The following is a 250,499-nucleotide window of genomic DNA, read 5'->3' on the forward strand; positions in this document are numbered from 1 at the left end:
TGGGCGCGGTTGCACAGAACGGTTAGGAAATGGTTATTCTCCCCACAAATGGGAGTGTAAAGTGTGCTCATAAATTGTTTAAAAATGATAATGTCTGATAGTTTGGATATAAAAATGTTACTAACTTACTTTAAATAAAGGTTTTCTTTTCATCAATATACGTCTTCAGCAGGATGTCGTTATATCATGAGACACCAGAAGTTTTATATAGTATAGTTCAGAATTCTATAGTAGAAAGCTTTCTCTTTTATACACTTTATTAAATTCTTGTATATCGAAGAGTATATTGGAGTTTGAAGTTAATTTGTAGTATTGTTAATTTGTCTTCATTACAAAAATTATGTTTTAATTCAATTATATTTTACACCATAAATTAATTTCAAACGATGTGCCAAATGCTGTGTATTTCCTTTTGAACGTACTCACTTGACACACCAGCCTTTGATTACATTAAATTGATCGCATTCTTAACTTCCTTTTCGTGTTTCTTTTTTCGACGGGGAGGTAATAAAAGAAGGGAAAAAACAAAAGTCATTGCAATCGACGTCCGAAATGGTGGTATTCCGAGTTCCTGGACACCTCGTTTACGAGTGACTGAGCAATGCGACTATGGCCCGATGCCGGGCGACTAATGAAGCATAATTACAGCGTGCCGTGTGGCGGCAAACGCCAAAGTCACAGTGTAACAATTGCCTAATTACGTCGCTGGACCGGTCTAATGGTTGAAAATCGATTCATTTGCCCCCAGAACCACCCAAACACATACACACACGCACACGAGCTCTTACGGGTTCAGGGGTTCCCATGAATAATTGGGTTCTGTTAGATATCGAGGGTTTTTTTACTCCTTCAGACTTTTTTTTTTGAAACTATAAGTTCTTCCGAACGCGGCTTTGTAGCGTAGCGGCAAACAATTAGTTCCCCGTTCTTGGAATGAGTCGGAAATTCCACGATCCAAATGGTTGCCTTTCTTGGGAGGTTAAATCAAAACGCACGATGCCATGGAATCATGTGAAGAAATACTTCCACTGGTGGTACCGGGAGGCGCAATTCCCGCCCTCGAACCGGAAGAAATATCAAACGGCCAACCACTTCGGCACTACGTCGCAATGTAACAATGTACAATGAAGGGAAAATTTTGATTGATATCATGGTCCCACCGCAATCGTGTACACGATCCGTGATCGGTGGGCAAACCGTCGCCCTTTTTCACCGCCCGCATGTCCTTGTGCTGGAAGAATTTTACTCGGAAAAATGAACCAAAATGTGTGGAATTCACTTTTCTCCTTACAACGAGCAGTACAGAGGACCGAAGAAGTGAAGCGGTAGACTTCGACATCAATAAATCCTCAAACACACCAGCTTCAGCTCGTGCTTTTTTCATGTCCCGCTTTAAGTCAACTGGCGGGCGGAGGTAACTCCCGGCCGAATCTATGCATGCTACCACCAGCGTCGGGAACCAGATGGAAGCGTACGGAACGCGAACTCAATTCATCAATCATGAACCAGTTTCACATGTCAAGTGCTTTGATGTTTGTCGTTTGAGAACATTTTATTTACAGTCGGTTGAGTTTTGATTTTGCTTCGCTTCTTTTTGTGTACTTGTAGATGTGTGTGGTGTATGTGACCTGCTCCCACCCAGAAACTGAGATTCTTCCTGTACCTAGTCTCGAACGGTTTGCTAGCTTCTTGGTTGTAGCGAGGAAGGAGGATTGGTGAAGAGTTTGAAAGGACTTGCAGTTTTTTGTTGCCATTGCCTATGCCCTTTTTTCCATTACGATATGTCAAAGTCAATCGCATCGCCAGGACGAATGCCAAGGTTTCGTAAGCGATGAGCGCAGTGCTATATTCAACCTCGCAAAAGAGGGAGCTACGCGGATGACTGATTGCACGTAAAATGCACCGGCAAACGAGCAAAGACCAAAGACCGAACGCTGTTGTCCAGCCCGGCGTGGGTTCGGACATGGTGGGATTCTATTTCCGGCCATTTTTTGTTCTGCTTTCACTGCTGCCACAGTCTCTATCTTGAAAGCAAGTGTCCGAAAGCGATGCACCTGTCACCAATCATCGGATCGATCGATGTCTATTTCCCATCCATCAAGCACATGGACGAGCGAGTGAGATATGGAGAGAGAGAGGGAATCGTTTGAACCTATTTCCGGATGATGATCCGGATGTTTCGAATGACATCTGTAGGTGGTTTTATGGATGGGTGATATTAAACTGAGGCACAAAAAAAAGGATTCTTTTGTAATGGCTGTACATAGCTGACGGCTGGGTGTTTTGGTATGGGTTTTTTTAAAGCTCTTCCCTGGAATTAATAGAACCTAGCAGAAATTAGTTGGCACTAAACAGATTAGTGACTGGTTTCGTTTGCCATTACGTTGAGAGAATACGGTTATGGTAGCTGTTGGGATAAGCAGTTTTAAAGGTGATTGATCGTGTGATTGTGTGCCGATAACAATGCAATTAATTGTGATTGAATAATGATGTTTTAATGCTTTTGCTTACGACTTCAATCAAAACATTTTCATGACTAGCGAATAGCCATGTCATGGAGTTTGCTCCATTGTCTTATTGATTTAATCATATTTTACAGGTTTTAGACGGTAATCAATTATGTTACTCTTTAATATCCAAATATAATTTGGGGCAAAATGGACAAGTTTGACAGTTGGAACTGTTGGGCTGAACTCATGTAAACACTGCATACAAAACCACACACAAATCTAGCCTGCAATTTTCAGTCTAGATTATTTTAGCCTCAAAGCTAGAATTAGATTCGAGTACCTGCTTGAAAAATGGCAAAACAAGGTGGTGTTTACATTTACCCCAAGGTGCATTCAAGAGATCTGGTGAAGGAATCCAGAATCAAAGTGTATGTAGTCCAGGTGGTCTCATAGCATGTTTTTCAAACCAAATTTGAATATCATTTTTTGACAGGATGGGTGAAAACTTTTGCTTCAACGAGCTTTCTGGAGGCTTGACGAATACACAAAACACTCTTACAATCTTCATTCAGAAGGAGAAGCGATAAAAATCAGCCTTATAAATTCATACACCTTGGGCTAAGCCCACCTGTATATTATACTCACTTAGATAGCTGCTCGAAAACTGCAATACAATGCAAACAGCTGACAGGCTGAAATTTCAGCCTACGAACTTTAAACGGAAAGAACCCCATTGTTGTGTTTTGGTTCATGTTTTCTCAACATTTGCACAAAATATCGGTTGGCATCACAGTTCGATGCCAAATTTGCGGTAATATTTTTTTTAAATTTGTAAATCTTTTTTACATTATATTTTACCTACCTTAATCCACACTACCTTAGCACAGGTAGTGCGTGATATTTTCGCCACCTCTAAACTCATTACACACGCCCTTTCAAAGGAATAGTTTAATCACTTACGCATCGACACGTAGCCCCATTCAGAAATTCTCACGACTCGTCCGGCAATGTAATCGATAATCGATTTAAGCCGTGCATAATTTAATCATCCGCATGAGCTGATTGACAGTTCACCGGACAATCCGTTCCCATCGGCCAGATCGGCCCCCAGCGACGTATCCCCCGTACGTCCCGCAGAGATCTCGCCGAGCGTGTACAGAATGTAGAACATAAGAGGAATAAAAATAGAGCACACACACACAACCAGGCACACTGAGTTGCAGCCCAAAATGACCGGGACGCCCCGCGATTGAGACATCATTCGAATGGCTCAAAATATTTGATTGCCAGCACGGATTAACGATTTCGAAGCAATAAAAATCCAATTATCCTCAGATTGGGGCGAAAACTGTAGCTGTAGTTCCGCCGCCAGCCTTCGCCTAATGAGATCAATTTCTCGATCTGTTCTACAAATTATTTCCCTCCGGATCGTTCTGCGCTGCAGCCTTTTGTGCACGGTAGGCTGGCTTTATTCTTCGATTGGCGGCGGGGAGCGACTGCATGCAACACCCTTGGTTCCAAAAAAGAAGTGTTAACTACACAATTTCCGGAAATCAAACACGCTGTTCACTTTTGTTCGACAACCGTTTGGCAGCACAAGCGATCGAAATGTTTATCTCGGAGCAGTTGCGCCGTTGTCCGCGGACAGCTTTTTCCTGTCCCGCTCTCGAGTCTCGAGCATTCCGGTTTCTGCCCTTTTCGGGCTTTTTTTTACGATCAGCTTGGCATGCTCAACCGATGTTTGTGCTCCCTTCCGCTTACCCACTTCTTCCCGGGTCTTCTTGACAAGGGGGAAGTTTATGCTGGTTTATGGTGACGCGAAGGACCGATTGATTGGATTTTACAGCAGTTTCGGCTACAGCATAGACTGGGCTCGCCGGGGTTCATCATAAAACTGGCCAGTGCACACGAGATTATTGCTGGCGCGATCAGAATGCTGCTGGTACTGGGGTGATGTAGACGGAATTAATTATTACCACAAGAAGGAACACCGATCAACAACTCGGATCGATCGATAGCGTGCGCAACATTCCGTACGTCCAAAAGATCACTCGGCCCCGGTCTCAGTCTCAAGAACTTTGGTGGACGAGGAATAACCGCGCGCACAACTGGAAAAAAAGAAACACCAATAAATGAACACAATCGGAGTGATATTTCTGAGCGATCCTGCTGCCAGCGCGCGTTGGGCTTTGGAGTGTGGATTGTGCCTGCCACGATCGAGCATTCTCGGGATGATCTCTCGGGGTGAGTGCGCCCGTGCGGACAAGTTCGTTTTTATTGCTCAACGAGTTTTGTGAGTTTCTTTTTACGATACTATCCTATCCCCGATGCCATCACGATTGGCAAATGCTGCTTTCAGCGTGATTTCGCGGACTGGCCGGCTCGGTGTGCATCAAAGCTTGAACTTACGAAGCGGATGAGAGGGATTCATTCCTCCCTCGGATCGCTTATCGATAATCTGCCCGGTCAAAATTGTTTTAATGCCCTGTTTGCTGGAGAAAGATTTCTGAGCGCATTCCCGGCTAGGCGATGTGTCGGATCCGAGTTCGTGCAGTACGTTTCGGTTTTTTTTGTTGTTGTTTCTGACTGCTCTTCGATGTGATCGTTTGACCTCACGCGGTGCCATTTCTTTGATCGAAGGAAGGAGTACAGGAAAAAAGCTAAAGGTTTTGGTGGAATGTGTGCGAGGTCAAATTGTTCCCACTTTTTGGAAGATTATTGTGTTTTTTAATTCCAGTTACATCGTGCAGTTATTGCTTATTATCCGCAACATAACTGTACTTAGTACTCGGAAAGCTATAAGATAATATCGTCTCGAGGAAGAATTATAGTTTATGGGGTTGACTAAGGCGATGTTTGAAATAAAATATCGTTTATCTCTCTTTGAAATTAAGGATCGTATAGTGAAGATCGCGTTAATTAGTGGATCTGATAATTCATTCAATACTTTTGACTTGCTAGAACAAGTAATGTAGAATACGTTTTGACAAGCTATAACATGTACGAAAACGATCTTATAGACGCTTTTTCAACGACAAAGGATATCCGTTAATCAGGAATCAAGATATGAATCCTCAACGAGCATTTCATTGTTAAAATAACATTCCTGTTTATCTGAATCCTTTATTTTATTTCACTGTCCCATACGTTTGTGATGTTTATAAATCAGATACTGAATAATTTTGGGCCCTTTCCGTTTGAAGCTCGTAGGCTGAAATTTCAGCCTGTCAGCTGTTAGCATTGTATAGCAGTTTTCGTGCAGTTTTCTAAGTGAGTATAATATACAGATGGGCTTATCCCAAGGTATATGAATTTTGAAGGCTGATTTTTATCGCTTCTGCATCTGAATGAAGATTTTAAGAGTGTTTTGAGTATTCGTCAAGCCTCCAGAAAGCTGGTTGGAGTAAAAGTTTTCACTCGTTCTGTCAAAAAGTAAGGTTCAAAATTGGTTATAAAAAAATGCTATGAGACCACGTTCATTCTAGATTCCATCACGTGATCTCTTTAATGCACCTTGGGATAAATGTAAACAACACCGTGTTTTCGAGCAGATTCTCGAATCTAATTCTAGCTTTGTGGCTAGAATAATCTAGACTGAAAATTGCAGGCTAGTTTTGTGTGTGGTTTTGTATGCAGTGTTTACATGATTTCAGCCTCCAACTGTCAAACTCCATACAAAAAACTAACTAGAATCGAGAAGGCCCCCATCATTGAATTTTAAATGTATATCTCAAAGTACACAATATGACCATGCATTGACAGTAGAAATATTTCCTATCAGAACTCCACATGTTCTGAAACAATTGGATATATTGATAACTGATACGACTCTTAAATTTAACTAAAAACAAACGCTCAACCCATGTTATTGATGAAAGTTTTGTTCGTTTTGTCAATCATGTACACTTTATTCCAAAACAGTATCAAAAAGAACTAGTTGTCCCTTGACTACAAACCATAAATATCAAATATTTTAATATGAAACATGAAAATATGAAATGTTGAATAGATATTGACATCAATAAATTAATGAAACATCATTTTTTTAATCATCAAACAATTAAAAGACTTTTTATTATTTAGGTGTCGTTATCTAAATAGTTGAAGGCTATGTAGTAAACTGATCATCTACAGTGTATTTCCATCCAACAACTGTTATTCGTTACCTTCAACACAAATCTTCAGAAACTAAACGCACTTTGTCGCCTTTCTGTAAAGTCCATGACCTTTTCTATCTCTTCTTCAAACATAAACTTTCCACCCTCATTTTCGTGATAATTAAACTTGTTACACCACTTGCGTTACATTGAGTCACTCTTCTAAAAAAGTTCTCCTCATTTATCACGTTTATTGCCCAAAACACGGAAGCAGCCCAAAATAATGCTCCATAATCTCCTTCCCAGCAAGTACGTTTCAATCTCTGTCCGGCACTTGTAACATCGACGCCGCGATCGTGCCCTAACAGTAACAACGGCGACGACGACGACGACGATGGGACCTTCGTCACAAGTGCCCGCGAGCACTTAATCGTAACGCACAAACCAAACTACCCTACGCCTTGCTGGTTCTATCTATTTTAAGGTTCTGAAGAAACAATCGCTACTTACACGCGCTGGTACGTGCCCTAAACACACGATACAGGAAGCGGTAGAACATACGAACGCATAATCCACCCCGTGCAGCACGTGTGCCGCGTAATGAGTTGTCGGCTCGCGGGACGCACTGAATTTATCATGCTAATTGATTAACTGTGTTCCGTGTGCGGGGGTGGGTGCCACCATTGCGTGTGTATGTTGTGACGCCGCCAGGTCTCGGTACGATACGGCAACAGGAAGTCGACCGAGGCAGTGACGTTTTGCTGGCAAGTGTCGGCGGAGCAGCTCTTTTTGAAGAGCCTGAAAAACGGAAATAGACTTTTTCATTGACCTTGACATGGGATCTGACGGAGTTTCTTCTTAAAAATAGCCCATCCGAAAAGCGCCCTTAGGTCGTGCGGGCATCTTAATTTATGGTAGGTTTGTAACAATTAATGTACTCAAGTAACAGGGTATTACTTTCATTAGAGCGTTAAGTACACCCTGCGCGATCATGAAACCGGGCCGGGCGTACCGCAATCGACATGGAACGACTGATTATTTACACCCAAGACCACCCAAAGACACAACTGTGGGGCATCTGCAACATACATACCAAGCTATGCATTTCAAATGCACGTCAGGCTGCATTAGTCATTCAGCACGGTAAGCCAACAAAACGGATTAATTATAGACGCGTGTGGAATCACAAACGATGAGCTTGTCGCCTGCATCATATATTAATAGACGCGTTTGCAAAGCTCGGACCTGACACACCGGATACTGCACCACCGAGTTTGTGTCGGACAAGTCAACACTAGGGCTGGTTTATATAGCGACTAGCCCCTTTGGACATAACATCCTTCAAACCATTTTCTCACTCACACTCGGACATTGTTGCAATCCTGGACAGTACCGCTTAATCGACACCGTATGCATACGCAATTACATTGGCCAAGCCGAGAACGGAGGCACCAGTTGGCCCCTTTTGGTGTTGCTTTGTGATGATTGTGCGTTTGCTCGTGTTTTAATCTTTTTTGTTCAACCTAGGAACAGCAAACACCGATAAAGACACATTCCTCGGTAGTAGCAAAAAGGCACGAAGTCGCGCAGCAAGGAAGCGCAAGACAATTTTAAACTTCCGTGTAGACAGGTGCTTCCGTTCTGGAAACGTATCGGGCTCGTGCTGGAATGACACATTATTAAACTTACCTTTGCTACAATGTAATTAAAGATGCAAAGGGCAGTTTTGTACGGCAATTTCATCATTATGAATAATTGCTATTTGATTTTGTTATAGCAAAAGTATCAAATATAAATATAAAAAGTAGATATCTCACACATACAGTGGAAGCGCATTAAGATTATAGCATCTTTAAAGTTAATTGTATGTTGAAGATGAAGATAGCGAACTGTTCCTTCATATTCTGTATATTTTTAGTCTCTCCTCGTTAGTTTAATCTTCCTAAAACGAATACTCTCTACAGTCTCTTTAATACTCGATACATTTGTAATTGGGATGCCTAGATTCTTGAAGAATAAATTTCCATTGGGATTGCAAAACAATATTTGATTTAGCGGTCAAAAGAGGCTATATTTCAATAGATGCTGCTTGATTATTGCGTACTATCGAATTGATTCATTTTCTCCAACAAGGGTTTCTCAAAGTTGAAGGTCTTTGAATTATTCATCTAAGAGAAACTTCACTGCATTTTATCAAACAAAAAATCTGTATCCTCGAAGGTCAGACGTACTCTAATTACTACATGTAACTGCCTAAAAGGACCGAGCAAAGATGACAACGCATCCAGAACTATGTATCTATAGATTGCTCTATGTAGATGCAATTACTGTTATTACTACTACAATATGTTAAGATCGCGTGATCTTTATGTCTTCGTTCAACAACGCAACGGCCTACGGTGATCCCTTGTTCTACGGAAGGATGATCGATATAAGAATAGAATCATGCCCAGCTTTTACAGGAGATTTACTGTTGAGCTCCTACATGCGGCGAGGAACAAATTAAGGATCCTTAGGAATAGATAAGCTGTAGCCGTTCATGTTCATTGCCTTGTCATGCAGAGCGTCTTTCGACCTGTTCGGAGCACTTGAGAGGCTATTTTTATTCAACAAATTGCTTTAACCTATGAAAGAGGTGTTAGTTTAAGCTTCCTTGTCCGGAGTTATTCTGCTGCGCGCGGCAGTAGAACGGAAAGATCCAAAACCAAATAAATATGAACTGGTTGGCTACAGTTCGGTGGAACTCCTATGCTACCGGGGCCGCCGTCGTCGTTGTAGTAGCCTCCGTGGTTGTCGTGGTTGTAGCCTCCGTGGTCGTCGTTGTTGTAGCTTCCGTGGTGGTCGTTGTTGTAGCCTCGGTTGTTGTTGTCGTAGTTGAGGCCGCTGTCGTGGTCGTGGTAGCCACCGTGGTAGTAGCTGAAACGAAATTCCAAGATGGATTTTCAATCCAGAGCCGCTCTGCAAAGAACACCACTTAAACTTACACGGCGGTGGCACCTCACACTTTTGATTTACAAACTGTAGCTGCACCTGCGAGCCAGTGCAGGGATCGAGCGCTACCGGGCAGGTCGTCGCCACCGCATACCCATCGTTGTAGCAGACGTAGAAATTTTCCGGCGCCAGGCCCGTGTTTTCGAACTGTCGGTTGCAGCAACGGCAGCTATCAACGAACACGATGCAGGGATCTGTCCGGTAGCACTGCGTAAAGTCACACGTACAGGTATTGTTCTGCGTATCGAAGTACAATCCGTAAGGACACTGGAACTCGATCGCACGCCCATCGGTACACTTGTAGTAGCGGGTGCAGTACAGCTCGTGCGGCAGGTACACCTGCAGCAGCGGTGCCGACGGGCAGAGATAGTCCGGCGGTCCGGGGGCGCACGTACAGCGCTCATTGTTGGTGGCGTACATGGCGAGACTGCCAGCCACCAGTAGCACTAGCAGCACCACTGCACCGTACCTCATCCTGCAGGCCATTACACACGGTATAGAGTAATTGAGGGACAAGACAGCACTGAACGGTCTTTGCACGATAGAGTGCCTCTTATAAAGACAAGGATGGACTGTCGTTGCGGTTGATTGAAGTCTGCTAGTACTGCTCCAACAAATGCACATTCCTTACACCGAATGCTCCGCTTAAGAGTGTTCCGTATTCTAGGTCGAGAGATCCAAAAAAGAGTGCCATGCAGATAGGTGACGTATTAGAATGGAAAATAGTCACGCACCTATCGGAGAACACGTGGAGTATCGTCGGGGTGTTTACCAATCAGACGTTTGGCCAGACAATTGATATCAGCCAGCAGCACGAGTGGAACCAGAAGTAGCTTGATACCACTGGTTCATACGCCTTGTACCGGGAGACAAAAAAACAAAACAAAGACAAAATTATTAAAGAATGGGAAAAAGTTTGACACGTGAGCTTCAATACCGTGATCTTTTATAAAAGCTTCGGTAGATGCTCAGGATTGCCTACAGCTTAGCATGTTTTTGCTGCACTGGATGGTTGTACGTCGGGAGTCGCTCTAAAAAAGCTTTGTTCATAACAGTAATAGCCTAATTTAAGTTGAGTGGAAAGGATTTGGTTATGGCTTGAGATATATCGTACTATTTAAAAAATGATTTTAATTGATTATTGTCATGAGACTACTAGAGCTTACCGATTGTTTGTGTGTGAATTCTCTTTTTTATACTCACATATATGGACGCGAATGAACTTATATTTTTAAGTAAATGTTTAATATCAATAATATATCAACTATAATTCCATTGAATTCAACTGAGAAGAGTTCGTAACATTTGTACACGAATGTCGATATGGTCGTATCGTTTGGTTTACAATTCACAACTATCTACAATTTACCTAATTCTGTTCAAGCGCATGTGCCATATCCTATATGTTGGAGCTCGATTAGACCTACGTTACTACGCTGCAATGCCGATTAGTAATTCCGTTTCTTCTTGAAAATATCTTCCCTCTTTTAAAAGTACATCCTAAGGTTGTCCAAAGTTTGGATAGACTTGAATTTCAATACAATATCCATCATCACGACAATCACCGATTATTACGCATGCATTGTATTCATGACAGCTTCGGTTCGTTGTTAATTATAGGCGACAATCATCCAGGTGTAAATCAAAGAAAAATTAAATTCAACGCTATTAATTTGCTGCATTATTCACCCAACAACAACAAAACATCACTGCTCATATGTGCACGCTCCGCTTTCTCAATGGGTCTGCTTTTGATTCAATTTCTGTAATTACTTAATTGCAACCAGTGTACCAGCGGATGGATGTGGTTAATGGTTAATTATTTTTATTTTTTTATTCACACCGATTGAAAAGTTGCAACCATTCAGAACGACAATAAACTCTGCCCATTACACTCCCTTTTGTCGGTTAATATGTATAAGTTAATAATTCAATCCAGCTGGGCTGGCGATTGCATATCGAGCGATGATAATCGATCATCAACGCAGCTTATTTTGCCTGATGCATTACTCAATATTATTCAAATAATTCGTATTTAAAATTTCCAACTGCGTGGTTCAGAGTCTAAATGAGGTATAAATAACATCAAGTATTTACTTGAAGAATTTGTTCAGAGCTCTCTGTCTCAAGTTGTTATGTAAGATATGAGTTTTTGCTTATCTTCTTCTTTGGCACAAAAACCGCTGTCGGTCAAGGCCTGCCTGTACCCACTAGTGAAGTGAGCTTGGCTTTCAGTGACTTATTGTTACCATAGCAGGATAGTCAGTCCTACGTATGGGGGCACGGTCTATTCGGGGCTTGAACCCATGACGGGCATGTTGTTAAGTCATACGAGTTGACAACTGTACCACCAGACCGGCCCCTTAGTTTTTGCGTATATTGAATGCTTACTCATCAACCTCCTTAATTACTTTCATTTAGTTTTGAACACATATTTCCTGGTTGTACAGTGTGCCTTATATTTGAAGTGAGTCGTTTACTCTAAAACAGCTTAGATACATATAATACGAATCAGGATAGGAACGAATACAATTCCTTACATAGATGGTCCCACAATCGGTAATCACAAAATTGTATACAGAAAACATAATAGATTTAAACTCCCTGAAAGAATTAAAGCAAATATCCTTCTAGGCGGAACGTTAACACCCTAATTGAATGCGAAGAAAACAATGAACCTAAAATAATGGCTGATGGTATAAAGATAAATGGACGACAAGCATAAATCATCACCACCAATTGCTAGCCCAGGGGTCAGCCCGGTCCAATTTGTGTCCACAGAACTCCTGCGCGATACCCGGTACCAAGCCGAGAATTGAGTCATCGTTTTCGCAGGAACTCGCCGCCACTCGCACACAGGGGTACCATGAATGAACAGAAAAAAGAGTTTTCAACCAATTACTCCTATCGCTCGTATGGAAATAGGGGCCATTTGATCCATTTTCCATACGGTCCGCTGTAAAAGCGGACGTTCTTGCTCTACGCTACCTTTCCCTACCAGCGCACCGACGGTAGAGCACGGCCGGTCGGAGAACGGTGACAGGAAAGGGAAATTATACGTCCTGCCTTGCGGATTATGAAAATGTATGCTTGCTGTGGTGTGATCAATGGGTTTTGCACTAATGAAAATCGTGCACGACGATTCGTAGTTTGGTTTGTGGCGGGTGTGTTTGTTTAATTAAGGCCAGCAACGGCGACAGCACGAGCGGTGGCGCAAGGACCTACAGAGAAAGAGAGAGAGTGTGTGTAATATATTCTAACCAATCCGCCCTATTTCCATTCGTAGTTCATGGGGTTTTGCATTGTAGCACGGTGATAATTATGGACTTGGGGAACCCTTTTTACGCTGAAGCTGGCCGTTGTAGGACAGTGCTCGTGATAGATGTAAGACATCCAAACGATGACATTTCATCGCTTTCCACTTGCCGAGGATTTTGTTCTCTGCCCTGTTTGACTTCTGCAAGTGAGAGGATTTACATGAAAAGAAAGCCAACGCTTTCTTTTCATCGCCATAGAAGGTCGTTCCTCTCGTAGGTGACGATGTTTGGACAGATGACGTTTGTTTGTCCTTTTTCTAACTTTAATTATATTTTGCCGTTTTACACGCTCGGCATTTTTAATGATCCCCTAAATGGTGTTTTAAAATGGTAGATATATCTGTTCATGACAACATAGATACTGTTGGGTACTGATCGGTACAGGGAAACTGTACGCAAAATAAATTATTCGGAAAATGTTAATATTTGCAACTTATAACCATGTAAGTTCTCACAGAAATATGAAGAATTGATGGTTTTCAAGATTCCAATGTCTTATTTTGGCCTAGTTTTTTAAATATTTTAACTCTTCCAACATTTTAATGACTCAAGCAAGTTTAAACCTCAAATTTTACTATTTATATGTTTTTCTACGAATTCCAATGTTCTATTTCAAGTACTGTTTTTGTAATTTCATTTTAAAATTGTGTTGTATTGAATTGATACTGGTTTCTAGTTAGCAAATGATGCACTCTTCTTCGTTATACTTTCCATTAAATCCTGCGAATTTGTTTGTTAAATTTCACGAAAAAATCTTTCATCTATGTAGTGTTTATTTTCTCTATTCTCTATTCTTTCTATTTTCATCTATGTAGTGTTCAATACTGAGATCAGACTTTAATGACTTGTCTTATTTTAATCTATTAGTGATTGTGCGTTAGAAACTAATGCATAAGAATCTTTCAAATAGTAAAGTCATATGTATTATATACCGAATTATTGTTCGTTTGTTTGTTTTATAGTCCTGGAGAAGTCAGCAGCAATTATTTCTGCTCACCTGCCTGACCCGTAGTCAATATAGCCATATTGCTTTGGACAGAACTTTCAGCGCAATCATGACTGACGCGTATTTCTGTTAATCTTCCATGCTGCTCTGAAATAAATTAGTAAATAAATATATCAAATTATAACATATTATCCGCGGCTAGCTGGTTGTTGGGAAAAAAACATTCATTTGGATTTACTAAACACAATTGCCTCCATCAGAAAATTGCAATGCGCTAACTCTAATCTCGAGCACCGAACAATTGCGTTCATTAGCTAGCGCAAATAAATGTTGGCTGAAACACACACAAAAACACATTTTGCTAAAATCTAATGCGGGCTCCATGCTGCGATGCGTACGTGCATGCAGTCACGCGTTTATTTAAAGGTGTGCATATATTTTTTAAACCTTTTATTTACCCACATGCTATTCTAATGCTCACCATTAGTCCATCGAGCAGATGATTTTACGCTCGCCATATGTTCACGGTGCAATGGACGGGTGGCAAATTTTCCAAACAACACCACCGAGAGCGCACTGGACAGCACGTTGTTTTATTGTGCCGATAGCACTGGATGGAGACAACAACAACAACAAAAACTTCAAAAATGCATCAGGAACTGTTCAATACTGATGCTGACCCTATGGTGCGCTTCCCTTTATTTGGAAGCGCCACCGGGGAAGCGTAGGGGTTATTGAAATGGTAGTAAACGTGCTGTTTGGGGCGTCGGTGGACAAATAAAATAAATTATTCGTTTAAATAAACGTTCGCAGGCGGCTCGTTATTTTTTTCATTATTTTTTCCATTTAGCTTTGCCTCCCCACTGAATAGTTTGCATGCGAAAACAGTACGACAGCACTGTTGTGTTTGGTGCCCTTGCAGAACAACATTACCAGCAACAACAAGAGCAACGTGGAACAAAAGCATAATTTGATTTCAAACGATTTCAATTTCGTTCAGCCCTAGTTTTATGCTTTCGGCGAGTGTTGTGCTGTTTTGTTTGATCGTGGTCCCACATATTGGTGGTTCCTTTCGGCTTTTCCCTTCTTTTTCATGAAGGTCGTTCCAGTCCAGTCAATTTGCGGATCGTTAATCAAACCCTTCACAAGCAGGAGTAGTTGGTGATACGTTTCGGTTTTGGGGGCTTTATTCAGCTGAGGGTGGACATTTCCATGGCCTTAGAAAATGTGAGTCGTGTGCTTTGGTGTAAACCAGTTTTACTTTATTACATGAGAGTACTACGCTAATGTTTTCGATTCAATAAGTTTAAAGGATATATATTTGAAACATAGATTAATATTTGAAAATGTATAAAAACGGAATCAAAAACATAAATTCTTTTATCTGTTATAGCCTATTGCTTTGTTGCATTGGAAAATACAACTCAAATTCTCAATTGCTGCTCTTTGTACAAACGTAGAAATGTTAAAAAAGAGCTAGTAAAAAACATTTTAAAACAATATAATACACCGTAGTGCGAAACCATTTGATGGTTATTCATTTCCCGGTGTGCGTTTTGTGACGCGTTTCAAAGCGCAGCGCTGTTGGGCCGCGAACATCACCACAACCGAAACGACTGGAAACGACAACAGCAGACGGAACCGTAGCCCTCCATCCTGAGTTGTTCCGTGCTGCAACAGAGTGCAACGAGTTCCGTTTTTCGTTTCGTTTCATCGTCCACCTCCTATCAGAACGACGGACGGGCCGACCAGTGGCCGTCGAAATGGTTTCCCTCTATTTTACTCCCTATTATCCTTCCCGGCCAGTTTCTAACGCCGTATCGCAACAGTCCATAACGCCTCGGAAAGGGAGCAACAAAAACACAGGGGCGCCGAAGCGCTTCTCTGATCACTATCGCTCCAATGCGTCATCAGCCGTCCGCCATTTACTGGAAAGTGCATTCAATAATTATCACTGATTAGCGCGATGAAATTGGAAAATTATGCGTTTCCCCTGCGATGGCGGAATTGTTTTTGTATACATGGGGATGTTTTTTTTTTTTTTGTTCATACGTCCCCGCCGGATCAATTAAGGCCTCGCGTCTCAATGGCGATGACCCGACGCGACTGCGGGTGCAATGATTAGCCCGGCTGTCCGCCAGAGGGTTTCTGCGGTTGTGTTGCATCAAGTTTAACGTGTACGGTTTGATGCGAACTTTTGCAGGTGCCGATCGGTGCCGAAATGCATCCCCACTAATGGGCAATGAATGTTTAAGGTAAGGTTTAAGGGGGGGGGTGCCACGAGAGAGGAACATGCGAAGCACGGGGTGCACCGCCGATGCCTATCAAGAATTCAGTTCGGAACGAATGTGCCTCCGCGGAGAGATGGTGTAAATGAAAATGAAGGGAAACCTTTTTTCAGGGGGCGATAAGTGTTCAGCATTTGGGCAATGGTGGAAGTAAAAATTAATGAATCCGTATACCGGCCGCTGTGCTGCTGCTGTTCGCTGAGGCAAGCGCGCGAAATAATCCAGTTGTTCATGACATCTACCCGCAAACGGTTAATGGAGTGAAGGTTAGAATGTGTAATCCGTGAATAATATGATGCTAATGTTCGGATAAATTACGTCACTTTAATGCAAGGTTGTATGTTCGCAAGTTTTGTGTAACCTTGAGAGCGTATGAAGGAGGTTAGGGATACTAAGATGACGTTTTATTTTTTGATAACAAACCTGAAAAGATAGATTGTACTACTTGATAAAAAAGCTAAAAATCTTGCTGAAATGCACATTACATTTTGATAGCAAATCCATAGATACCTCAAGGAATCAAAGCGATTGTAACATGCATTTTCGTGCTTTATTCTGGCGTCCACAGTTTTATTGTTTAACCTCTGCCTAATTTTGCCAATGATTCACGATAAACAGAAATGGCTTCTTCTTCTATTTGGTATAACGTCCTACGCGGATATGCCGGCCTATATACAGGCTTTCGAGACTTAATTCATTACCACGTAGCCAGATAGTCACAATCCTTGCTACGGGGGGACGGTCCATTCTAGGCTTGAACCCATAACGGGCATATTATTGAGTCGTTCGAGTTGACGACTGTACTACGGGACCGCCACTTATGAATGGCTAATGTACCTCTTTAAAATAACTTTCATGAACTATTCTTCCAAATTTAATAGAGAGTCTCTTTAATTTTTAACTACAGCATCTGTCATTGGTGAATAAATAATGCAATCATGCGTACACTGAGGTAAATAAATTATGTATTTATTTTTTCAACACACCCAAAATCCATACATTCAGCATTGTTGTTTATGAACAACAGTACACCAACTTTTCCCTTCCAGTGGAGTTTTTTTTTTGTGTGTGTGTTTGTTATCCCCCTTCTCCATCTTATTTCCACGAAATTTCCACTATCAAACAACATGCACTACTCAACAAAACGCACCGAAAAAAAAAATCATCATCATCACAGCACCGACGAATGCGTCATACGGTTGCCCTTATAGGGCAAACACATTTAACAGCCCGTAGAAATCATTCCATCCAAATAAACCATTCCGTTTTATGGTGTGCCATCGAGCCCAACCCAGAACCGCGGAAGTGTGTGTGTGTGTGCTGTTGTTGTAGCATGGGATCATAACCCGTCGTCAAATGAATGCGCTTAAACAGCTGACAGCAATCAATCGGGAAAGTGCGTACCGCTAGTATGCCAGTCGATGTCAGGCACCTAACAAACAACTGACCAAAAAAAGCTGAAACGTTAAAAAAAAAACAAATAAACATTTCGGGGCACCACTTCATGGGGTTCATGCAGAGGAGAATAAAATCTCTCTCCCTGTGGCTGTGGGCTACAAGATTCTGCTGGTCCAAGTCACTTGCTTCAATTGACACATGCAGGATTCAGTGGGCGCTTTTTCTCGGCCAGTACAAAATTTTCACTCTGGTGATTCTGTCCGGGGGCGAGGTAAAATTTCATAAACACGCGAAAAACTATCCCGCATCTCTGCCAGACCGATGAATGGCTGCATTTCAATAAACCAAACAAATAATATTCCACTATTATTGCGCGCTACTTGTGCTTCGAAAAGTGCTCCTAAAACGGGAGAAAGAAAAAAGAAACCCCGAACGCGCATTATGAGGGATTCCGCATTACGGGACATTTAGCACCAGCTTTTGTTTGCGTTGGCTTTTTGTTCCTTTTCTCCTTCTAGCTCTTGCCAACAACTACAACAAAAAAGGACCCGCTCATGACTTCAACCCCTCATGGTTCTATTTTTATTCATCGCTGCCGCCGTCCCGCAGCCCGTAATCGTTCGTCACGATTAGCGGTTACGGTGCGAGGAGGGATTTTCGGTGGTATAAACTGGAAATGTAATGAAACAGAAAGGACCTTAAAAAGAAAGTGTCTGTGAGCAGGGAAGCGGAAAAAATCCCCTCGTCAACTAAATTTTTTGTCCACTCTCTGCCTCTACCCATCACTTCCTCCCGTGATACCGCGTGCCAAGTGTTTATGCTGCCTTCGGCACCGCATTAGAGCCCATAATCCCGTGTACCCCGGGTGGACGGGTTCCTGTGGGTTTTTGTTCATCCCCCATTACACTGCCGCTTTAATCTCCGCAAACGATCAATCGGCGGTCTCATGCCGGGCGCAGCAGTTCCCTTTCTCCGGGCCAACACACACACACACAAAAAAGAACTTCCTTTCCGAACGGTTTCTGGGGGCAAGAATTATGATGCATTCCGAATCCTTCCGTTGGTTGGGACGTTGCACCCCGAAAGGCCCAAACATTCCGTATGTTACTTTCGAATTGAGCGAAACAGGGCGCAGTGCGTTTTTCATTTTGGCTGCAAAATTAAAGTCCACGGGGCGTCCGGTGTACGGGAGGGTAGGGTATCGTACGCACCGAAAGCATCCTAGTTTTCACTTCAACTCGTGCTGTTTCTTTAAGCCGGAAAAGCGTGTGGAGGGTTTCAGTTTTCTGTTCAGTTTGGTGGTGTAAGCGTGTTGAATATGTTTAACGTATTTACTACGTACGAGCTCCAACAAATTGTGTTTTCGTGTTGAAACACGGTGCCTTATCAGGAGCAATGAACCTTCCGCTAGAGGCTAAATCCTGTCGCTACCGTTTTTTGAACCGGCACAGCTGGACGTCCGCACAGTTTTGCGTCTCCGCATTAAACCGTACCGGAAAGGTTGCTTCATGTGTGGAAAATTCTTAAGTGGTTTATTTGCATGTTACCCACTGCCCACTGATCCTGGGGCAGTTACACAATGTCCTGGGAGGGAGTTTGGGCACAAGACGCTTTTCCCCCGTGTCGAGCAACTTTCTTACACTGCTTTGATTTCTCCTGTGGCCGAGAGACGGTTTACGGTTGAATGAACCAGATGAAGAGGTTATGCCTAGCGAAAAAGGAGAGGAAGTAGAAAAGGGAGAAAAGAGGTCAAATTTTCATCTGTTGAGATTTTTATCCCCCCTTCACACACACACTCCCTCTCAAATCGTGCTTGTACTAAAGAGGCAGGAAGTGGCCACTTGGTTGTGCGGAGCGGAGGATAGAATTTGTTTAGAGCACGGAATGGCATTGTGCAGGAGTAAGGATAAGGAATAGTTTTTACATTCTCCCGTTTTGCTGGGTTTTGTTGATTTTGAAGAGGCTGTTCTGTATAATCCATCAAAGTCTCAATGTCGGATATTAAAACTCGGCATTTCCAAGAACAGGACGATAACTTGTTCAGATATTATTTAAAGATAGACATTTTCGGCGTTCCGGATCTATTTCCATGCCATTGGAGTTGCACAGTGAACATGTTGGAATTTAAATTCGGTACAAAATCGGTTAAGTGCCCTGGCTGACATGAAAGCAATGCTTAATAGACATTTCAATGGCTTTCTTATCCTGTGGATGTGTAATCCTATAAATAGGAACAATAGAACTAATAACGTGTCAGATTTTATATCTGTATCTTGGACCTCATACATTACGTAAATAATTTAAGAGGCTTATTTTTTTTCTAAGAACCCAACAAAAAGGTCGTCATCTCAATGTTTATTTACAGTGTAATGACTACTCTGAAGCCAAACAAAATGATATTAATCATATATTATCAGTAGTTCATACTTTAGAAACTTTTTTAATTTTAAAAGATTTAATAATGATTGCATAACCAGCGACTTGTTTTAAAGAATAAGTAAAACATAATTCTCGATAGATGGGTTGTCTAGTCAGCTCAACACCGTAATCCAACAATGCAATCCCGAAAAATACATTTCAACAATAATAATAGAAACTCGAATGGTCATTCGTTGCTTTGTGTACGTTTGACGAACATTTGACAACGTTGAATAGCGGTTTTACGAATTGGAAATGAAGCTTACAGCGTTCAGCTGGCTATGGTACTCCTGTAAAAGTTAAGTTCCTTAGAAATCCGTTTACAAATAATCCTTCTATAACATTAGAATGTCTTCCTAGGGGGTCTTTAGGCCGGTGAAAGTTATATTTAGTTATGATGAATAAATTTGCTCTTGTCAGACCTTTTAGTTGCTGGTTCCAGTTTTTTTTATTATTGGATGTAAGAGAAAGCTATAACAAGCATGATATACTCTAAAGAATTGATGATCTAATAAAATAGGCCTAATAAATTAAATTAAATATTTCTTAATGAACTCATCTACGTAAATTCCAGAGCTCTGTAATTCTCGGAGATACCTAAGGACAAATAGGACGTATGTACTTCAACGACCGCTTCTATATTAAATGCATTCGTTGGTAATAGCCGTTCTTCAATGTTAAACAATTTTTGCTTCAAATTGTGCTTCAAATTATTTTGAAGTAAAAATGGGCTTTCATCATGTTTACTATAATATAAGCCTTAATTTATTGACAATGTGAATACTTCAACTACGGAATACTTCAACCCACTGTCCCGGCGAGGGAAAACTTCTCCCGGAAATTGGCGGATTGTTTGTGTATTGGCCGACCGGAAAAGTTTCCACTCTCCGTCCGCTCATTCCGAACGCATTCAAATCACCACACTTTCCATGAAACAATTTCACTCGATTAGATACTTTCCCACAATGGAAGCGAGCTAGCGAGCTGTTTTTTGCAATGAAACAAAACGGAAAGATTTCTTGCACTCCTTCGGCCCGGATTCAGTGATTACCGTTCTATTTATTCTAGCAGGCGTACCGTAGCCTCGCCGAGGTGGCCCAGTTTTCCAGCCACCGAGAGTTACAGACGCCGCCGGAATACTAAACAGTACCCCGCTGCCGTGAGTAACGATATTCGGAAGTGACCACAGCAACACGGAAACCGGATACCGGAGTTGGGAAAGATTGCGTAAGAAATGTAGCGGAGGAGAGCGCTGGGATAGGAAAAGCTAATTATTCATCCGCGAAAACGGAACATGCTCTTTTTTTTCGCAATTGAAGGATACATGGTTGATTGTGGCGTTCGCTGCCTGGTCGCTATCAAGTTTGGCAAAGTACACTTTTTTGTTCAGGATTCTTGAGGCGCGTGCTGTGGTGCGAAAGTTTTCCCACCATTTCCATACTCATTTCGCACTGGTTGAAGAACACAGAGGCTGGAGTGAGCTGCAAATAGATCAAATTCAATATATTACAAGTCAGGGCGCTTCTATCGCGTAGAACCACCGTTCTAGCATGCAAGCCACTGGAACGAAGCGGTTCCGAATAACTTTGTCTTTATCACCATCATCTTCAAAGTAGTTCCGTCCGCCAAAGCGAATGAGGCTGGCGGCTCCCTTGCCCGTTATCAATCGTCTGCAATCGATCGTCACACTTCGCTGCCGCCCCTGGCACGGCTGGGGGAAGCAACCATATGGTACTGGTTTCTCGCTTGCCGAAACCGATCGCCGTTCCACCCTGTCACTCTGTTTGCTTTTGGAGGAAGGACCGTCCGTCCGTGCGCCTGCACCGTACCTATTACGCACCATCAAAGAGGCACGCACACCGAAAGTCATGCATAATTTGCAACGATTTGATTCGCCACCGTTACGGATTCGGTTGAGTAATGTTGCCATTTTTATGATTGTCAGCAAACAGAAGCCGCCCCAGAAACGTTTGGCTGTGTTGTTTCAATTTTGTACGAACGTACTAAACGATGAAGTCGATGAATTGTTATTTTTTCAAACCCCCTCAGGTCCTCCCTTTCTGCTTTGGATGATGCGTTTTGCTAGCAAAGCAACTTTATGCTGGCTATGCAACTAACGGCACGGGAAACAAACATCAGAACGGAGCGGGAGAGGGGTTGATTCGGCATTGTTTGTTTCATCATGCCGGGGAGCGAAAACGTTTGAGAATTTTAACACGTGCATTTTTTTTGTAGTTGTTTCGCCTAATGGCAAGGCAGAGTTTGGTTCGGTGTGAGCATGCCATTCCAATCAAAACAAACAATAATGTTTATCACCGAAAGAACGCTGTGCAAAAACAGAGAGCGGGAGGGAGGAAAAAATCGTTTCCTGTTGCGAATGAATTGACATGACGTGGTGTGCATGTGCACATGGGGCACACATCAACCACGGCACAGTAAGCGAAGCAAGTTGCAGTTAGAACGATAACTTACGGTGCTCATTACCCGGTACCCTTGCACGAGGTCTTCCACGAGAAAAAATAAGACAGACACTCGTGCCCTTGCTCAATGACTAGGCATTATCATTTCCTCACATCGCTTCCAGCGTGGAATGGTGGGAATGTTAACTAGGCAAAAGTTTTCTATTTTGGGGGGTAAGGGCGAAATTTAAAGCATGTTGATTAAATTAAATTAACATTGAAGAAGAAATTTACCCTTGGTCACTTTCCACTGCCAAATCGGGCGCCGTTTGGGTTTGTTTTGTGGAGTGTGAGCTTTGGGGAAAATGAGATTAGTTCACACGGAGAGTGTGGACATGCATTCTTTGAGCCTGAATGCATTTGACCGGGACGGATTCTATCTTAAGTGAGCTATTTCGATTCGTCGGTCAGAGGGGAAAGTGTGTGATGAGTTTGGTTTTAAAGCGTATTGCTTAATTAAGCATTTGAAGTACCGCGAGCGAGCAAAGAAGGAATTTGTATTATAATAACATGCAACCCAGTTTATCTCATTTGTCCACTTGTTTGAAACGTGCTACATGTAACCTAGCTTTTTGTTTTTTTGTACTAAACTTTCGAAAGAAAATAATTTTTGAAATTACATTTTATGCATCGATTTTCGTGAATTCTAATTCAAGAATGAGTTATGTTTTTCATGTTTCATTTATGTATAGGGTAAACGTACCAATATATGTATAGAGCTAGTACCACTAGTGGTGGTATTGCACTAAAATGCGTCTCATACGATAAATTAACAGTAGTTAAGTTATTTATGATAGTGTGAAATGTTTTCTAGCCTTTTATAAAGGATTTAAAAATGAAATGGGGCCATTCCGTATCTTAGTGACCGAAAAATCCATTATTTTGTGAAAGGTATCAACATTTTTCCAAAACCCTTAGGATTTCATAACGATACTCATATTCTTGTTAACGTTCTAAATGACCACATAACAACGCAATTATTAGTTTTTTAACATAATTGTTATCAAATGATATTGTTCTATTCAAATTCATTGGCTTTTGACCATAATTACGTATTTTTAAATGTTTTTTTTTTACGATAGTGCCATTATAGGTACACCAAACAGGCATGTTCCTATAGTGGTCCTATTTCTAAAATCAATAAAAACAGCTAATTTTAGATTTTTTTTTTCGACGACATTTTTGACATGTCGTACTGTTTTCATTAAAATAAGCAACAAAAATGAGTTTTCTGTAAGTAATTTATCAAACAAAGGCCAAAATTCGATTATCTGGCTGAGTGATAAATCGACTTCAAATCAAGCAAACTCTTCTGGGTATGGGTTGACGACAACTGTTATTCAGTACTACAGTCAATATTTTCATCAACCAAATTCTTACATTTTTTACGATAAAATTACGAAATATATCATTATTATGGCAGTAATCCATGCTATTCATACGAAAACAGCTTCAAAACTAAGTTATATTGATATTATACACTGTTTTGAGGCATCTATGTTTACCACCACTATAGGAACACAATACGACAACTATAGGAACCATACCACCATTATAGGTACAACGAAGCAATCACAAAAGTATGTATTTTTTCGTAAATTCGATGTGTTTCATGGTAAAAATGATTGTGATTGCGAAGATAAAACATATTCCAACTGTTATGTGTTGAAATATTCAGAAATTGTCGTTTCTGACACTTTAAATCCAATAAAATACATCTGTACCACCACAAATTGCACCACTATTGGTATATTTTCTCTTTTTGATCTTTCTACAGCAATTAATTTATACGAGACCACAAATCCGCTAGATTTGTGGCTTTCATAAGGTTAGGCAATGTTATATCCTAAACATGCTTTATAATTTCAAAACACTTCGTAGCCATTCATTGTTCGCTTCGTAGCCACCCATTGTTCGCTGCCTTGAGGGTCAATTTGTCAATATCAATATCAAAGATCAATATCTGCGACTAATGTTTTATTTACTAGCCCATATAGCAAAGCATGTAGCTACGATGATTACGGACAGGTCTGACTCTACATGTCGTACATCAGCCTGATTTTTAAAGACACAAATCAAAGAAAAGCTCAACTATTTAATCTTGTTCAAAAAAAAAAACGGGAGAATGTCACCTGCTTACTTAAAATTAAGGTGAGCATAGAAAATTTGTGCTCTTCTTTTTCAATTATCATCGCACATCATTTATTTTTACAAATTATTTTGTATCATTTCTCTTCTTTATTTTATATCTTATATTTATGTAATCATACAAATAAAATATTCTATTGTGTTCAAGTTTCTTGAAACACAGTTTTTGTTATTTCACATATTTTTCACATTTAATTACATAAATCCATCTAGCATCGCAAATGACAGCAACTACTTCAAGTCATTTATTTTCCCAAGTCAACGAAAATATCAAATCAAACGATTGCAGTCCTTTTCCTATCTTTAAATAATGTTCCTATCCGTGCAAAACGTATTTCAAAACAACTGCTGCTTCATCAATTCCCGATCGAGGGGACAAATTCATTCGGTTTGAAATATTTCATCTCGCCTAAGTTCTCCAGTACCCGGCTGGATTTAATGACGAGTAGGGGAACAAGGCTTCACAACAAAAAGGTTCATTTTCCCTGACTCCGGTAGAGATTGTGCTCCGGAGTTTCGTTAAGTTTGTGCGGACAAGAGAGGGCGAAAATGTGGCCGAGAGAATCATATTTTCGAACAACTGGCCCGCACTGGCACAAAAACACGTTCGGCACCGTAGCGGCTTCATGTTCTCTCTGGAATTCATTCGCCGGGGAAGCCGTGGTGCAATGTTTTCATTTATTTGAATGAATATTTACTTGCAGGGTTAATGGAGAAGGGCACATTTCGAGGTAGATCTTGCTGAAGATGTTGTGTCTATGCTTTTGAATTTGTTTGTTGCAAATAAACAGTTTTCATGTTGTACTAATTATTGTTTAGGCTATTCAATAAAAAAAGAAAACTTTAACGTGCTCATAAAACTATTCTTTTTGAGGTGAGCATTACATATCAATATTGTGAAACTTTATGTATCTATCGTGTATAATGAAATTAAATCTTTCATTTAATATTTAGTTTACGCCCTATTTTTCTTTTGCCTCATTTACTCCAATCTGTCAACAAAGTGTAGTTGTATGAAATACTAATAAACTACCGCGAATTTCACGATTTTCAATAAGCCTTTTCATGGAAATCCATTTATAGGCCTACAATCTACATCAATGAAAATTTTGAGAATGGTAGTAAGAAATGCAGTTTAGCACATTTGAATTATTTCTAATTACATCGGCTCTTCATTTTATTTCTCCTCCTTTTTGCTGTTTTCTGCATGATTCAACCAGCCGGAACAGGTCTTTCGCAAGCCTCGCGTTAGTTCATTCCATTCACCGATTAAATCTTACCATCAAGCATATGTATGTGTGTGTGCGGTTGTGTTTCGTTGGTTCGTTCGAAACGCTCGAACGTTTCACTGTTTGTGTTCATTTCATTCATCGCCGTGTTCTCGCCGCGTACGGACGTGCGTCGCGCGCATTGTGTGTGTCTCCTACCCGGGTTAGGCCGAATTACGTACGTTGCGTGTTGCGCGTGAAGCTGCCGAGTATCGAAACGTTTACAGTGCTACGCAACCGGCCGACTGGTGCTTAATATTAGACCGTGTGGTAAAGTATCAGGATAGTTAGTGCTGGGCGAAATAAATTCCGTTTTATCGCACGTTAACGCAAACCATTGCCGTGCAAACAGATGGCGAAGTGCAAAAGCGTGTACAACACCTGAACCCCACGACGCGGCAACCGGCGTACGGTAGATATATTGTGCAAGTGTTTGTAACAGCGCGACAGTGCGGCATTCGTATTTTTGTGGGTTTTAAATGGTTTCGTTTCGATTTACAAGCTATGCGTGTGTGTGTGTGTTTGCGACCTCAGCCATAAGATAACCGGCGTACCGGAATTCATCAAAGCCCGTCCCCCGTTCACCGCATAAATCGTTCCTTACACCGGGGGTCGTTTCATTCGTAGGTGTTATCTGTGATTGTTTGTGTCCGGTTATCGTGACGTGCGGTGTGCGCAATATCCCATCACCTTCAACTGTTGGCCCCAGACAGAGGCGTACAAAAAAAATGTAACGTACATCAGAAAAGGGTCATCTGCGAAACGAAAGCGAAACACCAAACTAAAAAAAAAAGTGCACAAGTGAAGGGAACGCAACGCATCGCCTGGTGTTTGGGCCACGTTTTCGATTAATCAATCGAAAGAAAAATCGGTCGAACGTGATCTAGTCCAACGAAGCAGGGAAAAATACAACGTTTTGCTAGGGTGGCTGAGTAGCAGCGACCAGACGATAGGCCCCGGCGAGAGCATTATGTTGGACTGTGTCGTCCCCTGCCTGCTGTGGTGCAAAGAAATTGGCACTGCGTGATCGAGCACGGGGAAGAAATTCGTTCCAGTTCCGAATAATGGTGACCTCCTCGTTGTGAGGGAGCACAACTAAAGCGAAAAATTGGAGCAACTTGGCTCCGGTGATAGTGAAGGGCCCAGCATCGTCACTCCGGCTCTGCTTCGTGCAAAACAAAAACAAAACCCGGCTAGCAGTTGTTGAAGTAATACGGTCGTCGGGTCGGTCGAACACACACACACGTGTGCTGCAGCTGATTGTGTTTTGTTCGCCGGGCGGTAGCTATTTGTCAATATTTTCGGAATTTGGTTCAATAATAAAACGGTGGGGTTTTGATTTGAATAGATCGCGGTTCCCGTTCGCCTCTGTGCGTTCCTTCGTTGGTGTTTGTGTATGATGTGTATGTGTGTGTATGTGCAAGTGTCTATGTGGTGTGGTATAAGTGATTGATCTTCCACCGGCAAGGCGACAGCAGGAGATCAAAGATTAGAGAAGAAAAATCGTCTCCGCTGGATACGGTTTGTAGCGAGGCAATTTCCCTTGCTTGGGTTTTCTGGAAGGCAATGTGAGAGTGAAAGTGAAAAATTCTCGTTCCTTCGCTGTGGAAAGAAAAAAAGAAAAGAGTTCAATATATTCAATCAAAGGAAAGGTTATTTTTCCCTCATTCCGAGCAATCCTTGTGTGCTGTGCTGTGATTCTGTGAGCGTTTGCGGCTTTGAAAAGCAAAGGGTTGACGAAAATAAATCGCAAAAAAAAAATTAATTCAAATTATTAAATTAAGGTGTGCTTTTTGTGTAAAAAAGAAGAGGCCAGTTTCAAGGTTGCAAATCAGCTGGATATTGAAACACACTTCAAAGTACCGGATCCTAACATTCGCCCTGTGGACAGGGAAGTTCTTCTACTCTCAGACGTCAATAAGAAAGGTATGTAGCTAACTGGAATCCCTTCTCTTGCACCATCAAACATCGAAAGGTTGAAATATAATTTTTGATGTCATCTCCAAAACCAATTCTGCTGGAATTAATTACACTGAAGCTTAGTTTCTTGAACGTAAGCCCACGATTAGTTGGACATTTTTCACACCAGAGTAGGGTGTAGTTTTTGAGTCGTGGGACGATGGTAGATTTGCTAAACAGGTGTCCGTCCTCGCCTGTAAAGATGTTGGTTAGCTGATTGGGTCTTCCCAGGGATGTTGGAGGTGCAACCCACACACTCATGTGTGCCGCATGTGTTTGCAACTTAATCTTAACTATGAAGAATTATGGTGCCCTAATCCCGGTGCTGCCCGGTGAGTTCCAACAACCGGGAACTTTACAACCCAGGACGTGTCAGTCCATTCATTGCTGTTTGGACTTTTGCCAGATTGGAGGTGGGCGGTGTTTTGGAAACTTGGTCCTTTTTAGCTCCACAAGAAATCTTTCAACCGATCTCAATTCCAGAGAAAAACTTCCCTCCCAACTTGTTTCGAGTTTCGAGTTTCGAGCGTGTCATTCTGCTACAGATGTGTAGAAGTAACTCTCGTTCTGCATATGTCGCTCAATTGATTTCAACTTAATGCTGAATTAATGGTCACCTCCGTGTAGTTAGAACGTGTAAGGCTCGAGGGTGGGTGGACGCACTCTTTGCATGCTGATCCACTGAGTCACTGGCGTAAATTAGACACTATGTGTGACTTGCGCCACCCAAGTCTCCGGTCTCCTGGGAAGTAACTTGTGCCTGGACAGAAACTTTATCTACCACTTGCGATCGACAGGGAGTTTGGTTTAATGGTCAGCCGTATTCATGATTGATGGAGCATGCTTTAAATGCTACTTCACTTTAAATTACACCCATACAATGAAACGGACACTACCACAAACTCTACCGTACGATGAGGGGTGCGTTTCCCCCTGTTACACCACAATTTAGACGTTTTGTTTTAGTTTAGTTCCAAAGTTAGCAAATACACACATCTAGACACCCTCGGACCCGGAAGACGCATACACACACACATTTACCATTTGCAACACATTTCAAAATGCCACAGAAAACGGAAAACTCTCTCTGCCTGGTGAAACTGTCTGAATGCAAACAAGGCTACTTTTCCCCTCCCCTTTTGCTTTGCGATTGTTTTGTGTTGATTAGTTTAGCCCAGCGTTGTGTACGAGTGCTCCTTCTCGGGAGCTAATTGGAACGCCCCGTTGCTGTCAGAAGAAGTTTCCCGGTCCCGGGATGCGGTAGAAGAAGAGTTTCTTCCTCCCATTCGTGTCCCAGTGTCGTTCGTCACCTCACTTAACCGGCCGGACGGTGGGCATATTGCTACCGCGTGTCCTGGAACCGGTTAGTTGGCCGTTTGTTTTCAAAGGAAAAACTTTGCTTTCGAGCAGTGGTGTTGAAATGTGTTAGTGGCGATGGGTAATTGTGAGTTGCAAGGGTTATAGGGCGAGGAAACTCCATTAGAGCGCAGACTTGTCAAACGTATGTCCTTGCAGCTCTCATATAATGAACGTCAGGAGCGATAGAGCAGTACGTTTAGTTATAATTGTAGAATTGTAAGTTATGATACTTCAATGACCTTAATGTCTAGATTGAAGAGATCGTTATTTTTTCCAGTTATTGTGGTATACGTCTCAATTAAATGCTGTAATGGAGCTTTCAGAGCAACAGTCACGTGTTTGGACACAGTTTTAAGAGCTACAAAAGTATGATGTATGGTAGTTTTAGATAGCGGAGCAACATATTAACTTCAATTCAATGATTCATAGTATTTAAAATGTTGAAAAGTTACGCGTGAACAGTGATTAAGACTTTAGCGATACAAACAATGACATCTTAATTTTGAATACAACTATTAGTAGACGTGTGCTGAAATAATAAGGAGTTTCAATCAAGAGGCAATCATGGTATCTACAAGAAATGAAGTTAATTCTTCATATTCTCTCAATGAGTTTCAAGCAAACGATTCTGTCTATAACATCAACACAAAATTTGTTTGACAACACTGCAAAGTCCCTGGTAATTCGTTGCATGCTGTTTCTATTGCTAGAATGCAGAATTTTTGTTCCACGTAGTTCCCAAGCTGTGCAGAGTACCGTACATTCGCCAGAAGAGAAAATGGAAGTAAAACTTCCCAACTCCAGTATACTAACAAAGCCCTTGCAGAACTCCTAGAACAGTGGTTGACATATATTTTTCTCTCCAACCAATGATCTCCATTAACTTGGACCAGCAAACTACGAGAAGTTGTAACTTGATTCGTCCACTCGTCAGAACGACGACAATCGCTCACATGCGCGCTGCACCGCGACCGCGTGTGATGCAGGATCTTTCCCATTTGCCACAGGAAATGCCGGCAGCAACCTGTTCGGACGGTCGTTGCGAACCTGTGCTGCCAGTTCCGGTTGCCCGGTTGACCGGTTTTCGACCAGTGCATTCGGTAATCGAACCGAGCGTGCACAGACACACACTGCGCACTATTTCCAATTCTTGGATTCAAATCCAATCCGTCCGAGGTAGGGTCCATCATCCGGCGGGGTCTATCTGACTGGCATGAAATCTCTGTGGTTTCATAAAAGGCATCCGGTGTGTGAGAAATTCTGCCGAGTCCCCGTAGCTCTACCTACCGCTAGCTTGCAAAATGCGTTTCATATTACGCGATGTCTCTCGGACACAGCAGACACAGATCTGCTTTTCGGTTTTCTGTGCGAGAGAGATCAAATGCGCTCCTGCGGGTTTGAGGCACATGCCCCAGGAAGCGCGTTATTCAATGACCTGTCAACGGGTTTGGGTCGTTACTTAGAAACACCGATAACGTCAACCATTATGGTGGAGGGCATGATGTATTAGTTTTGAAATTGGAGCTAGCGATGAGCTAAAGAGCGTGGCAGTAGAAACAAATTGGAATGGTGATAGTTGTCAAATCTCGCCAGAGCAGCGCTGATAAGAGATGCACATCTGTCATGCGAGATAATAAGGGTTAGGCTGATAATGCTCCCAGCCATAATAAGGCGTGCATGAAGAATGCGTTTTTCAGCAGTTAGGCTCCATCATCAGAATTAATAACAGGGTACGGGTTTCACACAAGAAAAAAATGGAAATAAATGTATTTGAGTAGCGCTAACTGCGGGTCCAAGAGTAAGTGCAATCATAAACAAACAATTTTTATGTAGTTGCCAACCTAAAACAAACAACAGAAAAACCTTCTTCTGAGCCGCATTTTTTGCTGAAGGGACCATCATAGGTCGTTGGTTTCTTTCTGTTTGAATGTAACGATGATCACACGAGCTAAAAAACGAAAACCTCTCTTGATCGGCAGAAACTCGAGCAGCAGCGCGGGATGGTGTGGATAAGAAAAAGTGAAACAAGCGACCGAACGAAACGGAACAAATATTGCCTTAATTACCAGGCGGGGGCCATCCCATCCTCTCGGCAGGCCGAGCGCGACTTACTTCTGCCTGGCCTGGCGCGCGGCAACCTGCGTTTAAGAGGCTCTATCTGTTTAAAGATTTTTAATGACCTTTTAGCATGACATCGCCTGCGTCTCCTCCACGCTCTACGTGTCGCTTTTCCCACGAGACGCAGGCCACAGATGAACAGCTTATCACACACTCACATACGCATTCACTCACATATTTACACTACACGGTCGATTCATCGTCACTTCAACCGACAGTGGCGTGTGTGTTCAATGTGGTTGCAGTTTGCGTCTTACAAAGAAAAAACAAAAAATTGGCTTCATTTTCCCCGCGCGATTTCGCTGTTTGCCGCGCACAGTGGAGTCAATTTCTTTAAAAGGTCGCATCTGTTTTACTCTGGTTAAACGCGCTGCTGCTGCTACCACCAATTTCCACCGGGGGCTTTCGGAAGAGATATGGAAGGCATGATACTGATGTTTTTGTTGTTGTTGTTGTATTCCCTCGCCAGTATTCCTGCAAGAGGGTAGATCATTTACGCGGGATGACGAAAAAGAATAACGTACTGTTTTTTTTCTCTATACTTCATCCCGTACCTTTTTTTGCTGTTGTTTGTGGAGGGTTGTTAACTCCGAGACATCTTCCCCAGGGCTCAGGTTCTTGAAGGAATGTGTTGAGAGGCTGGCGAAACAAACCATTCCGCCTTGTTGCGGTGGAAGATTTATTTGAGAAATTCGGTTCCTTATCGCGCACCAACCACCAGACTTCACCGCGGCGACTTCGTTGGGTGACTTTATTGATCGTTAAAAAGAAAGGGAACGAACTTGAGAACGGATGTCAGTGTGTATGGTGTGTCTGTATGTATCAAAATGTACACATTTAATTACGCTATCATTTGTCTTTGTGGGCAATCATTTGCGGTTTGGGAATTTTCTTCAGACGAGACAAACACATTACAAAAAAAGTTGATGCATGTTGTGCATAGTCTTGAATGATATTTGAAACACAAAAACATGTTTTCCCATTGTTCAAAAGGCATAGAAAAGTGCTGTAACTGGGTACTTGATAAATGCAATTGATTGAACAAAAATCCCAGCCTATCCCAGTAGGACATTTGAAAATTGGATCAGGCTGCCGGTGTGCATGGCAAGCGGTGGAATTAAAATTGCAAAGGTAATTTATCGATTCCAAGCTAATCGGGCTTCTGTTGGCAGGGGTAGTGAGGTCGGCTCAGTTCTAGCCAATCCATTCCGGTCACTGAAGCCGAGGTGGTGTTCCGGGCACACACATACCCAACCGACATTAGCTGCAATACACACAGCTGGTATTTTCGTTTTTGCAAACTCCCGGCAGTCCATACCCACTATGTCCAAGAATTGGTTTGAGCTACTACTAGCTGCACAGCTAGGTAAACACACATGTGTCCTCCCTCGTGGCTCTCGTACTATTCTCCGCATCCCCTGACTGGTGTAGGACGCTCCCGTGTAAGCAGGGCAAGGGTTAATTATTCATCAGTTTATGGGAATTACCTAACCCTACCTACCTGTGGGCTTTAAAGTGCGCCTGTAGCAGCCTTTTGCCGTTCCCCAACTTCAGTGGTTTGAGTTGTGTGGCCCCATACCTACCAAGATTATTTCTCCCGAGGCAGCAGCAAAACTGTTGTTTGGTCAAACGGATTTGGCTTTCCCAGGGTGTGGTTGTTGTGCGTTCCAGTAGCTCCACTTGTTTCACTTTTGGTTAATATTTGAGAATGTTTGCATGTTGCTTCGCTTGGCCGAACTAACAACTCTCTGCTACGAGCGTGTCTGCCCGTAGTTGCGTAAAGGTTGAACCGGGCAGCTTATACCAATCCTCCGAAAGAAGCATTGATTATATTTCTGTGTGTTGAGTGTGTGTTTTTTTTTCGTTGTTGCGCTCTCTTCCATAGGGAAAGTCTGCCGTGTGGGTATGATTACAGGCTACCTTCCAGGCTGGCCCAAGAATTGCATAATCCTACCGGCACTTCTGGCTACCGCTGCTGGCAAAACGCAACCGTTCCAGGTTTACGAAAATTTGCCCACGCAGCTGCTTTGTTTGGATTAACTTGCAAACCCTACGGGCTTGGAGGATTGAGGAAGCGGCCAATTTTTTGCGGCTCCTCGCAGGCTAGTTACAACTCGCTCTAGCCCCTTGGGGGAGGAGGTTTTGTGTGTTATGCGATACCCGACCGGCTCGAGGCGATCCGAAGGCCAAAAGGCTGAGCCGGAAATGAATTCTAGGCTCACCTTTACCACTATGCTTCTTGAAAATGATATCGATTGGCTTACGGCGGTGGAGTCTGTCTGATCGCGGCAGTACTAGCGAACCGATACATTTCTGGACATTTTAGCCTGGTCCCTTTGGTAGACGGCAAGAGGCTAGCTGAGGCTTGAGGCATTGCTTTTGGGCATTTTGGAATGGCGAATGATATCGTGTAGCTAAGGGGAGCTTTAAACTGGTTCCAATTATTACTCTCGTTTATCGCTTACCTCATCATAGGATATGTATTCTGAAGGGTAGGACGAATGATTGTTTTCGGAGTTTGCTTTCGTACGGATTAAAAGGGGAGCTGTAATACTCTGGTTTTAATTACATTGGTTTTATGCCGATTAGAACCCACTTGTAACGCTTTGTTGAAGATGAAATAGACTTCATCATTGCAATATTGTTGGATTGGGAAAAGATCTAAGCTGCAGTTTATATGGGTTGGTAATGAAGTCTTTGACATTTTCCAAAGGTTCTCAGTGTGTACATTGTAATTCACAAACCTTCAAGAGTTAATCACCGCTTAAGGTAAGATGTCTGAATGCTTTGTTTCCTCTAGAATTATTGGCAATTCATTTTAAAATGAAAGGTAAATGCTTTCAACAAAACTGTCCGATTAAGAAATTGGAGTTAGAAGTCTTACCTCTCATTCATTGCCATTCCTTCAAACTCCTTTTTCTGTACTTCTGTGCTTGTCATAACGTGATATTCATTACACATTTAATGTTATCTTCAAAACCATTCAAAAGGTGTTCAAGTATATTTTACTTTACTTGTTTGATCAGAATTCCTGGGTAGATCCTCTCCTATCTATGCCTTAATTTCAATTTGGAATCTGATTGTTTCACATTATAATCTTGATCTTAAATCATCTTAAATTTGGATCATTTCCAAGATCTTTAAACTTCAACACTCTTTAAACGGATGATTAACTGCACCAAAGAGCAAATAGAAAGACACAGAGGAAAAAATCTGAAAAGTCCTAATAAACCGTGCGGATGTCATTGGGACTCGGATCGAACCCAGCCCGCAGGGGTGGTAAACATTACAAAAACGAAACAAACACACGGAGCGAAAGCATAACGGGAAGGCTGTGGCGAAAGAGCACCAAACTGTCGGCGCCTCGTACACCCAAAAGTAAACCGATCGCTGAGAAGGGAACGACGCAACACAAACGGGCATGGGGCTCCACGGTCCAGGACGATTGGCTTGTTGACAGATTCGGCTGAGTGAGACTTTTTACCTCCCTCTCCCACTCCCGCCATTGTTGTTTGTTAGCTGTTTGAGTGTTTTTTTCCCCCATTTATTTTTCCATCTTTTCCGATCGCTCAAGACATCAGTTTTGAATTCTTCCAGTCCATTGCTCTCACGGGGCGTTCGTCGTGGCTGAAGAATGGTTGAAGAAACTCGCCGACGACCTGCACTGATTGACACCGAACAATTGACCACACTTTTAAGCTTCTTCGAAATCCAATCCCCCGGGCCGCACTCCAGTTTGTGACCTCACCCCCCGAGAATCCCCCATGGGAGGATTCGATTACATTCTCTCAATCTACTCCAGGGGCAGCGTGCACCAGCCTCCCCTCAACCTTCAACGCGTTTGATATGATTCGCGCTGATTCGATGGCTACGATAGCGGCGAGAGCTTTTTCCCCCGTTTTCGGTCCAGATAGTATATGGTGGTGCTGCATGGTCGGATGGAGTTTGGAAGAAGGGAAAGGACCACCACCGGCTGCTCGCCCGCTGCTCGATGATTTTGTCCATCCGTCAGCAATGTGTTGCCTGGGCTGGGGGCGCTGGGCTGATCGTTAGGGCCGCTGTGGAGTTCCCTTCGGTGCAAACGTGCACGAAGATATCATTAATCAAAATTAAATTGTTTCGGCCCGAGCAGCGCACACTACTCCCTGGTTTGGATGTTGCTTTATGTTTGTGCCTTTGTGCTGTGTTTTTTGTTTTGTTTTGGAGTTGGAGAATTGGACAAGATTTTTTTTTTTGCCGTTTCGTTGCTGGTTTTGTTTGGTGCCTGTCAGCAGGCCCCTGTCACCCGTGCGGCTGCTGTGAGTTTCGCAGCAGAACATGGTTGCGATGGTCCTCCATGACACTCCCGGTCCGTTATGATGCGGGTCAGCGAAAAGCTGAGCAGAGAGAGAGAGACGGAGAGAGAAATCGGTGGCACTGTTTGATTCGACTTTTCTGTGGGTGAGTTTTTGTGTGCGTGCGTATCTCTACTGATGGTGATTTCCACCGTCTCCTGTTCTTCGCAGAATGCCCCGCATCCGTGCGCAAGAAGCATAAAAATGGGATCATCCAAACCAGCAGATGGATGACGGTTCGGGATCAATCGGGGCGGATCACCGACACGGAAGCGCCCGGCATCTATCGAAATGCCCTTCGATTATTGGCTTTCCCTGGCTCTGCGGGCCTCTTCTCTGACCGGTGGTGGATTGTTTTCTGTTTATCGATGTTCCGGGTCCGAAAACGTCCGCAAAACAACGAACCGCGCTCCACCCCGTCACTCCCTTTACCGGCAGAAACATTGTTTTCCCTTGTGTCGCCCTACCCCACACGCGGATCCTTACACGCTTGTTAGAGCGAAAGCGAGAGGACTGTCCATCCAATCATAAGGGGCGCTTGGGCGCATTGTGGAAAGGCGCACGGTGGACGCGAAGCGTAAATGACAAGAGATACACTTCCGTTGTTATTGTTTTTCTTTCATCAAGACCCTCCGGCCCGGGGGGACCGCCAGAACCCGCATTGTTCAATTGTGTGCTCGCTAGCGCTCTGGCCCGGGTGTTGCCCGGGATTGCAAGGTGGCACGGTGTGGTGTTTATTATTGTTGGTCTATTTGTCAAATTTCAAGTCCGAGCCTGGTTGGTTTGTTTTGGCGGTTGTGGGAGACGTGTGGGAGACGGAACACGGCTAGAGCCAAACATGGACATGTGGTGTCCCAGCTTGTGTCGCTTCGGACGTGGGATGCGTGGGGACCGCTACAGACCTGTGAAAATATGTGTCGTTAAAAGAGATTTTGTGTGATGTGCGCGTTGCTTTGGCGGTGGGGAATTGAAATTTGATGTTTCTTTTATCTTGATTGTGGCTAAAAGGATCGTGAAAATGTCAAACATGGAATTTGGTGAATTTTGAATAAGTTATGACGCAACCGATGAACACGGACCAACTGTGACTGAATCAAACTCGTCTGGGAATATTATAATTAGCAAAGGTTCTTGTTGTATAAAGCCCATTAGATGCGATACTATGCTCAATGAACTCTCTCAATTGAGGATGCCAAAGTGTCATTAGTAGGCAATTTAACAATCAATTGAATTCAAGGTATGCCAAAATTGACTTGAAATAGCGATTTAAAAGGGTTTAAAAAACCTTCTCGATTAAAAGTGTAGCTCTTGTCTTTCTTATTGATCCTGGAAAAACTGTCCAATTTTGAAGACGTTAAAGTCTTCCGATAGAAATTTTGTTCCACAATTAACAAAACGCCAATAAGAACCGGAGTTGTTTGATTAAGAGCATTGAAATAAGTTCCTTATCGCTGATCTGTGGTATTTCCAAGAATTAAGAAAATTAATTGATTCCAATTTTCTGGAGATTGGAACCTGCATAACCACTATGTCTGTGAGAACTCAATACTCAAGAACTCTGTCTAAGTTGGAGTTACCTGGAATTTGAATTCAATATTTCATGCATGCATGCATTTGTCTTAGGTAAACCTGCAAATGCGTACTCATGCTTTCAAGACCTCTCAATTTTTATTAAAGATCAATAACAGTTATTGGACTTTAATGAGATTGTGATACATCTCTTGGACAGCGTTTGGTTTTTCAATATGTTGAGCCACATTGTCATAATAACGGGAATTCTTGGAAGTGCACATACTCCGAATCATTCTAGAGCAGGAATAAAACATACTTTCCCTGCCATTATGTCAATAGATCTAATGTTCACTTAATGTTCAATGCTTTAAACATGCAGCTGTACTTGTACCGTCCAACACCGTTGCGTGATTTAATATCACTTCAAAGAAATTTTAATAGCAAATTGTGTATCATCAAACTGCACACAACAGTTGGCTTGAGGGATACGGCACAAACAAACCATTTCCTCCATCGATTGTACGTTGAAATCGTGCTCATGATTGTCAAACTATTGTGCTCGCGGTAAGCGCTAGAGAAATCTTTGCGTCCGCAACAGATGCTTGATTTCCTTTCGGCATGGAAACTTATCCGAAAAGGTCAACCACGAGATGCCTAATTGTAGCTCGTTTCGGAAGAGAGCGAATTGGCATAGGCACTTACTACACTCAGCGTGTTTCCCCGTCCCCGGCACATTCCGTCTCTGCAGCCGTTGGATGGATAAGTTCAAAGAAAATTCCTGCCAGCTTGCGTTAAATAGTTCGGTGGATCGCTTTCAATGTGCGGCGGACCGGGGATCGATTCCGTAAGGCCTGCCCGGCGGAACCGCGGACGCAGATGAAAAGTCGTGGACGCGGTGCATACTATCGACAACAAAGCGAACCTGGGGGCTCGAATCGTGAGGGAAGGAACGGCATTATAAATGCCGCCACCGGATGGTGCAGTGGTGGAAGGGCACCGGGAATGGAAATCCAACATAGTTCCGTCCATTCTTGTTCAATATCTTTTGTGTTGAGTTTTATTTTTGGAGGCATTCCTTCTTTCCTTTCCGCTGCCAGCAGCCGCGACGCTGGCCGTTGGCTGCTGTCTGATTTAATTTGATTTGATTTGATTCGTAGCCGTGTGTTGTTGTCATTGTTCCGTTTCGTTTGGATTAATGCGCACGAACGTTCTCTTTTTTTGGAGGAGGTTGTACAAGCTGTTGGGCCTTTGTCTGGAGTCGTTGGTGCACTTGACAGAAATCATAGCTGTTGTTTGGTGTTAGACTAAATTGATCATGGCTCGAAACGGTGTTCAATAATTAGCGGCTATGTTTTTTCAAAAGTCGAATCATATTTCTTGAGCGACTTTGCGCTGGCTTTACGAACGAAGGGAACAGAAGGGAGTTGGTTGGAATTGATACCAACTTCTCGATGGAGTGAGTGTGAGCATAACAAGTCAACGGAATAACGGAATGCCTTCGCCGTTCTGCACAAACGTCGGCAGTGAACGATTTCTTCCAGAAGATATAAATCAACGGACCTGACGAAAGGATGCCGTCAAGATGATACCCGCGTGATAACGTCTCGGTTCCGTCGAGTGCGATTCCGATACCTCGGGACGACGGTCATCGTTGGTTGCTGCCTGTCTCCCTCGCTCTCACTCTGGGCAAAACGTGGACACTGTTGATCGATGAAGCCAAAGAACTCGCGGCACGAGATGCCCACTCTGCCCCCTTTTCGTTTTGGCTTTGCCGTGTTCAAAATCGGCCAATTGATTGGTCAAGTTAAGAGGTGGTGAGGTTAGGGCTATCTTTTTTTTTGGCGGATGAAGAAACGAGAATCGATGAAGTGTCCGAGATAGCCCGGGACCCCGGCGGGCATTTCAACAAACACGGGCGTGCGCGCCCGCACTCACTCAGTGCCCGATGATCCGGCGGCCTATGAGTCAACAAATTTTCGCTTCATTCTCCCAATTCTTTCCAATCGTCCCGCTTTTCATTCCTCACACACACACACACACTTATGACAGACGCCAAAGTGGGGAAGAGGGCAAGACCGGAGTTTGCAGTTATCTTGTGCCCCCATAGGCTTGAAGGGTTCGCTTTATATCAGATTAAACCATCGTGATCGTGTGGAGAGCCAGCCAAGTGTTTCAAGGGAGTTGGTGGTCGCTATTGATGGCTTTTAGAGGGTTTTCCGCCGACTTTCATCGTCAACGTCAGGGGATGCAAACGAAAAAAAAAAAACAAGATACTCTCCAGACATCATCTTGGTGGTGATCTTGTGACGGATTGTCCGGATGAGGGCGGCAAAGGAAATGGGATTTTTTTTTTCCATTCTCTCAGTTAAGCCTTTTTAGGACACTCCCAATGCCGCTTACGACGGCAAGCGAGTTTAGTAGTACGGTGGTTTAAATTTAAAATAAGTTGGTATGTTTTTGCTCCGGCAGACTGGTGTTACGATTGATCTTGTTTCGCAAGATCAATTTATTGTACAGGCGAGCAATTGCTCTTTTAATATCTTCTACTACTATCAAAAATTGGATATTAAAAACTACACTAGTGCTTAGATTGAACCCACAGTAGCTCTCGGACGGGTTTCAATTGTCAATTCTAGGATTAGTAATTACTGTGAATATCTTCCTTGACTTGTGCAGGTTTGAGAATAATTCCTGAACTGGAATTTATGAGAAATTCAGAACAAGATTTAGGATCTTGTTTCTAACCAAAAAAGGTCGAAGTTCAGCTTTAAGAAAGATATATGTTTCGGATCAAGTTAAGGAATAGACCAGTGACTGAAATAGTGGCTTTTAATCGGAATTGTGTTTGATATGTGACAGCACTCAACCAACCAAACAATAGTCCATCTAAGTTTCCTCCCTGGATAGGTATGTCTATTCCGATATGAGTTAAATAGACATGCAAATATTGTCAATCACTAAGTGAAAGGTGTTGTAGTTAACACTCTTCAAGGATACATGTGTAGTAAAAGAAACCATTATGCCCCATGCTTTCCTACACCGTTCTGCTAGTTATTTTCCAAAAATTATTGGAGTGTCTTTGAGAGGTTCGTAGCACTCCAAAAACCCCATAATAATACTTCGTTCGGCAGCCACAAAGGAAACTGTACCTAATTGAAACCCCAAGCCAGCCGCGGCAAGTACAAGGTTTTACAGTAATTACTGCACAGACTGTCAGAACATGGTGCCGTTTAAACTAGCTAGATGTAGGCTAATGAAGCATAAAATAAGTTTTTTCTTGCTGCTCCCTGTTTCTGCTATCTCGTCGGCCCGCGACTCCTGCTCGATAACTCCACACGCTGTAGCTCATTTAATCTCTATAATTACCGATTATGGACCACAATACACACAGCATACCGGCGCTATTGTGCGCCGGTGACGGCGAGGGTATGTACCGGTAAGGTTGATTAGTTTGTCCAGCCGATATCCGTAACTCAGAAACAAAACTTGGGGAGTCGTTGCTGCCGGGTCAGAGGAGCGGGAGAGTACGCAAGGCAGACACAGCACTTAACACAAGCGCACACTGAACAACTCCATGTTCGATGGATTATCGATTATCGATTGGCGAGGGTTGTTGGCTACAGGTTGTTGTTGGAGTCGCCCTGGTTCCTTGCTTCTGGTCCAACCCGGCCCCATCCATTATGAACGAGTGTTCCGGTTGCCGTTTGCATAATGATGCCTGCCTATTGAAAATAGTTTGAAGTATTTTAAAGGTGGTGGTATATTTATCTACCCTCCAAGCTTTCAGTAGAAACCTCAATACATCACACCTACACATATCCAGACACATGCAAAGCTTCACGTAGTAGAAACACTTCCTATCGGGCGTGTAGTACGATAACAGCTTGGTGCGTGCAGACTCTTCCCGGGCGCTCAACAAAACTAAACAAACGACAGCCAGAGTGTCGTAAAATCTGAACCGCCCGCCACACCTTCTAGCGCACAACGGGCGACACCTTCGCGGTCTGGAATGTTAATGGTTGGCTGGGAGCGAGCCTACCAAACCAACCACCACCGCAGCCACCCACCTACGAGTTTATTATCTCTCACCCGTCAAATTATTCTTCGGCAGAAGCAGCTCCGTGGTGTGGCTCGAAGTTCGCCCACCAGCCAAAACCTCGCCGCCAACCCGCCAAAACCATACTGCTCGTTTTTTGGATGCTGCGACCGCAAACTCCCGCGGTCCCGCGTCGGCTCCGGGTGTAGCAATAAAAACCATATTAATTACAGATTGCGCTCGCTCGGTGTTTGGGGTTGTTGTGTTAACGTCTCCGCGCTCTTGGTGCCAACTTCCAATGCTCCCCCCCGCAAACACCTTCGAGGCTGCGAGGTGTCGTAAATCGCGAGAAACCACGCCCGCTGCGCTGGGAGATGTTTTTATTTTCCTTACCGCGATTCAAGCCGGCTTCAATTATGGATGAAGCGAAGGTGAAGAATTCAGCCGAGACGCCGCGACGCAATGTGTGTGAGGTTTGGCGCTTTCTTGAGCGTGATTTGAACACACGGTCTGCGCGTAAAACTCAACCAGTTGAAGGTGAAGAACGCTACCGCAGATGTTGCAGATCTCGACCCTCCGGTCTGCTTTCCTCCTCCTCTTCCCTAAAGTGACGGCCACAAAGGCGCGATTAATAATTTATCGTAATTGCTGAAAATTAATTCGAATCAATATTTCATCATTAGATAGCTTGTTTCCGCGCGCGCGCGCGCGTTTCTGCTGGGATTTCTCGGCGATTGTGCCACAACCCGTACCCGCACTTCACGACCTCTTCAACGTTCGCATCTTGTTAATGCTTAATTGAATGACGGATTGGAATTGTTTTCCCGGGGAGGGGATGGGCGCGCTTCTGCCGCTGAAAATTTGACGCTCAGCACGCGCGTCTGTGCCGAGCGCTGCCGGTGTGTGTGTACCTACGCCCCAGTGCTTTGCGGGCTTAGGAAAACGAAGCAATTGGCCACTTGTTTCCGCCGTGCCCTTCGGGACGACTGCCGAAGAAATCGTAGCCAATCATCATTAGCCACCGTTTTCGGGGGCTGCGTAGGGATGCCGGGTTGCTTCGGGCGAGCGGTTCAATTGCGCGTGTACTGGCTTGTGGAATGATATAACACCAGCATGAAAAACATTCGGAAAAGCAAACATATTGGAGGTGAAGAGAAGCACAAAAAACCGAAATAAAACATTGGATAGGGAAACAAATGCTTGCCACTGAGAAGCCCTTTTGTTGGCTCTAATCGAAACAACCGAGCGGATAATGGTGGAGCTGCTTCTCGTTCTCGCTTTGCGATAAGCTGATTAATCAACTTCGATTGAAACAAAGTCTCAAAGCGCTTGCTCTCGTGGCAGTAATTTGATTGAGCGCGCAATGAAGACGTTAAACGCGGTTGAAGAAGGTTATCATTAAGACACGCGGGTGGGACTGGGACGTTCTGCTGGGAATTGTGAGAGAACCCCGAAAAGGATCAACCGAACGGCAAAATTGCAGTATCATCCGTAGCGATATTCTACCGCCAACAATGTTTTGGCTTTGTGTCTTTTCCCTTTGGGCGGATTCAATTGATCGATGCACCGAAGGCATGCACGGTGATTGATCGATAAAATTTATGATAACCCTTTCCACCAAACCCGACCAATTCCATTCCGACAGGCGTAATTCGACTATTAATTTGAAGTGGTCATTTACAGAGTAGTGTACAATCGCTGTTACGCCTGTCCAGCGAGCAATCCCGCAGAGCACTCGAAGGGGGCTCCAGCGCCATTGAAGTATGTCTATGCGTACTCGCAATTATTTTCTACATTTCAATTATTTCCATTTATCGATCGCACGGCTGGAAGGCAAAAGAGCGACCCCCGAGCACGAGCCACCGCATCGCCGTTGTTTGCTGTACGTACATAATTGGAACGGGTTTTGTGAATCCGGGGGCTCGACAACGGGGAGGACGGTTGAGTGAGTAGCCTATCGAGTCTATGGGATGGAGTTTTGAGGGTTGAAGAAAGGGGGTAGGAAAGACGGGACGGAGCAATCACAAATGCCATTAGAGAGTCATGTAGTAGTTCGGGGCGGGATGCAAGTTTGACTCATCAACGATAAGGACTGTGTCCTTGGAGAGTTTGTGGACTGGTCTGGGGACCCGTTTTATAGGACAATTGGCAAATGAAGTTGTTTGTGAAATTAAACAATGCTGGACAATATTATTGTACGGTATTTCATAATTTGGACATAGAAAAGAAAGAATCCAGTTTCTTCGTTCGAATAGCTGGCGTAAAGTTATGATAGTTCCATTGGATGCTTTAATCTTTTATGTATTCAGTAGAAGTGCTTCTGTTTATGTCATTTTCTCTCAGTTTGTTTTCCTAATCTGGCTACATTTTGCAGCTTTAAAAGCTTGGAAGTCTTTATTCCAGGGTTTGGATAGGTTCGTTCTTAGTTCCAGGATTAGTATAAGTTTATAGCGAATAATAAGATCCGTGTAAGGCATTGATCCATTTAAATTATATATTAAGTTCAGCATCAATGTCAGGATCAGGATAAATTTGCTTACAGTTATAGAACCAAGTTAGGATTGATAATAGCTTCAACATCGGGATAATTTTCAGATAAGTTCTTCAAGTGGTAGTTTCTTGTTGTCCAGTCACGGCGAAGTTTCAAAACCAGTTCATGCTCTAGAATTGCTTTAAATTGGGATCCGAAACATCGCAATATTCTTAACAAGTTCTTCGAATAGAATAGGCTTCAGAAACTGAGGAACTAAATTCTCCGTATGTTCATTCAACGAAGACTTAACTGTAATTTGAACTATCTATTTCAACCTGGTTCCACCAAGGGCCAAAACTTTGTTAAAACTCATTCTTTGCTAAATTTTGTTGTAGCATTAAAAATCCACCATTTATTATTTTTGTCAATGAATTCTTCCTATCATTCTTCAAGTCCCATAGACATTTAAAAGAGTTGATATTATAATAGGGCTTTAAGATCATGGCATCTTAGGTAAACATGTTCATACATATATTAGAAATGATTCACGGAGATTATTGTACACAAACTATTATTTTATTTCACTCAAGTTGATTCACATTAATTCAAATGTCCTAACCATATTTAGTTGCCAGTTATAATTAAGTTATCGATACTCTCCCCTGCAGCAATTCTAGGAATTTACGACATCGAATCATCGTACACGACTGCATGTAGCTGTGGTTAGCAAAACGTTAGAACATAATTCGAACCCGTTTAAACGTCGCGTCACACCTTTGCCCATTTAGCCGCTCAGCAACCGATTGAGGGCCATGATTTGATTCACTGTGCTCAACTGCCATCGGCCGACCATACACAGAGTGGCGTGTTTTTGGCGTGTAATTGAAATCGATTATTTTACATCGTTACGAGCATTGGGGCCAGGGGCAACGGGCTGGAGCTTGTGGTTTGGAAAGTGGACCACGGACTAGGATGTAGTTGAGCGGGAAAAGCAATAATGTACTTCAACCGGGCACGGGTTGAAACTTTTTCGGATGAAATTTTCGGTAGAAGCGAGCGGGATGTTATGTCATGTGGACTAATGAATAATTAGAACGTTCGGGCACAACACTGCGAATGTGAGGTACTGGCGGGGGGAAGTGAAAGGAAATGCTTATACGAAAAGGCAGTCCACAGGGTAAAAGAGTTTCGAACCACTAATTACTACAAGAATGAGCTGTCATCAGGCAGCTTAATCGGTTTCGAGAGAGCGTGTGGTGGTGGTGTGTCCTGAGTTTAATGTTTGACCCATTATGCGTGTCCACCGTGTCGCTTGAAGGGATTAAGTAAGCAATGCTACAGGAAAGCAAATTACGCCCATGCTTTCAAACTTTGGCCAAGCTACTCGCCGCAATAAGGCTGCAGCTCAAAAAGGAGTCGTATGTACTTTGTGCGGTCAGATTGTTGACCGAAGGTAATGCCCACTAATCAATTCTCGCCGTCATACACCTTTTAATTTACTCCGACCGGTATATCGTGCTTGCAACGTCGGTGGTGGTGCAGATAATTGTAGGTCCTTGCCTGCATTCGTGTGCAACGGCAAGAAGTTGCTCCGGTGTCGCAATCGGCCAAGCAAAAGCAAGAACGGACCAGATAAAAACGAACTCTGTAAAACTGTCCTCGCGTTCGTTCCAGAGCTCCAGAGTATAGAGAGCTGCTGCTGCTGCTGCTGCTCCGCAAGCGCACATTCCACCTGCGTATATTGAGCGACGTTTCCTGCGATGTTGGCTGCAGATTCTTTAGAACTTCTGCGTTTCTGCAGCCCGCGCAAGCTCTCCTCTTTTGCTTGCTATCCGTGCCGTAAGGGAGGAGTACGAGTACGATATTAAATGAAGCGTTGAAATTATAATGATCCCGACACCGACCGCCCGTGGAGTCCGCGTATGGTGGCGTCGTACGAGTGCGACGACAAAAAGTTAGAAACAAGTTTTTCCCGGTCCCTTGCGCCAGGAACCCGTTTTCTTCGCATTTTATGTGTGCTCGGAGCACCACTCCCCGTACCCCGCCGGGCATGGCTACCCGGGCGCACTCTAATGATTGGGGCTCGACGCCTAGAACGAGGTCGAAGCACTGCGAACCGCACCGCTAGATCCAGCGTCCGGATATATCCAGCAAATGCCACCTGTCCCTGTGGAGTTTGCAATTTCCCCCGGTGCGACAGCGAGTTAGTTCCCTGGAACGAACTGTGGTTGTGTGTTTGTGTGCTTGTGTTTGGGTTGGATAGAGTTGGCGTATTTTTTCTCTGTGTGTTGGGCACACACTCTTTCGTGGTACTTTCTTTAAAAAGCATATGTTGCCCGTAGAACTGCGGAAGCTTTACCAGGTTTTTTTGAAACTCAAGAATTTAATCCCAAAAATAAATGAGATTTAGTTGCGCATGCACCGTCAACATGTACCATTACCGGCAGAAGCAAAATGACCTTCTCCAGAGAGCTCCGCTCTGCACTTTATCGTCCAGAAACTCGACAAAAACAAACCCTTTCCCGCATAAAAGTAATGTCAATTAATGCTGTCCTCCGATCTCGTTGTCCTGAGAGAGCATTAATGGTGCAAGAGTGGCCGGGTAGCACTGGACCTGGCCCGAAGGAATGCAAAAGACTTTATTTAACCTCGACACTTCCGCTTCCCTGCGTGAGAAGAGGTGTGCGATACGATCAGCATATCCCCTTCTTCCCCCTGCCTTCGCTCACTGATTACCGGGGATAAAGCAAATGAAACAACACTGTAGAGGTCCAGTTTGTGTGTGTTTTTTTCCTTCTTTGCGTAAGCGAATCTCTTGGAGACAAGTCTTACACACAACAAAAAACCCTCCAACGACCCCATCTCTAGCGTACAGCCTTGAGCGTGTCGGTGCACTTTCTGCGCAATCGGACCGTTACCATCTTGCAAGTATCATCGGCGAGCTTTTTGGCTTCCTTTCGGTCGTTTCGGAGTTCTTGCCATTCCATTTCGTCGATCAACATCAAGCAAATGTACTCCGCTTCTTAGTGTGCACTGTGCACATCCCTCTTCAGTTCTCTTCTGTTGAACAGATTGCAGTGCAATGCCTTGCCAACTTGCGCTGGGAGGCTTCTAGGTAGTAGCTTTCGTTCGACTCTGCTTCGTTGCTGCTGCTGCTGCTGGTGCCAGCCTAACCGCAGTGTTGAGGTTCAATTTTTTTTTTGTATTTTCGCCACGAAGCGAAACCGTCCGACCCTATCCATTTCACGTGGTTTGTGTTCGATCCGTTCTCATCTCTTCCTTTATCGCGCTTTATCATGTCTATAGTGCTGGGTTTCTCTTTCTCTCCCAGTCCTTGCAGTATCGTTTTATCCCTCCCAGTTGTATGTTTTTCTTCTCTTTGGAGATCTCTTCGATATCTTTGTGCTGCTGTTTCGTGTTTTTTTGTTGTTGCACTGTCTGGTAGTAGGTTTGATTTTTGGCTTGTATTACTTTACTGGAAAAACATCACTTTTAGCTACAAGAGCAGTCGTCGTGTTGCAAATAGAATAGAATTACTGCGAGTATAACGTTAGCCCGATTCTTAAGTGCTGTTATTTAATCCTTCTCACTTTCGTTCGCTTCTGGGGCTTCAAATTTATCGGTTATGTGGTCCGCAACAACAGCTACAAAAAATGTTTTAGAGGCTTTACACGATAATTTAAATTTATTACCTTTGGGGTCTGGCTTGGGGTTTCCGTGCAAAAACACGCCTCAGCGTAAAAAAAAACACGAAAGCATCCCGAACTCCGTTCTATTCTCCCCTTTTGGCCGGTTTTGTGCCGTGTGAACGTTAATTTATTATATTCGGTTATTTGCGTTCTTTTTGCTTATCCGGCCCTCTGGTGCCTGGTGGCTCTCATGCGAGCGGGGGGGATCTCCCTTCATGACGAATGTGGCCCGCTTTTGACAAACAACTCCATAAAGCAAGGCATAAATTTTACACTCCAGCGTCCACACACACACACAGACACACTGCTGAGGCGCGCGCGCTTCGGGCGTCGACATCGTTGTTGGGCCGTTTTGCAATCGAGCCGCCGTGGATTGCCGTGGATCTGGTGTGTAGAGCATACGTGTAACGCCCGGGGCAGCAAGAAGCCAACTCTAAGGCAGAAGCGCACAGTTGAACCACTTGTTTCACGTTCGTGTTCGTGGGGGCTGTCTGTGAGGTCGCTGGAATCTGGCCTGATGTGTGCGATCTAAAGTCGTCCTCCCCTCTCTGCTCTCTGCCCAGTGCATTGGAGTTGTAGCGGAAAGTAGTCCGGAGGCGATATATGTCCCTACTACCCTCTCCCTTTTGCCACACATATCATCTTGCTGCTGGCTTGCTTGCTGGGGCAGGAGCGGGCAAAAATTATACCCTGCGTCCGATACGGCCGACGGTCAGTGGTTTTGACTCATGTGGAGCCAGCGCCGGCTGAAGATTATATGTGAGCGCACGCCCGTTGCGTATGGGTGGTGTTTTTGCTGCTAATATGTTAATTAATTCTTATTTTCTTTAGTCGTTTGTGTGTTCTCCTGTGTTCCAGTGCCGTGTTTAAAACACGATCATGCGCACCGTGGTTTGTCTGTAGGCAGAGTCGGTAAGGTGCATCTCGGTGAAGTGGTCTGCAGCGAGATGCAACTGTTTGGGTTCGGAAAGTCGTGAGCATTAGACACGGGCACGTTTCTACCGTTCAGAGGGAAATGTTTGTGCTCCGTGCAAGATATATATTGCAGTCGTGTGGAGATGCTTTGAGGCGTGGCTGTCCTTTTTTTTAGTCTTCGCCTAAACTATTACCCAGTTGTGTCTCGTTGAAGACATTCACGAAACAAACATTCCAACCCAGCCTCAAAAACATTGGAACTTGTTCGGTTCGCAACTGCCAGAGCCTCAGATCTGATGCTCGCGCTAAAATCTGAACCACAAAATGACTGCAGAATTTCGTCGTGCTCGCTCGCCCTGCTCAGGACGGGACAGGTTCACCGGCTGAAAGGAATGGTGCGATGAAAAAAAAACGGAATCTCGATTCAACCGTTCATTAGGGTTGCCTGCTACCTAGCGAGCATGTTGCGTCGCTGCACGGCGCACCGGTGATTATCATCTTGTTGCGATGCCGCGAAACCTTCCATGCTTCTGTGCCTTCCTGCCGGTGAGGCATCTCTCTCACAGGATTTCTGTGATTGGACCCGAATCTTCGTCGCCTCTTCTCTCGCTTTGTCCCCCCTCTACACCCAGTATCATTTCAAGTTCAGCAGTGCGCGTTTTTTGAGGTTCTTTTTTTCCTCCATGCCATAGCAAGCGGTATCAATAAACACTCAAACCGCGCTGGGGCAGTGGAATTCTATGCAGATAACGACTAACAAGTCACGTCTGGATCTTGATAGCGGCACCCGAAGTGCGCTCGCTCTCTTCGCTTTTGTTTGGCTTCCTGCCTGTGCGCAAATCTTTTATCCCGATGCCATCCTTAACCAAGGAATTGTGAGGGAAGACAGTGCCATCCGGTGTGATAGTTTTTGTCTTTATTTCTGTGCTCTTTGTTGCTCGCGTTGTATCATGTCTTGCTCCACACTACACATTTGTAGCTATGTGTTGTAGTTTGATAAAGTTTCAAGAGTTTCTAGCATTTTAAATAGGATGGAATTGCATTCGGAAGCTATAAAAAATCGTTGGAAGTTTGTATATTTACCTCTTTTTATTGATTGCTACTACTAGAGGATAAACGTCAGAAAGATTAATGAGAATGTTGGTAGAATTAATGATGACACTTGCAATTTTCTGCAGAAATTGGAAGTCGTCTTAGAGGATGCATAATGTACAAACACTATAAATCACAGGGATATATGTCTTCTGGTTATGAATTGTCCTATGTTAGTTCCTGCTTTTATTCTGAGAAATGTCTGCAAGTTTGTTATGCATAGCATCGAAATCTAATCAAACTTCGTTGCTAAACAACTTATCTTTCAAACATAGAGTTGATGATGATGAAGAATCATGAAAATCTCCAAATGACATGATTTCGATAATTCCTACTGACATCTTCCATTTTGCGACTCAAAATGCTCGTGATGCTCATCTCAAAATATCTTCTCACGGTGTCAAACTCCACTCGAATATAGGCGTCATTGCTTCAATTCGCCCTTTAGTCGCCTTTACGGTATTTTACACCGGACCCATCAAATGCTGGTGGAAATTCTCGCTTGTCATTCGCCACATGATCCGCTTTGCACTGTCAGAAAGCGCTGTCGACGTACGGCTGAATTCTTTCGTCCAGCTCCTCCATCAAGTGGACTCTTTCGTCCCATCCGCCCAACAAAGCCAGTTAGAAAAGGGAGCAATCGAGCAATTGGATCACCATCAGCATCTCGACACTAGCTTTCGACGTTGCACATTGTGCCAATCGAAGCTGAGCCTTTAAGAGGGGTTCGCTTTTGTCCCTTATCTTCACCGACGTACCGCTGACTGCGACGTGTGGAGTTTTTCGAACAGGGGACGAAAGTTCAAATCGCGCCTACACCAAAGCGAAAGGCAAATCAAGAGGAAGGTGTGCAAGTGCGCTTTCTACAATTGCCATCGTGATGTGGAATCACTGAAGAAAGGCACAGCGTTTACACCGCACCCATTGGAGGGGTTCGGGTTAGGGCAGATTTCTGGAAACGTTTTGAATAAACCGTCGTTTTTGCTTCGTCCAGCTTTAGAGCTACGCCACTCGAAACTCTTGCATGCGTCAGCAAAATAGCATGAGATCTTCCCGATTCTGGGATTAATTCTCGAGTGCGTTCGTGTTGCGATAAGGCGGGGAATGGGAAATCGATCGAACCGTCCGATGAAGTGCAAAGAAAACATTGATCTCAAGTGTCACCGTGGTCGAATCGAGATGAAGGCTGGATGAAAGGTGAAACCTTGATTGCTTAATTCCATCATCTTCTTTCTTTAAAAAAGAGAAGAAAAAAACATTTCGATTGTGAGAACAAATCCTTGTCTCTCTTCCCCAGCGGTAAAAAGGGAACCGTGTCATGCTCACTGACCGAAAACATAACCTGAAACACATGTTAACCGGGTACTAAACGGTTGTCCGCGGTGGTTTGTGCCCAGAAGAGAAGGAATGAAATGACCGACAAACAGGCACAGACACAAAGGAAGTTACAACGATCGATCATTTTCAGGGCAGCCAGGGGAAGTTATGCGACCGTGACATCGAACTGCTTGTCTCGCTTAAGCGTGTAACAGACACGCGTGTGGAAATACATAAATTAATCAGCTTTTTCCCCAGCATTGTGGAATAGTGGTGCTCGGAGGAAAAAAAATGTGCTTAATAAATAATGAGGATGGATTAAAGTCTTGCTGCTGGTAGCTCTGGAGCGTTTGGGACTTCTCGTATTGTTCGAAGGGCGGTGGTCCTTCGGACGTCATAGGACCTTGTCTTTTTTGTAGGTTTCGTTGTCAATTTCAGACTTTCCTTTAGGCGTTTCTAGTTTGTCCAGAGAAAAAAAAACAACATTGACAAAAGCTCCTCTACCCAGCGGAGCGTGTATGTCGAATAAATGATGAAAGGTTACATGTCCGGCGTGCGTGCCTTCGATCGCATGGTGTAGTACACATCGTGCATAATTGATCGAGCACAGACAAGCGATGTGCGTCGTCGTGGTTGGTTTACTTACCCTTTTGCTTGTAGCGTTTTGTGTGGTCAATGCTTACGTTGAATTAACGTACCCAATCGAACCCGATGAAGTTGGAGCTAGAGTTAGGGTGCTTAAATTTTGTTCAAAATTCAGGACTCAACCTGTCACCAAGTTATCGAATTTCCGCTTCAGGATTGGAGACGGAGAAGACCAGCGAAAAGAAACAGGAAAAATTGAAGCATAATAAGCATGCTCATGTTAAGATTGATGAGAGGCTGCTTTTTCGAGTGTCATTAACTCATAATTCAGCCGAAATGATTACTTGCTTGGAGGAGCTTATGCTCACCAAGTTTGTTTAAATATTTATCCATTTAAATCTGAACTGCATGCTATATCTATTCACAAACATAGACAGTCACACACACACACACACACGCAGCCAAAACCCCCAGAATAAACTTTACCACTTTAACCTACAGCTCCCAGTGGAGCACCCTAGATTGACCTTAAAAAAGTAGACTAGAAACAAGACTTTCGTGCCGTTAAGTATGCTGCTCGATAATCACGGTTAGTCACGCCATCGGTGCAGGGGGGGAAAGCACTCGTCTGCCGGGTTTTGCGCTTTAGCATCCATTTACTCATCATTCTACGTTTCGTATGGGTTTCGGGGGCTGAGAGGAGGTTTGACATCGGAGACAGGGAAGCCGACCTGTCCGAGGCACTGTGTGCGGCACTGCACGATAGAGCACGCGTGGCCCATCAAACCCGACGGACCCGGACGGGCCGGACGGGCCGGACGGGCCCGGAGATACTCCTTTACGATCCTAATCTATCGACGATAAAACGGAACTTAATCAAATTTACCCGTCATGCAAACCCATTCGCCGCCAATACAGGGTGGAGGGTGGAGGACCAATTCCTGAGGAACAGCGAGCGGCTCAGATGGCGTGCGTTTCGGTTGTTGTTTTTCGGGACCTGTCCATTTATGTGGTGCCTTCTGCGAATTGGACATGATTACGAAGGGGAGCAAAGGGGGAAGTTGTGCTGATTTTTTTTTGTTTTGTTTGGGATTGCTTTTTTGTGAGTTTGAGAGGCTTTTGCCATATACATTGGTATGGTCTAATTTTCTGTTTCAGTTACCAACGCATAAGAAATGATTATCGAACGAAAAAAAACACACACACAAGAAAGGGTTTGAGCCCTTACCAAATGTTTTATTCAAAAGGTGCCTTAATCAAGCGAGCTTCATTGTTGATGCTTTTTTATATCACAAGCTACAAAAAAATCGTTTAAATTGTGTGAAAGGTTGATGTAATGATGTAAATAATTAGTCTTTTTTATTATATTGCTTAAGCTTAAACTTCAGGCCTAAATTTCCACTACTTTTTTATGTCTTTTTGATCAACGAAGTCCACATATAGTCTAATTATATGTTTTTAATTGATTAGATGAACAAGTTCCATAGATGGAGATGCATTATATCTCTTCATCGCTTATTAAATTATATCTCTTATAGGATTATGTAGACAAATTCTTAAACCTACAAAACAACATCAACTTCAACCTTTATTTCAATAGATCTTAAGAACTCGTTTAAATTGAAACTGTAGTTCACGTCTTGTGCTGCTTAAAGCCAAGCATCATTGACAACTCTATCAAACAAACCCTTTCAAATGATCTTTAAAACTGCTTAAAATGGATAATATATAACCCTTCCTAACTTCTTCATTGGCATAAGAGTTTTATTTAACTATAATTCAAAAGATTCATGATTTGTTAAACATTCAGCAACGCTGCATAGTAAAATTCAATCTTTGAAAATGATCTCCAATATATCTAGGACAAACCTAAAATTTGTTGATGTTCAGGTCGTTGCAAACAGAACCAAAAATATGTGATATGTTAATTGAAAAAGATCACTAAACTAGAGCACCAAACACGGTTGAATGAACTCGAGCACATATCCCTTGGGCGTGTGTGTTTACTATCAATATGTCTCGGCCAAAAGCAGTACGACAACAAAACACCGACCCTAATGGAGGTCACGGATGATTATCACTCGCGTGCTAGCTTGGGCAACCCTTTGCCTGACCGTTTTGCTGTGGCCCGACTGCGGTTACAAACTGACAGAACTGTTTGAAGATGTAATTAGATGTGCTTAGCGAGTTTAAAAGAGAAAAAACACACAAACTCCTATCCACTCTAGCCCTCCGAATCCCGAAATCCGACACCATTGACTAATGTTTGCTTTGCATTTCTGTCTCGTTTCAGATAAGGTACGAAACCACTAAAACTCGCTCGCGCACCGGCGCACACGGTGGAACCGAATACATGTTACTTGGTAAAGTTAAATGAATGTGTAAACGCTGTCATCGTGCGTATTGGAAAGTATTGGTGTCGCATAATGTAGTCCGACACGGCCCCCATTTGTGCAATGAAATGATCCGGCGTTTAAAAAACCCCCCGAACGGTAACTCATAAAGCCCGACGCTGGGGGGAGTTTTCGTTTATCATTATCATCATGTGACACGAGATCTTGGCTGGTCGCCGGTGGTATGTGCGCGCCATCAAACGACATAGTCCGGAATGCAACAACAAACCTCCCTGTTTTCCCTTCTCTTTTATTTTTGTCAGGGATGGTTTTATTTTGTGTGCCGCTCGAGTTTAATTTTCATCATCTCATCAACTACCACACACCGGAGGGCAATCACCATCGTCGTAAACCTGTTTTGGTGGCAATAGGAAGGAGCATTTGGGCATTGGTTTTGCGCAAACCATCCCAGAGACACACACACTTTGTATGACGAATTTCTCCCCTTTTGGCCGGCAAACCTGACCGCCAAGAAGATGGTCGTAAAACCAAAACCGCTCAAGCTCTGTTTGTCGTTTTACAGCAGCTTTTGTGGTTTTGTGTTGTCTTAAAGATTGTGTTCTTGCGCTGGCGGCTGCGCCATGATTCATAGCATTAAAAACAAAGACCCGCGGACATTCCACACGAGTGCGGGAGAGTCACATCGGTAAGCGATACCTTTTGTGCCGAAAAAGAACCAACCGAACGGGCAGGGTGGTGACACATCATTTAATGATGATTTCTTTAAAGCCAAGTGGTTGGAAAGTTGGGGTGTGGAGGTGGTCGTAGGATTGTTTGGGCTCTTGGGCACCGCTTAAAATAAACATATTAATGTGTGTAAAGTCAGCACTCGGAAGACGCGGCCGTATCGTGTACGTTCTAAAGTGCCGAGTCTCTTTACATTTCAGCTCTTCTCAGTTTCGGCAAGAACTTCCATCCCGGATGCGCACTTGGTGCGCCAGCGAAAGGGAGACTAATATTTGTCGAACAGATTTTCCATCGTTTGTTTATTAAAATTATTGATCCTGTTTGTTCAGTGCCACTTTCGGTGCCGCCAGGGGTATGGAACAGACATTCCACACAACAGTTTGCGTGCCTGCTGTGTTTGTGCACTGTGTCTTCCCCGGGCATTATGCGATTATCGAAGCGTAACTGTAACGTGGTGAAGGTGATAAATTCTACCATCACACACTGTCATAAATTTCATCAACCCGTCAGGACGGATTTATGGGGGATGATAGTTTTTGCTTCTGCTGCACGATGCTCCTACTCCTTGCATCCATCGATCGGCAGCGGTATACAATGGCGGTGTGCACTGTGATACACGGCTGTGATGAGTATGCAAAAGTGCAGTAAATCTTATCATTTCGGCAAGCTTGCATCTGATACCCCGGGCTGCAGTAAAATGGAAAGCTTTGTGCTGTAAATGGTGTTGCGGTGTTTACAACCTCTCTTGGTACAGCTCGCAGCGTAGAGCGAACGAACCCTGCTCTGTGAGAGCTTACAGCATTTTAATTAACCGGTATTCCGTTTCGGGACGGTATAAACATAAAGCGTCAGATGCGGTTGATTGAATTAAATGCTTCTTTAGGGTGCATAAAAGTTATCGAATGGTGATATCGGTTTCAGGAAAGTGTACATTTCTTTGCATTACAAGACAGCAGCAATCGATGTGTTGCATCTTGCTGCTGTTGGAGAATTTAGTTGAGAAAAATACTCAAATATGTCGTTCTCTTGGCTATAAATTCGAATATCCGCTATTATTTCATTTTGAAATGATTATTTGGACAATACAGATTAACTAAATTAGCATTGTTTATGGTAGCTCTAAAGTAGCATTTGAAGCATCTGCTGTAGTTCTTGCAATCCTTAAAAAAGATTAGTGACAACTGTAACTACAATAATCGTTCAGTATATTGATACAAAGTATTACAGTCCAATGCAAGTGAAACAGACAACGAGAAACGAGACACACCACACCCGCACAAATTAGGAATACCTTCACTCCAAACTCCAAAGGCCCTGTCGCTAATGACTGTAGCTAATCATTGCCCGGGAGGTTCTCACTATCAATCATTTCCTATTCCGGTAATGCTGCGCATGCATCGCTACGACGTATTATCGCTAATTGACAATTAACTCCAAGTGCCATGCGCGCGCGCGCTCGCTCGCTCGCTCGCACTTGTTTGTGCCAATTGGATGCACTTGCTGCGCCGTTGCCTGCGGTGCGCCACCTAAGCCATGCACCCAAGAGATGACTGCACCAGTGCGTCCATATAAAGACGCGGGCACGACTTTCTTTGCGAAACGAAACTGCTCGCGCACCACTGCTCCAGCATCATCAGTAGTTGGCTAACCGCTTGGGAGTTTGTGGCTTGCCAGAAACGCCATTCATCATCGCACCAGCATCGTGTAAAGTGCAAGAACGTCGTGACCGGGCGAAAGAATGCATGCGCCACGGCGACGGGTTCCGTATGCGTGCTCAACGTGTTCACTACTCTTCACCGTTGCTTATTACCATCCCCGAACGGGCATGCAGTGTGGCATTTCGCGACATTGGCAATGCTGAAGCGGGCTGAAGCTTTGATTGCGTTGACACGACCGCCACCACTATGGGAGGGGATGAGCAGTGACGCGTAGCTGTTGCGCAAAGCTAGACAAACAGATTAATCATTCCCGACCGGTGGTGGTCCAGTCTCCGATGCACTATTGATCTTATGGCTGAGTGCGCGCAGAAGGAATGCGAAATGCTTATCGCGCGAAGAGGCTATGCAAATTGTTTGTAATGTGTCGACGTTGTTCGGGGACTCGGCTCACCGACTCGGCACGTCAGTGGCTGAAGCGCTGGGTTGCGGTGTACACGATGGGACGTGTGTTTGAAAAGAAGGTCATATGACACATGATCACACGGGTGTTTGTTTTAAGTGTTCGCACATGGGAAAAATCGGTATTTTTAGCCATGATGTCAGAGCCGGGCGAAGAACGAGCACTTGATTTGAATTTATAAGGTAAGATAAGTTGCGTCGACTGGTTGTTGTTTAAAACATATCAAGAACTTCTTAGTGTGAAGATATTTCAATTGATCAAAAGATCTAGAATGAACCAGAAATTGAACAAAATACGCTGGAACTAAATCGAGCAAACAAGAACAAGAAATTCATTCCGACATTACGAGCGTAGTCTTGAAGTTTGTGCATCTTCAGAGCAATTGTAGTACAGTATACTGTGGATATGATTCATAGCTTATTCTTTTCAGTTGATTGATCTACTAGGTAGGCATGAATCAGACATTTTCAGTTACACGAAACAATCGAGACTTTGAAAAAGATAACGAAGCAGTATCTGTCATGACTTCTAGAGCTCTTTGGGGAAATTAAACTAACTCAAAGGACTAGACTTATCTATCTAGAATTAGAATATTCAATATTAAGCATTTGAATTTATCTTAGTATTTATTTTGCTTACTAAGCTTTTACTTTAAGATTCTAGTATTATTCAGGGTTCGTACCTTAGAAACTAGAACCAGAATAGAACCAATCATGATTGAACTTTTGAGACATTTTAACAATTCTTGAACTTCACAATTTGAATGTTGTAATAATTGCAATTCTGAATTTTTTAATTCTTCAACAGATAGCCATTCTCGTAACATGACACCAAACCTTCAAGTTCTTGAGGACGCGTTTCGTTCACATTGAATTGGAGAAGCAATGCTCTTCAGTGTTTTCGGTTTAGTTAATTCCACGCAGCCAACGTTCAGCATCTCTCTGGCGTATTCCAATTAAGTAAAATAAACAAAACAGCTGGGATATAATCACCTGTACCTAAGGAAATGGAAAACTTTCAGGCTATGTGATGACACAGCTGATGATAATGATGATGATGCTGATGATACTACTGCTGAAGGACGGTGAAGAGTAAATGTTGCTGATGTAATCACAGTTCTCGCTGCGAAAGCTTCTGCACCCTGTGCTGGAGCCGGCCGTGGTGTGCTGCTATTGGTGGCATTAGTCACGTGAAACGCACATCTTAGGCGTACACAGCGTTCCTCATAACCCCCTTTTCGTCTGATTCGTTCCACCGCCAGCGGTACTGCCACGTATTGCTTATCAGGTGTAATGTACCGTAACTCTTGCAATACACCGCCCGATGATGGTGTACCGGTGACGAATTGCTTTTGCTTCGTCAGGCTTTGTGGAACTTTGTGATGTTGGTGCCGGGGGGAAAGGTGCGTTTGGAAGATTTACACCCGGGAAAAGGGGGAAACCTTAAACGATTAGACGCATTAGCGGCAGCAATCAATCGAGTGTGGTGTGATCGGGTAAATTTGAATGGCAGCATTTTGGAGGTGAGGATAATGGTGTCTGATACGGAAGATGTTTTGATTGGGAAAAAATATGCTGATAGCTCAAATGCACTACCCTTACAAAGGCATCGGTAGCAGCGAATGAGTCGCGCGAAAATTGGATGTCATTGGAGGCAACATGATGCCATCATAATGCCAGACAGAAGTGCTTTCGCTTCGCTGCAGATGAGGCGGATTGCAAATTATTCGCCTCTAAATTCTCCACATTAACCAGCGCGCAGGCAGGAACAAGCAGTTGTGTATGTACTACGTACCTTATCTTTCCATCTTGTACGCGAGAGGAAGCGCTCAATCAAATTACTGAGGACGCACGCCCGAACGCGGGTGACAAAGACGAAGAAGAGCAATGAAACTCTCTATCTTAAAGTGTACAGCACCACCACCGTCATCGTCTCGGCCAGCCCGACAATACGCGAAGATTGTGCAACATAAATAATTCAAACGCACCCAGCGTGTGGCGTTAATAGGATGAAGGCACAGAATGGGCGGATCCGCTGATGCTACTGGGTGGCTCGAACCCCGCTCGAAACTACATCCCACCCCAGATGGATGACACTGAAACTCGTCCATCTGGTTGGTTCGCTAATCAGATCTGAAATATGATGAAGCAGCAGCAGCAGCAGCAGCCGAAGCGTTCAGTTGAATCGAATCAACCGCGAGACGCTTCGTGCCAAGCAAACGTACTCTTCGCAAGCGAAATAAGTTATTTTGATTCACAAAAAAACTGGGGCTACAGGCAGCAAACGACCAAGAAAGCGTTGGGTTTCTTGGGGGCGATAGTGTGGCAAATTTGTGTGTTTCTGTGTTTTTTCGTGGGATGCTAATGAATAGATGAAACCAGGCCATGCATCTAGACGTCAAATCAACCATCCAAACGTGCACGCTCTCCTTCTGCTTTAATTTACAATTCAAACTACACGGCCTTTCCAATGTGGAGTACTAAAATGGTTCAACAAATAAATTAAAAAAAAAACTAAAACGGCAAAGAAAATGTGCCACGAGAAGCCAGAACCACGAACGGAACTTTGGGGTTCGGTCTAGGAAAGTGTCTTAATTCGAAAAATGGTCCGTTCATTACCACCCCATCACAGTTGTGTTGTGTTCTTCCTCAGATTCTCGGGTTTACGCTCGAGTCGGCAAAGCGCAAAACTCTGGAAATCTGTGCACGCGCCTTATCAAGTTGGTCTATGAGTGGTGGGGGAGTACAGGATGTTTCCTGGTGCTCCTTTCCTGGCGCAAAGTTTTGGTGGGACTGTAAGATTTTTTTTTGCTGTGCTCATCTTATCTTTCCCTCTGGTCACCATCTTTCTGATGCAAACGTGGGGGCTTTGGTGTAAGTTTTTTTTTGTTTGCCTTTCAACGAACTGTGTGTTAGCCAGTGTAGAAAAACCAAAACCTATTTACCTATTTTCACTGCTTGCGTATATTGCGCGCAGGCACGGTAGGTGGTGGTAAAATTTATTCATTAAAAAGTTAAATGATTTTCATCAGTCGTCCTTTTACACGGCAAACTTCCTGGCCTGGTCCCGTCTCGCGCACGGGCCTGACTGAATGGTACGCGGGAAGAGAGATGGGACGAGGTGGTAGTTGTCGGTTTTTTTGTTTCTTTTTGCTCGATAGTTACTGGTTAGTACGGAGGCGAAAATTGGACGCTCAAACCAGAAGCTTTAACTATCTTGGTGAATGCATAACTTTCGGGAGGATCTGTGCTATTTTTTCACCACTGTGTAGGGTTTGCGTTATTTTTTTTGCGCACTATGGATTAAGTGGCAGCACTTGATGATTGTTTTAATGGAATTTTCTATGTTTATTGCAAGACAGCTTTTCCCCGTTGCATGCGGTGAGTGTGTAGTTCTATCGCAGAAATTATGCAGAACCAGATATGGGCTTTGATTTAACCTTTTGTTGTATATTTATCGTAGATGAGAAACTAGTCTAATGAACCAATTTCTAACATTGGTTGATTTAACGAAAATAAGATTCAGAATCAATGTCTATTGATTAGTTCTGGTATTCATTTTATCAGACATTTGACGTGAGACAATCATGCCAATTTGAGTTTTATCAAGAAGATGAGTTCTGGAAAGAATTCTTAATGAATACACGACTTCCATATTTATTCCATTGAAGTCTACAATCAGAATATTCTCGTGGCTGTCAAATATCAATAAGTTGCTTGATTTTGTGCTTGTGCAGTTTGATTTGGTTGGAGCTTTGAGGAAGTATATGATTAAACTTAATTCAGATGTCCTTTTATGCTTTCTCGGGCTATAGAGCTTGACACAACTAATCCAAAATTACAAAAGTATTTGAATATATTTCTGATGGAAAACTCCCAATGACTATTTCATATCTATTGAAGTTCAAGTAAATATACACCTTATCTCACACTGTAACAGAAGTACAGCATTACAGCTAGATATTTATTTTGTAAGGTCTGAAGTCTTTATCAGTCTATAGGGCTTTCAGATCGCATGAAAATTTTCATTCATTTGTGCATTAAAATTCACTTCAAAAGTCCTAATAATTTAATGAGTTACGTTCGAAAACTCATGTTTCATCTTAAACATAAACCATCACATTTCCCCTTCTCATCAGGAATGGATCGAAAAGAGTGTGTAATGCTCCTGCCGTTAAAATTTCCGCAGAAAAAGTTTGCTCCCACCGCCCCACAAAATGCAGCAAATTATCACACGCGACAGGAAGTCGGTACCACCCCGTCATTGTTTGCCGCACGCGAGCGAGCCTTTTCCGGTTCAATGGAGCCGTAACGAAATTTAGCGTTCATTTCCATGCGGTTCCACCCTGTGCTGCCCCACGTGCCATTCGCTACGAATATTACGAGGCCCCCACATGTACGCGCAGACCGTTTTCTTGAAATCCCGTTCATCTTTGGCAACCCCAAAAGCGATGGCAAGTGTCGTTCGGGTTTGGGTAATGTAATCAAAATATTTTCCGCTCTCTACAGCCACCCATAATTTATGATGGGAAAAAGTGGAGAGGGGGGGGGGGGGGGTGAGGAGGTGACATTCAATGGAGTACACCCGGCCTCCATTTCAGGCCCAGAATACGGGATGCCGCCACCGTGCGGAATGATGCTTTCGTAGCTCTTAGAAAGCTGAAGTCGCTAAGCAGCAGCACAAAGATGCCTCATTTTTTGTGTGTGGCAAGGCTTCATTTTGGCTGCCTTTTTACTCATTTCGAAGCAGGGCAGGGCTAAAGCTATTCATTGCACGATGTGTGTGTATGTGTACGAAGGGCAAAACGGGAGGCATACTGTTTTAATGTGTTTTTAATATTCTATGGTAACGCAATTCCGAGCCCGTGGCTTCGGTTGTGTGGTAAGAAAATCTTCCGAAAAGTGTGGCGCGCGCGGTAGTGGTTGAAAATATTTATACGCCTTTGTGTGTGTGTGTGTGTGGTGGCATGTCTGCCACGCGGGTGGAGTGTATGTGAGAATATGCACGCGCACCAGAATGTGTGCCTGTGTTTGTATGGCAAACGGATGGAAAATAGACCAACGCCACCCGGCCCGGTGCTGCGGCAGCAGATCGACGCGGAGAGATAAGTTTCCGGCCGGAAGGTTGTGGAGCGATTTCTGTGGAGGCCCTTCGGGGGCTTTTCGTTATTTGATTATTGTTAACGAAGAATAAATTATGCCACACCGTGTAGCTCAGCAGCAGCAGCAGTAGTAGTACCAGCTTTAAAGACGATATCGGCAAAGGCTTTGCTTGCTGCCTGTGAGAAGATCCGCGTTTTGTGCGCATTTTTTTTGGAGATGAAGCAGCACTGCGTCCTCCCGATTTGACATGACGCTCATGCGATGGAAGACGTTTTGGTTCGTTGTCGTAGGTTGTAAGCGCACAACTTACTCTTCCTCACAACTCTTTTCCCAACATTCGCCGATTGGTTTGGCGCGATCCATTGCGATGCGAAATTGGAACGGGGAGTCTGCGAGTTCGAGGCGTTGCGTAACGTGTAAAGATTTTGGTGGTTCTTTTGCGTGGTTTTCGGACAGCCCATAAGGCTACGAAGAACTTGAATGCTTTTCCTGGGAAGCGATGAGGTTTTTTTTTCTTGTCCCAAGCTTTCTTTTCCCCATTTCACCGCCTGCTAATAATAAGCTTGGGAACATGTTTGGGCGCGGAACAGCGCTTTGTGTATCGAAGTGGGTGTTTGAAATGAGAATTTGGTTTTATGTAAATGACTTTGGGCATTCTGGGAAGAAAGAATACATGGCAGATGCGTAACATGGTCGCGTTTTCGGATCTGGAGCGCTTAGTTCTGGGGAGAAGTGAGGTTTTTTTTCTTCCTTCGGTTTACAGTAAAATATGTCGGTCAATTTTGGGAAGTTGTTTCCACCAAACACATTACTATGGCTATCAAACACCCTCAGATGCCAACGATAGCGATATAATGGAGTGAAAAACGATGCCTTGGTCTAGATTTTAACCTTACCTTCACCTTACGCAATCGATGCTGTGAGTGGTTGCTGAAAAGAAGCAAGAAACCGTCAATATTAATGACTATTGAAGATTCCTGCCAAGCTCTTACACTAGATTAAGCTTTTGTTGAGCTTTGATATCGATACAAAATGGCTTAGTTAAACGATTGAACCTTAACGCGACCAAACGCTTCTTCGGGTGCCATTTGTTTGGCATCTCTTGCGCAATTTCCGAATGTTTCGTGTGGCTCAATATCTTCCACTTCGACGCCACAAAACAACAGCAGCACAACAAAAAGTGGCAACAGCTCACGAAAGGTTCACCATCAGCGCCCTCCCCCATTGCTAGAAGCATAAGTTTATCGTGGTTAATTAATCGGCCGCCATTTTAATCAAGCGCTTTGAAGGCTATTAATTAATTTAACACTCTATTAAGAGCAAATAGACGCCTCTCCGCCTTTCCAGCGGATGACGAAAAGAGTATACGGTGTATAAAAAAAAAACCCTCTCGAAGCTATCATGCGACCAATCCACCCCGTGAGTAGCTATATCTCGGTAAAATGGTGGCGTCACCCTACTACCGAAAGTTTGTTGATTTGATAAGTTGAGCGACAATCAACTCCAAATAAATCAAGATGCAAATTATAGCCGACGAGCAAACCCGTCCGATAATGGGCCCGAGCTGAGGTCCTCGGTCGAGCGTTGCTCGGTCAGTAGTGGTCTGCCTTACCCTTGCCCTAACCCGTCTACCCCGGGCTACCGGAATTCGGAGGATGGAGCAAAATTTAAATACGGGATCTCGCGCTTTCCTCAACCTGTCAACTGCGGGCAGCACTATGTGTCGGTCTTGGTCAACATTCTAATGGTGCGATTGGGGGTGGCGACGGTATAATGTCCCCGAAACGGCCATTTGCCATTTGGTTTGTGGCCTTTGCATCTTGGAAGGCGTAGTAGTAGCAGCAGCAGCAGCAGCAGCAGCAACCGGACCAGACAGCTCAACTTCTCCGAATTATGTTCGCGCCTCCCCCCGGCACTGGACGGCTGTGTTTTGGGTCCCGCAGAGTGTTCCACTGATTAATGCGGTGACAAATTGAGTCGACGCTGGACCTCGTCATAAATCACACCGGCCGGCCTGTGTGCTTCATTGTACGGCGTTTGGCACGTTCCCCGAGGGGGGAAGGTTTTGCGGGTCTGCGCATAGCGCGTTCCCAGGAACCCGGTCGGCCCTAGAGTTCCTGCTGGAGAGCCTTAGGAGCTCTAAATTTGTTGGCCACCAGCCAGCGCGGCAGCGCACGTACGCGCTGAGCTTTTTTTGGGGCGGGCATTGGATGTCAAAAGTTTGCAAGTTTGTTCTAAAGCAGCGGTACAGCGGAAGGAACGGTACAGTGGATGGCTGGATAGCGGTTGTGGTAAACCCATTAGCGCAACACAGGAGCCAAAATGCTCCGAAATGGTTGGACCGCCAGTTTAATCTAAACAACTGGCTAAAGTTCTGGAACGCTCACCGTTTGGCGATAATCACATCAGCGCAGGGGCGAGGGACGGCAAGGTGAACCCATTAATAGCTGGAGCGATAAGTTAAGCGCGCATCGGGGAGAGCAGTGCAACCTGCGGTCGAGCTGATCGATTTATTTTCCACTTTGTATAATTAATTTTTGTTTTAGTGAAACGATAGATATACAAGAAAGGAAGACACCGTTAGATTTTTTTTTGGAGAAGGTTATTTAATGGAATATGTTATGATAAGGCTGTTGAATGTGAGAAGAAGCATTATTTATAGCGGCGCAAGTGGTAAGATACATATTGTTGGAGCTTTTGGTGCGGTTACGTTGGCCTCGTTCGAAGACTCAGTGTTGCTTCTTAATGCTCATTTAAATGTAAAATTACCATGCTTGTCTTACATGATATGAACAAACTCTTGCAACTGCTTTGCTACGTAGCTGCTTTTGTATAAAATAAAGGTCTTCTCGAGTTATGTTACGGAGTTTAAAGGAACTAAATTGAAGTCTTGCTTATAACAAACAGATTAAGCGATATTTTACTCAAAACAAAACTATTCCAAGGGATTCCAACTCATACGAACTCATTAGCAATGATTTATTATATGCACAATGTCTAAATCTGGAAAATTTCTTTTAGAAAAGGTTTTAAGAAATATCATTGCAGGGGGTAATATCATTAGATTGACACTGAATAACTCCGAACAGTTGAACTCCGAACTTGTTGATTATTTGGTCGCTCTCAAAACAAGTTGAGATGGTGCGATGGCCTTCATGTGCCTGTGGTAATGTGTACGACTAACTGTTACAGACTTCGAAATTCATTTTCAAGTAGGTCTGAAGGGTTCTTACGGAGTAAATAATTGGCTTTGTCGGAGAATGTGCATCTTACAGTTCCTTTCATCTCCTCCCGACATTTTACATTTAATATATGTTTCTTGTGCGTAAAAAGCCATAAATGATTCATTTTCCTGTAGTTGGGAGAAAAAGTAATCCAAAAAACATTATCCACGTATCCATAATCTTTACCAGCTTGGATATCGGCAACTATACGATCATCGCCCAGAACTCCATAAATCTTCGGATTTCCTACTCAATCAAGACACAAAGAAAGAGAGGGAGAGCTAGACGGCAAGCGAATTTTTATCGCTTTGTTTCTTCGTAAATTAAATTTATGGACGCAACAAATATCTCGATCGATTTAAATCAACAACCATCTCCCAAACTTCACCGTAAGCTTTCACCCTCCCAAAAGTTTCGTTATTTCTCCAGCGGTTGTTGAAATTGATCCACCGAATGACAGCCGAACGATGGGTATCAATAAATCTGTATCGAATAACATGGATCATCCTCCCGGGGGCGTCCACTGGTGAGAGGAGACAAAGCAACAACAACAAAAAAAGCGAAACGAGTGTAATAAAAAGTAAATCCTCCACAGTGGTGCTATGCGCTGGGAATTTTGAACACTTCAAACGGTTTTGGAGGGACTTGAAAAGTTTAAATATTGGATTGGTGGAAGTTTTACCGATCAGAATTTGACCACCACTCCCATAGTTTGTGTGTGTGTGCGGAGATTTCCGACTATTGCCCGGAGAGTTTAAAGCTGTAAACATTTTTTTTTTCGGCAGTGATCGAAACCCTCACATCGAGAGCTTTATAGTGATGGCCCCAAGACCTGTGAGGGAGAGGCCAATGCACGCAGGACGCCACCAAAACTCCCGCCGAGGGGCTAATCCAATTAAGCTGAATTTGTTTCTCTGCACGTATTGGCGTCTGCGGGTAGTAGGATCCCCAATCCTTTACCGCCGGCCAGCAACCGGAAAGAGAAGCCCGCGAGATGTCATGCGGGCATCGGTGGAAGCTTTGCGTTGTCGTCTCGGATATTTTTATCGCTCTGGGTTTCTTCTTGCCTTTGCTTCCAAGAACATCGATAATCTGCCGATTTCGGGGTTTTATTTTGCGCGCCAGTCGTTTCGAACGGAGGAACTGCTCTTATCCCGCGAGTGTTTTTTTTTTCTTCTCTTGCATGCTGCAAAATACCCCCGGTTTGCCAGACTGGATTCGGTCGGTTTCAAAACAACACAATCCTCCTCCGTTCTCGAGCCACCTCCCGTGTTGAAACGAACGGGGAAAGGCAATAAATATTTCTCGAAGACGACGCACCGTACAATCTTTTGGTTTTTGGCGAGCGAAGAACGCAAATGAGCAGAAGAGTTGCTGCGATGGGGAAGCAGAGTGGTGCTGGATCCACGCTTCTCTTATTTTATAATCATACATATATTTTATTTAACTCTTGAATCGACTTGACGCAGCGACGGGGACGCGTTTCGTTGCGTTTGAAGCATTCCGCTGGCGATCCTTCCATTCGTACGGTGGTGTGAGTTGGTGGCGGAAAAAGAAAAGGAACGGATATCAATTTATTTATTTTTTTGCAATTGAAACTCTCAAGTTTGGCTGTAATATATGACGTTCGGGCCATTATCTTTCGAACTGACCTTCTGGTGCACTCGTTTTTGCGTGAGAGTTGCGGTTTTTTTTGGGATGATACCATCGGAAGGAATTTCTACGACTCATCTGCACTAAACCTGCACCACTACGGCATATCCACTAACACGTCTGTTCCAAAGTTGCTTACGAAAAGAACAGAAACGTTAAAACAAAACCAACAAAAAGCCTCGTTCCCAACCTCCCCATACAGGTCCTAACCAACTTCACCTTAGCCAACTCCAATCTTTCCGCACTGTCGGATTAAGAGCCGCAAGCATCATTCCGTTTGCCGAGAAAAAGGTTTGCCGAAAGCAAAAATATTGCTAATTAAAAGCCATCAAATTAGGGAAGCATTTTTTTGTGTGGAGAAGTCATTTGGCAATTGGGCTGGAGCCTGCCTGATGCTTTCCTCCGCTCATCTCACCCCGACACGTAGCGCGAAGAGCTAATCAAATAATCGAGCAGATAAAATGAAGCAAACCTCGCCAATAAAGTGTATGCTTTGAAGTGGTCGCAAAGTGCAGCTGGTGGATTGTGCAGCGGAGCAACACAGAATTATTTCAACTCCATTTGCAACCAATGGCCTCCAGAAGGTTCTGTTGTTCTGAGTCGCGCGGTTCGCTCCAGTGCATGGATGCAAATCATGGCGTTGCCGTTAACGATTATTAACTGATTGTCGGTGATGATGGTGCTGTTGGTGGTGGTTTTCATTTGATTCGCACAGGGCAGGAGGGTAGTAGGAAGGCTGTAAAAATGCACTCCGTTGCTTGTTAATTGTATGGACAACCTCGATCGCATTGATAATATGCCTCTCGGAGTACCTCGCTTCTAGCTGGTGCGCGATAGGGTGATGATGGCGATGATAGCGAGATGTAGTACGTTTGGTCAGCAAATTCTAGCAGATTGGAATGTGACAGAGCTTGCTAAAGTGTACCGTGCACAGTGTTGGGAGCTGTGGGAAAACGTATTTCATCGACTTTCACACTGTACGTACAACGCTACAGCCCATCATCTACTGTAGGCCCTTCTACACAATATTCACTAGGACGGCTGAGGGTGATGATTTATTCGCTTACGGTGTATGTCTGTGGCCTCGATGTCCACTTTTTCGCGCAGCGCTGTTTATTGTTTAGCACATGAAATAATAACTTCCACCGGCACCTTGCCGTGCACTTTTGCCGTGTCGAGTTTGTGTTGACAGGTGCCGGAACTATGACACGCTCGACGGTCAGCTGTGTAATGGAGCCGTCAGTGGGTGTTTGGTAGTGAAGTATGCAGCCACCACAATGAAGTGTGAAACCGTGGCCCGTCCGTGCAGTACGGGGTCCCGGGTCCCGCGCCATCGGAAACAGACTTAACACGATTTGCAGCAGCGTGGACAGCGAGCTCGCAAACCCCTATTACGACTCATGTGTAATTAATGAGCCGCGCATACTATCGCACGTTCATAAAGCGCGCTAAGAGGATGGGGGCTGTGACGGTGGATGGTTGTGGTGGTCATGAGTCGACACCTTTGGTGCACGTTCGGCACACTCAACAAAGGCGCTGAAACTATGCGGCAAACTATTGAAATGCAATTACGCTTAAAATGCATCATTATGCACGCTTTCCGCAGCAATGACGGCAGCGGCGGCTGCGGCAAAGGCGGATGTGGTGGCGCATCTGTACGCGGTGCTTACTCGTGCGCACTTAGTCTGTTTCATGTCGGACAACGTATTTTTTAATTGTGACAAAACGGTTTCAAGATCCGTTACTGATTGTATTGTTGTTTTGTGTGAAGTCGCTGTCTCTCGACATTGGAGAATTGATGCTTTGAATGGCGATGAGGTCGGTTTCACCATTGTTTGATGGCTATTTCTGGCAGACGGCTTCATTCTTTTTAGAGATAGAATCACTAAATTATTTTTCTTTATGCGGCGTATAGTTACTCGCTGATTCTGCTGAATGGTGCTCTAATGTAGTCGAATACAATAAAAAAGTCCAATAAATATTCTTGATATTATTTTGCAGTTTTCATAATCGATTTTATCGACTGAAATGTTTTATTTGCTATTATATGCTTCATTGTGAGATTTAATATGGCAAACGCAGATTTAACAGCAAAACAAAACATTATGAAGATAGTCAATAAGCTTCTAAGTTAAATCTCTTCAGATTTCTAAATCAGATACCAAACCAAGACCTCAAATGGGTCGTCCGTATCGAAGAATCTGAACTACGACTAGCTTTTAGGTCAGAGATTGTACGAAGCTTCATGAATTCGTAAGTTCTCGGCAATTCATGACTTGAGTTCAAATCTGGTTGAAACCTTACTATTCGTTAGTAGTAGGAACTGATATGATTCTTGATCCAAGTAGCAATCTGCTCAAAACAATGAAATAAAGCAAGATAATTTCATCCAAACTATTCCAATAGTAACCCAAAAATTATTTTCACCATCACGTTAGTTACGCAATTCTTGTGATAAGGTAGCTTTCCGCAATATGCTCCTTTAACCTCAATCACATCCACCAAAACCACATCTCGCTGAAAAGGGTGTCTCTCTACCGGTTAACTCTTATCATCACACACCCGCACAACACCACATCGCATCAATAAGTGAACTACCCCGGTACCAGTAAATAGTAGTGTCAAACCACAGTGGGCTTACCACACACGCTCATCACATTGGCTTGGCGTTTCGTTCGACAGACATCAACAGATCAACATCAAAGTTGTTCCTGCCGGAGTTGCGGTGTAGTGCGGCAGGATGTGGTGGAAAGTTAATTTTCCTTTCCGGGGGAACGGTGTTGTCGTCATCACGATGGTTTTTGCTAACAAACGGTGGTGATGCTCCGTCTTGCTGGCGGTACTGTAAACGATAGCGCACTGGTTTACCTGAAATCACGTTTTGGCAGCGCAAAGATGAATGTCGGTAAGAAGATCCAGCCTCTTAGCCACTTCCGAGGGAGGGGGGGGCATGCCTTGGGCGTGTGCTACATTATCGCCAGGCTACATCCTAACGTGTCACTCATAAACGATATTCGTTTGATGTTGGCAGGCTTTCGTTCCGAGAATGGTTCCACTTGCCGTGCGCTGGCAAGATGTTACCGTCGTGAGTAATTCGATTCACTACAACGAAGAGGTAGTACACCAGCACTGCTCGGGCTAGTGGTACAGATGGCTGAGTCGAAATGAGAAAACTTTGCCAAACCTTTCATTTTCACCATTCCGAAGGTAGCACCAAATTTCGTATGATATCCGTGCTGAGAGGAGGGTTCGTAGGTGTGTCACCCATTTCGAGGCGGGGATAATGCCTTAAATATCTAATGCAAAATTAATTTAACATTTTAAGTTTTAATTATTTATATGTACACCGCCGGGATTTATCGTCGGGAGCTCTGGTTTGAATGAGCTGCTAGGCTGCTACCCTTGCTGAATGTCGGATAGTGCAAACGGTAAATACTGAGGGTTCCGGTTGCTAAATACCGTAATATGTGGAGCAGAGTATAAACCAGCATCAGACTTGAACCTGATCGGTGAATAAATAATTTAATCAAACTATACCTGTCGCCAGGGTACCGGGCAGACTGCTGAATGCTCCTGTTGGCTCCGAACCCTATGCCTCTGTACGCAGTGGTACAAACGAGCTTAAACGAAATGTAAAACCTACAGAGACAAGTGGTTAAGCGGCGAGAAGAGAAAAAAGACCCAGTTGATAAAGTAAGATTACCCTAAAAGGTTTTCAGTTGCGCTCGCCGGCGATGCATTATCGGGCAATTAATAATGCATGTACACAATATGTGTAGAAAAACATTCACCACGGTCTTTTCATCCGCTTTTTCAACTCTTTTCTCGATTGCCGCGAGGTTTTCTGATTAGAGAGACAGGTGGTAATGCTGCTGCTGCTGCATGCACGAGATCTCCTTGGTGGATCCGGTACACCAGCCTCAGACCTTGAAATATAGTGTCGATCGTACTGACGGTTGTGATTAATTTGCATTCAAACGGCATCCGTTTAGCATGTCAGCGTGATTAGCGTAGCTGCCTGAGTGCCAAGAAGCTGTCGGTCGACCTTTGCCCGTAGCTGGACACTCGGTCAGTGAAAGGAGGTTATCACGAAACCATTCCCATCGGTGCAACGGTAACAATTTATTCTGCTCAATACTGATTCGACACCTCTATGTGCCTTTGATACTGGATTGAACGTGTGTAATGTAGCTTAAACAGTCTCTTGCATCCACACAGGTATTTGAGTCGGAATTGCATCATACTACATTACGGTGTGTTTTGCAAATTAATTGAATGCATCCAATATGTGTGTATGTGTGTCTGTTCGTCAGTGGATTAAGTTGTTTTAGAAGGATTAAAGTGCAATATCGATGTCACAGTATTACACAAGCTCCTTGGACACATTAGATTGCTTTTGGAGAAATCTCTCGAGGAAACATTTAATCCTTGCGATACTGTTGGAAGGATTGAGGTGTTCATGTTGGCTCAAAGACATTCTGAAGGAGTTCAAGTTTCATTCAGTCTTCCATCAATGTCTAGCAAGGTAAGTGCTTTTCCTCATTTGAATGCGATTATTGTAAGGTTCCTGGATCTCGATTAATTCTGAAATCGATCGAAATGGTTACTATTATGTGTTTAAATGAGTTAGAGCCCAGAAATTCGTGAAATATCATGTATCAAACTATTGAATATTCGAAAGTTGATGTCAAGCATCAAACCTCAACTCAACATGTCATTGAACATCAAGTAAATGACAATCCGGTTACACTGACATATCTAGACTAATACACGCTCTTCGGGCATTCTTTGGAATATTCATTTAATACATAATTGAAACCAAATTGATACATTACTGCAGAATATGCAGATCTAGTTATCGTCGCTTTTACCCACGATGTAAAGCTTTAAATTTTCGTAGAAAAGCACATGAAACTCATCCACTGCAAAGCATTTACATTACGGTTGATTATGACCAACACCAACTGCCGCATTGTAATTCATCACCACTGCAAAGTTATTTCTCTGCTACCGAAATCGCCGCTAGACACGCGGTCAAATATTTGCTAATGCGTTGAAAAGCACACTGTCTTGTCTGTTCAGTTCGAGCTACCTTTTGCTATAAATCTCATCCTCCCCTTCGCTTCTAATGGGCCAATGGGTGCGTTAGCGTTATGTTAAGCAGTTCCATACTCACAAGCTCCAGCGTTAGGGTAGAAAAACGCCCCCCAGAAAAGCGCTTAGAGGCTTTACACCACAAAAATAACTTTATCTCAAAGGTGAAAAAGCAACTTGGTAGGCAAAACCCCCGACTGCGATCATAAAAAAAAAAAAACAAAACAAAACGCAACGAAACATCGTAACCGCAGCAATACATTATAGCTCAGGGAACAAATAGAGGTTGGTTGGTGGTGGTTGCAGTAGCACCAAAAATGCTAAACGGCAACGGATCGCCTCCTCTTCCCCCGTGTGGTGACGATTATTTGTTGTCCTCTCTGTTGCTGGTTTTGTTTTGGAACCCAACCGTTCCATTCCCAAAAAAAGAAGGAAAAACACCGAACGAATTCAGACTATGGCCGCGTACCGCGGCTCATTTAGAATTCATTCGTACGCTCATCTACATTAATTAGTGCGCGTGAAGTGGAAATTGGCAAATGCTTTTAAAATTTAAAAAGCTCCCCGCATATCCCTCATGCTCCTCCTTCACTTCGTGCTTGCCGTCGAGGCACGGTAGCGCCTCGTGAAAGCATTGTGGGACCGATTGAGCTCTGCTACCCCAAACCTTGGTGGCTAACGGATGAGGGAAGGGTGTATGATTTATATTCTCTCGATGAGAAAAAGGTCCTCCATGCAGTGGCAAACAGTGACTTTGTGAGGGACACACACACACTCCTAGAGGACGCCACGACCTCCGGTTGGCTGGTTAAGAATAATCCGAACCCGCGTTTTACGAACCATTATCCAATCGGGGAAAAAGGGACTGCAAAAAAACCGGGTTAGAAACAAAAAAGGGCGGCAAGGAAGGTATATGTAGATTTGTTTTCTTTATTTCTAGAGCAAATTCCAGGTTTTTTGGGAGAAATGCCTTGAGAGAATGTTTCCTCGCCTTTGCGCTTTTCATCGTGCCGCAACCTCTGCAGGTGGTGCGCGTCTTTGGATGTATACTTCATCGGCGCCTTGATTTAAGTTATGCAAATGAAAAAAGGCAACTTCACTTTTTACCCTTTTTTGTTGGGGCTTGGGCTTAAATTTTCGATCGATCTTGCTAGCCTGGAATTTGCCTTCAATTCCGATTGGTATAAATTCGGATTTGCCTGCAAAATTTGATTCGGTTTGCGGGTCTGCACGCAGAGCATAGCAAATATAAAAGAGAAACAGCAAAACCCACCCCAAGCACGGCCGTGTGAAATTCTCTGTTCTCTGAGTTTGGCCAAAAGTTTTGTGAGCGCCGTTTGGTGCTTAAAGTGATAAAATTTGATGCTTTATCGTTCGGTGTCGTAATCTCATAATTCCGGTTTAATAACTTCGTTCTGTCGGGTGCGTGCCGCCCTCCGGAAGTCGTCGCACGGGGAAGGAGATGTGTTGTTTTATTTCTATGGGGTTTTTTGTTAAGATTTCATGGGTAGCTTGTTTGCCGGGCTGGTTGAGGAACCTTATCGATTCCATACTCCATTAGGATGGGAAGTTGGTGGACAGTTTTGCGCTCCTATTTTGGGGGCCAGCCCGTAATGAAAAGGAAGGGGCGGAGGATAATTTTGTTATTAATTTATACGTTCCCAAAATTGGTGTTTGGTGCTGGTTGGTTCGCCACTCTCCTCCCGTTAAGCGGCCGAAATTGTTTATTTGATTGTTTCTTACGACCGAGGTAATTTTGGTTTTATTTTTATTGCTTATTAAGAACGCCACGCCGACGGAACGCAGGCATAATGGACCGAAAAGGCAGACAAGGTGTGTGGTGTGCTTATAGCAAAAGCTTTAAAAACTTCCGGCACCGCCAGTCTTTGTCGCAGGACAGCCGAGAGGTGTTGGAATCCTTGGAAATCGGAAATTTTTACACTTCGCGTACCTTCTAGATGTTCCACACATATCCTGGATGACGGAGAAAAAGTTTTGGTTCGTCCCGGGGTCCAGTTTGAAGCCTTCCATGTGCAGGATGTGGCTGTTCGGGCACAAAGTTTTCCATCCGATCGGACGACGAAGGCCAGCTTGAGAAAGGTGAAATAGTAAAAGTTTTCCCCGTGGTAGTTTGAAGTCTTTTTTTATTGTATTTTTTCCATACTGTTCTGCCTTTTTCCAAGTGACTCAGGCACAACTGGATGGCGATTGATGGTTGCAAAAGCAAAGTCCTCTTTTCACCTAAGGTTCCACATCCCCTTTTACATCCCTTTCTCCCCCCCTGGGTATACTGAAGAGTTAAGAAGTATAAAAACCGACAGCAGTTGATAGCAGTTTTGCAAAACTTTAGGACCTTGGGCAGTTCAACCGACGAGCAGAAACAGCTTGACGAATTGTGTGGTGAGTTTGGAGCGAGTTTCTCGATTGCTTTCCGCTATGATTTAACTAGTTTTTTCTCTCTCCTTCTTCTTAATCGATGCTTTGATGCGATGTACTTATCGGAGCTTGCCTCTTGTGAGCGTTATTACGGTATATGTGTGTGTACTTGCTCGCAGTCGTACTCTGAAGTATTATTGCAGTGAAATTCTGTCGTACCGTCGTTTGTACATCCCGTTACGTTCGCTCAAGCTTGTTAGATTTTCCGCTACAATACGTCCCCGATTCAGGTCAATTATTGAGGAAGTTTGCAAAGAGAGAGCATCGCCAACATCGATGATGTGAATGTCCGACGACACCGTGATTGATCGATATCGCTCTGACATCAGGCACCAGCACCAGGACCAGATTCTTCTTCCGGCGCTGCGGTGACACTGTCCACTACAATCACAGCGCGTCCAGCGCGAGAGTAACGCTCGACTAATGGATTTTGAAGGTTTCGACAGGGGAAATTAGAGCATCCGTTGAGCAAGAAGAAGAAGAAGGATGGTGTGGACCAGCAACAGCAGCAGCAAAAACAGTCCCTTGTTGTAAATGAACGCAAATTGAAAGCCCTCCAGCGAGGAGATGGTGGGTTTTTTTCGTCTTCTTCTAAATGAGTGAACCTCGAGAATCACTCCATCGTTGGCCATTCTTTGTGCAACGGACCCCCTTGAGGATGGCTTGTTAGTGGCCTGAGGCCATTTACTGCCCCACAGTTTGTGTGTGTGTATTTGTGTGTCAGTTCAATTGATTGCAATTTCTGCACACTCCGCCTCTGATCGACGTGATGCTCCCGTGATGCTGGAATTGATATGGGGCAGCAAAAAGGCGCCCAGCGCACCCTCAAGTGGTGGCCCATTGCGTATGATAGCGCGCGATACGCAGTGGAAATGATTGATGGAGTGTGCTAAATTGTTCTAATTTATATTTATCCTCTGCTCCAGCTTGGTTGGATGTAGTACGGCGCAGTTACTGCTACAGTGATTGGAGTGGCGTTAAAGAGTCAGAATTGAATGATATCTCCAGATTTAACGAGTTGAAGATAAACTTGGTGTATTGGTTTTGTCTCACAGAATGTAGGTTTGAGTAAGAATGACATTTTTAACCTCTTATTTCTATGAATCACTGCATTTAAATGTGTTTAAATTACTATTTGTATAAGAGATTACCTCTTTTATGCAGTGAAATGATGTACCTCTTTGTTCTGTACCTCTCAGCGAAGTACACTGGGGACATCCAGAGTGTAATTGATTTTATTTTAATTCAAGTTTGCAACATTATGTTAAACTTCGGATGGAACAGCGCGCCCTCGGTTGCTTGTAAATCATGCCCTGCAAATAATAATGTATTGCCACGCACTAATGGTTTCATGTGCAATACACTTTAACACGCAACCCATACCATCCCTCCGCGCCACTCGAAAAGAACGGATGAGATCATGCATGCGCCAGCCAGCGAACCGAAATAGCAACAACAAATAGAGCAGTGATGCGTTCCCGGCTCATAATTGTGAAAATTAATTTTACATTCACACCACCCAACGCCTGGGCCTCCCTGGACCTGGTAGTTGAAAGTGCCACAGGATGCACAATTTCGAGTGGCACCCGGGTGGTGGCATGCATTCGTGCATGAATCAACGTGCAAACACGCGCGCGCAGTTGCGAAGGAGGCGCACGATCATCTACGCCGGTGCATGGTGCAGCACCACCGCCACGAAACTCATTAATTTCGCGAAAACCACTCCACGCGGTCCTCGGGTTTCGGTGCGACCGGGGTATTCATAGTTTCAAGACAATAAATTTTAAAAATCAATTTCCCCGCTGCTGAAGGGAAAAGGATAATAAAAGAGGAAAAAAGGCCCTTCGGGTTTGTACGATCCCATGTCGCTGAACGCTCGTTTAACATTTCCATAGACAAACGCGAGAGTGTTTTTTGGTTGTTTTTTTTTGTTTTGTTTGCTTTTTGGAGCTATTGCCGTGTCCCATTAATGCATTTTTATTGCATTTATAATAATAATAAAACAATAATAATAATGCACATTTTCCCTGCTGCTGTCACGGTATCTCTTCTCGAATTCACCGCTAGTTTTGTTCTTTGTGAAATTAAAATTTCCCGCATCCGCGACCTACTGTACGCAAATTGCACTTTCCCTCGGGAACGAGGACTAATGAAAAGTCCTTGCTGTGGGCGATTTTCTGGTGTTGTTTTGTTTTCGTGAAAGTCGAAATGCATAACCAATAATGTCATAAGCGCAAAAACTGCTCATAACAAAAAGGGGAAAATACACAAAATACGGAGAATTGTTACTCGCGGCCCTCTTGCTAACGTCGATTGGTTTGGTTTCTTTTTTGGCAATTGGCAATTATTGCAGTTTTGCCCTTGCGGGGGTGGTTCCAGGAATTCAGTATGACAACCAAAAAACAAAACAAAAAAGATCCATTTTTATGATTCGACCTCATTTTTTGTAGGCGCGCGTGTGCCAAGCGCGTCCGAGGGCGAACCACATTCGATTGAATATTTTATGGCTGGACATTATTAGCCTCCGGTCAGTTTGGTTGGCGATCGATGCCTCGGAATAATTGGAAACTGTATGCATCAACAATTTTCTGTTGCGCACTCACCATGGCACATCACACACACAACACTCACGCAGAAACTTTTATTTTCCTCTTCGCGTGGGTGTTGCAGGTCATTTTCGGAAGCACTGGGAGTCCGTGATAACGATCGGATATCACACAAAAGAGGAAAGTCAGTTTGGTCGTTTGCTGTCGTTTCCGAATCATGCGCGGCGCTGGACATTGATTTATTCGAGGTTCGGTTGCGTCACGGTTGTTGGCATTTGTGCCAAAAAGGTTTCATCAAAGGAGATTATGAAATTGGTGGTGACATTTTGTGTGCGGCACAGGTGTACGATAAGAGTGTCTATGATACGTTGTTCCAAATCCAATCTTTCCTGAAGTAACACATGAATTTTATTTATAATTTGAATATTAAATAGTTCAGTTGAACGAAGCTCTATGTATTAAGATCTAAGGATCTAAGATGTCTAAACTACAAAACTTAGTCCATAACTAGGGTTCTCAAAAAAAACACTGAATGTTTTCAGTCGTTGCCGCTATATTTTGACTCTAACTCGCCTATTTTTGTCTCGAAAGCACCAATTCTGGACAGCGTCTCACGATTTTTGCCTCGAAGGCATCAATTTTTGACTGTGAGTCAATTGCTTTATTTACAAAATTTTACGTAATTGCTCAAACTGTGTGTTCTGAAATGATTGAAATTAAGTTAAATAATGATTAATTTTATAGATAGCATTTAAAATAAAACACTTGTTTTGTCAATTTTGGAAGTTTTAATGGTGTGAAAAACATTGGCATGTATTTTACCGCTGTAAACAAACGTTTTAGAATTTCTAAAATTTCATCATTTTTTCTCAAGAATTAATAAATTTACACAGTTTTTGTATTTTTTTATGAGATGTAAGATAACAATTGTTCAAAATCTGCTTAAATACCTTGAAACATTGTCATGATTCCTACAGGAGTCAAAAAATGATGACTTACCGACAAAAATAGGTGCGTTAGAGTCAAAAATTGATGCGCACTGTCAAGAATTGTTGCCTCAGAGGCAAAAATTTATGCGCACAGTCAATAATTGATGCCTTAGAGCCAAAATTAGGTGGCAACGACTGTAAACCAATACTTCTGCATTTATCAACAAGCACTTTGGATGCTGAGCCGAATTAATTTCCCAATATATACCTTACACCTAATTCCTAATTAAACCCCAATCATTTGCTTCGCGGGAAGCGGATTTTTCGAACAATAAAATGCGAAAGTACAACTAATTACAGCCATGAGCCCTAGACACATTAAATAATTAAGAAGATTAGTGATAACATCACTATGATGCCCTTAACAAACGAACAAATAAACAACTAAATCAACAAATGAGTTTGATCATACTCAAATGTTCAAAAATCCATAATTGCCCTTCTGCCATTGAGCTCCAAATAAAAAACATTTGTAGTTCGACAGCAATTTTTACTAATGCTTGACATTTACTGACCTACAAAAGATGTATAATCAATCTCGTTCACGTGCATACATTCACCCTACATTGCAATTCCGCTAGCTGGGGAGTAAAGTTTGTGTTTAATTTCTCACCAGCAGCACCAACCTTTCGACCAAAGCAACCTCACCATCCAATCAACCCGTGAAGCCGCACCCGTTCATTTTTTATTCCCTTTGCTTTCCAATCGTTTTTTTTATGTTTCACCCGCTGCATTAAGATAACACTCCAAACAGCGCTAAAGGCTGCAGTTAAGACAAGAAATGAACTGCGAGACCGTGCAGTTTTGCAATCGGGCAAAGGATCGATTTCCTGTCCCAACACACTGCGCCCGGAGAGTGGAGAACAACCCGGCGCTTGAGAAAAAGGTTAAATTGAATTCAATTGATTTTGTGCGCCGCCTCTGTGTACCCCCGCACGATGCACCGCCACCGCCGATGGTACGGTTGAATTATTTTTCAAACTCTCCCCAACAACTAGCAAAACTTTTGCTCACGTTTTTGCTCCCCCTGCTGCTGCTGCTGTGTTTAGTTAGGTTGTTTGTGAGCGCGCTGTCGATTGGTGGACGTTTTGTGCGAAAAAAAAAACTCGCACCAATCGAGCTTTCATTTCTTAAGATCACTACAGCGAGTGGCGCTGGGTGCACTAGAGCGCTTGCAACTGCAACATAAACTTGCGCCGCTGCTGTGTGTTGCTCCTTCCCCCTTTGCTCGAAAAATGTGGTGAGTTTTTCCTTCGTCCAAGGGGCAACCTGGATGTTGTTGTTGCTGCTGCTGGTGGCATGGTGCGATAAGCAAGCACAGTTGAAAGGAGTTGGTTCGGGAGTTAAAAGTAGAGCACATCGGCCGGTGCCGGTTGCAAGTGGAACCAATCCTCTATCCACAGCGGTCGTGCAATCACGTCCATAGCGTGTCGAAGAAATATCCATTCCGCCCGTTCAATGGAAAACTAATTGAATAATAGACAAGTAAATGATTGCCCCCTTTCAACCCGGGTCGGTGAGGGTGCAAAACAAAAAAAAGGGTGCAGCCAAAGTCGACAAGGAAGGGAAAGAATGTGTGCATCATGTGTGTGCCTCGAGCGCGGAACCCAGGCCGCAATGAAAAGAAGCAATCATTCAGCGGGTGCATCGAACGAGATCAAAGCGAAAGAAATCCGTTGTCTAAAAGAAAGAGAGAGGAAAAGAGAGAGAGAGAGAGACAGATAGAAAGAGAAAGAAAAGTGATTGCATGCTCCTTGTTGCATTTGTGGTTGGTAAAGTTCGTTCGGGGTTTACTGTGCCAATAGCAGCATCCCGCGCCTGAAGGAAGCATACGTGTGTGTTTGTGTGAATTTTCTGCACCCAGTTTTCCATCCCTCCATTTCCGCATCGCTGCTGGATGTTGCATTGAAAACGCTTGTGCATCGCCGGGCTCCGCCAACCCAGTGCGCTTTTGACTTTGTTTTGCTGGGGTTTTTTGCTATTTCTTCCTTCATTTTACTTCACCTTTTTGTATCTGTTCGGTAGGAGGTTGCCGCGCAAAATTGTACCATTTTCGCTTTTTGCAATGAAATGATTCGCTTGCTGTTGAAGCAGCTAGAGACCCCACCGCCGACTTGGTGCGGCGTTCGAAATTGGGTGCTCTATTTTATTCTCGCACCCACGCTGAAAAGATCAATATTTTATTTTCATTCAAACATAGCAAACAAGTTTGGGTTGGGAAGAACGATTTACTTTCTTTCGCTTTTCTATCGCTTTGTTGCTGTTTATTGTGACTTTGATTGTGAGCGGCAAAAGAGGGGGGACAAAAACTGCGCTGGCACTGACGTTTTGATGCCCCCGTTTAAAGGGGTGTCAGTTGAGACGGCGAATCGATCAGCTTTCGGAACAAACTTGACAGATTGAAGCGGAGATAACGTGTTTCAAATGATAGCTTCTAATAAGAGATTACTTACTGCAAAATATAGTGAAAAATGTATTTGTTTTTTTTTTTTTTGCTGAAGAATCGTTTGCGTCATTAACTGAAGCGTTTCTTTGGCTTCGTGTATGTTGAGGTTGATGATCTTGACTTACAGGGTTTTCGAGGATTATCTAGACATGTTCAGCAAGTTGCAGGCATATAATATACTCTTTCAGCGAGATATAGAATTTTTCGGAAGTAGGCGTTGACATGTTCAGCGATTCTGTAGAGCTGTCATTTGTTTTGTTTACTCACTGTGCCGCAGGGTTCAATTTTTCATTCTTAAAAGTCCTAAAAGTAGCTAATAATCATTCCCCAAGCTGTTTAATACATAAATTAGTTGAAAAAAGCTTATTTTTTCGAAAACTGTTTGTTTACCTCCTGATGAGAATGATCCAAGCTGCAGTCCAAGGGATGCGAAAGTGACAGCTCTACAGCATAACCGAACATGTCAACGCCTACTTCCGAACAATTCTATATCTCGCTGAAAGAGTCTATTATATGCCTGAACGAATCTACAACTCGCTGAACATGTCTATATAATCCTCGAAAACCCTGTATTCACATTTAACTGTCATTTTAAGCTTAAAAAAATATTAAAATTAAAAATATTAAAATCCAGTCATCGCAGAGCAATTCGGAATTTAACGAAAACATATAATGTTATCGGATTTTATTCCCGGTGTATGAAGGATTTGTCGTGGCTTTAATTTTCGGAAACGGCTGTACGACATCGAATGATATGGTTTTCGCCATTATTGATCTTTTGAGCATGATCTAAAAACATATGTTTGAATTTATTGTCGCTATTTTTCACTTTTTCATATCATCATAAGTTTCTTTTTATTCTTCTTCTTCGTCTTCTTCTTGTTCTTCTTGGTTTAACAACCTGCGAGGTCAAAACCAGTCTATACAGGTTATTAGGACTTCATAGCAAGAGTATCACGCGGACAGATAGTAGTGTCTGTAAAGTCCTACACGTACGGGTGCACACACGGTCCATGCAAGGCTTGAACCCACGATGGGCATATTGTTACGTTGTGCGAGTTGACCACTGCACCACGGGACCGCCCCAATCAGGTCTCGAATGTAGACGGTTTTGTCTTCTAAACTGAAATAGATGTGCCTTGAGGAATTTACTCTAATCACAATGATTTTCATTTTTTGAAGTTTTCTGTAGTTTGTTATAAGGAAACCCAAAATGATTGAATAACTTTGTTAATGAATAATAAATCTAGCGATGAAAAGTGTAAGATAATTTCAAATTGATCGGATAGTTTAATTGACAATTTGTTCACACCAATAATCTTATTGGAAACGATGCACTATTAGTCCACTTTGTACAAACGGTACAAAGAGACTTTTTTCATACATGGAAATCATTTATTATCAATTACTGTAAAGACAATATTGCCAAAACTGTTAAATATTTGGCACCAATTGATGTGCTTGTAAAATGTAATACATAACTATCCTAGAATTTTAATTCGGTTATTCATAGTAAAATACCTACAGTCCTCCAAAAGTATGTTGCACTCCGAATGTTCCATTCGTCAGCTATCGCAACATACGTTTTTCCGCTAAAAAATTTCTCATCAAAAAATATTTATCCATGCAATGAAATACTTAACCAAGCATAAACACGACCACAAAGAAAGATGGCACAAATCAAAAAGACAAACAAACAAGCGCTGCACTAACGTTTCGTTTCTCGTTTGCCAATGCGAAACATTTTTGCACATTATTTGCCTCCTCTTCCCTCACGCCCCCACCCCCCTCCCTCGGCACACCAAGAAGTAAGCTGTCAATTTTAATTAACGATTCGCCGATACTCTCGCATCGTTTTGAATCTTCCCTTTGCAGTGTGTAAAAGGACAAAAAAGAAAACAACAACAACCGCGCGTACTCGCCACGCCAAAGGGCACACTGTAAATATTGTACCACTCGTGCTACATCTTGCGTGTACCGGCACCACGGTACAACCTGTACAGAGAGAGTGAGAGAGAGATTGTGTGTGTACACTCACACACACGAAACATGTACAATTGCGTGGCGTTTTGTGTCCTTCCGATGTTGATCACTGGCATGTTTCTGTTCCACTCCCAGTGCCGCGCACCGCCCAGTCCCGTGTTTTGAGTACCGGTTACAGTTACAGTGTGTGGCCGGTGTGCAGGAATTTGCATTTTGCCTTACCATAAATTAATATTCATAAAAACATTGAATTTTCTCACTACACCAGTGGATTGGCGGGGGAATTCGCCCTTCCCCACACCAGGGCGAATGTAATGTGTGGCCCTTTTTGCCGTTAATAAATCACTGCGACATCGTCGACCAGGCCCTAATTGATCGCATAATTCTTTCGCGCCGCGGCGTGTACATTCGGGAAGCGCTCCGTGCTCCCTCGCCGGCCTGCTCCCACAGGCACGTATTCGTTAGCATCGCTGGTTTGTTGCTGGTTATGCGTTTCGTTTGTTCGCTTGGCCATTTTTCCATTCACCGTTTTAATATCAAATCGTTGTTTTTCCTTCTTTCCTTCTCGTTGCAGGTAAATTGGTGACCACCTGACCAGGATGTTTCTGCAGTAACTCTGCGACCGCGCACTATCTCGCTAGGTGTGTCTTGTGCCTTCGATTTCGATCCAGCCGCGGAGTGATCAATAATTGTACGCTGTCCTGATTTGTAGCAGATCGCCTCTTCCACGCAGGTGGCAAGCCTGCTCAGGGAGGGACTTCAGGTGATTGTTTTCCTGCACAGTGCCAACCAACTTTATCGTTGATCGGTGATCGAACCGACAGACCCGCCTTTCCAGAAGTTGGTCATTTTCTTCCCCGCGTTTGTTTGTTTAAACACAATCTTAACGGAACGTAGCAAATTTGTTTGACTAAGACGCCTTTTTCCACGGTGGCACACAAGCATTTTACCTTCCCGAAGGTGGACAAAACTTTTTTGCCGTTCGGCCGGAGTGGATGGAGGATTTTCCCCACTTGCTGCTGGCAGGACTGGCTTCGTTTCACGTACTGTCAAATCGGGCCCGGGGTTTACCTTGCAACTACCACGCTTTGTATATCCGTTGCAACGGTTCGAGAGCAACTTTTAAACGCTTTCGATCTGAAGTTTTCGTGCGCGTCTTCTCGCTCGTTCCAGCCGCCCCCACCCCTAAGGGGGGTGGTAAAGTATAAACACACCCGCGCACAAAACACATGTGCAAGTTTGTACTTGGAAGTTTACGAATAATTTGACAGCATTACGAAGCTCCCGTCCCCCCTGCGCGTGTGGGTGTAGCAGTGTGCCCACGGTGAAACATCCGACGGGTTTCGACGGTGAGCGAAAGTTGGCGAAATGGCCGCGAACCATTTTGGGGGTGGAGGTGTCCCCGGTCAGCACGGTTGGAAACTATGCGGCTGGTGCTAATGGTGCGTGCCAGGACCAGGGGTATGTTTTTCCAAAGCAGACGTGTTTGAAAGGCCGGGTAAGAGAAGGAAAGACGAGAGCGAGACGGAGCGAGCGAGTCTCACGTCCCTTGCAGTGTTCTGCGATTGTTTACCTTTTAAAGCGTAATAACATGTTTGCGGATGGGAAGCTTCCGGTGGTTCAATGTTGATGGCTAAAGTTGTGTGCGTGTGTGTGTGTGAGCGGGTGTTTGAGGATTCGAGATATGAGGTATAATATTTGTATTGTATGTGAAAAACAAGATGCCTTCTAATCGCTTTAAGTTTTTGAGATTCACAAGGTGGTGCTGGACTAATAGTCATTCATGATTTTTGACTTGGAGGCATTTAAAATTTGCTTAGTAATTAAATTATGCTAATTAAAAACAATTACTTTTTATAGGTAAATAAAATTGTATTCAATATTTCCCGGAACAGTTTTTAAAAACTATTTTACTTGAGGTTGAGACTTATCAACATTGGCTTCGTCTATAATTGAAGCCAGAAAGCTAAAATTTCAATCTCTCAGTTGAGCAATATTCTTCATCCAGGTTGTACTTTCGACAGTTCAGTTCCACCATATTGGATATCAGCACAACACATTGGATATCAGTACACACAAGGAAGCATTTTCAAATCCTTTTGTTTCCTCCTTTTCGGTTTGAAATGAGTTTTTAAATTTTAAAACTTTGAATTCGGCTTTAACTTTGAATTCATATTACAACATATGGCATTTCTTGACAAATTGAGAAATACTTGCTTCAACGAAATCATTCACGAGCTTTCAACGCATCGGCGTTAAATTTCATTTTTTTTTCAGGCTGAAATTATCTTGGCTTAACATCTGAGTTAGGCGCATGGTTTTATATAGAATGTTGAAATGATTTCAGCCACAAAATTACAAATTTCTTATAAAAACAGCTGGCTAGAATCGTAAAACCCGCGATAATCGTAAATTCAAAATATTTTAAAATTTTAACTATCTAACTTAACTTTTCCTAAAGATGGCAAGCTCTCTCTCCCAAAATACTATATTGCTAATTTTCTGTTATGTCTTATATCTTAAATCAAGCACTTGTGTTATCCAGATTTGAGGTTCTTCGTTTTGCCCTTAATAGAGCACTAAAAAGAAAGATCATTATGTTCATTTTATCATCCGAAATAAATAATCGAAATAGTGATTTTGATACTAGTACTAGTTGATTCTTCTTTTTCTTCTTCTTCTTCTTCTTCTTCTTCTTCTTCTTCTTCTTCTGGCTCAATAACCGTTGTCGGTCAAGGCCTGCCTGTACCACTACTTGTGAGCTTGACTTGCAGTGACTTATTGATCCCATAGCAGGATAGTCAGATAGTATGGTGGCACGGTCCATTTGGGGCTTGAACCCATGGCGGGCATGTTGTTAAGTCGTACGGGTTGACGACTGTACTACGAGACCGGCTCGACGACCGGCTGTTGCTACTAGTAGTATAATAATAAGTTTTTGGTTTAATAGAATTTTAATTGGATCTTTTGGTTAGTGCCCATTTCATAAATGTCAACTTAATCATTTTATACCCATTTTAAATCATTTTATATATGTTTTCTGTTTTCTGATTGCTTTCAGGATACTATTCACCACACATTCACTATTTATTAAACAATTATTACGCTATAAGCGAAACAATGAGTCGTAAAACACTCGTGTCTTAGTTCTCAATATCACTCTGCCCGAAACTCGTCCCGTGGTACAATCGTTCCACACATAAAACAGTCAATTGCGCGTTCCTCCAAAACGTCTGCTTCCATTGGCTCCGGCCAGCAACAACATGCCTCGGGCGACGGGCGGAAAATTATCAAGATAAACCTAATTATCGAACGTGCCTGAAATGTTTCGCCACTTTTTCTCGTGACACTCACAACAGCAGAAATGAAACGCTTCTTAGGACCGATTATGGTTAGGATTTTTCGCACGTCGCCCATGTTCCATTGGAACAGCACAGCCCCAAGTGTGTCCGTACGTTGTCGGATCCCTGCCGTAAAGTGTCGTTGTTTGTGAGTGTTTTTCGTTTTGCAAGCTGAATAAGGTGGATTTTTTTGTTGTTGTTGCTGCTTTTCCCATCTTTCGTGCTGTTGTTATTGACCAAAAATTACACAACCTCATTAACACCTCTCGAGGACCGCCAACATCCGGCCAGCCGGACGAGCGAAGGACTCCGCACTCGGGGTCGTATCAAGAAGTCGCACCGAGAGGCCTCAGCTAATTGACAATTTCGCTGGCCCCCAAACAGCAACAGCAGCAGAAGCAGCTCCTGCGTTGTGATAGGGAAAGGTAATTGGGAAAAATGTAATTATCGATTCTATACTGTATCCAGCAAATCTCGTGCGAGACACATTCGGGCGATTTGGGCTAGGAGCAGCTTCTGTGTGGAGCTTTCGGACACGCGCTACACCAGAGACCTAAGCTAACAGACGGGCCCCGCTGATAAATCCTGCCCATTCCCGAATGAGACGACACAATGTTGATAATCCGATTAGCGTGATCTGGGGGAGAATAGGGAAGCTTGAATGTCCTCTGGAGTAGGCGCAAGAGGGAGTGAAATTATGATTAGTCCCAGGCCTATCGCGGTGTCGTTATCCTTGGTCGGTCACAATCTTATCACACACACACTGTCCGACACTGGGCATGGAGTAGGCTTTTTCTTTTCCCCTTTATTTTCATGGCATGCGTATCTTTTTCCCTTCTTTTACTTTACCATCCCCTTTCCGCTCTGACCGTAGAGGTTGGACTTAGGGGAAAAAGGAACCTAAAAAAGAGGCTAAAACAACGTGCCTGGCTGGTGCTTGGAGTTGAGGCTGGAAGTTGGAAGCTTAAACCACAACCGAACACGATACGGTGTTGTATCTACCACACAGTTCTAACGGCACCGAAATTGCACTCGCGCAAGGTATATAACCTTTTCCCGTGCCTGTCCCTCTGGGGTTATAAAGTAGATTGCGAAAAGAAAAGGCAGCCGATCGTCGGCTCGCCAGGGCGCAGATAGGGCTAGTAGTTCGTGCCAGGGAGTGGTTGGTTGGCAGGCACAGGAGGCACACCAAAGTCAGATCACGAGTTTTTCATGTTCATCTGCCTTGCCCCGCAGATGGCTTCCCCTGGCCGCCGTGTCATCGTTGAAGGTAAAGGCGAAATAAAATCCGAGCAGCGCAGCAGTTTCGAATGATAAAATGTGTGTGTTTGTGAGCGTCTTTTTTTCCCCTCCCTGATCCACGGTGCGCTCTTTTGCGCCGGCAACGATTTCAATAAGTCTGCAAATAATGGCAATGATAAAGAACAATTTCTGCCTTGTGCTTGCTGCCGCCGCCGCGTTACCAGCGTTATGTGCATCACGACTTTTTCGCCGGGTTCGGGTTCGCAACCAACTGTTATCCAGCTGACTGACGTTTTTGGAAGGGTTTTTGGAAGGGCCGCCGTGAGTGCCGGTCCGCACTGACTGGCTCCGCCACCCGGGACGGGGTAAAATATGTCAATGAGCTTAGTTTGATTTTTCCTCCAGGGTTGGGCTGACATCGTTCTGAGAGCATACCCGCACCCTTTCGTCCCGTTGTACTGATAGTGAATCGTGATGGCGTTTGGTGTGCGGATCTTTTTTTTTCGTGTGTATGTACTGTACTATGCGCCTGGATTAGTTTGCAAATACCAGCGCCAATCTTCTTGCGGGGCAATGTTATTTCTAGCTGACAGTTCATTAGCGTTTTGCGATCGGAAAGCGTGCATTCGAGGGAATTGAAGTATTTGGAGGGAAAAGGGCTTTGGCCAATATCCTACCGGGGAAGTTTTTCATTTGCTCGTGATAGTTGATGGCATTGTTATTAATTTATTGGTAGCGTCGTGATCTCATAAAATGTTAAAGAATATTACCTCCAGGAACAAGGAATGTCTAGGATACTAAGACGTACCTTTGATCTCTGAATGTTTAGACCTCTAGATTAAATACCAAATTAGTCGAAGATCACTGTTGAAATAGTTGATTCTCTAGGATATTGTTTCAAAACTGTTCAAAAACGTATTCCACATCTTATTATTGCTGTTTATCTTTTTTGTTAGGAATATATCAATGTTTTCTTAGTCCAATGTCACTCAAACGATCTAAGTCTTGCAAGTCTTGCGTTAGAGCTAGAGGACTCCTGGACCATCTTTACTTGTTAGTTAGTTTGGATTTTATTTGTGTCTTTGGTTGTGTGGATGGATTCTAATGACAATGTCATCAGCGCCTGAAAACAATTTGCCCTTGAGAAATATATAACATCAACTGCACGATGCACGTCGAACTAATTTTTTGTTGTTGTCTGGTTTCATTTTAATGACATGATATCAATCGCCTGAAATCAGAGCAGAGGATTATTTCGGCATAGAGATTGAATTATTTTAGGAATCGATGCAATGATCCTGTGAATAATTGTACACCCAACACATATGTCCTACGTCCAAGATATTCTTGACTATTGACTATTGATTATTGAAGAATGATGACTATTGAAGAATGAATCCAAAGTTATTTTGAATTCAACTAGTTTTTGGCCATCAACACGCATGTCAAATGCTACTTTGGATGCCAAAGCGACATAGTAGTATCTACAAATTGTTTTACTACTCTCAGTATTCCTTGGAATACAAGTGAATTTCATTGTATGGAAAAAGTTGTCTGTTGTACAAAACAAAATATTATTGTTAGAACAGCCAGCTATCATTAAAAAGATGTCTAATGTTTACTCGCACCGTTTATGAATTAATTGAATAAAAACGCCCCATAACCATTCGCCCGGTGATGATACTGTGAGAGAGACATCAATGTAACTTTGCTCATTACATTGTACCTGCCAGAAATGAAATACAGAATGGTTCGCAAGACGTGTTTCCAACGCCAATGCTCGGATTCTACAGATAGGCAATAAGCTTTACGTTTACTGCCGACCGGCAAGCCAGTTTGTAGGCAATTGCAAAGCAGCCCAACTACTATCATTACCCCGATGCGAGCGTTTGAAGTGTGTACACCACTTCCGTGGCGGGCTTTAATTACTCCGTTAACATTAGCACACCTCGAACGCGCGAGCGCGCTTTCGCTGGTGGTCCTGTGACGTGGCCACAGCCACAGGTTTGAGCTTACTTTTTATGGATATTAAAGCTACGTCCGGGAAAGCAGTACCAGTGGGCCTTACGCTGTTCGTCGCGGAGAGCGATAGAAAATAAAGGGCACATTGTGAAAGGGAGCTCGCGGCGTATAAAACGGTTAAGGAAAATGAAGACATCAAAACCATTGCACGCGTGTTTGATGGGCGATTCCGCAGGGGTCCAACGCAGTTTATGCAAGAAGCAGGGGAAGCAATATTTATGAGCACAGCGGTGGAGTGGAGCGCGCAATCTGACGAAACATATTCTTCAGCCATCCTCCCGGCTCTTCTAGTCCATCGAAATGGACACGGGCTACTAAAGTTGATGTTAGAGACAACACGGGTGGAAGATTAAAACCATCCCGCCTATGCTATCATCAAAACCGGAGCAGAAGATGGGGCCAAACCGCAACCACCAACGTTTGGGCCGTGGCGAAGGCGAAAGCGATGCCGCTAGTAGCCTCGTGGCACTTATCTTAATAATGATTTAATATCGCTTTATTATAAATAATGTTCTACATATTTTTCTGCCGCCGCATATATTTTATGGCTCCCCTGAAGGCGTTGCTGCGTGGAGTGACGGCCACCCTGTCGACTGTCGTTCATCAGAGAGGCGAGACTCGTTCCTTTTTCTTTCCTCCAGCGAAGAAGGTACATCGGAGGAAGGTCATCGACGACCTGCACCGCGGCCTCAGTTTTTCTGCCATAAATTTCTTTCACTTTTGTTCGCAAACGCAAAGGCCGGGAGTGAGGTCACAGTTTTGGGATTTGTAACTCACTGCTGTTAAAAGGCACTGTTAGTAGCTTTCCAACCAGTAGCGTGGCAGCAGTAAGGTTGGTAAAGGCCTTGGGTGGAAGCTTTTTATTTCACCGGTTTTTTTGCTCTCCCACTCCTCTGGAGTGCTGTTGGCGGTGGAGTTTGCGATGCGTGAAAAGTTTGGCCTTCAATCATGATTGTGGCCAACAGGGCCTGCCGCGCCCCATGCGTCGGTAAGCTATTAGATCCGAGTGCTTGCTATGCGTATGCAAGTTTTAGTTTTATTTCATGCCCATTTCTTAATGCTTTCTTTCCCTCTTGGTAAAGCTTCTATCCCGCGAAAGCGGCAGAAAAGCTACGACCCCGTCGTCGGAATCCACCTGAGACCGTGTGTACTGAACGAACGGACTGGCAGGTCGAAGGCTTTAAATCATCGCGCAAGAAAGTAAAGTTGGGCAAGTTTTCCTTCGGATCCAAGGGTGGCTCTTACCGATCGGGAATAGCAATCGGGAGGGAAACAAGTAGAAAGCGTCTTGTGCGATAAACCGCGCCTGCACGTAAAGCACCACCACCACCACGACACATAACCGGAAGTTCGGTGGCACCTTCCCAAGTAGCGTTGCGCCGGTTCCTTGTGTGCGTTCTCGAGATAATAATATTTCATAATAAAGCATTTAAAATTCATGATTACTCACACTGCTGCTACCAGCTACGGCAGAGGAAGAGTGGCTGGCCTTCGGGAAAACAGGGAGCCACGGTTTGGGCTATAGAGGGCTTCCCCCACCGGGTGTGTTTTGCACTGGATTTTCTTTCCGCTTACGTCATGCATCACGGGGTCCTTCGCGTCGTCTCGCTTCGCGTACAGCACTGCATACTACTCCCGGCCGACATTTATGCTCATGTAAGGGTGTATAAAGCACGAGACAAATGGGTTGTTCGCAGCTGTTCGCAGATGTTGAACCACGGGACGTGCGGGGAGGGGGCTCACTCAATGCATATTTTTCGACCGAGAAGAAAAAGGGTCAATAATCGCTGTGCCAGTGTGCTGGTCTTCTGGAGCACGTTACGTGTGGTGGCAAGAGGGAATTATGTATCGCTTCCTGCGGAGAGCGTCAAGTGCAAGCAGGCTTACGGCTGTGGTTTGTACGGTTTATGAGGATTCTTTATGGCGGCTGAGCACGGTTTGGTACAGCAACACTACAACCCAAGATCGTGTATCAAACGTCACGCATAAATATTCGGATCCGTATCTAAATGTACTTTAAAAACATACAGCAAGGTAATGGGTTGCTCTCGCACGCCCTAGGAAATTGGGGGTGATTTTTATTGTTTTCCCAAACATAAAGCTCACGAAGAACACGGCGCGATGACTGCTGAACTTTGAGCCCAGCAGTGTTATCTTCAAGTATCGATCGTTCGCAGGCGGGGGGGATGCATCCAGCTTGTGCTCTGCCCAGCTGTGAAAAAGGGAACACCGGTGTCGTGCCAAATTCATTTACCATTTTCACTTCCAAGACAAATGCTGCAAAAGGGCACGGGTACGGTCGAAAGCCTGTGCGAATTTTGCCATTTTTTTGTTGGTTGCTCCTTGGATGTCGTTCCGGGGGCTCTCCAGCTTCTCAGCGATGGTGTCTCTGCCAAGGCCAAGGGCTTGCCGTCAATGCCGTACCGGGTTTATAAATAATTTATAAGGCGAAAAGAAGATAGTAGCTCGAATGGTAGCAGCACGGATATGGTACACTAGAGGACTGTAGTCTGGGCCAAGCAACCGGGTGCTCCCTTGCTCAAATTCTTGGGCAACGGGCAACTAAACGGAAAAAGAAGGGGAACAAAGTTGAACTGGTCAGTGTGCGCCAAATGGTTCCTTCAGCAGAGCCTTCAAACCTTACGTCCAAATCTGGCAGAGGTTTGGCCTTTTTTTTTTGTTCAGCCTCACTTTCCGGGCGTTTGTTCTTTTATTACACTTTAACGAGAAAAGGATTCGGTTCAGAATAGAGCATTCTGCTGGAAAGGGTGGAGCAGATTTTCGGAGGCAATATGTGTGTGTCGTACGGCTCCGTGTTGTTGCAGCTCGTTTGTGGTTTCCGGTTCGGGTGTTTTATCCACCAAAAAATCAAGTTAACAAATTTCGGTTTGTTCGCAGGAAAGTGGAGGACAGCGGCTATGGGTTCTAACATCCAAGCGCCTGCAAAATCAGCAGGAAAAGTGGCATATTTACATATTTATAAGGCCATTTACTGCTGGTGATGGTGCGGTGCGCTGTTGAAATCGGGGCAATTGAAGCATTACGAGCCAGCGGCACTTGACCAGTTTTTGTTCGTAGCAGCGGGAGCAGTTGCATGTAACTTCATTTAATTGTGTGTTGTTTTGGAGAAGATTTATGAATGGCGTGTTTAAGCGGATATTGTGGGGAAATGGGAATATTTGTCTTACCATAATTACCATTTAATGATAGCGCGACCAAGGAATAACTAAACTATTCGAATGACTTCGTAGTAATAATCCTAACAAATCAGAATCAGAATGTATGGTACATTTTACTGCGAAGACAAATTGCAATTCCACTTCCAACAGCTGCTCCAATCGTTGAGGGACATTGCCCTACGATAAGTGTCTATTCTTGAAACGAGCCTCACTTCGGCATTTAATGAAATAGTCTCGGTATCGTTGTTTGAACGATAATCCTTCTCGAACGGACCTATCGGTCATTGAAACGCATATAATGCGCTCTTTCCTCACACATCAACCTTCCCTGTGCTGCTATCGATCAGCACAGCATTATAATTAAGTTCCTTTAGCAAGCGCCGGCTCACTGCAAACATTTCACATAACGCAGCAGGTAAAACCACAGCAACAGACAGGGAACACACTTCAAATGAACGTAGCGCGGAAGTCCGTATTAATTAACTTTATCCGTTTTGCAATCCGTCAGATGATGCGTCGTCTATGTCTCTACCCCTTTCCCGACGCAGCCTGAACACGAGAGACAGCCGACAAGTCGTCTGATGTCTTTGGCCGTACCGGATTGCTTTTGTAGAAAATAATCCCTCTCCAATCCCTGGCCGATTATGGAGCTTCTCGGCTATTGCTTTCCGGGATTGTGAGCTGTATCAGGTCAGACGCACGATGCTGGGAGAATATCAACCCTTCGCGTCATCAGAGCTGCAAAGCGTACCCGAGAGCTAGACTCTCCTGTCGTATCCCCCGCAGCGTAGTATCGAAAAGCAATTGCATTTTCGGGCCCGCAAATTAATTTACGCCCGTTTGACTTTAAGACCAATGCGAACTTCGGTGCCAACGTGGAAACCGCAACGCATACATCCGAGGCTTCGGAAGTGACAAAAACAAAGCACTGCTGTCATACTGAGTCGCACTGGTTGGCGGAGTACCCGGGGCGGAGTATGTCGTCGTCCGAGAGCTTAATCGAATACTCGAAAGAGGAAATTCACAAGTTCACAAGTGTTTGCTATCGTGTGCTGTGTCTAGGCCGTTGTGGTAGGCACGCGATGCCTTTAACGTCGCTGCATACGTTCCACGAGAAAGGGATGACGGTGGCCGATGTCGAAGTTGTCCGGCGTTAGTGTGGTAATAGAATTTTAGCCAGCAGCAACCTCGAACGCGCTTGGGCTCGTATAATGGGGCTCGTCGTCTCAACCGATTCAATCGATAAAATGCATTATCGGATTTAGTTTCCAGCATGTGCGGAGTGTGAATCGATTTATGCTGCTTGTCTGATGCATTGGAACTCCCTGCTGAATCTTGCGCAGAGTTGAGAATTGTTACGGGATATTTGGTGCTCTTGGAATGTAATCATTAAGAGGTACAGATATTGTTGAAGATGTTAGATTTCATTGCTGCAGGATATCTCCAGAACGTCCACGAAAAGGTCTAGTGCCATCTACAACAGGAATTAGACAGGAGACAGGTGTCTGAATATTATGCAGAATATTTATAGAAGCATCAGGAACAAAATTGACGAGAAATATAAATATGAAATATTAAATTTAATATGTAAGTGTCCTAAGGTCCTCTCGGAATTCCGAGTCGCTTGTATGACGTAAAATAAAATTTCGTCTTAAAGCCACCCAAACATCAAATTATCTTGTATCTCATTTTTGGGAAAAATTCCAGAGAAAGCCAAAGTAACAAGTTTCAACTGTGATTAAGTTTTATGTCTTTGCTATCCGAGAAATAGTACAAAAGAAAAAAAACACATCATAGAGCATTGGATAAAAGTGTACCAGAGAGTGTCAAAAAATTGCTTCCGTTTTCAACCAACCGAACCAATTTAGTATCGATTTTCGTCTGGCACGTCTCACATTGCCCACATCTGCAATATCTCCTTTTGCCTTAGAATGCGTGACTCTGCTTCCTGGAGAAAGACCTTGACCATTCCCCATACAAAAAAAACACGTTTGCCTGGCACGCGCATTGCGAAAATGGCACTCGTCTATAACCAAATTTCCCTTTGCTGTGAACGTACTTCATCTCTTTCCCCAGTTTCTCTGATGGGCCTTTTTTGTAGCCTTTCCCCATTACTCCAATGACCGAAATTCTGCCAAATACTGCTGACTGTATCCCATTTGAAGCGACCCATGGTACATCCCTTTAACGGTGTTTACTGTGTTAGCAAAAAACAGGAATGAACGATCGTTTGAAAAGTGACTGGTGGTGTTTCGGACCTTTCTCGGTGGGGTTTCAGTGCTCGTTTCCCTTCAGTTGAAGAGTTACAGGATTAGGTTTTATGAAAACAATAAACACCGTATAATGATTTTATTTTTCACTCAAAGGATGCTTGGGTGTTGTGTTATTTCTTCGTTCTGTAGTACGGAATGTGTGGTCTTTGAAATGCTGGCTCTAGCCCATTTCCGGATGGAGTTGTAAGCGTGTGCATGGTGTGGTTTTGCTGCCTGCAGGATGAAAAGTAATTTTATTTTACACTCTCTTTTTTGTGTGAGCATTTTTTTTTCAAACCATTTGTCGATTTGCTACATCTACATCACCTAGCTCGTTGTTGTTTTTTTTTTCGCTTTCTCTTTCGCTTTCAATGGCGTACGTGTCTTCTGACAGCATCAAATTTGCGCCCAGCGTACTAGGTGGCTAGTGTTCGGTTGGGTTTGGTTTTATCTCTCGTTTCTGTAACATCCTCACACTAGACCGATGCTGCCGTGTGTCTACAAATCAAAAAAACTGCATCATACGGCATGAGATGGAGGGAAAAGAAAAGAGGAACAAACCCCGACAACGGAACCGATTGGCCACTATCTCCGGTTCGTAATCGCATAAAACCAACTGACCATCGTTTCCTGTCTGGGTCCTTTTGCATGGTTTTGTGTGTGCTCCTTCTTGTGCTTTAGTCGCTAGCTTTCACTGGCCGGGATCTGTTTTTCAACACTCACGGTTGTACCATAGAATTACCATTTGGTACGTTTTGTTACCGTTGCAGCATTGCTTTTTTTCGTCGCACGCCAGCCCCGAATCCAAGAGCACCAGATGAAGATTGGTTAGCTTTTGCTGAAAGCACGGCTTAGCTTTCGTTTGGATTACACTTTTTCACTCGTGTACCTTTTGTCCCTTTGCTCGTTAAAGATTTGTGTGCTTTTTCCATAAGACTAGCGCGTGCTGGACAATGGCAGAAGACTGTCGAGGACGTTCGCTTGCTCCAATGTTTTCTGGTTTCTGTTGAAATGCAGATTATTTTTAACAGTATAATACGATTTTAGTGAAGCATTTCAACGTGGAAAAAGTATATTAAATTACATAAAAAACTGCTTCTTGTAACATTGAACTGCAAGGTTCTGCCGTAACACTAATTGTTTTGACAGATCGGGTGGCTTTTCGCTACGAAAATTGCATAATTGAGCTGACATTAATTTAGTGAGTTTTTGGGTTCGGAAGAGGAAAAAAACAAACAAACACGCTCATCATACCCCCATAAAAGGATGCAGAGAAATAATATTTAATGAAAAATGAAACTGTTTTTCTCGGTTTTTGTTTTGGCACCATTTTTCGCCCAATGTAACCCAAATGTTGTTGCACTTCGCGGTACTAAGGGGAGCACGTGTCGAGAAGCATTTAATGCTTGAACGCATCGCCACTCTATGTGCGTTTGGCGTGGCAGCATCAGTCCCGATTGCTTGCGATGGATTTACGGTTAGTTGGTTCCGTGACGTAAAACTGTGCACCAGCTGACATTAGGGAAGATAAATGAATATGCAAGAGCCGCTATATTATACTGTTTTTTTTTTGTTGTTGCTATTCGCTCAAAACAGTGCTCTGAAATCTCGAAATTGAAGCGTTTGTTATATCTCATGGTTACCATTCTACCTCTCCTACCAATGTGGCAATGCACTGCAAATTGCATTTTCTGATTAATTCTCCCTCAGAAACATCTGATTGCGTTTTGGACGCTTCGGGGGGGTTGTTCGAGGCTCTCACAAGGGCGCCTCCAGTGCCAGCAATGATGCGATCACGAGTTGGCGGCATCCTCTTGTTGTGACCGCAGCCGGTACCGCTGTTCGAGGCTTCAGGCGTTTTAAGATCATTATACCGCCACACGTAAGCAAAGCGCAAAAGCGTGGCATACCACGGGCACGAACTCCGAAAGGTACAAATGGCCATTTAGCACGGCCATTTCCAGCGAGCTGTGGCACCATCATAAACCATAACCTCTGCAAGATGGGCACGATTCGATTGGGTTCAGAATTCAAACAAACGCAACACACACACACACATACACACACCCACAAAACCATTCGAACACGACCCCTTGCGTTTGGGGCTTGTGAACTGAAAATCACGATTCGGGAGCGTCCCAGAGGGCGTTACGCTCGATCTCTGCCGCCCTTTTCGCATCCCCTTGGCCGAGGCATTTGAAAGCATACGGATAACACGACTGGCCGGTACTGCCCCGGTACTGTACGAGCACAATGATGGCAGTGATTACCGGTCAAAAATCTTGTTGAAAAAAAAAAAAACAACAAGTCCATTCCGAGAAAAAATCTGGGTAGGTACTTAAAATCGTGCTTGATTGACCATTTCAACATACCGACCCGATTTCGAGTTGCACGTTCTGGGAGGGTTTTTTTCTACAAAAAAAGGAATTACTTTGTGTGCACCCTGCTGTATCTGGAGCAGAAAGTCACCGTTATACCGTGCGGAATATTTCTGCAAAGCTTTTTAATCCGGATGAAACACGCTGACCTAATAGCAACTCGTTTTGTATTGGTTTTTACAGGAAGAAAGCACATGAAGAGATGGTCAAGACATTTATGTTTTCTTTTCCTGCCAGCTAAGCTCAAACCTATCAAAACTTCCAAAATATTGAGAGAATTGCTTTAAGAATCGTTGCATGAATCGCTGGTAGGAATCAACGGGTCATTTAGGAGATTAGGTATTTTCAAAGCTTCCTAATTCCCAGAGAAAATTTATAATGATTAAATAACACGTTAACGTGCTTTAAGATGAGTTCCTCGATTGAATTGAAGGTTCTGTATTAATTTTGTAGAAGGAAAATTGAAAATAATGTGAAGGTTCTCTATAAAAACGATAGTTAAATCAGTATAGCAGTTATTGCTATTGTTCAAATGACAGTTCTTTGTATGCGACAGTTTAAGTACGAAACGTATCATCCTTAAATGTTGATACTTATTTCATGTAAATGTTTAACTCGTAAAAGCTTGTCTCATTCAATGATTAAAATGATCTTGATCTTGAAGTAAGTTCTTGTATTCATCCAGTTGAGGTTTTGAGGTTGAGCCAACTTTTTCGCAAAACATTGAAACTCTTTTAAGCCCTTTTGACATAATTTCAAATCTTGATGTCTCCAAACGTTGGTCGTGGCATGTGATTTTCTATCATTAATTCTCAAAGACACTTCATATAGTGGTGATGTATTATTGTATATTATATCTCAAAATGACATGTTACAATGAAGTCCATACCTGTTTATTTTCCAATTGATGGCAATTAAGTTTCTTGGAAATGGGTTTGATTTGTTCTCCTTTGGAATAGAATATTACAGCGAATTATTCTAAATCTATAAGTATCCGTTCTGGCAGGATGTCTGTAGTACATGAGGTCATCAGTGCTATCTTGCCAAAAATACTACAAATACCTTTCATAAGCATTCCCGAATATCATCTTCAACCTCATATCGTAATAGCGCAGCATATATGTTCCAGATACACACCGGCTTACAGTAATATGTGTTACAAAAACCACAGGTAGCGCTAAATTGTATGAAGCATCCTGCTGCTCCAACAAGACGCAGGAATGCTGTCGATCAAATACCCAAGTGCACACACACACAAACACACACATGTGCGTACAACACCACCGTTGACAGACAGCTGGCAGGGGTACGGGAACTAAAATTATTGGACATTTTTCCCACCTGCTACACTGCTACTGCCCACCGTGGGCTGCTCGCGACGTGGGCGTCAAACCTTCCCAATATTGGGGATGAAGAATTTGGGAAATTAAATTTTTCCTCGCTGGCCGCATGCCGTGGACAGGGGGATGGACAAGGGATTGTGAGGACTAAAAGTTGTTCCTTCGGTAGTGTGGTGTAGCGTTCAGCAATCTCCCAGAGAGAGCACAGGGTGAGTATAGAGACGGTTCAAAACTAACTCCGTGTGTGTGTGGCTGTGGGGAAAAAAGAAGGTAAAATTTTACAACATAGTGATGTAGGAAAGTGCGCATCACTCCCTGCCGTTTGGTGCCGTTAGTACATGCTGTGGCAGTTTTATTAAATTGCATGAATCGTGGAAACGCGCGCAGCAAAACATTGGACACCGGGGAGGCAAAAAAAGAGACCATAAGAAGAAAAAAATGCCACCCGGTTTCGTTACTTATTTTTCCCACGTTTAAAATGCAGCAACATTACAAAAAAAGACTCCACTTTTTAACACAGATTCTGTAGTGCCGCCGTAGTATGCACTGCAGCAGTAACTTCTGGCCGGGAAGGAGAAAAAGAAACAACACAACCGCGCGTTTGCAACTGTGTTGCAATATAATGATCCCATTGCGCCAATCACTAGGGTACATGTACGGTGGTGCAGCTTTTCCGACATTATGACATTCATGTTTGGGGAAGGGGCGATGATTTTATCATCGACACAGGGTGGGTCCTGCAGCAGCTGGTAATACAGGAAGAGCGCATACGAGTCCTAGGTGTTTTGGTAGTACGGTGGTGGTGGTGGTGGTCCACTTTAGCTGCGGCTTGGTACACTTTTCCCTTTAAGCGCCTTCCAGTGGCCGTGAAGGGGCGAGCAAGCGTGAAAAGCATGCCAATGTGTCGATCCTGCCTGCATGTCATTCTCTCGCTCGCTCTTTCGCTCTCTTTTCACTATCACCAACTCGGAACTCTGTTTGAACTTGTCGGTATGGTTTGGTTCGGTATTTTTTTCCCCCAGCCCGGCACTCCCTTTTCTTTGCCATCATCAACTCATCTCGCTGATGGAGATTTAATTATGAGTTCATTAATAGACGCGTTGATGGAGTTGGCTAAGTTTGTGGCTTGTATGTATCTGTGTGTATGCGAGTGTGTGTGTGTGTAGTTCCACTAGCCATGCTCCACATGGTAATGCTCCACTACTCCCCTACGAGGGAGCTATTCAGCTTCGGAAGTGATGGATAACGCTTTGATCCTGAAATACGGTAAAACTCTAGAGCCATACCCTTAGATCCTGAAGCTCCTCTACTCCACGCTTCTCGCTGACGGGCGGAGGGCATAGCCAACCACGCAGGCGGATGGAAGGCGGGCCATGATTCTGTCATTACCGCTCAAAAACACTGTGCACCGATCCGCAACGAAGCTGGAAAGGACCCATCATCACCACGACCACCACCACCACCAGCAGCAGCGAGAGTTGCAAAGTTTAATGAAGCTACGGCTGGTGGTTGTGACGTTGCACCTAGTTCCTGTTCTAACGCACCCTCTTCTTCCCATCGATATCGAGGGATCATTAATTATCCCAGCTGTCCTACATCCTACTCAGTATGTGTGTGTGTCTGTGTGGGCTACTCTCTCCCCGGTATATCCGCTTGACGTGTGACGCGTTTGTACTGGCCCTGACAGGCACCACTCAACGACCTGGCTGCCGAAAGCAAAAGGTGGCAGTCACCACGAACTTCGTATTATGTGCCCTTAGGTGCCCCTTCCTAATGGCTATCGGCTAAGAAGTATTCTAACTACCATTCCACTCTTTTGAGTTTCCGATGCGAATCTAATTTGATTTCGTAGGAGAAATGGAAAGCATCGCACGAAGAATGCACTTTTTTCTATTCTGTTCCATTCACTAAAAAAACAGATCGCGGCATTCAGGGAAAGGTGCGGCTGTGTCTTCCTTCCCAGGACAAAGCGCAATTTATAACGTATCGGAAATTAGTTAAAGCGCGCGAGTGAGTGCGCCTAATTGCTTTCGTCGGTCAGCTGCTAGAAGGTAGAAGAAATTAGACGACCACCACGAAGATACCACGAGCGCGGGCGCTGTTTTTGTGAAGTTCAGGATGGAACAACCACTGACACACGTGACGTGACATCCGGCTGCATAAGGGTAGGCTCACAAGGTTACTTTTTTTGGTTGTGTTGTTCAATGTGTTGATGTGAGGAGTGTTTTTTTTTTTTAATATTCCAACCTGTGGGTAAATAGTTACTGCAGGTTCTCACGTCTTTTTTGTTGCGTTTCTAACACAGTCAGCTGTCTAATGATTTGATGACAGGATCATTGCAGTGACGCACAGACAGCAAATGACAGCAAAGGGATAGACAGGCTTTGCGTAGGTTCGTGAAGCGTTTTCTTTGGTTCTTTGGTGCGTCGAAAGCAAGATTTCGTTTTTGTTCTTCAGTTAGCAAGCTCATCTATTGTAGATAGATGTTTCTTGTATCGTTTGAAGCGATTGTTTGTATTTTTTACCATAAAAGCTTTGGTTTTTTATATAATTTGCTATTGTTAGTGACGCGTTACGACATGAAATTCACTTATAGAATTGATTTGTATTGTTGCTAAAAATCGTACGAACTTTGAACAGTGTCTTCATCATCATCGTTTTGCATAACAATGGTTTGCAATTTGAAGTTGCAAGAATACCAAGATGTACTACCCATGAGATCTTCTTTTAAGTAATGAATTGACATTAATATTTACCTTACAATTTTAAATAGATTTTCAATTCTCTATAAATCTTTACTATTGAAACAGTCAAAAGTGTATACTTAAACTATAATATTCTATTCTAACAACTATGGTGATCTAAATATAGGTTAAATATCATGTCAATGCATATTTCTTTAGCTGATGATCTCTTAGTGTTGTATGTGTTGGATCAAATAGTTGGCTTTATAAAGATTTAGATAGAATCCCAAAATCATAGAATACCTAATATACTGCAAACCTCAAAAATGTTTGAAATCAAACAAAAAATCAAATCACATTGGACTCGTTTTGGAAGAATCACAGAGCGTCATTAAATTCTGAATACACCTTTGTACTAAAATTCAAAAATAACTCAAATTTAGATATCAATGCTTCAAAATTTCTCTCCCATCGCAAATCAATATCGGTCCAGGGAGTGCAAACAAAAACGCCAACTGTTAATTGGCCTTTACGGCTTCGATCTTCATCAAGCGCTCGGCTTTGAATCCCAACGAAAGCTCCCACTTTCAAATGTGATACATCGTCGTCCCATCGTTACGAACAATTTTGTAGCGCAGCAAGAGGGACCTGAAGCGAGAAAAACTCACCACAAACATAATGGATCTAGAGCAACTGTGTCTGCGCCTCGTAGAACGGCAATTCCAAAGATGCTGTTGGTGCGGATCCCGTTCCTCATTTCACGCCGCCTTTGCCACAATCAGGAGAGCGAGAAACAAGCAACAAAAAGTTTATGCGTGTGCGGTGTTCAAAAGAGCAAAACATATCACCTGCCAGCCCTGCGGGAGCACTCAGGGAAAATTAGGACGAAACAAACTGGGGGACGGGGGGAGAACCCCGGAACGCGCGCCGGGACGATCAGAATGGATCCACGGCCACGGTGGCACACACACGGTGGCGGTTGATGAATTGTTGGCAGTGGCGGTGGTTTTCGTCTTTTTTGCGCTTTCCTGTTGCCTACTGGCCCCCGGGTGTGTAAGCGTTAAAATTGTGCGGCCAGCAACAACGAAACAACTGACTGCCAGTCCACCAAAAAACGATCATGTCAAATCGTGTGGAGGGGGGGGGGGGGAGAGCACCGCGAACGTTTCTTTATATAATTACCGGTCATTCTTCGGTCTGCTAACGATGCATCAATCACCTTCCGAAACGAGAATAGAATGTTTCTTCGGATGGTTTTCGGGATGGAGAGGCTAACAACAACAAAAAAGCCACAGTTCAAAAGCGAAGAACGCAGCCATAAGGCGTAATAATAGGCACGGTGCAAAACAGACACCGATAGGCTATTCAGAGATATACCCCGCAGGTCGTTGATTTAGTGGAGTAGTCGCAGGGCTTGCTTTTTTTTGGCACTCTCGAGAGCCCGTTTCCTTCGCTGCGCTCGCTTTTTCGTTTTTGTCTTTCAAGAAGGTAGCATAAATAAGTGCGCTGCGCGTAAGTTAGCCCCGGGTCGCGGTGGCGTTGCTAATAACCTCCAATGGCTCCATGAAGTGGAATTTAAATGGAAAAACGCAAGCAAGTAACGCTTTGTCTGCTAACGCTGAATATTGAAGTGTTTTTCAGTGCGGTTACGTGACTGATTGAGACGGCAGCGGCGGCGTGTGTCATCCAGTTGCGGTGGGGTACTTTTCCGTATTGCAAATGTACCTGCCCGACATGGGTTTCATCGTTTGATGCGCAATGTGGTCGTAAGTGGAAAATGTTTGGAGCAATTTGTATTTAAATTTAATTCTACGCTTCTAAATGCCAATTGAGGATTTAAAAGAGAAATAAAAATTGCAACTTAAATACTAAAGAAGGCATTAACTAAGCATTATTTTTAAGCTTTTTAAGCCGGTCTCGTAGTACAGTCGTCAACTCGTACGACTTAACAACATGCCCGTCATGGGTTCCATCCCCAAATAGACCGTGCCGCCATACGTAGGACTGACTATCCTGCTATGGGGGGAAATCAATTAGTCACTGAAAGCCAAGCCAACAAGTGGTACAGGCAGGCCTTGACCGACATCGGTTGTTGATCCAAAGAAGAAGAAGAAGATTTTTAAGCTTCAAGTACAGACGATTTTGTATGAGGGTTTCTTCTCCAGTCTGATAAAAAATGTTGAAAATACAAAAAGAAAATAAGTTAGATGTTATTTTCAAATAGGAATTATGGTGTTTTCCTTAACAATTTCTCACAATTTGTTGAAAATATCCTTTATAAACACTTTACACAAACATGAAATCAGATAATTCAATCCTAACCGCCCGTTAAGCTCCTAAATCTCATTTCACAAATCTAAACCAATACCCAGCACCACCGTACGGGGCCGATAACCCTGTTAACCAATTAGGCAGCTTGGTTTAAGCTTGCGGTTGCCACGGGCTTTTTACTACGTGCTCCAATTTTGGCTTCGCCCGAGGGCTTATCGAGCCTAGGAAAGGATAGAAGGAAGAAAAAACCCTCCCGATTCCCCATAATCTTCCACCACACGCTAATGCCCGAAGCGGGGCGAAGGCAGAAGCGGCCGGGATGTCCCCACCAACCGGCACAAAACGCATCCGCACAACGGGCTGAACGGGAGGAAGGCCTCCAATATCGAGCCCGCTTCCCTTTCCTCTCCTTTTACGCATTTCGGATCGCATTAACGGTCGATCCGGATCCGAGCCAATAAATTAGCTTTCAAATTGGATTATCCAAAAAACGGGCGCATGTGTGAGGCGGAGTTGGTGGGCCGATCGCTGTAACAACAAAAAATTGCACCCCTTTTTGGCACTGTAACGAAAAGGGAGGATGTGAACCTCGTTCTCGTCAATGGAAGGCCATGCACCGCAAGCAACGAACCCGCACCGGAAGAAGAAAAAAAAAGCTGAATAACGCAATCCAGCTAAAGTTGATTGATATGCGATAAAAGAGAAATATGGCACGCGAACAAGTACGGTTCCCTGAACGGTTTCTGGTGGTGGTGGTATGGTAGGGTTTTATTTAGAGGAGCCATGAGGACACGCTGCATAGCTATGCACCGTAACGTGTTACCATTAAAGTGATCCGACAGATATTGACTTTTTTGTTTTACTTTTGTTTGGCAATCTCGTAGCGTTACCAAACACTTATGCAGCTTCTACCGCTGCCGTTGTTTTAAATATTAAACAAGGACAAAAAATAGATGCAAATCGCACGGTGGACCGCGCACTGTGCACAATGTTGCGAATGAAAAATTTCAATGACGTGTGTATGTGTGTGTGTGTGTATGTTTTTGTGAGTTTATTTACACTTTTCCAGAACGCTCGGAAAGCAAACATGCATACGCAATTTATGAAGCACACCGCTTGTGTACTGAGCCGTGTGATGGATGAAAGATTTCCTAATAAATTGGATGCGTTTACCGGTATTCAATTTGTTTAGAAGTGGCGTTTGTTTTGTGTTGCTTCGATGTGCTTTCAGCCCTATGGCTTGATGTGATGTGGCGGATTTAATTTGCAGAATACTAAATTAAAATATTGTGTTTTTTTTATTGTAATCGCTTGGCTACAAATAAGGTTGATTGATAAAATTCAATTTTATTCCTTTATTTATCAAGATATACAATAATATTTATCAAAAAAGCAGAATTATTTTGCTTTATTTTGTCTAGAAGTAACAATATCATATCCTTAAGGGGGCGTCCATAAATTACGTAACGCTCAAAGGGGGGGGAGGGGGTTCCCTGTAGCGTTACGGTTTGTTACATAGGGGAGAGGGGGTTCACATTCTGTTACGTAACGTAATACAATCCTATCACTGGTCACTGACAAATGATCGCCCACCTGGGTAAGTTTTGCACTTTTATTTCTTTATATCTTTTGATAGGGAATACGTTTTGCTAAACGAGCATTTGAGAATGCATGCTAGCCAAGGAGAAGGGAAAAAAACCTTACTTCAGAACAAAAGAATGATGATAGGTTTAAAGAAGTAATACACATACATAATGAAGATGCCATATGGAATGAAGAAGATGCCAATGTAATCGAAACAGATAGTGTTCCCATCATAAACATTACTGAACAATTGAAGCCAATCTGGCAAGATGTCTAAAAATGCTCAACATATATATAATGCGTTTCTTTAATTATATTTTTTTTTTCTAACTTTCCTTTCATTAATTAAACATTAATTTTAATTAAACATTAATTAAAACAACTCTGCATACTTTATAAAAGCAATCAAATAAAAAAATAGAAACCCATTTTTTTTTGTATTTGTTGATGCAAAACCAAATTAAGGGGGGGGGGGGTGTTCGATCATGCGTTACGTAATTTTGGAAGGGGGGTCTCCTCCAACGTTACGTTTTGTTACGATAGGGGGGGAGGGGGTCGAAAAATCCCAATTTCAGCGTTACGTAATTAATGGACGGCCCCTTACCACTTTGAAAATGTTAAAGGGATTTTGTAACATTTTAAATTTTATTTTATGATTTACGAGGAGCATCAGTAGTCTCTTCTACGTCTGTTAAAATTATTCGACGAATTTAACTTTCTGCTTGTACTGGTTAGCGATGGACGCGGAATGTCATAAATAGTCACTAACACACACACACACCCTCTCCATCGCATTCCACAGAACCACAGAAAATTCGTAACGACCATTTTGGGGTTTCTGGTTTTATTGCACTCTCTTGCGCCGCGTCCATTCACTTTGCGTCCTTCGAGTATCGTCCCCACTTATGAAACATAAAACGATGACTTCTAGCGCAAGAAAAGCAGTCAATACGGGTTAGCTCGCCCTCTAGCTCGCAAAACCCTTTTCCTTTTGTGCGGATGAATATTAATTTATAACACACTCACAAATATCCCTACAATAAATAGGCTGCTTTTGGTGAGCAACGCTTCCCTGCTTTTTGCAAACGTTTCCTCGTTCACAAAACTGTTCACAAAAGGACAGCCTCGCTGTCTTTCTCGCGTGTCATTTCGCGGGTTTTGATCCTCTGATGACCGCAGAAATAAAATAAAACAAGAAAGAGCGAGAATGAGAGAGTGAGAGAAAAAAAGCACAATGCGGAACAGTCGGCTGTGTCGATCCGAAAAATAATAAAGTCATGTAAAATCGCTTGTAACTGACGCATTTATGGCGTTGAAAAATTAATAATTTATGCTGGCCGCTTTTGTTCGATGTGCGTGTGTCGCGGTTTTTTTGTTGTTGTATTCTTTCGTGTTGTCCCTGTTCCATCATTCACGTTGGGTCTCATCGGTTTGCTTTCCCTTGTTGTGTGTGATGCATGATGTTTTCGATTATTTTCTGTTTTATTTTTATGCTTCGCTGGTGCGTTCACGTATCACGACGACTCGCGCGGATCTCTTTTATCATCTGGTTTTGGCTGAGCAGAGCGCACCGAAACGCAGGAACAGTTTATGATTTCTCGTTTTTTTACAGACACACACACGCGCACACACTTGTGCGCTGCTCCGTGTGAGGTCCCCGCGATGTGGTCGCTTCTGTAAAGCGAACAAGAAAAGAAGTGATGAGCGCATCGCCGTAAAATCTAACAAAATTCAATGAAAACGCAAGACCCAACTGCGACGGGGTGAGCTAGAGGAAGCGCTGTTTCGTGTATGTGTGTGTGCATGATTCCGTTTATGTGTTCGCTTTATGCAGCTTAAAGTTCGTCCATTTGGCGGGCTGATGGTAAGAGATGCGTGCCTGCGTGATGAACTGAACTGACAGTTGACAGTTGGGATTAGGGATCGATCGGAGGCACGCAATATAACAAAAAAAAAACTGTTTCCAAAACTTTGACATGAACCCGTTTGACGAAGGAAGCAAGTAATAAAATGTGAACGAAGCGGGACACGAAGAAGCTCAGGCCACGAATTCTGGATGAAATATTTAATCATGGAAAAGATCCAGCTCGGAAGTCCTACCGGGAGCTGTATTATAGGGACACATCTGCAGGCAATCAATGGGACGAGGGCGAAAGCTAACGCTCACGTTTGCTTTTGTTGTGAGTGCGTAATATTTCATCGTGAAGTTTTACGTTGACCATTTGCACCCGTACCGGGGGCAGTAGCAGCTTGCAAGAATGTCCACCAAACGTCCACATGGAAGGTAGAGACTGTTATTCCCATTTTTTTGTGGAGAGCTTGGAGAAATTGGCAGAAAAAGGTTCCTTTATTTTCAAAAGAAAATTCAACTCGATAAAGCAATAACCAAGGAGATGGGATGGAGTTTTCGCATCATTCGACACTGCCAAAGGTGTTAGGTACCAGGTGGTGCTAAATGCATACGGACAGATATGGGTGATTTTTAAATGATTTTATGCATCCCTATATGGTGACATCTTGTTGGAGAGACTTGGGGTAGTTTTGTAGGATTTTATTATTAGCTTGGGGAATATATTCCTCATAGGAGAATCTTTTGTGAGCCATGCAACCAGTGTTGTAGATATTGAAAACTTGAATGACGAAATGCTCTGAAATACATATGTTAAGATGATGCAGTGTATCAGTTCTAGGTCTTGATTTGCAAACGATTGCGAACTGTCAGGCATCACTATAAACTTATATTAGAACCAATATTGGAGAATTCTTCTTCAAACCAAATCTTTGAAAAAACCTCTTCAGTGCCAAGAAGTCATTCAGATCTTCCAACAAAATATCCTAGCAAGGTTTATGTAATTTCTTGCTCGTACCTTAATTGATTCCTCCTCCCGATATTATTATTAGATCATTAAACTACTTAAATTGTTGCACCAGCACCCCAAAAGTAGCATTAAAGCTTTCGAGCTGACATCCCGCGTCTTGTGTGCCAAGGTCGTCTGGAGGTTTGGATGGGCTTGGGCTGACATCTCGCACCACTGGCTCACTGGTTTGGGCAACGATGCGCGCAAGGTGAATGTCATTATTTCTATATTAAATAAAACGACCCGTACGTGCCACACTTCTCGAAGACGAAGCATTTCGCCTTTGCCCCCGGATATGCGCCACCAGACTTACACACAGACACACACACACACGCATTACACAGGGAAACTATTTCCGCTCGCAAAATGTGTCACTCATAAAATCCAATTACCCTTATGCTATTTTCGTTCACTTTTTCTCTGCTAGCCCGGTCGGTCGGAAGCAATTGGGAGACGACTGGGTTTGCTCAACCGTGTGTCGAATATCTAAGTGGCTAGGTTACAGCGTCGTGCACCTTTTCACCAATTCTACTTTAGATTGGCGAAGAGTAAAAATAAATGAAAAAGAAAAAGAGGATAAGTACATCTACAGAATCAGAGCCAACTCGGTTTCTAAAGGTTCCTAGAAAAGACCCAAAACCTAGCCAGTTCAGCAAAACCCGGGGAACATTTACGAATTTGGAAAGTTTTCCTAATAAGTGAATATTTTGGGTTCCAGCCCCTATAAAAGCAGTAGGATAAAAGGAAGCAATTACTGGTTTGAAGTGGAAAGAGTACTTCGATAAAAAGTTTCAATAATTGGCGCTACTCCTGTACCCACATACAAACAGTGGATGTCTCTATGTCTCGTAAGAGTTTTTGTGGCAAAAAGGAACTGCGGGAAAAATCGTGCCAGGCGTAAGAAATAAATGTCTTTGTTTAAGAATTCCTAAGATCGCCTTCCACTGATAACCGGCAACACTCCTCCCACGGAGACCGAAGGTGATGAAGCAGATGTAAGGATTCAACGCATGTTATCGTGTTCTCTTCCCCACCACCCATCCTGCCTTTGGGTAACGCATGATCTTTCTCTCGAATGTCACGCAATGCCGCTGCGACGAAGAAAAATGCGACCCGTGTAGCTCCGAGTGGTGCTGCTGCCCACGGCTCAAGTGATTATCTGTGATTTCGGGGTAGCAGACTTGGGTAGTATAAGACAAGCTTATCAGTCTCATTTCTGCTCTGCTTTTAGTGTCTGATAAAAGCGGGTTCCGAGAACCAGGCAAGTGCTACTATTTGTTATTCCTGTCCTGTGATGCTTTGTCCTTCATGCTTCGTTGAGGTTTCTTTCGCATGCCAACCTAACAAAAGGATTCATTGAAAATCGTTTGCTTGCTCACAACAGCTTATTACTACTGTGGGGATCCTTGGAAAAAGTAAAACGAACAAAACAAAATCCACTTCCACTGTTTGTTGGTTGTAAATGGATGAAATAATAAAATAATACTGCTAACACGATTAAACTTGAAGCAAAGTTTGTAAAAGCAAGTCCGCACATTGCTGCCCACGGGAACGGTCTGTTCCTGTTACTTCTGTGAAAAACCAGACGTGTAAGTACACTCTGTACTACCAGACTATCGGAAGCTATAAAGCAGAGCTTGCACACAAAGGCAAAAGTAAACTATTTTCCATATTAATTTTCCACGAAATGTTCCTGCAGGCGGAGCGCGATAGAATATGATGCTGTTGATGTGAAGTCGATGTTGGGATGCAAAATGAAATCACAAAACAAAAAGAATCTCAGTTTGCAGTCGGGAAATATGATGCAATAATGGCACAGGGGCTGTTATTGGATGCATTGTAAACATTCGTGAAGGAAGATGAAACATACTACTTTGGAATGGCATCAAGGACGAGAAAGGCTCGTCTGCATTTACTATTTGTGTATGGGTCATGTTATTGTCAGATTTTTTACTAACAACAATCGCGCCATCTAGGATCAAAGCGTCGTACTAAAAATCTGTGAATAGGAATTGTTCTGAATATAAATGACGATCCTGGAAAGCAATTACCAGCTCTTACGTCATTTTCCTCTAGGCTAATTACATTTGCATTATGAGATAATGCTAAGAAACTCTCAATATAAAAAATCTACTTTCATAGCGAGCTGTATTCTTCCAAACACGCCAACGAACGACACCAAACGGATTCCACAAATGGCGGTGGAAAACTGCGAACTTCCGGTCGCAAGGCACTGTTTACTCATCACTCACTTCAAACAATAATAAATGAGATAAAAGCAATATTATCTGCATAGTCGCGGTCGTAGTCACCGTACTGCTTCTGCTTCGCAGACGACGCTTCCGTTAGCAGAGAAGCCCGCGAGGCACTGTGAAACGATGGTGGTACGCAGACGATAACCGAACACAAAACCCTCACCGAAACCGGATGTGTTAGATCGTTGGGAATATTTTCATCCTCATTGGAAAGCAGGACGCGACGGAAGGGACGATCGAAAATTCTAACAAAGAAGGAAATACTAAGTAGCGTTTAAATAGTCTGCATCGAGCGAGTAGCAAAGTTTGATGTAGTACGCACGCGGATGTGAGCCTGAGAGTACAATATCGTTGTAAGCGGCAATGTGCAATGAGAAGGTATAGCGCGAAAGCACGTACTCTATCTGCCTAACTGCGTGACTTATTGCGCGAACAGCAGCAGGCGAACGTTGGGGCGGTTAAAGCGGCTGCCAGCTTGTATCTTATCTTGATGCGAACAAAATTTACAATGCACGCCGGTTTATTATTGTACACAAGAAGGCAGCAGCAGGTCGTAGTGAGGATTACAGAGCTGGCAAAAGTACAGGAAGATACGTGTGTTAGCAATCGTGGTCGTAAAATTGTGCCGATCTGTAGACACAGTTAGCTTGTGCGGGGAGTTTAGTAAACGCTTTGTACCACTTTTTTGCCAGTTTCTTGTCTTCAAGAGCTCAATCGTGTAATTCTGCGATTCCAAGAATCAAGCCCACCGTAATGCCTGAAGATGTGAGTAATAATTGCAAACCATCGTTATGATAGTATGGCAATCGGTATACACTTGAACCGCTTCCGGTTGTGAACGGAACGAGCCAACACGCGATAACAGACTGCACTGAGCCAGCACACCTTGAAGTATCTGATAAAGTGCTACAGCCAGCAACGAGCGATTCCGCTGGCAGTGGGATTTTGTCGTTGCGCTGCATGACGCGTGCTGTTCCCGTTGGAGCTGTGTTTGTTCAGGTGAGGTTACAACTAGTACGTAGTTCAGAAATAGAAGCCTGCTGCAGGAAATGTGCTTGTGCAATTATACTTGAAGCAGTTTGCCGCTGTAAGATAATTGGAGTCAATTATCTAAAACTTATTTTTAAATCCTTTCAATTTCCCGATGCACGTCTTTAAATTTAAAGGCAAACTCTGGACCTCAAAATAACGACCTAAAATTCAAGTTTTTCTCTAATGTTCTCCAAGCTTTAAAACCAGCCCAGCCGGTGAAAGTTATTCAATTTTGGGCAGGAAATTTACTTACCCACCCAATCTAATTTCAATGAATAATAAGCTCCTCCTTCAGTGGTGCTCTCGCCTTTTGTGTGGTGTAGCCTCAGCCACTAAGAAAAATCAATGTTTGAGGATAGAGGGACGAGATAAGACGAGAAAACGAGCTGCCGCATTTAATCTAGTCTCGGTGCGAAAGAAGTCCCTTGTCGCTAGCGCCCTGCTGTGGTACTACCTTCCAGTGAGTCGTTTTTCGTTGTAGCTTTAGCAGTCTTTTTGTAGCTTTTTTTTCTTGGAGTTTGTTGTGGGGATATAATACGCACACTGCCACAGTTGGCTGAAGTACATGGTTTGCAGAACGGGGGCCGTTTGTATGCTGAGGTTCTTCTCCCTCAGGAATGGTATCTATTTAGCCTTATTTAGGCCATCCGCTTTTTGTGCCTATCTTATCTAAATATTGATTTCCAATACAAGCCCCTTTCTGTCGTCTCATTGCCACTTCCTGCCGTCATGTTTGCAATCTCCAGCGCTTTCGGGATAAACGCCCGTCTATGCTTTTTGAAAGTATATGGGGTTCGTTTGGGTGAAAGAGTTGCTTGTTCTGACAAATGGTCGTCGCGAAAGGTGGAGTAACTGTCAACAGTGTGTTACCTTTCACACAATGCATTCCTTTGATGTTCAATGACGCAAATGCGTTTGTTTGGTTTTGAAAAGGAGGGCATCGGGAGGTATGTTTTCTGGGGAATTGCTGGACTCACAGTGTTAAGTAAACAATACTTTTTGTCAAGTCTCTACTATAAAGAACGCTAAAATCTCCATTCAAGATTGCTTTTTGTTATAATAATAACCAATCTTTTTTCGCTTTCCATTTCCAGATGTCATCGAAAGGACACTTAAATACTTAACCGAGCCATCGTCCTGCAATCTTTCAGCATAAGGTAAGGATATGGTTTCAAACCATCTGAATTACCGTGCTCAATGTCATAACCTTGAAAAGCAGAGATCAAACCCTTAGTCCTTAGCTTTTCGGCTAGTGGTGGCCTTGAAAATGCGTTAGCAGCAAGCAGCAATTATTTCATTTTAAACCAGACAACCGGAAAATACGCGCACCCCGTCTACGGCTACGGCCGTGAACCTTGGTGTGTGAACCGTTTTTCTTAATTACTACACTGATTAATGACTGCCCAAGCGACTCCGATTACCGGCGCTCATAAATCCTACCATTATACACCGAGCGACACTACACTGCACGTCTGCCTCGCCTGGGAGGGGTGAGATGTCGGCAGAGGTGTTATGTTGTCGTTTTGTTGTTTTTCCACGCGGGTACTCTCTTGCAGAAAAGGGATAGCTGGAGCTACAATTTAAAAACACCATTTGCCTATGGCTTCCGGTGGAACGTTTTTCTGCAAAAACATTGAAAAAACAGGGAGAAGAAGGTTAAATTTCTCACTTTACCCCCGTTTTACTGCCATGCGGTGGAACTGTGGAACCGCCTTAAAGGGGCTTCCACAGGGAGTCAACTCCATGGGGAGTTTGGGTAATTTTTATTGCAAAACTGCAAATGGTAATATGATACCGTATCGCCTGTCGCTTGTACCTTTAATCAACAAATCGATAACATTTCTCAAGAACAACAATACAGCAGACTTCTTGTGTAATTCCAAGAGACAGTTGGGTATCAAATTACCCGGGAAGGACTTCAAACAGACGCGATTATCGTGTCACGGGAGAAATATGATGCTTCGGAGGGTGTAAGCAGAACGCGGCTTCAACTCCATAACAATTGCTCCCTTGCTCGGGCTTTCATATTCATCGTTCCAGAGGTATAATAAATATACAAACAGATATAAACAGAGGGAGAGAGAGAGAGAGGTGCACAGTACACACAATTTTCCACTTTAACACCTGAGCGTTGCGCGCATCACGAAACGGCGGTGCAATGCGTTCGGCGGGGTACGGTACAAACATAAACAAGCGGCCAGAGCACTTGCACTCGGTTATTTATCGAAACGCATCGCTACATTAAAGGGTTAATGGTGTGTTTGCTTTGCCTCTACTTAATCGCCCGTTGTCTGGCGTCTGTTGGAACAATATTTATCTGTTTGAACGAAACGCACTGTTTGGCCGGGCCGCGCTCTGTGGTCGCATTAATTGCTTTTGAAGAGTGTATTTTTTAACGCTTTGAATAGCTGGTGGAATGCATTATTGATTTGTCGGCATTGTTTTTTTTTTCATCTTTTCTCAATGTTCAAAAGTTCCCCATGTTATGTCTCATGTTTTATTTTGTGCCACTAAAGCTAGCAACTACCATCCGCGACTTTGAAGAATCGACATACCGACGTAAGATCACGACACGATGCACCGCTGCCAAAACGAAACAACTACAATCCATCCGCCCATTTCGATATTGTTCTGCGCGCGGTGGAGCCTTCACGAACACTTCACAGCAAAATAAATTGTACCGTCTCCACTTGACAGACGGTAAGATGACAGCCGCTGAACGTAAAGCAGCATCCGATTGAATCGCAATCCATCCAATACCTCAAAGCCTCAAGTAGGAGAGTTCATCGTTTTCTTCGTACCCTCTCGCGGTGTGGTGCTCTGTGTGCACCTCCCAGTGCCCACAAAAAACCCTTGAAGCTGAGAGACATAGACAGAGAGAGGGAAATAAGGATCAGAGTAACCAGAACGCCAATAAAATATCCAATACACTCCTGTCCCGCCTGTCGATCGTGCTCCCCATCACCTGGCCATGTCTATCTGGCTTTCTTCGGCCCGTTCGAGAAGTTGTTTGCGTGTGTGTATTTGCGCTTTCTACCGCAGCAAAGACGAAAAGAAGGCGATCCGAAAAGTCCAACGCCTGCCTTCAAGTGTGAACCACTTGAGATGGATTTCAGGTGGATAGAGAGGGGCGATGCGGTAGATTTTGTTATTGGAAGGTTTCTCTGGTCGAACGCGCCCGCTCCGCGCGAAGATGCGCCGGACTGACGGAACAGTTAATCGGAAATAAAAATAAATAAACGTTACGCGCTCGAGAACAACGTACCAAGGAAAATAAACTGCCGCCGCCGTGTGGAAAGGGATGGTTGGGCACATACATGTGTACGTGTGTGTGTCTGTTGTCCACCGCGTGAGTTACGGAAGAAACCGTTTACACAAACCCATGTTCCAGCGCCGATATATCGTCTGGATTTCGGGGCTGCGGTGAGGTTCGAGGCAAAAGCAAAAGTGTATTCGGTTTCTTGCAAGAAGCTTCCCCACTGGTGCCCTTGAACGTACACGCGAATGTATATTTGAACGGAACGATGTCTGTGTGCGGTGGGGAAGAAGTGTGTGGCAATGTTTTGATCATGGACTAACATAACATACCCCGACGCCTCGATTGTGTTTTTTTGTTTTGTTTGGTAGATTATTTAGTCCTGTCATCAGTTTGATCGACCCAATGCCGTTCATTCATGCTGTGAGGAGTAAATGGTAGACGGTGGCAAGTTGGTATAGGGAAGAAAGAGAGGAGACGAATTGCGTTCTCAAGATGTCAACACATTGAAGCATTTTAAACTGTTTATAAACACCCCGTGCACTTAGAAATAATATAATGTTACAAAATAAAGGTTTTATATATCAAAGGTATTCTATACACAAAAACTTTTTGGAATATTGTATTTAAAAGTTTCAGTTCCGGGATATGAAAATCAAATTTTGGAGCAATTAATATTTTTGGATCTTCGGGTTGAAGCTAGGAAACAACTTTAAACTAATCTCTTCAACTTATAATAATATAATGTTAAACAATACTAATGCACTTCTAGCTTATGAGCACCGAAAAATATCCATGGTTAATGATTTAAATGATTTTATCTGCTTGATCTTCTATCATTGCTCAGTTATATTGCAATCATCGTAAAGATATGATCATTTCGCCCCAATGCTCCCTTATTACGATGTGAAATGGACGATACAAATTGTTTTGAATTGATGAATTGTTTACATTGAACTTTGAAATTCTGCTTTATTGATTTTAACCTCAGCATTAATGCCATTGACTGCAAATCTAAAACAAGTGATAGGTGTTGTTTGAATTTAATCCACTACAAATTCTGTGAATTAATTTTAACAAATGGAAACTGTGAACAAAAAGTACATATTTTGCATAAAATTAAACCCTTCACATGATGTTGAATAAATGATGGAATCATCATATTTATTTCCTTTAAAAAAAACACTGTATAAACCACAGCGGTTAGATTAAATATGGTTGGAACTATATGTTTTTCATGAGCATACAGAGTAGCTAGCTCGCTTGCAATGATCCGGCTCTCAGAATAAACACCGTAAAATCAATCCAATTTCAAAAACACACACACACGTCCACACGCTGCGTGCAAATGGAAGAGCTGTTTAATTTAGAATTTTAATGTTACGCCGCTCCAGCGGTGGCGGGCCAATGCACCCTGCTGCTGCAATGCAGTTTTGTGGCTGAACTGTAAAGTGCAAGAACGCTTGCACTACCGCCGGGTCTGTTCGACAGTTTGGCGGCAGCTGGATTATTTCTCACCCTGTCAGCTCACTCAAAGCAATGGGGTTTTCTGTGTGCGCCCCTGGAGAGAAAGTGCTGGGGAGCAGAATGTCGTGTGAGCAGAACGGTTCCACAGCGCGTGGCCAATTTTCCACCGCTACTTAGCGTGACGTGTCAAAAACATAGCTCGCGGGCGTCTTAAAATATGCAACACGCTAATGATAGAGAGCAGCATAGAGCGAGCGGCACGGGATCCGGCCGGATGCGGTATGCGGAACTGTGTGTAAATGCTCGTAATTTGCAGCGTGTGTATGTGTGTGTGTTGATCGATCGCGTACCCGCTGCGGGCAGTAAAGTGAATCGAGCAGGTGGTGGTCGAACATTAGCAGAGGTCAAAGTGGAGTCGCCCAGTGGCATCAAAGTGGTAATTGTTGCTGTTTCGGAGACACCGTAATAGTGTCATACTAACTGATGGTTTTGACCTGCAGCGACACTTTTTCATGCACTGAAGGGGAACAAATGTACCTCAGGTACTAGCACTTCAAGTGAAGTTGTTAAGCTGCATTGTCACTTTTTTTCTAGAACCACCAATTAAGGTGTTGCAGAGAACTACAATAGTCCTCTTATAACGCTTCATACGTTAACGACTATGTAGATGTCGGTCCGAACACGAGCAGAAAGCGAATTAATGAGATTTTACTTCAGGCTTCGCTACACCTTCGAAACCCCCGACCAGCAGCACAAGCTGTCGAGCATAACTGAGTATGTGTTTTACGCTTCAACGCCATCATCGAACGGATGGACGACCAGCTCATAGGCACTCTTCGTTCGCCCTGGTCCATGATTAACTTCACTGCTGCGATTTTTGGGATTGTACCAGCCAACAACCTAAGGCCCGCTGGCGCACGGTCTGTGCTCGTGTTAACATCGCGCACAGAGATCCGCTTCCTGTGCCGGCCTGTGCGAAGACGGACCTGGTAAGCGAACAACGTCCTCTCGCTGCGTTACATCGTACGCAATGTCGTCGGCCGACAGTGGGATGCACTTGCACACAACCGAGGCACCGCATGCGTTGTCGGCGCCTTGTGAGCTGTTCGGTTGTTTCGTCCGAAGGCGACACAATGTCGGTGAGTTATTAGGCGTTGATAAGGACGTGACATGCCTGAACTATATCGAGCTGTTGCGAGCCTGTGCGGTGGAGAGCACGGCGGTGGCGCGATGATACGATGATAACCTAGGCACTGTCTACTGTCTACCGTGTGGCCCGGGCGGCTCGTGGCCTCACGCACAAAAGGGTTGTGCTTTCCCGGACGAGACCGCCGCACTATAATTCTTCCGCCTGGTGTCCGTAACTCGACAGACACGATCTTGTTTATATCCGTTATGGTGATGGTGCATCCAATGATGCACACACACACACACACTCTCTATCTGTGGGTAAGTGAAGAATTTGTTGTAGTGGACTTTTGTGCGAGAAACACATTGGGCAAAAACTACGATGAGCATTTGGAATAAATCAAATGTCTAACATCATGCATAACGTGTGTTTTATGGTGTTATGAATGACTTTTATTAAATGTATAACTTGGTAATAAATATCGAACAGTTTAAACTATTTTTGTGTAAAATTCGATGTGATAATCACACCTTTTGTACGAATAGTTTTGTCTCTGATGGCGTTTTGTGATAGTTTTGCTCAATTTGTACGCAGTTTTCATGTTGTATAGCTTTTATATCTCCAGAATCATGTACATGCTACTCCAAAAAGAAATAAAATTCAATACAAAACGCGTGCAAATAGCTGGATGTTTGATTTATTTAGAAAAGTTAGCATTGAAGAGCATGAACACTTACTATTTTACCTAGAATTCTTCGACAATGCAATGTTTGTGCAAAAACGAATGAATCAAACAGCACTCCTTCCTCGCCATACTCTTCCTAAAGTAAAACGATACGATCTCACAGAAAAAAGGCCACGCGCCCATAGTGCTTCCGATTAGAGTGCCTCTTTTTTTTGTCCCATAAAGGGTGTACCTGTTACACACCTTCCCCCTCTCTCTCTCCGTTGGCTACTCTTTTCCACACGCATGTCATCACGCTGCGTGCCCGGTTGTAAGCGACCAGTGCGTCCTTCACTCCGTTATCCAAATAACCCATTATCGAAACATACGACGCCACGGTCCCATTTAAGGGCCGCGCGCACGACGCAGTCTCATGTTCCAGGCGCGCCCAGGCACACCTACGCTACTGCTAGCCGCTACCGCTTCACTGTATCTCTTGCCCCGTGCTATCACGCACCTACGAATCTAGAAAATGGGGGGAAAAAACAAACGATGAGAACAAAATAAACCCGATACACACCGCACACTGATGCAAGAGGGCTGACCGATGGAGATCGTCTCATTGGAGATACCCGTCAGTACAACATCAAACACCACGAGAACATCGAGTTGCAGCCTGATGTGCGCCTCGAGGAAGCTGGGATGGGATAGGGCGAGAAAACGTATGTCTTTTAGCCTCCATACCCCATGGTTCACCCTTGTCTTGTTCCCCCCTGAGCTTGTTCTCGGGTTTGTCGGTGTGTCTATCATTTTCTTCGACGCGGCATCCATCGCGGGATGCTGTTTGCTTTCTCCAATCTCGCCGTGATTGGAAAGTCTTGTTGCGTTTGTTGGTGTGAGATGATTATTTTTTGTTTCCCTGCTTTCTTCTGTCCCGGTGCCTTCTAAATGAAAAAAAAAAATACAAAAATCTTTCACCAGTGCTGGGAAATTTGTTCTTCCACTGATCCGAGCTGGTCCGTAGCTTGGTGCGGGGAGTCAACCTCACCCAGCAGGGAAGAGGGAAGAGACGATCATTAGTCTCCCGGATAATGTGTACGATAAATTAGGTTAAATCGATCTTCGAACGGGACGGATTTACACCGCTCTTGCACTGCATCGGGCCCGTCGTCGTCGGTGTGCTGCTGTTGGTATGTTAATGTTATGTTCCTGCCGGTGCTAGTTATCTTCTCGCTGATCGAGCGGCCATAATATCAAAAGAGAGTTGATAATCAGCCGTCGTAAAATTTGCTGCAGTATTTACGAGCGGTAGTGTGTTGTGTATAGTTTTTGTTTTGGGTTTTCATTTTGCTTTACTGACTTCAAGATAATGGGATTATAATGGAATCGCTTTTCCTGTGGTTCATTGACAAACGCAAACAAAACGCAAAGACTTTTTTTCTAAATAATAATCAACCTGCCAGATAATTGAGTTCAGGGTTTGTGAGTTTGGCTTGGGTAATTTCTTCGCTATTGAACTCTTTCAAGATAAAAAAGGTGGTTGTGAATTAATCGTCGAACTAGGGAAAAAGTCATGGCAAAATTCATCATCAATAGGTGCAGCCAGCGATCAAATTACCTTTACTCAACAATAGACCATGAGATCGATTCGACTGAATTTGTTTGGACGACCGACCTGTTCGCCGTAATCGCAGCATGAAATTACACGCCCGAAAAACACTAAACTGCTGGAACGTGATGCGAGCAGCTTTGCTGACTTCACTCTGCCTCTGTGATGCTACTGCCTTCATCATCACGTGATGCTAGATGACACTCTCGGATGGTAGTTCGCCGGGGAATGGGGCCCATGGAAACCCATACGGTTGCACACGTTTTACGCATAAGCAGGTATTACAGGGTGGAATCGTTTACCCAGTCATCCGGAACGCGTGTCGGCGACCGTGTGCGTGCACTTTCCGGGAAAACATATGCGACAAACACACTCTCACCCCGGACAAATCGCGATGTCGCGCGTTCTAAGCCCATCTACATATTCCACCCGGCGCCGCCGAATTCTCTTTACGCAGATGCAAATCGAGACAGAGTAAAAAGAAACACCTTTTTTCTCCGCGCAAAGTGATTCACAGACCAAAGACCTCTGCATACCACACTCTGGTCCATGGCCGGAGCATTGCGAACACAGCATGTGTTGTGTCACCGGGGACGGAAGTCGACAAATTTCGGGCACCATCGAATCGCGCCTTCTCGTCCGAGTTTTTAGTTTTGCGTCACAGGTGTGCAGAAGGACGGCAGTGTGTTCTTTGGTAGACAAGGTAACCATTCCACACACAAAAAAAAAGCGAAACCACTTTCACGCACACATGCCGGCAGTACATTTTCAATTTGTCGGCAACGAGGATATTATAATCAAGTGAAAGCTACCGACGCGTGCACGGTGTGCCGTCGGAAGGGTTTTTCGGAGCAAAAGACTGAGGTGGAAAAATATCGATGAGGCGTAACAACAGTCATTTGTTAAACGCATGTTTGGCACCGTTTCGGAGGTACATACCATGTGTGCTGTGTGTGTGTGTATTTTCCGTGTCGAACCAGGCATATTCACTGGGGCTCTGTCTGGAGAGCACTCGAGTCTGGTCGGAATTTGCAAATGCAAATGAGGCCGATATAATCCCTGGTAGTTGCGCCGGGCTGTCGAAACGGTCGGTTACTGTTGGCAGTGGTTTTACTTCAATTTTCCCGCTAGAGCTAGGTGCGTATTGTGTACAGTTGGGTGCACCGGTGAACATGTGAGATCGTTAGGAAGGGGACAGTCATGCAACAATCGCTTACTTCTGAGGACATTTCACTATGTTTTTAGCTAAATTTGTAGTGAAATCGTTGGTGGGAGTTTTATATAAATTGTATTGCCACATCTTAGAGTTTAATTAAGGCAGGTCCCTGAAAACATGGGAAAAGGTTAAATTATAATCATACCTCAAACTGTTCCACAAATGGTTTATGGATCAAAGATCTTACAAAAACCCTGAGAGTACCTATCTTGTAGCCTTAATATAGGTTCTTAATATTTTGTAGCTAGATTTCAGATATAAGTATTTTTCCCTAAGGTGGCTGATGTCATGTTGAACGTTGGATGTATTTCAGATACCTCAAAATATCCATTTTTAATGAGTTGTTATTCAGATTGGTATTGGCCGGTCTCTTAGTACAGTCGTCAACTCGTACGACTTAACAACATACCTATCATGGGTACAAGCCCCAAATGGACCGTGCCGCCATACGTAGGACTGACTATCCTGCTATGAGGGGGTTATCCATAAGTCACTGAAAGCCAACCCCACAAGTAGTAGTACAAGGCAGGCCTTGACCGACAACGGTTGTTGAGCCAAAGAAGAAGAAGAGGTGTTATTCAGATATAAGTCACTAGACATATCTAAATATGAACTGGAATGCCTTCAGAATTGTGTTATCAGTTCATTCAAGACCTAATGTTAGTTCCTAAGTTCTTCAATATATCTAGCAATCAAAAGCGTTTAATCAAAATAATACGCTATGGTTTATTATGTGAATTTATTTAATCGAAAGTTTTTCTTCATTTTGAATATGAAGCATATTAGAGCATTCAGTCATCTCGGCGGTCCACTCACTTCAATTTCTGTAGCCCTTTTTACATGTTAAAACTTCCAGCACCAAAATTGGTTTTCAAACATAACTTTTAAGGTCCTGCAGCCCAACATCATGCTCTCTATAAATTGCACCCCGTTTTGCAGAACTTTTCCAATAAAACTGTGACCTTGGCTAGGCGCTCCCGAAAAACTCATCCCAGATGTCCCTTGCGCTGCTACCGTGTACGTCTGTCCAATTGCTCAAACTACCGGCCCCAGCACCGGCCAAAAGTGCCTCTGCCGTGAAGTCATTTCGGTGCTGGTGTCAAAGGTTACATTTGAATTATGGCTCCCCGGAAACTATCCAGATCCGGGCAAAGATAGTCTGTGCCGGGACGGCGAGATGCCTGCGCCTAGACCCTTCTGTGCGTGCTAGAGCGCGCAAGAGTCAACTGGTAGAAAAAGGGATGGTGGTCCCTGACGGGGTGCTCGTTTTTCGCTGTACTTTATTTTATAATTTGCTTCATTCAACACGACACTCGAAATTATCACCGAGCACATAAACATAATTCTTTGCAGCGCCGTGCAACCGTGCTCTCCGTTCCATTCCCTCGTGACGCTGGAATGGACCGGTACCTCCGACAATTCGTGCATTGCAGGGGAAAATTCAACCTAAGCAGTTTTTCTTCCTCGCTCGTCGTGTTGGGTCATCTCGGAAATGGGAAATTTCTACGACAATGAATGGGCGGCGAAAAGATGGCATTCGCTCGGTGTGCACACTGATCTGCTCGTGATCTGGTTCGGATGTTGTGTGTTGATGCTGTCGTTTATTTACTTCCACCTTCGAAGCGTTTTTTTCACCTAACCTTTTTTGCGGGTTCAGTTCCAATCCAGGGCCAAAGAGTTTGCTGCTGCAACACCCTGAGTACTGTACGGTTGAGGCAGATGGGTGATGGTTGCTTGGTCAGATGGGCAAAAATTGTGCCATAAATTCTGTCACAGCGAATGTTGCAATGGCTTAGTAGTTTTCTCCGGTGCTTCCCGAACCCCATTGGGAGTTGTTTTTGAACCAACCGGTTTGTTTACCGGCTGCTTATTCGCTTTGTCCAGTTTTTTTTCCTGCGCCGCGTTTTATAACACTCTGCCCGGGATCACAATCTGCGCTCATAAACACTGGGAACTGTGCTCTAGAATTTCAACCATGTTTGCTTCACTCTTTTGCTGATGCTAGCAATACGAACGACCATGCTTTCCTGTTGTTAGGCCGGGGGCCGGGTGTGAAGATAATACCTGCAAATAGTACCGTAGCATTGCAGTTGTAAGTTTTTTAAGACATTGAGTTATTTTTACTGCAAAATGATGCTGTCTTTGAAAACTGCGAACGTGATGTTTGGTTTATTGTTTTTTCTTGGTTGTCTATTTCCGAATTATTTGTTGCTATTTTAACTCTGAATGTCGTGTTTATATCTTTTCGGTGTGTTATTCGAATGGATATTGGTAATGGTTATATCCTTCTTTGTCCTTGGAATTCATATATCTGCTGCTACGTTCCACTTTCATAGATCTATTATCTTAAACTGATGTTCTTGTAAGCAATTGTTGGTAAAACAATCCAATGTTAAAGTGTCTATAACATTTGCAGAATATCCTATCCAACCAAAAAGAATGTCTGGACGGATATCCTTTGACTGAGCTACAAAAAAATTCGAATATCACGATCATCGCTTTCATTACTACGATATCTTCAATTTCTCCAAAGAATCCAGACGTGTGATTCTCTATTTTGTCTAATCAGAATTCATCTTTCACATTGTTTGCTTCGTGTGATCACCAATATAATAATGTCGATACTATGTAAGATCTCAACTAAGATAAATGCGTTGGTTTCTCACCAAATCTAACAGCACCGCCGTTGAAACAGGTTCGCTCGTTTATTCAACCTTATGAGCCTTAAGCGCTGGTAATTAATCTCAATTAACGATCCCCGGGACCCCCGTGCCACCCGTACCGGAAATGACAGTTTGTCCGAAGCGGATCATCTTCACGCCCCGTTCGAAACACTGCCCTCCGGTTAGCATCACTTCAAACCAATATTTCTTCCCAGTGACAGTGTGTGGCGAGAGCTACGCAACTGATGGAGACAGAGAGAGAGAGAGAGAGAGAAAGAAAACTTCACAAAAAATCAATTCACACCATTTCCGAATCCCACAGTCCCTTCTACCTTCTACGGTGTCATTTTGGTTTTGCCTACCCCTCCTGCCGGAAACGATCGCTCTGTCGAAGCATGAAAGTGTGTCCAAACCTATTCGTTTCATCTTGTTTGTGAGCTGCCCTGTCCTGCCACACTCCGCTCAATGTCGCCCGCTAGAACTTTTATTAATGGTAACCGGGTGCGGGCTACAATTAATTTGTGCCCTAAAAGAGAGAGAGAGAGAGAGAGAGAGAGAGAGAGAGAGAGAGAGAGAGAGAGAGACACACATACACACAAATGAAAAGTTTGTCTAACATGCGCAGAGGTTTTGTACCAACGTTCAGCCCATTCTGTGGCAGGAGGTGGTTCGAATGGTTGATGGGCGGATAGAAAAATTGACCCAACGGTCGAAGTTTGGGAAGCTTTTTTTTAACTCCCCGGTACGACATTGCATAGTAAGCATGAAGCAAATGGGAGTGTTTTTTTTGCAAAACGAAGCGAGACATAGGAATATAATGGAAGAAGAGAAAAAACTAGGATAAAAATAAGCTTTAGCTTAAATTAATTACCGCTCTATAAATCTCACCACACTATGTGCGACGAAGATCTCGGCCTCGGGTTTTTGCTACCAGCCGTACAGAGGTATTGAGGCTGCTAGTGACTCCTGAACTTGCTGCCGTGACCTAACTTTCGACTCTAATCCGACACAAAACATCTCCGGCACGGGAAATCTTCCCGACCTACACACACACACACACACACACACACTCGCACACTGACTTATGGCAGCAAAAGGTGCATATATATAAAGGATGATGAATGGGATGACGTCCAATTCATCTCACTTACCCTCCCTTTTTTGCTTGCGGTAGTGTGGGTTCACATGCCAGCCTCAGAACGCACCTGGTTTTAGTGTGCAGCGAATGATGCAGTTCTGTTATAGCTTGTGGCAGTGTCTCGCTCTCTCCTTCTTCTTCATCAAAGAACACCACAACCAAACCCTTCGGCTGCTCTAAGTGTAGGTGTGGTTGAGTTTTATGCGACGGTGATGTGAACGTGTGTATGTGAGAGCTTTATTGCAGCTCACAGCACGGGAAAATAAAAGGGAAAACTTTAGCACACTCTTTTGAAAAGTGCTTTCGTGAAGGTGAACAAAAGGGCAATGGCAAAACAGGGAAAATAGATAATTTTATTACCTTCAACGCCAAAAACTTTTGCGACTCCATTTTGGTGCAAAGTGCATAAACTGTGGAGATGGAGGAGTGTTGGTAGCTGTTGCACTTGCCAAAGCCATTCCGGTTCCATTCCCTTTTGGTTGACTAAATGGAGTGCAATAGGTTGGTGTCTCTTCTTGTTTTTTTCTGATGTGGTACTGTGTGCCCGGAGACATACACGCGAAGATGGGCAGCGGAAATAAACTTCACCAGCAGCTAGCTTTTCTTGCCGGCGTGCATTCATTGTACTGTACCCCCTCGCGTCACATGGAAAAGAGGGGCTTTTTGAATGTGATTCCTTATCTGTTTCGGTGCATCTTTTTGCGGGTCGTTTGGTTGGTTGGAGCTGCAGTTGAATTGCAACTCGGTGTGTGCGACTGCTGTTAATTAGTGACAGTTCTATTTTTTTGCTGCTGCCGTCCCATGCGTTGTTGCAAGCTCAAGGGCGACAGCATCGCGAAATTGTTGCGATGTAGCGAGATAATGGCACAATCGGTTTGGGGCAACCAGCGCTTCGAAAAGGGTCAATTAAGGAAGCATAATAAAAGAAACTCTCGTACGTACATGGCGGAGCGTTGCTTTTATTGCAGCTCTTGGATGTGCTCTGTAGAGAAAAATCGCCGAATGTACTTTTGTACAAGGGAGAGAGAATGAACGGGCTACAAGAAAGCCTCTAAAACTTTCCATCACAACACTGGCTAGAACTGCTACGTAGCTTTTGTACTTTGTTCCAGTACAGCAGGGAAAGTGAGAAGTTGATATAGAAGGAGCAACACGAGAAGAATGGAAATGGTAAAAGGTTTAACTCTTTTTTTTTCTCCTTTCAAGTTTTCGTATGCACTGCATAAAAGACACCCCTTTCTGGAAAAATGGGTAGGAAAGTTTTCCCATCGAAATGGTTATTGTGGGTTGGCAGCCTGACCCACACACACACACACACACACAAACACACCAGAATTCGCCGTGGTAATGAGAATTGCAAAACTTATGCGAAGAGTGCCACGTATGTAAAACCTTCTTCTGCCACACACCCATTGACCGCAGGCTATCTAACGGCCGATCTCTTACATTAAGGGCTGCAACCTCCGTCCGAGTGTGTTCATGACGAGAATTGCAGTGCTAATGGCAAAATGGCTGGAGGTTCCCTTCGGTCTATCACCATATATTTTTTTACATATTCATTTGTTCCTGTGTCGGTGGCGCCTTTTGTGTGTGTGTTTTTTTTGCAGGCTGTAATTAAAAGATTTTTATCTCAATTTGATAAAAATTTACGTCGTACCATGAGAACCAAGGCACACCAAGTACGGAAAGACTGTAAGCTGCCCTGTAGAGTGTGTAAGCTGTGGAATTTATTACTCGACATGCAGAACGATGCTGAACTGAACGGGCGTTGATGAACTGCCGGTTCGTAAAATGTGATGTGTGAACCGTATACTGCGTCCCTTTTCAGAAGTGTGCGTCTGGGGAGGAATGAAAATGATTTATGTCGTAGCGTTTAAACCCATTTTAGTGCAATTTATTTTGATTAGCAAACGGTGCAGTTTTTGAAAGAAGTTTTTTTTTTACTTTGCAGGCATTTGAAGTTGTGCGTCACCTAATACATCTAAATGAATGATGAAACGGTCCTTTCATTTCTTTAGTGGCTCTTCATCCATGCGTAGAGAAATTCACAGTAGAAATGAAGAAAATAAATCGTTTTGAATTTTGAATAATGAATTACATGATTTTTTGTATTTTTTTGGCACTTTTACGAAATTCTTTGACATTTTTCAACCAATTTCATGGCTTTTTAGCTTCGATAGTTCGTCAATGTTGTTCACAAATGCCAGAAAGCACATCTCAAACATTATCTTTATGCAATTAAGATAAATGCTTTGTAGGCAAAGCTAACCGTAACTGAACCATTTTTTATTCAACACGTGATTGCCACAATTTTCCAACGAAGCACACATTCCCTGTCGTTGACACATGCATGCCAACAATTACACACAAAAAAGACCCGAAAAAAAAACAAAAACCTGGCATGCATGTCGTACCCCAACACATTACCAAATTGTTTCACGCTCGCTGCACTTCGCAGCTAAAATTTATTAAATTGGCTCTGAAATATTCAGAAAGTAATTAAAAAATAGAATGCACACTGTGCGAAATGGGACAGATTCATCATTCTGAATGCGCCAACGGTAGCTGGTAGGCCAGTATGCCGTAGCACTACATTTCGGATGGATTTATGCACGCAAGCTCTGGAGTGTGGGGTGGTTTTGTTTTTCTTTATCTCTTCCCATGTGGCTTAGAATAATTAGTACGCATATGGGAACTTGGGGAAAACCAGTAAAAAAGTAAAATACAATTCCAGTTCTATTTCCCTGTTTTGCACACTCTGTAAACTGCTGCATCCGGGAAATTGGACACATTTGGTTGGATGGTTGCCTGCACTCCAGTTTAATTCTTTTTAACCCCAGTTTTTTCGCCACAAAATCACATACCGTCATAAATTGGAGTTTTAATTGACACCGATGCACTACTGCTGGAGCGCTGTACGTACGTGTGGAGTATCTCGGGGAAAGCGAGCACACCAGTAGTTGGTTGCTGCTGGTTTTGGCTCCGAGCGAAACGAAAGTGTCCATGATGCAATTTATATGCACTTTTTTCAACGCTCTTAGCACGAGTTCGGTTTGGAACCATGTGATGGACCAGCTGAGATGAATTAAAAGTGTAGCAAGCCCAGAAGCAGATTAAGTGCTTCTGAAACTTGCCACTGCAGTGCTAGAGTGCAGTGTTGCAGTGAGATGGATAGTGGTTTTTTGCTTTCTTTTTATCTCAATATCTATCGCCAGTTGTGTGGCCCTCGTTGCAGTGGGTTCCATTTTATTTATTTATTTATTTCATATTTTTTGCATTCTTCATCCCAGCTTCAGTGGGACAGTGCATGTTTATTAAAAAATAAATTGATGCCTTGCACCGGTCGTGGTGCTGCTTCTGCTGCTGCGGTTACGGTTTGCAACTATGAATTTGCTGCTTCGGTTCGCACAAGGCACAGAGGCGCAAGAAATTACAACGCCACAGAAGTGCTAGATGTAAGCAGCAACTGCCACTTCCTTACCAAACCTTCCATCGAGACCATCTAAGATGGATTGTGATCAACGGAGTACCAATGAGAGAGGAACGCAAAAACCACAATCACCACCACGGCGTTCATCGTCTCAGCCACCACCACACGGTCGCATATCAGCATCCATCTTCTGGTCGTCGGCGCCGAGAGTGCATTCCAGACGTGCGGTTTTTTTTTCATGTTTCAAAACTTGCCGATCCGGAGTTACTTTATAGCACATCCAGCAGCTTGTTGCAGAATAAACGGCCCCAAAAGAACAGGGAGCGAGCGGGTGGAAGCCCGATGAGTCTCTGCCGACACCTAATAATGATGCAACTGATGCCGCTGCTATTGGGTTGTGGGAGCCAGACTACAGTGTTTCCTAATTTTGAATGGTGTCCACTTTTTGCCATAACTGATGGAGGATGGCAAATTTTCCTTAAGACAAAAAATAAATTGACTTAATTAAGAGGTTTTCCGGTTCCAGCGCTAACGTCCTGTTACTTGCTGGCTACAAAATATACTAGCAACCACAGTTGAAGGGAATGAACAGTTGGTCCGATATGGATCCGATTCTGGAGCAGACTACAATCCTTGAATTTTTTCCGCAATAGGAATTGACCCGGGAATTCCAATCGGTTCTAGAATCAGAATAGGGATTAGTTCATGAATTGAAGTTGGCTCCAGAAGCAGAACCAGTTCTGGTATTGAAATCAGAAGTTTCAGAAGCGGATTTAGTACAGGAATCTCCATAAAGATGTTTCGTTTACAAGTACATTGGGATTTACGAAAATATCAATTCAATGGTATTTGCATACGACCAAAACGCTTATCTTCGGGGAAATGCCGAAAATGATTCCCGATCTAATGTCCAGAATTTTTACCAAAAATTTTTGGAGCTAGCCGGAATTGATTTATTACTAGCCATCATTCCTGTTACATCTTAAGCTTCAAAGGTAATTTGTAGTTGATGTCATAGATAATTCTACCTATCAGGAAAGATAAAAGCATGTATGAATGTTTGATGTATTAGCAACTCGCGTTGTTGAGCCATTCCACAAAATTATGACATATCTCTGCCTCAAACACATTGCGATCTTTCTCACTGATCACGACAGCTCCAACAGTATTCCCACCACAACGCAAACATACAGGTGTGTCTCATAATGCTCCTCTTAATAGCGTTTCCCACAAAGAGCTACACGGTTCTGTGCTACGATGTGCCATCTAATCAACGGGGCCTCAGGTCGCCACCAACAAAAAAAAATGCTCCCAAATGCATTAATCTAACCAGCAATGTTTATTTAGTATCCCTCAACCTCCCTTCCGGTACCCTGTCAGGCGAAAGAAAGCGCTCATTTCGAGCCGTGGTTTGGTGGTTGGTGTTGATGAAACCTCTCCCTGATGAGGAAGCCGATTAGTTCAGTGTCGGCGGCGGTGCCACATTTTCTGGTTGGTGCTGCTACAAGAGCATTTCGTTGCCTTTTCTCCAATTGCCCTTTTTTTGCACCATCCATCACACACACAAGGTATTGTGAAATTAGCCATATCTGGAGCATCTTGTGGGTCGGTGGGAGCCGCACGGAATGCTCCAAATAGGTTAATTGGGAGACCGTGAATAATAGGTCTGGGGAGTGGTTTTTGGCGCATCGACACCCGCCATCGTCGCCATTCGCTTCGTTGGGCTGGCCGCTTCATGATTTAGTGATCATTTTCTGGGTTTTGGGCCGGGGTGTTTATTACTATGTTTCCGCGCGGTGGTCAAGAAAAATGGTTAGATTTCCGGTTACGTTTCCGCCCCCGGGTCGAGAACTTCACCCCTCTTTCCATCCAGTAGGGTGGAGCAAATGGAAAAGAAACAAACATAAAAAAAAATCCGAAAAGGGGTTTTAATCTGATTAAAGGGATTTTTTCCCCGTTTTCAACTCATTTCGCTACCACTCCTTGGAAGTAGAGAAAAGCGAGTCCTATTTGTGGGTTAATTTGTTCCCGACACGCTACACACTCACACACTCGTACACTTTCTAACCTTGTGGGGCCGAACCCCATCACCACAAACACCAATCAAGCACGATTAGTGCAAGTTTCGCTCATATTTCTCCTTCGTTCCGTTCTATACTTGCAGGTAATTTAACGCAATTCGGCACCTTTCGCCATAACCCAAATCTGTACCGTATGGGGCCAAACACACACGAAGCAGGGAAGCAAGTATGAAGTAAAACCGTATTACAGCTTCAGGGAGGTTTGTGAAGTGTTTCGAATTACAAGCTCACACGACATTCGTCTGTACACCGGCGGCGGTGGATTTGATTTGAATTGGGTAATTTAATCGTTTATTATAGATTTATAGCGCCCGTGTTTCCGTGTTCCGTTGGGGGGGAAAAACACGAGAAGAAACGCCCGCGAATTTATGGCCGATATACACGACCGGCAACGGTTTGTGACTGTGGCGGCGCCCGGTAAAACATAGAGCCCCGTTCGCTCCAGTATTTACACCATCAGCAATTAAATTTAACTATTTGCCCTCCATATCGTGGGAAACGGTGCTAACGAGATATGCAAATATAGCGAGTAAAAATTGCCGCAACGAATATAAGCAGCAGCGCACTCGGGGCGTTCTCGAGCGAGCGAGCGTGTTTATGGTTGTAAAACTATTTATAGCGGCTCAGCCCAACTTTGGTGAGATTAAAACGAAGAAAGTTGTTTGCCAAAACGAGGCAATTATAAATTCTATACGACGCTGTTTGGTGTCGTAACGACATGTGGGTGTTGCTGGATTAAAACCATTTTTATAGGTTCAAGATATATTTTGCAAAATTTATCATAAATACCTTTCGCCACGAAATTATGTTATCAAATTGAGTTGCATTGAAAAATATTATGCCTAGAGCTATAGAATTATCTAGTTTATTTTGTTTTGTTTCTGCATGTTTTATTTTATTTTATTATGTCTGTTTATTTTTTGTAAATATTTCTACACATGTCATTTCCGATATGTTTTATTCTTTCTTGTTTCCGTTTTTTGTATTTCAATTCAGAATACTTTTGCTTCTACTTTTTTATGTTCTTTTCGATGTAAAATATTAAAAATATATGTCTTTACATAAAATTTTGCACTTATTGTTTCCTTTTTATGTTAATATAATGTAATACTACTTTTGCTTTCTTTTTCGGCGTTAATGATTTCAATTTTGTAAAAACATTTTGGGAAACTAAACACAATTTGAATTCCGATACTATCATAAAATCATACATTAAAACTAAAAAAAACCCTTTTTGGCAAATTATTAAATTCCATGCACCATGCGACCAAACTGGACCAACTTTAAAACCGACCCATGCACCAACTATTCTACCTTTTTGGCGCTTCAATCGGGAAACACAGCACCACACAAATGTGTATCGGCTGTCCAAATTCCAGGATGCGTGTTCCGGGTTTTGTGCCAAAACAAACAACCTGAAGCGAGTGAAAATGCAATTTATATCCTCCGCGTGTGTGCACGAAGTTTTAGGTTCTATTTGTCTGCCGCAGCAGCATAGGACATGCAAAACATAACTTCAATTATAGCGATAATAATTTAAACCCCTTTTCCCCATCTGTTGTAGCTAGCAGTGGGGGGAGGGGGGAGGGATAATGATAATATTAAAATTTTGGAAAAGCCTGCAAATTTATTTATCCACACATGCCCACACGAGTCTCCAGCATACGTATACGACGTCAACAAAATCCCGGAGGTTGGTGATAAACCGTTCTGCCGCTGATAGAGTGTGGCCGGGAGAGGAGTATGGTGGACACTATAAACACATTTTGCCGGTGTTGATCGTTGAAAATCGGCTGTTTGAAATGAATATTCCCAGGCGGGCAGGCTGTGTGTGTGTCTGTGATGAAAGGATGCTTCCCTATCGGCCAGCTGGGCAGCAGGGCGTGCGTTTCGATGAGCCAATGTTGCAACCGGGCGCCTATCTGTGTGTGCCCCGAAAGGAACGAATTGATTGTTAATTAATAATAAATAAAGCGACGATCTATGTGCGTGTGTGTGTGTGGTTCGCAAGCCGGATGGCCATCCTTGTTGCGCGTGTGCTGCAGCATGAAATCATTAATTTTTGGTCACCCGTGTTTATCGTGTCACATGCGTCGGCTGCTCGGCTCTGATATTTGACCATTTGATGGCTGTTCAAACAAGTGGACCCTATTGGAAATGGTGGAAATGGTGGTGCCAGTGCCTCTTGAATGGTACGGGTTTTTCTGGAGGGGCAGTGGTGGCAGTTTAAATTGGCGCTTTTATGCTTTTAACATTAACCGGCCATAGCGACCGTAATAAATTGTGTTAAAGGGTTTCAGTAAAATTACTCTGCCTGTGAGTTGGAGAGAGATATTTATAATATTTTGCTGACTGAGGCTCTTTCGTATCTTGTTTGATGCAACCAGTTAAATATCAACGAATATAGGTTGAAGCTTTCAAAATTCAAAGATACCTATCCTAGGGTTTGCAAAATTATGAAAAAATACGCTCTATTTTGCATTAGTGAGTAAGGGTTTCAATCGATGTTAAAAAACTCATTTGCAACACAGTGGAACTTCAAGAATACTTTGTAGCAAATGAGCATCTATTTCTCAGCATTTGCTTTAGCATGCAACAAAATGCAACTATCCATCGATGACGGCTCTCTCTCTCTTTCTTTATCTATTTCTCCCTTGCTCCTTTAGTTTGTTCGCATTTCCAACAATAACCAGGTACATCATCTCCGTTCTAACAAATTGAGTAAAATACAGTGTTATAACTAAGATTGACAAATAGTACACACAAAAAAGGAAGACAGAAAGTTGTCCAATTTACGAGGATTTCAATTTATTCTTTCTGCTCGTGAAAGCAATGGTGATGAACAGGAAAAAGCTCAGGTTTTTTTTTAACTGTACGACACAAATTCTACCCTCAGCGACTGGCAGCACAACTCAGAAAAACACAGACTACACAGGATGAATAAACAAAACGAGAAAACAGCACCAAATTGCAATTCGCCGCTAGTTGGGCCAACTCAAAATTGCATTGAGATAGGTCGGGTAGAATGGATGCCCAAAGTGATTCACAAATTTATTCGTTTCGTGATTTTCCTTTTTTTGTATCTCCTCTGCACCTTCAGCTTTCCTTTTGTCCCAGCTGGGAAGCGAATGGTTTGTGCATTAGTGCAAACTAGGAGAGCAGGAACAAAAATAAAATATCCCACTTTCAATGTATTGAACAAATTGGCGAAAAAAGCACAGGCACCAAATCTGCACACGCACTGCGCACTGGTTCGCACGTGTCAGGTCAGGTTTTTCCCCAACGAATCTTCCCATATTTTTTGTCGCTTTTGCTTCTCTCCCCGTGTTTCTCGCTGTTTCGGTTCATTCCGAGTCAGCAGCAGAAATGTGTTTCATCAGCGCGAATCAGATTTAAATAATCAACAATCCATTAAATAATTAAAAATAAATTTCCATGTCACGCGGCCGTACCGACATGGTTGTTTTTTTTTTGCCTTTTTGAAGAGGAAATGCTGCTTTTTTTAGTTCTTCATTTCATGTCTCGTTTTTCATTTGCGAAAAAAATGAAGCGGTAGAACAACTTTTATTTTATCGTAGTAAAGAGAATATTTTAAAATTAGTTCCTGAAAATTAATTGACAAAAATTCTAACATGAAGCTTTAAAGTGATCAATAAAATGTTATACATTGGTTCTTGTACAAATACTGTAGAATTTAAAAAATATATTAGTTTGTAGATTTATTGTAAATCTAAATCTAAAGAATGATGAAATTTCTGATTCTGAAATAAAAATTTATTTTCTTAAGAAATAAGTAATGACTTAATCATATGCTTATGGTACAACTTATTGCTTTGATATTCCATGATAATAGATATTGAACTCTTAAAATAATAAATGTATTAATGCCTTAAGTTCTCTTGATTTATCATTTCATTACACTTTAATGCATAGATGCATCTTCCGTTTCGCACAATTTCCAATGTTCGCCAATTACTGTGTTTATTTTCTGATGCAGTTTCTGATACAAATGAAATCCATCAACCTGAAAACCCCTCCGGCAGATTGGCACTGTCACAACCATCCTTATCCTTAGTCAAGCTACCAAATCCTAACACATCATTGTGTCCAAAATTGCACCGGGCGCGCAAAAACATCAAATGCCGCCACGTGTACACGATGCTGCTCCGGCTCGCCCGGCTGCTTCAGCACTCTACTAACGCGCAAAATTCCGCCAAACGTGGGTGCGTGTTTGCGACGAGTTAGCAAACAATCAAATTGTAAACGTCAATCGGACAACAGCAATGGGTGCGGGAGGACTAAAGCCAACTTTACGGTCAGTGGCCCAATCGCAATCGGGCGGCTAGCAGCGCTATTTCGTGCCGCCAGCCTAGACGATGATCAGGTGTGACACCCGGGAACGAATACGCCATCCCGGCAAATCCGTGACAGTGACACTAATCCGCGGTGTGCCGTCAGCAACGGCTAGCACAACCCGGGCTGGCTGGCTGACAACCGATCGATCGATCGGTTTGGGGGAAACAAATCTGGAATCCTTCCAAACACACACACACACACCGGCATCGTAACACGAAACCCCAGGATTCGTTTGATGGGAGAATTGTTCTAGTCTAAATGTTGAATGATAGCAAACAATTGGGGTTTTGGCTGTCCTACCTTTGCCCGCTGCTTCTGTGCCCGGGGAAGGCTCTTGCCTTGTTAAATTGGATTTGTGGCACAAATTCTGAAAAAAAAAAACACAAATCGATTGATGTTTTCCATGTGGCTGCTGACAGCTTCCGGCAAAGGTCAATGTGCTCTTTATCTACGCCTAAAGGATAAAAATGTATAGGTTGTTTCTTGCAAGATTGAACGTTTTGGGCGTAGAACAGACTATGAATGAGTATTTTTGTTTTATTTTTGTATTTTAAATGAATGTACGCCATTTCGATTAAAAAGCACTTGATAATTCAGGATTTGGAGCTTATTTTATTGAATTATTAATACATTTTGCAGTATTTTTGATAATAGATGTCGCTGTGCTAAAGTAGTAACGTTAATTCTTAACGTTCAACTTGATGTCTATGCTACAGCACAAACATATCAGTTTCGCTTACAGATGCCCTCTATTTTAAATGCCTTTATTATGCTGGGAGCAAAACAAAAAAATGTCTACCAGTCACAACAAATACATCACTCTACATTACTGCGATCAATCCTAGATCAATCTCTGTCGCTTTTTGGACAGCCTTATTGAACCGTCCTAGATGCTCCTTACACATTGGTCAGGAATTTTGTTTTTATTTCAAACTACCTCAATCACACGTTTACCACTAGAATGAAGCTAGCCCTGCAAAATAAGATGTCCACATCCAACACTCCCTGCTCAACGCCTTGGCACGCCATGCTCAAGAGCTCTTCGAGCGAAGGAGTGTAGTGAAGGAAGCGAACCTTACCTAATTGGCCTTTTGCCAATACCCGTCCATAGCCATCCACAGCAGCCTTTTTGGTGTAATGTGTACGTGCGTGTGTGTGTGTGTGTGTGTGTGTGTGACCTAACGGGTCAACGACCATACACCTAATTTATCTCTTTCACATCGCATCGTCTGCACAAAACGGGTATCTCCAAGGGCTGTGCCCCGTACGCCGTAGCGTACAATTGATGAACCTCAGCAACACTAACCTTCCTCCCCAGGGGCGGCTCCGGGATACATCTAGAGCACCTTGAAACCTGATCTACTTTTCTCCAGTCGATACGCCGCGGTGTGACGCTGGCGATGACTGGGCTGCCTTCTACGCTGGGTTCGATTCTATTGATCCATTAAATCATCACTCTCGCCAAAGCAACGACCAGAGTAGATGGTGGTAGGCTGGTGTGTTCCCATCGTGTGCTTCCCATTCGGACGTCGTCGCATCATTACCACGATCGAAGGGAAGAAATAAGAAACCACTCCTGCGAAGGGCTCGAGTGGGAAAGAGTGGAGACGACAAAAAACTTCCCGTCTATATGCAATCGACCGGTCGGCATCATCGCGCGCGCATCATTCAATCTCTTTCGGTTGGCTGTTTTAATTTGCCTGCCCCTTTGAAAAAAAACCGGGAGCTGAGGAGTTGGGAGAACCGAGACATCGGCAAAAGTCACAACTCATCCATCAGACGCCATGGAAGCTATCGACGCCCGGGCATCGAAGGTTCGTCATGTTGCGTTCTAATCATGTGCGCCTAGGAGCCGCTTTACTAGACGCCGAAACCATTCAATTATGCTGCTGCTGTTGATGTGCCTAGTTCAACTAGCCCCAGCGTATCACGAACCAAACGCGCTGCCTGTTGATCTTTGTACGGATCAAGTTTTTTGGGCAAATGGAATACTTCATACCTTCACACTACACCCGCACGACTTCGTCCTCGGCAAGTAACGGGCATATCCGTTGGGTGGTTTCTAAGACACACCACAACCCGCTAGAACACGAATGTGCCCTGTCCCTTCCAAATAACTCAACTGGACAGACATGGAACAGACGGCTCAATGCCTTCGCACAGATCACTGCTACCCGCCGGCGTCGGCTACATACACCGACAGTGACTCTTTTGCCCTGCGTTCCAAATTTTGCGCCGTTCACACATCGATATGATTACTCAAACACACTCACACTTGGCGGATGTTTGTTGCCCCGTTTGTTGTTTCCTGTCTGCGAGAAATATCCCACCTCCCTATAATCATCGCCCAAAGCGCCCCCATTTTGGGGATAGGGACGGCTACTTTATTTCGCCACAATCGCCGGATTTGACGAAACACCCCTTGAGCCAGCCAGAGATAGCCGTTTTGGCCTTGAATTCATTCCGATTGATCTGCGAACAGTGACTTCACCGTGTCATTCACTGCGTTTGAAAGGCCCCTATCGATCGATGGTGGATGAGATGAGATGAGTGTATGTTGTTCGGGCGCCGACAGACTCATCCACAGTGCCAATGCATAATGGATGACTTCATTAGAGCGCTCGAGCTAGAGAAATGGTTATCTCATGCAAATAAAGCCGAATTTTAAATCACATGATTTTGCAATATTGCATTAAGCGGTGTGGAGGCGTTGGGGATGGACGACGTTCGGATTTCGCTGTGTTTGGGGCTTTGCGTTGCGTAATTAGGTCATGCTGATTGATAGCAACAAAGTATCACATTGAATCATTGTATAGTTTTAGTTTGAAGCTAATGAATGATTCAAATTGAAAGGGACTTTAAAATGATTTGCAGTCAGAACAAGATTAGGCTTATTAGAATTTCTTAGATTTTGAATGGCAAAATAGCAAATCGAAAGTATTTCCAACTCTTCACTAAAACTGTTGCAGAAACCATTGTGGAAATTAACGAACTCATTTTATTAGGAAGGTCTTTATTGGGAAGGTTCAAGATGTTTGGAAAGGGACTCAAGAGTAAACCTTCTTTTGTTGTCTTCGTATAAATCATGTACTTGTTGTTACATCCTTCAAGATTCCCTAAGAACTGTTAACCATATCAATTGAGAATATTGGAAGTTCATGTTTTGTTCTTTCACTTCCTCTTAAGTTCTATGTTCTCCTATCCAAAACCTACTTTAATCAGAGTGTCTTTCTAGCCTCTACAAGCAAAAGCTGTGTAATCTCACCGATTCCAGCTACTAACGGACAATAATGCGTTTCCACGCCCGAATGACAATGTGAATTGTGTAGCAGCCGTTTGTCTTCAAGCGAAGAGATTGAAAAACAAAGTTGCCTTCTTCCTTGAACTTCTTCCTACTTAACGAAACCCAAAGATCGGTGTGCCCCATTTCGTTTGAGTGGCTTTTCATTGCTTTTATAAATTTATCGAGGTTGGCCCGATTCTGCTGTTTTTTGTAGGCAGTTGGAAAATCCCAAGAGCAATCCTGGATGTGGAGCATTATGAGGAGCCTTCTAGGAAAGAAACACGGGCAGAAAGAAAGCGTTGTTCTTGTTACTTTTTGTCTTTGTGTGTGAACATCTATATTGGATGTTGATAAAGCTCCTTACTAGAGTAAAGTAGCCTTGAGATGATATCAAAGTACTAAGAAGGATGTTAACCGATGGGAATATCGTTTCTAAAAACATATTTCACTCTCCAATTCCTTTCACTTTCATTTGATGAAGGATTTTGCGCTGAATGCAATGTCATTTAATCTGTGTCTAAGACTTGTGGTGTACTTAAACACCTTCGAGGAGAATTTCATTCGCTTTCTGGTTCGCGCATCAAATCCAATCTTATTACTAAACAAATCACACTTCATACACAGACGAAAAGATTCAATCGAAATGTTCAAAGCGGAACGCTAAATCCCTTCCAATGCACCTCGATGCTGCTCCAAGTCTTCCCGATGTCTGCTCTGCTGCATCAACTTCATCATCTTAATCCACGTCCAAGCCCGCAAAGGTTTAGCAGTGAAGCTTTACCAAGCTGCACCAATCATGATGATAGCTGCCGGGATAATGAAATTGCACGAAATTGGAACACACTTTGATGGAATTAAATAACTCCTCGGGACCCAAAGGCTCATCACAATAATCTCTTCCCAGGTTTCTCACACAGATGAAAGGGTTTTGTGGGTGAAACGAACACCAGACTAGCCGCGTTCATTCACTTATCGACAGCGAAGCGGTAAATATGTTGCCAAGCCCTTTTCATCGCCATCTCAAAACTCGGCGTTTGTGACGTCTTCCTTGCACGCTCTGTTTTTGGAGACCGCTCTCGGCCCCCGGGTCCGCCTATCCCAACCGGAAACTAATATTCCAATGCAGAGGTGTCGCCTGGTGACAGGTGTAGAATATATTAAAAACGAGCAAGCTGCTGCTGCTTTAGGAGCTTCCGCCACTGGCTGATCATGATTATCACCCGGCGAAGTTGCCGGTGCCTGCGGCGCAAGCTCCTTCTGAAGCTGGGAAATGCCCTGGAGCAGGGAGTGCTTTTCAATACGCGCAGGTTGCTAATGCTCCTGCTAAGGATCGATTTCGCTGCACACTCACCACCACCGTGGACCTACTGCCCCACCCAATAAGAGGTCTAGTGTCTTTGGAAGGAAGCAGTTGAAATGCTAAAAACGAGCGAAAACTAAAACACAGCTCGTACCCACCGCTATGCCGTTGTGCGAAATAGATGATTTCTTTATATCACTTTTGCGGAAGTTGAATCTGGGAAGAACCCTGCTGGAGTGTTTTCCCCCCGGACGCTCGAAACTCATTTCCGAATCGGCTCACGTTTTTTCGGCACTTTCGTGCGAGATTATTTGTACGCGCGATTGGTTAGTAATGGCGTTTGCCGTGAAACGCTTTTCGTTGGGCTCGCAATGGACCCGGGCGGTATGATTCAGTATCATCGTGCTGTGTAGCACCGCGCTCTGCTGCTCCTGGGAAACTGTTTGCAATGGCACTGGTCCAAGGATTGGTTGGTGGGTAAAGGATGAATCCCTGCGTCAGTGCTCATTGGAGCGGTGGGAATAAGATGAAGCTTTCCATAAATTATAAAGCGAAATCAACACGCAATATTTTCGTTATAAAGCGAGATATTTCTTGAAGTTGAATACGTAAAAGAGATACATTCGGATAAATATTAAAGTTTTTATTTTATTTTCAATTTAAAATTAAGCGTTGTTTTTAAACTTAAACACATTCACTGTTATAAACTTTCCAAGTCTTTCCAGCACTTGGTACTGAGGTAACATTTTGCATTTATCCAATCGATAAAACGAAAATAAAGGAATATATGAAAATTTGATCCTTGTCCCTTCACGGTCAACATAAGCGGAAAATTCTCACACACTCCATACACGAACGATTTGCCTGAATCCGCCACATTCCACCTGGCAGTAATTAACAATTTCATACCAATATGCTCATCATGGATAACGAGCGAGGCCAATCCTCGGAAAACCAATCCCCCTGAGCATATGCCGCACTCGGACCGCGCCTGTAATTATTCACCGTTACCCACGGTTGACCAATTTTCCTCTCTTAATAAAATAACAAAAAAAAAAACCCTGCCCAAAACCATCCACATCGAAACTGTCACATAAAAGGCCACAAAATGTCCAAGATTGTGCAAAGGGCTGTGAATGTAATTAATTATGGAAAATTGCTGTCGGTGGCATTTTTATCCCACCGTTCTCTTCGCTGCGTGTGTTTGTGTTGTCTCACTACCATCCATTGCCATCCGTGTTCTTTCTTTTTCATCGTTTCAGCTGCGTTACGGCGCGTCAACATACGGGTACGGCAGGATACGTTTTACATACGCTTTTGTGTGTAACGAACACACGCTGCAATGCAATGCAACGAAGTGCAAACGCGTTCCACATTTCGGAACGTATAGAGCGGTGGAGAGAGTGAAATTAATTAAAATTAATCACCGTGATTTTTTTCGGTTCATTCTATGTACCCTGTGCGACAAACAAGACAACGCTCCCAAAATATTCTTATCGACCCGTTTTCCCGCGTTTTTCCATATGGTCAGGGGCGGCAAAACATCGTCGCCAACTTTTCACACAATCGTGTTTCACATTTCCGCGCGAGGTGTGACGATTTACTTTTTTAAATCAAACCAATCAAACCTCGTGCTCGGAATTTGATCAGCATTTTTCATCGGTTCTCCGTGGGTGGAATTTTCATGTTTGACCATATTCAGATGGTGGTGATGCTGCTGTTGATGATGCTCGTGTGTGGTGTGTATGGGTTGACGGTAATTGGTATTTATGTTCAGCCCGTTCAGTCGATTGGCCAGTCGTGGAGGTGATGGTGCGTGTGCCGTGTGCAATGCCGTGTCCTGCATACACAAGAAGGACACCAAACCTTGAAATCAAAACAAGCGTTTTGTAGCTTTTCTTTTTTGCCTGATGCCTTTATTGGGCAGCTTTCGGTCCTACTTTCATTTGTGATATCTTTGGCCCAATTTACATACACCCCTTTGAAGGTTTTGTGATGCCCGTTTGGGAAAGGGACACTACCAGCTGGAAAAATGCGTCCATTTGCTTTTGCGATGTGGTGCGGTTGAGCGTTTGTAACGATGAATATTTTTGTTTGTCGTGCCGATTTGTATTCAACGCGCATCAACACGTCATCTCGGTTTTTGGGAGACACGCTCAATCGTGCTACAGGGAGATCAATATTGGAGTTGACAGTGGTGCCAAGTAGCATCAACGGTTGGGGGATGAAAACGAAACCGTCGGATTATCACCCGACAGAACGAGCTTTTTGTTTGTGTTTTTATGTTACTTTGAATCGTGTTCTTGATCTTGACCCGAATTGTGATAAACTGTGCATTTTGTATGGAAATTTTCATTTGATTTGGCTAGACAGAGAACTGTTTTGGGATGGTAGTCAGATTAAAATAGCTTGAAGGTCACCTCCAAACCCGGACAAACTAGTTTAAAACTAGTATCGTTTGTGACTACACGTTTTAGAATGTAGTTAACTGTATCCTTTAGTGAATTCGTTACTTTTTAAACCATAATTTAAAAATAAATTTTAATTAGCAATACAATTTGATGGTAAACTGTAAGAAAATCATATTATGTGCTGAAAGAGCAACAAATAAATAAGCTAAATGCGAATTTAAACATTTTCTTGGTTTCAATAGACTGCTAAAAATAGTGTTGATTACTTACTAAACGCAAACGTACTTTGTATTAATTATGTTGTGTCAAATTGGCAAAGTCTGTTTGAACAGACATATTTAAGCTGTCACAACTAACGTTCAATCCTTTCAAAGCCGATGAGAAATCCAAAATCATTCAGAACTCTAGATCTGCACATTAAATTTGCAACAGCAACGTAAACCCGTTTCCCGTGGCCCTACTCAGCCGTGCAAAAGTCTGTCATTATTTGAGAACATTTTCCTTCTGCATTCTCTTTCATGTGCGCCCACCTCGAGAAGGGAATGGAACTGAATTTTTCATCACGTTCCGGCGTCAGCGTCTGCCCAAACCATCTACTACTCTGTCTGGACGTGAATGAAAGTGAATCCCGCGGAAGCAGCACGATGAGAGGTGCAGCGTTTGGTGCATTGCTGATGCGATGTGTATCGTGTGCCGAAGAAATATGGACTCTCAGGCAATCAGAGAAAATAGATGCGAGTGAAGCTTTTTCCCCAATTATTTAAAAGCCTTCCAGTAGGGCCAGTGTTGAGTGGAGTTTGCTTTGAAAATTTAGCCTGAAATAACTTGGAACTAATGTTTTTATTCTGCTCTTCTTTTCAGGTACGTCGAAAGGCTTAGAATATTTTCGGATATTAACGAGAATTTTGAAAACGGTAAGAGCAAAGATTGAATTATTGCTACTACACAGCAAACTATTTCCATAAATCTAATGGAATCTATTGTACTCGAAAGTCAATTCACATCTGTGGTTGATTGAATTTGTTCCAAGTGATTTCTTACAAAACCCTGCATCACTCCGAGTTTCAAAAACCCGCTATGAAATGGAATCTCTTAACAGATGGACAGCGAAAAGTGTTCCATTCACTCGGAATGCCAGCAGCATTTCGATTTGTGTTTTGACACACGGCGGATGTTGATTTTTGCAATTTCCAGTTAAAAGCTTAATCCCTCGACAAAACAACGCACCCGCTCGAGCGCGCAACTCCAATGGTGGTGTTCTTCGCGTACAGTCGCCATTGATAGGCAACACCATCACCTGCGCCATGGCGCAGGGATGTGTTGCGTACTATTTCTGCCCGGTTGCAAATTTGTTGTTTTCATTTCATTTCAATTTTTTGCGCGCACCACTATAGTGCACGAATCGTTTGTTTGTGCGACGTGTTGTAGATACCGCAGAACAGGCTTACGCTCCAATAATCGGCCTTATAGACCACGCTTTCGTACAGCGAGTGCATCCGATCCGTTGTTTGGTTTGTCACCGGTGTACTGCTGCAGTTGCCGGGCTATTGTTGTGTGTCCGTTCTTGCAGGAATTGGTTAGATTCTTTGAAGCCCGGAGGAGCACCGGCAGAATAAGCTAATTAGAATGCATGGTGAGACAGCGTACGGTGCTTGGCAGATTTTCCCCCAAAAACGTGTCGGTGAATCACAAAGCAATTGCTCAGCACGAGCTATTTCCAGTAAATTCAGAACATATCCCACAGACACACATAGCGTGTGAGCTTGAATCTATTTCAAGAACTCATCAAATTTATCATAATTGTGTGATTTCACCGAAGCATCACAGTCGTTCAAAACTCGTCCGAAAGCCGAAGGATAGGGACGACTGCATCAAATCTTTGATATGCTTTCCGCCCAGCCACACTCACAATGAGGATTATAAAGCAAACAGAGCCCCACCCGATGGGAACAGTGCTGTGTGTCCCAAAAATCAGTACAGCATTATCTTTTGCCTGGGAGCGAAGATATCTCAATGTGATGACATACGCACCACACAGTTGCGGTCTCACGTTATACCATTGTTCCGGACCGGCTTAAAAACAACAAATCATGCAACGATTCTGAAGCGCACCCTGACGTCCTTGGCACTTGGAATGCATCATTCACCGAGCGCTTTTGAAATCCCCTTTTTTGTTGGTCATGCATTCTTTCGATTATCATGAATTTTCAACTATCGTCATGAGCCGCTCCTGACACTCTACGGGAGGATACTTCAGCCTCACGACAAACGCTAGACAAACGTGCACGTCTTCAGAGCATCGTTTTCTCTGGCAACGATTGGCGAGCATGTTAGTGGGTGTGGTGCGGGATAAGATAGCGTGCTCCCATAACTTTGGGGAAATTGCAATCAGCTGAAACGCACCAACACCAAACCGGAGGACCTTGTATCTCCCGTTATGCAAAACTGGTGGAGTTTTGTTGCCAAAAAAATAAAACCACCCGACGAATTTGTGGTAGTTTCTGTCTCTCTGCATCTGCACGGTACGATACGGGGAATCATCGCAGCCATTCACATATTTCGTCTGTACCGGTTTGCGGCTCATATGCTTTGGGTTGGTGATGGGAATTTATGACGGACATGGCAGCACCGGAGATCGGAACATTGCCAGATTCGCTTGCAACCTGTTCTGAGGACTCGGGTTGCTCTACTAACTAGTGGTCTGGGTTGTGTTGGTGGAACATCTGAAATAGGAGCAACAAAACGCAAGCAGTCCTTTTTCTGCTTGCTTCTCTGCACCGTTGCAACTGTCTCAAGCTCGGTGACCGTATGCTCTGGTGGTGTGCGCGCGTATGTGTGAAGTATGTCCGACCTTTTTTTGGGAAAGCAAGAAAAGCCTTCAACCAGTTGATGGAATGGAACAGTGGATCGTTTCGTGGTAAAGACGAATTTTCTGCAGCTCTTAGTTGCTTCCGGGGTTTTCCCGTCTTTCCGAGGCGAGACGACGACGATCGCTTCGGTTATTCTTTCTGCCGGACATAAAGTACCGCCCTCTGGTGGCAATAAATTTGAATATGTGTTTATGGGAAAGTGCTTTTTTTGCTCTCGCTTTACGTTTCCTGTGTTTTCGTCGTTCGCATGCACCCGTACAGGAGTTGCTAGAGACACATGCGCTAGAGAGTGTAGTAGAGTTACCCAAGCTCGAAGAGCACCGAGCCCTGGGGGGGGGGAACACCGAGCAACAGTAACGGTAGGTAATGGTGATTTATGAAGTGATTTCCTTGTTTGCAACGGAATTTTCTAGGAAAAGTATCTTTGAGTTTTGAAATATGGATCCATGGTTTGTTAAACACTGACAGTACATCCTTGCAGTTGCAGTAGATAACAAGAACAAAGGCGAACATTAGTGCAAGCTTGCATGCATGCGTATAGTGTGTGTGTTTGTGAATATCAAGTAGAAAGGATGGAACATAATCTCTCGTAATGGTTGTTGGGGTTGAGATAAAAGTTGAACCATGAAATAAATACACGTTTCCAGGAGGATTCGGAATGCTTTCAAAATGTGCATCCAAAATGAATTCCATGAAGCTTTGGTTTCATTATTTTTAAATAATTAAGAAATTTGGTCTTCAAAACATGCATTTAAAGTTGAATCGTAATTTAAATTTCCAAAACTTCACTGAAAGCACATTGAAGAACATTGAAAAAATATTGTGCCGAGTCGTATAGAATTTCACGTATGAAACGGAAAATATGCAGCATAGGTTATGCATGTGCGAATTCCGTAAACAGGTCAAACTACATTTTGAAATAGTTCGAATATATACTTTTAAAGATTAAAATACAATTTATTTTGATGTTATGCATTAAGTTCGTCTTTCTTATCTCTGTTGTCGGTGAAAAGGGAAGCTTTCCTGTCCAACATAAACTGTAATATTTATATACTGTTAAACAACCCTTTTAAAGCTACTGTTAAAGGTATACAATTATAGAACATATTTCTTGCACTAAAATACCTCGTAAACTGGTGACACTTTAGCTGTTTAGCCCATTTGCTATTACAAGCATTTGAGCTGGGGCGTAAAAAAACGTACGACATCCTATTACACTGATCTTTCGACATAGTTTGTTTGTTTTTGCTACGATCCTTCCCTCTACGAATTGCATCACTCTTTTGTGCAATTTTGCTTCCTAGCACCCATCCACCCATGCAGGGCAATAACATCCTCCAACATGGGGGAGGACCCTCAAAGCACACTGATCCGACCGGCACAGCCGCAACCTGGTAAAACCAAGTCATCCCGAGCTCTATAGCTCTGTTGTCCTTGTGCTGGTACTGGCCTCTGTACCATCACACTCATGATTATGTGTGGTAGATCGCTTGCTGCTTCATCGTGTGGAAATAGAACAACACAGACTAAAGCTTAATGACAGCACCGGGGAAGAGGGAAACATTTCTCAATGATGACGATACCTGGCCATCTTCCCGACTTCCCGGGGCCTTGTGCCGCAACAACAGCAAAACAAAAAGGGATAGTGCACACACTCTACTTCGTTACGCAACTGCTACACTACCATAAAACCACTCACCCGACAGGGTATAAGAAACACAGGATAATCGTTTGCCGCAATATAGCTAATGGTTGCTTTAATTGCTCTCTCTTTCTCCAAAGGGGCAGTCGGTAAGACGTTCACGTTCATTCCGTAAAGCTACAGGATCGTATGACTTTGCAGCAAGCGGCCGTGTAGAGCAAGATTCACCCTCCAAGACAATCGCTGTGTATCGTTTGGGGTCGTTTGAGCGTGGGTTGGGACAATATCAACAAAATAAACTACCGGACGGGAAATTAGCTTTGACCAACTGGTGGTGAGCTCTGTTAGTTTTTGGGGTTGAAAATAGTATAGTTTTGTGATATAAGATCTTTTTCGTCCACAAATAACTTTTATTCGTATGAAGAAGTAAATAATTGTTATCAAAAAGCTTTTGGCGTCTATTGACGACGTACACAATTTAATCGTTAAATTAATTACAAACTTCAGTACGCTGCGTGAAGTGTGCTTAACACTAAGCCTTTCCAAACGACCCAATGGATCGGTGGGTCGCATTACTCCACATCGCTGATAAATTATGATGCTTTTTCCGTGCCTTTGTTCCCGTAGCAATCCATTTTACTGTATTTGAGCACTCGAACGGTATGAATGAAATTGCTCGGCAAATACACATCATGCACGTATACGCACCCTCGTATCCGCATCCTCCGTACATCGAAACCGTTCATTTTCCGTTCAATTAATACGCCACCATCTCGTCTCGTCATACCTTCCCTACCAGTGTGCCATCAGGAACAATAAACAACTTCTCCATTTCCAGTTCCGTGTTCTGTTTTTTCCGGCTTGCCCGACTTTTGTTGCTCCGTGCTGTTGCTGCTGCTGCTGTTCCTCTCATCTCCACCGTAGGGGACCATTCGGGAAGGCGATATGTGGTTGTGTTATTTGCCCCAGTTGGTATCTTTCTCGTTCGCACTCTTGATCTGTTTATGCAAAAGCTTCTGCCAGTATTGATGGTACACTATGGAACCCATTATGGGTGGCAAGCGGAGCGGACGAAGGTACATCAGCAGTGTTGCCTCGAGCAACAGAATTTTCTCAACTTGAAAAGTCCGCGAATAGTAAACGCAAAAAGTTCTTTTAACACTTTATTCAAACGGAAGGGTTAAAAAAATACTCTTTCTTCCGGGACTTTAGTACGCGAGAAAAGGGCGCTTCTTCAGCCGTCGTTCCTTAAGTACCCTTTCGCTCGTTCCCGCTCGGCGCTACGGTCGATGCCCTTTCCCTTCGGTGGTTCTTCGGTTAATCTTCGTGCTAACAGTTGCAAATATGGCTGAGTCATGTTGAAATATTTCGCCCTACGATCGTGGCATCGATGGCATCCTCTCTACGAAGTCAGCGCCCTCTATGTTTAGTTGCTCAAACTAGCATCACGATGAACGGACCGTTGATGTTTGTCAACAAGCAGGGTAATAAAATTTCGCACGCAAACATCACACCGCTCCATTTTGTACCCTTGTAAAGCTTTCACCTCCACCCGTTCAGGGGAAATGGATGCAACATTCTAGGCAGGACGAACAGGTGATCCAAACTATACCCCGGGATGTCGTTTTGATGCACTGTGTGTGTGTGTGTGTGCTGTGTACCATATTGCATATATGTACGGCGTCGTCGTTTCTATGCTACATCGGAAAACTTTCTTTCAATGTGTATCACACACAAGAACACAGAAACACACTCCTACACACACACATGCCGGAAATGAAATTATAAAATGCACAGAAGAAACTTCGTCTATGGGTTGCCATCGACGACGTAAGGCAAAGCTCCGGTAGAAGATACTGCGCTCCGTATCCTTCCGACTGGTGGTTCCAATTTTTGGGGTCTTTGGTGCTCCATTCTTGGAACTGTCTCGTACTTGGCGAGTTGTGTAATTTGGAGCTTGTTTCGCTTTTTTTTCGGGGAGGGAGTCAAAAGCGAACCAAAAGTTTGGATCCTTCCGGGCGATGCGGTATACGGTATAGTTTCCTGCTATTCGGGATGCACTCCATAAAACTGTTCACCAAGACATGATTCTTGCAGTATGGAAATGAGAGCATAAAATGATTCTGTTTGACACCAGCTTACCAACCAAGAAGTTACTCCAAAGCTAAAAAGGGTTCTGGGCAGGGTTTGAGCCGTTGTTTGAGCTGGAAGTAGCGGCAGACAACTTTCCTACACGTGCACTTCCTAATCCACCTCACTTTTTGGGGCAAGCCCCGGACCCAAGTCAAACTGCAAACCTAATCTGACACTGACGCAGCAGCGTCGGCACATTTGCAGCCGCTCCTCATCCTACCCATTCCAATCGACCGCCCATTAATATCACTGTGCGTGTAACGATGATCGTGATGAAAATAAATTGTATTTATACACATTAGATTGCATTACATATCCACTGGCGCGGCGTGCCGATGGTTTAGCGATGAAGGACGTTGATTGAGATTGGGATAGATTCGCACAGATGTGTATCTCACATCTCCACCCCCTTGCCGTGTGCCCCGTTCGTAAGCAATTTGTGTAACCCATGATAAATGCTTCTCCAGTGATAACGAATGAGCCTATCAGACCATGCGTGAGAAAGCGCGTAGGATGTGGTCCGGGAGGTTGTAAAACACTCCGTTTTGTCATTCGTCGTTGGGTCGCATACTCCGTGAATCATGCGAACCGTGGGGACTGCCGAGTGAAACGAACAACCCAAAATTCCCAACCACTTCTACCTGTTTGTGGGAGGGATAGCTTGAATCAGAGACGATTTCTTCTCCCAAAAATGAAACCTCTTGAAGCTTCTTGACTACACTCAAGCAAAAAGTTGGTGGAGTTGACGTGTGACGATGGCTTTTACCTTTGTTGGGAAGACGGATGATCTATTGCTCGTTTCTGACGGGTTTTTAAGTACAAGGTACGTATGTGATACCTTAGTCATAACCCCATTTGCTATGCTGCACTACCAATGCATTGCTGGATGTTCCCAATTTCTTCAGATGTTTATATGTTTTTCATTTACTCAAAATCAAATTGTGCAACATTCAATTTGACAGTCAAATATTACATTGCTTCGTTTTGCTGCATCGTGCCTCGTGCTTACGGCGCCTGAAGGGACGACACAGCAGATGTAAAACCCCAACGAATTCCACGCCAGGCATGGAGCGAAACGCAAATCTCATTTCGTGAAACACAAATTTTCCATCATGCCAATTGCGATGACATCTTCGTTTGTCAATAAACTTCCGGCGCTTGTTAAACTTTGTTTAATTTTCATCTCACAACAAAAGCCACGCTCGTCGCGGAACACGGAAGTAGAGCGAGAAGGCGAGCGAGCGAGCAAAAAAGGGGAAAAGGGTATTTTTTACGAGCCAAATTTGCAGCCACATAACATTACTCATCGTAGAATGATGTTTGCCAGCTCGGCGTTGTCTCGTGACGTCCCCGTCTGACTGTCAGAAGGCGTAGAAGCCGTGTGTGTAAGCCCATTTTTTCCCTTCTTTTTTGCACATTGCTCTGCACATCTCAGCATGTTTGACGAATCCAATTTTCATCTTTTCCACCACCGCCATCACCACCAGGGCGAGAGAGTTTGGGAATGAGATTTTTTTGTTGGTGAAATAGCAACTATACATACGTACGTATACACTGGTCTGGTATCCATGCGTTCCATACATGTCGGCAAAGTCCTTTCAGCCGGTTCAAAGACACTGTGATTGTGGGCACAAGCTTTGTGCCTTGCGGGGTCGTATCTTCGAAGAAAGCAGCAGCATCACAGCAACCGTATCTACCAGACGGACAGGCTCTTGCGACTATTCGAATGCGTTACTTCGTTATCAGTAGGAGTGCGAGACAACTTTTGGTGTGTTGTGTTCGTTTGTTGTCGTTTTGTTGTGTTTGTGTGCATTCAATCTATTGGCCGAGTTCGGTATCCAATGGAAAAGGTTGCGCTAACTACCAGGAATTCGCATATGCAAAGATACACAGGTTTGTTTGCAGGAAAATGTGTGTGTGTGCATACTTTCCCGCACTCAGTGCTAAAGGATCACGGTTATCTCGCAAACGTAAGGAAGAAATGAGTCCAAAGTTTTCCCTGAACACTAGCAACATCAACAAAAAAAGCTTCCCCGGCATAAATTCCTTCTTGCGCGTATCTTGGGTTGGGTTTGTGTAGGGGCGTGTGTGCTTCGGTTTGCCCACAGAGATCCCTGTGCATGTTTGCAGATGCAAGCTGCGATCGTTCCGATGTTTGGCAGGGATCTCGAAAATGAAAGAACCGAGCAAAATAAACCACCAAACTGAGCACAGCTTTGTGTCCGAAAAATGCAACCGATTGCATCGAACGCCGGCTGGCCGGTTGTTTGCGGCCCGATAAACGATGCGCATATTTCCTTGGACCGTACAAGAAGAGGACACGAGAACGAAGAGGTTTGTCCAGCATGATGATAAAGCAATGTTTTCCGGCTTACGGGGAAGACCGGTGCAATTTGAGGTCTAATGTTAGACTTTCAAGTATATGGTGAAACCACTCGAGCGTTGAACGTTGAACTGCAATCTCTGAAGACACATTTGCTTATTTTGGTTTCCGGTTTTGGGGATTTCTTGGAGAGTTTTTCCTTTGTCACAGCTTCAATGAAGGCACAATGACGGGTGGAAAATTCATTAACAAACATTTTGAAAACCAAAAGCAATCAAGAATCTAGCTACTTTCTTATAAAGAAGCATGTTCTTGAAACATCTGATCTCGGCGATGGGAAGGTTTTTTATTTGAATATTTGCAGAGGTCATCGGGAGTTACTCGATGGTGTAGTGCGAAACGTCATGACTTAACCCAGACAGGTAATGGATAAAACCCCGTTTAGATCCTCGATTTTTCCTCTCTGAAATGTCTCTCTTTTCTTCAAAAATTAATGTATGTGGTACCAGATAGATGATCTTGTTGAAAAATAGGAGAACAAGAAGAAATAATAGCAAACTATTAGCTCAAAACACGATGATAAAGTTTTGTTTTGATTAGCAAATTCTGTTATCTAATACAAACTTATCTAACGACGGATCTCGTGTTTCTCTTTAATTTCTCCTAGATTGATTTGTATTAATGTTTTGATTGGAAAAAACGTAATTGAATAACTATATACCATATTGAATTTTTTATTCCACCCTGCGGTTAGCTGTACTTTTATCGGCTTGTCAGCCTTTACCCCTCAAGCTGTAGTCACTTTGTTGTGTGCTTCAACTAGCCATGTGTACCCATTTACACCGATTTCAAACGATCCGTCTGCTTCCCATCCTAATGCTTCAGTCGCAAAGTTACCGTCGAGGCTCACTCCAAGGCTCTTGAAACATCACACGAATCCACAGCTCGCCCTCGGCCGAGTGAGCGAGCAGCAGAAACGCAATCAGCTCGTTACCCTCGTGTTCTCGAAAAGCAGAGGGTGTGAGCTGTGAAGGTTGAGTGAAGCTCACTTAAAATCTCACACTCATCACCCGGGCTGTATGAAGTCATTGCGTCCGTCCTTTTTTCCCGTATCGGTCACACCGTATATCGCCTCATTACCTCCCCTTCAAGCTTCCTCTTGGACTTCAAAAGGCCCTCTCGGTGGGAGCAAAAAAAAAAAAAAGAAAACCACTGAGCTTTTCAGCGTAAGCTTCGTGGGCGATTTTACTCGACTTGATCCGTGTCTCGGTTGTTTGGTCGTTTCTCTCCTTCGGATGGCATATCACTTGAACGGTACACAGGTACACTCCATCCCGGGGTGGCACTCCTTGCCGCTTCAAGTACTGCGGCAATCACTTCAAACACACACACACACACACACACACAGCGGAGTGGAGTGAAAAGTGAGACAATCAATGATGCATGCGATGCAAATGCGTCACTGCGCTAACGGATATTGTTCGGATGGTGCTATGAAAAGAATTTTAAATTATCCCATCTTGGCCGTGGGGCTCATTGTGTGGTGGTAGGAAGAAAAAAAGTGTACTAATTCCCGTTAGGGTGTATTAGCGACACACATTTTTCATTATGTCCACAATTATGCAAAGCAAACGTTGTTTCCTGTTAGCTAATTCCTTTGTTACCACACTTTTCTTCAGTGTCTTGTTTAGTGTGTTGGAACATTAATATGTGGTTGCTGCATGTACTGTTTTGTCATTTGAAGCTAAACGTAATTATTAGGAGTAAATTAACAATAGGTTGAATCCTGCATATAAATATTATTGAATAAAGGTCACTCAGTACAAAGAGTGTTTTGGAAAATTTTACTTTTTGAACCAGTTTTGTTTGATTGAATAACAAGAATCTGAAAAGAGTGATCAACTAGAGAGTTGGTTTTTATGACCATGTGTTAAATAATGTATCATTAAAGAATGAAATATAGAATCAACTCTCTTAATCTTACTTGATATTGTGATTCAAATACTTCAATTATTTGGTTAAAAAATAATAATTTTAAAACCTTTTAATCTGGAACAAGAAGTCATGTGGATATAGCTTAAAAATTGTTATTAATATTCTAGCCTCATTGTAATTTTTATCCAAAGAATAGTTTTTATCAGAGTTCAATGTTTACTTAAGTGTTCTTAAAACTTGATTTTAATTTGAAGTAAATAAGTTTTCTTTTTTTTTTCAAAATCCTGAAAACAATGTAAAAAAATAAAACTACCCTAGTTATTCCATTGACCATATTTAAGACACTACAATTTCTTCAATATTTATCAACTTCTATAGTCTACTCCTACCAGAAGTTCAAATAAAATTAAATGCCCCACCATCATTTGGAGACCAAATTCTTCCATATATTGGATTAATCTGCACTCAACGATGAATGTTTTCACCTACCAATGATCTTGCAAATAGTTCTTCACTTCACCCAACCTTTCTATGTAGAAAATAACTTTCAACACCATCGATTTGTACCAAAGTAATGGCTATCAAAACCAATTATTAAACTTTCCTAAGAGTAACCCAATCTGATTTGAATATTTTTTTCACCAACGCTCGTGCCCTGCCAAACCGATACTGTTTTCACGGTGCATGGAAAACTTTCCGGCCCCCTCAACTTCATCGTATCCATTTAAGTTATTAATTGATTTTTTTTTTTCGTTCGGCACAGTGAAACTTGAGTGAAGAGTGAGCGGGATTATGCAGAAGTTTTACCTCGCACACTACTGTTCGAAAAGGAGGAAGGTTTTGTTTAAACTTTTGCTTTAAGTACCTGTTCTAACTAACTTTCCTGAGCAAAAAAAAAGCACAAAAAAGTCCTGTAAAAATTGCTCCCAGGACACGCTTTTTTCCACCGCTGCCTGCTAGCCCGCATAAACAAACTTTCTTACAGCACGGGGTGGTGTGCTTTCATTGTGGTGCAATTTCCCACATACTTACACATACACGCGGCCGTGCGCTGCCCTGGAACGCATGGACAGCGCCGAGAAGCACAGAAAACTTTGTAACTATTGCAGGGTTGAAGCACTCGTTTTTATGGCTAGTTAACTTTGTGCCCCTCATCAGAATGGGAAAGTTTTTTGTTTTTTTTTTTTTCTCGGCCAAACTTACAATCACGGGTCACCAAACGGGGGAAAATAGACGGAAAATGTTTTCATTACTGTTGAACTGGCGCTTCAGTGGATGCACTGTGGTGATACACCTTTCGAACGCTATCAAAGAGAGAATCTAACCTTTTTTCGCTACTTTTATTAGGGCAACCTCTTTAAACTACTTCTTTTTTGTTTGCAATTGCAATATGAAAACTGCTACTCTTCCTTTTTCGTGGAGTTTCGTCGAATGGAAACAAAGAGACTGCATTTTATCAAAACAGAAGCTGCTCAAAAAAAAAAACCTGCAATCAGTTAAATTGAACAGCAGTGCAGACTTTGTAGTTTGAATTTCCCTTCGGCCACCAAAACGCAACAAAACGCAACTTCCAAAACTAAGCCATCCTAGCCCATGCATGAGCGCATTTTATTTCACCTCCAAATGAATGGATTGCAAAACGTGAGTGTGTGTCCTGGTTCTCCAAACATACCGAACAAAAAAAAATCTAATTATAATCTCTTTCACTCGATCCCCAACATGCTCGAATTTCTACGCTTTTGCATGTCGCCTTTTTTTTGCACTTCACAGGGTTCAAACCATAGGCGCACGTATTTGGCACGCGTATCGGTGAAGTTTCCAGCTCAGTTGCATTACCCAGAAAGCGTTGATTAGAGTTGTATTGCAGTTTTCCAACAAACAAAAAAAAGGAGCGCAAAAAAGCGACAAAAGCTCACCATCCATCCAGGTGCGAAAATGGACGCTTTTGAAACTGGTCAAATCAAGATAAATTCAGGCTGCGTGTCAACAGCGTGCGCTTCCCTGTGCTGTGCCGGGCTTGGTGGCAAATGTTTGTGCTGGTTTGCTTCAAATTTGGGTGTGGGCACAGCCTTTTTCCAAATTAACGGGTTCAACCGATGGCACAAAAGTCATTTGATTGCGCACGCATACGCATCCATTCCGGGTGCCGTTTGATCTTTTTCCCCTTACCGACGAGTGTCTGGTGCTGCACTTTGATCCTTGTGTGTTAGTTTATTGGTACAGAAGTCGTCGCAGCGCGGTCTCGTCGCACCAAATTGCCACCTAATCTTGATGACACATTCCATTTAATTATCGCTCTGCCATTGTGGCTTCCGGCTCCGGGGTGCAAACAGTACAATAAAGCCTTACAATTATGCCTTGCTGTATGCTCTCTCGCCTGGCGTTAGTTTCAAAATAATGGTCGGAATTAAAGCCGAAGCCAAAACTGCTGATGTTGCTGCTGCTGAGCAAATATATGCCACGCGGTTTCAACCAAAAGAGCACACAAACAAACGCAAACTACAGCCTCTAGGGCCTCGTTGCGAAAAGCGAAGCGAGAAATAGAAACTCAAGCTACATGCGTTTGTGTTTTTCATTTTATGTTTTCTCTAATTCCTTCAGTGAAATGCACCGGATGTGGGTGTGTGTGTGTGTGTGTGCGCGTACACATGAACATAATTTTTCAATAAACTCTCCATTATTTACACATTTGCTTTGCACCAACTTTGCAAACGCTTATATATGTGCGCGCGCGCTCTGTACCAGGCTTGCCAGTCGTTTGCTTGCTCGCTAGCTTTTCGAGGAATATTTAGTTTACGATTTATTTACCCTGCATTTGCTGCACAACTCTCACTACTCGTTTTACATGTTGCGTTTTGTGCAACGGCGACGACAACGACGACGACATTGTGGGGTCGTTTTCCCTTTCCCTTCTCATCGTTTTTGGCTTGCCACTGCAACTATATGCAACGTGTGCGACGATACATTCTGCGAAAGATTATTATTATAAATTGCATAGCTTCGGTGCACCATTTCTCCTTGTAGCTTCTCTCGCTCCACCTCACAGCACGGTTGCTATGTCGAGCTCTTTGACAACCCCTGGCACAGGAAATCGTTACGAGATGCTACTGTATGCGTTTTTGTGCCTTTTTTGCGGTGTGGGCGGAACTGCTTACATTGTGTGAGCATCAGTTTTTGGTAGTGGATCTGGGGCTGGATGCTTTGACGTTGCTGTTTCCAGAATTATTTGAAGTTTGCTCTCTTCTATCACCTAAATGAACAAGTTGTCTGTTAACACAGAAGAACTAAATCTAATGTGGAAGTTGTTATAATGATTCTTAATCTCTCAAAAGAACGACCTATTAGATTATAAAATAGACCAATTTCTTGTTAGAAAGTAGAAAAATAATTATAAACTAATTAGACAAATATGATTCCATAGTCTTTTCGAGATATTTATGACATAATGTTTGATTATCGTAATCGCTAAATTATACTTGCTTATTCACGAGTTGTACATTGATGAGTGATTGATGTTGTGTATCATAATTCACCCTGGTTCTTGTTTTTTTAATGACCTGGAAATTGGTTCCAGAGAATTTTGATAAATATTCAATTCCTTCCACAACATTGTTATCGTATTTTTCACAGTTTATTTTACATTTTTGTTATATTTTTCACCAACAATTTACACAATATTCAAGAGTTCTGATGATGATATTTTTTTATCAACAGATTTTGACATGAATTACCTTACAATTCATTACTGTCATTCTAGTTTTACTCATTTAGACGTTAAGAACTAAGCGCATTTCACAGCCGAGTATCTTATCAAACGTCAAAGTTGCGTTGAATCATTTACAACCCACTTATACCAACAGTTATCTCGGTGAAATAAAAAAAAGCGCATCAAAACGAACAATTCCGCGCGAAACATTGTCGCCGGTGAAATGCGATGCAGCTCCACGCCGCGTTCGTGTATGTGTGTAGATGCACTAGAATGCAAACAATTTTCATAACTGCAACCAACAAGAGCAATCGTGTGCAGCGTTTACTTTTCTTTGTCGCTGTGAGCGTGCATGGTTGAGGATGTGCTGTGGTAGGTTACGGAGTATGGGCGGAAACCTGAACCCAAACAAGATACATGCTCCATAAGCTGACACAAGCGCAATTTATGCATTCCCACACTTTTCACGTTTCACTTCTTCGGCGATGATATTACATTGCATTGCCAGCTGAAACGTTGGTTTCACGCTCTTTGATCTGTGGTCGTTTGAATTTTGGTAATTTTTATTATAATTTTGATTCTAAAAAAACTACTCCTCACTGTTGCTGCTCTTCTTCTTAAAACATCCAACCTTACGGAAAGCACAATTTATGGCTTCATGTCGCCGGTTGTGTGAAATAAACACAAACTCTCTTACACTCGCGTACCCTGCACAACGAACGACTTCAACCGGGGTGCAGCGATTTCGTACACTTTGCACCATAAATACTCTCGCACAGTGTACACCCATTATTGCCCATTTGTAAAAGCGTGTGGCACAGGAAATCGAAAAGTCAGTGCCAGATATGTCGGAACCAAACTGTGCTTTCGCTCAAGAAGCCCCTTGGAGCCTCCCCTGGTCGGTAAGCTTCTTGGGTACTGCGAACGTACTTGCACTCTGCGATGTACGCTGGTGCGCTCGCCGGCAGACCGGAAATGTGCACATGCAAACGAAGTGGTTTTCCATTTTGCTAAGTTAATAGCAAAGGGGTTGGTATTCGTCCCCGTTGCTATCGCGGTTGAAAGGGGCAGATCGCATGCAAATGGGTTTGAAGGTTTTTTTTTTTGCTGCCCTTGCTGCTGCTGCTGCCCCCAAAGGATGCCTTCTTTTGGTAGTATGCGGTGGCTTTTGCATGATGCAGCGATGCTGCTGCGAGATGCAACAACTGCAAACGCATAGCGCGTTTGCCTTTGGCACACTTTTCCTAGCTTGCCCGTTTTGCGGAGTAAAATGCTTTTCAAGAATGTCGGAAGATAATGCGCCTTGGGGAGAGTGTTTGACCAAACTACGTTTGCAATTTGAACCTATGATAGGTGGACCACACAGACACATAGTGCACTTGTGCCCGGAAGCGTGCCGGATGGAGTGTTTGTGCTCATGCTAGGATGGGATACTATAATTGTGCTATAGATTTGGCGTACAAATCGTAACATAAATCATTATATGTTTGATATTAGTTTTTTATGAGTAATAGTTTACATTTGTTTTTGAATGATAATAACAACCAAGAATCACTAGTTCCGTCTGGAGTTGGAGTCCGTAGTAGGCCGAACTCTGTTTCCCGTCGATTTAAATCGATTCCAGTCGATTTAGACTCCAGTCAACTCCGGTCATCTCTTATTTCGGTACAATTCGGAAAACTTTGACTGCGTATGACTCGAGCTCTGACTCCGAATGATTCCAACATCACCTCTGGACGACTCCAGATACCTCCTAATCTGGATAACTTTGACTTCGGATAACTCCGGACGACTCCGAACGACTCTGGACGACTTCGGACAACTCCGGACGACTCAGACTCAGGAAGACTCTAACTCCAAACAACTCCGGACGACTCCGGACGACTTCGGACGAATCTCGACGACTCCGAAAGACTCCGGAAGACTCTGGACGACTTCGGACGACTCCGCACGACTTCAGACGACTCAGACTCAGGATGACTTGAACTCCGGATGACTCGGGACGATTCATAGTCAGGTTGACTTAGACTTCCGACGACTCCGGAAAACTCTGGACGACTCCAGGCGACTTCGGACGAATCTCGACGACTCCGACAGACTCCGGAAGACTCTGGACAATTTCGGCCGTCTTCGAACGAATCTCGACGACTCCGAAAGACTCCGGAAGACTCTGGACGACTTCGGACGACTCCGCACGACTTCAGACGACTCAGACTCAGGATGACTTGAACTCCGGATGACTCGAGACGATTCATAGTCAGGATGACTTAGACTTCCGACGACTCCGGAAAACTCTGGACGACTCAAAACGACTCAGGATGAGTTCAACTCCGGACAACTCCGGACGTCTCCAGGCGACTCAGGATGGCTCCGATCAACTCCGGACGACTCCGGACGACTTTGGACGACTCTCGACCACTCCTGACGACTCCGGAAGACTCTGGATGGCTCTGAATAATACTAGACGAATTTTTGTTAATTTCACCCTTCAATAGTCCACTCTCCAAGAAGGTTAAAAATATTGCCATAAAGTCATTGGCTAAACCATCACGTATATATTTCTTGAGATTTAAAATAAAACCAAACCCAGACGATCCAAGTGATAAACTTACTTGCAATTGAAGTTTCATAAACTATTTCTAGGCTAAATATTCTTACTATGTGTTGGTTTTATGTACTTTACAAAACAAATATGCGTAAATCTATTGCATGTTAAATATTTATTTAATTCCAAAAGACTTCTGCAATATCTCCGTCTCTCATCTCGTTACACATTTCGGTAACGCAATCAGCAACCCGTCCCAGGCTGAAACAAGATCACTATGAAATGCGTTCTGTGTGCCACTGCATTTCGCTTTCCCCGTTTCCAAACCTTACAAAAGTGCACTTGCTGTGCTGCTTTTAGCATATTTTGTTGCAATCGTAGAGTGCTGCTTTTCATCTCTCCCACACAGGGCAATGGTGCATGGTGAGATGCCTCCAAGCGGCATCCGTCATTGCATGTCTCCGAAAACCCTCGCGCAGAACCGCACAAACAAAACCAACCTCAGTCAAAATCCATTCGTTTCGGGTTGCATAGGATGCTAGCCGCTCTGGTAACAGTTGGCTGCTTCGCGGTACAATACGCTCGCTAGAACTTTGTGTTTTAGTTGCAATGCAATCTCATCTCCGTACTGCTCCTCATATGCCTTCACCATGCCGGTCATCTAAGGCTACGAGTTGGTCTTTGCCTTGATGTGTGTGTTTGTACGCTCTTCTTTTCTTCCCTCCGCAAACCGGTGAAAGCAATCGGATGAGCCATTGCAACCAACAGCCAGATTCATCTTTCCAGCACCACTGGTGGCGGTGTGTTCCTGTGGGAACCTTTTCCGTTACACGAGTTGCAATTTTCAACCAGAAACATAATAGCAAAGCGTGAACGGGAGATGCACAAAATCGTGCCCTTGCCCGTGCGAGTGCGCGCAATGGTACGATTCTTCCGTTTGTTTATTTATTTTTTGCCTGCAAGAGTTCCACTATACCCGCGACTGAGAGTGTTTACCGCCCCAAATGCCCGAGAAATGATCAGCCGATGATAGGGCGCAACTAATTGCGTGTGCGGTGCTGCGCGCGGTGCTGCAAACTGTTCTATTAAATACACCCACGGGATGCGAAAGGGCGGCAACGGCTAGCTGCAAGTGTGTATTTTGAAGCAAAATTGCTTCAACATTGCACTTTTGCAGGAAATGAGCTCCCGCGTCCCGTATCCTCGTATCGCGAGACCGCGTGGGGTGGATGGGTGGATGTGTTTTCAATCGCAGGAAGTTGCCAGTTTATTGCCCTGTGTGGCAGCAGAAATTGCTGCTGGTGAGCGCGGGCGCAATTGTGCCGAAAACGCGTAGGTGATAAAGTGTTTAGTACGTCTGTGTGTGTGTGTGTCCGTTCTGTGGGAATTTGTGAATTGTGTGCCCGCTTATATTGCCCTGTGCTGCAGCTGCGGTTAATGCTCGGAAGCAACAGGGACTCATTAGCAGCTCGCAGGATCGTTGGAGGATGTTGTTGGGAATGCGTTTAAACGCTTGCCAGAACGTCGTTCTTTCGTGGTTTCACTTACTTTCACATTCCAACAAATGTGTGTAAAACTTTAAGTTGAAAAGTGACTGTTATTTGAGTGTAAGTTTTGAATTCAGTTGATGAGATGCTTTTGTACACGTTGTTTTGTCGAGTTGAAGAGTCTTTGAAATAAGGTTACAAAATAAAAATCGTTTGCTCTTTAACTTTTTACATTTTTATAGTGAATTCAATTTTTTAAATAAACTTTTCTTACAGGGTTTTCCAAGCGTTATCATAGCTGTGGGACACTTTATCGTCTCTTTCTTCGGTGAAATGAATTTAATGTAAGGGGAATTGGACACTATAGCAATCTTGTTGGACAAATCCAATAGGAATTTACAAGGAACTTGTCCAAAAAGGGTGCCATATAGTCCAATTTGTATCATATGTAGATCTCTTCCCATAGGAAAGAGTCTAGGAAGTGTCCCACAACTATGAGAACTCATGGAAAACCCTGTAACAAAAAAAAAATATAATTATACTACTTGATATTGATACTCCGTTGTTTACTACCTTCTATAAATGAAATATTACAATAAATTAATTAGTATTATAATTCATTATGAAATTTAAAATAAAATAAGAAAATCACAAAGCCTTACGCAACTCGTGTAAACTATCGAAATGCCTCGGTAATTTGTATATTTGTATATTTATTAAATGATCGACTAACCTCATAAGCCATCCGCTGCAAGCATTTATAGCATATCGATATTCATATATTTATCCAACCGATTGTATTGTTAGCTTATCATCAAATGACCGCTTCCCATCCCAATTAATTCACTTTTTACCTTGAAAGTTCTATTCTACATGTTTTCTTATATTTTGCTTGTCAAACCTTCTTAAGAAACAAATATACCAAACATGATTGACAATTTATGGTATCGTTTGTGCAGCAAAACCCGCTTTTGATTGTGTTGTGTTACCCTTTACCACAACCTGTTGAACGGCAAAGTAATACTGCAAAGTCAATTTTTTTTACACATTTCCTTCCATCCGCAAGCAGCACTTCACCATCTTCACCGAAAACTCATCTGCCTCGTTGATTGTCGTCCTTGATTGATGTTTGATCTGTGCGCTCGCCTCTGATGTGGAAACGTTCGTAAATCGTCCTTGATGGCAAATCATTCAAATGGTGCGCTGGGACTCGCACACGCAGAGGAATCACATTTAAAGCAGCACTTCCGGGGCTTTACGAACGAACACGAAGACGCCGACACTGCCACCATCCTTTCGGTTTGAGATAAACATTATCCTATCGGTAATCGAGCAGCCTCGCCACGTTTACAGACAAGATTCCGATTGCTCAGCGAGCGACTCGTGCAGGTCAAATCGCAGACGAGAGCATACGTACATTCAATTTCGGGCTAAAGTTCCGGACATAATATTCGGGCTCCGGTTTTCTCCTCCTGGTGGTCCATCTTCCGTCCATTTTACCCACTCTCAGCGCCAACGTTCGCACGGACCGAAAGGAAGGACGGAAAAGCAAACGATGGCAATATATGATGGGAAATTATTATTTGCCTTGAACGAAATTGAATGCTGGCGCGCTCGGTCTGGAAGGGCTGCCGGCTGCTCACCCCGAAAGGGCACCACGGAGAGATCATGGAGCAGCGGGAATTTGACTTTCCATTTTCACCGGGACCGGCTTAAGCACATCAAATAGGGAGAGACGCGCCTGTGTGTGTGTCTATGGCTGTATATGATAAAGAGCGTTTTGCGGAAGGAAATTGAATTCCTGCACGAGATGGTGTGCTGGTCGCTCATGGGGAAGTTATAACGATTGCTATCGATCGTAACATGTCTCCGTACTGTAAAATTCAATTTCCAGTACAGTAAAATGGTGAACCATTTCCAAACATTACCCTGTGTCAATAGTGTAGGCTAAAGTAGATCCTACAGAACATAGTTTATACGTTGCTTAAAACATGCAACATTGTTGCAACAGCATCAGTGTGCCCCGTCCAAAAAAGGAATCGAAATCACCCACACCAGCACACACCTGCAAAACGAGAAGGCAAACAATTTCGCACCAATTTATTGTTTGCAGCGTCTCGTTTGCCAATTTGTAGCACTTATTTGTGCTCAATTAACATAAACAAATCGGCCACAATCGCGCGACCGTGTTCCAATCAATAGACGAAACCGGGCGCATATTGTCGTCTAGTTGCGTTGTTGGTGCCACCCTCCATTCTCGTATTACTTCCCAACACCTTTTCTTGCAGCACCCGCTCGAAGGAAAACAAACGAGAGATTTATATCGCGCAAGTCGTCGTCGTCGTCCCGTGCCGTTCAGAATCGCATTAAAATTTATTGACCATCGTTATGATGCGCTCTCCGCGCAGATTCTTCTTCGCGAGCGCGCATTGATGTGCTGCCTTCCCCCCGCATATCACTTTCATACGATCGATTTATGGTGGCGAGACCTGCAAATGGTGTCCTGCAGGAATACAGAATGCGCCGATGGGTGTCCGCTGATTGCAGCACATTTGTAGGCCTTTTTTGCTTCTAAGCGTGAGCGTGATCCACGACTACCTGCTCGGGCCGGGAAAATCATGGTCACTCACAAACACACCTTAAAGGGTGAAAAAGATCGCAGAACTAAGATGATGGTCTAGCAGCGAGGCTTTACTGCCAGCAGAATAGAAACCTTTGGAGAGCAGAACGGCGGGGCTTGCTTGACTCCGACCGGAGCGAAAGGAAAGAATTCGCGCCCGTAAAAGTTGGCATTAATATCGCCAACCACTCTTGTGGGGTTGCTTGTGGTGTCCGTCTCTGGCCGACCAAGAAGCAGCAAAGCGGGTGGCTTTAAATTGTAAATTGTTCCCCAAAGGTCCCTTGCCCCTTGCTTTCCGGTTTGGCTTACCCGAACGGTTTTGTTTGCCGCTTGTATACATTCCAGCCGTTCACGAAAGGCGATCGCCCTATTCCTCTCACCTCCTGCACTGGGAACAACGGCAACGAAAAACACCTTGTTCGGTGAATCGATAAATTTATGCTTAAATAATACATTTATTCCAACCGGCCAGAGGAACCAGCGGGCAGACTTGCCGGTGGACCTGAGTGTTTCCTCTTTCTTCATGCGTCGAGGTCTCTTTTTTTCTCAAGTTCGATTCGATCATCAGCTTGTGCTGATGATTGCTCTCCCGTAAAAAAAACTAACAAACGGCGGTAACACCAAACACACACACACACACATACAGTGGGACCATGCACCCGCCCGCGGTATGTCCTGCCTGGATGTTGTTCCGTAGCGAAAGAGCGCTGGATCGGGTCGTGCACTGATGCTGATCTGCTGATAGCGCTGCTGCCGGTGCGCCGGAGTGGTTCGTTTTCCTTGGCTGATTTTCGACCCCGCGATCGGTGGACTGGGGAGCGGGTGGATTTCCTTTTACACCTTTACACAAGGGCGTGCATGTGTGTGTGTTTATGGGAGCCTTCTCGCGCACCCATTGTTTGATGTGGATGGCAATTTATTCGGCAAACGGTTCCGAAAAGCCGATGATCGGCACGCGCGATAGAGAGAGTTTTGGTTGTTTTTTCGAGGTGAAAGATATTTCTGCTTTTTTTGGCATTTGGATGGTTGAGGATGGGTTGGAATGGTTTGGATGGGTTGAGAAAATGGGTTGTAAGTATAGCCTAAATACACAGGAAACACCTTTAAGGTGCTATTCTCTCATGCAGGTTGTTCGGTAAACGGATCACAATTTACGATGAGGCTCGATTTGCATCGCATTAAGTGGTGTAGGTTTAGGCATTTTTTTACAATATTTTTTTGTTAAATAATTTCCTTTGCTATGTTTTTATTTATTGCAATTACAACCTCTCCTTCGGGTACGAGCGCTTCTATCTTACTGATTTACGTTTTAATCACATTTATACCACCACTAACCTGAATGCACTTTTCACCTTTTTGCAGCCTTTCCAGCGCACTTGCACCTAATTGCAGCAGAATGGATTACGCGGACCGCGGAGTAGCAACCAAAGCCACGAAAAAGAGATGAGCTACGACGACCCGATCCCGATCGTTCTGCGCTCGATAGTGTAAAAAAAAGGTAAGGAATTTTAATATCACTCCATTCAACGCGCTGCCCGGCTCGAAAGCTAACCAGCATTGCACTTTTCCTTCGTTTGCTGGTGTTCATTCGCTTTCTGCCTAGAAATGGATGAGTTTTTTTTTTTATTATTATAAATGGTTGTTTATTTCTGCTCTCTGACTCGTGCAGATCGTTGACCGAAAAGGAATTGCAAACAGAGCCCTTGCGGACGTAAGAAAAATAGCATAACAAGACTGAAATAAAAGCAAACGGAACATAATACAATCTCACAGTAAATCCAATTATGTTGCGCTTGCCTATGAATGTTCAGGTTTTTTTTTTTTAATTTTAAATTAGTGAGGCTTGTAGTGTGGTGGAGAGCGAGTAAAAAAAATTGTTCATTTCAGAGCTTCCATAAATTCCGCCTACACGCCTAGCAAAAACAGCTAAGAATTGGAGCTTCCTTTTTCTTATTTGCATCCTCTTTTTCACGAGTTTGCGCTGGGGTCAATAATTTACTTTCCTCCGAGTATCAATATTCACACATAATTAATCGCCCATGAAACGATACAATGATCATGGATGGAGTTCCATCCTACCAGCACCTCTGTGAAAACTAGCTTACAGACAGCGTAGAAAGAGAACGATATCGATTATTATACAACCGAACCGTTTGTTTGCGTTGTTATCGTTGGTTGTGCCATGGTGACACGAGCGAAGGAGTAGGAATTATGTGGCTTCATAAATAAACATCCAACACCAAATTGTATTCCAAACTTTTCGCTGCCCCACCGAGCGTGTGGGCTGCTTTTTGCGTACAGCAAATGTGTTTTTGACACAACGAACTGAGCAAGTGTGTGGCCCTCCCGCCGTGTGGGCATCACCGTGTTTCTTGCCTTCGTTTGTTCACACAAGCTTTCTGACGAACAGGAGGAGCAAAAAGGAAAACCTGATGTATGAGAGTGTGTTTTGTTTTTGCTGGCGTGAATGAACATGAAAACTAAATTAAAAACTTGAACCAACCAACAGAAAGACGTTCGATAACGTCTCCGGCCGGTGTGCCGTGCTCGATAAGAACGCGTGCCTTCTAATCCAATAAGTGACTGTTGTCGACGATAGGGGAATTATGGTCGTAAAACGCAGCTTTACATATCAGAACGCCCACCGGGGCGAGGGGTTTTGGGTTTCGAGCAGAGGGTGTGAAAGAGAAGATAGAGAAGAAGCTTGCTGGTGAGCCGTGTGTGGCAAAGTTGATATATTCCTACTCAACTACAGCTCTAGCATCTTCAACGATGGGATGAGAGGTTCATCAGCTATGCCGAAACGATTACCGGTACGAACGTAGGAAAGAAAGCTGCTTTAGCGTGTAAAGTTGGTTAAATACGTATGGATTAGTCTTATTGCTTAGTTGTTCAATGTTGTAAATTGAATATTTATTATTTTAATTCGCAGACATTAAAAAGAAGAAGTACAATATTTAAAAACGATAGTCGTAAATAGCGCCAGCTGTTGAAAATGATGTTAATTCCGATGTATTGAGCAGTTTGCCATTCTTGAAAGCGCTTCGGTGAACAGTGAGATGGTTTGGAACTTACTAGGTGACATTTAAATTTTGTTGCTCAATCTTAGTTCGCAAATTTCTTGCATATAAAGTTGAATATATAAAGATTGCCTTCAACACATCATAACAAGACTTTTTTTTTTATTATTATTATCTCACCATATAGTCAGATACACAGACATCCTCTGCGTAAATTTTCTTTTATCTCTCTTAAAACTAAACGAAAATGACAAATAAATGACTTCATTATAACTGAATAAATTTTTTGTTCTGATCGCGCCATGTCTTCCTTTGTCCTAATATTTTAGAAATATGATGTGGGTCTTTCTTCTTAATTTATTCGCCCTTCAGAATTCATCCAATTCTCCTATTTATGTTCTTGGGCTTCTATTTTCGCACACAAGTAATAATTTGGAGAAGCTACCATTTTCAGATATTTGTGCTCGATAGAAAATTGGGTTATCGATGAGTTCATAATAAATTCTTCGTTCCTGCAAGTTCATTTTATTATTATTATTATTATTATTGTTATTATTATGATTATTATTATTATTATTGTTATTATTATTATTAGTATTATTATTATTATTATTATTATTATTATTATTATTATTATTATTATTATTATTATTATTATTATTATTATTATTATTATTATTATTATTATTATTATTATTGTTATTATTATTATTATTATTATTATTATTATTATTATTATTATTATTATTATTATTATTATTATTATTATTATTATTATTATTATTATTATTATTATTATTATAATTATTATTATTAATATTTATATTATTATTGTTATTATTATTATTATTATTATTATTGTTATTATTATTATTATTATTATTGTTCTTCTAAAGATTCTTTCATTTTTTATTTCTATATTTTGGATTTGTGGATGGATTTTCTATTGATTTAAGATTTAATTTATGTACATGTTTGGCTGTTTGCAAGTGAGAGATGTTCGTGTATGTTAACAATGGTAATGCAATCGTGAAAAACGTGTATTGTTAGCAGGGTTTGCTATGTTTATCATAATTTGTTAAATTTAATCGATTAATATCACATCACATTAATGACATTGATCTGTCAAATGATCTGTAAGAGTACTTCATTTTAAACCATATGGCCACTGCTCATCTCAGTGTGCACCGTTTGCAAGCTTCGATCGTGTCATCTAATTCGCCAGCTTAACGTGAAATGACTCACACAACGAAAATCCTTTTTAAGGTATGCAAATACAATGGTATCAATTCGCTCTGCTTGTGTTTCTTTTACAGAACTTTAAATTACCATTACCTATGCTTTCTCCATTCAAAGTGTGCGAACGTGTTGCGATTATGGGAACAGATGGACGGAGATTTTCTGTGGGTCCAAGCTGAACTGTGCTGCAATGCCACTGACCGGTTGATGGCGTTTATTAGCGCAACAGGGTTCTGTCTCTTTCAATCCGGGGTATCATCTGGCCCATCGTGCACATTACGTGTTTATGAAACTGCACAACGATCTAATATTGGATGCTGTTTTGAGATTCACCTCCAGCTCTGGTGTTTGTGGGTGTGCGTTGTACCAGCTGGTGTTTCATAAATAACCGAACGCTTTGTGTCTTTGGCGATGATAGCAACTTGGTTCGCTCTGCGCCAAATAATACTTTTTTGTTGAATAAAGGTTAAACGTGATTGAAATGTTTAAAACAGATTTGTTTTTTTTTGGGTTTTTTAGCTTAGCCTGTTCATACTTTACTGCCCTCATCATCGCATTAATTTGTAACGCTGTGAATTGAGATTTATTCTCCCAGCACAGACGCGTTTCTTTCATAAAAATCCTTTTCGCTTTCGAAATAATACAGTATGGTGCAGACCACCATTGTGTGAAATTAAAAGCTCATTATAAAAACAACACACCGAGACCCACAGTCTATGTTGCCCCCCCTATCTCTGGAGGCAAGAATGCATGGATGAAAGGAAATAAAGGCGAATTATGGTGCGGTATTTAGATGCATTTACTTTTGTGGTGTAGCTTACCGTTTGGCTGAGGAGCAACAGACGGGAAAAAAATCTTTCTCTCTCTTCTACAATGTAGCGAACAAAACAAAACAGAAAAACTAACCTCACTAACAGTTTGCAAACGCAAATAACGCAAATAATGTTTGCCCATTAAAACACTCCACACCGGGGTGCATAATGGAGAGCAAACAAGCGTCGTCGTCCACCGACTAATGAAAGCGGAAATATAACCCTGCACGGTTTAACACCCCCCGAACGCTCCCCATTCATTAACGCATCGGCGTGCAATATGTGCAGGCTGCTTTAACATCCAAAGGGGGACCATACATAAACGGTTTGAAAAATACTTTATGTTTACTTCACGGGCTCGCAGAAGAATTGCCACAGTAGGAGAAGGGAATTTTTACATCGCTCCGGGTAAGTCAAGCAGAAATCGGCGAGCAAAAGCAATGGATAGGGAAATATGATCTTAAACCTCGCTTTTTCTACCATGTTCATCTGAGAAAACAGCTGAAAAGGCGTTTTAAGTGCATTCATTTAAAAATGCAAACTAAGTACTATTAAACGCAAACAGAACTGTTGAAGACGCAAGACCCAACGATCTGCTTTAGGGAGTTGTTGTAATCAATCATCTACTTTGAACTAATCAAAGGTTTTGGACGCCACTTTCCTATAGCATGAGGTACTGACGATAGCTATCAAACACCAATTCGATTGATATTGGACGACTGTCAGACATGGTGATGTCTTGCGCGTAAGAGATATTTTCTTGAATTTCAGGTCCAATAGTTGATTGGAGTATCAGTACTTTTATGTCTGGATAAAACTCTGAAAACATTTATATTGGTATTTATCATACAGGGTTTCGAATCATATAAGGAAATGTTGCAAATCGGTAGGGGAATGTTGCATGCAAGCGGTGGAAGTTTGCAATCTTATAGGGGAGTGTTACAATCGATTAGGGGAATTTTGCAAGCGTACTGTGGAGCTGTCATCAGACGGTAGGTGCCGCTGTAAATACCTCAAAATATTTTCGTCAATCTTACTAACTTATCGTGTTTAATTATGGCTGCGCAGCAGGATTTCTTTAGTTTATCATGTGTACAGCTGAATCCCACACGAAAACAATTGCAAATGATGTTTTTACAAACAAATTATCGGTATCAGTTCGAAGCTTTTTACACCGGCACCCACAGTCTGATGACAGTTCCACAGTACGCTTGAAAAAATCCCCTAATCGATTGAAATACTCCGCTAGACGATTGCAAACTTCTACAGCTTGCTTGCAACATTCCCCTTCCGATTTGCAACATTCCCCTAAGTGATTGAATTACTCCCTTATATTATGTATTCACTAGTTTTCTCAGAATTCTTTCTTGCGTTAGGACATTATAATAAAAACCTATTTTTGTACCTATTGTTCCATACATATTTCATAATTTTAATACTAAAATTGTCTATTCCTCTTGCTCTCTTGTATTCCTGCAAACATTCGCGTGCAATTATATCGCTTAAAACCTTTGCTCATCGCAACACTTGAAACAGTTCAATCTGGATTTTCAATCAATGTACGCCGTTTTTCTTCGATCTTAAACAATAAATATTTCATAATCCAGCAGCAGCAAAAACAACCAGCTCTATTTAAAAACCGTTTGATCTATGCTGGGGTTTCCGTTTGACTGTTTTTGCTTCTTTTTTCTCTGTTTTATGTTTAACGATCGATTCCCAGCTGGTAGAAATAACTCCATCACGCTGCCCAGCACCGTGCAGAGTGAAACATCGATCGGGAACGCGATTTTTCCTCGTCTGCCCTACCCTCTCCTTGCTCTATAAACAAAGTGCTGCGGCTTTTTTCCGGTACGACAATCGAACGATAGGAGGGGAGCAACACTAGCACGCCAACAAGGGAATAGCATTAAAATTCTGCCTTTATTTATGTATTTTTATCTAGCCCCGATTGGTGAGGCCCCCCTTGCGGCAATTCACAATGTGTGTGTGTTTTTTTTTGCTGGTCTAGCTTGGTATGTTTCAATGTGCTTGTTGGTGGTGGTGGTTTTTTTTTTTCGTTCATCGTTTGCCTTCTGCGATGTTTTGCTTTTGTGTGTTTTGCTACGTACGCGGATCGACACACAGCAAACCCTGTGCGAGCACTACGACGACGAGTCCGCAGTCCCGGTTTTGCATCACACCAAGACCCCTCGGGCGTGTTCCACAGCAACGCCGGAGGTAAAGGCTGGCCAGCTCCGAATCGGTGCGCGCGTGTGATGCAATTTGCGCGAGTCGCTCTCCCCCATTCACCATCCGCCGAGGGACGGGCGGGACATACAAAAAGCGCGTTCTATCAAACTTTGTTTATGGTTGCAACCCGGCCCGTGTTTCCTGCCACGCTCTCGGGGCCAGTGCCACACATCGGCATCGGCAGTGCAAAAAATAAACCCCCGGTGTCTTCAGAAGCGGAGCGATCTTGCGCACCAAACCGAGCGAAATTGTCGATCCGATGTCGAGTTGGCCGAGTGCGAGTGTAAATCAGCCTGCGCACGGACTGCGGTGGTGTCTTGAGCAACGAGACACTGGCCCAGCTGGAGATCGGAGATCCCCGCCGGGGGAAGATTTACGACCCGAGCAACGAGCAACACGTCAGGTCGGTTCGACAAGAGCGGATCAGGCCGCAGCGGATGGACCGATCTTCATCTACTAGCGCCTGCCTACCACCGGAATCGATGAGACGATCTATAATTTTTTGTTCCGTTTTTATCTGCCTCAGTGGAATGTGAGAAGCAGGCAACTATTCGTGGCAAAATAAAATATCTTTTAATTCTTTGCCCAGTACAGCTTCATTGCAGGTTATCATAATAGCTAGAATAGTTTTTCTAAATTTCATAATTTATTAAATTGTTACATTCGTATAGAAATTTCAGAAGGGTTTTGCATTTTTAACGGAATTATGAAATTATGATAGACTCTTAGGGTTCTAGGGTGAGACACTTTCTAGACACTTTCTATGGGAAGAAAACTTCATATATTGGACTATAGGCACCCTTTTTGAACAGGCTTCTTGAAAAATCCTATTGGATTTGTCAAACAAGGGTGCTATAGAGTCCAATTCACATCACATAAGGTTCATATCAAGTAGGAAGGAGCCAAAAAAATGTCCCACAGCTATGAGAACTCCTGGAAAACCCTGTAAAATATTTATTTTTAATTTAAAGTGTATAACCATGAAAATAACTCAATTTAAAAATTGAATTTGTTAAAAGTATTATATCTGAATAACCACTGTAAAATATAGTTATTTGATTAATTATTGGTTTTATAAAATTTTCGACATCGATTATGAGTTCATGTAACTGTCTTCTAGGTATTGAAAAATTATGGAAGATTTTTAAAACGGATCCATTGTTTAATATTTCCGGATAAGACAACAATCGAGAGTTTTACTATTTATTAGCTGAAATCGTGTCTCCAATACTCCATACAAAACTACACGCAAAGCTAACGAATTTCAGATTTTTTGCTTAGATTATTTCAGCTTGAACAATATGTAAACAAACGCCAGTTCGTTGCCGACTTGATCGGGCTAGTTCAGGAATTGATGTCTTGTTTTGGCCTAAGCATACATATTTTCTCTGGCTTAGTTCAACAACATTTGAATCGATGATTTAATTAAATGCACCTTATCCTATTAGGAACAGCAAAAAAGTAAAACAAAAACAATTTCAAAATGCATCTTTGTTTTCGTGCGTGTTATGAAATTCAATATGGCCGAACGTTACTGTCAAATGGATTCTACTCGATTGATCAAAACTATTCCACTGACAGGCAGACATTTCAACTTTCTGGTTGACATTATAAAAGGGATCATTGACTAATTTTGTTGTTGCCTATCCTTGTTTGGCTTTAGCAAGCAAATTAAAAAAAAAATCTAATGTAAATCACTATCATAGTGAAAGTAAAGGGTAAATTTTAAAATATTCTTTTGTAATTAAATTCTCAACAAGCTAAATTAAAATATGTTTCATAGTTGATGCTTCATCATATAGACTGAGGCTGAAATTGGTCCTTCGAACCGGAGAGTAAGATATCGTACGAAAGATACCTTTTTCGTGTTCGTACATTTTATCAATTTGTGTCTTTGTTTCAACTGTGGAAATAAATAACGTTTGATCTATCCTACTATAATATCCTGCTTATTTAATCCTATTAATACCAGACGCTTTTGCCTCGGGTATATCATTCTCATTTGACCATCTCCCTGCACTGCGTTCTCTCGAATCAGCTCAAGTTTAATCCTTTTTAGAAACATGACACAACTAACCAACACCTGGCACACCGGTCGCGTTGTTTCGCATAATCGACAATCAACCAATCCTCGTGCTCCACCACTGACACGGGATGCACCCGATGCATCCAAGCGCAAAAGTGCCTCAATGTTAGCATTAACAAGATCCGATACCATAATCTCTGCACGTGTTCACACCTTTCCAGTCCCAACCATTTGCTAGCTTAGCACCCTCGACCCCGACATACAAAGAGTGGCAAACCTGTATATACCATGCGAGCATTCCCATCGATACGGCTCAGCTTCTTGAAGGTGTTTCTCGTTGCTTTTTTTCCTATGCTCCATTATTTAGCATCCTTTTCAATCACTCCCCCTCTCCGGTTGGCGTTCACCATTTTCCTTTGCCCCGGGAACGAATCATGTGAAACCTCACGGGGCGGCAGGTGTGATTGGAAATAATGTATTTCAACTGCTCTCGGCGTGTGTTTTTGTGTGCGTGCTAGATCCCGCTCGTACACGCTCGCCTGCAACAAAACAGTTTTGCACCCGGGGAAGCCTACAAAGAGCGGGCCGCGTGCATAGACCAATGCATATGCCTGTGAACGGCTCCATGCTACGATAAATAAGTGCAGCAGCAACAAAAACGTATCTCCATTCTCAGGCAACTATTTTCTGCATACAATCAACCGGTTTTCCGACACACGATTTATGCCGTTTGTTTCGAAACGGCTAGAAAATAGTGCATCCATTCCTGGGTCGAGCCGCACAGCGCACGGTGCAGCAATGTGCAATGTTTGGGCTTCGGAAACGGGTCAGTTTAAGTTTTGGTTTGCGCGCAAGCACCGTTTCTGCCACTCAACCGGTGACGAACCCTTGTGTTTTTACTGACTCTCTTCCCACTCGGGATTGCATGCTAAATGGAGTTTTGTTTTTTGTTCCTTCTCTCACTCTGCTATATGTACCATCTGCGCAATTCCTAATGCGTTTTGCCAAGTGTAAAATAATTGCATTGCGCTGCTGTTGCTGCTGCTAACCTTTCTCTCAGTGACAGCCGCCTGGTGACGGTTCGATAAGCATCTAACCCGTATTGGGGGATAAGCGATTCGCATCGCGGTTCTCGCCCCCGGTGCTTACCTTTCGGTTTGCCGTGGCCATTATCTGGGTTAGTAATGTCTAGCGCTCCATCTGCATGCAACACAATCACCACAATCTGCCGTGCGATTCCATGTTTGCATCGGAATCGGCGAAACCGGAGATATGAGCTGATGAAATTGCATCCGGCAGACAGTGTGCTCATGAATATACACACGCGTCGACCACGGCTACGGAGAAAGTGGATGAGAAATGCAGTGACAATTGTTGCCGCACAGGTACGGGAGCAAGCTTGCGAATGCATTTGCATCTTCTTAGAATGCGCTGATCCGTGTGGCGTGCGGGGCGAAAGCGAGTCTCTGAGTCTTGGCGCCCTGATCGTGGCAGGTTTATGTTTAGTGCCAGCCACAAACGTTCACAGCCACACACAAACAAATGCATTCTAGTTGCTTTGTTTTGAATTACAAGCGTTCGGTTGCGGAAGAAAAAATAAAGAGGTTAAGGTAAGTGGTACACAGAAGCACTAGCACTAGCAGAATGGAATACTTAGTGCCGGTGAAAAGCGACTGCCGGAGATAACGACATTAAACAAACAACTTTGAAGACGTTAAAGCAGCTGAAGCAATTTAAATCATATTTAAAACATTCTTACTACATCTGCCTGAGATAAGCCTGTATTCAGGACCTAAAAATGTCCCAAAGTAAGGCGTATGTCGAAAAAATCGTAAATCAAATATCTGTCAAAATAAGTTTATAACCGAAGTTGAAATCTAAGACATCGTATATTTTATTTAAAACAATGTTCTATGTTTTTATAATGTTTGTACGATATTATCATCGTATCGACCGTAAAAAACGGAAGAAAAAACCAGGATTTATCAAATTTTAAATAATGCCAAGGATTCACTCATTAGGAGTATTTAGAATTGTTCTTCAGTCTTTTAGCACTGATTTCCATCAGATAGTATATTCACCTCTATAAAATGATTGATACAGAGTTTTCCGAGCCACTTTCGAATGTAAACATTGTCTTTACAGGATTTCCAAGTCAATTTCCAAAGTCTACAACATGTTTCGTTGCTTGCGAGATGTTTTCCAACAGCTGTCAAATATTGCATTTGCATCAGAATAATATTGCAGTTCTTGCTCATGATTTTCAAACGTCTCAAGCTGGACTGAGTTTGGCAATTGTCTGTGATGTGTTGAAAATCATGTGTAAGAATCGCAATTTTATTCAAAGGTTTTCCAAATCAGTTTCGAATTTAAACATTGTTGTTCACCACATCCAAGATGTTTTTCAACAGCTGTCAAATGGTTTATTTGTTTCAAAATGAAATTTCAGCTTCAAGACATGATTTTCAACACTTAACAAAGAGCTGTCAAACTCAATCCAGTTTAAGACATGTTGAAAATCATGCTGTAGATTTTAAAAATTATTATGATAGAAATGAAATGTCTGATCGATGTGGAACACCATTTTGCATGCGGTGAATAACAACGTTTACATTTGAAACTGTCTTGGAAAACCCTGTATGGTGCAAGTACATCATTTGACAGCAGTTGATAAACATCTTGAAGGTGGTTAATAATAATGTGCACATTTGAAAGTGATTTGGAAAATCCTGAAATACTTGGTGGTATGTCTAGGCGCATTAAAATATTGATCGATTTTTTTAATTGTTTTTTCAATTAAACTCATGAGAAAATAGCATAACTCGTAGTTGAAATATACTGACTAAATGTTTTTTTTCCTAAAAATTGCGTGCATTACAAAAAAACGTCAAACGTTACATGTCATATTAACTGATACTGTCATAGTGTAATAATCACACAATTCACACGAGTTAACATCTTCAAAAAGTCAAGAAAGGGTTCCAATTGAGGACTGGGGAGTTCCCAAGAAAGAGTCACATCGTTATGCATCAATCAGCAGTGACATTTGTGTGATCGCTTTTAAAGTTTATCTGCTGTCCCAAGTACTAACGCAGCATACTTGTTACGTTTGCATAACTCAGTACAACCGCTACATAAAACCATGGCGTCTTTCACTGGCTCTCACAACACTGTGATGTAATAAAGCTCCAGTCCCGTACCCAAACTAGACGCAAAATTCCTCTTTTTGTTTCTGACAAGCACCCAACACTCATTCTCCTACCATTCGCAGTAATGCATTCCGTGAAACCGAGATTCAACCTTTTCCGAACACGCTTCCCATCACGCTCGTCAAAGCGAGAGCATGCCGATTATCTGCCACCTTTCCGTCCAGATTGTGTCCATCATCATCATCATCATCACTCGCCTGTGTTTTCCTCACGGCTTGCATATGCTGCACTAAAGGGCAAACTGCTGCATAGTGGGTGCAGCTGCACAATAATTCGCAATCCCGCACGGCATGCTACGTTGTGAGTGTAAGTGCACATTTGTGGCACACACCGGGCAAGCGAAAGGAAAGCGCTGTCCCACAGTCATCAATTTATGCATCAATGTTGTGCGGCCCTTTGCGTATTATTCGCGCCTGTTGAGGTAATATTTTTAGTTTTTTGCGGTTTTCTTGTCCTTTGCCCCAAGCGAACGACAATAATCAACACCGTCACCTCGGGCCCACCACCATCGGCCGTCGGTAAAGAAGGTACGGCTTTCATTGAAAATTATTTACAAGAAAAATTATCACCTTTCGCCTCGCCGCACACTCGAGCGCATTACGATGATTATAATGCGGATGATGGCGGTGGCGTTAAGGCGAACCAGAAACAAAATGGGATCTACCCTCGAGTACACTTCAAGGGTCGAAACCTGTCGAATACCCCCACGCCCCTTTTCCGACAGCAGACCATCCGGAAGGTTTTGTATTTTGTGCTTTTCGCTTCGTTCTTTCCTCCCTCCCTTCCGGCTGGATCTGGATTATATCATTTTTGCGATTTTACCTCGATGAGATTACACTTCACGCTGTGGTACCGCTGCAAGTGCGCCCATCGGTGCGGATAAGTAAGACGTTCTTCAACCGGTGACCGGGACGAGCAAACGAGACTACATTGTCGAATGGGGATGGATGTTGGTAACCACCTTTCGCCACCTTGCCCGACAATCGCCAGGGAAGATGGTTTTTCTTTTCGCGTTTTGTTACAATCGACCATCACCTGGGCGTGTGATCTCCCCGGGCGAGCTCCATCGCTCTCTTGCTCTGTATCTCGCCATCGTCCAGATGATCTTATGATCCAGATCACTGTGAAGTGGCTGTAGAGTGGCTAAAAATGCTGCTTTTAAAATTACACGCGAAAAAAGCGAAATCATGTGTAATGGGGCCTTTTCTTTTGCACTTCTGCCTAGTGGAACAACGGTTGCGTTACAATGTTGCCCGAGCTTACTTTTACTTAACGCGAGCATGGCATGTCCGTTGCATGGTGGAGAACATAAATAACAGCTTTATGTCATAAATCATACCTTTGGGAGCTGTGAGCACATGCGTTACATTGTTTCAGCTTCATTTGTTATCGCAAATTTAAATTTAATGCGTGTTAGTGTGTCATTTGCTCGATACTTTGCACTAAGACATTGTGACGTTGGCTTTAAATACGTGTATTCTCGTGAAAGTTATTTTATGTACGTAATTGCAATACAAAAATCGATTGGTATCTAGACTGTTTCAGTAAAAGAATATTACAGTTTCTAAATTTACCCAAACTGAACCAATAGATTAAATTTTAACCCTTTCGTGCATCGAATCTTATCCAACAAGCAATGGCATGAATCTTGGCTTAAGTGAAATTAAAAGAACAAGCTTTTTGAATACGAAATACTTGCCAAAAACCGAACAAATGAACTTTGCGTCCTCTTTTTCTCATCGAATGTGGCATGAATCTAAATTTAGTACTTTTTTATATTTAATGACACTTTCTATATCTGTATATTTACATGAAAAGGACTACAATTTTATTTTTAACACATCTCTAGTTTATAGTGCTACGTTACTTTCTTTGGAAGTTAGTTAGATAGCTTTGGTAAATTAAATACAGCAAGCTTATCTTTTATCGATTTTGATAATATTTTTTGATTGACGGCAACAGCCTATTGGAGCTGAATTATAAACAAATACAAGGAGCAAAATCACTTACAAATAATAAAAAATCTGCCTTTAGCTGGAGAGACACATTATGGAAAGAAATTAAGGCCACTATATATTCAAAATTAGTCGAATTTTGACTCACCAGTAGCACTAAAAGTTTAATTTACAATATTCGTCAACATTTTAAATGCTCTTCAACCCAAGTATTAAAAATGATTAGTAATGATATTTTATTTTATTTCTTTCTTTGCAGGTAAGATCCTTGTATTCCGGTACTCCAGTTTTATTCCAAAAATCATCAAAATAGTAAGTAAAATTCATTCTGTTCCATGATATTTCGGACCTTGTCAGCTACTCGCATAACATTCACTCAATTATCCTTTAAAACAACATTAAACAGCGCAAAAAATAATTCCGCTGGCTACAGGGAATGGCTGAAATGTTGCGAATTAATTCGGTAACCTTGTTTATCTATCACTCTTGATGGTCTCGGTGTTTTTTTTTTTCTACCATCGAGCTCCTTCACCATTGCCACTTTATTATGCCAACTATCTCATTTCACCTTTTGCTCAATTTCCGGCTAGGATGTTTTTGCTTAGCTCTCCCGTCACCTGTCTCCTAAAGCATTCCCTTTTCCATTTCCATGTACCATACGTCACTTGCGCTGTACCATCGTACCGTTACATCAGCTGCGCCCTGTGACTTTTCACTCACCCGGTCAGACAATCCCGATGCATATCTATTTCCTGTTTTTACCTCTCTCGTTTTTCTTGATGACGTTCTGTCTCGTTCAACAGAAATCCATCCCCGCCTCATTTGGAGCCGGAAGTGATGGGGGGGTTTTTTTTACCGTACATTCCTTCCATTCGACCTTCCGAAAATTTTAAAGTAAAATTGTGCTTTTATTGCGCTTTCCCCCTTTTGGCATGGGAAGGGGGTGGTGATGATGGGAAGAAGCTATTTCTCTTTTTTTTGCTTGCTTGTGTGTAGCTTCGTGCGGTTCTGAATGTGACAGCATACAGAAGTCACGGAAGCGCCCATGGCGTGGGGCGGAGACGCTCCCATCATTCACGGACCAGCGGGCCTTGCCAAGGCTTTACCTGGGACGCGAGACCATCGCAGCTAAGGACGAAATGGAAATAATATGCAAATAGAAATCAGAAAGTCCTGCTGCTGCTGCGTTCGTTCTGCTGTCGCACAGCAGCGCTGGGCGGACCGAATGGTTCTATGGTTCTAGCAAATTGGAGCCGTAGTTGAAGCGCACGAAGGGAAAGGTACCTTTCGCAGCAGCTTACCTATTTTATTCGCTCTACAGAAGGGGGGCCGGTCAGAACAGGCAGCGGTAGTGAAGTCGTTTTGTAAAGTGACGACCAAGAAGCAGAGGAAAAGCAGACAACCCCCGGGCTCCCGGATGTTGAGTGCTTTTACTTGATTTTTCATTCCCCGCAGCGAGCGACCCCGGAGCGGTTTGAAGCGTTCCATCACACTCCAGGTTGGAGCCGGTACGGTGTGCCCTATGCAAGCTTGATGTTTTGTCCTTTGGCAAGACTTTTGGCTTCGGCTTTTGGTACGGAGACGCAGTGTCGTCATTTTTCGGACGGCAAGGAATTGCACGGATGCAACTCGCAGCAGCCTGTGCTGGTTGGATGGGTTGCTGCCAGAATGGTGGAGGTCGTTCCGTGTTGCTGCACAAGATGGCTATTCCGACCTGGACGTAGCAGGAAGGATTTGCCCATTTGTAAATAGACTTGAGTTGATTTGTTTCTCTTGTTTTTTTTTTTATTTGTTGTTTTTCTGGCTTTTCCAGTGCGTTGCTATGGGGTTCGCTTGGGTAGTCTGCAGGATTTTCCCTCGAGTAGGCTGAAGATGATGGGAAGTAATGCAGAGCACAAAACCATGCCCGACCATTATGACCATTGCCATTATTGGACTGCTTACATTTCTGCCTCAATCAGTTTTGAATATTTAAATGGGAATTCCTATTCGTTGGAGTTTATTTTTTTGGTTTTTGAGCTAAAAGGAAATACAGAAGAAATGTGGAAAGCTTTCCTACAGAATTTTACAAATTTGCTTAGCTCTTTTCGAGCAGTAGCGCTTATAATAGTCCTGCATAAGTATTATTTATTTATTCCTTTGCAAATGGTGTCCACAGAATTTGCTTTTAGATTCTGAAACCTCATTTTCTACATCACTTTACCGCTGATTTTAATTAACCTACCGCTACTCAATTTCACTTCAACAGCCAGTAGGTAGCACGAGTAGTGCTTAATTCCTCCATCCCAACAGTAAAATCAACATTACGTACGTGTCACCGATCAGGAATTGCCCTGTTCCTAGTTCTTGTTCGTCAAATTTTCGGGGGAAGTTGCATGTGAAATTAAAACCCTCCACCGACCTCCGGAGCTTCGTTTTTGCGTTCAGGACATTTTCACCTTTAAGCTTCGGTGAAGTTGGAACGGGGATAATTTTTCCAACCTCGCTCACTTCGTGATGACCTGAACCGAGGGTATGATTTGAATTTCCATTAAAACTTGATTGGATTCCTCGTTTTGCTGAGCGCACCGGTGCAATGGTGCCGCGCGACCAAAACCGTCCATACACCCGATTTGCTCCAATTTGGAAGGTGAAAGGGTATTTCGGGTCTCCCACTTTATCTCCCATTCTCTTTCTATCCCTCTCTCGCTCACACTTTTTTACATTTTCTGTAACTTTTTACGCGATCCGTTTATGCCTTTTTCCCGCAGGTTTCTTTTCAATTCCCGAACGGTACACCAATTCGGCACCTTCTTTTTCCGGTTTCCGGACGAGGTTTGAGCGGTACCACGACTCTTGCTTCGTCGGTCGAATGATGGTCACCTGCCGGGAAGTGCTTAAACTCGAAAGTACACTTTGTACCGTGTTTTGTGTGTGTGTGTGTATTCTCCGGGCTCGATTTTCAATTTGACTACAATTGACCCTTTCTTGGGCAAAGGTTGTTTCGAAATGTTCCTCCCCCCTTTTTTGTACGGTACCCCACTCGCTTCCCGCACGGTGTACGCGGTATGGACGCTCTTTTGCCCTTTTGCAAATTACTTGATCGCAAACGATGTTAATTATTCCGACCGATCTGTTTGTGCTAAGCTGATAATCCGTACCTTGGATGGTCATTTCGTTACGCTGGACCCTTTATGGAGGATGTCCGGGACATATGGAAGGGCTACAGGAAAGGTTTTTAGGGCATCACATCTTTCGGTGTACCTAGAACCCTATTTACGAGATCTTTTAGTGCTTTTTGCTGCCCATTACATCAAATTGTAAATTTTCCATTCAATGTTTTTTGCTTGTTAGATGTGATTTTGGTTCGAGAAATTCAATTGCACAGGGATATTCTTTTCAGGAAATGGGAACAAAGAGTATCTATTAAATGAAATTCTGAAGTAACATAAATTTCGGAGGACTATAGGCTAGATATCAGCATTACTAGCACTGGATAGATTAATGGTATGGTTAGAATGTTTATTGTTAGATAAGCCTTTCGAACAAGTTAATGGCACTCTTCATCTGAGGTGTCACGTTCATTGATATCAAAGATTGAGTGTATGCTAGTGCTCGAGACATACATAATTGTCTCCAATAAATTTATGCTCGACTTCCTGCTCGACTAGACAACACAGAACATGTCGTATGACACCAATCGAGGCTAGTAGCAGCTCATCACGCTCCTTTACAGTTCATTCCAATAAAAGGAGTGTCTTAAAATTGTGTGCTCAAAAATTAAATAAATCTCAAGGATCTTTATACTACAAAGGCAAAACATTTTAAGCAAAGTAAAAACCAGTGAACAAACTTCAAAGCATTTCTTTTGGATATGTCTATGCGTCATGCACTGTAAATCATTCCAACGCAGAATAGATAAATCCCAAACATCCTTCGTAGTACGTTCTACCTAGCATGCACGAGGACTGTATTCCAAAGTCAGACAATGGTGTGTACAATTGCTGCTCAACCTCCTGATGTGTGCCTTAGTTCAAAATTCTGCCCAAAACACGAGTGGTGGTGTTGAAAGCGTAGAATGGCCTACCGAACATCGTGTCCTGTTCTGTTCCTGAAGCGAAACAGAAAGTCGTGACAATGCAAAACGTTAATAAAATAAACAGGATGTGTTTCAATAATTCACACACGCCGCATCTACCGATCTGCCGGCTCTGCCGGAACAAACCGAACGCAGCACACAGATAGCTTCCGTAGAATGCAGTATGGTGCATTTTCTTCAACAAAAAAAACCTCACCTCACTAGCAAACAAGACATACAGACTCTAGCAGTACGGAACGATGATAGCACTCGCTACCGTTCTACCACCATCCTACCCATGAGCTTGAACCTTCTATGAATTTGCCGTGTTTTTCGCCCCAACTGTTCCAAAGCTCGAAATATCGCACACGCTGGAATTAAAACGCCCGAAGGACAATCGAAAACAACAATGATCCTCGAAAACAACGGCCGAGTTTTGGGAAGGAGACAACATGAACGATTTGGGCTGGTGTTCCCGTGTGTGTTGTGAGGGATTATCCTGCCACGGCCATTTTTTCCCCTCGCCGGAAGGTGTCTTTTACGGGTTTCGGAACGGTTTCGACGATCGTGATAGTTTGGCACCTGTGCGCTGCATTGGTTCACGGAACGGCGTATCGAACTTGGGGAGTCCCGGAACATTGCCGAAGTGTTCAATTGTCGTTCATGACTTTAGTTTTTTTTTGTCGTTTGTGTTGGCCACAACAAAAGAGGACGATTGTTTGCTGTGGTGGTAGTGTATATATATAACACAATTCTTTATTTGGTTTTACTTTAAATACCATAACCGGTAGGAATGTATGATGATACAGCGTATGATGGATGTGTAGACTTGACTTTAAGTTCGAATGAGTAGGATAATGTCTACTAAATGGATTCTAACTCCATTTATTATCTATTTAATACAAAAAATCAAATCATTTCTTAACAAACGTGATCGATTCAATTGGAAGTATATTCATCCAAAATCACTATCGATCAATGTCCTTATTGATTTGAATGACGTATTAAAATATCTTAATTTCCCAAAAAACTCAAAAGAACTCACTTGTTAGCTTAGGTTTTGGTTTTATGAAGATCCAAGCTAAACTTCAAAATCAATCTTAGTTAGTTATTGGGAATCTAATTCAAGCTAGAACTTCACAGCTCTACCCAGAATCGTGCCATCCTCAAACATTTCTATTTTTTCAGTTTTTCAGCAAAGCGAAACGAACAGTTCTCCAATGTTTAATTACCGATTGCTGTACCGGATGAATAAATTACCCTTACCCAAAAACGCAAACACAACAGACCATACCAACCGATTAGAATCCATCTATCGTACAGGTGTGTGCTCTTCCGGAGCCCGGGGAAAGGTTGTTCCGACCTGTGTTCCAACAAAGCCTAGCCTATCTACCATCGTGCAAGACTCATTCACTTTTAAACTGCACTCGGAAGTGCAAGAGCTTCATAAATCAAAGAATTGCTCTCGTACACACCGAGCCGGAAGCTGCTGACTGCATCTCAACAAAACACCGAAAACGATTATTTTCTCACCAACAGAGGCAAGTGGTAGGCTGCAGGCTCCATGCGCCTCACAACACAACTCCAGGGTCCCATTATTCCTGAGATCGTCATGATTTGACAATGACAATTCTTTAACAAAGACGACGATGGTGATGATGCTACGACGATAGTACGCAGAGGACGTGTACAACACGACGTAAACAAAGATTGATAGTGTGGTGCTTGGTGCGTTAGGACACGAATGTACCCTTCCCCGAATTCCCCATTGCGTCCGTCACAAATTCCGTAAACTCGATAAACTCGCACCAACCAAAATTTGCCTTCCTGGGGCAGAGACACGAACCAGAAGATGAGCCCCGCAGCTCGAGTCCTGTCTGTCCGATGACGGTGTGACGGTTTCGATGGGACGTTTTGTTTGTGCAAAAGTTTAGAAATTGTCGCGCAAATTTCCATGTTCGCGGAAAAGTCACGTAGTGCCAATACACACCCCACTTCCAGCCATCGGTTTGCTGCACCATTCGTGAAAGGTACCATCGTTCCAGAGCCTCTACATCACAGGGGGAATAAAAAAGCAAAATGTTTCACTCTACCCCGGGTGGAGGCTCGATCGAATTGTTGGGACGTTGGAGGGGTTTTTCGGAACACGTTTTATCATCGCCGCTTTCCACACGCAATGTACATGTTTGCCGGGGTTTTTTTTATTCGTTTTACCCACTCCACAGCATTTACTGCAATTGATTGTGATATTATAGGCCATTAGGAAAGAAATCGAACCCACCACTCGTACTCTTGCTCGGGTAAAGGAAAATAGCATTACAGTGGCATGTTTGCGCGCATACTTCCCGTAAGAACTGGCAAAGGTGTGCGCACGTACCAACGTCAATTCTACCCTCCCGTGAGAAAACTCAGCATGAAAAGTCCTACTCGCCAATCAGAAGAACTTGGGAGCAAAGGATCCGCGGAGCAAAAGCTCCCGCTGCTTCCAACTTTACAATGGACTGTCTCTTGCAGCGCATGCCAGACTACAGCCGCTTTCCCGCTATCGAGTCTGCTCCTGCAAAGAGGTCCTGAAGTGTTTTTGTTTACACTCCATTTGTAGCCGGAAACAAGTTATGGCCCCGTGCCGGATCCTGGGTAGAGGATTTCAGTGGAACAGCGGAACTCTGTACCCTGGAGGAAATGTCTGGGCTTTTCTGCAGTGGTACTGCCGTGCGACGATGGTACCGTTCCCATGCATTTCGTCATCGCTTGCCTTGCGCACCAATCGTACCAGCATCATCGTTGTTGGAGGTTTTCGAGTGAAATGGGTTGGAAATATTAGGTTGTTATCTGGATAATGTTCAACTGCCATAAAGAGCCACCGTGTTCGTGGACCTGCTACTGCGCACGAACGGGCGGAGATGTGAAATTTATTGAAAATTTATGTCCAATGATAGTGTGTCGTGCCAGGCTTGGGGACATTAACGCAAAAAATTCTGGTGAAGGATGTAATCGCTTGCGAAAGCACTTTGTAAGGTCGTGCGGAGGAGACAGAGAAAGAGAGAGTGATGATTTTTAAGAACAATTAAATAACATTGACAATCTGTCCTCTTAATAGTACCAGGGTTATTGCATTTGGCTGGAATTGCCTGTAATGATTTTAAACTCCTGCTTCATAGAATTTTGAAGTTGTCATCAAATCTTCAGGATTTGTAAAACATTGAAATCTAAAATGTGTCCCAACTTACTATTCTGGCTTTTGTGTGTGTTAATCTCTCCAGACTAAGAGCTTCCGAGCGACACCTCCAGTCTATCAGCTTATGCTCGCCGCAACTTACTTCCTTTGCGCTTCATCAACCTTCACCTCCCAACCGTGCTGTGCGGTTATCTTCATCTTGCAGCCCTAAATCTGGTACCCTAGACAACACACAACTTATCTTCCGGCCGGGCCGGTCCCAACGGCCAGTTGTCATTTTTCTTGACCAAGCAAACAGCAAACAAACTGTCCCATTCCCAAAATCGGACCACAAAACGCATTCTAAACGGTGTGATGTCTACTTTTACGACGAAAGGTATTAAATTTTAAACACTCCCATCATCGTACCGGACTTTAACTGCGGCGGTGCTGTGCACATTACAGCACTGTCAACGGGGACGCCATTCGGAACCTTCGGAAGGCGAACTTACTGACGATGAACAGACCCGCTCGGGGGATAGAGTGTTGAGGAGCCTGTCGTGTTGAAATTGCTTCAGAGAACAGAGCTTCAAGCTGTCTAATCTGCCGGTTCTTATTCAACGCCTCGGGCGGGACTTTGCTTCCTTGTGACGAAAACACAGACACATACACCATTTTAGGCGGTGCTTGTTCCATTGAACTGTAGACAAAAATTAAAATCCTTGCACCCAAGGGGATTACGCCGACTTTTTTTACTACGAAGCACTCTGAGTTTGGAAGATTTTTTTCCACTTTTACAGGACAACTACCACGCCACTACATCGCAGCACAGTTGGTAGAGAAAAAAAGTCTTTACAAGGTTTACATTGCGTCAACTGTCACCGCCTCTAGGGAGGCAGCCGTCCTTCAGCAAATGGATAAAAATCCGAACAGGCTTTTCTACGGGGACGAGATTTATACGCTTCCAACGAGAACACTCCCTTTTTTTCTTGTCTCGTCGTGTTTGTTTATTACCACCATGTGTTTTATGCGTTTTCTCCCCCTCCCTTATCACTACTAGCGGGGCTTTTCATCTTGCTGACGGTGGTAAAAGTTAGAATTTGAAATACATTCACTGAGCCGTGTGAACTGAGTGAACTGTAGTTCTTTTTTGTTTTTGTGCTCGCTGGATCTTGATCCTTTGCGCTTCTTGGTGTGGGGTCGAAAATCCGCAGAGAGCCACACGTTGCTTTCGGGGATGTCCACGTCCTTTCGGTGTCGTTGGTCGGTTGGGGCAGCTGTGTCCTAGCCCAACATCAAAACAATATTCTTCGCCCAAATTCCATCCCTGTGCTGCTGGGAGCATCGTTCCGCTGTCTGTGGACACGCATGACAGATCACCTAGAGCGGAGATTGGCTCTTCGCCATAGCACAAAAGCACTGGTGTTGGTGTGTGTGTTTGTGTGTCTGTGTGGTGTAGTAAGGTGGTAACGGATCACGCTGGTAACGAAGCCTCCGAGGGACATAATTCATATTTACGCAATCTACACCGACGGAGAGCAAGATTTTCAGGCCCAGTGTCGTCGTGCGTGTACATTCTTGTTTACGTAAGTAAAGGATGGTTGCTGTGTAGCATACCTTCGGGGGATTCTATGCGGATTCGTACGGTTCTAAGAGCGAGCGCGCTTGCAGAGAATACCTTGGAAGCAATGCTTGGTATGGTGTAATTTACCTCAATTATGGTTAAATCTTTAATCAAACCATTGTTTGAGGAGCTTGTTTTTGTTCTGTTGGGAGATAACCTTCTAGATGTGAACTTTGCGAATTTCTCTCAGGTAACTCTGTATTATACACCAGCAAAGTATTCATGATAAAAAGTAGCTTAAGTATGTCAACGTTTTCCTTACATAAATTTGAAACACAACCATATTAGCAAGAGCCTGTCATCACAAATGCAAGGCAGATTGGTTTGGCTCTAGGTTGACTTACTGTCTTCCTTGTCGGACGGGCCTCCCATAGCTAACCGTACAATGTACAGACTAACCACGTTAAGCCGTTTATTTGCGTGAATGACAAGCTCCGTTACACAAGCTCGTAAATTCCACCAGCGCTCTGCGCCAGGTTGTCCTCCAGGGAGCAACGAAAACACACTGTGAACCCCTCAACGACAGGCAGAGCAGCACACCAGGCGCCACAAAAAAAAAAAAAACAGCAGAGCCAAGCTGAGTGTGAAATTTGATGCAAATTTCGTTTGAATTTTTATGAATTTCATTGTACATCTCCGCTCTCTGCACGGTGCGCTGTACTGTTCTCTGTGTGTGTCTGCTAACTTTTGATCATGTGGCATCCCGTGCCTGCACAGTGGGTATGTGAGTGTATGCCTGCTGTTTCCTATGATTAGGAAATCTGCATATGATGGCAGATCTAATTGGTACCATGCCAACTACCAACCAGCCTCTCCATCAGCGCCTCCCCCAGTGGGGCACTGCTACTTTGTACTTCAACATGAAGGCATCGCTCAACAAAGTCTGCTACCAGAAGGTAATCCAGTGGCTTTGGCAGTACACTGATGGGATTGTCTTCCAGGAACAGGATCACTCGCTATAGATGACTGACTTTGCGATGTTCTGGTAGAAAGTTGAATGCTTGCAGAGCTATTTCGGAACAATTTAATTACTACTAATTTTATGCGAAAATCCTCAGCTTCTTAAGTAATTTCCCTAGGAGAGATTGACAACTTCTGCCAATCATTCATCATTCTGATTGTTTCAGAGCTGGGCAAATTATTCGCACAGTGTTGAATTGTAAAACAAAGCTTTTCTGCAAACTGGTGAAGTTGCAATCTTCAGCAAAATAGTACAATCTCTTTTCTTCTCTCTTTTCTATCACATTTTTCTCTCTTTTTTTGTTTCTACCTCATTCTCGGGGCTTCAAAAATGGTATTAAACTAATGCGTGTGTTCAGCACAACTTTGGCGCTGAAGAATTGCCAGAAGGAAAGCTCTCACCACACACCGTCCTTTCCCGTCGCCGTCGCCAGTAGCCACACCCACCCAGTGCTGTGTTAAAAGTTCCCGACGAAAGAAAAAGTTGATGTTTGAGTTTGACAACAGAATGAAATTGAAATAACGATGAAATGAAGGACGACGTTCGTTCCGGTGAACCCATTATTACACAGCAGCAGCGGCAGGAGCAGCAAGTTCTAGAGCTCCAATGCACGGTGCTTTGCCATCGCGCGACAGAAGCAGGCTGGCGAACGATTCCGGGTGAAGAATTCAATTGCAGGAACACTAGAAGGCGCTAGAAATCGTCTGTGTGCGTCTTGCGAAGCGTTGCACAGTTGCCGCACGGAAAGTTTGGATGGTTCCGGTGCTCTTGGCTTCGGAAGCAAACCAGCATACGGGTGAAATATAAATAAAATAGTTTTACCAAAACCCTACCGTTTGCAGGACCGACAGGAAACTTCTCACGTTTAAGTTTTCAGTTGTTCCCTTGCTTGGTTGGGTGTGATGAAGGAGTGGAAATCGGAAGAAATTTCTTTTAGACACGCTTTACTGTAGCTAGCTTCCATGTTCAGCATATCCCGTGACTTTCCACCTTTGCTTCCCGATCACTGGCCAACTCCAATGTGTACTACATGTGATGTGCAGCACGTAATCACTCTGACACCGTTTGATGTTTAATGCAAAGGATCCGCTTTCATCTCGAGCTTCTAGTTTGCATCCAATACGTTCACCCCTTGTATTTCTTCCTTTGTGTTTTGTTTTTGCAACGCATTCTAAATTCTGCATCGTAAAGGAGTCCTTTCGATGCTACCGATTTCTTGCCGATATCCACTCTTTTATTCTTATGCACTTGATTTTCTTCACGGTTCGATTATAAATGACTAAAACTACGTGCAGCTATCAGCAGAACCGGAAAGCTCGCATTGAAACGATCCACCCCGGCTACCGAGAACGCTGCCCGGAAGCATCCGCAATGGCTGACGAGCGGCGAAAGCGAATGCTTCTAACCAGCATCTTACCGTTCAATCCCTTCCAAGAACTCATTGGCTTTCTACTTGAGCCCCTGCCCTCAAAGGGGGGTAGCATTACTTGAAATTAGAGATTTATCGCTTTCCATTATCTCTCGGTGTGTTTGTGTGTGTATCCCGAGTGGAGCAACTTCATCCGATTGCACCCCGGGAGGTAATGCTCGTTTCGATACCGTCGGTGTGTGCTGCCACCAATGTGCTCCTTCCAAATGCCGGATATCCGGCTTCGCGGTCCATCGAACAAGCTTTTGGTTTTATGTGCTCCCTATGTGCTGGAGCGGCTATGAGGGGTTACTGCTTAAAACCGGTGCGTTTCTGCTTAGCGAGCGAAATCGTTTTCCCATCCTCCGGGGGCTTTTAGCGGGGCAAATGGCTACCAAGCGCTTTGCTTAGAGGCGGATTTGAGCGTGCGTTCGCGTACTGCTTAACGCTGTTCGATAAATTGCAAGGATTTATTTGCCTTTTTTTGTGTGCTTTTTCAGTGCTTTTCCACGTTGCTCATGAGACGAGGGGCAATTCGAGGTGGCTAAAGCATTGCAGCTTAGTGGGGCAATAGTAACCAATTACTTTAGCCGAAAAATGAGCAAGCAGAAGTAAACGCAATGAGTTGCAACTACAGTAGTACACGCTCACGCTTCGGGCACTGCCTTATTTAAAAGCAGTAAAATTGAGATTAGCATGGCTTCTCTTAAACTCGAAGTTAATTTTACTTTTCAGATTCAGAAAAGGAACAGATTTGCTTTTTAGAAGTGGTTTTTATTGGTTAATCTTAAAGAAAAATTCAAAATCTTCCCTCTGATCAAAAGGAGATAAAAAAAACACTTTTAAAATTCATAACAACGAACGAAGTGAGTTAGTTACAAACCTTCAATTCTTCTTTATCTTATCATAATGCTTTTCAAATATGTTTTTAAGTATTGCTCAATGGTTTTTCCTAGAATACTTAATAAAATGATTCATCAATACCCTATATCAATTAATACACGTTTATCGCTATTACATGACGTTCCTTATTACTAGAACAATTTTTGATTGGCATTTTACCGAAAAAACAATGTTTATTTTTGGAAATACTAGATAGTTTGGCCAGGTTACAGGGCTACGCAACTTAATTTAAAAGATCCCTTTTACTGTAAAGAATACACTGAAACCAATAGTCTCTGAACTGAAAGTAAAATAAGTACTTATAACGAACGATACCTTAAGGAACCTAAAACCAAAATCCAACCCACACTGGTTCTGAAACCTGAAACGGAAATACTGAAACATCACTTTTCTGGTTCAAGAACAGCAGATGACCTAATACCGATGCTGCACCTGGTTACTGAACCTATGTATGAACCTATGAAATAATACTAGTCATACAGGTCCAGGAACTAATCATGAAACCATACCGGTCCTGGAACCTATCATAAACCAATTGCGGTACTGGAACTGATACTGAATCCATACCAGTCCTATAATCTATCATGAACCCATAATGGTCCAGGAACCTATCCTGAACCCATACATGCCCTGGAACCTATCATGAACCAATGCCGGCCCTGGTAACTATCATGAATTCTAAGCGGCCTTGGCACCAATCATTAACCCATACGTATCAGTCCTGGAACTGAAATAAACTCATAAAGGACTTGGAACTGATATTGAACACATACCGGTCCTGGAATCGATCATGATTCCATGCTGATCCAGAAATAGCTTCCGATTTCATTCATTTTGAGGAACAATTCCAGGAACTGGATTTGGGATTTGGATTTGGATTCTGAACGATACTTTAACCTTGTTTAGGTATGGAACGGATACAATTCCAGTTCCAGTCAACACACTATACACAGCAGTAAATGTTCAACGTAGAAATTATCGTAGTAATTATCGTAGAAAATAGCGTAGGAAATAGCGTAAGAATTAACGTAGGATTTCGCGTAGGAATTAGCGTAGGAAATAGCGTAGGAAATTAAGTAGAATTTGTATTGTGATGAACTTTCTGTAATTTCAATCAATTTTTGTAAATCACTTTTCATTTTCCATGTTTCTCGGTAAAAGTTTACCCAGAAACTATCAGTGTAACTGAACATTCCATGAAAGCTATCAATTTTAGCTTGAATCAATAATTTATCCACCACAGTTTACATTCCTTCCCCTTCAACGGGGTTGTCAAAATGATGATCTTGTCAAGAGTGGCGAAAAAAATAAGAAATGTACATCGTACGACAAGCATGAGACGATACATTTCTGATGAGGTTCTGGTGCTGATGATGTTTTGATTGCATATCACCCCAACAACCCCGTGTTGCTAACTCCTTTTCTCCGCTTCCGTCTTCAACATTTCCACGGTACACCCATCCCTAGGTGAGGTTTCAATTTTCGAAGCAAATGTTTCCCACAAAATCCCAGCAGGAGGGGTTAGAGAGCTACTATCCCTTTTTGTCCCACCCCCCTTCCATTATGGGCCATTTTGTTCGTTTATCAGGGCGGTATCTCTTTCCCGCCCGAAACCGCCGCCGCGATTCAAGAACGCACCGCCGCACCATCTAGACGATGTTCAAATAAATCGCAATCATCGCAAATCGGAAGCGATGAAATATTCATCCGAATCGGTAAATGCAAATAAAAATCCCATGAATCTGTGTCGTGCTCCATCGTCCCATCCCCATCGGCACCATGATTCGACAGGCTTCCCCGGGGCGACCCTTTTTGGCGAGCTGTGCTGATCCCATCGCGGAAACGTCAACAGCCCACCCACCACCACCACCTTGCAGGCTCGTTTTAAGCTCAACGACCATTGTTATTATCCGCTTAAAGCTCTCGCACAAACTCCAACAAACGTCGCATTGCATGGCGAGGGGGCAAATCATCCCTTAGAAGGCACTCGTTCCGCCCTCCACTGTCGAAACCCAGAACGTGGAATGTTTGGGGCGCGTTCCCAAGAGCGAAAACTCGATCGGCAAGCATCGTCTGCCCTCGCACGACCGTGTGTATCGCACGGTGATTGATAAAGAGATTGGGAATTGTGACAGGTGATAATTGAAAATCTGCGCAAATAAATTCGCGACTCACAGAGAAGGCCCCCGGCAGCATCTTACGGCGAGGTTAAGGGTGCGTCTTCTTTACAGAAACAAGACGGAAAAAGAACGAAGCTTCGTCTGTGCCATCATTTATCAACAGCGCAAGGGTGGCAGAGCCTGTATGTGTGTGTGCTATCTTAATGAAAAGGTTGCGCCTTGGATTGGGCCACCCTGATGAGTTATTGCTTTTCATTCGCGCCGGAGCGCTGACGAGAGATACGTTTCGCAGTGCTTCACGGCTGGTTCTGCTGGTTCATTCTTCTTAGATCGCTCGCCCTTACCCGTGTGTGTGTTATCCTTCCTCCGCCAGAGCGTTTGATGTTTTTGCATGACATCAAACTTCTTCGCGGCTCGTACCTCGAAGCGGGTGTGTGGAATGGTTGTGTAATGTGCAAAGTTTGCGACTAATTAAATGAGATTCGATGCACAGCGAAAATTGCTGATAAATGAAGAGCTCGCATTTGGAGCGAACTTGCTTTTGGGGCATCTTGTGTGCCAAGGGTTAAGTGGTTAATATTTAAAATGATAGCCCGAAAGGACCATTTTCATACTGAACCAGTTGGAGATAATATTTGTTCTCATCTTCCTGTTATCAATGCAAAATTTCAGCGAAAGAGTTACACAAATTACAAGAAAATATTACCACTGTCAAACACTTTTGTGCTAGAAATTGAGCCAGCATTATAACAAACAGTGAAAAATGATGTAATCATACTGCTCTGACCATCTGATCAAGGGATAAATCCTCCAACACAATGTTTTTAATCAACCAAACGGTTAAAGATGTTTTACTTTCCCATATATTACTTTAGCTACAACATAAAATCAATATTCTTTCCACTCTAAAATTGACCATAAACGTCATTCAATAACTTACAGCGCGAAGTGAGAGCGAGTGACCTGTGCTGGTGCCGCTCCCGGTTTTGTTAGGGAAGATTTATACGCACACACACACACACGCACATCGTTGGCAGTAAATAAATGTTGCCTCTCCCATTCCAAATGGCAGCCGGAAATATCACATTCCAGCGAACAAAGCGGTAGCACCACCAGCCACCGCCACAAGCTCCACTTTCCTGCCCAGTGCCAGTTCCAACCAACAAGGCGACTGGCGGTCAGCTTTCTTATCAAACCCACAACTCTGCCTCAGCGTTCTGACTCTGATTTATGCTCGCGTACGGTGTTCGAATAACTCTTCTATCGTTTCGTTTTATGCCGTTCCGGTCCTCTTTTTTTTTTGCTTTCTTACCCATGATACCTCGTGTGTCCAGTTTGTGTGGAGCTTTGGGAACCTCAGAGCGCTGTGCTGTGAAGGTGGGCAATAAAAATCTGAACCCTGTTCTGCCACACCTGGCAGAACAAGGTGGAAAGAATTTCTCCTTTCCCGTGGGGGAGGGATCACACACACACACACCTGGTGTTGCCCTGGTGGCAATAAAATTCTATAAAATTCTTCACTTCACCAACAACATCCCATCAATTCCGCTGTCCGCTTGTCAGAGGAGACACGCTTGCGGCAGGGGTTAGGCTGAAACACTGTTTATTCGGACAAAAAATTGCAGTCGTAGGTGATGCTTCCAACACACGCCATCAACCGAACAAGACAAAGCGATGTCTTCGGTGTGGCCAACCCAAAGTGCAGGTGGCTATCACTTTACACTCCCAGAACCGGATCCCGCAAGAAGACACGAGGAATGTAGGTATTGAAAACAATGTGGCTGGGGATTTTTTTTTATTACGGCCCCAAACACCTTTCAACACCTTGAGCTCCAAGCTCCGAGCTGTCATCCCTGTCCGGTTTTGTGTGCAAAAGCCCTAAGGTCACAAAAGAAAAAAAAGATCCAAACCACCATTGATAAAAAGGTTTGTATCGGGCGTAAAAGGCGTTGCTGGTTCATCCCTCTGTCCAACAAACACAATAAAGCGCGCCCCGTGTGCGTTTACATCAACACGCTCGCACTGCTCGGTTGCGTGGTTTCCGTGGAAAAACGAGGTGAAAACTTTTCCCGAGTATTTCACACACACTCTGTACCAGCACGGTGCGGGAAGGAACCATTTCGGCTAGCAAGCATGACGATCGGACCGGAAGAACACAACACCCCGCCATGAAAAGTTGTATGTGGGTGAGGGCTGGTGTCAGTTCCTGCGTGTTCTTGCGGGAGTTCTGTTCCTCACCCCATGTTCATATGCAACTCCTCGTCTATCTCGTCGTGTCAAAACGGCGCCGGAGCGGCCGGATGTGTTCGAGCATCGGGCTGATGTGTTTCGACGTCCCGGTGTGACGGTGTTCGACGGTCGTTCGCCGCAAAATTCAACGCGTTGAGTAATTTGTAGTAAAATGTGCACAAAATAAATAAAGGGCACATTGTTTCCGGCTGCTCGCTGCCTGGTGTTTCAGGAGTAGTGGGAAAGCTGATGTGTGGTGTGTGTGTGTGTGTGGGGAGTAGATACACCTCCGGCAAGCCACATAACATCCTTTAACCGTTTCAGCGTTTGCCGTTGTGCTGGGATAGTGCATTCGCGTTTGCCACAGTAAGTGTCGGAAAAATGACATCATGGACTAGTTATTTCTACAAAAAATGTTAATTGGGCGTGTACAAGACAGTTGAGATTTAACCTTTGCAGATTGAATCCAACATTTATGTCATAAAAATAATAGATCGATCGAAAGCTTGCAGGGATATTTCGGAAATAGAACGCAGCAATCACATAGTTTTGTTTATCAATTTCTGCGTTAATTTTGTTCAAGGCTTTAACGTTCTTGAGACATTTATTATGTCTGAATTTGTATTTAATAAATAAATTGCACTTTATAAGAATTGTTTGCGAACGTGCATTTTATAATAACAAATGTAGACAGCTTCCAAATATTGTTGTACTTGTCATTTGTCATCATAACGATCAAATTCATGATTTTAATCGTAATTTCATCTTTAAATCATAACTTAACGAATTTTATATGCAAATTTGGCAAGAAATAGTTGCTTTTAGATAGCAAAAAGACTGATATCTCCCCTCCTGTTTAAAATTATATCTAATTATTATTTCTATTCAATATTTACATACAAAAATTATTCTAAATTTATTTAATGATACGCGATACTGGGCGTTATTTAAAGAGCCATTTCTTGAAATAAGACAAGACATGAAACTAAAATGTTTGGAGATCTACGTAAGAAGATCTCCTTGAAAATGTATCAATTAAAGTTTAGACTATCTCGAGTTTCGGTGTTAAAATATCGCAAATCAAACATAAAATTTGTACAAAAACTTTTGAAGAAAGCCTCGAAGACCTCGAATAGTTAAGTCAACCTTATACAAAGCTTTAGAAATGACCTTAATAGTGTATCTGGTTTACAATTTTCCTTACCTGTTTTTAAACCATGCAGGGGGCTTTTCGTTGAATACTTGCCCCTTCGGTTGCCACATTGTTGAACTTTAGCACTTCTTCTGCGTACCTACAAAGGTGGTACACGACAGCGAAAGAGCACATGCACACTAACCTTCGCTGCAGCCACCCGCCCTATCTATTGACACATTATTTATTTAACGCCTTGCGTCAACACATCACCGGCGGGCTGGCAGAAAATGGCTACCTCACGCGCACAAGCACTGCTGTGTGCACCGGGTCGCTTAACGCTCTACGCTGCACTTTGGCGGATGAACTCGCCGCCTAAAAGGGAACAGCTAAAACCCACGCGAATGTTGCTTCCTGCTCTCGATGCTTCTGCAAACTCCGGAAAGAATACCAAAGCCTTCCGCTGGGATGATGTTGGGTTTAGCGCGTGCTAGTTGGAGTCCCGCACTTGAAGAGTTCTTCCGAGCAAATACAGCGAACTTAAAATTATGAAATAAAGTAAGGTCGGGCACGTAACCGATACGATGTGCCCGTCGCAACCAGGATGTAAGAAAACGCGGATATTTCCAGGAAAAATCCTCACACGTTCACGTGAGGTAAAACACGGGTACACGCAGTGAGATCCTTTCATTTTCCCCGAACCACCGTGTAGTACAACGGCTGCTCCTGGCACGCGAAATCGGTTAAAAAAACCACCGCTCGAAAGAGCCGAAACCGTGCGCGAGCATGATTAAATATTTGTTTGAGTAAATTTAGTGTAAAATTGGAAAAAGCATCTGGAAATAAAATTTAATGGCACGAGAATTATCGCATTAGCACCTGGACGGCCGTCCGTGGCGTGGTGAAGGGCACGTGTGACGACTCTACCGACCGTGTTTCTCCTCCCTCGGTGGATTTTATGTGTTATCTACCCAAAAGCCCAATGCGGTGGTGGAGGTTGTAGAACGACTTTTCTTTTTCACCTGTTTCCTTCTGCATCCCATTATTCCCAGCGCCGAAAAGCGTTCGACTTACCGGCGGCCTTGTCTACCTGTGGCAGAGGCATCATCATCATCGCATCGCACACTCTGCCCGCCAACTCGGCAGATACAGGGTTTCCCACGATATATTGGTTGGTTCCCATCAATTTTTGGTGGATTCCCATATTTTTTTGGTGCGTTCCCACGATTTTTTGGTCGTTTCCCAGAATTTTTTGGTCTAATTGTATTGATATCCAATCGGAAAATACCAATAAATTATAGGATCGAACCAAAAATCTATGGGATACAACCAAAAAATCGTGGGAACGCACCAAAAAATCATGGGAACTGACCAATAAATCGTGGGAAACCCTGTAAGTAGGATAGGAAAGCATTAAAATTTTGATTGTTTTTGATGCGGGCGGTTCCCGGGCCCCCACCCGGGCGTGTTAAGCACAATGTTTATTTTGCACGTCAATTTTACCATCCCGGCTCCCGAGTCGAGGTGCGTTTGTCGGAAGCATCGCTTCGCCCGGCGGGCTATAAAGGTTAAAACGTTGAATAATAATGCTGTCATTATAAAGCTCTGGTAGCAGTTTACCGGCGCAGGAGGCCGGGAAGAACCCATCAACGCAACGTGTTGTTTGAACGGGCACGCGGGGATTTGTTCAAATAGGCATGGCCTTTTCCACCTCCCTGATGACGGGGTGGGGAGCGCAGAGCACGAGCTTAATGGGCGCGAGCGCCACCCCATCCCTCCATGGCGGTGTAATCGAAATGATATTTGACTTTGCTGTAGGTCTGTAATTTGCTCTCCCTAGAGAAATGAAATGGAAAGGATGCTTTGTGTGTTGTATGTGTGTCTGTGTGTTCTACTTCTTACAAAAACGGGGAAAAGTTTGAAGCGGGCCTTTCTTCACCAAGGGCCAGGTGTGAGGATTATTCATAGATAACATTGTTTTTACAGCTTCCGCTCGGTTTGGGCCGCATTTTCTCGGAAGCGGATTGCTCGGGTGCGCCCGAGCTTAAGTTTATCTTTATTTCACGCGCAGGTGTTAATTGTGGTGTCTCCTGTTATCAAAGGTGCCAAGAAGAACACCTTACCTTACCACCAGCAGCGGCAGCAGCAGCAGCAGCAAAAGTGATTTATGATTTCAGCGCAACAACGACACCGATGCTCGGAAAAGTTTCACTCTTTGTCACAACGGCATTATGAATGGCTTTTTTTTAGCAGGTGGACACGAAAATTAACTCTGCCAAGTGTGGAAGAGGACTCTGAAATATCTGGTTATGATACCTTCGTTGGAAGGAACATACATTGGCTGTGTATTTAGTAGATCTTCAATCAAGAGTTCTAGCTTTGATTGTTTTTTGAAATGTATTTGTGTTAAAAAGTTTACCTATCGTGGCGGCCTCCTAAAGCCAGACACCTCATATTTTCACCTATCATCTGAGTTTGAGGCTTTTTGGACAGTTCCTTAGACATCTAGTTGGTTTTCACTCGTCGTTAATCACACGCTTTAGTTGAGTTCCTAAAACGACAAGAAAGAAATTTTGAAAAACAAATATCAAAAAGGCGTGAAATTTATGAGGTCCTTTAAAGTGTCTATTCCTCAGTAAGATAAGTTCAAGCTTTTTTGGAAAAATAAATCTACAATATCCAGATATCCGAAATTTCTGCCATGTCGGACGAAGACATGCGTGTATGCATGTTTTTAAAAATCCACCTTCCACCTATTATCATTGTCCCCTTAGTTTTCGAGACAAAAATGTTGGAGTAGAGCTTTTGCATCAATTTTGTCCAAAAAAATTCGATAAGAAACGTTGGACTAGTTAGCGGAGTAGGGTGTCGTATCGAAATTCATTAAGAATTCACCTTAAATGATTCGCATCGATATTGCGACATGCCCCTTAGTTTTCATTTTCAGAATCATTTGTAGTTTCTTGTCACTCCGGATCGTCGGTCATTCGGAACCTGGCTTTCATTCGATGCTCTGATTGTTGTCCAACAGTCCCAAGATGCTTTAGGTACTGGAACAGGTATCCCAAACTCCCAAGCTGCCACAAGAAGTCCGCTTTAGATGCTACGAAGTACAGTTCTTTGAGAGTTCGACGGATAGAGGTGTCAAATTTTTTCAGCTAACTCATGACATACGGTATACCGAAACTTAGTTTAAGGATCTATCCAGAAATTCTTAGCAATCAGCACCTATCTGGTGTAGTTTCTTACGAAGAACTAGGTGTCCGGTTTAGACCGACCACCACGATACGTTAAGAGCATTTAGGCTAAAAACCACAAGTTTCTAATTTCGCATATGTTATAGATACGATGGCGCCACTGCGCAATCCGCACCGATAGTATGTTTCGTCGATGATCTCTGCTTGTTTTGCGTTCAACAACTAGATAACAGGTTCTGTGAATCTTCGCTTTTGCATTACAATGTGTATGCAATTCAACATGTGTACAATGCCAGAAAACAATACGAGAATCATTACAGTTGCTTTCCTAGAATGGTTAATTATGCAAATAACATTTACTGTAACTAACCATCAATGAGAATGTAACATTGGAAAGCTTCAAAGTAGTTTATCACCAACATAAATTGAAACATTAGAATCAATGGTGTTACTTAATCCTTTCCGAGCATTGATAATCAACAGAATTCGCGTTATCATATGCATTTCATTCAAATTTCCTACGAATGTGTCTATGCATTCGTTCATTCATAGTACGTGCACTGCATTGATTCAGGATTATATTAATGTCATGCCTCTTTTCTGAAATACAATGAGCTTATCGAGCGACAGAGTGTAGCATCGATGATTATCTCTTAAATTAAAATCCATTTGGCAGACAGAAACTCCCCTTTAGATGAAACCGACTTGATTACCGACCTTTTCTCTCCGCGAAATAATCCAGCCCGAGCATCATTACGCTCGACAAAACCTTCTTGGATCGCACCACGATCTTGCATCACAGTTTCGTGATTGATTAATTCTATTTTGCTATCTTCCTTTCTTTGCAGGTAAGCGCAACTTCACCGCCGACGAAACATATGCAGGGTGCCAAAATAATTCCTCCCCACATCGCACGCCAGTCTATCACACGCCGTTGGCGCATACCACCAAAACCCTCGTTCATCAAGCCCGAGCACGTGAGCCCGCGCGCTTCAAGAAGAATGATTACGTTTTGCAACAAATCCCCGGCTTTAAATTAAGGTATCTCTTTTCGAGCACAAGAAGCACGTCACACCTTTCGCGCCAAACGGTCGGAGCGATCCCGATAGCTACCTACACTTTTCCTTTCCGCTCACGCCGGGGAGAGGAAGAATCTGTCGTTTAGAAAACGCATTCCTTACCCTGTGTACAGCGCATTCTATGCTGCACTAAGGTAAGGTGACATGGAATGGCAACCGGTCTTTTTCGGGGGCAGATCGGGGCAAAAGGATGGACGGGACGCTGCTGACAATATTTTATTATCACCGCAACCACATCACATTTTCGCTGCACCGTTCGTGTTGTGGGGATGAGAGTGGATGAAAACGCTTGTGCTACCGCTCTTGGGTAGCACTACTTGATGGTAGCAAAGGCGACATCTCTGAAGTCAACCTCGGGCGGTTTTTGGGAACTTTCACTGCAACTTTTCGAGCAGAAACTCTCATTTCCATTTTTTTTTTGCTTTATTTTCCCTTCGTTCGCTTGCCTCGGCTTGTCTTGGCTGCACATACCACGGGAGAAATTCTGACGCCACTCTTCTTACCTGTATGCGCTGCATCGCACGGCACATAAAGGAGCCCAGATCCGCTGGCTAGCGCTATAGCGCACACGGCAGGAAGCTAGCAGTAAAAGTGTCAACTTAAAATTCGGCTCACTTTTTCTTGCTCACCTCCTGGCCTTCCCGTCGGAACTTGTGCTTCACTCATCGGCACCTGCATTGTGTCGCAATCGCGCGCTGTCCCTTGTCTCCCCGTAACCCAAGTTACCCCAGAAATCGAAAAGCCAACGTTGAGAAGGGCAATAAGGACAATAAGCTGAGATGCCGAATAGATTGTGGAAGGGAAAGAGGCAGAGGAAGCTACGGCTTTCAAGTGCCAGAGTGTCCTGACAGCTTCAGGCACCTCTGTTTTCATCTCTTTTTTTCCTTCTTTTTGCTTGCCTTGTGCCGTACTTGAGCAGCATTCTCAAGCGTAAGGTGTTTCTTGCACACGAAACACAGGTTTTGCGTCTTCTTTTTTTAGGTTCCAATGTAAAGTTTAGAGGAGCACGAAAAAGAGGACAAAGAGTTACACGCTACAAACATATTTCAAAAAGTTGAGTTGTATAATCATTCAAGCAGATAAAGCAGGCGAGTTAGCGTCTTGTTTTGGGAGTTTTTTTTGTGCACACTTTCTCCTGGTTGGGTAGAAATCGCAGGCAGAAAGAAAAAGAGATCCTTACAAAGTTGTGTGCCTTTGGCAGGGGAAAGCGTTCCTGCCGCACTCTCTACCGGTGGCAATATGTACCGGGGCGTAGGTTGGGCATGGGAAATCTTATGGTAGAATTTTCACGATTCATTCCACTTTTGTGCGGAAACCCACTGAAGAGATGGCTCAATTGCGAATATTAACGAACGGCTTTCGGTTTCGCTTGTGAGAAGATGCCAAGCGTGTGGAATGGAGTTTGGGTGGATCGCATTCTTCGTCGCGTCCAGGAGCATTCCAAGATTAATGAGAGACACTCGACTACGGGTAGGCTGTTAGGTTAGGCAATGAGTTCTTGTCGTTTATTTTAGTTTTTTTTAGGCTTAAGATTATTCGGTATTTTGGACTGGTTGCAAAGACGGAGTTTGCAAAGAAACCAGTGAATTCAAAATAATTCATTTACATCACTATTGTGTACCATAAGGATTCTTACATCATTGCTATCCTCACCCAGAAATCAACTTTAGACTTCAATCTCTAATTAATAATTAATTTAGGTCCTACTTGGATCATTTGGACCATTATTTCAATTCTTTTACACAATTACGAACACAGGGCATGAGTTCACAAAACCTTGGAGAAAGAAAATAAGCTTGGAGCTAGTTCGTACAGTACACTACAATCGTATTGTTTTCCAATTTGAGCTCTCAGTAGATGGCTGTTATGATGTGGGCTCTCTAATTCAGTTCCTATCTGTCCGGAACACTCTTACCTCTAGACTTGAGCGCTAGACGATCCTGAAGTCACTCAAAAAAGCACTTGTTTTGTAGAACACAACAAACACTTTTGATTAAATTCAGTACACACGAATTTCCTTCCGCGCTTCCGCGAAGAAATAATACCAACAAACACGCAACAAACTCATCCATCAGCCTAATGCTTTCGATCCTAGAGGCGTTGTGAATGTAAACCCATGTCTAGGGCGTTGTATTTCAAACACGAACGATGTCATCCATTTCCATCCAACCAAACATTCTTGTTGCGGGCTAAAAATAGCAGTTCTGAGTTTCATCCAAATAGATTTAATTTCCATCCACACGCATTAGAGAGACGATCACTGGAATTACTTTGTATAAAAAAATATTCTTTGATACCTAAAAATCGATATCCATGGACGTTATACACGTGCTGTGCTTCAAATTAGGATGCTTACAAGCATCGTCAAGCAAACTGTGTCCCCCCATTTCTCATCCTATTCCCTGATTCGCCCTCTCATAACCTCATAACTGTCTTCCATTCTTAGCTGCTACCGGTTCGCGCGGCGTAGGCTCTCCTTATTGCTACATTGTACATTGCCGGAATCGGTAACGCGCGCGCCGCACCATAAACCGCTAACTCCAAAGCTGCCGCCATTCCCATAAAACACATCGTAAGCTATTGACGATAACGATGCCCGCGATTACACACAACCGAAACGAAGCGGCTGTCGTCCTCTCTGGTCCCCCCCATCACACTTCAAACGGATGGCACGGAACACGAAAACACGCAACACGAACAATTCCGCGCCGCGTGTGATGGCGCGGCCGGGGCCATGTTTCTTGAGACCGTGAAATATCTTCTAGAAAGTGTAGCGACAATGCCCGCCCTGGAGGCGTGCTGGCACGGAACAGGCTCTTTGCATCTTTTCCGCAGCAAAGTGTGTGTGTGTGCGGCAGTTGTTGAAAACTGCTAGTTTCTTCGTTCTCCCCCATCCTTTCCCGGTCTAGCCGAAGGGCATGTGGCGTCAGTAGTACAAAATTTTACGGCGCACGTCATTACGATCATCTGGAGTGGAGCATGTCTTTACGATCCATACTTTCTTGCGGCGCCTCCGGGCGTGCGTACGAGACGAGGGGTTTTTGCAGAATTTATACGCAACATTGTTGCAATAAAAAGAGAGTGGGAAAGCGATAACATGGAATGTACAAGTTTCGGGACATGCCGTATGCCATGTGTCAATGATTTGCCGCACTTTCGATTCACCGACAACACCTCATTGTGCATAGCGCGAACGCGAAGAAATTGGTGAAGAGTGCCTACTTTTATAGACTCCATTTTAGGGCCTCAAATTTCATTTCAACTTCTTCTTCTTCTTCTTCTTCTTTGGCTCAACAACCGATGTCGGTCAAGGCCTGCCTGTACCCACTTGTGGGCTTGGCTTTCAATGACTAATTGATTCCCCCCCATAGCAGGATAGTCAGTCCTACGTATGGCGGCGCGGTCTATTTGGGGATTGAACCCATGACGGGCATGTTGTTAAGTCGTACGAGTTGACGACTGTACTACGAGACCGGCCGAGTTCATTTCAACTACCAATTTTAAAGCCTAAAGTGTCTCGCCGTTGACTTCAATTTTCTGGCTAGCAATTTATTCCTCCCAAAAACGGTAGTCATTTTACGTCCTGACGGTACTTTTGGAGATGGATTTGTGACTCCTCCTCTCTTCGTTCGCCTCAATAAATCATCGCGAAAACGTCAATTTTACTTACCATTACCCCTAGCCTGATGCCCTTCAAACGCCGGAAGCTGCCGGCAAGTGTCTTTCGAATGTTCATTTCCTTTCTCGCGGCCTTTAAGAAAGAGATTGAAGTCTCTCCTCTCCTTGCTGCGGGCGACTCCTTAAAATCCATCACCATAGCTTGCCGAAGGGGGTGGAGAATCTCGCTGGGCAAGAAGCTGGGACAATCAATCGGCAAAAACCACCGGCTACGACGGCACGGCGCGTTCCTTTGCCTCGTGGGGCGGAAATTACTCTCATCAATAATAAAAAAGCCGAAGGAAAAACGGGGACGAGCGGAATATAAAAATCCGCATCCGCGTCTAGCGCGAAAAAAGGCGCTGAGTCTATTGCATTCCGAGTATTCGGGGTGTCTAGTGTCCCTTGTGCACGGCCGGCACAGCAACATTAACATTTCCACCTTGCCGCCCATTTTCGTGGTTGAATAAATCATACCGCTTCAGTTGGCGCGTTTCCGGCTTGCGACAAAGCAGTGGAGGGCCAAAAATTGTGTCCGCGGCGAATCTTCATCCCGAATAACATTCCTGCTGGTCGGGCCCTGTAGTGGCAGCTTTTGCAGTTCTCGGTCGCATCGGTAAACAGCTTCGCTACCGTTCATTTATTATGTAAAAAACATTCGGACTAAAAGCAAAGGGAAACGGGCGCGTCCGACCAGTCCGGTGTGTACGCCCTTCCCGGGCCGGGCGGGACAAAGTTCTGATGGGATTTTGGGGAAAAGGGCGGTTTCTCCTTTTTTTTGTCTTATGCTTCTCTAAAGGTTTGTTCGATCTTTCTACCAGCCTAGGCTTTATACACACTTCTTTAATCACTACCGCTGATGGGGTTTATACTTTCTTCCTTTTGGAGGTAGAACATCCCACTCCTCATCCAGGATAAAAGCAATCGTTGACGTCGGTTGGAGGAAATCGATAAAAATTATAATATTTCATTAGATCACCATTTCGCTGGCGAGCCCGATGAAGAATGTTTCTCGAGCACTGAAGGAAGTGGTAGGCGGTTTTCCGGCTCTGGCAAGATTGTGATGAGCTTTTTGTTTGCGCTAGATTGCTCTTTCGTCGCTTTAGTGGCCCTTTGGGGCGAGTTTTTATCCGCGGGATGAGCAGTGAATGAATAATCAATTGAACTGCGAATTGAGACGAATGGGTGTTTTAAGAATTTAAGCATAAAAAAAGAATTGTATTGAGTTGAAAATGCTTCAATGTTTTGTGTAATATCTGTTGCGAATTTAAATGAGTTTTTGATGAGTTTATTGTAGAGTTTGGCTGTTGAAATGTTTCAAAAAATCAATATAAGAATCATTTTTCATTTAATAAATTTTTGTGTCTTCAAACCATTTGACAGTTAACGTTAACTATTGAAGGTATTTCTCAAAGTATATGATAAAATAGTCTGGTATCAACTGTTAACAATTAATTCAATGTAGATTCCTACCAATTTATTTGGAGTGATTCTTGAAATTGAATAAATTGCAATATAAAATGTCAATAATATCGTTCCAATTTGCTTGTGCTCAGCTGTTCCTTATTTTAATTTCAAATTATGTCCTCCCAGACACTTTATATGTTATCCACCACTGTCTCTATATGTTTTAAGACAAGAGCAACACATCAACTCCTGGAGCTGGTTTTCCGATTTGTGTTTGTCCACCAATATATCGAACAACTCACCATGCCGATCGTCGTTCGAAGAACGCTTGCAGCAGAACCCTTTCACCCGACACTACTAGCAAACTGCTGCACTGCTCTGTGGTCTCTGCCGCTAGTCCGAAAAAGGCTCTTCACCAAACCTTAACGTTGTTAGCAAAAGGCAAAACAATTTGATTCCTAATTGAATTTTCGCATAACAAGATTTCAATTCCAGCCAGCCCCACCAGAGAGTGAGAGAGTACTGCTAGTGCTAGTGCATCAGCGTCTCTACGACAAGTACTAGCACTACTACTACTACTACTACTACTACTACACCACACTGCTCACTATTAACCTATGACAGCAAACACTCATCGAGCGTGGAGTGCGAGGTGCATTGCCATCCTGCTGGCACTTTGGCACTCTTTATGCGGGGTACACTAACTTTCGTGACCATGTGTATGTGTGTGTGTGTGCAAGTGTGTTTGTTTGGGAGAGCATTTGCGACAGTGCTTAACACATCTTGCACGGGGCGGCGCCAAGGAGCAGAGCAGCACCATCAAGAGTCCTGGTCGATGGAATAATTCAATTATTCGTCTACACCGAACCACTGGGAAAAACCCATTAGCATCTTTATTTCCAGCATCCAGCGTCTCCTACAGTATGTGTGTACAAACACATCACTTCTTGCTCGTGCATTCTTGGGCACCCGTTGATGCACCTCTTAATGTCTTACGGTGCTGCAGGAGACACAAACGATGTGTACGTTTCAAACAAACGAGTATAGCATAATGGTGGCAACACTCACATACCTGTTTTATAGCTTGTGTAGCTTAGTAAAAGGAGAGGATAAATCTTCCAGCTAAGATCTGGGTCGTGTAACGGAATATCCATGAATGTTGGAGTAAGCAAGCAGAAAAGATCCAATATTTGATGAGTCTTTTGGGAACATCAAACTCCAAACATTTTTTGTTGTTGTTGCTCTCACTGCAAGTGAAGCATTTGTTTGAAGTACCAGTACCCGTATATATTGCAAAAGTTTTGAGTAAATAAATAAAGCGTAAATATGTTACTCCAACAGGCTCTATCGGCCTCAAAAATGTCCCTGCCAATGTGGTTGGACCACTCTCACCAAGAACACATTGGTGAGCTTCAAAACCATCCAATTAAAGAGCCTTTGAGCTATAAAAACCGACACGGCTTCTGCAAACGTTTAACAGCCTATAAGTTACCACAAATCATGCGGTGGATGTCACAAGCTAACTGCTGCTTCCAAGCCGTAGGAAGAAGTACCGATGCCCAAGTGCGCTGATGTCAATTCGCCTGCAGCCGGAAGAAACGGACTGTGGTGGCATACACACACACACAGAGAGACTGTGTGCTGGAAAGCTCAAGAAAAGAGAAGTGTCTTGAACGACACTCAAGGGGGTTTGCTCTACTTGGCTGTGTGTGTCTGTGCTGCCGAGGGAAGATTTAATCGAGCTCCCGTTTTGCACACATGCGGGCAGCCTCAATGTGTGCGGTGTTCGCCTTAGTACTGCTCGTGTACTACATTTTTCGATCATCTTGAGCAACGATGGTACTGGACCTGCAGCAGCACATGCTCTCCGTATGTGTGTGTGTGTGTGTGGGGTTCCTTTGGAGTCATCACTCCCCTGCGCACACAGGCAAAGAAAGCGAAGTGTCTCGTGTCCGATCCTTCAAGCGCTGGGAGGACAATGTTGAAGAAAAAGTTGTTGTAAAAAAAAAAACGACCACAATTGCTTGCACCAACCAGCTGTGCGTCCTCAACGTCCCCTACCGACTGTTTGGAAAACCGGCAGCAGCAGCTGGTACCCGCGTGCCCTACTACCGAAACGACGTGCCTCTTACGCCGGACGCGTGAGCATTGTTGATTATGCAATCGAAGAGCGTCTTGTCGTCCTGTCGTCCTCGGTGCGAGCGAGCGCCGATACCGTGTCAAGTGTCGGCCAGAGAGTAGTGTACCCAAGCAGGGTGGGCCGTTGTAAGTGGAAAAGCTTTTCGTTACCACCGACGATGGAAAGGGCAAGACTGCAATGAGTGCCGTGAAGTGGGGTTTGCCGCTTTTGACACTTGATTGTTGATGTCGTTGAGGACAAGTGTTTATTGATTTTAAATTATCGTTCGAAAGCACAATGCAATCAATTGGTGTGTTGCTGCCTTTGTTGTCGCCATTATACCAGCAAGCAATAAAAAAAAGCTCTCTTCAGTATGTGGAGAGGGGTTTTTGGCATGAAAAAGAGAGAAAACGTTGGAGTGGAAGGATTATTGTTTTCTTCGAACTTGTTTTTTTTTCCTTTTTTTTATTTGCTGAATTCAATTACATCGGCATTAAAACCCTTCGCTCTATTGTCGATCTGATCTGATAACCAACGACGGCCTGAAAGCTTTCAAAAGGGGATGGCTTTTTTTGTTGCTGCCACTCTATGCTCTATGCCTTCGGTACGGCTTCGCTTATCTTTTGGCTTCAGCAAATCCTGAATGATGTATGCCGCTTATCGCTCCTAGACAGGGGGTTTAAGGCCGGGGTTTATTTCGATAGCTGATGATTGATGCAAATGGACCCTTCTGGGGAGAGCGGGTACACACCGCTCGCCGAGCTTTGCAGTGTGTCCAACTGTTCGATATCATCGCTGCGTGTGGAGCAAGCTTTGCTGTCGTTGTAAGACAAATGTACAACTGGACAGCAGCAGGGGGGAGAAAGAACTGCACACCCACAAACAGCACTCTAGAAGCAGCTGCTTTACGTCCGCTTTGTGAAGGATTTTTTGTTTGATTTATGAAGCGAATTAAAGGAGGAGGAAACCCCCATCCGGAAAAGGTCCTTTGGCTATGATTTTATTGTTGCTGTATCCTTTCCTTCATAATGTTGCTACAATGTACTTGCTCCGCCTCAGCTCAGCCCCTTGGGGCAGTATGAGTTATGATCGAGGCAAGTGAAATGGGTCCCGGCATTTCGGGTGGAGATGGATGGTCTCCGTCGATGGATGGACATTTGCTTGTAGGCACGGGCACGGTCAGTTGCGTGGTTGTTACGGAATCGAAAACAGACAAAACTCGTTTTTCTGGTGGTTGATAGAGCATTGATTGAGCATTGAAAAGTGCTTCAAATGTGTTGAGAGTTAATGTTACGAATAAACAAAAAATATGAGGAAAATTCTACAAGGCACCATGCGTCTCCATTTGCCCTTTTTTGTTGCAGTTTGAGGGAAAATACAAAAAAACTTATTTTATTTATTTTGTTTCATTTTTTTTGTACAATTGCACTGAAAATTACTTTTTCGTTATTGTATTTGTCTTAATATTTATTCAATAAATAACTCAGTATTTTATACCTCTCACAGATATTATGTTATTTTTACTTGTTTTTTCCGTCTCTAAAACGCAATTGATGAAAAGTGTTCTTGAGATAGTTTTAATGCTTCAATAATCAAAGTATTATTGTAAAAAGATGATGCATGAATTTAATAAAATAATAATTACAATATTATAAAACTATACACACATTGTCCAATGAAATGTTGAATGTTGTTTGAAAAAGATGAAAAAAAAAATGTTGATTGTTGCTTGCAGGAATCTCCTCACCTTATAACCCTTAGTTTATTTAACAAATAAAACAGCTTCTAGCAAGTATGAAGTTTGTACAATGATTCACATTTTTTAATATGCATATTTGATACAATTCTTACAGTTTATTATACACTTAAGTATTGTTAATATGTCATAGTGAAAATGATTTTAAAATGTTATCAAATCGTACCGACATCTACTCATGTAGTAAAATACTTCTGTTGGAAAGGAAATTGGTCTCACAATTAATTTAAATTTTGCTATAGGCTGCATCCTAGAATATTTCGCTACATCTCTTCAGGATATTTAAAATTAAATGGATACAATTCCTGACCACTATTTATCATGCTTAACAGTCTCAAAAAGCCATTTTTACCTCATTAGTTTTTAAAATTATAATTGTAGTGCCGCAAATTACAATTCGACATCAGATTTACTTTTTATTTTAAATCACTTTCTCACGCAACGAAACCATTTGCTGCACGGAACAATAATTGCACGCGAGCCATTTTGCACATCCTTTAAAGCTGCACTCCAGTCCATTCGCTTTCACATCTATTCACCTTTCATCGTGCTGTCCATCATACTGCTGCTGCTGCTGCCGTTTTCAAGTGACGGGGACAGAAACACAAAAGAAGTAAACACAAGCAACAAAAACCCAAACAAACAAATGCAAACAACAGTCTTTGACTTCTTTCCTTTCCTTTCCTTTTTTTTTTTTGTTCGCGCGAAATACCCACGAGATGAGCTTGTTATGTATGCCCTTCCGTCCCCAGCCGGGCTGGCGCGGGCTGTCGGACGTCCGGTACGGAAACATGACAGGAAGCGGAAACAACAATACAGCAAACCCCATCATACGTCGGTATGCTGCCGGTTTTAGTTTCGTTCGTCATTTTTCGCCCTTCGGGGGGGTTTTGGGCTGGTGCTGCTGCTGCTGCTGCTTTCAACTGCCATTTTTATAATTTTCTTCGCCATTTTTTGTTTTGTTGTTTTGCTGCTTCCCACTCGCTTTTGTTATAAACAAACCGTCACTCATATCGTCCGCACAGTGTGCACAGGCACATAGTCACACACACACACACCAGCTTGTTGTGAGATGTTCTCTTGCAGCTCTTCCAAGCAGCAAGCCGATGTGATGGCTTTGCCGATGTTAAACACATTACTCCTGCCTGTCCTTTTCGAAAAAAAACAAAAAAAAAAAAAACAAAAAAACAAAAAGGTTCTGCGAAAACTGGGCAGCCAGCGTGTCTCTCGGCAACGACCGGCTTATCGTTCGGTGGGAGGGGGAAAGGCGCACGAACGAGGAAAACAAATTGGCTTGCACTCTCCGTTTCTGTTTGTGCCGGCTTTGTGATCCCTTTCCCACAGCTTGTTGCTTGTGGTTATGTGTTTGTGTGGGTGTGTGCCAGGGCCTCAAGTCTCTTGGCCATCCAACGGGGCAATGGAGAAATGAAAAATTTACTCATATTACCCTTTTTCCATACTTCTGCCATGCCTTTGCGCTGCACTGTTGCGCTATTGCACGGTCTACGTTCTAGAGCTGTGCCGGCAGGGCCTAGGCCGCAGACTTCATGGACAATGGAGGGAAGAAGGAAGAATGGAATAGAAAATTTATGTATTTAGGCCTTCTTGCTTTCCTACTCCCAGGCCCTCGAGCGTGGCTGCCAGTGGGAAGTCAACGAACGAAATAAACAAGAAAGGATCAAGACAAAACAAAAGCACCAGCACAAGACATCCATCCGGACAGCAGGAGTAGCAAGAGGAAGAAACAAAACAAGTTGTTTCGCAAAAATTTAACTCACCCACCCTTACCCAACGGTTTTGCGATGGTGGAAGAAGTCATTGCCAAGGCTCTAAGTTGCTCTTCGTTTGAACACGGGACCGGCGAGCTGGCAGTATGCTTTAGGAAGCAAATAAACTGAACTATGACGGACCTTTTTTGTGTACAAACAAGAGAAACCTTCCTGCTCTTTAAAGCGGCAGGACACGTCTGAGTTCCAAGAAGTACAGCTCAACAGCAGCTTAGGCACCAAATATTTCCATAACTGCTGCTGCTAGAGGTTCCGCTACTACTATTCCTGCAATCCGAGTTCGATCGCGCAGAAGTTGACGAGATTTTGCAGAACCCCGAAGCAGCGTTGCCGAACATGGGCAGATAATTGAGTTATCATCCGGGCTGGGGTTATGTCGGCGATAAATGTCGCATTATGATGGTGCGGTGGGGGACTTCTTGGACGCCTTCTGTTTGAAGCTTGTTTTTGCTACACTGCTGCTGCTGCTGTTTCAATTTTGTTTTATGAGTTTCCCGCTCGCTGTGCCGTGGCCTGGACGGACACAGGAAATGATGCAATATTTATTCGCAAGCTGAACGGGAGTTTGCTAGAATTTTCCAAAACTACAAAAACAAAAACCAAAAAAAAAACTCCAACGGGTAACGATTGAACCGATGATACTTTTGCAATTTTATTTCGTCGAGGCTTCCGGTTTCTCTGTTCTAAATTTGGCACTCGTTTTTTTTTTCATAACACGGGACAGGCCTTTTGGCCTGTCTATTTTTATTATTTATGAACCATTATTAGCACCGTGTCCCTCCTGCTGCTTGCGGTGATCGCTGCAAGGTGGACTTGAAAGAGCGGGACCAATAACGAAAATAACTCAAAAATCGGTCGCTTCATAGAACAACAGCAAAAAATAATGGCTCAAATCAATGATCTGCTGATGAAAGCTTAATGGAAAACCATTTATTGTTTCTCCTGTCCTCCTTGTCCTTTTTGTCCAAACAAAAAAAGGACCCATACTACTCTCCAGGGCATAGGACGGTAGATGCTGCTGCTGCTGCTGCTGCCTAACATTGCAAACGGGACGTTTTCATCCCGCTCCTGGCACACAAAATCGAATCGAAACCGGGCTACAAAATGGACGGTAATAAATTTGACCGAAGGTCCTGGTTTTGTTGGTCCCGCCTTGCCAGACGACGGCAGGAGCGGCAAAACCCCCCACCATACTCTTCCGACTCCCAACATGCCGAACAGGTTCAAAACAATTGACCTGTAATTACCTCAATAAAGCGGAGCGAAACTGCGAGCTGCTGGCAGTGAACCGAGATCCTTCCGCCGGATATCCAATGGGCCAATGGAGGAATGGTAAACATATCCCACACACTCGCACACATCCAGATTGAGATACTAATTCAATTGGAGTGAATTATTCAATCTTGAGCCAAACGGAGCGCTCGCTGGCGCCTGTTTCGATGACTGCTCAATAATTAAATGGTTCGTGCAAGGGTCCCGGACCACGGTGTGCCGTGTGGATAAGAAGGATGTCGATGAAATTCTGCAAAAGGGTTCCGGGGTGGAAAGGGAATGAGAAGGAGCGATGGGAGAAGCAACACACAGCGCCTTTGCGCCGTATACAGGATAGGATTTTGCTCCGACCGGATGTTGCGACGGAATCCCCTTTTTCCACTCACAGCGCTTTCGTGCGACAACCCCTTTGGTCTTAGAGCACTTTGACAAGGGGTGTGCGGATGGGGGCGAGAAAGATCTAGATCGAATGTAGCGTAAATGCAAAACTGCTCCACACCCGCCGGCGCTTTGGAATGCTGTAAATGAATAAATTATTTAATTGGAAGGAAGTTATCCCATTACAAAGGCCATACTCCCGTACTCCCAACCGTTTTGCCAACTGATGATGCCACTCTCGGGTTTCCCGCCTTTCCCCCCGTAGAGCAAGACCGAGCGAGAGAGGGACAGGATACCGCACACTTTAACTCAAACTTGCTGTATCCATATGCCGACCCGGTCGCTAGCCCGGTTACATCGGAAGTCTCTGGCAGTGGAAATGCCAGCAAACCAATCGGGCGGGAACCATCCTGCCTTGTTCGCACTATGGCTTGCCAGTGCGTTAGATCGTTGATGAATTCGGATCTAATTGTTATGCCAACAGATCGTTGCAGCTTGGTTTGGCTTTACTCCACATTCACACACACTGGTAAGATTGTGGTTTTGTAATTGCTTGTCATTTTGCTAACCTCCGCTTCTCCCGACTTACTCTTCCGTGTCCTTCAAAAAGGGCTACCACCGTTCAATTATAGATGCTTTTGCCATATCGATATTGAATTAGCTTTAATGAATAGTGATATTTTGCAGACGATTTCTCGACTGCAGTTTAATTCATTTCCGCCTCTTGCTGTGGTTTACCGTCGTTCCGCAAAGTGTAGCTTAGCAGTGGCGTGTTGTGTGAATATTAGCAGTACTACCAGCAGTGCCTGCCGGAGGTGTGCAGTAATAGAATTACTGTCTGTCATGGTTGAATTATCGTGTAAAGGGAGATCGAGATTGGATGAGGATTTACTGTTCGTGCGGATTATTTACCTTTGCAATGTTAAATTTAATTATGATGTTTAATCTACATGAATCAACGTCAATAAACGCTCCATTGGACGGATGCCGTCGCGTCTGCAATGTTGGACGGGTTCGATTTCCAACTGGTCGTTTCCTGCGTAGCTGAAACTGGATTGAGGGGTTTCGTAGAACAATTAAGTGCAGTGTAAACTTATCAAATAACTCTGGCAATTATAAAACATTCAATTTTTGGGACATCGTTAGATATTCTAAAAACAAATGACAAAGTAATAGATTACTTTTAGAGGCTTTAGGGGCTTACAGGAATTTCAGGACATTTGGGAAAACGTTTTATCAGAATCATCTAGATTTTCGTTGCGTTATTTCAGCAGAGATATGTTGAAACGTTCAATGTTTAAAGCATTGAACGGAGTTACTGCAATGGTGCCAAAATGCATTGCAACTCTTGACATAAAACACACAAATAGCCTCAAAGATGTTGAAAAACAAAGACCGCATTAAGATGCATTTTTTGTAATTTGGTTGTTAGCAGAATAATAAATTGCAGTCATTGCCGCCAAATTTTGACTCAGCGACATCAAATTTTGAAGGTGTGAATGAAATTTTGCAAAATCAATTTTGCCTCTAAGGCATCAATGTTCGAGAGTGTGCACCATTTTTTTTATTCTCACGCACCTACTTTTGTCTGTAAGTCAACCATTTTTTACTAAAAAAAGATTAGTCTACAAGGTATATGACCTGATTTTTAATAGCTACAAGTAGACATTACTAAAACAATACAAAAACTGTGTAATATAAGGTTTTTTGTGAAAAAAACTAAAGAAATTCAAGAAAATTGTTAGGACATTGCCAACATCTAAAAAAACACTCCAACATTTTTAACTCCAATAAATTTTCAAAAATTGGCCTACAGAACCATGTTAGATTCTATCAATGAAATTATGAACTGCTTAACTTAAATTCAATAATTTTGGAAAACACTGTTTCAGACATTATGGTAAATTTTGTATTTCAAGTGTTAGACTTACAATTAAAACGTGATGCCTTAGAGACAAAAACAGATGAGATGGAGCCAAAATTTAGTGTACGACTCTACCTCCTACAATATATGGCTTTTGATGCCGTCCAAACTATCAGAGGTTGTGTTCTCACCAACACAATAGCGGACAAGTACCGAAGGGCCCAGAAAGATGGACTTCAGTACCGAATCGTCAATCGACCTTGAGTAATGAACGAAGAAGAAGACTACAGACAAAGCCATCATTACTGCAACTGATGTGCCATGGACTAAGTCTGAAATTAACTAATGTCCTTTAAACACATAGAGAAATAGTTTTAAAAAACGTGTGCGCTTCTACCTCCTCCAATATTTGAGAAAACCACTAAAATTCAACAAATAACTCCATAATTTGTCAATTTTCTGATTATCCATTATGTCCCCTTGACGACAATAAGTTCTTGAAGTTTTGTAATTATTTGTAGTTATCAGAGGCAACTGTAGGGAAATCATCAAGTATCTGTTTTAAGATACCTAAAGATATAGTTCGGGATATTGTAATGAGGAGTTTGTACAAAGTTTGTCACATTGCATCTGACTTGTCACTAGCCATCCAATACTCTTACCACGATGTTCGAAAGGGCGGTTGGTAGATCAGAAAACATTAAAGTAAACCATTTTTAATGCAATGATTTAAAGTTTTTTTCAAAACCCTGATATCCTTTTTACAGCACTTGTCATCAAATGTCCCGCTTCGTCTAACGGAACTATAGCTCACATTCCGGAAGTTGCTTTAACTTCGGAAAACTAGCTCTTAGGATGCAATGCCCTGCTTCCTTCTTCCTACCTCACGGTAACTAGCTATATAATCCCCACCCCCCCGGGGTGCGTTCCCCTAAATGCTCACGAAGGTCCAGACCCTCCAGAGTTAACTGTTTGCGTGCCGTGTGCACCTTGTGTATTATTAATTTAACCGCATTACGGCCGGATTAGTACCGGGTATTAGTGCTGCGGGCAACAGCATTTTGCTCCCCCCCTGTGAGAGTGTACGTTTTCTCGGGTCCAGTATCATCGTCATCAAAACCGTCTCCAACGCCGTGGCGAGACGGTGCTGTTCGAGGTACGTTGCGTTATCGAATTTTATTCCCAACCCCCGTCGGTAAGAAACGTTCCTGATTCCGAAGGGAAAAAGTAAACAGCCTTTGGCCGCTTCGGGGAGCGAGTCCCGGCTTGGGGAAAGATTGTTTGTTTCCCACCCCCCCTCCTTTCAGCTCTCTATCGGTTTGTCGGTTTCTTTTGCCCGCTCAGGTGAGACTGTGCACAATTTACCGGAAGCGATAACTCACACACATACACTGGTGCGCCAAGCAGTCACACTAATTCCTGTAATCCAATAAATAGCTTATGGCACCTCTGCAACGTCCGTAATCGAGTTGTTTTCTACTTTTCCTAACAGTTTCGTTTTTTTTTGCTCTTTCCTGCTTACTCCAGACTATGACGATTCGAGCGGTCCCGTAGAGCCGGAAACTACCCTGTCGCGCTCGCCCCAACCTCTGAACAGCACAGAAGAAGGAAGCGCTGTGTTCCCAGCCGTGTTCGGAAGTCCCTTTTCCGGGGAGCGCTCAAGCAATCAATCCTGCCGCCGCCGACGACGACTCGATATTTCCCAAACAAACAAAACGCAATCAACACACACGATGACGACGCTCACGGGCAGTAAAACATCGCGCGGCCACCGTTGCCCGCGGGGCATGATGCTGAGCCTGCTGGTCGCCGTCACGGTCGGCATGGTGATGGCGGCCGCGGTCGTCGTCTCGCCCGTCGAGGCGGCCGGGCTGGCCAACTGTCCGCTCGGCTGCCAGTGCGACGACGATACGCTCGTGGTGACGTGCGGCGAGGGGCAGCTCGACGTGCTGCCGATCGTGCTGAACCCCTCCCTGCAGCGGCTAGTCATCAAGAACAACAAGATCAAAACGATCGACTCCTCCATGCAGTTCTACGCCGAGCTGACGTTTCTCGACCTTAGCTACAACCATCTGTTTAACATGCCGCCGCGCACCTTCGCCTACCAGCGCAAGCTGACCGAGCTGCACCTGAACCACAACAAGGTGGGCTCGATCACGAACAAAACGTTCGTGGGGCTGGTCGCGCTGACCGTGCTGAACCTGCGCGGCAACTTCCTGGACGAGCTGCCCGAGGGCGTGTTTGCGGGCGTGCCGAAGCTCGAGGAGCTAAACCTGGGCCAGAATCGCATCGCCAAGATCGACCCGAAAGCGTTCGCCGGGCTGACCGGGCTGCGCGTGCTCTATCTGGACGACAACACGATCAGTGCGGTACCGTCGCCCGCGCTGCAACCACTCCGAGCGCTGGGCGAGCTATACATCGGGCTCAACTCGTTCGCTGCCATCCCGAAGGAAGCGTTCGCCATGCTGACCGGGCTGGCCAAGCTCGATCTGGAGGGCGCCGCGCTGCTGAACGTGTCGCGCGACAGCTTCCGCGGGCTGGAGCGACTGCGCACGCTCGACCTGTCGGACAATCGGCTCGCCCGCATCCCGACGGCCGAGCTGGCCGTGCTCGAGCGGCTCGAGGAGCTGTCGCTCGGCCAGAACGATTTCGAAGCGATACCACCGAACGCGTTCGCGGGCCTGAACAATCTGCGCGTGCTGGACATATCCGGTTCGCTCAAGCTGACGCGCATCGAGAGCGGCGCGTTTGCGCACAACACCAACCTGGAGGAGATCGTGATCGCCTCGAACAAGATGCTGACCGAGGTGCAGGACGGTGCGCTGAGCGGGCTGCCCCATCTGCGGCGCGTCGTGCTGAAGGACAACGCCCTGACGACGCTCACCGACGGGATGCTCTCGTGGAACGATCTGGTGGAGCTGGATCTGTCCGAGAACTTGATCCTGTGCGACTGCCAGATACTGTGGCTGCGCAATCTGCTTGTGAGTCGTAGCAATGGAACGGTCGGAGCGGCGGCGCAACAGATCCCGGTCGTTTGTGCCTCGCCGGACCGGCTACGCGGGCAGGTGCTGCAGAGCCTGTCGCCCGAGCTGCTCGGCTGCACGCATCCCGACCGGCAGCAGCAGGCCATCATCTGCGTGGTGCTGGTGAGTGCCGCCGCCGTGCTGACGACGCTCGCCCTCGTCATCTACAAGTGCCGCCGGCGCATTCAGGAGGCGGTCAAGGGTAGCTGGGGCTCGAACGGGATCGGCCGCAAGGAGCGCGAGTATCAGAAAACGTTCTCCGAGGAGGACTACTCCGCGCGCCACCCGCATCCGGGGCCGCCGGGCGGCGGGCTAGCGATCCATCCGACCACGCTCAACAACTACCAGATCAACCACCAGCACCATCACTCGCACGGCATCCGGCACATCCCGGTGACGGAACTATAGCTAGAGGCTCCCCCTCCGCCACCACGGAGGGGAGGTCCGCCCGTGGCCGGTCAAAACGGGGCCCAGCAAACTAGCACCACCGCCACCAGCTTTCTGCAGCTCAGCCAGGACCATCTAGGCCAGCCGGGACCGGTCCAGCCCGGCATGAAGCTGTTCCCGAACTACACGCCACCGATTCCACCGCACCATCAGCAGCAGCACCATCACCACAGCCTGCACCATCACAACGGCAACGGTGGGCTGGACGAGCCGGCCAACAACCACCACTACCACCAGATCACGTACCAGACGCAGACGCTCGCACCGTTGCGGCTCAATCAGGAGCACTTTCTGCCGCACGCGACCAAAACCACCACCACGGCCGGTGGGACGATGCCGGCCGGTGTCAATCAGCCGCGGTCGCACGCCAAGTATCAAACGCACCATCACCATCTGCACCACCATGGTGCTGGGGGGGATGGGGCCACGCTGCATCATCACAGCACCGGCAGCTACTCGCCCGATGGTGGGGCCGGCCCGCTCCATCACCATCACCTGCACCATCACCACCATCCGCATCATCATCCGCATGCGCCCCATCTGCGGGACGATTGCTCCGACCGGGACGATGACGACGATGACACGCTGGACGTGAACGATGGTGTTGGTGTCAGTGGTGGTGTTGGTGGTGAGGAGGAATGCAGTGGGCAGAGCGATGCAACATCACCGCCCGACAGCCCGCTCTCGCCCGTCCCACCCGAGCTGCCCATCCGGAATGGGCTGCTGGCGGCAAACACGCTGAACCACATCAACAACAACAACAACGGTCCAATGATGGGCACGGAACGGATCCGGTCACCACCGACGCCACCGGTCACACCGCCACCCTCCTTCACCAACCACACCGGCAGCACACCGGGGCTGGACAGCGGCGGCGGCGGCCGCAAAACGCTGTCCGTCGCACGACACTATCACTAGGTTCTTAAGTAGACACGACAGCAGCACGCGCTTAGATAGACACTCGCGAAGGGATGGGGCGAACATAAAAGGGGCGAATTTCCTACTTAGGGGGTTAGGGTGGGATAGTTTTTGGGGTAATAATATTGTGATCGTTGCTCGTTGCTTTTGCGTGTGAAAGTAGCAAGAATTAGGTGGATTTTTGTGGTGAATTCTTTGTACGTTTTCGTTGCGTACAAAGTGAACGCAGAAAAGGGAGATGAAATTCTTGGATTTTTGATTGAAATTCTTGGAAAATATACTGAGAATTTATTTTTGATGCGCGAAATTGACAGTATCAGTGGTTGGATATCATTATTGTATAAAATTAACCTCACTTTATAAGCTTTTTTGTCATATCTCGATATTTTAGCCCAAAAAATCGTGAAAAAACTGGAGAGCAATGCTCCAATACAACAAATTTTGAGATTTGAGGTCATGCTAATGAATTCCAACTAGCTATCGTTTGATGGATACAATTTCATGTATGGGCCTGTAGTTTTGATGTGATCAGAACACCTCTTCAAACATATTTGTATTAAACTTTGTACTTTCACGCTACTGCTTAAGTCACCACCAAGGACTTTGGACTGAATGGCTCTATTCTGAGGCTGTACTTTTCGTATTTCTTGGGTGAAGAAACTCGATTGTGGAGGAGTGTGGTATATTTTTTTCTTCTTCTGATTAAAATGGATTCTCCAGAGCTCTTAGAAATGTAATTTCTTTGAACACTTTGTTCCTGAATATCCTGATGAATTCTCCTGAACAATTTGCCACAATTTCTCAATATTTTACATTGGTAATTGCAAAAATGTCGTACATGCCGTCATTTTTTGAACGTCAGAAATTTGACATCTAAAAGACATCGTTTATTCTTTTAGTTTTTTATTCGAAATCTAATTCCATTCAATTTGAATTCAATTTCAAGAATTGCTTTAATTCCTTAAATATGATGAAAATTATTGAAGTTGATTCGACATGCCCTTTTGCCTTTTAATTAGCACCACATGTTATTATCCCTTGGAGACATCCGTTATCACCGTAGCTTCATAATTTCGCGTCTCTAGCGTCTTGTTTGAGCATTTCAAATCCATTTACCTCAAATCGCCTCAACAAACTGCAAGTAGTCTTCACTCCTCTTGACTCCCGCGTTAACGTTCCTTAGGGCTTGGATTGGGACGGGAAATGGCCACAACAAAAAATCGTTGCCCATTTCCTCCTACAAAAGCACCAGTGTATCCTGTTTCCTGTCGCAAATGTATCGACATTTGTCACTGTGTGTGTGTGTGTGTTTGTGTGTGACCACCTGGATAACGAGTGGTGGTCCCGAGCGTGGTTAGGCACTGTTTTCTCTCGTGAAAATTAGGCTCGGTTGCCCTAGCCACTCTCGCACAAGCAAACCAACCGTGACCCGGTTGAGCAGCGACGGAACACGACAGGAAATGTTGTTTAATTAAATTAATGGCCGGAATAATGTCGGTGACATCCGTGCCCCGCCATCGCCAAACCAAATCCAATGGAGCCGCCGCGCACATGCCGGAAAGGACTCAACCGTGCACGACGACGACAGAGGAAGTGTTTATTGATTTAGTTGATGAACAACCCGCACCCGCAGTCCGGGCCTTATCAGCCTTATCCAATCCCCAACCATGCCGGTTTGCCACCGCAGCATTAGAACGGGAGGTTTTTCCTTCCCCCTCTGATAAAGCCTAATTTTGGAACAAAAGAGAGCCTAAAAGAGAGTCTTCTCCTAGCGTCTTCCGCAACCGCAACCACTGCCGAAAACTATTCCCGGTACATGAAAGACATCCTTGGATCTTTTCAAACGTGAGCTGCGGAGAAGAAAAAAGGCCCAGCAGTATCTTAAAATAGGCTGCTCCATTTCTGATTGATTGCTGGCGAAGTGATTTGTGGAAAAGATCCCCTGCAGTAGGAGACACAAAAAAGGGCCCCCAACGGTTTGACATTTAGCCGTTCGCCAGTTATTTCCGAACTACCGGCCGAGAACATCATTAACGAGACGATAATTGTAATTAAACAAAACCCCAGTACCAAGATATTCTCCCACTCCTCTTTTTTTGCCGATCTTCCGGGTAAAGTATTTTGGGGCGAATGATGTTATCTTTTCCACGCTCAACTGGTTTACTTCAAAGACACACACACACACACATTACACAAGCCCTAATGAGCATTCGGTACGGTGGTGGGGATGGCTATTTACTTTCTTTTGAGGAATTGTAGAATCAATATTAATATGGCAGGGGTTTTTTTTCTGTACGGCAGCTTCCCTATTTTGGCGCAAAGTTTGTCTTTTTGTCTCTGTACCTTCAAAAGAAGCGACACATTTGCTAATGTTTTGCACCCGATTTGCTTCACGGGTTTGGATTTTGCATCATGATGCTGCTTCCGCCTGGAATGACTCTGCTCTTCAGCGAACTGAGTGAAAGGAACGGGTCGACAGTCTTTGACCCGTACAGCGGCGGCAGTCATCAATCGTGGCTCGTGGTGCTGCACGTGAAAGTAGGGCTCACGATCTGACCCTGACCGGTAGCTCGGAGGGAAGAGATCGACGTGTCCCCGGCAGGCCCCAGGGGGAACGACACGGCCACGACGCGCTGCTAGCAATTAGCCATCTGCAGCGCCGCCTCCTTCGGTTGGTAGCCGTAGCGAATTGGAGCTCCGGCCAGCCCAGAAAGGGGTTTCCGTTTTTCGCGACTCGTCATCTTGTGCATAGCTCCCTTGAGGGGGTGAGTTTGGTTGAAATAGACACACACTGCCCTAACCGCACTAGCCGCCTCCGGGTGTCGTTTGCGCTTCGCGTATATTATAGGTCATTCGGGGAATCGTTTCGCCACACTCGCCGACGGTGGAGCATTCCGTGCCGGGAGAGAGAGAGAGAGAGAGAGAGATTGGTTGCGTTGGTTTCCACTTTTAATAGAACCATCAATCATACTCACTGGTAGCTTAGCCCTTCCCGAAAAGATTCATGAGGTCGCGATAATGTTGAAGCCACACTGCTAGTGTTGGGAGCTCTGAATTGGACCTACCCAATTCCGATACTGTGTTCGGAATTAATTTTGGAGCCGATTTTGAGGCTGGAATCGATTCCGATTCCGAATCCGATTCCAAATCCGAAGCCGAATCCGGAACCAAATCCGGAGCCGAAACCGGAACCGAATCCAGAGCCAAATCCGGAGCCGATTCTGGAGCCGAATCCAGAGCCGAATCCGGACTCGAATCCAGAGCCGAATCCGGACCCGAATCCGGACCCAAATCTGGAGCCGATGCCGTAGCTAATTCCGGAAAAGAATCCGGAGCCAAATCCAGAGCTGACTCCGAACCCGGAAATGGAATTAGGTCCGGAATTGGAATCGTCTTGGGTATCGGGGGCTCCGGAAACGGAATCAGAATTGACTCCCGAATTGGAGTTAGCGATTCTTATGGAGATGCAGAAACCGTCTCCGATTTCGAAGCCGATTCTCAGAATTTCTCATATATACTCAGAACTTCGGAGCCAATTCCGATTCCGGATCTGATTCCTACTCCGGAAACGAGCCTGTTTTCCGAAGTCAGTTCCAGAGCCTCCAGGCTCCGGAGCAAATTACAATTTTCCAGGACGATTCCAATTCCGATTCCGGAACTAATTCCGGAGCCGATTTCGATTCCGGAGCCGATTCCGCCATCAATTATAGAAACTGATTCCGGACCAACTATCCGGTATCGATTCCAGAAAACTTCGGAGCTAGCCGGAATTGATTCCGCCGAAAACTTCATTTTTCCCATCACTACACACTGCTGCTTGGCTCCCCAGCATCCACAAGGGGGTCGTGTTTTTGGCAACTCCCCCCTTTCCTAAGCATGTTTAGCCTAATTGAACGCGAACACTCAACGCGCTGAATGAGTTCACTCGCTGACATACACACACACACAAACACCTAATCGCAGCAGCACCAAAGTATTGAAGCGCCAAAGACCCGAGCGCCGATTGGGTCGGGATTTTAATTTTCCTCAAAGGATAGGCATCATCATAATTACTCGCTCGCTCGCTCGCTTGCTCTCCCTTGTCCAGGACGAAAACCAGCGTGTTTTAATCAAACTGCTGCTGCGTGTTAAATCCGGCTTCGATGTGAATTAATTCGCTATTTTTAAAACACTCCAACAAGCACTGGGATTAGATGGCGGGAGGCGTTAGAGGACACACAGGAGCCCGTCACAATCGGTACAGCAATCAAATTTAGAGCAAAGAGTGTTCAATTAGCAAGCTGTCTAATTAATTCATCTCATGAGGCAGTCGGCGAGTGAGGCCTTTTGCGCCTCACAATCTTAATCCATGCTTTCCTTAGCCTTTTCGATGCGCAGTGTCCTTGGGCGAGTTTTTTTTTTTCCTTCAACTGCTGGTGTGTGTCTGTTGCGGTTAAACTTTCTGCGATTAAACCTCCGGCTGTAATGCAAACTAAAAGAGAAAAGGCGCGCGAACCAGCAGCAAACATCAAAAGCGAAGCGAGGGCAGTTGCTCCGTTGCCCGCCGGGCAGGAAGCAGACACGCCGAAGGAGGAAAATCAAGCGAAAATAATTAAACCATTTAAAGTTTTAAATTGAACCACCCGGCCACGCTGGCCGGCGCTGCTCGGCGCATTTTTATAGCCTTGAGGAATTTTTAAGGAACAAAATGGAGGTCCCTCAAAGTGTGTGTGTGTGTGTGTGTGCCGTAAGTGTAACGCGTAATGACACTTAGCACAGTGACGTCCCCTTGTGTCTTTTTTCCCCCTGTCTGTGCCCTGTGGAGGTGCCCTCGATTGCCCTCTTCCGCAGCAAAAGTGACAGGCACTGTGCGGCCCCACATAGAAGGAGGATGCAGCCCAGAGGGGTTAAATTCCGCCCGGACCAGGGTATTATAATTATGTCATAAAACTGGCCACAATTGATTGGCCCACGGCAGGTAACGGAGCTCAACAGCGCGAGAGAAAGGGGAAAAAAGGGGAAGTAATAGTTTCTGGGGACTGAAATGCGATCGTAAAACCAGTGTGTCAGACAGGGCCGGGATGAAGGAAGGTAAAATGAAAGATGTGGGTATAAAAAATATAAAACCCCGTAAAACAAAACGTCTCCCGTCCGATGAGTAATGGTTGTGTAACGAGAGAGCGGGAGAGAAAGAGAGATGGTGCGTAATTAAATTAAATTATATTTGAAACACCACTCCGCAACCGCACGGGCAGGAAAGGAAAATTGAATTCAAAACAGAACCGAAACAGAACGGACCCCCAAAAACCAGTGCCACCATGCAGCAGTCGTCGTGCTTGATGCTGATGATGAAGGGTACACTGGGAATAATAACAACAACAAAAATGCTACACGCATTGCAGAGCGCAAAAAGTAGAAGAGAATGGAAATAAATGTCCAAGAAGGCAATAAAATAATGGTTGGTTGGCTGGCCCCGCGCGCGTTATTACAATGCAGGGCGGGCCGGAAGGTCGGATGTCTTTGTGGTCTTTGAAGAACGTGGAACCGAGGTGTAACAAAAAGAAGTGGTAATAAAGTGAAAATTGAATGATAATGTACCTCCTACCCACAGGTCCCACTTCTCCCGCCCTCTTAAAAACTCCCAACGACGACCCCAGTGGTCTAACGCCCCGTTCGCCCCCTCTTTCCCTCCCCCCCCCCCCCCCCTCCGTAAGTTTAACACGTAAGCAGCGGAAGCATCATCTTCAACTTTAAAAGCAATATTTCTTCTACAGAAAACACACAAACACAACAAGTATATAAGCATATTGAAGCATTGAAGGTAGGGCAGGAGAACAAAAAAAAGCGTACAATTTCACTTCATACTCTCCTCTAAAAGGTGATAAAAAAAAACTTGATGTAACAAAAAAAAAAACAGCAACAACAACAGAAGATAAAAATAAAAGAAACGGAAAAGCCGTGTTTAAAGCAACATAAAGAAAAAAGGAAAACTTCGACTGTGAAAAGATTCCAACAGCAAGCACGGCATATTTTAACAATAAGAGAAAACACAACAGAAAAAAAACGCATAAATCCCCGACAGTCATAAACGCTATTGCTGAAACACTGTAACGAAAAAGAAACAGTGTGTGTTTGTAAATAGAAAGAAAAAGAAAAGAAAGGAGGAGTGAAGTAATCATAGAAAAAACGAATAAAAACCTATTAACTAGAATTATACAAAAAAACTAAATCGTTAAAAAGAAAAACAAATACTAGAAATCGAAAACAGAAACTAGAAATTGATGTTGATGAAATGAAAAACGTGTAAATAGCATAACTTAGCATTTAACGTCTCTAAATGTGTTTTCGAAACAAACCAACAAACAAACAAACAAACAAAAAGAAAAGCAACAAACGAATAGGAAGTGAAAAATTCATGCAAATAGGAATTAAATACAAACTTATATCAAACAGTAAACAAAGGAAGTGGAAAACACTATTCGTGGCAAGTATTGCGGGGTTGTTATCAATTTTAAAATAAAAAATAAAAAAACAAACATATACCATAGCTAGAGAAAAGAAATAAAAACACAAAACTCCAGAAAAAAAAAATATTTGTAAAAATTGATGTTCAAAGAAAGAGGTAACAAAAGCCAATCGGAGAGAAGCAGCAGGTATTGTTGTTTCAAAATAGCTATCAACCGTAGAGCAATGAAAGAGCGAAAAAAAACAAGAATGAAATAATCAACGTAACTGTGGATAGAAATTATGGAACGATTCGAAACAAAATGGCAAACAAAATCAAATCAAAAACAACGTGCGTGATCGTGGTAGGACGAACAGTTGAACACACTTACCGAACCGAACTCCACCAACTTTGAAACACTTATTTGCGTGTGAATTTTTAGGTCGTAAATGAAAACTAAAAAAAAAGAAGAAAACAATTCGAGAAAGCATATTGAATGTTGTACATAAACTATGCAAACACTATATAGCAAAGCACACCGCTGGTGTGTTACAGTAGAAGAAGTGGTATTGCTACACAGATGTGCGCATTCGAACAATGTGTGGTGCACACGGAGCGAGAACGAAACGGCAGAGCATACCAACTGTGTAAAAATAAAATCAAAGCGAAATTAAAACAAATGGAAAATAAACGAATAATTTTTCATTAAAAATAAGCAATTGTTACTTTATTTCTGTCTCTTTTCCTTATAATTTGGATAACCAATGTGATGACATTATTTTAGGACGTTTTCTTCTCTCGCCTTTTTTCGCTTTCGTCGATCCTCAGGCGTGATTTATCTTTTTTTATCTGAAGAACAAGAGGGACAGCGCTTTTTTCCATATTTCACCGGAGACACCAGGAGAGCATTCACAGCAAGAGGTGAACTTGCACGGATCATCAAGATCGTTTTCGATTATTTCCGTCGCAGTGTGAGGGCGTTCCTCACAATCAGATTTCTCCTGGTAGCTGAAATTCGGTAACAGGAGCGCATGTTCAAAAGGAGATCACTTCTACTAACACTACGATGATCGCGAGTGTTCAGGTGACATGCGGCGTTCGGATGAGGCTCGTGTTTTGGATAAAAGGTAACAGGGTAACATCCAACGGTAGAGGATGTCTACCTACCTGTCGGTAGCCGTCCTAGTGCCATCTCTTTCGTGTGCATTGTCATCTAACCCGTTCTTATCATCGCTGCTCTAATCGTGTGAGCGAAAGCGATCGACAGCGTGTCCCCTGATTGGTCCAATCATAGTTCGGCATTATTCATGTAAGTGTTAGATCATTTCAGGTAACAGGATGAATTCTTTATACTTAAAGGTACATCTTTTTTTATAGAGTTTGTAATGGAGTCATACTGTTGACTCTTTCTCGCCCATATCGATTATCTAATTGGAATCCGATCGATTGTAGATCAAACTATATTCTCTCCTTTTCTCACTCATGCGCACGTTATTAGACACCTGGATGCAACAGATGTATGAGTGAAAGGAGAGCTTTTTTTCTCTTTTTAGCGTGTTATCATGGTAGCCGGCAAATCAGTAGCTCTGTAATTAAATGATAAAAAAAAAATCCTCATTACTTGCTACTATTACTAGAATTAACTGCAGGTGTTTTTATTTTTTTTATTTTTTCAGTTATCTTAATCGTTGTTTTCTTTCAAATTAATTTGAAAAATTCTAAGTTGATTGAATTCACATTCTAGCTTTAGTTTTGAGTTTTTCGTACGGTTTCATGTAACTCTATTCTGATATTTGTAACTATTATTTTTCAAAGTACTCTATTTTATATTCAATTAATTATTACATCAAATTCTTCACTTTAAAGATTTTAATTAGAAAATTAGACACTAAGAAAGGGTTTCGTCGGTTCATCCTAACTAGTACAAGGCTTACATTAGAAATAAATATTACATTTTCTTACTGATTGATCAATATGATCTTCAACCATGATCATTTGTATGCAAGATAAAGTTTATTGTATAAATTTGAATGTTCAATTTCCTCGTATGAAGCAATTACATTGAATGTATTTAAACTCAAGCACTTTTCGAAGGCAACGGCAGCTTGTCAACAAAAACCCAAAAAGACAAACACCCCCCAATTACCACTCAGCTGCACAAATACGCTTTTCAACAGCCTCGCCAATGCGTCGGAAGCAAATCAGGTATCGCGGCGGCGTAATAATTGTAACCAAACTTCTCCAGAAAACAGCGATCGGTTAATTAATAAAACAATGGTCACGTTAAGCGTTGTAACTAATAGTGACGCTCGGTAGGTGGGGATGGTGGGATAAAAACACCACTCCGCTCACACCAACACACCTCCTCATCATTGCCCGCACAGAAAACAGTAAGACAAGCGCCAGACATCCCAGCAATCGCCCGAAGGCATTTGAGCATTTGAGGGTGAACGACAATTTGAGACAGCGCCGGGCAACAAAAACAAGCGTCCCCTTTCTTCCCCGCCAACAAATGCAGACGACCGGCCGGTTGGTGGTTCTGTTTTTCAGCAGCAACAACATCATCAGTCTGGATTGTTATGAAATAAAACAACTGTTAATTAATTTCATTAAAGTTTGTTTTTCCCTATAGCCCTCCCCATAGTCCCACCTTGGCGGTGTTCCGTTCCGGTGACAGGCCGGCCAAAGAAGCAGACCCACGAAGTATTTGGCTTTCCACCAACACCGTGAACCAGTTTGAACATCTACAACTGCGGAGGGGAATTTTTGTGTAATGAAGAACGAATCAACTCATAATTTTTATAAGCATGAGAAAATGAAAAAAAGACCTACAAACAGACGTTTGTACATTGTATTTGGCAGACCAGGCAGTAGACGAAACAATCGACCCACTCCGTGTGACTCACCCGCACCCTTGTTGCTCTAGAATGGCCGTTAACGGGCAATGGTGCTAAAACAAATCGAAACAAAAATAACTAACGCCAAGCAAACGGCGCGAGGGAGTGATGACAACGGTAGTTAACATTGAAAAACTCAGGTGCGTTTTTCCTTCTCACCCTGCTTGCCACTGGGAACACACAGCTGCTGATGGACCAGCTGAAGTCTTAGGGCAGAGTTTTTGGAATCAATTAATTAAATCTTAAAAGAAAGCTAACTTTTCTTCGTGTGGAACGGAGTTGGGCAACTTATGGCTGCAAGATTGCTGGCACAATATTACACAATATTAACAGAAGGCTTACCGGGTTTTGCAGGACTCTTTTAGCCTCTAAAGGATTTATTAACGGAAATTTATTCACTTACCTCGTTAATTACAGGGTTCGTTTTTCTATTTTATTAGCTGTTTATATTAATGATTTTATTGAGTATTTTTTAACAAAATTAAAAAAAAAAAACATCTAATATTACTTATTTTAAATCTTCACCGAAAGTGGACTTGGTATTTCTGTGGGGCATAAGACAACTCGTTTTAATGAATCGAACATTTAGATCAACCTAACAATAAAACTATATACATAGTCTTACATTCATACATCGAAATCGAATCTTTGATCGCTACTTACTTTGCACACAACTAAAGGAGACTCCCGAGACACGACAGTATTTAGGACCAAAAAAAGGTCCCAATGCAAGGGGTTAGTCGAACAAGCTGTCGTATGGCTAATACATTATTAATTAATAATGAGGAAAATAAGGATAATTTATAGATCAATTCTTATATGCTGAGGAACGATAGGATAATTTGACAATTACAATATTATAAAATTAAATAAATAAAATTACAATATTCTGGTTATGAGAGTCTATTATACATTATTATTGTTTAAAAAATGTAATGTATATTTTATTTCAGGGACACAAATGATGAGTAATGGCAACAAATACTATTTTTTAAACCTATAAAAAATCCAATTGTTGAACACTTACAAAAACTCTAAATTCCATTATTGCACACTTCATATCCAATTATTACACACTTTCTAATACACTGAAATAAACAAAAATGAGCCTTCAAATGGATGATTGTCTATCGAATAATGTCAAGGACAATGCAATGCACTGTTGCATCATACGTTTGTCCTTTGTTCAAGCCTGAATTCCGCAAAATAAGTAGCAAATTTGCACCTGCAACTGCACGCCAATTGTTAACAAAACGCTGTCTATATGACGCTCTCTTTATTGCAATTATTCAATAGTGGATTAAAAAAAGTATTTTTTTACAAAAAGGTAAAAAATTTGCATCCGGATCGTTAGATTTAATCTTATTTGTTTGATTACAATTAGAATATAAAGCGTAAGTTATTTACAGGGTAAAATAAACCTTATTTTGTGAGGCACAATTATTAGCGGTTTCGCTAGAAATCCATTCGATTTGATCGAAATTAGTCTAAATATTTTCATCTGTGCTTAAAAAATAGAAAAAAATGCTCTTTTAAAATAATGTTATGTTAATAAAGGAAAAATGTTAGCTTTTTTCAAAAGTTTATAAATAATTGGATAAACAACAATTTATACGCAGTGTGCAATACTTGGGTGGTGTGCAACAATTGAAAAATTACCCTAGTTGCAGTTGCCTAGATACAACGGTTGCTTTATTTTAATTCGTGAGTATCCTGCTCAGTTACACGTACAATATGGCAAAATGCTCAAAAAACATCCAAGTAAATCACCATTTTATGTCATTCCCGAATTCGATCGAGTTTGGGAAAGTGACTGTATGTAACACACTTGGTGTTCAATTCAAGACTAAGGTTTGGCTGATGAGCCAGCGATTTTTTCTTCTGATTTTTGGGTCCAAGGTGTATCCTAATATTCCAACTGAGGCCGATTGAAAATTCAACAATTGTGAAGGCAAATGTTTGAGATGCAACACAAGGCATTTAACATAAAACCACAAAACTGTGCTTCTTCTTTTTCTATTTGGCGTAACGTCCTACGCGGACATGCCGTCTAATACAGACGTTCGAGACTTAATTCATTACCATGCAGCTGGATAGTTAATCCTTGCTACGGGAGGACGTTCCATTCTAGGTTTGAACCCATTACGGGCATGTTATTGAGTCGCTCGAGTTGACGACTGTATCACGGGACTCCCCTGGTAGTGTACAGTAGCACAAAAGTGTGTTATAGATATTTAATTATTCAAAAATATATTTTGTCAAACATATTGAAACAGGTTTTTTTATTCATTACTGATTGCACATATCTGGCTGCTACATTACAGGGTTTTCCAGGGGTTCTCATAGTTGTAGGACACTTCTTTGACTTCTAATGGGAAGTGAACTTCATATTATGGAAATTTGACTCTAGGCACCCTTTTTGACAAGCTCCCTGGGAATTCCTGTAAGATTTGTCTAGCAAGCGTGCTATGGAGTTCAATTCCTATTACATTAGGTTCATTTCAGGCAAAAAAGAGTCAATAAAGTGTCCCACAGCTATGAGGACTCCTGGAAAACCCTGTATCTTTACACTTAAAAATCTATAGGAAACTTGATTTTTGGCAGAATAGTGTCTTCAACATTTTAAGCAACACTGCCTTTTGCACCTTTCCTTAAAATAAATAAAATCTAAATGTTCAATCACACTATTTCGGATAATTTATCTTCCGTGTTTCGGTGTAACTTGCAAACCTTTTATAATTACCAGTCATTATCCGTTGTGCAGCAAAATTTGAAAAGGTTTTTATTCGCGACATTCACTGTTATTTATAAAGTACTCGATCGAGCCGAACACTCGAAATCGAACGAAGAATGTTCGTGTTTCGTTAGGCACGATACAAAGTGACAGGGCTGTGCCTGAACACTAAATATTTGAAGACAGCTAAATAAATGCATATCCAAAGATTTATTGCTGGAAAGAGTTGTTTTATGCGTACACAACAAAAATATGAATATTATCAAATATATTGAAAAAAAATGTACAAAACCAGGTTTAAAAACTGCTTTTAATTTAAATCCAAATCTGCCCATTAGCGTTTATAGCTGTTCACGTTTGCGGTGCACCACAGATTTTTATGATCGTTGCATACATTTTACACGCCCGTAACTAGCAGCTTTCATTGCCGATTAAACATCAAACCGTAAAAAGTGATAAACTGTTGCAGATGGTTTCAAATGCTGGCTCGCTCGCCTCCACAACCACCGGCAAAACGTTGGCGTTCTCGGCATTGTTAATTTTTATTACACTAATCCGCTCCGTGGGTTGTTGGTTGCGGTTTTTTTCTTTCTTCCTCTGCTCATTTGTCCCAAACCATCTGCTTCTATTGTTTGCTGCTGTTGCAAATGCATCCGCGCAAAACAAAACGATTTCATTGCAGTCCGACCGAGTCCGAGTCGGCCATAAAACAAATCAGCAGCACGGAAACGCATCCTTTGCCCCCCCTTCAACTCAACCAGTTCTGTGATGCACCGCTGGCCACTTTTTATCAAAAAGAAGAGTCGAAGCGCAATGCTCGCTGTTTTTTATTTACAACATCCGACAACAAATTGGTATTTCATCGCGTACTTCCTTCACCCTCGGGAGATGGGTGGCGTGTTTTTGCCAGCCCCCCTTCGGTCGTTGCATAATTTTTATGAACGGACAACCGTGTCTTTTTGGACCAAACTTCTCGCGCATTTCTCGTTAAAGTGCAGTAAAACAGTGTCGTGGTTGAGTTCCGAAGCGCGTTCGGGACAGCGAGATGGTGGTGGTTGGAAAGGAAATCGAGCGTCTGTGGAAGCTGAAGGAAAAACTTCTCACGCTCATCGCCGTTGATACCTTGTTGGACTGCTCGACAGGAATCGGAGTCGCTTCGCTGGTGCTAATTTCGTGTTTCTTTCGAGCTGGTAGATTTATTTACCACACCCGCATGCACTTCTTCGCGGGGAATTCGCCGGAAAAAAGCAGCGGCGGCAAGGCAAATGGTTTGCACAGAACGAAATGAATTCAATTTAATCTTCGTGACATTTCAATTTACCTCGGACCGTCTGTCGGTGCAACAATTGTTGCATTGATGCACAGTTGTGTCTTTTTTTTTTTGGTGTGTGGATCCGTGCCGCCACCGTCCTGCGATCGTTTGTTACGTCCATCATCACCTTCCGCTCAACCGGGCCATTGGGCAAACCGCGACCCGATGCTCGGGAGCGGAATGAAAGAACTAATTTTAATTAAATTATTTTACCATTTTCTATGCTGTCTAAATCGACCGTGCTTTTCTTGCACAAACCCTCTCTCTCTCTCTCTGTTTCCCTCAGCAGCTCACTCATTTACAACCCTTAGAAACACTGCACGAACCAACGCTGAACGTGCAACGGTTGCACCTCGTTCGGTGTGTTGTTTCGTGCATCATTGATCGAAACATCTCACTCAGCATTTTCCCCCATCCACTGTCCCCCCCTCCCCTGCCCCATGCACCTTCTTTTAAATCGTATTGAAATGAAAGTAAAAAAAGGGAAATAAACGAGGCCAACGCCAAGCGGTTTTGTGAAGCAAAATCATTAGCTAAAAGTTTCCGCCCGCTGTCGCTAATCAACGCCCCATTCAATATTGGCCCGTCGCAACGAACATCTTCTGTTTTGTTTTTCCACTTGCTGCTGGTGGTGTAATTCATCCATCCCGGCGCGTTTTTTTTTCAAAAGCAACGACACGATGATCTTATGATCAAGCTGGGTTTCAAATCCGACAGAAACCTTGAGCCAACGTTCACGGTAGCAACTTTTGCCAAAGTGAAATGAGAAACTTTTTGCTGACTTTGGTTTTAATCCAGCCCACCGGATTACGGTGGCCTGGTACGGTTCGGTGGAACGAGCGGACTTACAAAGTTGCACGATCGTTTCGAGTGAGGACGAATTGGACGGACGGTTTCGGGATTCTTTTTTTGGCGTACCGGTTAGTGTATAGTGTGATTAAAATCTTCTACGGTGATAATGAGCCGGTGTGATTATGCTTAGATTCGTTTAGATCTTGTGAGATTCGTGATAGAGTTGAATTGAATTTTTGATAATATCCTTTTGCCAATGCACTAGTAAAATACTCCAAAAAGCAGCTTTTTATTCGGTTTTCTAATGACTTTAAACTGAAAAGGAAATTTAATGCGGAACATAATAAAATTTTGCTAAGCAAACGAATGCAATGATAAATCATTTCAAATTGTGATCAATTCGTTTTTAAGTTCTACTATATTGATGCATACTTAAAAGTGTGAGAAAATCGTCGCTCACGTAACAAAGGCCACATTTGTGAAACGTCTCTGGTTAGAAATTTACTTATTCAATTTAGTTCTAGAAGCCTGGGCTGTCCAATGAAGTCATCTTGACATTACTTTATTTTGTTTATAGATAATTCTATTTCTAAATGTATATTTATTCCTGAATTTAGCCAGCTGTCAGACATTTTTCAGTGAAAATCCCAGCTATTGAAAAGTAAGATGTATTCAACATTTTGTTTTCAAAACATTTCAAATTTGTTTGTACACAAATTGCTTACACGGTAAGATAGGGTAAGAACGAACGATTTGGAACGTTTTTTAGTCTCTTCTTTGTATTATATACCTTCTCGGAATATACAGAGCTTCATTATTTCATTTCATCATTTAGAAATCTGTGAAAATTATGCATAAATGTAAAAAAAGACATGAGATTTATGAGGTCCACCTTAAGTCGAACAGCTTCCCTTCCTTGACTTTATAAGCAGTTAGCGCTTCAATATTGGTTAATATGGAGCTGAAATTGAATAAATTTCGTTATAAGCTACCAGTGTTAGTCCATCAACTGTAATGTGTGTAGGGGAAGGTAGGTAAAGACGGACACGTTAAGGAATATGGTAAAAATCTAGTGATATATAAATGCAACGACCATGAAAATGTGTATACATTATCTTACACTCATGTTTTATCAGAAAATGTGTTGAAAATTTTAAGTTTCCATCGATTATTGCGTTTTTTTCATGAAAGAAAAACATGGTTTTTTTCGTGCGGTTTTGAAATGTTCGGGTAAGACGGACACCTGATATGGGAAAGATGGACACCATGAAGGGTAAGATGGACACCTTTAGAAAACGTTGAACGTTTAGAGTTGTACAGTATTTTAACAAATTCTATCCCTTTCCACGTCATGTTACGTACATAAACCAATTCTAGGCCAATTGCAACGACGATTCATTCAGCCGTGGTTTTAGGAATTGTAAGCACCGCTTCTAATATATCGTAGAATGCAGGATCTAAAGCATTATTGAAACATCGCGCACTTACAGCTAACGTTGCTCCGGCTTACAGAACAACAGTCTAGAACTACCTTTAAGGAAATTACTACGCGAAAAGACCACGACCCCAGTATTTTTTGAGGGACTTGTTAATAGTTTAATCCACTTCCACCATGTCAAAATTCAACATTTGATGTTTGTAATCCCATAGAATTTCTCATCTATTCCTGAACAATATCAATGCCTCATCTTTTTATTGTTTAAAGTTGTCCAAGTCGTGACAAGATATTGGATTTCGTGAAGCGCCTCATCAGCGTCGAGTGAGTAATAGCATAACGCATGACAACTATTTTAACCGGTGTTTCATTTCTCGCTTATTTCAATACTTTCTCTAGCTGCTGATTGGTTTATAGCTTCGGCTTATAGATATTTGAAGAAATCTATTCATCACCAATTGATATAAGAAGTAAAATAAATCAATAAATTCGGTGTCCATTTTTCCCTGCAGCAAAGTGTCCGTCTTTCCCGCTTTGGTGTCAGGATGTTTAAACCACCAGAAAACAATATTTTGTATTGCTTTCATTCTCGTTCTTTCGCCAGTTTTTTCATTAATGATCACGACAACTCATTCATGAAATAAAACTTCCGGAAATATAAACAATACAAGTTGTAGAGCTTAAGATCCGTAGTAGTCAAATTAGATCCACAAGGATGCTCATGATTGAAAATTTATTTTGTACGTGGATTTAACCAATTTTGCATATATTATGACAAAAATGTTCTCAAATGTGTTGTTTAACTTTAAGTTAGGATGCTGCATTGTTGATTTTTTCGAAAATTACCATTTTGATGCATTTAAGAGAAGTGTCCATCTTACCCGCAGTGTCCGTCTTTACCTACCTTCCCCTACTGAACCTAGTATAATGCTAAAGTAAAATTAGCTAACCGAAATATAGCTACCGCCACCGTGCCTTGGGAAGGGCAAGATTTGGAAAGACTGCATGTCATCTGCAAAAATATAGCTTGCTTATTGCCGCATCGAAAAACCACACATTAGGGTCCTTTCCGTTTTAAGTTCGTAGGCTGAAATTTTAGCCTGTCAGCGGTTTGCATTGTATAGCAGTTTTCGAGTAACTATCTAGGTGAGTATAATGTACAGGTGGGCTTGGCCCAAGGTGTATGAATTTAGAAGACTAATTTTTATCGCTTCTGTTTCTAAATGAATATTTTAAGAATGTTTTGTGTATTCGTCAAGCCTACAGAAAGCCTGTTTAAGCCAAAGTTTTCACTCGGTCTGTCAAAAAGAGATATTTAAATTTGGTTATAAAAAAACATGCTATGAGACTACCTGGACTACATACACTTTGATTCTAGATTCCATCACCTGATCTCATTGATGTACCTTGGGATAAATGTAAACATCACCTTGTTTTGCCATTTTTTTCAAGCAGGTACTCGAATCTAATTCTAGCTTTGAGGCTAGCATAATCTAGACTGAAAATTGCAAGCTAGTTTTGTGTGTGGTTTTGTATGGAGTGTTTACATGATTTCAGCCTCCAACTGTCAAACTCCATACAAAAAGCTGACTAGAATCGTGAGGGGCCCCATTGATAGAATGCAAAATAAAATAGCTATGCCTTTTGACAGCCCGAGCTTTTGCTGGTGACATTGGTTAGACCTCAATAAATACTTTCAAATCATGCAATTCAACCGATATTTCCATTTATTTCCCTACGTGGATGGTCAATTCAGTATCTACTCCTGGCTTCACTTTCCTTTTTGCCATCTAATTTCAACGTAGTGCTGCCAACCTAGTATTTCCTTTAGCAATAAAATTCTTGAAATAATAATTTGTTTAGCCTAGCATGTCTTCCGATTAGCCTTTACTTGATTTACATCAACCATGTCCCAATATATTCTACTAACAAAAATATCTGAACTAAAAATGTGACAACTGGTTAAAGGTGAAAGGATGCTATCAAAGCATATCAGAGGTTAGCAGGGGTTGAACAAAGGACAAAGCTCACTGTTGGAACGATAAATATATTGAGATGAACATATACTTCAGTAGGATCAGCTGCTTTAGCGCGATATATGGATTAGTTATTTAGAACACAAGAAATAATTAAGGAGTGAGAAATAATGAACATGCTAAAACAGAACAAGTCAACGCTTGAATATGTTTAGATCCTGTACACTTAAGTTGCATAGTAAATAAACTAAACACTTGAAATCTTAAATTATCTACTTAATTGATGTTTACAACTATCATTACGTAGATCAATCGTCTGTTGTATTTAGCTTATATTAGCACAAATCAAATATTAAAGCAGATTTTCCTAGGCATCACTTCCAATTTTCATGATTTTTTTTCGGCTGCTTAAGCTCGCACGACTCGGCACTTCAACAGCTCGTTACCACACGTTACAAACTACTTACAGCAATGAAACTCCTTCAGCACCACACACCCATCCCGTCGATTATTTGGAAAGTTTTTCCTCCTTCCCAGCATTTAATCTCCAATCCGCCAAACGAGGCGCACTGCAACAGGGTACTACTGGCGCATACGCCCGAACTAAATTAGCGTCGGACGTACGAAGAATCGCATTGCAAAACTCTCTCCCCGCCGTAATCTCCCACACTGCTGGCAGTGTGGCGCTTAATCCGACACCGAAAGTATTTTGCTCGACAGTAATTAGACGTGTTAACGGGGATAAACCATTCAATTGCGGACTGCGCGCTTATGCGGACACTTTTTCGTGCTTTGTTTCTGTCAAGGATTTCCTACAGCTCCCTCGTTCTTCGCTCCCGTCCTGTATCTTTCTCGCTTTCGCCCATCGCTGTGCGTGCATCTTTGCCCCTTTTTTCTTTTGCTCCACTTGGCTGCAATGGGCCGGGGCATGTTTTTGCTCGTCCATCAACCCATTCAGGAAATGGTTTACCATCACCATCATCGCTATCATCGCCTGTGCATCATCAGTGTAAAAGCTTCTTAGTAGTTGGTGCACTGCATTGTGTGCAGTGGCTGTGCGAGAAGAGCAGGGGTGTGATGAGAATGGCAACAGCAGTACACTCACAAAAAACCACCAGTTGAGGACACGAGCTAATGGAAATTCCGATGCAGCAGCAGCAGCAGCAACACACTAAAGGGCCGCGCAACTGCAACTGTTCCCACCGAAGCAAGCGGGTGCAGTTGAGCTTTGAATTGGATGGTCACGGATGGGAAGAAGAAGTGTTCGCACAGTGCTTACTTTGTATGGGAATGTAGGTTTAATGTTCTTTTTTGTTATTGCGGTATCTCCATTGTTGGTGGTGTGTGACTGATGTAAATTAGTATTTTTATTTCAGGTTTGCTTCCAAAATTCAAACTTTCTTCATGATTAATTTTATGGCAACAATGGTTGTGTTTTGTAAACAAATTGAAAACACCTATCGTTTCATTGAGATCTAGATACTTGAAAGATGTACAAAAATACCACACAAAAAATCAAATATGTACAAAACATCTCAAAAATACTTTTCAACTTTCGATACAAACCAAATGGCAACTCAAACTCGCATTCGGAAAATGTATGACTTATTGAAGTAATAGTCAAGTAGGCTCAAGTGCATTAAACTCAATAGTCTTTGCCCAGGAAAACCTTGCACTTGCTTTGCAGTTGAATCTTCTTCGATTGGATAATCTGGACTTGAACTGATCGGATGAGCTTGCAGTGTCCTCCTATCAAAGGAAATGTCTCGTTCAAAGTAACCACCTAGACTGTACTAATACTACATTCATTCGAAGAGTATTTCGATGTTCGATTCGTTCGTTCATGAAGGTCCCAATTTCCGGTGTTTCAGATTCATCCGAAACTGACCTACGCAACTAGCGATCGATCGTAAAACACAAGAATTATGGACAACATTCCTTATCCAGAAAGGTCATGGTAAATTGAGCTGTGAACACTGTAGACAGGCCAGAAGACAAAACGAATGGTGCCCGGAAAACCCCATTTTTTAAACGGTTTTTTTAAGATCCTTTTCGCCGAATTCTAAGGGTACCAAATCCTTACTGATTACGGTCTTGGTGCTGTTTTTTTCTTTTGTACTGTTAGATGCATTATTCCCAAGTATATTCTTCAATGCATCTGACGCAGAGTAATAAGAGTTATGGAAGGAATTACGCTCTAGTTGGTTTGAAGTAAAATTACTACGAATGCCTCCGGAGGTGAACTAACCGACTGGAAGTATTTATTTGCCGTGACATCATAACCTACTAGAGTACAGACACATTTTCAACTGATTCTAGTGCATCATGGTAAACAAATAAAAATAAAAATCAACATGACTACGGACTGGGTATGAAGAAGTTCAACAAAAACATAATGTGCGATGTGTGAAGCTGTCCGTAATTTGAATCAAAACGGAGCTTTTTATTGTCGTGTTTCTTCTTCTTCTTCTTCTTCTTCTTGGTTTGCTCATGTACCAGCACGTCTAGTAGACATGGCCAGGTCGCCAATCCGTTTCCAGAAATCTCGGTTCTGGGCTGCAGACGACGGATGCATCCGATCTCCGACAGTTTTGACTACACCTGTTCCAGCCAACGAGCTCGCTGTGCTCCTCTACGCCTCATGTCGAATGGGTCGCTGATGAGTACCTTCCTGGTGGGGCATGAGGTCGGCATCATCACGTGCCCAAGCCATCGTATCCTTCCAGCTTTGATGACAATCAGGATATCAGCACCGCCAAACAGCTCAGCTAGCTCGTGGTTCATCCTCCTTCTCCACACGCCCTGCTCGCACACACCGCCAAAGATAGTCCTTAGCACCCGCCGTCCGAAAATGGCGAGTGCATTGGCGTCCTTCGTTAGCATATTCCAAGACTCGTAGTCGTCGAGGATTTCCGGAAGAATCAGTGTGCGACATATGGCGCATTTCGTGTGTTGCTGAAGTCTTCTGGATCGCAGAAGTTTGTGGAGCCCGCAGTAGGCACGACTTCCCTGAACAATACGCCTTCGGATTTCGCTGCTTACGTTGTTGTCCGAAGTTACGATCGTACCAAGGTAGCAGAACTCCTCTACCACCTCGAGATCGTCGCCGTCAACTGATACTCTGCTTTTGAGTCGGGCTCTATCACGTACAGAGCCCCCGGCAAGCAGGTACTTTGTCTTCGTCGCATTGATCCTCAATCCAATCCTCTCGGCCTCGCGTTTCAGTCGGGTGTACGCTTCGCACACCGCCGCAGTTGTACGTCCGATGATGCTGATGCCATCCGCGAAGCCAAGGACTATCGTGTTTATGTTACTTCAGTCAAAGAAAAACAACAAAACCCTAATGTTGTTACCTAATTGCTAGAAGTATAAATTTAGTAATATTTTTATTGGTCACATGCAATGTAGTTTGTTTCGTTTCGGTGTGCCGGCAACCACATTAGAAATAAAAAAAAACCTTAATCATCTCAAAATTACCCACAAGGGCCTGTAATCTGCTATTGTTTGCTACGAGATGCTTTTTTAATTAATTTACATTGACTACTATTATCGAATTCGCATTTATTTTGGTTTAAGTTCTTTGACTCGCTTGAAAATCTCTTTGGAAACAGACTTGGCCAAAATTGTTTCCATTGTTTTGATACCAGTTCGCCAGGATGGACCTTAAGTTGTTTTAGGAACGGGCAATAAGAATAATAATAGATAATAATCACTGTCCAATACAAAATAATCAATATATATTGCAATGGAGACGCAAAAAATCGTACCTAAAGTAATAAGCAACCCAAGACCAAATATATAAAACAATATCGACTCGATAATTTTGAATTATAATTGAATTTTGTAACGTGATTGTTCATTACGCTTATTTCAATACACATGTTATTTGAAATTGTTTTATAACATTTTATGTTTCCGCAATCTTACCAGCGATAAAAGCAGCAAAAAAACATTATTTCTTCACTCCTTTAGCACAACCAGCAGAAACCCGCCGAACAATCCATTCTGTGAGTCGTTCATGCTAAAGAATTAATTAATGAGGCTCGGTAGCACGTTGCCATTCCCGGCCCCGAACATTACCTCACAGCATACGACATAATGCGTTTTTTTCTCCTGTCCAAGAAGCGCAAAAAACCGCATCGCTTGTGTGCCACGGCTGGTGGAATATTTTGACGGAGTTTCTTTTTTTCTTCTGCATAACCATTCCCATCCGGTTCTACATTAAGCTGCCATCTTCCTCCTACATGGCACATTTGGGCGCAGTGTAAAGAGCACGACTGTCACTCGCCGGTGCATGTTAATGAGTGTACGTGATGGAAGGCTTCTGGTATGTAAAGCATCTCCTAAAATTTTGCTCCCCTACCCAACTTTTGGCGCTTCCCATCGCTCCATTATTGCTGTATGTAATGGAAGCTCGTTTTTTTCTGTGTATGTTGCCTTTCCTCTTTCGAGCATAGTTTGACATCCTGCAGAAAGCTCCGTTTCAGCGTGCGAGCGCTTGTGCGGCGGTTTGTCAAGGGAGTTGACGTTTTTATGGATTTATTGTACCGCCCGGAGCCTGAACCGCCCGGCTAGGGCGAAGAGCGATCCAACGTTACTGCTTTAGCTTGCTCCAAAAGGCCGATTTAGTTTACCTCGGTGTTGCTGGGTGCTTTTTTGTTTAGTGTCTCCACCATCTCGTGGTTTAGCGTACTTTCACACTGACCTCACTGGTAAAAGAAGCTGTCGTGTCGGTTGGTTAATGCTTCACTTCCAGTTTGCTGTCTTTTTTGTTGCTGCTACTACTACTACACATCAGCTCCACTGACACAGACTCTCTCTCCCGCAAGCACATGTATTGTTAACGACGAAGCAGTTGAGCGAACGGACCGAGGCAACATGCAAACAACAGCTTCGCAAAAAAACACAGCTCGAAAATAAAGCATCCCCCAAAGTAAACCTCAAAACATAAATAGCTCAACTAACTTCGACTGAACGAGTAAGTTTAACAAACAAAAAGCAAAACAGCAAACAACAAAAAACAGGTACAATCCTTACCAGAGAAGCTCACGCTAAGCCCAGCACAGGCGCGGCACAGGATGTGGGAGTAATTTCTGGTTTAGTGCGACAAGACACTTTTCCCGGCGGCTCCTACAGCATATTGCGTGCGTGTAAGCCTGCATAATTAGTCGAAACGTGCTGCGCTGTGGCATCTTTCTCACATTGCTCTATTTGGATGGGCGGCGAATGCGGTGAAGTTGTAAATTTGTCCGCCCCGTCGGTAGGATTGTGAGAGCGTGCGTCATTGTGATTGACAGTTTTACTGCGCTGTCCTAAATTTTGTGTGTAGGATGTTGTGGTCTTTAATAAATTAATTAGTTTTACTGTTTTTTTAATAGTTTCTACGTTTATCCTTTTCAAGGAGATTTATTTTCATTCGTACAGAAGTGGACAGCACAAGTTATTTGCTTTCATTTCAAAAAATCCCATTTTCTGTAAAGAGTACGCCGAAAACAATGGTCTCGAAATGCAATTAAAATAAGGAACTTATGACGACGGGGCGGTTTCGTGGTACAGTCGTCAACTCGAACGTCACAATAACATGCCCATCATAGGTTCAAACCTAGAATGGACCGTCTCCCTGTAGTAAGCATTGACGATCCGGCTGTGTGGTAATGAATTAAGCCTCCAAATTAAGTCTCTTAAATCTCCATAATAATAATAATAATAATAATAATCCCTTAAGAAACCTAAACCCAAAACCAAGCCCATACTGGTCCTTGCATCAATACACCATATTTTCTGGTTCAAGAACTACACATGACCATATGCCGGTCCAGGAACCAATACTGGTCATTCCGGTCCAAGAACTGATCCTGAACCCATACTGGTCGTGTAACCGATCCTGAACCCATACTGGTCCTGGAATAGATCAGAAACTCATACCTGCCCTGGAAGCTATCATACCGGTCCTGGAACCGATCATGAACCCATACCGGTCTTGGAATCTATCATGAATTTATACTGGCCTTGGAACGGATATAGAATCCATACAGGAATTTGTAACTGATACTGAATCCATATCAGTCCTGGAACTACTTAGTAATCAACATCAGTCCTGGAACTGAAAGTAAACGCATAAAGTGCCTGGAACTGATACTGAACCCATACCGGTCCTAGAACTGATTCTCCCGATTTCATTTATTTGCATGAACTGTACCTGGAACTGTTCCTGATTTGATTCGGAACAATAGTTGGTCCTGCTCCGGATATGGAACCGATACAATTCCAGTTCCAGTCGGAAAACTGTACCTGGCAGTGAATTAGCGTAGGAAATTTAGGAGAATTTGTATAGTGATGATATGCTATGCTTTTTATTTTCATTTGAATGTCCGGTATATTAATTCTCTGTATTTTGAAGTACTTTCAATAAAATTATGAATGATTATTGTTAAAAATTTGCTTTGTATTGCACTACTTAGAATACCTTGAAAAGTCATTGGATTTTCAACCAATCGCTCGAACGATGGTTTTCCTCTTTCTGCTTCTATGGTACAACAACCGTTGCCGGTCAAGGCCTGCCTGTAAAGCACTAGTTGACTAGGCTTTCAGGGACTTATAAACTACCCTTAGTAGGATAATTAAGTCCTACGTATGTGGACACGGTCCATTCGGGGATTGAAACCCTTAACGGGCATGTTATTGAGTCGCGCGAGTTGACGACAGTACCACGGAAGCGTCGATCATTGGTTATTATAATTCCAATTTATATGCACCTTGATTAAACACTTACTTTCCTATTCAACTGCCCTTAAAGATCTTGGTTATTGTGTTATCTGAATGTACTAATGAATCTGAGATGACATTTCAGCTCCCATGACGTCTCCTTTAATTGAAGCAGCTTAACTCCTAGCCGATATTGAACCTAACACAGCGGCTTTTGAAGTTCAATATGGTTTTCCAATACAAATCGTCCATAAGGATTACAGTTTAGAAGTCATCTAAGACTCGAGCTTTAAACGAGTTCCCTATGAACCCAAACATTGGGGCAAATGTTACAGACTGACGATTGTTATATCGACATCAGAAACCATTGCATCTTCATGAACTTGAAGAAAATCACTGTGATCACTGGTTTGGACTGAGCTTTTTACATGGTTTGAGCATTTATTATAATATATAATATATCTCAGCATCAAGTTAACCATTCTCATAAACTACATAAACATAAACTGGTAAACAATCGTCTGTTGTTGTTTGACTGATAATTGTTTTGTAATGAATTACGTTGTTTATGTTAGCAAACTGTCATATCTAATTCACTTAATGTTACAATTATAGCTAGTACTCATCTAAGTGATTTTTCAAATGACAAACTCTCGGAGTTATTAATATAGTTTCGCTGCATCTGTAAATGTTTCATTCTATATACAACACAATAAAAAAAGAGTAAAGAGTTCTTAATCCATCCATCCAAGCATTAGAACACAATTGATACACACACACATTTTCGATGAGATTTGTGACCACAACATTACGTTGTCAGCTTGAGGCCTTGAATCACCTTGAATGCATTTTTAAATACAGGCAAAGTATAATTGTATCCTCTCTGATGAACCGAGGACGCTTAAGTAATGTTATAATTAATGTAGAGTAGATAAACCGGCGAATCTACACATACATGGCTATCCTAAGGGCACTCATCAACAATAAGTAGCTTTAATTACCCATGGAAAGCCGGCAGAGTGAATTAACCTACTAGTGCATCATTGTTCCTGAAGTCTTGTGCCGTCCTTAAAGTGTCCCACTGTGCCTGTGCTCTCCATCGCCGGTGGCACATGTCCCTGTCATTTGGTTTGTCAAATCGCTCAAGGCCACCCGCAAAAAAACCCGTCACAACGGGTTGCTTTCTTCTCCCTTTTTTTGTTCGATTACTACCCTTCATTGGCTCCACCGGTACTTGTACCGGAGGTGAAAGATAGGCTGCGACATGCGTATGCACTTCGCTTAATCATGTCAGACCCCGCAGACCCTATAGGCTGAGCTGGGACAACGGAAATTACATAATGTTGCTCTCCCCATCGCCGGAATGCTGGGTGCTTGGGGCTGAAGGTAATGGTGTAGTTTTAGCATCCCTTTTAAACACGCTGTGCGCAATTCTTTATAAATAATGTATCGAGAGAAGGTTCGTTGTTTACCCTTGTGTGCACGGCCAGCGTGTGTAATTTTTTGAACTATTCAATTACGAATACTTTATCTAGCCTTTTTTATGCAATAAATTACCTTGAAATTCTCTGCTTCGCTTTGCCTACATCCAACTGTGCCGTAATTCAGCAAAAATTCCACCCCACGAAAAACAATGATCGAATAAAGATCGAATTCGAAATCGATCGTAATTGCCCCCTGTTCGGTTGACGTTGGTTAAATTTACACCCCATGCTCGTATGCCAACGCAAACAAAAACAAAACACAACCTTTTATGTTGCGAAACGAGGCCCTTCTTTTGATGCTGATGTCTCAGCGGTGAAAAATGGTTGTGCCGCTCGAATCGGTTACCCACTGACAGGAAGGGCTTAGCATAGCAAGCATAATGCAACATGTGACTTTCGAAAATGGTTCCACTGTTTGTTGCTGCTGTTGCTGCTCCCGCTGTCCTCTGAATGACCCATTCGTCCTCCCATTCCGGGGATTGCAATTTCCCGTATGCCAATACGCCGATGCACAATGGTGCATCCCATTTGAGTCATCGCTCTCTTGTTCGATCGGTTTTATAGCCCTCGCGCTGCCCCACACCAGGGCAGGAATGTTCACACCTGCACACTCCGAAAACAGAAAAGCCTACTTGCCAGGTATCCCATACCAACCAGCCCATGCCATGAGTCATGGCGATGGGAAGAACGAAAGATAAAAGAAACGTATCCAGAATGGTACCAACCAGCTCCCAAATAAAGCCGGTGGAATCCGTGCGGGGAGTAGTGTAAAAAACGCACATGCAATTATAGTAATCAAACAGCCCGAATGCACCCTTTCTTCTCTCATTCCGAAGCTATGAGTTTTATGGCTTTTCGCCTAAAGGGCTTGGTAAAGCAGTTTTTAATAGCATGGTTCATGATCGGTAGGGCATTACCTTCGGCTGGACATGTGGTAGTGGCGTGAGGGTGATCGCATTAAACACACCTGGAGAAGACAATAAATTGTTTTCCAGGAAGTGTTTTCGGTTCGGTTGCGGTTTGATGCTGTGCTTTTGCTGCACGGGAAGAATTTTTGGTGAAATCAGCGAAACCTACCCGTGAATTTGTATAATTATGATTCACGACGACCTAAACGGTTGACCAAACGATTTACCGCTTCTATTTGGCGGGAAGAATCATATTATTATTATTATTATTATTATTATTATTATTTTAAAAGTCAGTGTTATAAAAACGTATCATTTCAAGATATCGATAAGGCTAACAGATAGTTCTACGAAGAGTTTTGAATTAGAAGCATTGTAACAAACACTTCGAATTTGAGAGGTTTTCGTGCTAATAGGGACAAGAATGTACTGAAAATAAAGGAACAGTCAACTATTGACATGATTTCGTTGAACCATTGACTGTTAAACATTTGGTTGTAAAAATTAGACAAGAATGGAACTGGAAAAGATTCATAGTCTTTGTAGCGATCATTTGTTTCAATCCTGAAGTACACGATCTTTCACATAAACCTTTATGTGTCCAAGATCTCATTTTACTTGAAAAAGATTATTTTCTCAAGAGAGCACGTTGATTTCTGATTATTACAGTTATATGGTACGATGTACAAGTACGAATATAATGTTAATATGAAGTATCACTTGTGTACTTAACTGGTAAACTGCATAAAATGTTATTGATGCGGCTGGATAAAGCTAAGTTTTCAAAGTTCTCTGACCTTTTGAAGTTCCAGTAAATATGAAATATTAAATTTTGGGTATAGAAATTATTTATGCCTTAAAGCGGGTCTGAAAAGACACATTGAGAACATTAGATCGCTTTTTGCTGAAATTATAAGTTGATTAGAACCGAGTAATTTAAATGCTTGGTTCATTTGTAATAACATCACATTGGATGACTTCTGGTATCATTAGCAAAGCTTGAGCATAAGATAAATTCTTGATTTTTGTTACATTACTGGGGTCATTTCCGTTTTAAGTTCGTAGGCTGAAATTTCAGTCTGTCAGCTGTTTGCATTGTATAGCAGTTTTCGAGCAGCTATCAAAGTGGGTATAGTATACAGGTGGGCTTATCCCAAGGTGTATGAATTTAGAAGGCTTATTTTTATTGCTTCTGCTTCTGAATGAAGATTTTAAAAGTGTTTTGAGTATTCGTTAAGCCTCCAGAAAGCTTGTTTGAACAAAAGTTTTCACCTGTTCTGTCTAAAAGTGATATTCAAATTTGGTTTAAAAAACATGCTATGAGACCACCTGGACTACATACACTTTGATTCTAGATTCCACCATGTGATCTCTTTAATGCACCTTGGGATAAATGTAAACAACACCGTGTTTTCAAGCAGGTACTCGAATCTAATTCTAGCTTTGAGGATAGAATAATCTAGACTTAAAATTGCAAGCTAGTTCTTTGTGTGGTTTTGTACGGAGTGTACATGATTTCAGCCTCCAACTGTCTAACTCCATACAAAAAAGTGACTAGAATCATGAAGGGCCCCACTGACAGTAAGCAGTCATGGTTAGTCTTAAATAATCGAAATGTGGTATTTCTCAAAAGATATTTCAATTTTGTGAAGACCCTGCCAGTTCAGAAGGTTTCTAACTGATATCACAGATCACTCAGAACAAAAGAAGTTGTCTGTCCTTAAGTCTGTGGTTATCTAGTTATAAATGGTTTGAGAAGATCATCGAACGTGTAAATAAAAATGTTTCACGCAAAGAGATGATTAGTGCTCTCAGATCATTAGCCTACGACAAAAACAAACCTAATTCTCTGATGAGTCTTCTAAGGAGTCTCCGAAGGCCCTTTAAATATGTATGTTGATAACTCTGTTTTAAGTTAAAAACTCTTTTAGGTTTCTCTATATTACTAGCTAATATTCCTTACTCAAAGCGAATGATATCAATCAACTTCTTCAAATGAGATGCCAGCTTTGCTTAAATATATAATTTCAACGAAATAGATATTCTTTTCACAGGAAAATGCCATCGTATCAGAACATCCCGCGGCATCAACACAAAGCAAAACGCTACAACAGCCATGAGGGAAGCAAAACACATGCTTTGGTGTATCTTTGAAAATTAAAACCACACGAACCAACGACATCATTCGAACCCGGCGGTGCACAAACTTTGGCACAGAAGAAACAATTTCCTATGAAACCCTCTCTTCACACACCCGGCAGGAATGAAAAACGGTCCAGATTTCCTTCCCCGGTTCCTTTTCTATGGCTCACGATTTTGTTCGTTCGTTCGTGTTTTAGATGTTATTGCATCCTACATCCTCTCCGCACCATAAACCTGCCGGGTGAAATGCATCCCAACTCGAAGCGAAGAAAATCGTGCCGTGGAGGTGCAAACCCCCAACCCCGACCAAGATGCGGTTACATCACACCCTTGGCTGCCGGATGACCTTTTGCTGTTTTATTGCGGTTGTGCGGCCGACACGCCGACGCCCTGCCAGATAAGCCGATCTAAATCGTGTCCGTTACCTTCGCCCGGTTCTCCCAGTAACATCCGCGAAGGAGGCGTTGTTGCTGGGGAAGAAGCATTAGCATATTTATGAATTCCTTTTGGCGAAACAAGAACAACGTGCCAAACCGCTTCACCCCGTTTGGGCGCAATCCGGAAGCGTTCTTGTGAAGCAGTATAACAAAAAGCAAAAACCAAAAAACCAGCGCATTAGTCAAGTCTCGGTTGCATTTGCAGTCTCCGGAGGCATCGGTACGAAGCTTGCAAGCAAAACCTCCCCGAAAGCTAATCAAATTCATGCATCCGTTATGATGAATAGTTGACGCAGGCGGGGGTGATGCGTGCGGTCTTTTATTTTTCGGTGCATTCGGCGACCGCGCCTATCTTCCGGTGGTGGGCCCATTTCTCGCACACGTACACCACAAAAGCTCATTTCTCTCTCTCTCTCTCCGTCTAGTTCAAGACCGCAAGGCTGCGAGAGTAGAATGAATATTTGATCGAAATCGAACCGAGCTGGACCAGCCCGATGCGTACGGAGGCCACCAGCCGGTACCGTTTCCATTTGTGCAGTGCAGAATGCACCACGGATGCATTGCACCGGATGCATCAGCCGGTGCTACAGGTTTTGGAGATTGAATCAACCACTCCTCGCCACCCACACCCTCGTTGCGCTACCGTGCCAGCACAACCAAGAGAAAATTGATTTCCATCAATCCGGCACAGCGTTTGGGATCAACCGCAGCGCACCGAAGAACCGCTGATAACGATGTGGATTTGTTCGGGGGCTTCTCTCTCTCTCTCTCTCTCTCTCTCTCTCTCTCTCTCTCTATCTCCCTCTCATAATCTCCCTATCTCTCTTTAACTCCAAACGACACACGGATGCAAGCGATTGCACTTAATTTGGTGGATTGTTTGTGGTGTGGCAAAACTTTTTTCATTAGACGACGGGACGACATCCACCGCCAGGGTTAGCGTGAGCTGCTAGCTTTTTCGCGTTTCGCGATGCCAAACTTCTGCTGCCCGGACTCCCGGTGCCCAGCGGGTTTGTGGGCGGTTTCTGGCAGGATAAATTGTGGTTCGTGCGCCGGTTGCGATTGAAATCGGACCATCAATTCCGAACAAAACGTGAAATAGTTGCACACAAGGTTTGGCTCGATGCGCCCGATTTGAGTGATTGGACGGATGGGTTGGTTGAGTATTTCGTTTGGAAATTTATTGTGCAGCATGTAGAGTTACTGTTTGATGAAACCGATTTTTGGAAGTAAAACTATGCAATGCGTTGTATAGAACAATTTGGGATGGAATTTGAATAAAAATGATGATCCTTGTGTTCAACTCACGACATCAACTCAACTCAGACATCAATTTTCATTTGAAGGTTTGCTGTGAATTATGCCTTCAAGCCTCGTTCAACAGCTTATAATTTTGCAGAATTATATTTATGTTAGCTCTTAGCAGAGACAATTAATAAAACGTTCCTCTGTAAACTATGACTCATGCATAGCCGAGTATCCATCGATACTTGGATCGAAACAAATTCACCATCAATTCCTGAATGAAGTTAGCATTGATACCAACACCTTATCCCGAATACGTTTTAGACCTCTTCTATACGTATTTAATAAAATTACTGGATTTCTCCCGATTTTTTTGTTGGTTTTCCAAAACGAATCTTTTTATGGTTGTTGGAAAGTTGTTGGAGAAAGATACGAAAAAAAAAACCAAAAAACCATGGGTCCTCTGATAGTTTGTAATCAGTTCTAAAACAAAGCCGATCCTGTGATCGGAATATGTTCAAGAGCCACGATCAGTTGAAGATGAGCTTCCAGACCCGGTTTTATTTGCAATTTATTCCTGGGAAGGTTTCAGGATCAGTTCTAGGGCTGAAAATTGGGCCAAAAGTCTGTTTCAAAACCGGTGTACCATAGCTACTAATATGATCGTACATTGTAGACAAGAAACACTTGAAACAAACTTATTCACCGTACAAAAAAAAAACTAAAGATCACTTACAGTAAATGCTTTATAACAAATGCTTTACAGTTTACTAACCATAACTCAAACACAGGAACAGTGTATTCATCATCCATCAAAGCAGAAATAAAGTGAAAAGAACCAACGTTCTCATAAGTCAAAAGGATACTAACTAGACAAAAACAAATCCTTTCACATCAAAAATACTAAGATACTAAAACGTTCTTTTTCAAATATAGCGATACGTCCAATATAAATTCATGGAAATTCTAGGGTCCAGTGCTCCATGATAGATTGGGGCTCAGTTCTGAGATCAAGTTGCAGTCAGAACTATTTTCGAAATTGTCTTTTTTGTGATTTTTTTATCAGTGTTCACATCAATTGCATCAAATAAGAGGGACTTACTTTTGACTAACTTGATTTTAAAACTGCTTTCCAGTGTTTTTATTTTTTTTTTAATTCATTTATTCAACTGATAGTCGATAGTTTTGTCATTTTTATTTCAATGTAAAAAATCCCCTTCAACTGCCTAACACTTAACAGTCCCATTGGAAATTCCCCATTAGTTCCTAATGATAATCGTTGAAAAAAGCTCATCAAAACCGTAATTGAAATGGTAGCTTAATTGCTAGGTTGAAATTGAAATTCTCCACCATTTAACAATCGAAAAAAAGAGGTAACCATTTGTAACCGATCGAAAAAAATGCAAAATCGCATCCAATTCCATTTAACCTTCCCGGTTGTGTGTGCCAAGGTCAGCCAACGTTCAACCATTTGAATACAACAAAACAAAGCACCGCGTGTCTTGACATTGACCTTCGTGAACCATCGAAAAATTCGTTACACCACACCATTCTTAACAATACTGCTACAGTCTACAGCTTGCTCCAACAAGCACCCGGCTGTTTGCAATGCCACACCTGTCCGATGTACGATTTCTGGCCTAAGGTTAAGTGCATCTAATTAACAAATTCCTTCGTCCATCAGGAAAGCAGGAACAAAGTAGCACAAAAAATCACAAAACAGGAAAGCATGTTTTGTTGCCGTGGTTGTTGAAGAACAACTGTCGTCACGGTTGCTCGATCGGCGACGGTTCGATGACGCCAAGTGACAAGGCAAGATTATCCCGCGACTTCACTCGGGGGGCCTCTGTCTTGGATCGGTTTTCTATTCCCGAGCTTCCATGCTTCCTCACGACGCTTGCGTCGATAACTACACGGCGGTGTACGTGTATGCATGTAATCAGGATGGAAATTACAATAAAGACTCGGCGAGACATCGTTACCGGCCGGAGTACTGTGCAGAGAAAAAAAAACTAAGTGGACGTAAATGACTCTGCGACAGACACACAAAAACCAATCAGAATACAGATCATGTTGCTATTATTTGAGCGTTGTAATACGTGGTGAGCTGTAAGGCTGCAAGACATTTGCGATCGTCTGAATCACTACGACATCCAGGGTACTCTAGGTTCTGAGCGAAGTTACTCGTAGTTTTTTTTATTCCTTTGCTTGTGAAGGATCGTTCAAAGGGTGATCAAACATGGCAGCTTTTTCGTCAATCATTGTGCAACGAACGTAAAATGATAGCGAACTAAGGAGTATTTTCTTCATTAAATTGTCAAATAGCTCAATTATTGCAATTTTCAAAGGCTCCTGAAATCCAAAGGGATCCTGAAATGTTGTGTTAGAACATTTAAAAACAGTCTTATTTCGACGTATAAACAGAGCAAATTGATACTAAAACATAGCAAAACATTCAAAATTAGTGGATAGTTTAAACATTTCTAATAAAATGACAAAAATAGAAAGTATCGTAAAGAGTTCAAACACTAAAACGAGAGATTCTTAATATGCGGAAAGAAGAGAAAAGAACTAAGATATAAAACAAAATGATCAATACAGAAAGTAAGTATAAAATACAAAAACAGTAGTTAAGGACCATCAACTACAACAATCTTTACAAACCACAAATAAGAATTGCGTAGATATATTCACAAATACCTTTTGAGTTACAAAACGTTACATTTTTGTTTTATACATCTTTAATCTGTAAATACCACCCGTATCGTTTATAGTGCCTAAGAGTTATTTCAATCCTTTGCTTTACTTCCTTTGCCACACGAACACACAGAGCATACTCCTAACATAATAGCCTCTGGTTCACCGCCACCGTTCATCATCCCGCCCGACCTGGCGAGCACGTTATCAGCTCGTCTGCATCATATTTCTCTGAAATTCACGACTTTTTTGTCATTTCAATAACGGCTGCACGGCTGTATGAAAAGTATCGTTCGGGATTGGAGGAAAAAAAGGCTGAACAACGTGCTATTGTCGTCTGCACAGTAACACAGAGTATGGGCAGAGTGGTTTCACTTCTTCCCAGCATTTTGCTTCAATCTACAGATTGCCTCAGCTACGGTGTACGGAGGAGACGAACGGCGAAGTCTAAATCCTAGGCTGCCGAATTGTGCTTTGTAGGCTGCTGCATGCAATTGATTATTGATTGGTTTATTGTATTTTATTGAGCATTTATAAAATTATAATACAACATTTGCCACAGCACGGAGCAGTTGGGACATTGTCCGTTTCCTCTCTTTTACTTCTAGCAAGAGGCAAAGCCTTGCATTTCATTCGCACGGATCACGACTTTTTTTCGGTGAGAAAGGTTTTCCTTCTCCATTGTACGGGGGCCGGGCTTTGTTACTTGCACGGAATAGAATTGCAGCGAATGATTTCTTTGACATAAACCACAGTGAAAAGATGTGGTCGTGGCATGACATTT

General features: G+C 43.2%; 2 protein-coding genes and 1 long non-coding RNA gene across 7 annotated transcripts; 2 read left to right on the forward strand and 1 right to left on the reverse strand.

The window, feature by feature from the left end:
* Positions 1-9,293: 9,293 nt before the first annotated feature.
* LOC3291304 (hemocytin) lies at positions 9,294-10,044 on the reverse strand. The gene is made up of 2 exons (XM_554868.2): positions 9,532-10,044; positions 9,294-9,463 (listed from the first exon to the last, which is right to left on the reverse strand). Exons 1-2 carry the CDS (start codon positions 10,022-10,024, stop codon positions 9,294-9,296), a joined length of 663 nt encoding a protein of 220 aa, XP_554868.2. The 5' UTR covers positions 10,025-10,044.
* A 15,815-nt stretch (positions 10,045-25,859) lies between these two features.
* LOC133394007 (uncharacterized) lies at positions 25,860-54,996 on the forward strand. Of its 2 annotated transcripts, none has more exons than XR_009766559.1 (3): positions 25,860-26,050; positions 26,133-27,706; positions 53,463-54,292. It is a non-coding gene; the product is annotated as an uncharacterized LOC133394007 (long non-coding RNA). The 2 variants fall into 2 exon arrangements; XR_009766560.1 differs by having other exon boundaries at positions 25,861-26,050; positions 27,129-27,706; positions 53,463-54,996.
* Positions 54,997-108,999: 54,003 nt separating this feature from the next.
* LOC1278321 (insulin-like growth factor-binding protein complex acid labile subunit) lies at positions 109,000-222,873 on the forward strand. 4 transcript variants are annotated; one of them, XM_061662151.1, is made up of 5 exons: positions 109,000-110,245; positions 111,373-111,435; positions 162,905-163,040; positions 197,669-197,797; positions 213,667-222,873. In XM_061662151.1, the coding sequence occupies exon 5, from the start codon at positions 213,873-213,875 to the stop codon at positions 215,568-215,570; it is 1,698 nt and encodes a 565-aa protein (XP_061518135.1). In that variant the 5' UTR covers positions 109,000-110,245; positions 111,373-111,435; positions 162,905-163,040; positions 197,669-197,797; positions 213,667-213,872; the 3' UTR covers positions 215,571-222,873. The 4 variants fall into 4 exon arrangements, with proteins under 4 accessions (XP_061518135.1, XP_061518133.1, XP_061518134.1 ...); XM_061662149.1 differs by lacking the exon at positions 197,669-197,797; XM_061662150.1 differs by lacking the exons at positions 109,000-110,245; positions 111,373-111,435; positions 197,669-197,797 and adding exons at positions 129,020-129,209; positions 141,143-141,195.
* The last annotated feature ends 27,626 nt before the right edge of the window (positions 222,874-250,499 follow it).

The sequence above is a fragment of the Anopheles gambiae genome, chromosome 3 (genome assembly GCF_943734735.2).
Source record: "Anopheles gambiae chromosome 3, idAnoGambNW_F1_1, whole genome shotgun sequence".
Lineage (NCBI taxonomy): Eukaryota > Metazoa > Arthropoda > Insecta > Diptera > Culicidae > Anopheles > Anopheles gambiae.

Excerpts from the sequence above, each read along its gene's own strand:
- LOC3291304 (XM_554868.2), bottom strand. The coding sequence starts at position 10,024 with ATGGCCTGCAGGATGAGGTACGGTGCAGTGGTGCTGCTAGTGCTACTG. Across the intron at positions 9,464-9,531 it reads GTGTGAGGTGCCACCGCCGT|CTACTACCACGGTGGCTACC; the intron begins GTAAGTTTAAGT and ends ATTTCGTTTCAG.
- LOC1278321 (XM_061662151.1), top strand. The coding sequence starts at position 213,873 with ATGACGACGCTCACGGGCAGTAAAACATCGCGCGGCCACCGTTGCCCG.